Genomic DNA, 223,180 nt, shown 5'->3' with positions numbered 1-223,180 from the left:
AGCATCAATGATGAGAGAGAATCATTGATCAGCTGCCTCCTGCATGCCCCACACTGGGGATCAAGCTCAAAACCTGGGTATGTGCCCTGACCAGGAATCAAAGCATGACCACCTGGTTCATAGGTTGATGCTCACCCAATGAGCCATGCTGTCCAGGCAAGGACCCCATTTTTCCATTCTAACAAATCCAGTTGCCGGTGGGTTATTTAGGAAATGGAACCTGCATTCAATAACTGAATTGAGCCCTAGCCAGTTTGGTTCAGTGGATACAGTGTCAGCCTGCGGACTGAAGAGTCCCAGGTTCAATTCTGGTCAAGGGCACATGCCCGGGTTGTGGACTCAATCCCCTAGTAGGGGGCATCCAGGAGGCAGCTGATCAATTATTCTCTCTCATCATTGATGTTTCTATCTTTTTCTCCCTTCCTCTCTGAAATCAATTATATATATATATATCCTATATAACGAAAGCCTTTGTGCGTCACGCCCTCACACTGTGATGCCCTCACACTGTAAGGAACAATCACCAGGAGGCTGCATGTGCAGCAGGTGTGCGCGGTTGGGTGAGGGCTTGATGCTACATGTGCAGTGCAGAGGCAGGACCCCAGCTCCGGACTCTTTGGGGCAATCCATCGAGGAGCCCTGGATGGGTGGATGGGGCCTACCTCTTTGGGGTGATCAATCGCGGGGCTCCTGCACTGTGAGAGGGCACAGGCCAGGCTGGGGGACCCTCCCACCAAGTGCATGAATTTCGTGCACTGGGCCTCTAGTATATATATAAAATTCTTACTCTAGTGAAAAAAAATAACTGCATTGACCAGGTCACTGTATGTTAAAGGCAGCCCTGCTTCCTTGGCTATGCACCATCCTATTTGGGCACTACCGGGCCCACTCTTCCAGCACACCCAATCTGCAGTATCAACTAACGGGTCAGTTGCTAAGGCATGTATTTTTGCCAAGGCATCTGCTTCCTGAGTACCTGGAGATGTCTTATGGGCAGGGACATGGATGATACAAAGATTTTCCCTGGGCTCTTGTGAGCCCAAATATCTTTCCACACCTCTTGTCCCCAAAAACGTTTGTTCATAATCATCCACCCCTCCATTTCCGTTATCCAAGAAATAAAATCAGCCCCTTTAAAATGGCCCAATTGTCAGTACACAGGATCAGTGGCCAAGATTCATGTGTGATACCAACCACACAGCTTTTTTTTTTTTTTAATACATTTTATTGATATTTTACAGAGAGGAAGGGAGAGGGATAGAGAGTTAGTAACATCGATGAGAGAGAAACATCGATCAGCTGCCTCCTGCACACCTCCCACTAGGGATGTGCCTGCAACCAAGGTACATGCCCTTGACCGGAATCGAACCCAGGACCCTTCAGTCCGCAGGCCGACGCTCTATCCACTGAGCCAAACCGGTTTCGGCAACCACACAGCTTTTAATTCAGCCCATTGACTATTGTGGCTTGTTCCTGTTTCCACCCAGAGTGTCATTGGGAAATTGAATGCAACTGCAGTCAAAGTAGGTGAATTACCCTACCTAGAGCTATTATTATACCAAGTGCCAGCAAGAAGTTCCCCTAGTCCTTCTTCCCAGGTTGCAGGGTCCAATCCAGGGATGGGAGCAGGAGCATTTGGAGGCTCAACATATTTAATAGAACCTAAGAGTTGCTGCATCTCTAGAGACAATGGACTATTTGACAAAGCACTCCTCTGCTGTCGGTAGGCATGCCACTAAGTCAGCATTGGAGTCTGAACCACAGCAGAGGCAAGTTGGTGGGTCATGTTATCTATCCACCCCTTGATGAAGCACTGTATACACTGACAATCATTATTGTTCTCTCAAGGATTATCTGATTTCTGCCCCCTTCCACAATTGGGACCAAAATCCATGGGGCACTTGCTTCTTTTGCTGATTTTGCACATGCCTTCTGGGGTAATTGAAATATCTGATTCAAATGGTACCCTGGCCTGGGAGATTCCAAGGGCTTTAATCTGTTGGAACAGTATTTTTGTTTTCTCAAAGGCAGCTTGTTGTTTGGCTCCCCAGTCCCATATATGTCCCTTCTTAACTAGACGATATAATGGGCAAAGGATATGTGCTAAGTGGAGTATAAATGTTCCCCAGTACCCCAAAATTCTCACAAAAGGCTGAACTTCTTTCACATTTTTTTGGTATTGGGTAGGCTTGCACCTCGTCTATGACAGCCTCAGGGACAATGCGGGTCTTACCTAACCATATGACTCCAAACAACTTTGCTGCAGTGCCCAGACCTAGAATTTTCTATGTATTCACTCCCCATCCTCTCTGTTGCAGATGGTCCAGTAAATTCTGCAAGGTTTCCTGCAGCAGAGGCAAATCTTCACAGGATAGCATTATGTCATCAATACAATTCCATTAAATAGAGATGAGGAAGGAAAACAGTGAACCACCATTGCATGGCATATAGTGGGGCTATGTACATATCCTTGAAGAAGCACTTGGAACGTATATACCCCAAGTGCAAAACACATTTTCTCATAGTTTGTTACTGTGAGGGCATCAGCCTTGTGGCAGGGAAGGCTACAACCCATCCAGAAAATATACATACAACAACAAGAACATATTAATAACCCATACTAAGTGGCACTTAAATAAAAGTCCAGCTTAAATGCCCTATCGTGCATGGAGGAATGCGATAGCAAAAAATGGGGCTTACCGCCCCAACCGGTTTGGCTCAGTGGATAGAGCGTCGGCCTGCAGACGCAAGGGTCCCAGGTTCGATTCCGGTCAAGGGCATGTGCCTTGGTTGCGGGCACATCCCCAGTGGGGAGTGTGCAGGAGGCAGCGGATCGATGTTTCTCTCTCATCGATGTTTCTAACTCTCTCTCCCTCTCCCTTCCTCTCTGTAAAAAAAAATCAATAAAATATATTTTAAAAAAAAAAAAAAAAAAAAATGGGGCTTACCAAGGAGCCAGGAAAAACCCAGCAACTGTCTTGGGTTTCCCTTAGCCCCACTGTTTATTTAATTCACAATCATTGTTTACTCTTTGTTTTTTTCAAATTGTAAAGGAGTTTATTTAGAAAGTTTCGGAGGTAGTAGAAGTGGGCCAGCTGGGCTGAATAGGCTCAAGAAACAAGTACAGAAGCAAAAGAAGGGCACTTGAAACTTATCTGAGAGAAAAGCAAAGGGACCGAGCCTGGGAGAAGAAGAGGGAGGAGGGAAAGGTATGGGTGCATCCCAGAGGGAAACTGCCCATTGTTTACCCATCTTAATTTCCCTGACTGAGAAGCTGATAATTGACACATTACAAGAACATCAAGATGGCAAAAGTATAGCACTAATGGGTCATTTTTGCAAAAGTACAATGGGCTTCATCTACGTATGCCACAATATTTATACATTTACTAGAGGCCCGGTGCACGAAATTCGTGCACGGGTAGGGTCCCTAGGCCTTGCCGGCAATCAGGGCCGATCGGGGCCTTCTGGCTGCCCGCCGGGGCCTCCCTTCCCTGGCTGCTGGCCAGGGTCTTCCTTTGTTCCACGCTGCCTCCTGGTGGTCAGCGCACATCATAGCGAGCAATTGGTCTCCTGGTCGAACTCCCGCAGGGACAATTTGCATATTAGGCTTTTATATAGAGAGATTTGTTTGTTTTGTGGCTGAGTTTTCATGAAGTCAGCTAGGGCATTTCAAATACAGAAGGTTAGCTTTTACATTGAAAAGATTCCATTTTCTTAAGTAATCAAAGACATGGTAAGACAACATAAAACACAGAAAATTATTTTGATAAAACATAGAATCTGTGCATTCAAGACAGAAAACTTGTTACAATTACAGGAGCAAACCCACAGTCCAAGAAAAGTTTGTCTATTTAACAGAGAGAAAGAGACCCAAACTCTATTACTTTTGATGCTTAAATCCACTTAATTAAATCTATACTAATCTTAGCTTGACCACATATTAAAATTTTTTTTCAAAAAATATTTTCACAAACCTATAATTACTGCTAAAGGTCTCACCTAAAAAACTTGTATTCTACTTCATCTATTTAATTTATTAGTTAACAATTATGTTTAGGATACCCACAAAAATTTCATGAGACTTTAGATACAATCAGCCCTTTTTTTTATTCAGCCCATATTCTAAGTTATTACTTTTTTGTCATTGTTGGTAATCCCCACCCAAGGATATTTTTCTATTGATTTTTTTTTTTTATTAGAGAGAGTTGAAGAGAGAGGGAAAGACAGAGAAACATCAATGTGAGAGGAACACATTGATTGGTTGCCTCCTGCATGAGCCCCACCCAGGTCCCAGGCCGGGAAGGAGTCGGCAACCAAGGTAAGTGCCCTTGACCAGATTTGAACCTGGGACCCCTTGGAACGAAGGCTGACCCTCTATCCACTGAGTCAAACGGGCTAGGGCTAAGTTATTACTTTTGCTGACAAATGTATAAGCCTAGGTAAAATAAAGGTATCATACTTAATTCTGATAACTCTAAAGACATATCTGTTTGATTTTTTTGTTCTTTTATTTTTTAAAATATATTTTTATTGATTTTAGACAGGAAGGGAGAGGGAGAGATAGAAACATCAATGATAAGAGAGAATCATTGATTGGCTGCCTCCTACATACCCCACACCAGGGATCGAGCCCGCAACCTGGGTATGTGCCCTTGGCCAGAATCGAACCTGGGACCCTTCAGTCTGCAGGCCAACGCTCTATCCACTGAGCCAAACCGGCTAGGGCTCTGTTTGATTTTTCTTAAATATTTTTATTACTAATAGAAAAAACAGAGGGACAACTTGTATGGTATTAAGATTGTGATTTTAGGAGATGAAAAATGGCAGCAGAGTAAGTGGATGCTGCATGGATATGCTCCCAGGAACAAACTGGAATTACAACTAAAATATAGAAAAACTTCTGAATAATCAACGGAAAATTTGCAGGAGAGAACCCTGAGACCCAAAGACCGAAAGTGGAGACCACATAGAGAATAGAAGGAGAGGCGGAGGCAGGAAAGGGCAGCGCCCACAGACAGCAACTGAAGTTCCTGAGAGATATCTCAGCTGTGGGGGATTGTCACTGAGAACTCTGGGGTCTAATCCACAAGCTGGGTCCCCTAGTAGAGAGCACCAAAACTGAGGAGGATATCCACATAACATCTAACTGTGAAAAGCAGCAGGGTGCTGTCTGCCAGGGAGTAACAGCTAAAAATTCAGGCACCCTCTTAAAGGGCCAATGCACAAAATTCCCTGTGGAGCCACCCAACTTGTGCTCCAGCTGAGGGAGGGTGAAGTGCACTGGAGCTGTGAGAGCAGAACCCAGGACTGAGGACTTGGGGTATAGAGCTGAGAAGGCAGAAACCCCAAGTTTCCTGGGCTGAGTCATTCCCTCACACAGAGGAGGACATCTTTCCCACATAGACATCTGCCTTGCCTGGGGGGAAGACAGTCAACACACCCTATTGGAAAACACCTTGCCCTGAGGCCACTTAAGAGATTAAAAATAATGCCCTGACCGGTTTGGCTCAGTGGATACAGCTTCGGCCTGCGATCTGAAGGATCCCAGGTTCGATTCCGGTCAAAGGCATGTACTTTGGTTGCAGGCACATCCCCAGTGGGGGTTGTGCAGGAGGCAGCTGATCGATGTTTCTCTCTCATCGATGTTTCTAACTCTCTTTCCCTCTCCCTTCCTCTCTCTGCAAAAATCAATAAAATATATTTTTAAAAAAAGAGAGATTAAAAATAACAGCCTCCAGACAGAAGCAACTGCCCCAGCCTGTTGGGGAAAAAAATCTCCAAACAAGTGAGGACGATTGCCTGGGAGGCAATTCAAGTTGGAATCCTATCAGTCTGAAGGCTTTGAGTCTTTGCCTGATCCAATTAGTCAGAAACAGCCTTTAACACTGTCCTGCACTAGAGATTGAAAGGTCTAGACCAGCCTTGGGCAAACTACGGCCCGCGGGCCAGATCCAGCTGTTCTATCTGGTTCTCTTGCTCTCCCCTCCGCTCCTTTACTTTGAATTTATATTAGTTCATACAAACACTCCATCCATGCTTTTGTTCCGGCCCTCTGGTCCAGTTTAAGAACCCATTGTGGCCCTCGAGTCAAAAAGTTTGCCTACCCCTGGTCTAGACTCTAGAGGATCTCCCTAATACATAGTCACAAACCCAAATAGACAGCCAAAATGAGGATACAAAGAAACAACCCCCAAATGAAAGAACAGAGAATTCTCAAGAAGAGGAGATAAATGGAGAGATAAGAAATTTATCTGAGCCCTAGCTGGTTTGGCTTAATGGATAGAGCAGCCTTGGGCAAACTACAGCCCGCGGGCCGGATCCAGCTGTTCTATCCGGTTCTCTTGCTCTCCCCTTCACTCCTTTACTTTGAATTTATATTAGTTCACACAAACACTCCATCCATGCTTTTGTTCCAGCCCTCCGGTCCAGTTTAAGAACCCATTGTGGCCCTCGAGTCAAAAAGTTTGCCCACCCCTGGGATAGAGCCTCAGCCTGCGGACTGAAAGGTCCCAGGTTCAATTCCAGCCAAGGACACATGCCTGGGTTTTGGGCTCAATCCCCAGTAGGGGGCGTGCAAGAGGCAGCCAATCAATGATTCTCTCTCATCATTGATGTTTCTATCTATCTCTCCCTCTCCCTTCCTCTCTAAAATCAATAAAATATATTTTTAAAAAAAGAAATTTATCTGAGCCCTACCCGGTTTGGCTCAGTGGATAGAGCATCAGCCTGCAGATTGAAGGGTCCCAGGTTCCATTCCAGTCAAGGGCACATGCCCTAGTTGCAGGTTCAATCCCCAATAGGGGGAGTGCAGAAGGCAGCCAATCAATGATTCTCTCTCATCTACCTCTCTCTCCCTCTCCCTTCCTCTCTGAAATCAATAAAAATATTTTTTTAAAATAGGAAAAAAAAAAAACCTACTAGGCTTAATAAATGAATTCGGCAATGTAGCCAGGATACAAAATTAACACCCAGAAATCTATGGCTTTTTTATACAACAACTAGTGGCCCGGTGCACGAAATTCGTGCACATTAAAAGGGGGACCCAGAGGCCGAAACCGGTTTGGCTCAGTGGATAGAGCGTCAGCCTGTGGACTGAAGGGTCCCAGGTTCGATTCCGGTCAAGGGCATGTACCTTGGTTGCGGGCACATCCCCAGTGGGAGGTGTGCAGGAGGCAGCTGATCGATGTTTCTCTCTCATCGATGTTTCTATCTCTCTATCTCCCTTCCTCTCTGTAAAAAATCAATAAAATATATTTAAAAAAAAAAGGGGGGGGACCCAGAGTCAAGTCCCAGCCCACCCACATGTGCCTCAAAATCACGTGAGACCCAGACCCGGCTGACCCTTCCCATTGGGCTAGATCCAGACCCGGCCAGTCCCACCCTTGTCAAGCCCCACCGAGCAGGGGGTGTAGCCTCAGGTCCCCTGGCCCGGCGCCAAGACAGGGAGCGTGGCCTGAGGTCCCCCAGATGGGGCGGGGGTCGTGACTTGATGTCCCCAGTCAAGCCTCGCCAGGCGGGGGGGTGCAGCCTCAGGTCCCCCAGTCTGGCACCGGGAGGGGGGTGCAGCCTCAGGTCCCCCGTCAAGCCCCACTGGCAAGGGGGCGCAGCCTCAGGTCCCCCGTCAAGCCCCACTAGGCAGGGGGCGTGGCCTGAGTTCCCCCGACCCAGCACTGGGGGTGCACCTTGAGGTCCCCCATCAAGCCCCGCTGGGTGGGGAGCACGGCCTGAGGTCCCCTGTCAAGCCCCGCTAGGCAGGGGGGTGCAGCCTCAGGTCCCCTGGCCCGGTGCTGGGGTGGGGGGAGCAGCCTCAGTTCCCCTAGCCCAGCACCAGGATGGGAAGCGCACCTTGAGGTCTCCTGTCAAGCCCCACCAGGTGGGGGGCGTGGCCTCACGTCCCCTGGCCTGGCGCTGGGGCAGGGGGCGAGGCCTGAGGTCCCAGTCAAGCCCCGCTGGGTGGGGGTCATGGCCTGAGGTCCCCTGGCCTGGTGCCAAGGCAGGGGGCATGGCCTGAGGTCCCCTGTCAAGCCCTGCCGGATGGGGTTTGGCCTGAGATCCCCTGTCAAGCCCTGTTGGGTGGGGGGCATGGCCTGAGGTCCCCTGTCAAGCCCCATGGGGGCAGGGAGAGGGCGTAGCCTCAGGTCTCTGCTGATTGCTCGTTAAGGCTCCTTAAGGGAACTTGGCCTCAGCTGTAGGTGCAGCCATCTTTGTGACAGAGTGATGGTCAATTAGCATATTCCCTCTTTATTAGATAGGATAATGAACTCACTGAAAGAGAAACTAAAAAAAAAATCCCATTTACCATGCAACAAAAAAAAGTAACACACCTAAGTATAAACTTAACTAAGGAGATAAACTATAGGACAAAAAAACTACAGGACGTTGAAAATAGAGATAGAGGAAGACATAAACAAATGGAAGAATATACCGTGTTCATGGATTGGTAGAATCAACATCATTAAAATATCCATACTACTGAAAGCAATCTATAGATTCAATGCACTCCCTATTAATATACCAACAGAATATTTCACAGACCTAGAACAAACTCTCCAAAAACTCATATGGGATAAAAAAGATCCCGAATAGCTGCAGCAATCCTGTGAAAGAACCAAGTTGGAGGGATCACAATACCAGATATCGAGCTATATTACAAAGCCACTGTTCTCAAAACTGCCTAGTACTGGCACAAGAACAGACATATAGACCAATGGAACCAGAGAACCCAGAAATCGACACAAGCCATTATGCCCAATTAATATTTGACAAAGGAGGCAAGAACATACAATGGAGCCAAGACAGTCTCTTCAATAAATGGTGTTGGGAAAATTGGACAGATACATGCAAAAAAATGAAACTAGACCACCAACTTACACCATATACAAAAATAAACTCAAAATGGATAAAGGACTTAAATGTAAGACGGGAAACCATAATAATCTTAGAGGAATCCACAGGCAGCAAAATATCAGACATATGTCGTAGCAATATCTTTACCAATACAGCTCCTAGGGCAATGAAAACTAAGGAGAAAATAAACAAATGGGACTACATCAAAATAAAAAGCTTCTGCACAGTGCTCGCTTTGGCAGCATATATACTAAAATTGGAACGATACAGAGAATATTAGCATGGCCCCTGTGCAAGGATGACACGCAAATTTGTGAAGCGCTCCATAAAAAAAAAAAAGATTCTGCACAGCAAAAGAAACCATCAACAAAACAACAAGAAAGCCCACTGCATGGGAGAACGTATTTGCCAATGTTATCTCCGATAAGGGTTTAATATCCAAAATTTACAGGGAACTCATACAACTTGACCGCACTCATTTGTGGAATATAATCCTATATAATAAAAGGCAAATATGCAAATTGTCCCCGGACCAGGAGTTCAACCAGGAGTTCGACCAGGGGGTGGGGCCAGCCAGCCAACTGCCTGCATCCCCTACCCAGCTGACCCAGCCAGAATCAGCCCCATGGGGTGGGTGAGTCTGCCAGACCTCCCCTCTCCCCCCTCTGCCCACCCCCGCCACATGAATTCATGCACTGGGCCTCTAGTGAACAACATAAACTGATGAACAAAAATAGAGCCAGAGAAAAAAAATATTTTAGAAGTAATCCTATTATTTGCAGATTTTTTTAATACATTTTTTTATTGATTTTTTACAGAGAGGAAGGGAGAGGGGGATAGAGAGTTAGAAACATCGATGAGAGAGAAACATCGATCAGCTGCCTCTTGCACACCTCCTACTGGGGATGTGCCCGCAACCAAGGTACATGCCCTTGACCGGAATCGAACCTGGGACCTTTCAGTCCACAGGCCGATGCTCTATCCACTGAGCCAAACCAGTTAGGGCTATTTGCAGATTTTTAATATTTCCTACAACTTTCGTGATATTATACTGTTAGTACAGTTTTGGTAACATTATTATATTTACAATCTTTTTTTTTCTTGAAATATTAATGTTTATTGCATGTAACATTATTATATTTAAAATTGTTTTTCTTGAAATATTAATGTTTACTGCATGTAATGGCTATTTTTATCTATAATCTGCTATTATTTATTTTGTATATTGAAAAATAAAAATATTTTTATTGATTTAAGAGAAGGGAGAGATAGAAACATCAATGATGAGAATCTTCTGCACATCCTCTACTGGGGATCAAGCCCACAATCCCCCTGCCCTGACCAGGAAGCGAAACATGACCTCCTGGTTCATAGGTCAATGCTCAACCACTGAGCCACACCAGCCGGGCAAGACATATCTGTTTTAATTAAACTAACACACTTAAACTAGCTTTAATGACAAATATTTTCCCAGATCATGTGATTCTGAGAAAGCATTTGTGTTAACATCTGTATCTCTGAGAATTTTAGAATATCCAATCCTTAATTTATAGAAGCACTTAATTCCTAGTTTCAGTTCTTCCTTTCTAACCCTGTCTTTTGCCTCTAAGTGGGCATCTGTGACCAGCCTACAGTTGCAGTCATAAATGTCCTCCCTTGCCACAGTGCAGTTCCTTAAACAAGTACGAGACCAGCCATCATTTTCAGAGTGTCCCCCGTACTCATGCGCAGTCCACTTGTGTCTAGCATACAGCTCATCCCTCCCCACATAGAGGTCAATGGCCAGGTCGACCCCCTTTACCAAAGCCCATTTCTTTGGTCTTCTGACTGGCTTGCCAATTGTTAGTAAACACACCCAGGAAAAAGCCCCAAGACTGAAAACCTACCTCCATAAGCAGAGGGTGGGGAAAGACCAAAGAAAGCTGCCATTCCTCTCTAATAATGGTTTTTAAAGGGAAGCTGGCATAGAGGTGCATCTTGAGTGGCTGCAAGTTGAAATTGATCCCCATGCTGCTTGGCAGGTGTTAAAGAATTGCACAGGGTAAAGGGAGGAATAGTCATATATACCAGTGGTCGAGCCGCGGTTTGCCGCTCTGTTGACTAATGAGTTTGCCGACCACTGTCATATACTACCCTTTACCTCTTTGCACACAATATGCCCCAATTGCCTAATCCTCACAGCTTCCAACTACACGGTAACATTTAGTCTAGTCCAGTGGTCGGCAAACTCATTAGTCAACAGAGCGGCAAACTGCAGCTTGCGAGCCGCATGTGGCTCGCAAGCCACGGTTTGCTGACCACTGATATATACTAACTAGAGGCCTGGTGCACGAATTCATGCACCAATGGGGTCCCTTGGCCTGGCCTGCAGGATCGGGCCAAAACCAACTCTCCGACATCCCCTGAGGGATCCCAGATTGTGAGAGGGCGCAGGCCAAGCCGAGGGACCCCACCAGCAGGAGGTTGGCCAGCAGGGAGGGGCCATGGGAGGATTCCAGGGCATGTCCAGCCCATCTCGCTCAGTCCTGATTGGCTGGACCCCAGCAGCAAGCTAACTTACCTGTCAGAGCATCTGCCCCCTGGTGGTCAGTGTACACATCATAGTGAGCGGTTGAGCAGCCTTAGCATATCATTTGCGTATTACCCTTCAATTGGTTGAAAGGCCGACCTGACAACCAGACACTTCGCATATTAGGCTTTTATTATATAGGATATGTGAATGCTACTAGGTATGGGAAATTACTTCACATGCTTGAACATGTCAGGACAATCTGTTCCAGGAACTGGCACATAGCAAGAGGCAAAAGAGGGGTGATTTGTGTTAGAATGAACATCAAGTACAATCAGAAAGGTGTTTTTGTTTTTTTTTTGGGGGGGGGGAGGTTTACTAAGCAATCTCCCCATTCTAGTCCAGGTCAGCTCTCAGGTCCTAGAGCAGTCAAGTCATGGAACAGTCTCTTCCCCTCTGGGGGGAAGACAGTCTTTCATGCCTTTCTGATTCCCTATCAGTCCATCTAGTTCAATGACATTATCTCACTCCTTTGATAAGAAAATCAAAGCCCTGCCCTAACTGGTTTGGCTCAGTGGATGGAGTATTGGTCTGCGGACTGAGGGGGCCCAGTTTCGATTCCGGTCAAGGGCACATACCTCGGTTGCAGGCTTGTCCCCCATCTCACACTGATGTTTCTCTCTCTCTGTCTCTCCTCCCACTCTCTCAAAAGATCAACGGAAAAATATCCTGGGGTGGGGATTAATAAGAACAAAAAGAAAATCAAAGCCCAGATTCCTCAGGTCAGCAGGGCCACCTGCTGAATTGCCAGAGGTCAGGGTCACTGTCCTGTCTCCAGCAGCTGACTTAAGGCATGAAGGTTGTAAATAAGCAAGTGAAGCAGAAGGCTCCAGACCGGCCTCACCCCAGGCCTGATTAAGTGGAGGAACTAGAGCCCTTCTAGGAGAGCACCCACAATACACAGAAGGAGAGGTCTCAGAGAACAGCCAGAATGCAAATCTTTATTACGAACTGGTTTCAACAAGAATATGAGTGTTTATACCTAGAAACATGGACAGCTTTCCTCCAGCAGCACCCAGGTTGGGGAAGGAAGGCAGGAGTATATCTAGGGTTTTCCCCTCCCTGCCCCAGTAGAAGAGGGACCCCAGGGAAAGGTCCAAGTTCCTTCCATCCAGCTGGAGGTCCTGCGACTACCTCACCCAGGACAGCCAGCAGCTGAGGGCAGGAGGCTGAGCAGCTAAGGACCAGCCCTGGAGGGAGGTGTATAGAGAGGTCCAGGATGTGACCCCTCTAGGCTGACATCAATCACCAAGGGGGTGTCATGGGCTGAGGGTTCTGAAGATAAGACATCACCACAGCAGAGATGGACAGCCTGAGACCGGAAAAAGGTGTCAGTCAAGATGGGAAGGCTTGGGTCCTCCCTCCCCTTACTTAGGAGTCCCTCCTTCTCTAGGCCCAGCCTCACATGAAGCTACTCATCATTTGCTTAGTGTCTTCAGAGCTCCGGGAGTTGGCGAAGCTGATGAAGGAGCAGTAGACAGCAACCCAAGCGCACCACTTCAGCTGGGGAAAGGTAGGTAGATGGGTGGGTTAGGTCAGTGGAAGACAAGGGGCATTCCCAGGCTCTGGTTCCAACTGGGGCAGCTTAAACCTTGTCCCCCTAACCCCCAGGAGTCCCTCAGTCTCATCCATCCATAGCCTACTCCAGGTACAGAATTTCTGGCCCTACCCCCTGGCCAGTGCCTCTGACTCCACCTGCTGACCTAAAAAGACTAGACTTCGACGTGGCCCATCATGCTAATGACCCCTCTCTTTCTCCACCATCCCCTCCAAGCTGCTTTACAGTCTGGCCCCACCCTCACACCAACCTCCCACAAACCCACCCTGACCCGGATTCCTGACTTCCCCCAAGGCTTTGGCTTCCTTCGTCAACGTCACCCCAGCCCCGCCCCCTAAGCGCCTGCCCCGCTTCATTCCGAATCCGCCCCTGGCCTCGTAGTCCAGCAGAGACACGCAGCCCTGCCCACCTTAAGCATGAGGCCGCACATGCTGAAGATCATGCCGAGCAGGTTCATGTAGTCCGGCGTCGGGTCGTCCAAGGCCGGGTTACACTCGCTCGGCGGAGGCTTGTACCTGCGGCGGGATTGAGGGTCAGGGGCACTCACGTCCCCCCCCCGGATGGACAAGTGCTTCCCTGCGCCCCGACCCACAGTCCGAGCCTCGTTCCCATGACGCTGGGGTCCTTACCTCAGCACTTTGTTCGGCCTCCGAGGGTCCGACATATTGTTCGTGGACATAGCGAGTCGAACACCCCTTTTCCGCTGCTGGAGTTGCCCCTTCCGGCGTGGAAACCCAGGGTGCTTTTTACAATCACACCCGCAGCCCTCGCGCTTCCGTACCTAGCGGCGGGGGGCCAGGTAGTGGCGGGAGAAACCTGGAACCTAGAGGCAGCCTGCAGTAATGCTATTTTCCAACATTACCTCCAAAAAGCCGAAACTTTGAGTCCGGAAGTGGGAAACCGGAAGTAGACCGTAGGGACAATAATAAGGTTGCACCAAGCGAGAGAAGCTCGGAAACATCTGTACAGACCGATGTAACGCGGCGAGGAAGGCATCTTGGAGCCATGTCTTTCCCTGAGCCAAAGCCGCGTGGCCCGGTGCTGCCGCAGAAACGGTTGAAGACGCTAGACTGCGGGCAGGGAGCGGTGCGAGCCGTGCGATTTAATGGTGAGCGCCCTCATCTTCATTCCGAGTCGGCCTGTGGCCTCTCGAGGTCAGCAGCCCAATAACCCCTGCCTGGTCTTCCCAAGTGGATGGCAATTACTGCCTGACGTGCGGCAGCGACAAGACCCTGAAGCTGTGGAACCCGCTGCGGGGGACGCTGCTGCGGACGTACAGCGGCCACGGCTACGAGGTGCTGGACGCGGCCGGGTGAGCCGAGGCCAGGCCGGGAAAGGGGCATTGAGGCGGGGATCCCAGGTCGATGCTGACCTTCCCTCCCCTGCCCTCTAGTTCCTTTGACAACAGCAATCTCTGCTCCGGCGGCGGGGACAAGGCGGTGGTGCTGTGGGATGTGGCATCTGGGCAGGTCGTGCGTAAATTCCGGGGTCACGCAGGGGTGAGTACAAGCAGAAAGAAGCCTCATTAGAGTGTGGATTGTAGAGGGGACCCGCATTAGTGTGCAGGTGGTGACAGGTACCCTCCCCCACACACATACTACTGCGCATTCACCAGGCCCCTTCCTTGCAGTACCCTCAAAACCTTTCACCTCCCCTACCCCTAGCTTTTGTCCTCACTTTAATCTGCACTGGGAACCCTGTCTTTATCCCAATCCTTCAAAGACTACTGAGTGGTAGTTCCTGTTTCTCAGAAGGTGAATACGGTGCAGTTTAATGAAGAGGCCACAGTCATCCTGTCAGGTGAGTATGTGGCCTAGGCAGGGGAGCCCCTGGCCCAAAAACCTGACCTCACCTTCATGCTGGCCTCACAGGCTCTATCGATTCCACTATCCGCTGCTGGGACTGCCGTTCTCGGAGGCCGGACCCAGTGCAGAAGCTGGACGAAGCCAAGGATGGTGTATCCAGTGTGAAGGTGTCAGACCATGAGGTCCTGGCAGGGTGAGTGGAGCTAGATCATTGCCCCTCCCCCTGCATATCATAGCTGCCTCTGTGCTTAAAGTCCACTCTCCTCACCGTGCCTCCCAAGACCCTGACCTCTCAGCTTTTATGCATTCCCAGCCCCATTTCAGGTAAATATGCCAAGCATGCTTTGCAACTGCTCTTCCTCTGCGTGGACTGCCTTTCTCCTACTTATTGCAAGTGTTTTTGAGCACCACCCACAGGCCACTTTTTTAGGCAATGAGCATGTAGCTGTGAATAAGACAGGGAAATAAGGAAAAAATTCCTGCCTACATAGAGTTGATATTTAAAAAAGAAAAAAATTCCCATGCAGAGCTGCTCAAGTGTTGCCACAGCCCAAGAGAGTGCCATTCCCACCGTGGGGGGAGTTTGGACTGTCCAGCCTGTTGACTGGCCGTTCCCATGCATCTTCCCACAAGGTGGCTCCTTTTCGTCCTTCAAGTCCCAGTTCAGATGTCACCTCGGGAAGGACTTCCTATATCACCCTCAGTCAGTGAGGCTCCAGAAATTTATCCTGGCTTGGTCGAAGCTGTGTCCCAAGCCATCCCTTCCTGCTATAGAATCTGGCCCAGAGAGGATGCTCGGTGCCTATCAGAAACCAATTGAGTAGTTCCTGATTGGTCCCTGGGTCTGGGTCTCAAAGCCAGTGCCTCAGAATTCCATTCATGAATTCACTTCAGTGTATGTTTTCTTTTTTTGTTAATCCTCACCCAAGGATATTTTTTCCACTGATTTTTAGAGAGGGTGGAAGGGGAGAGAGACAAAGAGAAAAACATCGGTGTGAGAGAGACACATCGACTGGTTACCTCCTGAACTCACCCCTGTCAGGGCTGGGGAACTACAACTGAGGAATGAGCCCTTGATCCAGAATTGAACCCTCGACCCTTTAGCCCAAAGATCAACACTTTAACCACTGAGAAAATTGGCTAGCCCTGAGAAGGGAGTATGACATTGAGAGGTGCATAGAAAGGATAGGCTCAGCCTTGTACTTAGGGCCCTGGCCAGGTGGAAGTGTAGAGGGACACTGAGGTTACCTAGAGCCATGGAGCCACTGGCCCCAGCTGAAACTTTAATTGGATCCACCCTCTCTTGTAGCTCCGTGGATGGCCGGGTCAGGCGCTATGACCTGAGGATGGGACAACTCTTCTCAGACTACGTGGGCAGTGAGTATGGCCAGGCTGTGGGCCAGGCAGGGGAGGCAGAGGCAGCCAAAGGGACCCCAGCCCACCTGCCTATCCACCTCTCCCCTCCCCCCAGGCCCCATCACTTGCACCTGCTTCAGCCGGGATGGCCAGTGCACCCTGGTGTCCAGTTTGGACTCCACGTTGAGGCTTCTAGACAAGGACACAGGGGAGCTGCTAGGGGAGTGAGTCCTTGGGGTTGTGGGGCCCCTCCCCCCACCTCTGCCCCTGGTAAGGCCCAAGCCCCACTGATCCCATCCACCCCCAGGTACACAGGCCATAAGAACCAAGAGTACAAGCTGGACTGCTGCCTGAGTGAGCGTGACACGCATGTAGTCAGCTGCTCCGAGGATGGGAAGGTGTTCTTTTGGGATCTTGTGGAGGTGAGCCTCTCCACCCCCACACTGCACTCTGTCCCTACTTTGTCTTTACCTCAGTCATTCCCAGACCTGAAAAAGGGAGTGCTATTACAACAGTGGCTAGAAGGAGTGAGAGGGCAGGAAAGGCATTTCAGCAAAGGGAACAGTATGTGCTAAGGCTTGAAAGTGTGGCACGCATTGGTCAGGAAATAGCAGCACTTCAGGATGGCAGTGGCAGCAGCAGGAGCCACCAATGCCAGGCTGAGCCACTGGGATTGACCTTGAGGGTGAGGGAACCAACGGCGACATCTAACCCTGGGGGAGATGAGGCCGTAGTTGTTCAAGAAACCTGAGCTACTTCTGAGCATCCCTATGGTTTCTAGCTCACAGCCTTGTGAGCCCTATCCTGATGTGTCCCAGCCTGGTAGTGGCATCAGGCTGAAAATAGACAGGCTGGGCTTTGGGGTCCCAGGGCTAGAGAGTCTCGTGGAAGAAGATGTGGGTGCTGGGGCTTGACCAGGGCAAGTAAGTCCCTTAAGAGGATGGAAGAAACTGGGAGACCTTGGGAACTTGAGCCAGCTCTCACTTGGGAAACTAAGAAAGAGCCAATATTCTGCCTACTTCTTGAGAATCTGATAGAGCGGAGGTCACACTGAAGGAAGGGGATATTTCAAGGGAAAGAGGAACCGTGGCCTACTTGAGAAACCGTATGGGGAGCTGCTGTGGCAGGGGTGGGCAAACTTTTTGACTCGAGGGCCACAATGGGTTCTTAAACTGGACCGGAGGGCCGGAACAAAAGTATGGATGGAGTGTTTGTGTGAACTAATATAAATTCAAAGTAAAGGAGCGGAGGGGAGAACAAGAGAACACTCCGCTCTTTCGGCTCCGTGGGCCGGATAGAACAGCCAAACGGGCCGGATCCGGCCCGCGGGCCGTAGTTTGCCCACGGCTGCTCTATGGGTTGATGAAGGAAGTGCAAGCACTGATGCTGCCAAATAGACCTGTAGAGCCCCCATGGCGGCAGGGGGAGGGAAGCTGAAAGCCAGACATAACTGGCTCAGAGCAGGGTGGTGGCCTCAGAATATAGTCTAAAGCAGCAGTCGCCAACCTTTTGGACCACCAGACGGCGACCACTGGTCTAAAGGCAGAACCAAGAGAATTTACAGATAAAGGTATGTGAGGTGTGAAAAAGACAAAGACTCCTAAGGTTTTGGCTTGAACACCTGGAAGGACAGCCACTGAGGGGCTCATTTTTGGGCAGACTAGTTTTGCAGTGACTGGAAAGCCATTCGAAGCAGATGGCTGAAGGTCAGGGGATGGGAGGCTCACTGATAACTGCTCCCCTCCCCCTTGTTTCACAGGGTGTCCTGGCCCTGGCCCTGCAAGTGGGTCCTGGTGTGGTGCAGTCACTGGCCTACCACCCAACAGAGCCCTGCCTGCTGACTGCCGTGGGGGGCAGCATCCATTGCTGGCGGGAAGAGGCCTACGAAACTGAGGGTGGCACAGGTTGAGGCCAGGGGACCCACCACCACTAAGGACACAGATGCAGACTCTGGACCACCGAGACCATTTATTCCTGATGTGCTACTGACCAAGGAGTGGGGGAGGGGGCGAGTCTGAAAACAAATAAATAGGGGGAGGGCCACAGCTGTCAGTCTTTGTTCTTCTCAGGCGTGAAGGCATCTATCTTCTGGGCAAAGGTTTCAGCCACAAGCAAGGGGAAGACCAGGGAGGCATCAGCATAGACCTGTGGAGGGGACCCAGGTAACCATGGGACCCAAAGCTACAGCTTGGGAGACCCTACACCCCAGCAGGCTGGCTGGCCCTCACCTTGACAGGCTCTGCATCCACCTTGATCTTGCCCCAAGAGACAGCTTCGTCAGGCCGAGCACCAGAGTCAGAGCCATCAAACTCCTGGGCCGTGTTGATGTAGACAGCATAGTCAGCCCCATTCCGCTGTGGGGGAGGGGGGAACAGAGTCAGCCAGTCACAGGAGACAGACACACACACACACATATATAGAGGCAGGGCACTGCAGCTAGAGAGGCTGAGCCATGTGTCCTAGATAAAGGAGGGCCCCTCTCTGCAAGGGAGGGGACCTCATCAATGCTGGTCAGTAGGGGTTAGAGAGTTACTGGGCATATGATAGGTAGTGTTGCCCCAGACCAGCCTCCTAGATAGCAATATCTCTCACATCTGCCACCAACTCTATCTTCAGAAGACCTCTGAACCCAACCACTTCTTCCCTGCCTTGGTTCCTACCCTGGTCCTGGCCCTAGTTGTTCCCCTTGCAGCAGCCAGAGGGCACCTGTGAGCACCTGAGTCACAGCCCTCAAGGCCCTGCAAGTCTTAGGGAGACATCTACTAAATTTGCTCTACTCATAGGTCACATTTCCCAGAAAGGCTTCCCTTTTTGGAACAGTGTACCTTTTTATTACCATCTTGTCAACCCTCATTTTTCTCCATGGCAATGACTGCCACCTAACTTCCTGTCTGTGTCCCCCCACTAAAACATCAGTCCCAGGAAAGCAGGAATCCTGGCCTGTCCATGGCTGTCTCCAGCACGGGGCCTAGGCCTAGCACACAGATATCTCTACATGGCAGACCCAAGTGCCACCCCCACACTAGGTACCAGGTGCTCCATCCCCACTCACCATGAGGTTGGCATTTGCGATGTGGTGCTTGATCACACCCCCACCCAGGATGATCATGCCAGAGCGCTTGGCAAAGATGGCCTGTGCATTGATGAGCCTCAGATCTGGTGAAGAGTACTGTGATCAGGCCCTGGGCCCAGCCAGCCCTCCTCCCCCACTCCTCTGGCCCCAGCACCTCACCCTCCACGATGTCCAAGACCAGGCCCGGGTTCTTGTAGGAATGGAAAAAGATCATGTCGCCCAGTGAGCCATCTGTGAGTGCTGGGCTCAATACAGGGATGTGGTTCTGGGGGAGTGCAGGACAGGACAGCAGCAGGAGTCAGATCCTGGTGGGGATAGGTCCCCATTCTGGCAGCATTCCCTCTCTGCCTGATTCTGGGCATGGTGTTTAACTTTTCTGGGCCTCCATTTCCTTGACTGTAAAATGACAGTAACAACAGTACCTCCCTCACAGATGAGGAAGCATTTATAAGAAAACCCACCCAAAACACTTAGGACCATGCCCAGCACATAAAGAATAGTAGGTTGTGTTATTTTTCCCAATGCTGGACTTGATAGCCTCTGAGGAGCAGTGGGCCCTATGACAGGCCCCAGGGGGTTGCTAAGCACTGCCCAACTGCTCCCAGGTGGTGTAGGAGTAGAGCCAGGATATGAGGACCACACTCAATAGCTGTGTGACCTCAGAAAAGCTGCTTAGCCTGTGTCTGAAATTCCTCATCTAAGAGTGCGGGTGATGAGAACAGCACTGACTCGCTAGGTGACTGTGAAGATGAAACAAGTCCAGCTCCTCACCTTCTGGGCCCAGTAATACACTGACTCTGGGTTGTTGATCTCCTTGCCGAGGCGAGCAATCATCTTGGAAGGTGTCCACTTCACACCCTGGGAGGGGACATCAGCTCCAGCCAATGGTGCCTTCCCTAACTGCCACCATGCTAGCCCCCCAGGTTGTTCCAGGCCCACCTCTGTGTTCTGCTCCAGCACCATCTGGTCCAGAATGGGCATTAGCCAGTCCTCAAACTTGCAGTAATTGTCATTGGGCACCAGCAGGTTCCCAATCCTGGAGACAGGAGGCAGATAGGCATCAGGCCCCAGGACCCTCAGTCCAGCTCCCCTGCCCAACACCACTTGGGCCCCCCACCTGTTAATCCCGTTCTCACGTAGCTCCTTCCCCCTGAGGCTGAACTCGCCCAGGTACGTGGGTGCCAGGCACTTGATGAGATCCTCCTCCACGCCCCCAGCCGTAGTAACCAAGACATCCACCTGCAGCCACATGCAATGAGGTTGGCCCAGATAGGAGGACCCTGCCCACATTCTGGGCAGGACTCCAAACTCCCAACCCTCATCAAGTAACTTTACAGGAATGTCTGCTACAAAACAAAACTCAATCCTGTCCCTCTGCTTAAAATTGACCCATATCTCCCTATCTTACTAAAATGACCAGTAATCTTATTGCCCATTGAGACCCAGAGAGGTCAAGGCCACAGCCCATCCCATCAGCTCCTCACCATGTTGTGCTGCACGAGATAACGGATGGTCTCACGGATGCCTGAACTGATGAGGTTGGACGTGTAGCCCAGGAAAATGGTGCAGCCAGTGAGTGGGCGGCGGCTCTGGGTCAGGTCCTCGTGCTGGTCTTCATCCTGCGGCAGAGGTTCCAGCTTCTTCTCTATCTGTGTGTAAGAGATGGGTCAAATTAACCTCTGAACCCAAACTCCAGCCCAAGGACCCCAGTGGTTTTCAGAATTACACTCCGCTCCCAAGCCCTGCCCACTCAGAGAAAGAGGACCACTTATACCAGGAACCAGGGGAGGGAGTGCAACTCCGCCCCTTTCACAGGTTGGCTCTGGGGCACGTACATACTCAGCTTTGCCTCACTTAGGAATCGGCATCTTTGCAGGATTCAGCCGCCTTTCTCCTGGGAGGAGCAAATCCAAGGCCCTACCCAGACTTAGGCTGTTCCAATTCCTCCTTCCAGGGCACGGTCTAGCCCTAGGCTCCTTCCATTTCAGAACATAGACAAAGACTATAAACCGCCCTCTTTGCCCTGTCCGGTTTGGCTCAGTGGGTAGAGCGTAGGCCTGCGGACTGAAAGGTCCCAGGTTCTATTCTGTGGTTGCGGGCACATCCCCAGTGGGGGGTGCGCAGGGGGCGGCTGATAAATGTTTCTCTCTCATGGATGTCTCTAACTCCCTTTCCCTTCCTCTCTGTAAAAAATCAATAAAATATTAAAATACATTTTTTTAAAAAAACGCCCCCTACCTAGAATCAGTCCCCGCCCCCTTATTGATGTTAGATGTCGCTGCTGGGGGGCAACTTCCCCTCCTTAACACAGAAATTCCAACCCCCAGTAAGGCCCACCTCTCTCCAACTATTGGCCCCCCCACGAAGGACACGCCTCTTTCTCAGGTAAGCCCCGCCCTCTCCAGGAACTGCACTGCGTTGGTGCTACTAGAGGCCACGCCCCCTAAGCTCTGGCAGTCCCGCCCCAGCCTCACCATGGCATTGATTTGATGCACCGCGCGCCCGAAGTTGGTAGCCTGAAAACCAGTGGTGCCGAAGGCTTCCAGCATTGCGTGGTAGTCCACGCCACGGTTGAAATCGTAACCCCGGACCTGGGCGCTCTCGGACGGCAGCGCCGAGCTGTGCTTCAGCACAGCGGCCAGCGCCGCCGCCGGCGCCTCCCCTTCCGGGGGGCCCTCCATGCTCCTGCCGCCGCGCTCAGATCAGAGCAGTCCCAAGCCAGGCCTTCAGTGGCCGCAAACGCTGTACCTGGCACGCGCTTCTCTACGAGAGCACAGGAAACAGGGCCCGGAAAAAAACTGGAGTGATAGACCGGAAGATGTTTAGTCACATGACCCGTCTTCGAGGCCTCTAGTCCGGGGCGTGGCCTGTTGCGAAATACGGAAGCCGCTTAGAGCCCTTATTCCTTTTCGCGACGCGCCTCACAGAAAGGAGGACTCTACTTTCATCGCCGCCTACTGGAGACCCACCGCGTTGCGCAGCTCTGTCCCCTGGAGTGAGAGAATGGCTTCTTAAACGTCCCCTTGGACAGAATTCAAGTCATCGGGAACTGTCAGTTTCTGCCACTGAGCATCTCTTATCAAATAGGATATTGATCCTTGTCCGTACCTCGCAAGTCTCCAGAGCCTCCACATGCTACATAACCCTCTAGTCTTCCCCAGGCAGCCCCAGCTGTCATCTCCTCTGGGAAGCCTGCCCTGACCTTCCTCTGGGATCCCGGGCTGACATCTCTTTCCCTCCAGCAAGACTGAGACCCTCAAGGGTGGGGACTGTATCTCATGGGTCCTTCTAACTGTGCACAGGGTCTGGTCCAGAGGGGACCCCTTTAATCACTCACTCTACATTTATGGAGTCTGTGTTGGGTGCAGATTAAGCAGTGAATAAGATACAGACCCTGCCCTTCTAGAGCCCACAGTTTGGTGAGACAGAAAGTTAACAATAGTGCTAAGTGCTATTCAGGATTTCAACAGGATGATGCAAGAGCCTTTAGCATGGGGGTGGATGAAGGGTTTGATGGCCTTGGAGGGACAGGTGGTTGAGGAAGGACACGAAGGAGGTGACTTTTTTAAAAATTGATTTCAGAGAGGAAGGGAGAGAGAGAGAGAGAAACATCAATGATGAGAGCCCTAACCGGTTTGGCTCAGTGGATAGAGCGTCGGCCTGCGGACTGAAGGGTCTCAGGTTCGATTCCAGTCAAGGGCATGTACCTTGGTTGCGGGCACATCCCCAGCAGGGGGCATGCAGGAGGCAGCTGATCGATATGTCTCTCTCATTGATGTTTCTAACTCTCTAACTCTCTATCCCTCCCTTCCTCTCTGTAAAAAAATCAATTATGTATATATATATATATATATATATATATATATATATATATATATATATTAAATCAATGGTGAGAGAGAATCATTGATCAGCTGTCTCCTGCACGCCCCCTACAGGGGATTGAGCCCACAACCCGGGCATGTGCCCTTGACTGGAATCAAACCTGGGACCCTCAGTCCACAGCTCTATCCACTGAGCCAAACTGGTTAGGGCAGGAGGTAACATTTGAGCCAAAGGCAAAAGGCCAAGAAAGGCCCCATATGTGAACTCCCCCACTGCCCCTTTGGGAGGGAACAGCCAGTGTAAAGGCCCTGGGGCTGGAAATGAGCCTACTCAATTGGAAGAACAAACATTCTCCTGGACATCCTTGAAATTCCCTGCTTGGATCTCACATTCACCACCTCAGCTTTTTCTCCACCTAACCCTGACCATGCTGCAGTCTTCCACATCTCAGCAAACGACCCTCACCTACCAGGCTAAAAACTGGGGAGTTGAGCTTGATGGCTCCCCTTGTCTCACACCCCCACCTATCCCCCAGCACATCCACCAAATTCTTCCTATAAAATAGGTCCCAAATCCAAGTGCTTTCTTGTTGCCTTTTTAGAATTGAGGTATAATTGTTATATAGCATTACATTAGTTTCAGGTGTACAACGTGAGTCAGAATTTGTATCCAGATGCTTATCATCATCCCCAAAGCCTCCATGACCTCCACATTGCACTCACTCTCCTCCAGTCCATCTCCAAGCTGTGGCCAGAGAGCGCCTTAAACAGAAATCAGGTGCATTGTTCCTTCTAACAACAGTGACTTCCCCTGGGAGTAGAATCTGGGCTTTCACCATGGCCTACAAGGGCACTTGCTGACTTCCCTCCCGCATCTCCCACCACTTGCCCTCACTCACCCCTCTCTAGCTACACTGAGCCCCTCACTGTTCTAGAACCCAACAAGCTCTTTTCTGACCAAGGGCCAATGCACCTGCTGCTCTCTCTGCCTGGAACATGTCTCCCCAGCTCCTTTTCTTCTGGGCCTCAGTTCAAAATGTCACTTCCACCCTGGCCAGGTGGCTCAGTTGATTAGAGCATATTTCCAATACACAAGGTTGTGAGTTTGATCCCAAGTCAGGGCACATAGAAGAACCAATCAATAAATGCATAAATAAGTGGAACAACAAATCTCTCTCTCCCTCCCTCCCTCTTTTTATTTTTTTTAGATATATTTTTATTGATTTCAGAGAGAAAGGAAGATAGAGAGAAACATCAATGATGAAAAAGAATCATTGATTGGCTGCCTCCTGCATGCCCCCTACTGGGGATCAAGCCTGAAACCCGGGCATGTGCCCTGACCAGGAATCGAACCGTGACCACTGAGCCTCATTGGTCGGGCCCTCCCTCTTTTTAAAATAAAATGTTTTTGAAAATGTCACTTCCAGCCCTAGCTGGGTAGCTCAGATGGTTAGAGGGTTGTCCTTATGAACCATGGTTGTGAGTTTGATCCCGTCAGGGCACATACGAGAATCAAATGAATGCATCAACTAATGGACCAAGAAATTAATGTTTCTCTCTTTCTCTCTCTCCCCCTCCCTCCCTCTCCTTTCCTTTCTCTTTCTAAAATCAATCAATAAATAAAAATTATTTTTTTAAAAAGTCACTTCCTCCAGGAGGCCTGCCCTAATTACCCAGTCTTGCCCCTATCTTACTTGTGTTGTCTTGCATAGCACTTACAATATTGTGTTTGCTGTTGTCTGTCTGACTAGAACAACAGCTCCATGAATGCAGGATTTTGTCTGGTTTCACTGCTGATCTCCTTACCCTAAGCAGTGCTGGACTCATATTGGGATCTCAGCAAAGATACTAAATGAATGAATGAATGAATGAATGAATGAATGAATGAATTCAAGGGCATCAGTGTGATCCATGAAGAATGAAGGAGGGAGAATTTGATAAATGAATTCAGAGTGGGCAGGAGGTGCCAGACCAGGCAGGACCCTATGGGCTGTAGTAAGAAGGGTGGGTTTTATTCTTAGAGGCTGAGAAACCACTGGAGAGTTTTAAAAAGGAAGTGAGGGCCCTGGCCAATGTGACAGTTGGTTGCGTGTCATCACATTCACCACAAGGTTGCCGGTTCAATTCCTGGTCAAGGCACATGCCCAGGTTTCCAGGCTTTATCCCCAGTAGGGGGCATGCAGGAGGCAGCCAATTGATGTTTCACTCTTACATCAATGTTTCCCTCTCCCTCTCCTTTCCTCTCTCTCCAAAAATCAATTTAAAATCTTTTTTAAAAAAGGAAGTGAGAGACTAAAAATAAGATTCACCATCTTAACCATTTTTAGTGTATAGGTCAGCAGCATTAAGCACATCACATGGTTATGCAAACAGTTGCAAGCACTATCCATCTTCAGAACTTTTTTATCTTCCCAAGCTCTGTCCATATTAAACACCAGCTCCCCATTCCCTTACCCCAGCCCCTAGTACCTACCATTTTACGTTCTGTCTCTATAAATTTGATTCCTCTAGGGATCTCATATGAATGGAATCATGTGTCCGTTTGTGACTGGCTGATTTCACTCAGCATACTGCCCTCAAGGTTGGTTCATCCATGTTACTCTGATTTATTTTTTAATATTTCCCACTGGCTGCCTTGAGAATAGTGGCGGGGGTCGGGGTGGGGGTGGACCAGGGTGGACTGGTCCAAGTAAGCAAAGATGGAGATGGGACCCATGTGGCGGTGGAGAGAAGTGACCAGGTTCAGGACCTATTTGAAGGTTCGTTGGCTGGCACTTGAGAAAGGATTAGAAGTGGGGATACTGGAAAGAGAGGAATAAAGGAGTTTGAGATTGGGCCAGGGCAGTTTGGTGGATGGTGGTGAATCTGGGGGCAGAAGGTCTGGGGAGAAGGCAATCCAGAATCCAGCACTGGCCTAGGTAGGTGAGAGACACCAGAGAGATGGGTGGGATGGACCAAGGAGGCTGGAGGGTCCCCAGGTGGACCGAGGTCAGGGAAGGGCTGGGTTGGGGCAAAGGAAGCCATCAGCATAAGCCAGTGGACTGAGTTATCCATGTTGTGGATCCGGGACAGTGAGTGTAGATGGGGAGGAGAGGCAGGGATGCACCCGAGCCTGGGGACACTGCACACTGGGGTACAGAGGCTGGTAAAGGAGGGGTGTCGGGGCCAGTTAGCAGGGAATTAAGCAGGTCAGTGAGAGACCAGGGCCTCACACTCCCTTTACCGAGGTAACACAAGACCACAGGGTGCCCACCAGGCCTCCTGGGGCACGGAGGCCCTTGGCTGAGGCAGCTGCTGCTGCTGTCACTGGTGACATTTCACTCCATGAGTGTCCTGGCTTCAAAGTCTCTGCAGGGGTCAGGGAGGAGGGGACTGGAGAGGCCAGGTGGGGAGTGGGGGGTGAGGGAGAGAGGCAGAGCAGGGCCACAGGAGACCTGAGCAGCCAGGAGTCGGCCAGAGTCCTAAGCTGAGGTAAGTGGTTCTGATGGGTGGGGAGCATCCACCCCTATTCCAGTTCTCAGGGGACACCAGAAGAGATGCAGGGACCCTCGGGTGGCCCTAGGACTCCAGGTCTGGCGTTCAGCCTGCTGCCTATGGCCCTTCTCCCCCTCCCCCAGATGTCCAGCAGAGAAGCCATTGGCTGCGACATCGGGCAGGCCCGCCAGGCAGTGGAGCAGCTGAGGATGGAGGCTGGCATCGATCGCATAAAGGTGAGGCTGAGGCCAGATGGGCACGTCTGGGCGAGGGGACAGAGGGACAGCCAAGGTCTGGCTGACTGAGCTGGCCTGCAGGTGTCCAAGGCAGCCGCTGACCTGCTGCAGTTCTGCATGGAGCAGGCCAAGAGCGACCCGTTCCTGGTGGGCATCCCAGCTGCCACCAACCCCTTCAAGGAGAAGAAGCCTTGTGCCATCCTATGATACTGGCCCCGAGGGCCCCTCAATAAACATGAAGTAAATGCTCCTCAGGGCTTGGTGAGCTGCAGTGGGGGGCATTGGGGAGCTGCACGCTTGTAGGGGCACCGGGCCCAGTCCCCGCCCTGGACCACTCCGGGGTCACTGCCACAGGGGCACACCCCCTGGACTCTGGACAGAAGATCACACAGCTTTCTCACCACTCCCTGCCCACACCTATGGGCTAGCCTTAGCAGGTCCCCTGTCCCTCTGCACAAACACATTCAGGGGCAGTTCCTTTCTACACGCTACTGCACACTGATACATACACGTCACACACCACACACAGAGGTGCCATCATACAGACAGGTGCCCACATCCTCCAGAATCTCCCTCTTCCTCTCACACGTGCACACTCACGGGCATGCAGACAGTCACAGATGGGGTTACAGTGACATCACACACAGCCAGCTAACTCGCCTCCCTAGGGATGCACAGACACACATGATCCCAGGAATGCACTTGGGTGGACACAGGCGTGCCCAGACATATGCAGCAGAGGCCAGGGTAGCTGGATGGATGGTGAATTTGGGGGCATCCCCAGCATCCTAGCCCCAAGCAGGCACCACTCCAGGCCATAGCACCAGTACATCAGATTTATTTCCCCTTCGCTCTCAAGGGAAAGCAGGCGTCCAATTGTAAACAGGACCTGAGGGTGGGCTGGAACATGGAGCACAGACCAGGGACCCTGCCCAACAGTAGCCTGGAGTCCTTGTGCCCCAGGCCTGAGCCCAGGGCAGCACCAGAAAAGGGGAGGGCCCCCCTCCCCGAGAACAGAGGCCTTGAACCAGCCTGGCGGCCAGCAGATCCACATCCATATCCATGTCTGCCTGCTCAGGCCTGTAGCCTCCAGACTTCCAGCGACAGGCCCCCAGAGGCGGCCACCACCAGGTTGCCCTCAGCACAGATCTGGGCAGGGACATGAAGACTCAGGGGCGTTCTAGGCAGCCAGCAGGGCATGTGGGGCAGGGCACGTGGCATAGGGCCTTACCCCATTCAGCACGTTGTCGTGGCTTCGGGTGCAGATGGTCCTTGGTGGGTCTGTGGGCACGTGTACCTGGTGACAGGCAACAGACAAAGGTCAAGAGGTGTGCCCCCCACCAGTGGGAGTGGAGTGGGAGGGGACTTGTCATGGGGCCTCACCCGGATGGTCTTATCAGTGGATGTGGTGTACAAGGCCCCCAGCGAGTGTTTGATCCCTGTGATCTGAGACCTGTGGCCCACATCGAAGGACTGCAGGAAGGAGGGACAGGTGACACTCAGGCAAGGCTCTCCTCAGGCTAGCCACCCATCGCCACGGAGGGTCTAGGGGTAGGGAGGAGGCTCAGGAAGGAGGGGGCAGGGGCAAAGGCCCTGGCAGACCCGGACAAGTTGGAAGCAGCCATCCCGGTTGGCGAAGACGTGCAGCAGACCCTGGTTGTCACCAGCCCAGAGCTGGGGCTCTTGGTAGGACATGCAGAGCAGGTAGGAGTCCAGCTGTGGGAGGGACATGGGACAGAGCAGCTCAGGCTGGGCCATGCCACAGCCCTGCTCCCTTGGGATGCTGGGGAGGGCTCACCTGAAGCCGCTGCAGGACGCTGTTGGCCCGGCGGTCGAACACAACGAGCGTGTGGTCCTCACTGCCCGAGATGATGTGCCGGTCATCCGCCAGCAATGCCAGCACTGCGCTGGAGTGCAGTCGCCGGCTCTTCAGCAGCACTGGGCCGACTTTGTGGGTGATGGGCCAGGGAGGAAGGTGACATCAGAGCCCCTCAGAAGCACCCCAAGCCAACCCAAGAATCCAGGGCCTCCGTGGTCTATGGCAAAACCCTTGGTCAGCTTCCGGCCCCCACTCCCTATCTTACAAATGACCTTCTTTTCTCTCCTGCTCCAGCTGAATCCAGGCCTCCCAGGCCCCCAGGCCTGTGCCACCCCCATCTCCTGTCCCACATCTCTCCTCCTGTCCTATCTGCTCCCAGTACAGAGTAGACAGGCAAGTCCCAGCATAAAATGCCAACTAATGCCAGCAGAGTCCCCGCCACCCATACCCCCACTCAGCTCTACCTGGATGAGGTGCACTGGCCCTTCAATTAAACAACGTAAGAATAAAGAAATAACAGAAAAGGCTATGTGCCAGGCAATGTTTGTTCTAGGGATTTTATGAAACTAACAATCCACCAATGTTCTTATTATCATCTCCTCCCATTAACCCTAAAGGGCTCGAGTTATCTGATTTTACAGGTAGGAAAACTGAGGTTCAAGTTTGACTGGGGTCGTATAGCTAGGGAGTGGGAGAGCCAGGATTTTTGGGGGCCGTCTGCCTCCCACCCCACGGGATTCCGGCTGGGTACACTCTATGTCCTTTACTCCACCCCCACCCAAAAGTCCCCTTTGCTGCCCGCAGCACAGCATAGGCCATTCTGAGGGGTTATCATTGGCGTACATGACTGTCACCCAGCCAGGCTGTGAAGCCCGAGTACCTCCTTCCCCAGCATGACCCTGGGACCCCCAGGCAGCCCTGTTCTCCCCAATCCAGGCCCCTGGCTCACCTCTGGGGTCGTAGACTGTCACCTTCTTGTCATAGGTGCCAGTCACCAGGATGTCAGGCTGGTAGGAAAGGCACAGCACAGCTGCCTTGCCCCTGGGGACACAAAGAGCACAAGGCTGGGCTGTGGCCAGGCAGAGTCCTGTCCCCCTCCCGCCCCTCCTCAAGACCCCTCACACTTTATCTCGCCAAACTGCTGCCCGTCAGCTGCCATGTCCCAGAGCTTCACCGTGCTGTCCCAGGAACCAGAGCACACTCGGTGGTCCAGCGCTGCCAGCGACCACACCCAACCCTGTAGGACCAGATCCATGTGACAGTCCTCATTTCACAGATAACTAGATGGAACACCAGAGGAGGAAGACAACCAACCCAAGAACCCAGAGCAATAGGAGAGATTAGAGCTGAAGTCTGCAGGTCTGTCCCTCTGCAGAGCTCAGGATACACATACTCCCTCACCCAACAATATTCCTAAATCAAGTTCTGCGGAGACTCAGAACCTGCGATGGTTTGAGGATACATGACAATGAGATTAAATATAGGGCCTCCATTCCATGGCTTGGGTAAATTACATCCCCTCCCTCAGTTTCCTCATTGGGAAAATGGGCATAAAAACAGTCCCTGTCTCAGGGGATAATTTATAGAGTGCTGGCTGATGACTGATTTATTCCTCACCAGACCCTCTGAGAATACTGTCAAGTGTCCCATTCTACAGATGAGAAAACTGAGGGCACAGAGAGGTTGAGTTCCTCGCCCAAGGTCACACAGCCAGGAAATAGCAGAATGAGGAATTGAACCCGGCAGCCTGGCTCAGAGACCAAGCTCTTGGCCACCAGCTGAGATCACCCCACTGACTGGTGAAGGTGCCTCTCCATGGCCACTTCACACAAGACGACAGTCATGCTCAGAGCTATCAGATCCCCAAGGGCAGCCTCCTAACACCCTGCCCTGGGCCTCTCAAGGCATACCTGACATCTATTGAGCACCTACTGTGTATCCAGGTCTGAGTGAAGCTCTTAATGCCTGTTCATTTCATTCATCCTAACTGACCCTGGACAGAAGTAGAAACTGAGGCCCTGAGAAGTCATACATCACACCCAAAATCACACTAATAATAGCAGAGTAAGATTGTCATCTATCAGGTCTGGTGCTAAAACCATAGCCCTTAGTCACAGCACCCTACCTAGGCCTCATGCTTCCTACAACCTTACCTTGTGGGTGCTGTTCTGGGTGCCAAGGGCCTTGACCAGAACCCGGCTGGGTTCCACCCCAAGCTGCCGCAGGTCCCACAGGTTGACATTGCGATCCCGGGAGCCCGAAAGACAGAATGTCCCACCCTGGGAGGGGAGTAAGGTGATATTGTTGGGGTCACCCTGGCCCCCCCCTGCCTGGCCTCTCACCAAACCCCATCTCACCTGGAACAGCAGCACTGAGTCAATGGAAGCAAAGTGCCCATCAGCCAGGCAGAAGTACTCAGCCCAGCGCCCATCCTCCGCCCAGCGTGACAGGTGCTGCTCCAGCTCAATACAGGCCGCCGGCCAGTCAAAGTCCTCCTCTGTGGGGTACCACAAGTGGGGTCTCTGGTGGGCAGGAGCTCTGCTACCCACACCAGTTATCCAAGCCTGCCCCTGGTTCCCAGGGAGCCCAACCAGCACCAGACTTGGAGAAACCCCCCATCTAGATCCCTTCCCCCACTCCAAGGAGGCCCAGGCTCTAGCTTTGGGACCACTGCCTCACCCACCTTCCAGAAACTGGGCGAGTGGAGTCTCAAGACCACCTTCTCAGGCCTCATCCCCCAACCCATGTCTGGGAGATAGCAGCCTCAGGACATTAAGGTCCTTCCTCACCCCTGACTGAGGTCTGACCTCAATCCTTTGGTCTGGGCACAGGAGCTAGGACTTTCTGCCTCAGCCATCCAAACCAGGCCCAGGAGAGTGTTTCTTCTCAAACTATAAACCTGGGAGAGTTGTCAAGATGCAGAACCCAAGCCCTAGGTGCAGAGATTCAGTGATATGGATGGAGCCCAGGCATCTCTGTTTATCAAGCTACTCGGGAGAGTCCCATCACTTCAAGGCCACCAAGCTGTCTTATCCCCGAGGGACCAATGACCTCGGGGGCAGGGGTGATGACCACAAGCCCCTACCTAAGATCCCAGGCTAGACCCTGGGCTTGAGGATCTGTGATTTTGGCATCAGAGATTCCCAACCCCCAAACCCTACCTTAGGCTCAAGAGTTGCAGGTTCGAGTCCCTGCCTCACCACCACCTAGGTCAGGGCTCTAGGGGTAAGGGATCACTAGTTGCTGCCTCAGCATCTTGACCAGGAACCTGAGGATTCTTGGGTTTACCCTGAGCCCCAAGCAGATTCCTACAATCTGAGACTTTCAGGTCCCTGTGTCAACCCCCAGCCAGGGATCAGGGCCTTTGTACCACCACCAGAACCCAAGCCTGATGATTGCTGGATCCTGAGTTCACAGGACCCCACACCCCCAGACAGGTTTCTACAGCTTCAGGACCCCAAATGTCTGCCTCATGGTCCACTCAGAATTCAGGGACTTTGGCACCACCAGTAACTACCTCAGCTTCCACAGGAGCTAGGACAGCCAGGAAGTCTGCTGTAGGGGCTGTGTTCATAGCATCCCAGATACACCCTCCCTGGCCCTAAAGCCGACCTGGGCGGGCGACCCTGGCCCCCCCGCGTGCGCACCTTCCACCACTGGATAGGGTGCGCGTACGCGGCGCTGCGCGCGTAGCCTCCAGGTGACATGGTCACGCACAAGGTCGCGCAGCGCGTGGCACACGCGCGGCAGGACATGAAGCACGAGGCGCGCGTCCAGGTAGGCGCAAATCTCGAGTAGCAGCTCCGGGGGAAGGCTCAGCAGGCCCGGGACCCCCACGGCTCGGCTCTTGGACGCGGCCCGCGGCTCCAGGGCGCCAGGGGACCGGGCGGACGCGGACAGCGGAGGGTCGCGCAGGGGTGCCAGTCCTAGTTTCGGTGGACTGAGCACGCGGGCCACATAAGCCTCGGCCTGCGCGTCTGGGTCAGGCTCCGGCTCCGGGTCCGAGTCATCGTCCCAGGCGTTGGGATCGTCGCGCGGCCCTGGGGGCAGCTCCATGGCGACCGAGTGGGCGCGGCCGGTGGTGCCCTGTCAGCGGCAGGCCCCCGCGTCCTGTCTCCTAGGCAGCGCGAGAGCACTTTGGGCTCTGCCTGATGACGTCAAGGCACCGACCGGAAGTGAGCGGTTTGCGTGAAACTGGTTGGATACAGTCAACCTCCTCGCTCCTGGGGTCTCGTTCTGGAGCTGCATAGGACTGGAAAACGGATTCCTGGTTCCTGCGTTTTTTAAACAAGCACCTCCGGTGGTGCCGATGCAGGCCAGCCGACTCTGGTTTGAAAAACGCGGCCCTCTGGAAGGCACCTTTCACAGGTGACACCAAGATTAGAAAAGCGAAGCCCCTTTTCCGGGTTGTCTGAGGCAGTGATTCGAACTCCTCTCTCTTTCCGTGGCTAGAAACACGCGCTGTTACACTGCAGAGGCGTCGGTGGAACAGTACTCTGAATCATACTGATAAAAATAGCACCTGACTGAAAGCCTTTGAGCCAGGCAGTGTTAACACATAACACTTGTACCCTCCGCCAGACTCCTCATATGCACAAAGCTCTTTGTTCAAACATTATCTTCCCAGAGTACCCACTTTAAGATTGCGACCATCTTCCCCTGTTCTCTCCCCTCCCGCTGTATTTTTTCTCTATGGGACATGTCACTGTTTCCTTGTTTATATTCTATTTCCCCTCACTAAGATGTATACATTTGAGTTAATGTCGGATGTGTCAGCATTTTCCCCAGGTTGATGCAGGTGATCCTTGGGCCATACCGAGGTTGCCACATTTTATTCTAAGGCTTGCCCATCTCCAGAGCTGAGCAGTTTCTCATTTGCCTTAGTAACTAATGCTATTTTACCTATCTCCCACAGGCCTGCTGCTGGGCTGAGCTTTTTACAAAAAAATGTCTAACTTGCCATATGGCAAATGGGAACATGTGCCCCTCCCCATGTTCCAACTCCCCCTGCCACCCTGTGGGAAATATAGTGAAGGCCATCTGTAAGAGGACTGTGAGACCTTGGGAACTTGGCCAGCAACTCAGGTTAAGAACAGCCAAAGAAAGCCCTAGACGGTTTGGCTCAGTGGATGGAGCGTCAGTCTGAGGACTGAAGGGTCCCAGGTTCGATTCCAGTCAAGAGCATGTACCTTGGTTGCGGGCACATCCCCAGCAGGGGGTGTGCAGGAGGCAGCTGATCGATGTTTCTCTCTCATTGATGTTTCTAACTCTCTTCCTCTCTGTAAAAAATCAATAATATAGCCGAAACCGGTTTGGCTCAGTGGATAGAGCATCAGCCTGCAGACTGAAGGGTCCCAGGTTCGATTCCGGTCAAGGGCACGTACCTTGGTTGTGGGCACATCCCCAGTGGGAGGTGTGCAGGAGGCAGCTGATCGATGTTTCTAACTCTCTCTCTTCCTTCCTCTCTGTAAAAAATCAATAAAATATATATTTAAAAAAAAATAATATATATTTTTAAAAGAACAGCCAAAGAGAAGCTGCTTCTAGATGTGAGCCTGAATTGTAAACAGCCAGTGTTTTGATCTCAGATAGACACGTCCCCCTCAATTGTTTTGTACTCTATAAAGCACCAGCCAGCCGCCCCTGGTGCTGCCCGTGCACAGGCTGATGGGACTTAGCAGTTCATCTTCACTGGTTGGCCACCACAGGTACGCATATAAGTCCTAATAAACCCATGTCTTTCACAGCCAGTCCTCTGGGTTATTTCTTTGGAATCTGTGAACACTGAAATTTTCTGGGACCTCGGCACTTTGTATAACACATGTCCAGCTATCCAGTGTGGAAGTTAGCCAAAGGTAACAGCCCTGCAAGGTTTTGCTGCTTGCCACTCAGTTTAGCCTAAGGCAGGTGGGGATCTTAAACCTAAGCTATATTAATGGTTCCCCTTTAGTGAGCTCAGGACATTTAGTGAGCTGTAATTATGGCTGAGAGAATGCACTCCCATGTATTTGTTATTACATTCAATCTTTACCTTTCACGTTTAACCTAACCATTCTCCAGAGAGGAAAACTGAGGCTCCCAAGAAATATGTCTTGTTATTGCTTAGTTCCTTCCCCCACTCCAATTATTTCCTGAATCTTGCGCACCCCCATTTATAAAGCTTCCTAGTTCCCTTCAACATCTCTGCCGCCAAAGACAAGGACACAGGAGACCAGGTGGAGACCAAGGTTTCACAAGAAACTGATCTTTACTCAACAAAGTTCTACACAAGTGGAATCTCACGCCACCTCGGCGCCAATCCCCAGCACAGCACAGTAACAAATGGACAGACCCTGGAGCCCGCAGGAGGAAGAGGGTGAAGGGGAAGGAGGGACATGGGAGCGAGTGGGACTGTGGATCGAGGCCAGTCAGGGTCCACAGCCCAGGGCAGGGGAGGTTGAGAAGCTACAACTTCGTTGTGCAAAAATCAACCAAAAATAAATTAAAATTAAATAGTTAAAAAAAAAAATAAGACAATGAACCAGACTCCCACTTCCCTGAAGGCAACTGGAGACCCTCATCCTGGGTGGAGTTTCCAAACCCATCAGCCAGCCAATCCAATCCACACACCCCAAGACCCAGCAGAGGATGCTCCAAAGAATTGGAATTACCAGGAAATTAAATGGTATTAAATTTTTTTTCTTTTTTCTTTTTTACAAATGGCTTCCAGAGACCTGCTGGAGTTTCAAGGAGGGAGGGGGAACCAGCTGAGTTTATGGAATGTGCACCAAGTGCCCCTTGGAATAGAGGCAGGGCCTGACCTGTCTGAGAAGACACAGGCCTATGATGGGGGTAGGGTTCAAGAACCCAGTGGGATGGATGGAGCAGGCCCCAAGATGCAAGAATTATCAGACCCCCCCAAAGCCCCTAAAGTAAAAAGCAGGGGAGGAGAAAAAAGAAAACATTAGCGGGGCTGCAGGGCCCAGCTTCATTATTAGGCCAACTCAGAATCACATTCCCTCTGGTTCTAGGGGATCCTCTCTCGCTGTGACCACGTCCCTGGCCAATCCCAGGATTCCTAGAATCACTGCCCCAATCTGGTGGGCTTTTGGGGCCACTGGGAACAGTGATGAACAGAAAGACTCAGGGCCTCACCACCCCTCCTCTAAGCCCTTGCTTTCCTTCTTGCTGGCAAAGCATAAGCTTTTGTCTCATCAACATGAATTAAATGCCCCAGCCCTTATTTTAAAAACTTGGGCCTGGAACTTGAGGAGGGCTCTCAGGAGCACAGAGAAATAGATTGCCCTTTAAATGGACATGCTTATGGAGAGAGGCAGGAGTAGATAGATGTCAGCAGCTCTGGCCACTGCAGCTCTCTTCCAGAAAAAGGCCCCAGCCCAGTGTCTTCATGTCATTGGAGCACAAGGGAGGGAGAAAGGGAGACCTCTGGCCAGCCCTAGCCACTCCAGTGGTCCCTTCTCTTCTGGCTGGGATGAGACACGGAGAGGGACATGGTGGCTGCGGCTGCCATAGAGCTGGCAGTAAGTGTGCTGAGCAGGTCCAAAGTGTGTGTGTGCTGACAGGGCAGCCCCAAGGTGACCATCGTCTTATCCCGCCCTGGATTCCCAGCAAAGGACCCCAACCCACCCAGCCCTCCCCAACCATCATCAATTCTGGTAAAACGGCTGAAGCGTCTTAAACTCTAGATGCAGGTTACACGGAAGGCCTCATGGGTTAATTCAGGGGTTCACTAATTCTACTGTCTCCATGCAGTCAGGGAAATGGTGGGGCAGCTGACCCAGCCTAGCTGGCTGCAGCGCCCACACATGCGTGTAGCCACGTGTGTACGTATGTGTACGCATCTCTACAGGGACCCCCCCTCCCCACCTGCTTTCCCCCTGCCTCATCCTAAGCTGGATTCAGTCGGCCGTATTGATTCTTCCCTCCCAAGTGGCTGGCCCATGTGGGCTGCCTATGGTGACCTTACTTAGAGAAAGGGGCCCTTGCTGCCAAGAAGTCCCACCCCCCTCCCATTTGTAGGATGAGTGTGGAGGCCCCACCCACCTGCCCACCACACAGGCCAGGCATAGCAGGTAGATGGGCAGGGAAGGCATCTGGATTTGGGTCCCACTCACTCCTCCCTAACCCCCCTCGACCAGGGCACGGCAACTTCTGGACGCGGTGTGCTCCCCAGCCACCCCTCCGATGACGACGCAGACAGAAACCTGCAGGGAGAGGAAGAATCAGGGCCTGTGCTCCCTCAGCCCGGATGACAGCCCCAGCCCCTCCATGCAGCCTCCTCACCGGCAGTCTCAATGCTCCTCTACACCCCGTAGAAGGCAGCCAACCTCTCCTTGAGCAGCGGCGGGAACTGCTCTGAGAACTGCTGCCAGTTTTCCTCCCCAACTTGGTCTTTGAAGCCATGGAGAATCTGCGGGTCGGGTCGGGGGGGTTGGAGAGGGACACCCAGAAGAGAGCAGATGAACTCAGCCTCTCTCCCCAGAGAGCCTTACCCTGCCGCCAGCTGGGACTACATCAGGGCAAAGCAGGAGCCTCACCTTATAAAACATGTCCCGAAGGTCATCCTTAGGGCTCACCCAGGAGGCTACAGCATCGCAGAAGAAAATAAAGTCCTGAAATGTGACGGATCCCATGTGAGGGGCCGCCCGAGCCCAGCCCCAGTGCCTTCCCTCAGAGCCCAGCCGCCCCAACCTGCACGACGCCCCCGGGGTTGACGCCTATCATCATGCAGATGCCTCGGAAGGCTGAGTCCTTCTCCTCATTGTCCCTGATGTTCCTGAGGGATGTGCACCTGTGGGGAAGGTGAGCAGGGGGGAATCAGCCGGCAGGGGTGGGGCAGGAGGGGCATCCATAGGAGCAGTGGGTGGAGGGGCTGGGGTAGGCCATGTGTCTACGGGGCACGGAGGAAGCAGGGTGTCAGAGGGTGATGGGGCTGGGACATGTATCTGAGGGTGAGCAGGGCTGGGTGGGCACAGGCAAGGGAACGAACTGGGCCTGCCCCACCCACTCTGCCGCCCGGCCCACCATGCGGTAGGCCCCACACAGATGAGCACACACCAAGGCCGGATGAACTGCTGCAGCATGGGTGCCACCTCCTGTGGGCACACGTAGCCCAGGCGGCCGATGGTAATGGCTGGAATGGCAGAGGGACCCGTCAGGCGACCTGCAACCCCGAGTGGCCCCGGGACAGTACATGGGGGGGCCTCTGGCACCAGGCACCAAGCCCCGCCCCACGGGCCACAGGGGAATAGCTCCTGCCAGCCACCAGGGCCTGGAGCTCGGCCCAGCTTGGGTCTTCCCTAGAGGCCAGCATTATCTTTCTTGCCTCACCTCCCAGAACCCCTTCCAGGTCCTTCCAGATGCCTTCCCTGGTTCTTTCCCAAGGCCACTTAACTACACTCCCAGCCAAGAAGCCCACCTCCTGGAGGAGAGCAAGGGGATGGCAGCAGCCCAGATCTGGTGCCCACCTGTATTTTCCAGCAGTGTCTTGGGTGTGTTGGGCCGGTTAATGATCTCCACCAGGTTGTTGAGGACCATCTGCACATAGGGCTGCATCTCTGCCCCTGGGGGACCAGACAGTCAGAGCCACACAGAGCCCACCCATGCCAACCACTCCAACTGCATCTAGACACTGGCCAATCACATCCAGTGACCAAGCAAAAAAACTTTAGCTGGTTCCTGGGCCAGGACCCATAGCCAACCAGAGGTAGATCCACACCTTCTAAACACCAGAAGCTTCCCTGGAGTCACTGATTAACACCAAGGTGAGGCCAGATGGCCAGCTCCTTTGTGGGGAGAGGGGAAGCTGACAGTCTCCCTACCAATCCTAGCCAACTGCATTTGGGGTGGGGAGGTGGCAAATCATCCAATTAGAATAAGACTCCTGTCCTGCCTCTTTACAGAAGCCAATCACAGATGGCCTTTCAGCCATTCGGCCCATCTCTCATGAAAATGCTCAGAGGTACCCTCTTGCCCCTGGCCCGTGGGAGCCTTTCAAGGGGACCTGTCACTCAGAGCCAGGCTCCAGGTCAGGAACAGGTCAATGGGGAGGGGCAGGGCCTGCCCACCTGCAGGACACTCACCCATCTGCATGCAGATCTCGCCAATGGCCCAGGTGGCATTGTTGCAGACAGAGATGAACTCAGGGTTCAGGTTGGTGCCCAGGATGGGCATGAACTCAGCTGGTGGGGGAAAAGAGGGGTGTTGAGCAGAAGGACCTGCAGGGTGAGCTCCCGGACGTGGCTGGGCAGGCCCCATCAGACAGTACGAATACATCCTAATTCGGTCACAGTCCTCCCTGGTCATTGTTCCATCACTTGAGGCCAGGGCTGGGGTTGTGAGGTGACGATGAGATGGGTGTCGTACCAATACAGGGCTTGACATGGATGAAGCAGGCTTTGGTGAGGTCTCCCAGGAGGGCAAAGGAGCTCTGCCGAACTTCAGGCATCGAGTCCTGGAGGGTCAGAGCAGGGTCAGCATGGCGTGGCTCCGCTCCCCGCAACCAGCTGGGGTCCCAACTAATCCCTCAGCTCAGGGCAGTTAGGGGAGCAGTCCCAGGAACACAGCCTAACCCTTCCACTTCCCAGCACCGAGGCTGCGGGCCCCCACATACACCAGGGCTCAGGGGCCTTGTGAACCAGTGCCTTGCTCAGGGCACTGCTGCAGAAGGAAAGGCACATGTAACTGCTGACACTTGGGCTGGGGGTGATGGTGAAGGGGCTGTGCTCTCACGTTTTCTATTTTCTACTTCTAAGTTTTCTACATTGTTGCCTTGAAAATGAGTTTTTACTCATGTCTTAATCAAAACCCTTTTTAAAAGAATTATAAGCTTTTTAATAGGCCCCTTTCCCTGATGTCCTTGGGGACCCCAACCCTCCAGGGTGGCCCACACGGGCTGCTCAGTGTCATCACTGTGAGAGGTCTGCGAAGGGTGCCCACCCACCTGCATACACTGGAAGAGCAGTGTCATGATGTTGCTGCGGGCCACCAGCTGCTCCACGTGGCCACCCAGGCCCTCGGCCAGGCCGCTGAGCAGGTCTAGTGCCACGATCATAAAGTCCTTATCGGGAGCCTCATACTGCTCAGGGTGCTGGGTATACATCTGGGCACAGTGGGGTAGGCAGGAAGGTGAGGGCAGTAGGCCAGGGCTGGAGCAGCAGCAGAGGAGCGGGCAGGTGGGTGCTCACCATGGCCTGGGCCAGTGTCTTCTGCACTAGGGTGACGCAGCGCTGGTAGACAGGCTCGCAGTAGGGCAGGAAGCCACTCTGCAGGGCAGTGGCCACAGATGACAGACACTGGTGGAAGGCAGGAGAGGTGAACTTAGGTGGGGTGGGGCAGGACTGTGGGAGGGAGCCTGAAGCCCACCCACCTCCAGCAGAGGAAAGAGGTCCTTGTCTTCATCCTTGAGCTCGTTCCACTTCTGGATGAGTGGAGGCATCAGCTTCTGGATGTATTCCTAGAGGGGGAGCAGGAAGTTGGGGCTCTCTGGGCAGAGGTGGCACTCTGGGAACCATCCAGCTAGACCACCAGTTCTTCTCACCCATCCCAAGCCCCAACCTATCCACCACTACCCCTTCAGGAGCCTGGGTCAGCCTCCTGGTACCCGCAGGCCCCTGAGCTCCCCCAGCATAGCACTTACCACACTGTCTCATAACTGTTTGTCTCCCCCACTAGACTGGGAAAGGGCGAGGGCAGGGGACAGGTCTCTCTGTCTACCTGTCGAGGTCATGGCCATGTCCCTGGCATGCAACACGGGGTCGCCGCCAGGTCCCTGGATGCCAGAGGTAAGCAGGGAATCGGGAAGAGGGAGGTGCTGTGGGGCCTCACCGGCTGGTTGAGATGGTGGCCCACAGAGTCAGCCAGGGTGCCGATAGCATCATAGAGGATGAGCAGGTTCTTATGCTGGTACTTGCCAAAGGCAAAGACAAGAGTGTCCAGGATATAGCTGAGGTAGGGCACCAGCTCTGTGCAGGCCTCCTCCTCCAGGGTGGCAAAGGCACTAGAAGGGGGGAAAGGGCTCAGTGGGCATCTACAGGTGGGGGCTGGGCCAGAGGCAGATAGAGCACCCGGGATCAGCCAGTACGAATACATTAGAAATCAGCGAATATCAGAGGTAATGAGTGTCATCTCTTCCCGGATGGCAGCCAGTGGTGCAGGGGGTAAGGACTGTGGGGCCAGGGGTCAGGGGTCACCTGCAGGCTGCCTCCTGCACCCTCTTGTTGCCATCCAGGATGCGCTTGAGCAGTTCTGTCATCAGAGGCTTGAGGTGCATGTCTGGTGGCTGGCTGACCACCCAGTGGGCATAGCGACTCAGTGTCCAGCAGGCAATGGAACGAACCAGGGCCTTCTTGTCCGACAGGCACTGGATGAGGTGTGGGATCAGCTCGGGAAGGTAGGGTACCATCCCCTGCATACAGCCTGTAAGGACAGCGCAGGGACAATCCTGAGTCCAGTTGAGCACAGCCACACCCACTCTTTAGGGGAGAGGATCAGCCCAACCTGTTAGATGGGGAAACTGAGACTCAGAGGTTAAATAACTAGATCAGAGCCCTGACCCGGTAGGTCAGTTGGTTAGAGCAGCGTCCTAATATGCCAAGGTTATGTGATCCATCTCCCGTCAGGGCACATACAAGAATCATCCAATGGCCCTGGGCTGTGTGACTCAGTGGTTAGAGTCAATCCGTGCACCAAAGGTCATGGGTTCGATTCCCAATCAAGGGCACATACCTGGATTGTAGGTTGAATTCCCAGCCCCGGTTGGGGCGGGTGCAAGAAGCAACCAATTGATGTGTCTCTCACATGGAAATTTCTCTCTCTCTCTCTCCCCATCCTCCTTCCCTCTCTTCGTCCCTTCCTTCCTTCCTTCCGCCCTCTCTAAAAATCAATGGAAAAATATCCCGATGAGGATTAACAACAACAAAAAGAATCAAACAATGAATGCATAAATAAGTAGGACAACAAATCAATGTTTCTCTCTTCCACTCTCTAAAATCAGTAATGAAAAAAGTTTGAGTCAGTGAAAAGTAGGGTCAGGAGGGGAAGGCATAACACGGCAAACCTTTCTTTGCCATCAGCTCCACCCCAACATGGTCACTCGTTAATTCATAGATGACCGGGCTGCACACTCAGGCTTTGTGGGCAGCAGTGACCACAAAGGTTTCTTTTGAAACTTTTCCTGGATGTTGGTGTTATTTCTCTATTTTTCATCTTCCTTTTTTAAAAAACCATGAGTATGTCTTTTTTTTTTTTAATCCTCACCTGAGGATATTTTTTCCATTGATTTTTAGAGTGGAAGGAGGCAGCGAGGCATATACAGAGATAGAGATAGAGATAGAGATAGAGATAGAGATAGAGATAGAGATAGAGATAGAGATAGAGATAGAGAAACATCAACGTGAGACACACATCTATTGGTTGCCTCCCTCACAAGCCCCTACCGACCAGGGCAGGGAATCAAACTGAAACTCCTTGGTCCCCAGGCTGATGCTCTACCACTGAGGCAAAATGGCCAAGGCTATCTTTTTCTTTTTTTTTTTAAGTATGTTTTTATTGATTTCAGAGAGAGGAAGGGAGAGAGAGACAGAAACATCAATGATGAGAGATAATCATCGATCAGCTGCCTCCTGCATGACCTCTCCTAGGGCTCAAGCCTATAACCTGGGCATGTGCCCTGACTTCCTGGTTCATTGGTCAATGCTCAACCACTGAGCCAGTGTGGCTCAGTGGCAAATAAGTCTTTTAGTTAGAGAACACAGATAATAGCACACCCCTAATAATCTAAGACAACAGACCTGTTTTTACTGGCTTAAAGTTAGTTTCTCCAGTTCTTTTTCATGAATATGTAGAGTACCTAATGTGAGGGAACCTCTCCTTAGATAAATTTTGAAAGCTCTCCTGGGTGAGGGCTCCTGAACTTTTTTTTTTTAATATATTTTTATTAATTTTTTACAGAGAGGAAGGGAGAGGAATAGAGAGTTAGAAACATCGATGAGAGAGAAACATTGATCAGCTGCCTCCTGCACACTCCCTACTGGGGATGTGCCCACAACCAAGGTACATGCCCTTGACCAAAATCGAACCTGGGACCCTTGAGTCCGCAGGCCGACACTCTATCCACTAAGCCAAACCGATTAGGGCGCTCCTGAACGTTTTATTTTAATTTTTTAAAATTTTTATTGATTTCAGAGAGGGAGGGGAAGAGAGAGATAGAAACATCTATGATGAGAGAATCACTGATCAGCTGCTTCCTGCGTGGGCCCCACTGGGGATCCAGTGCGCAACCCAGGCATGTGCCCTTGACTGGAATCGAATCTGGGACCCTTCAGTCCGCAGGCCAACGCTCTATCCACTCAGCCAAACCAGCTAGGGCTGAACTTATTTTCTAGAACAGGCCTGGATGCTGAGGTGGTCACAAGTGATGCCCGTAACAGACTCGAAAAGCCCTCTGGTTCATTCAAGCTGTACATTCCATCAGGACAAAGGGCGCTCGAAAGCCCATCAGTAACAGCCCACGGTGTGAAATTTGGAGAAACACCACCCCAGCACACTTCTCATTCTGGCAGGCCAGGGAGCAGGTTGGAGGTTCCATTGCACCCTGGGTAACTGGGGAGGTAATGTACATCCCTCTGTACCTTAGCTTCCCCATCTATGAATCCCATCTCATCAGGTCAGACTGAGCCCATAGAACAGGCTGCCTGTCACGGGACATGCACTGCGGAAGTGACTTATTGTTGTAGCTATAATTATGCTTATGACCTCCTAGAATTACATGTCCATGAGAATTAAGGAGAGGGTTTGCATTTCAGGGTTTGGGGTTCCTTTCAGGTTCATAGGCTGAGGGGAAGATTCAAATCTCAGATCTGTCTGGAGGGGCTGAGCAGGCCTCTGGAGAGAACTCAGGGATGATGTCCATTACCACTCCCTAGGTAATGGGAGCAGCTCTGCCTAGGCCAGCCTGTTTCATGCTAGCACAAGGGTCAGAGGTCAGGCAGTCAGGACAGCAAGGGCACTCACCTTCAGCGATGGCGCCCAGCACCAGGATGCCCGACTCCTTGACCACCCATTCAGGGTGAAAGAGGAGGCCCTTGAGCAGGGGAAGGAGGTGGGGCAATAGTTCCTCCCGGAAGACATTGGCCAAGACATCCAGTGCAGCTGCCGAGCACTTTCCTGGGACAGGAAGGGAAATTGGGGGGGGGGGGGGGGCGGGTGGTGGCGCAGGTTCAGGGAAGCCCATCAGGCAGGGCCTCCTCAACCATACCCCCAGATCAGAGATCACGATTAGGATGATCTTCACAATCTGCTCCAAGTAAGCTTCTCCTCACCTCCCAGCCCCACCACCTCACCACCCCACCACCCCACCATCCTTCCTGCCCGGGCCACACACTCAGATTCCAGTCAGATAAAGCATCATCATCATCGTCATCCTCAGCATCCTCAGAGCCGTCAGGCCTCTCGGCCTCATGGGGCAGTGTCACAGTGCGCGACTTGTGGAAGCGTGGCTTAATGTCCTGCTCGCTGTCGGGGACTGCCTCGTCCTCTTCCACATCTCCCTGTGGGGCAGACAAACCACTAAGCACCACCAGAGCCCCAGCCCCAACCCCCCACTGCCCTCACCCACCTGCCTGTGCCCAGTGGTCAGCCCAGCTGACCTTGAGCAGGATAATGTCAATTTCCGAGTACTTCATCCCATTCACCAGGATAGGGATCAACCTGTTGGGAGAGAGGATATTCACTGGGAGGCAGGGTGCCCTGGGGGGATTGAAAGCCTGGGCAAGAGGGAAGCAGAGGTTCAGATGGGAGTGTCAAGGGCAGACTGTACAGCGCACAGTGATTCTGCTGGCCCCGCATTCATTCATTTCCCTTAGTGGGAGCTACCCCAACCTAGTCTCAGCCACTGTGACAGGCACAGAGCTGACACCACTCCTGGCTCCATAGGAAGGCTCTTGACCCAGACCTGGATACCTCTGAATACACTGAGAAGCTTAGAACAGTGCCTGACCCCTAGTTCACCTAAGGCAGGGACATGTGGCCCAGTCACCAGGAACTTCCCTGGGATGGGGCAGGTGAGGGGAGCAAACAGGCAAGGCAGCCAGCCCCATCAGCTGGCGCCCATGTACCTTGGGATTGGAAACTTTGATTAGTCTTCGCTGACTTGGGGATAGGTGAGTGATCCAAGCTGACCCTAGGAGTTTTGCTGGAGATACTGGTCAAGAGGGAATTCTTTTTTCAGAGGTTCCTAAGCTGTAAAGCTGTAGAAGGCCACAGCCAGGAGGGAAGGTCATGCCTGAGAACAAAGCCAATGGAGAGGAAGTAGATCTGAGACTAGACAGATGCCTTTCACATCCTTTGAGCACCTGGACCCAACTATGCCTAAAGCCTCTCTTGATTTCTCATTTATTCCACCTATAACTTAACTAACTTTTAAGTCACTAAAGCTACATTTCATATCACTTGTAAAATATATGCAGGCACCCAGCCAGTGTTGCTCAGCGGTTAAGCATCGACCTATGAACCAGGAGATCACAGGTCCATTCCTGATCAGGGCACATGCCTGGGTTGTGGGCTGGATCCCAAGTAGGGGACAAGCAGGAGGCAGCCAATCAATGATTCGCTTTCATCATTGATACTTCTCTCTCTCTCTCCCTCTCCCTTCCCCTCTGAAATCAATAAAAACCAAACAAACAAAAATGTATGCAGGTATAGAAAGTAAACTGAAATAGGAAAGGTGGAGGCTGGGGTGGGACAGCACACAGGAGAGACACTCACTGAACCAGATGGGAGGCCAGGACATCCTTGCAGATGGGCTGTTCGGCCAGCGTCAGCCAGAACTCACAGGCCTCAAGGGCCACATTCTCATCATGGTCCTGGGTCCTCTGCAGCATATACTAGGGGAGTGGGATGAGAAAAGGTGAAGGCCCTGCCTAGCTATGGGTGATACCCGCTGTGCCCCCAGCCCCACAGCACCCACTCAGGCTGGCCTAGGTGTGCACACCTGGATAATGCTATGCATGTGGGGGATAAGCCTATCGATTCGCACTTCCAGCAGCATCACCAGGGCACGGCACACATTCTTCCGCACCTCAGGGTCATCATCCACAGCCAGGGCAAACAGGTGCTGCAGGGAAGGTAGGGTCAGCCACAGCAGGGACCCTGGCCCTCACCCTGCTCACCCCCAGCCTGGTAGTCCACCTCAATGAAAGTGTCAATATTGTCCATCAGCGCCTGGGCCCGGTCCATGATGAACTGGTTCACACAGGCGATGGCATGGGACCTGGCAGGGAGTGGGCATGTGGTTACCCCCGCCCTGCCTTCTCCAGGCCCCCTGCAGACCCCTGGGGAGCCGCACCCACCGGATCTTGGGGCTGCAGTGCTTGAAGAACTGCAGGAACTTGGGGATCATGATGTTGAGGGGCCTGTTGAGGGCATCGCTATCCAGGAGCTCAGACGAGTCTTCACAGATCTTCTGCAGGGCTCCAAAGGCTCCCTGAATAGTGAGGAACATACATGGATGCGGGTCTAGGTCCAGTCCCGGTTCCCACTTGGGGTGGGGCGGTGGGGGGCTGGCATGGCTTGTGGCCTACCTCACATGTGTTGTAATCCTCCGAGTTGAGCAGGTTGCACAGCTGGGGCAGCAGCTCAGGCCACATCTGCAGCTCACCCTTGGAAGCGATGGTGGTGATGAGAATGCCTGGGCGGCCAGGAAAGGACGCTGCCTCAGGCTGGGTGCAGGTGGGCTTACTCGGCACCCCAGTTCTCCCTGCCACTCTTAGGATGCTCTCCCTCTGAGCCCCCCACACACCTTTTGAGATCCTCTGAGCCTTAATGTAAATCAGCTCTGTCCCAGGTCTCAGGATGCAGCACAGAACTAAATACAAAGTCCCTGCCCACAGGAGCTGACTATCTAGTGAGGGAGGCTGCAAAATCAACATAAACATGCAAAGAAACCTGGGAGGCTATATGCCAAGAGCTAAAGGGGGAAATAAAGCAGAGAAGATGGCTAGCAAGGGCTGAGGACAAGGGTAGCAACTTAAAACTGGGTGTCCAGAGCCTCCTCCAAGTGACATCTTGATATCTGAGCAAAGTCCTGAAGGAAACGAGGGAGAAGCATCCAGGTCCCTGGGTAAAGAGCATCCCAGGCAGAGAATGGCAGGTGCAAAGGCCTGGGGGCAGGGGCATGCCTGGAGAGATTACAGATGGATAAGGAACCACAGGGCCTGAGCAGAAGGAGGTGAGGGCTGGGAGGGGCAGGAAGCAGGTCCAACAGGGCCACATGGCTTCCTGAGAGCTTGTACTGCTCACTAGAAACCCAAGTACAACCTGCAGTAGGCATCTGAATGAAGTATGAAGGCAGTACAGGGGTTTGGCAGCTGGGCTGAATGTGGGTGGTGTCAGTGCAGAGATAATATTTAAAGCCAGGAGGTGGCAGTCTTTCCTAGAGGAAGCTGCTGCCAGTGCCAGCACTCCAAATGACCCTGGCTTACAGCTCTGCTAATAAAGGTGCTCCCTGAGGTAGACTGTGAATGCAGTCCCAGTCCCATCCCTGTCTGTGTGACGATGGCCAATCACCTAACCTTTCTGTGCCTCAATGGGGACAAAGACCACTAGCCTACTAGGGCTATTGGGAAACTTCAATGACTTAAATCAAGTATTCAGAGCAGAGCCTGACACCCAGAATGCACTTGGTAAACTCAGATCCTTCTGCTGGCATGTGTGGAGTGAGGGTTTATTGTTGGGGCTATGGGTCTCTTAACAAAAGCAAGGGCTGATCTTGTGGTAGGCCTCAGCATCTATCTCAAATTTAACACTATTTTTCTGTCTTTATTTCATTTTAAGACTACCTCCCCTTAAGGTAAGCGCATCTGTCTTTTCACTTAAAATAGTTACATACCATACAACACCCTTTTAAAAGCAAGTTTTAAGAGTTGACAAATATTTTAAAGAAACAAAAATGTAAGTCATTATATGTCAACTAACCTCAATAAAACTGGGGAGAAATGTAAGTCAGTAACAAATAGTAGGGATGTATTTATCAACAGTAAAAAGGCTTAAGATAAAGTGCTGGAAAATTGTGGCCATCCTTCTGTTAAGTCCCTCAGGCAGCCTTCCAGGAATTAGGAAGTCTCCAAGGCAAAGCTAACTCATTAATGATAGGAAGCTCCTCAAGGGTAGTGAGCTCTGATTTTAATCTGCTAAACCCTCAGGACCTTACACAAATTCTCCACATTGGATGACTGCCTCTGAAGCAAGAATGGCTATTTCAGGAAGGAGTGGTTCAGAGCATGGACCTGCAATGGTCACTTCTGAGCTCTGCTACTTACCAGACACGTCCCTTAACCTCTCTGTGCCTGTTTCCTCATCTGCAAAACGGCAATAGTAATAGTTCTACCATCCGTGGTGAATCAATAGCCGTAACATTTTGAGATGCTTCCTGGCTGAGAGCAAGGGCTCAGGGCGTCATCACAGGCTGACTCTGCTGCCCCCCACCCCCTTACCTATGGTGGCTCGGATGAGGGATGAGGCATCTCCGATGTTGTTGAGACACTCCTGTTTGATGAAGTCCGCCACAGGTGGCGGAAAGCTCTGGTAATGCGCCTTCACATTGTTCTTGAGGATGAGGCCACTGAGAGAGCGAGTAGGTTCATCTGGGGGATGAGAGCTGCGGCTCAGGGGACAACAGGGGAGAGAGTGGGGGTCTACCCTGCATGGAGGGGCATCGAGGGCATCATACCTTCTGACTTGAGTCTGGTCAGGACGAAGATCAGGTAGTTGTTGAAGTCGGGAAACTGGTTCAGTTGTTTGAGTTTCTGTCAGGTTGTTAAGGGACTTGGGAGACGAGGGCCTTCCCCAGGTGGGGTCCCCTTACTACCATGTAGCTGACAGAACCTCTGACCTGTGGGACCAGGCAGCCACCTGTCAATCCCCATGCCTAGAACAATGCAGTATTTCAGGCACGTCAAATTCATCCAGGAGGTGAGGGAGCATCCCTGAGCTCCCCACCATGCTTGAAGACCTGGCCAGAGCAGGAAAGGATTAGCAGACCTGGCTCTGTGTGAAGGTGGCAGCTGCTACGCAGCTCTGCTTACTAGCAGTCCAATGTTGTCTGCTTAAAAAAAAAAAAAAAAAAAAAAAAGGAATCTGAGCCCTGGCCAGTGTGGCTCAGAAGTGAGAGTGTTGCCCTAGCTGGTTTGCCTCAGTGGATAGAGCATCCGCCTGTGGACTGAAGGGTCCCAGGTTCAATTCCTGTCAAGGGCACATGCCTGGGTTCCAGGCTCGATCCACACTAGGAGGCGTGCAGCAGGCAGCCAACCAATGATTCTCTCTCATCACTGATGTTTCTCTCTCTCTCTCTGAAATCAATAAAAACATATTAAAAAAAAAAAAGAAAAGAAAAGAAGTGAGAGCACGTTGGCCAGCACACAGACGAGTTTGATTTCCAGTCAAGGGCACATACATGGGTTGCAAGGTTCGATCCCTACCCTGGTCGGGGAGGCAACCAATCAATCTCTCTTTCTCAACCTCCTCCCTTCCCTCCTTTCACTCTCTCCAAAAATCAATGGAAAAATATCCTCAGGTGAGTATTAACAACAACAAAAAAAAGTAAACTTGCCAATGGTTTAAGACAGTATTTTAAGTTTAATTTATAGGCCCGGTTGGCATGGCTCAGTGGTTGAGTGTTGACCTATGAACCAGGTCACAGTTTGATTCCTAGTCAGGGCATATGCCTGGGTTGCAGGCTCTCCCCAGTGGGGGATGTGCAGGAGGCAGGCAATCAATGATTCTCTCTCATCATTGATGTTTCTATCTCTCTCCCTTCCTCTCTGAAATCAATAAAAAAAAATATTTTTTTAACTTTAACTTTTTAAAAAAGTATTTTAAACAACCAATTGAAACAAAAATTGTAACCATGAACCTAAACAAAAGTTGAATCCCAACTAGAGGTGGCATCCCCCCAACCCCAGAGTCACATTTCTTCTGGAAATGGGATCCAAAAATTCTAACCCTTAATTCTCTGCCAAGGCCAGCAAAAAGTCTGGGGATTAGGGGATGGGCCCCATCCTGTGGCCTTCAGGGGATACAGATGTCTGCCCAGTTCCCCCAAGCCCAGAAAGAAGGATACATCCTGCACGATTCGCTGAGTGGCTGTATTGGGTGACTGCGAGTCTTTAAGCAGCTGTAGGACCTGCTGCAGACCCTGCTCGTCTGGCTGCCAGTCCATGGTGCAAGGCAAGCTGCGGGGATAGGGGCTAGGGTCAGGGCTGGGTCACCGGAGCTCTGTGTGAGACCGAACTGAGACCCAAAGAGTTGGCATAGGAAGTGTAATCAGAGGATGCTGCTGCCAATCCAGCCAACCTAAGTGCGGGGCGGGCGGGGGGCGGGGGGGGGGGGGGTTGTCCCAGCAATCTGCACCATTCACGGTGGCACAGTAGCGAGCTTGGGAGAACAGGCAGGGAGATGTGGAAATGGGGCATGTGAGGCAGTGGCTGGGCTAGGTGGATCATCATCTGGCAGGCAGAACCTTGGGGGGGAAGGGGGGTCTGCCGTCCCCGGATGCAGGCCCTAAGGTTTCCAGGGTCCAGCCACTTCTCCAACCAGGTATCATGCCCCTGACCTCGATAACCTCCGGCCCCCGCTGTCTCCCCAGTGCAAGCAGATCCCCCTTCTCCCGAAACTGAGACCTCAAGCTCCGCCACATCCTGACGCCTCCTCTGCTGAGGTCTGGGGGTCTGGTCCCTGAGCCTCCCTAGGTGCACCATCCCAAGGCTCTCCGATATTCATGATCCCTGCCGCCTCCCCTAATCCAAGCTCAGCCAGATACCAGACTCCCGTTTCAGGCCTAGCTGGACCTGCGATTCCCCTTAATCAGGCCCGCTTGCCTCTCGGAAAGAGAGCCAGTCAAGTATGCCCACCCTGCGACAGAAGCAGGTAGGTCCCTGTCCCTTTCCCCCAGTCGGGTCTGGCCAAGCCTTTCCCCCATTCCCGCCCTCCGCCCCAGTGAGCAGTATCTCCTGCTGACGGATCTCTGCGGCTTCCCCCAATCAAGTTTGGACAAGCCCCCACACCATCTCGAGCCGGAAACCCCCTTCGTCGGATCCCTGCGGATTCCCCCCAATTAAGCCTGGCCGAACAACCCCCGAGGCACTCCCCCCAACGGATCCTAGAGACGCCTTGTAGTCAGACCCAGAAAAGCCCTCTAGGCCGAAGTCTGACGACCCTCCCTATCAGAGTCCAAAAAGAGACCCCAACTTTTCAATGCGGCCTCTCCCAATCAGACCCAACCAAGCCCCACCGAAAGAGCACCCCCCCACCCCGCACACACCCGATCCTCGCGACGTCCCCCAATCAGATGATCTCCAGCCCGACCCTAGACGCCCCACTGGCCGGATTCTCTCGGTACCAAGAGCTGACCGGGCTCCTAGGCCCCACCCCCTAAGCCCGGCTCGGTTTCCCCCTCCCCCCACCCCACCCGTTCCTGCTGCCTCGAGAATCGGGCCCAACCCGAGAACCCAAGGTTCTCGGCCTTTACGGGTCAGGCGCGGCCCTGACGCCCGGGCAGCACGCGGCACAGGCACAGACCCTGACGGGGGTCAACAGCAGCTGGAGCCGAGCAGGTCCGGTTCCGGGTGAGGCCCACTTACCCGGCCCGAGGCAGCAGCGGCGGCGCCTTGTGCTGCGGCTTCTCGTGAGACTCGCGCGGAAGGAGGGAGCCAAAGCGAGGGAATTAAAAAAAAAAAAAGAAGAAGAACCACACACTCATACATATACAAACGCGGCCCTAGATGAGCCGCGGCGGCTCCCGTACGCTGTTCAAATTGGCCCAACCAAGCCAATCGGAAGAAGCAGCTGTCGCACGTGTCCTTGCACCCGGGAGACCCAGGCCGCGCCGAGTTGGGTCACGTGACCAAAGAGTGAGCTACTCTCTTGGCCTCTCTGGGCGGCCGGTCCTCCCGTCGTCTCGTTTTTCTCAGCGGCTCTCACGTGGAAGCTCTAGCTAAGTTTGGTGGAACCCGGGGACTTTGGCTGTGTAAGTAGACCCCGGAACCGCTCGGCCAGAGCCAGCTGCTGTGCCTGTCACCCCCTCCTCTAAGAATTTAACTGTGCCTCCCTCTCCCCATCCAGAGGGTACTTGGTAGGAGTACAGTCTGTGTGCTCAAGTTGAGAGTAGAGGGAACAGCCGGGGGTGGACTTTATACCACAGAGACAAAAAAAAAAAAAAAAAAGCTAGACAAAGGGACTGCCGGAGACTGGCTGAGTTCCTACAGACGCCTCTGCTACATTATATACTTCCCAGATTAAATTCCAATTTAACAATTTTTACAGGGATATGAAAAAAAACAAGGATATAAAATTTTTAATGAATGAACTAATAAAATAAACACTGGAGCAAAACGCCCTAATCCCTTTCCCCACTTGAAACTGAATGAAGTGGAACGGCCCACGAAATTTAGACGAGAGCAGGGTTATAAAGAAGACATTTTTGTGATCTTTGCGCCGTCATAGGACAAAGTGGGGCCCTCTTCCTCTTAAGAACAGGAAAGAGCTGGAGACCCTAGTGCTCTAAGGACAATCCAGCCCTGCCCTGAGAGACTTCTTGGCCTCAGGAGAGGCACAAGGTCAATTTTTGTCCCAGCCTGGAGGAAGGGGATAGGTTTCTCAGCCCACTCTCCGTTGACAGTCAGCCCTGGTTCCGTTCATTCATGAAAAACAGGTGCTTAAGACCCCTCTTGCCGAGCACTGGCTTGGGAAAGGTCGGCTGGCGCCTAGCTCCACCCGACAGTCGGGTTCCCTAAAGAAGCAGCCTGGATTCCCACCATAGCGGGCTAAGTTGGACAAATATCCGACTTGAGAGACACGTGCGAGAAGCCGATGTCTACGCATGCGCAGTGGCCTTCCCTCGCGCCGGCAATTATCTGGAACTACAGTTCCCTCCAGGCACCCGCGGCTTACGGCTCTAGCTGAGACTCAAAACCTGGGGATTTGTAGAGCCCTGGAGATGGGCATTAAACAGAAGAAAGAGTGAGGTGAGGGGCTGGCACTATGTGTATAGGTTACCGGAAGGAGTATGAACGGTGGGAATTTTCTGCTCAAGGTTGGGGATTGCCCCAGAAAAGGGTCAGGTGGAGAGCGAGTTAGAGATGCAGGAGAGAATTTGTTAGGGTTCACCTCCCTTTTAACACGTAGTTTCCAGCGACTCTGCACAAGTTTCGGGAGAGGGGATTGGGGCAGAATAAAGTGGCCGCTGCTACCTGTATGGTCCACAGTACTGGGAAGTGTCCTCTCCCTGGATTTGAGTACGGAATTGGGACTACTCACCCCATTTCTTAAGCACCTACTGCAGTCTGTCAGGGAGTTTCTAAATGTAATTCTCACAACAGCCATATGCACTGCAAACTTATTTCATCTAGAAGCTCTAGGGCAAAAAGACAAGGAGCTGATGCCCAACCATGAATGTGAGATGGCAAACGCCTATCACTTTACAATAGCCTCTCAGCCTGTGCATCTTATCACACTGAACCAGCGTTTAAACGTCAGCATTTCTCAAACACGACCACCAAACACAAGCCAGTTGCTTCACCCAGGAAAGCAATGACAGCTGCTCGAAATGTCAGGGTTACCATTGACTACATGAACATTAGAACCTGACTCTAGAGATGGTTCTGCATTTTACACCTATTTTATAGATGAAGAACCTGAACCACAGAAAGGCTAAGTGACTTACCCAAGATCAAAATGCTAACAGGCATCAGAATAGTTTGAAGCCAAACTATTTGACTCACCAAAACCTGAAATTTTATTGTCCTCCCCCTTCAGACTTTCCCCAGGTCAAAGCTGGTGAGCACCATGAAGGGAGGTGCCAGGACTCCATCAGCTCCTCCTGCCGCTTGACACTTCGGAATAGAAGCTGAGCTGCTGCAGAGGCGACCTACTTCTCCCACGTGTTTCTTTTTAAAGATCCAACCTATGTCGATGGCTGTAGAGGTGGCTCCATGGGCTATGTCCCCTCCCCCCACTAGTCACACCTAGGTCAGCTCAGCATCCCCAAAGTAGGAAGGAAAGCACTGTGGGTCAATGTAAAAAATAAACCAGCCCTAGATGGTTTGGCTCAGGGGATAGAGTGTTGGCCTGTGGACTGAAGGGTCCGGGTACAATATCGGTCAAGGGCATGTACCTCAGTTGCAGGCTCCTTCCCAGCCCGGGCCCTGACCAGGCATCTGCAGGAGACAATCAGTTGATGTCCCTCTCTCACATAGATGTTTGTTTCTCCCCCTCCCACTCTCTAAAAATCAATGGAAAAATATCCTTAGGTGAGGATTATAACAAAATAAAAAAATGACTTTACTGTGTATTAGCAGAAAATGAGAGAGGGTATGTCTCCTATTTCAAAGTCTGCTTGCTCCCTCCTCTTCAAGTCAGGGATGGTTTCAGCTTGAGCTTTTTGTACCTGCAGTTCCTTCCACCTGGAATACTTCCAAAGACTCTTCACTGCCAGTCCCACCTTCTTCAGAACTCGGGACAAATGCCACCTTCTCAGGGAGGCAGGCCAACCATGACCTACTTAAAATTGCCATCTCTGCCACTCTTATATCAATCCCCCTTTCATACCCCACCCCAAATGTATTACCATCTGATGTGTCCTGTTTGTTTCTCGTCTGTTTTCCCCAACTAGAATGTTAGCTCCACTAGGACAGGGAGTTTTGTCTGTTCTGGTGCTCCACCCCAACTCCCACAGGCTGGATTCTGGCAGTCTGAAACCAGGCAAGTGCCACCTCTGCCCTCTCCTAGGAAGGACCACAGCTATCTGCCCTTCCTCCCTCTGCCTCCACAAGTCCCAATGATCACCATGATCCTCCAAGTCCTGGTCTTCCCCTGATGGAAGGGGTACAGGAACCTGGCCATGGGATATACTGGAGTGCTGAGCTGCTCAGTATTTGGGCCATGTTAGGGAATCCCAGGTCTATTAGGTTTGAGAAGAGGTTGGAAGGCAAGGGCATCATAAAAAATTCCAGCTCCACCAGGATTAACAAAGGGGCCAGGAGGGCATTAGAGAGGCACTAGGGAAATAAGACTTCCTTTAGGACACCCTGTCCCCTAACATGTCAATAGTCATGCCTGCAAGATGGGACAAACAAGCCGTGTGCTCCTTCTCCTATGTACTCCTTTTCCTGATCATATATATAGCTGGGCGGGGTCAATCCCAGCCTCTCCTGTTAATATAAAACACTGTGTTGCTCCTTGGCTCAAAACCCCCAAAGGCTTCTTCTCACTAAGAATAAAGTCCCAAGTTTCCACCCTAACACACAAGCCTCTATATGTAATCCACTTACCCTTCTCTCACCTGGTTTGTCATATGGACCTCCTTAGAGCTCCCCATAAGGGCCAGGCACTCTGGCCTGTCTTTACACTGGCTGATCCCTCTACCTAGAACTCATTTCCTCACCTCACTCAGGCCCCTGATCATATGTCAATGAAAATAGACACCCTCCCCCAGCCTCTACCCTGTACTTCTTCACAGGCACCTCCCAAAATGGCTTCCCCTTTTTGTCTGTTTCCTTCCACAAGGGCAGGGCAAGCATCATCTGTTCTGTTCACTGTTGTGGCCCCAGTCCAGGCACAGAATAGGTACTCAGTGTCTGCTGAATAACAGCTTTGGCCCAGTCAAATGGGACTGAACATCAGCAGCAACAGTCAGGGGTGGGGGGAAAAGGGTCTAGGGAAGAGTCCAGGCCTAGTGACAGGACATACCCCCATCCTCCCCAGACCCCAAAGTCCCTCTCGCCAGGCCAGATCCAGACTTTGAAAAGTGTAGCAGGGTAGGCTTTAGGTTGGAAGGAGCAAAGAAGGCAAACCAAGCACACAGCTCCGGCACTAAGTCAAGTTCTTTACTTCCCAGAAGTGATGGCTAAAGGAAGGAGGAAGGGGAGGGTGAGAAAAGGAAGATAGGAAGAGCCAGAGAGAGCAAGGAGGTGGGAAGAGAGGGGACAGTAAACCACTGTTCTATGAAGTCTCAGGAGGCAAGTGCTCAAGGTAAAAAAGAGTCCTGGAGGATCTTCCACGGCTGCGGGAAGCATCTTGGTTTCCTTCTGTGTTTAAGTCCTTGGGGGGAAGGGCTGCTGCCGCCGCCGCTGCTGCCGCATTAAATAGTTATGTACATCGCAGAGAGTCCCAGGCCGTGGGCAGACGGGGGAAGGGGGTCATTTCACCAGGGGCCGAGTTTTATCATCATCGCCGCACTGGTGGGCTTTGTACTTTTTCACTTCTGCCATGTACTTGGCCCATGCATCACCTTTACTTGTTAATACCTGTGGGGAGGGGGGCAGGGGCACACACAGGAGGTTGGGAAGGGGATACCAGGGAGGCCAGGAACTGGGGTCAGGACTGTCCTGAGACAGCTGACCCACCCCAGTGTCACCACCCAGAGGTCCTGGATTTGAGGTAAAGACATTCAGAGTCAAATGTTATCTGGAGACCTTGTTGAAAGCCGTCCTCCCCCAGCCAGCACCCCCACATCCAAGGTCCAGATGCTAGATAGGGAGGGACAGGGCTGGTTAGCCAGTGCTGAGGCTGTTAAGGAAAGGCCGCATGGGTAGCCCCCAAACCTGGCCTGCTCACCTCATCCTCCGTCTTCTGCTTCTTGGCTACTATTCCCGTCTTGAGGGCTAGTTTGTTCCCGCCTCTGCGCTTGCCCACCTGGGTGAAGGGACAGAAGACTGCAACGGTTACAGGAGTCGGGCCCGCCCTTGGCGGCGCTGAGGCCCACTACACCTTCCTAGCCCGGCCCGGTGGCCCGTCCTGACGCCGCGCCCAGCTCCGCCAGCCGGCCAACCTGCGCAGCAATCAGAAAGGAGCACACGCGACTCTTAGCGCCTGCCCTGGGCCCATGATACCCAGCAGTCCTGGGCCCCCAGGATGCCCTCCCAGGGAGCAAGAAGAACCCCCACACCAGTGGGGACAGGCTCTGTCCTCACTCTCCATGCTGAAGCCTCACCCTCCCCTAGCAGTGACCACGCAGGCAACAACAGCTCCTTTTATTAAGCACTTACTGTATGCCATGCCCTGTGCATGTATCACCTCCTTTCACTTTCATAGTTACAACCACACCAATTTTTGAGAAGGAGAGGCCTGTACCCTTGGTCATGTTGGCAGCAAACAATGAGACTGATTTAGGGTCGAGTGGGTCCAAGCCACAGAGCAGCATCCTTAACCACCAAGCAACACCATGTCCCCTGAACCTAATCTGGCCTGGCCTCTTTGAGGGTGCTCTGAAACAGCCCCTCAATGAATAAATGAAAAGGCAGGGACGACTACTCCCACTCAGCTTCCACAGTTCTCACACCAACCCAGCTCCTGATATTTCCCCTTCCTCAAACAGAAGCCTCACTTCGGGCTCTAGTCCTGGTCCTCCATCTTCTCCCATTGACTGATGCTTCCTGTGCCCCACAGGCAGCAACAAGCTTGAAAGGCATCATCCTATCTCTCCACCCATCAACCAGGCATTAAGTGACCTGCATAGCTGGGACTAGTCTCACACCCATTTTTGGTGGATGAAGAAACTTGACCCCCCCAGTCCGTTATTCTCAACTTTTGGTATTTTTTCCCCACACCACAGGGACTTGATCTCAACACCAGAGACAAAGCAAGCTCAGAATGAACAATCAATAGAGATGCCATTTATTTAACCCAAAGTTTCTCAATCTCACACTAATGACTTTTGGAGCTGGATCATTCTTTGCTGGGGAATTTGGAGTGGGGGTTCAAGGAGGGCACTTGAACAATGTTGAGCAACATCCCTGTCCCTGGTCTCTACTCAAATGTCAGCAGCTCCCTCTGCCCCAGTTCTGACACCAAAAATGTCTCCACACTTCCCTAAATAGGAAGATCATCTCCAATTGAGGACTGACCATGGCTGGGTCACTCACTGGTTAGAGCATGGACCCAACTCGCCAAGGTTTCGGGTTTGATCTTGGGTCAGGGCACATACAAGAATCAACCAATGAATGCATAAATAAGTGGAACAACAAATCACTGTCTGTCTAACTCTCTCTCTCCTTTCCTAATTTAAGAAAAAAATCCTTTTTTTTTTTAATTTCAAAAAGTAAAAAAAGAACAACTGGTTTAGCCCTTTCTATCAGACAAGCCCCATGATACTTTTCCAGGATGGCCTCATTGACTTCTCATCACATCAGAAGAGATGTTCATTTTTCAAATACAAAAAATAAAGATAGGTCATCACAGACGCTCCAGGAAAGCAGCGATCTTGTCTGTCATGTTCACCAGGGCATATCCAACACCTAGCACAATGCCCAGCACAAGGTAAAGTGCTCAATAAACGGACACTGGACGAATGAGACTCAGGGAAGCTAAGCAAATTTCCTAAGGTCACACAGTAAGCGGTTTGAGTTTCTAATCCACACATCTTAGGCTCCAGATCTGCTCCCCTTCCGAGTAGTGGGAGATGGTCCCAGTATCCACAGTTATGGCACCACTCAAAAAGGAATCCTGGTATCCTGGTTTCCCCACTCCCGGCTCCCGGTTCTCACGGGCAGTCTACGGGGAAGCTCTATCTTCGCCCCCAAATCTCTCTCGTGGGGAATCCAGGTTCCGCAATCTTCAGCGAGAGACCTGGATGTAACCCTCTTCGGGGCCGGAGGGTGGCCCTGGATCCCGATTCCCTTTCTCGGGCCCGATTCCCCCTGCCAAGGAAGGCCCTGGCGCCCTCCCCCCACCCCCGCGGCTCCTTACGAAGCTGAGCGTGGGGCCCGGGCCGCCCTTCCTCTTCGGATCCCCGGGACCCCCGGCGGCGGCGGTAGCTGGCTGATCGGATCGCGGCGGGCCCGGAGGCGGCTCCTCCTGCCGCTGCCGCTGCTCCTCCTCCATCTTCCGCTTGAACAGTTCGAGGAAGCTGCCGTCGTTGGCGAACAAGTTCACGCCGCCCGACACCGGGCTCGACATTTCCTCGTCCCCGCTCTCGGGCGATGTCCCAGGCCCCGACTCAGCCCATCGGCTCCCGCCGCCGCTGCCCGCCGCGGGGCCCGGCGCCTCCCGGCCTGGAGGCTCCGCCCGTCTCCCTCGGGCAGCCATTTTGTCACCAGGTGCTGCGCAAAGGATTCCGGGAAGGCCGCTCCGGCCCGCGCTTGGCGCCCGACTAGTCAGGTCCCAGGCAATGCATGCCGGGAAGAGCGGTCTGATCCTAAAAGCGTCAGCAGTGGAGGCGGAACCTGAGGGGCGGAGCGAAGGAGGGGTAAAAATTGGCCGGCGGATCCGCGGGCTCCGCTCCGAGGACTTTTACGTTCAGCTAGACTTGGGCGGGCATTACAGAGACATGGTGTAGCTGGCTCTCAGGAATGAGGTTTTCGCTTGAGACTGGGGGGCATAGCTTTCCGTGACTAGGATCCCCTTCTTGGCTCCAGAGATAATCTCAGTGAGGAGAGGGATCCCTTTTGAGGCTGTGTGCTCAACTGACACCTTGGAACATAGGTCCCTAACTAAGTCTAGAGAGCATATCTAGCCTGGATTTCCGGACTAGAAATGAGGTTGTTCTGGGTTGATTACCTGTCCCTGGGATGGAGCTCTCATTTGGGAGCTCCGTGGAGCTGGGGGCCCCATCTCAGAATCAGGGTATAATTTGGGATTTCTAAACGGGAGTCCCCCAGCTTATTATCGAGAGTGTCCGCCAAGACCTGGCCAATGTGGCGCAGTTGGTTGAGTGTCGTCCCATCCCCGGAAAGGTTGTTAGTTCCATTCCCCTCAGGGCACATGCCCGGATTGCGGGCCGGAGCCTCCGGTAGGGGGCGTGCAGGAGGCAGCCCATCGATGTTTCTTCTCTCTCTCTAAAAACCAATAAAAATATTTTTAAATGTTTTAAAATTGATTTTAGAGAAAAAGGGAGAGAGAGAGAGAGAGAGAACATCGATATGATCAGCTGCCTCCAGCCACCATCACCCCCAACCAGGGATAGAGCCCGCTACCCGGGCATGTGCCCTGACTGGGAATGGAACCGGCGACCTTTTGGTACATGGAAGGAGTCTCAACCAACTGAACCACACCGGCCAAAGCAATAAAAATCTTAAAAACAAACACATACACACACACAAAAAAAAGTGTCCGCCAAGGGCCTGGTACCCAGCTTGTATTCCTGTCCTTTGCCGAGATCCAACAGGGGGAATTCGCTAAACTGGAGTCTCCCTTTCCATGGGGAGCAAACTGCAATAAGGTTTTCGGGAATAGGAAACACAAGGAACGCAGTTGAAAGTATGATCCCTGCTCTGATCTGCCCAGCATGGGGGTTCTGGGAGCACTGGACAAGGATCTGCGGACCTTGCACACAACTGGAGTCGTTCTCCCTCTAGTCTAGCCCATTCGCAGCCTCAGGATACGTCTTCAGTCAACTAATCAATTTGTCTGATTGCTTTGCGTGAGGATCCCAGGTGGCTCACAAAGGAGACGGACATGAGACGATTTGGGGACCCAATTTAAAGAATTGGGGAAATGATCGACATGAGATTGAGCCTATATAGAGTCAGGCCAGGGCGGGCGAATCTGGGATCTAACTTCAGGGAAAGGGTATGGACCGGGTGTTTGGTTGGTTGCTAAGGAGAGGATGGAGACTACCGGAACATGCGAGTGATTGGTGAAAGTAAAAAAAAAAAAAAGTAGCCAATGAAAAGAGTGCTGCGAGACTTAGGCTCCAATCAGTGAAGGGGAGTATTCTGGAACGTACCAATATGTTAATTAAGCAGGGGGCATCTGTGAGAAAACATAATCGAGAGATCAACAAGGTAAACCTTGGAAAGGAGAATATTGGAAATATAACTACTATAGCGCCTAAAAATCGGGGTATGAGGAACTTCTCTCGGGCTGCTAGTCCTGATGGAGATATGACAGAGAATTTCCCCTGTAGGTGCTTGGCGTGGTGCGCTCCGCTTGGTCACATGAGCCGGTTTCAAGATGGCGGCAGGGGTGGCCGGGTGGGGGGTTGAAGCGGAGGAGTTCGAGGATGCGCCTGATGTGGAGCCGCTGGAACCCACGCTTAGCAACATCATCGAGCAGCGCAGCCTTAAATGGATCTTCGTCGGGGGCAAAGGTGGCGTTGGCAAGACCACCTGCAGGTAAGGAGGCCGCGGCGGGAGCCGGGAAGACCGGTGGGATGTACCACTAGGCGAAGGGGACGGCCAGGGACCGGCTTTTCCACCCCGAGCCGGACACGGGAGGTGCGCCGGGGTCTTCCGAGATGTACTCTCCAGAAGTTACCTGGAGCAAATTGGAAGATACCTTCTGAATTCAGGCCTAGCACCCTCTGAGTTGGACCATTCCCGTTAGGGCTCAAGGGCCGAATCACACTGAACCCAGCGCACAGGGGCCGGGAGAGCACTTACAAGTCCCCGTCTGCTGGGCCATACCCCAGTGAGCTCAGAGTCTGGGGAGGGGCACCGGAACAAACGATCCTAGTCTGGTGAAACTTGCTATTCTGTGTCCACGTGGGGGTGGGGTTGTGGTGTACGGAGGGAAAGAGGGTACGTGATCAGACTATTCCAATCAACCGGTAGGAGAGGGAGGGATTCCTGGGGCAAATTATCCTGAACAAATGGGACTGAACCATCCCGAGTGTAGTAGGAGGTTCAAGGGACCCCTTAGCTTAGCGTTGAGGGGGTGCAAGGGACCCCTTAGTTATGCTGGCTGGACAGCTGGACCATGCCATTCTGTGCCAGCAAACAAGAAGCAGGCATTAGGCCACACTGAACCTCGCCACTCTAGCCAGCTAGAGTGGTCTTAGGTAAGATCTGAGAAGGTCCCTGTACAGAAATTGAGGATTGATCCCGCAATTACCCTTATTCTCAGGGCCCCTGCTTCTGAACCTCACATCTCCCCCTGCAGACCTAGGGAGCAGACCCTGACCCCTTACTCCCTACCTTTTGACCTTTTCCTTGCCCAGCTGCAGCCTAGCAGTCCAGCTATCCAAGGGGCGGGAGAGTGTTCTTATCATTTCTACGGACCCAGCCCACAACATCTCCGATGCATTTGACCAGAAGTTCTCCAAGGTGCCCACCAAGGTCAAAGGCTATGACAACCTCTTTGCCATGGTGAGTAGAGCAAGGTTCAGCTCCCCATTCTGGCCAAGGCCCATTCAGGTCTTTCCTGTGAACATCTACCATCAGCTACAATGTTTTGCCCAGTCTACATCCTTAGTCATTCCAGTTTCACCCCTTCTTCAACATACCCACAGGGAAACAACTGAGGAATGCTTGTGGAGCAAAAAGGAAGCCAGAGTGACTGGAGCTTAGTGAGCAAGGGGAGGGAGACATCAGAGAGGTCAATCAGAGCCTTGTGGTGAAGGACTTTGTAGGTCACTGGGAGCAGTTTGGCCTTGAATCCAAGTTTAATAGGAAGCTGTTCATTTTGAGCAGGGCAATGTCATAGCCTTGACAAGTTCCCTGTGGCTGCCATGCGGAGAATCCTATATAATAAAAGCCTAGGTGGCTTTACGCCCTCGCGCAATACCCTCGTGTGATGCTGCCATAAGATGGCCGGCAGGGGAGGGCAGTTGGGGGTGATTGGGCTGGCAGGGGAGGGCAGTTGGGGGTGACCAGGCCAGCAGGGGAGGGCAGTTGGGGGGGACCAGGCCTGCAAGGGAGGGCAGTTGGGGGTGACCAGGCCCGCATAGGAGGGCAGTTGGGGGGGACCAGGCCTGCAGGGGAGGGCAGTTGGGGGTGATCGGGCCGGCAGGGGAGGGCAGTTGGGAGTGATCAGGTCGGCAGGGGAGCAGTTAGGCGTCAATCAGGCTGGCAGGGGAGCAGTTAGGGGGCGATCAGGCAGGCAGACAGGTGAGCGGCTAGGAGCCAGCAGTCCCGGATTGTGAGAGGGATGTCCGACTGCCAGTTTAGATCAGGCCCGATCTAAACCAGCAGTCGGACATACCCCAAAGGGTCCCAGATTGGAGAGGGTGCAGGCCGGGCTGAGGGACAACAAATTTTGTGCACCAGGCCTCTAGTGGATTATAAATTGAGGCTGGAAGTAAGGAATTAACAAGGAGCCTGGGGCAGTGACCAGGCAAGAGATGATGGCAGCCAGTACTAAGATGGAGGCAGAGTGTTGGGGGAGAAAGGTTGGTTTTGGGATGTCTCTTGGAAATAAAGCAATACAACTGCTTGGTTATAATGGGTGAGAGAAAGAAATGAATTTTTACTTTAAGAGAGGGTGGAAGGTAGGGGGAGAGACAGAGAGAGAAACATCAATGTGTCTCTCTCACATCGATTGGTTGCCTCCCACACACTTCCTGATTGGGGCCAAGGATCAAGCCTGCAACTGAGGTACGTGCCTTTGACCGGAAACGAACCTGGCACCCTTCAGTCCACAGGCCAACACTCTATCCACTGAGCCAAACTGTCTATGGCTAAATACATCTCTTGGTTGGCCCCTGAGCAGCTGGGATAAGGAAGACTAGGAGAGAAGCAGGTTTAGAAGGGACAAGTCAAGAATTCTATTTTGACCACAGTGAATCCAAGGTGCCCACTGGACATCTCAGTGGGGACACCAGGACAGTGCCTTAACTATGTGAGCCTGGGGCTCAGAGGAAGTTGATAGTGATTTGGGGGTCATTGTCCCAAGGGTGGTATTTAAAGCTGTGTGAGAGAACAGAGAGGCCTGGAAACAACCTGAGGGCATGTCAGTATTTAGGGTCCAGAAGTGAAGGAGGCTAAGAAGGAGTCACCAGGGAGGTGGGAGGAGAGCCAGAGGTTATAGTCTCCTAAGCTCCAGGAGGACAAAGGAACTTGGGCAGAAAGAGGTTGTTTGCTCCAGCGGGTACATCAGTTTTAGAGAGACCACTGGTGAGTGGGGACAAAAGCCTGTCTGGAATGGGTGAGCTGAGGAAATGGAGACAGTGATCTCCATGATGGGGGGCTGAGAAATGGGGCCATCACTAGAGGGAGACAGAAGGGGGGTTGAGGAGGGCTTTTTTGAGAAAGGAGATGTTAGAGCATGTTTGTCAATGCAAATACTTTACCAGGGAGGGACAAGTAATGTTGCAGGAAGGAGTGAGGATGCTGACAGAGGACTGTCCTCAGGTGGGAGTGAGCTACATACAGCGCACAGACCTATTACATGGACTCCTCCAGGGCCAGGGATGCGGAGGCAATGTGGAGGGACTGGGGCATTTCCTGGGGAGAAGGGATAAAGGTGTTGACAGCCAATGGCTTTTCTTTCTCTCTGAGGCACAAGTCTCAGCAGAGAGCAAGGAGCGAATGGGACAGAAGGGGGTTGAGGAGGCATAAGATGCGACATAAACACTCACAAGAGTGGATTGTCTGGCTGTTGAGTGCCCATTGGAGTTTGTGATTAAAAATGGGGAGCAAGCCGAAACCGGTTTGGCTCAGTGGATAGAGCGTCGGCCTGCGGACTGAAGGGTCCCGGGTTCGATTCCAGTCAAGGGCATGTACCTTGGTTGCGGGCACATCCCCAGTGGGAGGTGTGCAGGAGGCAGCTGATCGATGTTTCTCTCTCATCGATGTTTCTGACTCTCTATCCCTTTCCCTTCCTCTCTGTAAAACATCAATAAAATGTATTTAAAAAAAAAAAAAATGGGGAGCAAGGTGGGATTTATTTGTCAGGTGTGCTCCTCTCGTGTTCACCTAAGTGTAGCCACCAGAGACCCAGTAATAACCGGGATAAGGATTTTGCCAACCACAGAGGGAAGGGGGTGTGTTTGTAGAGGCAGCCTATGGAGCCTGGGCCGGATAAGGGTGCCGGCCAAGAGGGACACCGACAGTGAACTGGGGTCAGGGGAGAGGGAATGAGGTGGCCCAAAGAGGTTTAAATAACTGAAGCAGGCCCAGCTGGCGTGGCTCAGTTGTGGAGCATTCACCCATGAAACAGGAGGTCACAGTTTGATTCCCAGGCAGGGCACATGCCCTGATTTCGAGCTTGATTCCCAGTAGGGGGCTTGCAGGAGATAGCCAATAGATAATTCTCTCATCATTAATGTTTCTATCTCTCCCTTCCTCTCTGAGATCAATAAAAACATATTTAAAAAATAATAGCCCGACCGGCGTGGCTCAGAGGTTGAGCATCGACCTATGAACCAGGAAGTCACGGTTCGATTCCCGGTCAGGGCATATGCATGGGTTGTGGACTCCATCCCCAGTGTGGGGCATGCAGGAGGCAGCCGATCAATGATTCTCTCACATCATTGATGTTTCTATCTCTCTCCCTTTCCCTTCCTGTCTGAAATAAATAAAAATATATTTTAAAATAATAATAATAACTGAAGCGGGAGGCAAGGAGGCCCAGGTCAGAGAATGGGGTATGTGAGCTCAGATGTGACCCAGTGACTAGGAATAACCCATCAAGGGTGTGACTGGGTGTGATAGGTGGGGCAGTGGATACACAAGCTTTATGCAGGGAAGTGGACCTCTGAGTCCAGTGAGGGAGACTTCATCACAGGACCTGTGAAGTCACCAAGAAGAGGTGATACAGGAGGAGGATAGAAAAGGAGGCATCGAGTCCAGGACTGGCCAGAGTCCCCAAGGGTGGTCATATCTTTGTAGATTCCACATCTATGTTGAGGACGTCCTGTGTGCCAGACAGTTCCTGGTGTCCTCATGGGGCTGACATTCTGGGTGGGGAGACATGAGAAATGTGATGAGCATATCATGTGAAGGGAGGCTGGATGTTAAGGAGAAAGGAAGGCGGGACAGTGAGGACTGTGTCTGCCCTGTTAGGTGAGATGGTGAGGGAAGACTCACATTAGAGAAAATCTGGAAGCAATCAGGGGCCAGGTGGGGGAATAGCCGGTGAAAGCCCTGCGGAGGGCTTTGGCTTCCCTCTGTGGACACTAATCCCAATTTGCAGCTTTCCATCTGTTTTTTAAAATTGTTTGACCCTTTGTGCAGTTGGAAGACCTTAATGCCTGAGGGAGGGCCATGGCACCTTGGGGGTCTCCCCAGCCTCTTCCCTGATGGGACCTGATGCAGAGCTGAGGTTGGGGCCCTCTACGGGCTCCCCTGGCCCTGGTGCCCACCCAGATGAGAAAGCCCTGGAGTAGCAGTAGCAGCCTGAGTCTTGATCCCTTTTGTTCCCCGCCCCCCCAGGAGATTGACCCCAGCCTTGGAGTGGCAGAGCTGCCTGACGAGTTCTTCGAGGAGGACAACATGTTGAGCATGGGCAAGAAGATGATGCAGGAGGCCATGAGCGCTTTCCCAGGCATTGACGAGGCCATGAGCTATGCAGAGGTCATGAGGTCAGGCCCAGCAGGCTAGTGCTGCCTGGGACTGGGGTGGAAGAGGGAGCAGAGTGGGCCTGACCTTCATCTCCCCGCAGGCTGGTGAAGGGCATGAACTTCTCAGTGGTGGTGTTTGACACGGCGCCCACGGGTCACACGCTGAGGCTGCTCAACTTCCCCACCATCGTGGAGCGGGGCCTAGGCCGCCTCATGCAGATCAAGAACCAGATCAGCCCCTTCATCTCACAGGCAGGCAGGGCCCCAGGGCATCCAGGTGTCCCCTGAGTGGGAGCCAGTCCCCAGGCCCCCAGATGTGCAGTGATAAAAGCATTTCTCACACACAACTCCTCTGGGTCCACGATTCCCAATGCGGGGGAGGGGACTTTCATTATGGGGGATCTTCATTATGGGGGACTTGGTGTCCCTGTCCCTACCTGCTGAGTACTCCAGACAGCTTGAAAGCACATATTCAAGAGCCAGACAGCCCAGGTTCAAATGTTTTGCACTCTAACGTGACCTAAGGCAAGTCACTTCATCTCTCTGGGCCTCACCTTCCTTGTCTGTCAAATGGAGAGCATGCAAGTGTCCCTGTTATTAGCATGATCACATGATAGCCCCACTTCTACACACATCCTACCTCCAAGGTGGTGTGTGTGATCCCCCTTTGGGTACCTGTGTCCCAGATTAGTCACATTTGTAGAGCGCTTACTTTGTGCCAGGCACTGTTCTGAGCACATGACATGTTTCAGTTCATGTAACATACCAGCCCTTGGAGGTAAGGTCTACACAGGGGGAAACTAAGCATTCCGGTCAAGCCACCTGGCTATAGCCCCCCAAAAGAGGCAGAGCTGGGATTTGCCCCCTGTGGTCTACTCAAGGGCCCAGGCTTTTAACCACTGGGAGGTGGTTAGCAGGCCCCCAACCTAGGAGGTATAATGGCCCCAGGTAAGCCTCAAGCCCTCCCATGTCCTCTTCCCAGATGTGCAACATGCTGGGCCTAGGGGATATGAATGCAGACCAGCTGGCCTCCAAGCTGGAAGAGACGCTGCCTGTCATCCGCTCTGTCAGCGAGCAGTTCAAGGATCCTGTGAGTCATGGTGCACATAGACAGTGAGAGGCTCCGGGGCCAGCACCTGGCCCTCACTGTCCTCTCACATCCTGCAGGAGCAGACGACTTTCATCTGTGTGTGCATTGCCGAGTTCCTGTCTCTGTATGAGACAGAGCGGCTGATCCAAGAGTTGGCCAAATGCAAGATCGACACGCACAACATCATTGTCAACCAACTCGTCTTCCCAGACCCTGAGAAGCCCTGCAAGATGTGTGAGGCCCGCCATAAGATCCAGGCCAAGTACCTGGACCAGGTGTGCATGCCCAGCCATCCACCCAGCCCTCAAACCTCTGATCTTGGCAGTGGGGACCCGGCCCATCCTAACCATGGCACCCCCAGTCATTTATTCTGCGCTCTGAATCTTTGCTCCATCCTCCCTCTGACCTCTGCCCGAGCCTCCTGCTCTTCACCCCTACTTCAGTCCCTTCCCCCTAATTCTGGCCATGAAGGAATATGGCTGGCCTGGCCTGGATACCTCTGACCCTGGGGAGCGAGAGGTCCAACCCTGGAAACTTTGACCTCACTGGCACCACTCCCACCTGTGACCCTATGAAGACTGACCCTGGGAGGCCCCCATCTCAACCCCTTGGATCTACCCACATTCTGTCCCTGCCTGCAGCCAGCCCCCTGACCAATGTCCTCTGCTCCCTGCCCTGGCCACAGATGGAGGACCTGTATGAAGACTTCCACATTGTGAAGCTGCCTCTGCTTCCCCATGAGGTGCGGGGGGCGGACAAGGTCAACACCTTCTCTGCCCTCCTCCTGGAGCCCTACAAGCCGCCCAGCACCCAGTAGCACTGCTGCCAGCCCCAGCTGCTACCATTTCCACCCAATCTCCACCCCACCGGGGTAGAGTTTGCACAAAGTCCCCCCCATAGTACAGGGGGAGCCACTTGAGGTGGGAGGCGGGGAGGGGGTCTGTTCCCCCTGGTGGGGCTGGGGTGGCTGTAGCTGCCCCTCACCTCTCCCCGCCTCTCGCTTCTCAATAAAATGATCTTAAACTACTGTGGGTATTGATACAAGGATTTTGGAGTCAGCGCCTCCATGAACAGTTGTACACTGCACAAAGATGTCACAGCTAGAGGGATACAGTCACAACAGACTAACAAAGATGTGTGTTTATTATGGCAATTTTGGAAGGTGGGTGTCTTCAGTAAGGGGATGCTTTTTCTAGCTCTATGGGTAGTGGTGTCCCTGTCATATGCCTGAATTGGCATATACCCCCTTCCTTTGAGGCTCAACGGGTGTGGGAACCAGGAGGCCCATTGGAGAAGTTCAGGCGGGTGGGGAGTGGATTAGGCAGGCAGCGGCCCAGTACTGCCTGCTGTTTGGTTTGGAAATTAGTGGGCACCCTGGGCAGAGGCTGGGCTGGCCAGACTAGGGATTAACAGTCTCCACCCCCCAATTCCTGCCTCCCCCCCCCCCAAGTGGGATGGAATCCGCTCCACCCAGCCCAGCTACAACCAGGAACAGATTAGGTGACATGATGGTAGAGGACTCAGGCCGAAGGTATCCCTGAAGTCCTAACTTAGAGCCATCTCACTGAGTGGCCTCACTTTTTCCTATAGTTTGAACTTCATCTCTAAAAGGGAGGCAAGTGTGGCCAGTCACAGAGCCATGGGACAAATTCACCTGACCCTGGAAGGATCAGTTGGCACAGCACCCTGGAAGGCATCCAGTGGGCCCCCTTATCCCCTTCACTCTGCAACTGCCTAGACAGCCACATTCATCTCCACCTGGGGGACCCAGCACTGGCATGACCTCGTGTTTGCAGGTTCCAAGCCAGAGCTGGGTTGGGGTGGAGGAAATGGACAAGAAGTACCTGAGGACATGCATGAGTCAGGAAGTGTTCAAACTGCACACCCAGGGTCTGGGTGTGTGAGGGTGTGCGTGCATGTAAGGGGAACCCAGCCACAAGCCCAAATGTGTCCTGGACTTAATTGTACTGGGTGTGCACAAGCGGGTGTGGGCATGTTGGGGTGGCATTTGTAAACAAACAGTAGTGCAGCCTGTGGCAAAGACCCCTGGGTCCCAGCTGAACCACCTGGGTTCAAATCCCAGCTGTGCTGTCAAAAGGCTGTGTCATTTGAGCCTCAGTTTCCCTACCAGATAGTGGGAATGATGAACACCAACTTCATAACCTGCTTGTAAGGACTCAGTGAGGTGAAATAAATAACGTCTTTACAAATGTTACTATTTGTTGTTACAATTAAGCCTGTGAACTAGCTTGGGCAACCTGCCCCAGCCCAGCAGGCGTCCAGCAGTCAGAAGTGTGTGGGGACCCTGTGAACTGGAGGAGGAAAATGGGCACGGGGAGGGGAGAAGCTGGCTGCAGTGTGTATAAATATACATCCTAGGGAGTGGGGGCCGCTGGTCAGGAATGGAGCTGCATCAACTTGAAGCCTGTCCCCTGCCCCCCACCCCACCCAGGAGCCAACAGCTAGCAGTGCCAACCTGCATCCACTTTTATGGGCTGTCCGGCAGCTGGACAGCGAGAAGCGGGTTTGAGGGTAGCCAGCCTGGGCCAGTTCCTAATTACCCCAGGCGGGGCAGACATATGCCAGGCTTGGAACAAGGTGTCCTGGCTGGCAGGGCTTCCGGGTGGAGCCGTGTAAAGCTATGCACATTCCTAGCGTACAAGGTAGACTGGAGGGGCCCAGGGTCTGGACCTCAGAGCTTTCACCCCTCCCACACCAGGCTGCGTGTTTGAGGAATGGGATAGGGAGGCTGCCTGTGCCAGGCTAGGAGTGTCCACTTTGTAGGTGGGTCTGTGAAGGGGAAACATCTCTCCTGTGTGTTCACGGCAATGCTGAGAGGGTCTGAGATCTGAGGTGCGTCTATGGGGGAGGGAGATGTCTGCACACCACACTAAGGGGGCATTAGAGAGGGGTGTCCCATCAATGTGCAAATGCAGGTGAGTTTCATGAGTTCTGGGTATGACCTGTCTGGATGGGACTGTTGAGCGTCTGTGACTGTTGAGGAGGGGTCACTGTTGTATGAGTGTGTCCTTGCAACACTGATAGATCTAAGGCCCCCCAGGAGCATGTGCAGCTGTGTAGAGGGCAGGCATTCCCACATCTGTTGTGTGACCACGGGTGTATCTTCATGCAGGGAAGATCAGGAATAACTGTGTGCTACCACCCTCTGTGGGATGGTGTGTGGCTGTGTGTGAAGACTCTCTGGGCTCTGGGTGGGGTCTGCACTTAGCTGGTGTGTCTGTGTGGAGGGAAGCTGAATTTGTGCCTGGGTCTATGATGTATGTTTCTAAGTATAGTACATCTTTGTGGCAGTATGATTACAGGTGACTATGGAGTGAACCAGCCCCACTGAGCTGTGTGTGTGTGTGTGTGTGTGTGTGTGTGTGTGTGTCACTAGGAAGAACACAGTCCCCCCCCCTCCCCCCCCAGTTCTGGGTCCAAGATCCCTTGGACCTGCCAGTGACTGCCAGGGAGAGAGACAGGGAGGAGCGAGGGAGTCCTGGTTGGAGTTCTCCCCCTGCTCCAGGTAACTGGCCAGACTTCTACAAATTTCTGAGGCTGCAGCCCAGGGGTGCGGGCCAGGGAGGGACTGTCCACGCCCATTCCTCAGCCCCCTCCCACTCCAGGGTCTGGCTTAAGCTACACCCAACGTTGAAGCCACCTGCCCATCTTGTGTGTCCTGCGCCTGCCACCAGGTGAGAAGGGCCCAGGCCCAGGGGAATAGGGGACCCTGAGGACAGGTGGGTTTGTGGGCAGGAATCAGGCAGCAATCCATCAGAATCCTCAAAGTATGGAGTGGAGAGCTTGGAAGGCTGGAGAATGAAGAGAGGAAAGATTAAGAAGAACCAGAAGAAGGGGAAGGATAATTAAGTGGGTAGGGTGAGAGGCCGGGGCAGCTGTGCAGGAGAAGGGGCCAGCTTGAGGCAGGGGGCTGCAGGAGGGAACCTGGGGGCCTGGAGGCTTGAGGATGGCTTCCTAGGGCTTCAAAAGGGAGTGCAGGGGTGGAGGAAGGGCAGAGACTGGGAGCTAGGGGAGAGGGGTGGGACAGGTGGGATCTGAGAAAGAGGAATGGGGGTGGGGCAGTCAGAGAACCCAGAAAAGGAGGCACTGGGGACTCCGGGAGTAGGGGAAGCTGTAGATGGAGCCCAGGTGGGATGGGATGGGATGGGATGGGATGGGATGGGATGGGATGGGATGGGATGGGATGGGATGGGATGGGATGGGATGGGATAGAAGGCACCTCAGTTGACTCAAGAGTTTGGAGATGTGGAGGCTGGTGAGACGGCCTGAGGAGGTAGGCGCAAGATGTGGGGAACAAGAGTCCAGAAAGGGGTGGCCTGCCAGAGAAGGCTTGGGGAGGACTGGCAGCGAGAGACAGGACTGAGCAAGGCTGGGAGGAGACTGGACTGAGGAGGTGGCTGGGCAGGGGAGGACGCGTAGAGCTGAGTCATACGTACACCTTCACCCCCGCCCGTAGCCCCCAGCCCTCCCTCCGGTCCCCCCACTCCCCGTTCCCCCGCCACAGGTGGGCGTTCGTTCGATCCCACCTCCTCTGGGCAGACCGGCTGGGCGCCGCAATGACCGTCACGTACACAGCCCGCGTGGCCAACGCGCGCTTCGGCGGCTTCTCGCAGCTGCTGCTGCTGTGGCGCGGCAGCATCTACAAACTTCTGTGGCGGGAGCTGCTCTGCTTCCTCGGACTCTATATGGCGCTGAGCGTGGCCTATCGGTGAGGCCCGGGCGGGCGTGCGGGCCAGCGTGGGCTGGGAAAGGGCCCGGTGTGCGTGCGGGGACCGGGAGCGGGGAGAGAGCGCGCGCTGGGGAGGGAGCTCGCCCGTGACCCCGCACCCCTCCCGCAGCTTCGTGCTGACCGAAGGGCACAAGCGCTACTTCGAGAAGCTTGTCATCTACTGCGACCAGTATGCCAGTCTCATCCCCGTCTCCTTCGTGCTCGGTGTGTTCGCGCTCCAGAGTTCCCTGTGCCGATGCCCCATCCCGAGAAGCCATTCATGCCTTTTGGAGACACCCCATTCCTGCCTCTCTGAAACGCCCCTCAAATCCAGCCCCACAGGCCCCCATTTCTGCGTCCTTTATACAAACGTGGCCCCTTGGATATCACCTGGCCACAGTGCCCCTTGAGAATTCCATGTCACCCACATGCTCACCCCTGGTCACCTCGGGGCCTTCGCCTGTGTCTGCATAAGATTCTAGTGCCCCCTCCCCGTGTCCCGGCCCCAGGAACCTCCTCCAGGGACCTCTCAAGTCCAGCCTAGGCTGTATTTCTCTGGCAAGCCTGGCTCCCAGCCTCCTTCCCATGTTCTCTGCCCACACGGTGGGGTTACCAGCCTATGCCAGGACATAGATCCTGTGCTCAACCCCTTCATATGTCTCTGGCTCAGGGGCGACCTGTGGCCTCGGTGCAAGCTGCCTGTGGGCCCTTTGCCTCTGCCTCCATACTGAGACCCTAGGCCCCATCTCAGGTGACTCCCAAGTAGGTAGCCAGAGTGACCCAGACTGCTGCTCGAGCCACTCTGACCTCAGGGCTAGACCCCCAAGTTCCCAGCCCAGGTGGCCCCGTGGGGTCAGGGTGACCAGCCTGCCGGGTGTTGCTGATGCAGGCTCTATGTCACCCCTCTTCCCACACCCTGGGCCCACAAACCCCTGGCCCGTGTCCCCACCGAGCGCCCCTTTCCGGCTCTGCCGCAGGCTTCTACGTGAACCTGGTGGTGCACCGCTGGTGGAACCAGTACCTCTGCATGCCGCTGCCCGACGCGCTCATGTGCATTGTGTCTGGCACGGTGCACGGACGCGACGAGCGCGGCCGCCTCTACCGGCGCACGCTCATGCGCTACGCAGGGCTCTCGGCCGTCCTCATCCTGCGCTCGGTCAGCACCGCGGTCTTCAAGCGCTTCCCCACCATAGACCACGTGGTGGAGGCTGGTGAGGCCCGGGCTGGAAGCGGGAGCTGGGCCAGACGGAGGGGGAGGGAGGGCGGAGGGCGAGGCGAGTGACCCCAGTAAGGACGAGAAGGCGGGGCGAGTGACCCGCCCCCTCCCCCGTCTCACCCCTCCAGGGTTTATGACCCGCGAGGAGCGCAAGAAGTTTGAGAACTTGAACTCATCCTACAACAAGTATTGGGTGCCCTGCATCTGGTTCTCTAACCTGGCAGCACAGGCCCGGCGGGAGGGCCGCATCCGTGACAACAGCGCCCTTAAACTGCTGCTGGAGGTGGGCTCGCCAGCTGGTCATTCATACAAAATACCGAAGAAATTGTACCCCGCCCCGGAACTGTGTCAGACAACGAGCCACGCGCCTCCCACGAGGCTGATTCCAAACACCCTTACCTAGCAGCCCCCAGGTGCACAGCTATCTCACGGCCCCCACCCCAGGTGTACACTCACCACTAAATACTCTCCCTTGCGCTCCCAGAAGCACAAGGTGACCACTCACCACCATCCCAAGTACCCACACCTAATCCCCACGTGTGAGCTCACGAGTCAGGCCCGCCCATAACTTGCATCTGCCCCCAGGAGCTGACTGTGTTTCGGGGCAAGTGTTCGATGCTCTTTCACTACGACTGGATCAGCATACCCCTCGTCTACACCCAGGTAATCCCGCAGTGCCTCCACGTAGATCCGTCGTCAGATACACTGGTCTCAAGGGGAAATGGAGGGCCAGCTAGGACCCCATCACAGTGACTCCTGATGCTAGCCCTGGTCTCTCAGAGAACCCGAGGCCAGGAGAGCCTGACCTGGCCACTGCCTGCCCCCAGGTGGTGACAATCGCAGTGTACAGTTACTTCCTGGCCTGCCTCATCGGTCGCCAGTTCCTAGACCCTGCACAGGGCTATAAAGACCACAATCTTGACCTGTTTGTGCCAGTCTTCACTCTGCTGCAGTTCTTCTTCTATGCCGGCTGGCTCAAGGTGGCTGGGGCCCTGAGCCTGGGCTCGGGAGTGGGGCGGGCAGGGGTTCTCAGGTCTCTGCTTACCTCCCTTCTCCCCACTAAGGTAGCAGAGCAGCTCATCAACCCCTTTGGAGAGGACGACGACGATTTTGAGACCAACTTTCTGATCGACCGCAACTTCCAGGTGAGACTCCCTTGAGCCCATACCCAGGTTCCCAAAGTGGTCTTGGCCTCAGTCAACCCTGACACGACTTGCCCAGGCTTCGCCTCTGAACCATCCTTCTCTCCTTGGCCTCACACTCCTGCGGGCCCATGCCTCGGCGCCCGTGCTTTGTTACCCCCACCTAGCACGGTGTCCCCGGCTGCAGGTGTCCATGCTGGCCGTGGACGAGATGTACGATGACCTGGCCATGCTGGAGAAGGACCTGTACTGGGACGCAGCGGAGGCTCGGGCCCCCTACACCACGGCCACTGCCTTCCTGAGGCTGCAGCCTTCCTTCCAGGGCTCCACCTTCGACATCACGTGAGCCAGCGGGGTGGGCGGGGCCTGCTGGATGCTAGGCTTATGGCACTGTGGGGACTGTCTAATTGAGGGGGGGCGGTCTGTGGGACCCCACAACAGGGCTAACGGCTAAGCTGGAAATTTGGGGCTAAGAGCTAAAATCTATGAGGATAGCCATAGCCGGTTTGGCTCAGTGGATAGAGTGTCGGCCTGCGGACCAAAGGATCCCAGGTTCGATTCCGGCCAAGGGTACATGCCCTGGTTGCAGGCTCGGTCCAATGTGCAGGAGACAGCCAATCAATGATTCCGTCTCATCACTGATGTGTCTCTCTCTCTCTTCCTCTTCCTTCCTCTCTGAAATAAATAAAAATATACATAAAAAAACTAATTTCTAGACACATATAAAGTAAAATAGAAATAAACCATTGCTTCTTAAAAAAAAAAAGTCTATGAGGATAGTGATTGGGGTCAAGGTCTGGGATCAGGCCACTAATTGGAGTCAGAGCTAAGGGCTAAGGTGTGTGAGGATTGGATGGGTGGTCAGAGGCAATACGATGCCACAACTACGGCTTTGAGGCCTAAGTTTCAGCAGAGCCAGAACCAGAGCCAGAGGATAAGGCCTGGCTCTTGGGTGAGCGGCCAAGATCTTTTGGGACAAGTGAGACATATGAGTGAGTGGAGCCAGGAAAAGCAGTGGGCCTCGGTCCCACCTCTGTCAACCAAGGAGAGGGGCGAGGTAGCAGTGCTGACCCACTCTCCGTCCCACAGGCTGGCCAAGGAGGACATGCAGTTTGAGCGGCCGGACGGCGCGGACTTGCCGCTTGGTGAGGCGCATGGCGATTTCTTGCAGCGCCTCCTGCCGGTGGGCCCGGGCATGGCTGCAGGAAGCCTGCTGGGCCGGCGCCTGTCCTTGTTGCGCCGCAAGAACAGCTGCGTGTCGGAGGCGTCCACAGCGGCCAGCTGCGCGGGCACTAGCGCCCTCGATGGCGTAGCCCCGGAGTGTGACTGTGGGGACCTACTGTTGGACTCCGGACTTCGAGAACCGGAACCCGAGCCCCACACTGGGCCAGAGCCGCCAGTCCCTGGGCTGGACGCTGAGCCCTTCACCACAGTGCCCATGCCCGCACCCAGAGGGCCAGCTCCGCCTTGGCTGCCCAGCCCCATTGGCGAGGAAGAGGAGAATCTACCTTGAGACCCTTGGGCTCAAGATCCCCAAGAACAAGGAATCAAGACCCACACCGCACCCATGCAGACATCTGAATTTCATCAGCTGGCTTTAGACCAGCTCCCGCTACCTGTGCTCCTGCCTTCATGTCTGGCCTGTGTCTCCTGTGGGCGGGCCCTGGGCTCAGGGGAAAGGGATTTTTCCAGCTTAGAGCAGCTCATTCTTCCTGCCAGCGCCCCCGCCCCCAACTGCCTGGAAGGGTTCTGTGTGTCCTGCCTTTATTGTTTTCACAAAATGGAGATATGAGTGCCTACCTCTTTGAGTTGTGAGGATGGGAATGAAATAACAGCTTTAAAGCCTTTGTACATAATAGGTGCTCAATAAAATGTTAGTGGTTTCTACTCAATGTTGTTAGTCTGACTTCTCCTGCCACGCATTATGCTAAGTCTGATTTTAGCAATTTTCCAGGTTATTTCATGATGCCCTGCCCACTTCTTTCCAAAGTCTGCTCTCTGAAATGGCCCCATCAGTGCACACAACTTTACTCATTCATTAAAGTACCAGCCACAGTCCCAGGACTACGGCTTCCTGCTGCCAGCCTTGATTTATGATTCTACAAGCAACCTTTCTATGCCAAGTCCCTGAATTCTCAGATACCCTTTTAGTGCTCCTGGTCTTAATTCAATCATGTGCTGATGACCTCTGTATTAGATGTCCACACAGGATCCCTCCCCTGTGTCTAGACCCATAGATCCAACTGTCTTCTCATTGTCTCCATGTAGGGTAGGGATCTCTCAGGCATCTCGGACATAACATGTCCCAGAACCAGCGCCCCTTTGGCTCCCCAACCTCTCTCTGTTGGCTCTCTCCTTCCAGATGATGAGGCTAAAACCGGAAGTCATCTTCAACTCCTTTCTCTTACCCTCCTTCGCACTAACCCAGCAGCAAATCTCATCGGCTTGGTCTTCAAATTGTATCCAGATTCCAACCATTTCTCCTTCCTCTAGGACCCCCACCACTGTTATGCACCCACCCAGCTGGACTAGTGACCTTTGCCCTAGTCTCTCAGCTCTGGCCTTAACCGCCCCCGCCAAGTCAGTTCCTCCCACAGCAGCCAAAGGGAGCCTATGAACACCCAAATTAGATAACATGCTTCCATGACTCCCACTGCACTTAGGATAAAAGCTAGTCTTCTCCACAGTTCACAAGGCCCTGAACAATCTCCCTGCCCTGGTCTCCTCCCTTCCCCTTACTCACTCCACACTATCCCTCTAACCCACCCAGCAAGGTTTCATCTCAGGGCCTCTGACATGGTGTTCCCTCTGGCTGGATTGCTCTTCCTCAGAGACCTACGGAAGAGACCTACATGGCCCCTTCCTTACTCTCCTTCAGATCTCTGCTCACATTATATCAATTCCTTGGTTAGACTTCTTTTGCTGGCCTTTTATTAAAAATCCCCACTTCCTGCCCTAGTCGGTTTGGCTCAGTGGATAGAGCATCGGCCTGCAGACTGAAGGGTCCCAGGTTTGATTCCGGCCAAGGGCACATGCCCGGATTGCGGGCTTAATCCCCAGTGGGGGGCATGCAGGAGGCAGCCAATCAATGATTCTCTCTCATCATTGATGCTTCTATCTCTCTCTCCCTCTCCTTTCCTCTCTGAAATCAATAAAAGAAATATATTTTTTTAAAAATCCCCACTTCCTGGAGCGTTTGAGATCTTGCTCCCCATCATGCTGTCAATTTGGCTCAAATAAATTATTACTTTTGTTGTTGTTGTTAATCCTCACCCAAAGATATTTTTCCATTGATTTTTACACAGTGAAAGGGAGAGGGAGAGATAGAAACATCGATGTGAGAGACACATCGATTGGTTGCCTCCTGCATGCATCCCGACCAGGACCAGGGAACCTGCCACCAAGGTATGTGCCCTAGACTGGAATGGAACCCTGGATCCTTCCATCTGCAGGCTGACACTATCCACTGAGCCAAACCAGCTAGGGTTCAAATTAATATTTATAAAAAAATTGTAATCGCAATCTACCTCCTGCATCCCCATCACTTTTTTCTGCTTTATTTTTCTCTATTGCACTTCTCACATAAAACTTTTATCTATTTCCTTTATTGTCTGTCTCCCTTCATTGGAAATAATGGCTTCATAAGGCAGGGATTTTTGTCTGAAGCTTCTTTAAAATCCACCACTCATGCACAGTTACACAAACGCAGACATGACTCTCACCTCTCACTGGGTACTATCAGTCATTCACACTTGAGTAAGACCACAAGCCAGGCCTTTCTTAAAAGTGGTGGTCTGAGTCCTGGACCCATCGTCTCTCCCTCACCTCAGTGCCCAGAGTCCAGCCAGGGAAGATTGAAAGTCTTTATTATTTTTCTTCTCAAATATAAAATCACTCTCTCTACCCTGGCAGCTCATTAACTTCAGGAAGAATATTAAGGGTAAGAATCACATTGCTAAAAAGAACAGACCCATACCTGCCTCCCACCCTGTCCTGTACTCTTGTCTCACCAGGGAGAACAAAAGGCACAGGTCATGACCTCAAGGCTCTCAAGCAGCTGACCCAGGCATGATGCTGAGCCCTGGGGGAGTTGGGGGGATCTAGGATTAAGCCCTGACTGGCTGGGCAGGTGGGCAGGATCCTGAGGTCCATCAATGCTTGTCAATGGGGCGCATGTTCAAGTATGCTAGGCGTCCCAGGGGTCCACGGCGAGCATTGGTAGCCAGCCGCTGCTGTGCCAGGAATGACTGAGCATGTGCAGGTGCCCGCTCTTCCCCTGCTCGCTGCTGTAAGGCCATGCCCTGGAGAGAGGGGTGTGGTTGGCATTAGATGAGCCCAGGGGATGCCCCGACACTCCAGCGCTGGTGCAGTGCACTCACCATATTATACCAGGCACTGATGAGCAACTTTTCTTCCTGCTCACGCTGACTTCGATTCTTCTCAAAGTCCATCTGCCAAGGATGCAATAGTCAAGGGCCTGGATATGCTGGGGGCAGTGAGGAGAGATGAGGGCACCCACCTCCAGGTGTCGGATTCGGACTTCCCGCTCCTGGAGCTGTGTCCTCAAGGTATGGAGTTCTGGAGGCACCCCCCCTGGTGGCCGCTGCTTTGGTTCCAGAGTCTGTATGACCTAGGGGTTGGGAAAGATACAGCCAAGGTGACCTTGGCTTCACTGGTTGTTCGACACATTGGAGTGTGTTGAGTGTGACAACTCATGGCTATGGTGTAAAAGTCTGTGCCATAATGCGGTATGACAGGCATCGGGGTGGGGGCAGAGATGTGCAAACTGTAGGAGGTGTGACCCAAAGGGAGGCAGCAGGCTGGACAGCAGGTCATTCAACATCCTCACCGTGCGTGCCTTGTCCACATAGCGGCGGTACCGCTCCTCCATGGCCCGCAAGTCTGCGTCCTTCTTCTGCAGGCTGTCCTGAAGCTCCTCGATTCGCCGATCTGCTGGGGGAACAAAGTGGCCCCTGAGGTCCATGCCAAGCTCAGGTCTGCCCCCACCCATCGGGCTGTGGAGCACTGCTCACTGCTGCCGTCGGTGGGTGGCTCCAGCTCCTCGATGTACTCGCGCTTCCGCTGCAGCTCCAGATCTGCTTCATGCAGCTTCTGCCTGTGGGCAGGGGACAAGCAGTAGTGGTGGTAACCAAGGCATTCCCAGCTGGCTGGAAGTGTCCCTGCCTGGCTACAGAGGCCTTTCTGCCTGCCTCCCAAGCAGAGCGACTGTGTGCTCTGGCCCCACTGCCTCCTCTGCCACCAGAACCACAACCCTCCAGACCCCTAGTCAGGTGACCCATAGACCAGTCCCCCATCTGTCCACTTCTCCTATTTCACAGCTCACATTCTGATCCAGCCACCACTACCCATTGCCAATCTGTTCTACTCTCAACCCCTCAGTTCCATTCTCCACCCAACAGCCAGTGATCTTTCTAGAATGCAAATCTCTTTTAACAAAAGGAAATGCTAACTACAAATTGTACCTAGGTTTAGTGCCCTTTGCCACCAGTGGCAAAACACAAAAAACTTAATAACACTTCCTGTAGGTGACACTGTTATTGTGCATTGAACGCGAAACATAGTATAACATCTAATAGTTACATCTACTAAAATCACAAAGGCATGTGCCCTCTGAGTCACCAGTTCCACTTTTGTGATATATTTGCACACAGGTGAAACAAAGCACATGTAAGGTTTTACACTTGGTTGCTTTGTTTGACATTGTAAATACCTAGAAAGAACAAGTTAAATACACTATGATATTCACAAAAAATGCTACAGACCAGCCCTTCTGGCCCAGAATTTTATAGGAGAATTAAGCTCTAATGCCTCCAAGTATCCAGCCTCTGTAAGGAAATAACTTTTTCTGTGCTCTGGGTGAGCCTCAGCTACATTCCATCCTTGGTCAGAACTGAGAAAGCCACCACCCAAATCATTTTCAGTAAGGCCTAGGTTTCCCATGGACTCCCGCTGACACAGGCCGCTATATATATATTTATCCTCATCCAAGGATATGTTTGTTGAGTTCAGAGAGAGAGGAAGGAGAGAGGGGGAGAGAGAGAGAGAGAGAGAGAGAGAGAGAGAGACACAAAGAAACATTGATTTGGCTGCCTCCCATACATGTCCTGATCAGCAACTGAACCCAAAACCTGTTGGTGCACAGGATGACACTCCAACCAACTGAGCCACCTGGCCAGGACCAGGCTGCTATATTTATAAAAAATAATGATTATTTATTTGGAGAAATTTCTCTGTCATTCTAAATAGGAAAAACAAGTACAGACTAGCTCATATTATACTACCTTTGTGTAAATAAGGACTGAAAATTAAAATCAATATTCATATTTGTTTGTATTTGCTTTAAAAAGTCTTGAGGGGAAAGCATTTTATAAAATAAATGATTCTCTAACCACTATGCTGTACACCTGAAACTAATACACAATAATATTGAATGCAAACTGTAACTGAAAAAAGAAAAGGAAAAAATCCTCTGGAGGGATTTCCATAATAAACTAATAGGAATGGGGGTAGAATGGGGTGGAAACTGAGTCAATGGTGGCGGGGAGGGGGGTGGGGGGAGGAGGGAACACTGGAGGTATACATTTTGGTTTTTAAACTATAAATGTGATCCAAGATGGCGGCATAGGTAAACACCTAAACTGCTGCCTCGCACAACAATTTCAAAACTACAACTAAAAGACAAAACATCTATCACCCAGAACCACGGGAAAGCTGGCTGAATAGAAGTTCTACAACTAGAAGAAAAGAGAAAAGAGCATTGAGATGTGCACAAGCGCTGAAAAGCTGAGGTACGGAGGCGCGTGAATCGGGCTGGCGGCGGGCAACTGGGAGCGCTGCTTTTTTCAACCTGAAGGGAGACAAGCTCCCGATTACTCTGAACTCCAGTTTCTGGGGAGACACTGGGGACCCAAACTCCTATGGGGAGAAGCTGGACTGTCTGCCATCGGGTCGGAAAGTGAGGGTGGCTTTCTTGCAGGGGTGCGCGCAGCAATCATTGTTTACTGCGCTGGGGTGCGGGACATGGGGACTTGGAAACGTGGAGACCCAGAGACGGCTGACTGGCAGCCATTGCTGTTTGCCACGCCCTAGCCTAGTGACTCCCTGAGACCCTGCCCCGCACAATCTACAAACCCACCCAAGCTCCAAGCAGCAGCTTTTGCATATAAATGGTCTGCCCTATCGCAGCTTAACCAAGCAAACTTGCAGCCCGGGTCAGCTGCAAAACCTCCAAACCCCAAGCAAAGAGGAAAAAACTTAGTTCTCGCTGTAGCTCCTGTTAGTTGGCCTTAGACAGTAGCTGACCTGCACCCCATTGGAGATCCAGACGCTAGTGTATCTAGTGGTCAGTGTGAGACAACACCAGATTTCAACTACTCACATCCACAAGTGGCACATTCAAGAGGCAGACTCAGTGAGCACCAAAGCCCCACTGAAGCAAGTCCTGCCCCATAAGCGTGTCTCCAGCACAGCAGTTCTTCCATTATAGACAGAGCGGGTCCTCACAGCCAATTGGCCTGGAGGTCAATTCCTCCCAGTGTACCAACAGCAATCAAGGCTTAACTACACCAAGACTTTGCACTCAGCCCACAAAGGGGTGCACCAAGAGTGTCTACCTCAGGTGATAGGTTGAACCACTAGTCACCTACCACAGAAAACCACTCCATCAACGCAGGGAAGCAGCAAAATGCAGAGACAAAGAAACATGTCACGAATGAAAGAAGTGGAGGAAAGCAAACTACTGAACATAGAGTTCAAAACCACATTTATAAGGTTACTCATGAATCTTCTAAAAACCACCGAGAAACTTGATGAGACCTCTGAGGAGCTTAGTGAGACCTTCAAGGACGTTAATGAGAATGCCAAAAAAAATGGAAAAGGACCAGTCAGAAATTAAGCATACACTGTCTGAAATAAAGAATATACAGAAATTCAACTGTAGATCAAAGGACCCCAAGAATCAAACCAAAGATCTGAAATATGAGGAAACAAAAAACACCCAACTAGAAAAACAAAAAGAAAAAAGAATCCAAAAATATGAAGATAGTGTAAGGAGCCTCTGGGACGACTTTAAGTGTACCAACATCAGAATTATTGGGGTGCCAGAAGAAGAGAGAGAGCAAAATATTGCAAATCTATTAGAAGAAATAATGACAGAAAACTTTCCCTACCTGGTGAAAGAAATAGACTTACAAGTCCAGGAAGCGCAGAAAACCCCAAACAAGAGGAATCCAAAGAGGACCACACCAAGACACATCATAATTAAAATGCCAAGGGCAAAAGACAAAGAGAGAATCTTGAAAGCAGCAAGAGAAAAACAGTTAGTTACCTACAAGGGAGTACCCATACGACTGTCAGCTGATTTCTCAACAGAAGCTATGCAGGCCAGAAGGGAGTGGCAAGAAATATTCAAAGTGATGAACAGCAAGAACCTACAACCAATATTACTCTACCCAGCAAAGCTATCATACAGAATTGAAGGTCAGATAAAGAGCTTCACAGACAAGAAAAAGCTAAAGGAGTTCATCACCACCAAATCAGGATTATATGAAATGCTGAAAAATATTCTTTAAGAAGAGGAAGAAGAAGAAAAAGGTAAAGATAAAAATTATGAACAACAAAATGACAACAAATACATACCTACCAACAAGTGAATCTAAAAATCAAGTGAATAAAAAATCTGGTGAACAGAATGGACTGGTGAATATAATAGAATCAGGGACATAGAAAGGGAGTGGACTGACAATTCTCAGGGGGAAGGGTGTGTGAGGGGTGTGAGAAGAGACTGGACAAAAATCTTACACCTATGGATGAAGACAGTGGCGGGGGTAAGGGCATGGGGTGGGTTGGGGAATCAGGTGGAGGGGAGCTATGGGGGAAAAAAAGAGGAACACCTGTAATAATCTGAACAATAAAGATTTATTTAAAAAAATAAAATAGTTTTTTTAATGATGTAAAAAGTAAAAGAAGACTATCACTTTCAGCAAAGTGAGACTACATTGATGAAATTCTCTCTGTGGTTTCTCCACTGCTCCCCCAAAACAGTCTTTACTGCTGCCCGTGGCCTTTAAGGCCCCACTAGATCTGAACTTTCAGTCTGTATTTCTGCTGACTGGTTCACCTCACAAATGACTCTCCATGACACCTCCCCATCCACCATACCTTTGCCCCAGCCTCCCCCACCACTAGGAGAGCCATCCCTCTGGGACTCACAGATGTTCCTCTAGCTTCCTCTTCAGTAGGGCGGGCTAGGGAAGAGAAGAGGCGTGGGGTGAGTGGGGTCCAGAGGTCCCAACCCTTTTCTGGGGTGAGGTGTCACCCCGGGGCCCATGGTACTTACAATGGACTGCATGGGGCATCGGACAGCAGATGGGGAAAGAAAAGAGGGTTATTAGGGGACAGGAGGGAGGGCCAGGCAGGAAGATGGGCACTCACGTCCTCCGTCTTGCCCCCCTGCTCCTTCAGTGCCTTCTGTAGGTCCTCCACCTGGACCCGTAGATCCAAAAGCTGCTGCTGGTTCAGCCTGCGGGGGTAGGTGGCCACTCAGTGCCTGCGCTGCAGGTCTCCACCGCCTCCACCCCCCTCCACCGCACCCTCACCGGTGCTGCGTCTCGAGCTGGTGGCGCGCACGGTTGGCCTCCTCCAAGTGGCGCTGCAGCTCCTCCTGCCGCTCCCGGTCGGCCGCCTCCTGCTGGCACAGGCGCTTGTTCTCTCCCTGAAGCTGCAGGAGCGCCTCCCTGCGGACCAGACCCCAGGGAGTGAACGCTGCTAGGACCAGTCACCCCGCAGCTGGCAGAGGGGACCAGGAAAGGGACAGGGCCCTGGGGAGGAGCCCAACCAGACCCTAGGGCAGGCCTAGAGTCCTGGGGACCAGGGCCGGCGTAGGTATTCTGAGTGGAGCTCTGGGGACCAAAGTGGGCCGGGCTAGGAGCTGGGCCTAGGGGCGAGGGAGGGGATACAGGAACTGGTTTGAACACTTAGGGAAGGGGCGGTGGGGAAGGCAGAGGCAGGAATGGGAAGAGCTGGGATGGGAGAGCCCACCTGGGCAGGGCACAGGGCACTGAATTAGGAGCTACATTGAGGACAGGGCTGTGCCCTGGGAGCAGAACCCAATATGGGCAGGGCTGGGGCATAGGATTTTTTTTTTTAATATATTTTATTGATTTTTTACAGAGAGGAAGGAAGAGGGATAGAGAGTTAGAAACATCGATGAGAGAGAAACATCGATCAGCTGCCTCCTGCACACCTCCTACTGGGGATGTGCCCGCAACCAAGTTACGTGCCCCTGACCGGAATCGAACCTGGGACCCTTCAGTCCGCAGGCTGACGCTCTATCCACTGAGCCAAACCGGTTTTGGCGGGCATAGGATTTTTGTATGGCTGGTGGAGCCAGATGTGTTGGACCTATTTTGTGCACTGAGGATGGGTCCTGGAGAGGCAAGCCACCAACAGGGCTAGAGCCCGGGAAAGGTAAGGGCAGAATTTAGAGTGGATGGGTCTAGGAGTCCAGGTAGGACTTGGGAACTGAGCTGGCTGGGTTATGGTAGGTGCTTGCATTGGGGACGGGGCTGAGGGTGGGCTCTGGCAGGTCAGGGTGTGGCCAAAATTCTGAGTGACCCCAGGATACCTGAGCTCTGCAGGTAGGATCTCTGCTGCCAAGTTTTCCACAGCCGGAGAGGTGGGATCCAGCGAGGGGTCTGGAGAATGTGAGAAACTTTTTCAGGTAGCTGCACGGCCTCCACTCTCATCCTTAAAATCCTCTTTCCAAGAATCATCTTTTTTTGTTTGTTTTTTTTAATCCTCACTCAAGGATATTTTCCCATTGGTTTTTAGAGCGTGAAACTCTCTCTTTCACTCTCTAAAAACCAATGGGAAAGGCAGAGAGAAATATTGATGTGAGAGAAACACATCAATTAGGATTGGTTGCCTCCTGCATGAGCCCCAACCAGGGCCCGGGCCAAGGAGGAGCCTGGAACCGAGGTACGTGCCCTTGACCAGAATTGAACCTGGGACCCTTCGGTCCACAGGCCAATGATCTATCCACTGACCTAAACCAGCTGGGGCCAAGAATCATCTTAGAGGGCTCAAGTGCAGACAAAAACCTGGCTTGACATACGCCCCCACCATTGCCTCCAGCCCCACAAGGAGCCATGATGCTTGGCCCACCCTGAGCTCAGGAGGACAGCTCCTGCCTTCTGTCGGCCCTTATCACCTGCCCCTCTAGTGTCTCTCCAGCAGGACCTAGTTCTGCTCCCAGCTTAGACAGGCCCTGAGGCACTGCCTTTTCTGCCTGCCCTAATAGCAAGCCAGGCCACACATACCCCCAGGATCCCGGGATAGGCCCCAAACTCACCAGCCTGGGTCGGTCCCCGAGGCTGCAGCTGGGCACAGCGCAGCTCCTCATTGGCCTCCCGCAGTGAGTCCCGCTCAGCCAACAGCCGCTGGAGGGAAGGGGTGCAAGACACCACTTGAGGCCCACTCGAGTGGGCTACCCCATGATGGGCAGGCTGGGGCTTGTGTGGTGGTACCTCATCCTCACCTCTTTCTCCTTTGTTACCAACTCATACTTTTCCTCCAGATTTCGACACTCAAATAGCCATTTTTCAGCCTTCATGGCCTCCTCCTGCTGCTGGCTCTGCAATTCCTGAACCTGAACAGAGGGGACATGTAAGGATGGCAGAGTGCGATGAGGGGCAGGGACTGAGTTCAAGGTAAAGGGGCAGGGCCCTGGCTGGTGTACTCAGTGGTTAGAGCATCGGCCCCAGCACTAAAGGGGCTCAGGTTTGACTCCCAGTCAAGGGCACATAACTGGGTTGTGATTTGCTCCCTGCCTCCCATTGGGGCATGTGCAGGAGGCAATCGGTCGATGTGTCTCTCTCACATCCATGTTTCTCTCCCCCGCCTCCCTTCCTCCCTTCCACTATCTCTGAAAAGCAATGGAAAAAATGCCCTCAGGTGAGGATTAAAAAAAAACAAAACAAGTGCCCAGCGTGGCTCAGTGGTTGAGTGTCAACCTATGAACCAGGAGGCCACAGTTCGATTCCCAGTCAGGGTACATGCCTGGGTTGGGAGCTCAATCCCCAGTGGCGACATGCAGGAGGCAGCCAATCAATGATTCTCTTTCATCACTGATGTTTCTATCTCTCCCTCTCCCTTCCTCTCTGAAATTTAAAAAATAAAAAAATAAAAATTTTTTACGGTGTTAAGGTGAAGGGGCAGGGCCAGAGGACCCAGCCTCAAAGAATTGGAGGGGCTGAGCTTAAGATAAGGAGCAAGGCCTACGACCTAGAGATTAGCTGGCCTGCCTAAAGGGCGTGACCTATATAAGCAATAGAGACCACTCATCTCTAAGGGGCTCAGCACCACGAGAGGGTCCCCAAAGTGAATGAAGTGAGCCACGAGGGCCCAGATACAAGGACAGGCTCCCAGGCACCCCAGCCCCTGCTGCACCTGCAGTCGCTGCGCCTCCAACTGGGCGCGCAGAGAGCCAGCCCTGCGCAACTCCTCCTCCAGCTGCCGCGTGCGCTCTGCGTGGCCAGCGTTGCGCTCCTCCAGCTGCCGCACCTGCCTCCGCAGCTCCCGGAGCTCTCCCAGGCGGCTCCGGCAGCTGCTCAGCGTGGCCTCTAGCTGCCCAGCACGCTCTGAGGACTGTCTGGGGGAGGGGGCAAGTGGGAGAGGTGGCTGGGATCTGAAGTCAGGGTTTAGCTTGGATGCAACGCCCTCAAGGCAGAAGGGATCATGTCGGTCTGGGGGCACTTGAGTTAGAGATGGTGGGTCTTGAAGATCACGGTCAGCCTAGACCTGGTGCTGTTGGGAGTTGTTAGGGGGCATAAAGGGAGCCTAAGTGTCAATGCTAGCCAGGGTCATAATCAGGGATGCTCAGTGGTGGCACTGTGGTGGGGACACAGAATGGCTGTGGGGTTACAGGGGAAATGATGGGGGCTCAGAATGGCTGTGGGGTTACAGGGAAAATGATGGGGGCCCAGAGGGATTGAGGAGCCCCAAGGACACTTTGGAGTCATGAGGTGACTGTGGGGTTGATGTGAGCACTGTGGGTGCAGGGGCAATGGTGGGGCCATGGGAGAGCTTTGGGGCCAGAGCACTATGAGGTCCTTGAACTTACTTTAATATTACAGAAGTGCCCTGGGGTCACAGGAGAGCCCTTTGAGGTTACAGAAGGCAGTGAGGTCGAGGGAGGGGGTGAGTGCTGTGGGGGCCCACTAAGTACAAAGGGATTGCCAGGGTACTGTGGAGTCACGTAGAGTCGTGTCATGGGGGGCACAATGGGAATTACAAGGGATGGCAAGATTACTGCACTGTGGGGTCCTGGAGGGCTCCATGGGATCCTGAGGCATGGGCTGGGGAACCCTGGCCAGATCGCTCAGTTAGTTAGAGCATCATCCTGATGTGCCAAGGTTTCGGGTTTGATCCCCAGTCAGGACAACCAGTGAATGCATGAATGAGTAGAACAAAAACTGATGTTTCAATGTTCTTTCTCTCTCTCTCTAAAAATTGATGTTTCGATTTAAAAATAAGATAAGACCTAGAATGAGGTAGTGGGATCTGGGGAGCATTGTGGGGGGCCCTGGGCTTGCTGTGATCACAGGGATGCTATGAGGTCTGGGTGATACAATATGGGATAACAGGGGGACACTGGGTAGGTCCTGGGAGACACCATGGATCCAGGGGGCTTGGTGATATCCAGAGGATGTGGTAGAGTCCAGAACAGTGCAGTGGGGTTTAGGATGGCATGGAGTCTAGAGGGCATTATGCGGGTCTACTGGGCATTTCAGAGTTACAGAGGTACTGTGGCATCAGAGGGGCACTCTGGCAATGGGGGTGTGTGGTGGGGACCCAGAGACCCACCACTCACCGCAGTTCATCCATCTCATCCTTCAGGGCCTGTGCCTCCTGGGCCAGGCTGGTCAGTGCCTGGTTCCGCTGCTGTAGATCAGTGACCTCCCGCTCCAGCTCCACACGTCGCAGATGATCATCCTCCCTGCTGTTCTCCAGCCTGGGGGTTGGGGGGGCACGTGAGGGGACTGCACCCACCCCAATCCCCTGACCTGCCTGGCCCCAACCCCAGCAGCCCACACCTGAAGTTCTCTTCCTGCAGCTGCTCCAGCTGGGACTGTAGCAGCAGCAACTTCTTGGCAGTGAGGCCCATGGAGACCTCGCCCTCTGGCTGGCCCACCTGCTGCCGCAGGACTGCGTTCTCCTGCGCCAGGCTCTGCTTCTCCTCTGACAGGAGCACCAGCTATGGGCAGGGGATGCAGTGAGCTAGAGCTGAGAAGGGGGCTATGCAAGATAACCCTGCCCTAGAAGCACCTGTCCCCACCTCAGCCCCACCTGCCGCTCCAGGTCCAGACAGCGCTGCCGAAGCTCATCCCCCTCATCAGCCTCCTCACTCAGGAAGTAGTACCTGCGGGACTGATAGGGGGGCAGCAAGGAACTCAGGAATGGAGGGGAGGAAACTGGGGGAAGGAGGCTGGGATCTCTAGGGGCAGAGAGGAGGGTTTCAAGAACCCCTCAGGATCTAGGAGAAAGCTGGGACCTCAGGATACTGGAGGAAGGTCATTTGGGAATCCTGGGTACCCAGGAAAAGAGGCTAGGCCCCTGAGGGTGGTTTTCAGGCTAAAACACAAGCCCCTCCTACTTAGGTAGCTCAGAGAATCAGTAATGGGGTTGGTACCCTAACCAGGTGCCCCATCCCTTACCTGGCTGTCAAAGTTCCCATATGTCTCCTGTGACAAGGCATCAGGGGTGTCTTTGGTCATGAGCTAGAGGGAAATGGGGTGGCACTGAGATGAGCTGGGCCCTCTGAGGGCAGCCTTCAAGGCCTCCATGATCCATCCTGAGAACCTCTCCATCCTCCTGTCCCCAAAGGCATTTCTCCCTATAATCCCACCCTAAAGGCTGCCCCCCTGCCATGGGTCCAGCACACAGAGAAGACGGGCCCTTTGATGGTGACTTAGAGCTGGGAGGAGCTGGCAGATATGAGACAGGGAAATCTGGCCAGCTGAGTTCCAGGCAAAGGCCAGACTCATCAGGGCAGAGCCTGTGGCCAGTTGCCTCTGCCCTGGAGATGTCCCCTCCCCTGCGGCTCCTTGCCACGTTGGGCACTCCCTCCTACCTCCTGGATGGCTTCCATCACCACATGCTGGACCGATTCCTCCAGCGTCATAATTCTCTGGATGTGCTCTGGGGGTCAAGGTTGAGGAGACTGAGATTGGGGAGGAGGATTTCCTTGGGTTTTCCCCTAGGGACCCCCTAACCCCCATACCCTGCTTTTTCTCGCAACTGATGGCACAGCCCAGCACCAGCTGAAGCAGCTTGCCGAGCTCTCCAGGGTCTGAGAACTGGCCAATGAGGCTCACATCTGGGAGGTGCTGCTCCAAAATGGGATGTCCTAGGACCTGAGGACAGGTGGGAGGAGGGGTGGGTGGGTGGGTGGGTGGGTGGGTGTCAGGGGCTCATAGACTCTTCTCCTCCTCCCAATACAACCCCTAAATCCCTTTATAGTTACTCACATCCTGGGAGTACTCCACCAGGCTCTGTAAGATTATCTTCAGATTGCTGACCTGAGGAGAGACAAGGAATTGTGTCCAGAGTCCCAGAGCCTCCCAGAAGGGGCCAGGCAGCCCTCACCCTGAATCTATCTACCCCATCCTTTTTTTCCTACCTCCCCTGCCAATCCCTGGTCATCTCATCCTGTTTGGCCTCATTCTCCATCTGAATGTCCCTTCTCCTAGGCCTGATCTGTCTGCCTGCCTTTTTTATGCACCTGCTCATCTTGTTCACATGTCCCCAGAATCCAATCACTTATCACCATCTGTCCAACCACGCTTTGGCCCTAGCCACTGTTATCTCTTCCCTGAATTGCTGCATCAGTCCTAGCCCAGCTTCCACTTTCCATTCCTCTTGAAGCAGTCAAGGGGAGCTTTTTCAAGCCCAAGCCAGGTTTTCCTTTTCTAAAACCCTTCCTTGACTTTGCACAGCACTTAGAATCCACCTCCCTGCCCCAGCCTGCCAGGCCCCTGATGATCTCATATACCATTCCTTTGCTTTCTGTTCAGATTCCTCTACCATTCCTCAATCACACCAAGCTTATTCCCAACTCAGAGCCTTTGCATTTGCTATTCCCTAGCCTGGAATACCATTCCTCCAAATGTTACACGGAGATCAGCCTATCTGGAGTAACTGTCCACCAACCCCCAGTTGTTCTCACTCCTAGCCTGCTTTATTGTCTTCTTACAACATATTGCCATTGGAAGTCAACATTTATGTTTGTGCATGCAGGTTTTTGTTATTCCTTGTTGCATTCCCAGGCCTGCTCGATAGATGAATGGAATAAAGTTGGCTGATCACCAGACATCTATCCCTCTTCCTAACCAGGTCTGTCTGTCCATCACCCAGGAAATATGTCTATCTGACCCTTCTCTGATCATCTCTTCACCAGTCTGAACCCAGTCGAGTCCACCTATCACCTTCAGCCTCCAGTTGGGACCTGGGTCTTCTGAGATGCGCTGGAGCCAGGCCTCGTTGAACCAGGAAGGGTCTCTGGAGGTGAGAAGGTGGAATGAGCTGCTGGGAGACCTTTCTGGGACCCTCCCCCTCAGCCTCACTCACATCTGGTTCAGCACATAGGCTATGGCGAGGCCACTGCTCAGGTCCTGGGGGCTGGTACAGGGGGATGGGATGGGGAACGTCTGCAACTGTGGGAAGAGCAAAGCACAACAGGCAGCGTCAGGGCCTGGGATCACTGAACCAATCCCCTTTTGCAGACTTTTCCGGTCAGCAGGAACTTCACACAGTTGAACTTGAACGGTTTAACAGGAGCTGGCCTGTTGCTCCAGCAAGCCAGGTCCTTGGAGGAGTGGCCTCTGCTCACCTGGGACCGGAGGGGGCGTGACCTCACTTCACCTCCGAACCTCAAACCTCCCGCGACCAGGCCAAGGTGGAACCAAATGACCTGCTCCCCGCAGGCGACGCGTCACGAGGCCAGCTCACCTGTGCCCTGGCCCCACGTGACCCAGTAACGAAGGGGCGGGACCTCACCTGTTCGGTCCACGCAGACCTTCTACGTGACAGGGGCGGGTGCTCAGGCCAGAGTCCATCGGCCCAGCAAGCCGACGACCCCCTTCCTCCTCCCAGTCCCAGGACGAAAGGTGAGCCGAACCAAGGCCGGGCCCCCGGGCGAGAAGAACCGGCGCTCACCTGTCCCTGGCCCCACCCTCGACTTACCCAGGTGAACAGAGACACACATAGTTCGGCCTTGTCCACGCTCATGGTTCCCGATCGGATTCGACCCCGGCCGCGGAGCCCGGCCACCGCAGCCTCCTCCAGGTCCGCCAACAGCGAGCGCCCGCAACCTCGACCTCCCGCTCGGCCTAGAGCGCCGCCCCGCCCCGCCCCCTAGGCACCAGGCCCCGCCCTGGACACGTGATCTCCTCCCGGCGCCCTCTCAGGCCTCCAGGGCTGCCATCTTGGTTCCGGGCAGCGTTCGGGCGCCCGCCCTGCCGCTAGGGGTCAGTCTGTGCCAACCTTGCGCTTCCCGTCTCACCCTGCTCTTTAGGGGAGCGCGGGAGTAGCGGAGACCTCAGGATCGTTCCTCAGCATCTGAGGCAGAACTACCCACCTTGTCATAGAGGCGCGCTCACGTCCCTTCCCTTCCTTCGGCTGGAAGAAATTCTGCTATCTAAATCACCTTACGATCCGAGCCTTTCTCTGCGCGAAGGGGCAGGCCATTACACATTCTTTGGACTTGGAGCGGTGGGCGGGGGGGGGGGACCTTAAAGGGGTCTGTCTTCCGGGTGGAGGTGACTCGGGAGTCTTGCCCCGGGGTAGATAAGGAGACATGGATGTGGTCCTAGGTCGAGGACAGGATGATTTAGCCAGACAGATGTCCTGGTGATGGACAAACACACTTGCCCAGCCTGGATCCGTCCTCCACTGAGCTTTCCCCGCACCTTCACCTCCCCCCGAGCTCCGAGCAGGCCTGGGTCCTCCTGTCTCAAAGCCCAGGCCAGGCCGCCCTGGTCCCTGCGCCCACCAGGGGGCGCTCGGACCCCAGGAAGGCGGCCTAGGGAGGGGGATCAAAGGAAAGAGATAACCAGAGCAGTTAACAATAAAATCGCAGCCACCGTTTATTGAGTGTCTACGGTATACAGTTCCCGCGCTTCGCGATTTTAATATGTAAGTGGCTGGAATCTCCCCAGGACTCTAGATGGCAAGTGGTGTTTTAATTCTCAGTTCAGGGGCGAGGAAACAGGCTCTGGGTGGACCCGGCTTTAGGAGGAGTGGTAAAGCCCGCGCCCGCCGACGCCCGAGTTCTCCGAAAGCCCCTCCCCCCAGGGGCGGGCGACATAATGAGCAGTAATTAGAGGTTATTAGCTGTACCCGGAGGGAAGGGCGGGCTTTGCTTTGGGGGTGGGTCTAGGTCTGAGGGGAGGGACACTGGTCTCTCCAACGCAGAGTCCGGCTCCGCCAACCCTGCCGGAGCGGGTTAGGCAGGATGACCACAGCCCCCACGCCGCTTCGCACAAACAGTCACTCCACCACCAGACACGCGGTTACAGCCCACTCAGATGCGCAGCCGCACGCACCCACTCGGAGGCTCGTCTACACCCCACATCCCCTTCCTATGTTGTTTTCAGCCTTCAGCCCCTGGGAGCGGGGTGGGAGGGGGAGAAGGGGGAAGGGGACAGGGGCCGGCAGGCTGTGCTGGCTTCCGGACTGGGCGGCCTTCCGGCGGGCGTGGGAACCACTGCCGCTGGCTCCGGCACCCCGCACCCACCCGAGGAAAGAATGCTACCAATAGGGGGAAACGGGGCCATCCTGGCCCCGGGTAGAAGTGGAAGTTGAGCCAGGAACTAGGGCTGTTCCTGAACTAGCATGGAGGCTGGAGGGTGGGAGTATTAGTGAGAGGACCTGGTTGCCTAATGTTTGGGGACATACTAGAATCACCATATATTTAGGTTGGGGTCCCCAATGTCCACAAAAGCCTCAGAGATCTTGATGTTTTTGATGTTGTTGTAGTTTTAATTTCTTTATTGATTAAGGTATTACATATGTGTCCTTATTCCCCCATTACCTCCCCACCTCCCATTCATGCCCCCACCCCCCTGTTGTCTGTGTCCATTGATTAGGCTTACATGCATGCATATAAGTCCTTTGGTTGATCTCTCTCCCTTACCCCCACCCTCCCCCTACCTTCCCTGAGGTTTGACATTCTGATGTTTCTCTCTCTCTGGATCTATTTTTGTTCATCAGTTTATGTTGTTCATTATATTCCACAAATGAGTGAGATCATGTGATATTTATCTTTCTCTGCCTGGCTTATTTCACTTAGCATAATGCTCTCCATCTCCATCCATGTTGTTGCAAATGGTAAGAACTCCTTTTTCACTACAGCGTAGTATTCCATTGTGTAGATGTACCACAGGTTTTTAATCCACTCTGCTGATGGGCACTTAGGCTGTTTCCAAATCTTAGCTATGGTGAATTGTGCTGCTATGAACATAGGGGTGCATATATCCTTTCTGATTCGTGTTTCTAGTTTCTTGGGATATATTCCTAGAAGTGGGAGATGAATCTGGGAATCCAAATATTTGGAGCATGATCTTGAATTGTTCTAATGCTGATGTGATAGCATGGGCATTCTAGATATCACGTGACTTGAATCCCCATATTTAAAGAAAGGTCCATGTGCCATCAATTTGGAAGAGGAACCACAATCCTCCATTTGGGGCAGCAGGAATCTCATGTTTGGAGTGAAAGGGAGCTCCAATATTGGCAGAGAAGAGCAGTAATCGCTATAATGGGATGCAGGGAGTCATACTGTTGGGGCTCAATGAAAGAGGTCAAAAGCCCTCATTTTGTGGCAGGGACTCTATATTTGGGGGAAGGATGCAACCCCGCATTTTTGGTGAGGGAAGTCCCCCAAATATGGGGATGGTCTGGAGACCCCCATTTCATAGAGACAGAGTGTACCGGTCTGGGCCAGCAGTCCCCAGCTAGTTTTGGGACCCCACACCCTCCTGTTTCCAGGAACAGCTGGGCCCAGCCTGTGAAGTATTGCTGGGAAGCCGGTGACTCAACCCCTCCCTGCGGCCACAGCTGGACCCCCGCCCACACCCTCCAGCCTTCACATCTGGGCAGAGACCCAGTCATGAAGGCTGGGATGGGGACCCTGGGATCATACAATTGGAGGATGGTGCCCTTCCCCAAGGCTGACTACATCTATTGGGTGGACATCATGCCACATACCATGGGGGACTCTGACAGGCCCTCTGCACTTCAGGCACATCCCTCCAGAAACTTCCATTTTGTCCCCCTCCTCATGTCTGTATGTCTGAGTCCATGTAAAGCATGCTCACATTTTGTAGGTATGAGATGGTGGGTTTGTGATTGTATGCACATGTAGGTGTGTGTCTGTATCCACCTGTGTCTTGGTATGTCTTGGAGCCCTGGGAATTTTATGCAACAGGCTATCTCTGTGTGACCTGGTGATGTGTGGGATTGGGGGGCTGTCAGGGACTGGGGTACATGCTCTCTATTGAGACCTTGGTTTGTGTCTATATACCTGTGTCTTCCTTTGTGTGAGAAGTATGTGACAATCAGTACCTCTATGTGGCTTTAGGTTGTGTTTCTGTGTGACTGTGTCCTACTTCCTATCTATTATATATCTTTCTGTGACAGTGTGATCCTGTCATGTGTCCTTGGCTTGTCCATGTCCTCACAATAATATAGATGTCCCTGTATGTGGCCTTTGGGTTTGTCTCTGTGATCCTACTTGACTTCATGCGCCCTGTTTGTGATGACCCTATGACAGCATGACCGTCATGGGTCTCCATGTCCAAGACTTCGTGTCTTGTCCTTTTTTTAAAATATATTTTTATTGCCCTGACCGGTTTGGCTCAGTGGATGGAGTGTCGGCCTGCAGACTGAAGGGTCCCAGATTTCGATTCTGGTCAAGGCAGATTTCGATGTGTTGCAGGCACATCCCCAGTGGGGGGTGTGCAGGAGGCAGCTGATGGATGTTTCTCTCTCATCGATGTTTCTAACTTTCTATCTCTCTCCCTTCCTCTCTGTAAAAAAATCAATAAAATTTATTTAAAAATGTCTATATTTTTATTGATTTCAGAGAGGAAGGGAGGATAGAAACATCAATGATGAGAGAGAATCATTGATCGGCTGCCTCACGCACGCCCCCCACTGGGGATCAAGCCGGCAACCCAGGCATGTATGTGCCCTGACTGGAATCGAACCAGGGACCCTCCAGTCCGCATTTGCTGCTCTATCCACCGAACCAAACCAGTTAGGACATGCCTTACTTTGTCTTGATGGTGATGGTGTGGCTTTGTCAGAGTGCCTGTATATGCCACCTGTGTATGAAGATGGCCCTGTCTGTGTGCCCATCACAAGCGGTGGGTGACAGGTGTGTCTGTGTCATTCTCTGGGTCTCCGTCTGCGTCTATGTGACCCTATCCCGTTCGCTGCCCGGCTGGCTGGACCAGTGAAGGCTTTGCCAGCGTGTGGCAGGTGTATCCTGTACCGGTGTAACACGCTGGGCCCTTGGAAAGTCTGTGACCTTGTTGGGGAGCGCGCTGAAGTCACAGGGACAGAGCGCTCCGTGGGGAAGCGATGTGCGCACGCAGGGTCAGGCGCGCTGCATCCTGCCTCGCTCTGCTGGGAAGGAAGGCTCCCTCCCCGGCTGCGGGGGCGCGTGCGTCGTGCGTGACGTGAGACACGACGGGGATCGCTGCGTGCATGGAGCCCGACGCGGTCGTGCGTGCGAGCGCGGGGAACAGGGATGGGCCAGCTGAGTGTGCGCGTGCGGGGGCGACTGCTGGGGCGCGCGGGGCATAGCCGGGCCCCACCCGGGCCTTGGGGCTTAGGGCGCGGGTGAAATCCGGGAGGGGGGCTGCCGTTAACCCCTTCCTGCCCGACCTGAAACTTGAGGCCCTACGACGAGCGCGCAGGGGCTCCCCCCACGCCTGGGGGCCGTCCCTGTCGGGGGAGGAACCCCTGTCGAACTGAGACCCCCCCTCCGGTTGCCATGGGAACCGGAGCTTTCCTGAGCGCCTAGCCCCAGTCCTCTGATCCTGCTCTTCCTCCAGCTCCCTTGTCTGCAGATCACGCGCTTCCTGCTCCCAGTCTCCAGGGAAGGGGGTTGGGGTCAGCGAGGCCCAGGCCTGCTGACTCAGGCCAGTCTGGTGGTCCCCTGGCCGCAGCGGACCTTGCTACCCCTTTTCTGCCCCCATGACTCATCCCTCTCGGCTTTCCCCTTGTATGACTCAGGCCCCTGGGGAAGGGGGTTTGTGGACTCTGAGACCCCTCAAAGGGAAGGGGGCTGAGAACCTAATCCTGGGGACCTCGTGTTCTGGGGAAGGGGGTTCCCCTCCAACGGGGGTGGGAGGGGATGTCATCTCCTACCTGGCACTAGCCAAGGTCACTAGAGGTGTTTCCCCCCACCCTTGAATTGGCAGCCTTCCCCCACCAGGCCTCCGGGAACCCAGCACTCCGCCCTTCCCCCACAGCCCACAGGAAGTTTTGGCAGAGCTTCTCATGGCGATGAAACGGTTAAAGCCGTTTTCTTATTCATTTCATCCAGGGGCCCCTTTTGACTCAGAGCAAGCTGGGTGCATGCCCCCTTGAGCCGAGCCTCCTGGGGGCCCAGGTTCATACTTCACCCTACATGTACCATTTTTAGAGAGAAAAGGGAAGGTGGTTGGTGAGCTGGCTGGAAGTCTTGGCTGGCATACCGAGAACTGGGTTCAGATCCTGCCTCTGCTCTCGTTGCTGTCTAGGGCTGCTTCCCCATCTGGAAATGGGGGAGAATTATGTGCAGCTCACAGTGGCATTATGGAGATTAGGTGAATAATGGATGAGATTTTGCAAGCAGAGTTGGGCACAGGAGCAGGAAGGGGTCTTGGCCCACAGAAGGACCCAGGCTCCTCTTGTCTCTCAGGCCTGAGTGCCAGGGTGTCTAGCAGGAGCAAGTCCTTGCCAGGCAGGCCTTGCCCCACCCAGGCACTCTGAGGCCTTGGGGTTCATCCTGTCCACCCCTGCCCTGGGCAGGCACCCAGGAAGTGAGAGGCGGGACAGGAATGAAGCAGAACCTGTTGGGCCTGTCGCCTCCCTACCCCCACCCTCATTCTGGGCCCTTGACAAGGCCCCCACGCTGCAGCCCCACCCCCACCCCCACCCCCCGCTACCCTGGACGCCTGGGTCTTGACCCAAGGGTGGCCCGAGGGAAGGGATGTTGGCGGAGGCAGCGTCTAGGGAACATCCTGTGGACTGCTGGCTGGACAGACCAGACAGGAGGGTCAGCCCCTCCCAGGGCAGGGCAGAAGTCAGCTAGGGGCAGAGTAAACATGCCCAGGGAGGCCAGACTTGGGGGGTGGCAAGGAGTGTACACACAGTCACTCTGAGAGCCAGGCCAGACACACAGACCCCTGGCCACAGAAACACTGCCAACCTGGGACACAGTGACAGGGTCAGACACACATCTGCGCAAGATGACCCAGCAACGGCTGTCTCACACAGACACAGTGGCAGGGCAGACTCAGGAGCAAGACTGAAATGCTGCCAAACACACAAAGCCATCCATAGGCCAGAAGCACACAGGCAGGCTGTGTGTGACAAGGATAAATCAACTTGGCGTACAGGCAAGATTGACATACTAGCCATAAGCACAGAGAGACATTCCGGTGAGCACCAAGCCTGGCTGATCCAGTGGCATGGTCACACACACGCTGAGACAATTGTGACAGGCCAGAAACACACAGGACAGACACAGAGCTGTGCATCAGACATAAGCAGGCAATGCATGCATGTTGACAGACTGGGAGAGAGGGACAGTCACTTTCAGCACCAGCTGTACAAGGGGTGTTCAGATACTGTCAGACCTGACACACAAGACAAAGCCACATGTGCACATGCACTTACACACTAGCAAGATCACCAAAAAGATACTCAGAAGCAAAAGGGAAAAACATGAACCTATGTTGAGATGGATGGAGAGGACAGAAAGCCCCTCCGCAATGTGTACACACACTCAGAGAGCCCAAAGGACACCAAGATTTACAGATACACACTACCTCACTGGTAACATGCACATATCAGTGATAGATCCTCTGTGTCAGCTGGTTTTCGACTTCCGACTGATCTTTCAATCAGACCCACTGACAGATGGGACAAATGGGAGAAGACAAACTGACATATTTACATATATGATCTGGACAGACACATGAAGCAAAGAGAGGCAGACAGGCCACAGTCAGACATTCATAAACATGTTGGCACAGAAACACCCTGACAGAACCTGTTGGCTAGCACGCATACACACACACCAGCCGTAGAGTTCACATAGAAACACACACAGACCAGCCACAGCACTCACACTCACACACACACACACACACACACACACCAGCCATAGAGTTCACATAGAAACACACACAGACCAGCCACAGAACACACACACACACACACACACACACACACACACACACACACCAGACAGGCCACAGTGCGACATTCATAAACACAATGGCACAGAGACACCCTGACAAAAACACACACACACACCAGCCACAGACCTCACACACACACAGACCTCACACAGGCAAGCCATGGACCTCACACACACAAACACACATACACACCAGACAGGAATAAGCCATATGAACTCCAAACAACACATGCATACATGTATAGGTCAGCCATATGCAATTGATTCCATAGACCAGGGGTCGCCAACTGGTGGTCCCTGAGGTCCGAAAGGTTGGCGACCTCTGCCATAGACCATACACACATACCCACCATTTCCCCCCCCGCCACCCGCCAAAGCAGACAGGCCCTACACAGCCCTGCAGGGTTGGGCCAACACACAGACACATGCACTGGGAGATAGGCCTCACACACTCTCTCACACACCCTGACAAGCCAGTCATATGCAGACCCACAGCCCCACAGCCAACCAGCCGACACACATGCTCTTGGACCATCTGAGGTACTATGGAGCTCTGGGCTTCCCAGTCTGTCTCTGTCCCCCCTCCCCCACAGATATCCCTGAACTTCCTCTCTCCAAACATTACCCCCCACTTCCCTCCCTCCCTGCTATTTGTCACTTCCTGGGAGGCCTGGCTCAGCTGCCTCAGTTCCTGGTGGGATGTAGGCCTTTTTTCTTAGCACATCCCCTGTAAAGGGGGCACCCAGAATCTCAGCCAGGCCCAGGCCCCTCAAGATCTCACCAGCAGTGTGTGTGTGGCGGGGGAGACAGACTTAGTTTTATGGGAAACTCCCCTCATGCCCAGCTGAGTCAGCCTGAGGAGACAGCCTCTCCTTCCTGCTTCCAAGAAAACCCAGCAGCTTCCTCTCCAGCAGAGGGGGTTAGGGACCCCCAAACCACAGAGGTGGGGCGGGAGGTAGATGGCAGGCCAGGGGTTCCTGGGGGAGGACTTCGTGATTCTCAGCCTCTTCCTGCCCGGCTGCCTGTCCACACCCAGGGGCAGGGACTCGGGAGGTTGGGTGCTATGACTTGTGGGTTCTCGCCCTGGTTTGCCCAGGGCTGACTCACTTGCAGCCCCCAGACCAGTTTCCTGGTGAGGGCCCCACTGGTCAGTGGGGTCAAGGGAGGAGGGGGTCACCAGACTATTTATAAGAAGGAGAAGTCCTTCATGTCAAAGTTGAAAGCCCCAGAGAGACTCGTGGGTGGGGGTATGTGAACTTCCCCCTTATCCTGTCCCCACCCCAGGCCCTGGGCCCCTGGGTGTGGGGGAAACTTGGGCACAGAGTCCTCCTCCAGATGCTGGTCTGGAGCCCAAGGGCTGGGCAGTCCCCTGCTGCATCTGGGCACCCAGGCCAGGAGGGGAAGGGGGCTATCCTCCTCCTGGGGGCCTTGGCGCCAGTGGGGCGGCATGAGGGGGTGGTGCCCAGGCCACAAGGTGAGACTGGCAGGGGCCTGGAACCGGCTGTACCAGCTGGGCTGGGCCCCCGCCCTCCCTGGCTGGCCCATTCCCCACCCCCTGCTCAAACACCCTTGCAGAGTGCATGGAGCCACCCAACCCCACTCCAAATGCTGGCCTTTCTCTCCTCCCACCAGCATCCCTCCATTTCTGTCCAGATTAAAGAAGACCCTAAGTGAAAGGGCCTGAAAAGCTTGGCATACAGTTGGTCTGATTATCCACAGTATAGTGGCCAATGCTCTGGAGTCAGACAGCTCAGGTTATATCTCGTCGCCAGCACTTATAGCTGTGGGATAGCAGGCGAGTTCTTTTCCATCCCATACCTCAGTCTTCTCATCTGTTAAATGGGGGTACATAGCATGCATTTTGCTGGGTGGCTGGAAGCAGACAATTAGTTACTCTATTTAAACCACTTAGAAGAGTATCTGGCCCATGGTAAGAGCCATATAAGTGTTAGCTATTAAAATGATAATTATTATTTCTCTGTCTGCCTATTTTAAGTGTCATTGCTGTCTGTCTGCAAGGCGCTAACCCTGCCACCAGTTTGTCTCTCTGGCCATCTCTCCCTACCCTGACGCCCACCCCCATTCACCCACTTTTCTTTGCTGGGCCTTTCCTTTCATCTCGACCCCATCTGGGCCAGTATCATGGCTCTCCAATACTCCCCTGGCCTGGTCAGCCTCAACACTGGCCAGGGATGACTCACTGTGGCCTTCTGGCCCATGGGACCTGCAGGTTGGCTTCCTGAGATATACCCTCTGGCCAGACCTGCCCAGCCCCCTAACCCTGCCCACTGCGCCGCCCCCACAGGGCCCCGCCAGATGTCAGCTGCAGTTATTAGCATGGGCGGGAGACACAGGCCTTGGCAGCAAGCCTGCCAGACTCAGCGGCCACTGGAATCTCCCTTGAGCCTGGGGCGGGGGAGGGGAGCAGTTCAAGCTAGGGAAGGAGGGTGGGGGCACCCAGGGGTCACAAGTACCTCCAAAGACCAAAGACAGGGATGCCCCCAGCTTCTATGGGACCTTCCTTTCCAAAGCCACTGCTCTTTTGGACTTCCCCCTGCCCCCACATAGCTCAGTTTCTCTTTCACCTCTTTCATTTTCCTTCTCTCCTCCACCCTTGGTGAGTTCTGTACCTGCCCTACAAAGGCTGGCTAGCCCCATCCCTCAGCATCTCTCTACTCTAAAGAAACTGCCATCATTCAAGAAGATAGAGATCTCTCTGAGAGAGAGACTCAGCTTCTCACCTGTTGTTCTAGTGGCTCACGTCTTAACTGTTTTGAAGTCCCACCTTAAGTCTAACTAGAAGCCTCACCATCTAAACCTTCACCCAGTCCTTACTTGGGGAAGGGCCTCTGCGTTCACCAAGATTCTTCCCTTGGATTTTCAGGTCCTTTCAGATGAAGGAGGTACCCTGGGGAGAGATGGACCCCACAAGGTATTCTGGATAGTTGACCGAACCCCCGGACTTAAACAGGACTAGGAGCCCTTGCTCACATGAGTGTGGGAGAGGGCACCCCAGACCCTAGGGGTGCTTGTGGGGACGGGCCCCAGATCTCCAGGCAGAAAGGATGGGTACCCCGCCCAAGGGAGGGGACAGCCTCTCCAGCCCGCTCAGGCGCCAGGGACGCCTGGAGGCATTGGCCCGCCCCCTCCGCGCCCCGTCGGGCTAGGGGCGAAGTCCGATCCAGGCCCTCGGGCAGGCGGGGACCTGCCAGGCTAGGTCGGGCCGGGCCGGGCCTGGCAACACACAGCCCCAACAGTGACTAGGTGGGGCCAGGCCAGGTGGCCGTGGCTGGGGCCCGGGGGTGGAGGCTGGGGCTGGTTGGGACTAGCCGTCGGGGGCCCGGGCGCGCCCTGGGACCTGGCAGATGCCCGGGCTCCCAGCTCCAAGCTTGGGGCCCAGGGACAGCGCTGGCCCCACCCCTTCCTGTGCCCTTATATGGGCGTGGGGGGGGGAGACTCCGGGAGCCGCCCCGCCCCCCAGCCGAGTGCGGACTCCGGCGTGTTTCCACGGCGACCAGGACCAGCTCCCGGGTGTGTTCCCCTCTGTTGGGCTAATGGAATCGTTCCCAAACTGCCTGCCTCCAAGATCGCCCGTGGGCACCGCGGGCTGAACCATTGCTGGCGGGGGACGATAACTGGAGGCCTCTGAGGCTGGGCATGTTCGGCACACCCCGCTCTCCGCTGGGGTCCCGCGCCCAGGTTCCTCTTCCGAGGCGCAGAACCCGGCCCGGCCCAGGGCGGGGTGCAAGGTCCCGTAGGAACCGAGTGACGGAGGCTGGGCCGGGCTCCTTCCCCCAGGGCTGTTGCCACACTTCCTGCCGCGGAGCTCCCCGGCCTGTTTCTAAGGAAGGAGTGGGGTAGGGCGACCGCGCCCCGGCCTTCGGGCTGGGTCCAGGCACAAGGAGCTGACGCGGTGTCGGTCAAGCCCAAGGTTACTGGGGATGGACTTTGGGATGGGGACAGAGTATACAGGCACCTGGAGGTCACCCATACGATGGGGCGTCCATCATGGAAGAGCCAGTAGTCGGATTCCTTAGGATCCTCAACAACCCTTCTTCCCTCATGTCTCCATCGGGGACCTTCTGTCATTGTCATCTCAGCCCTGAAGGTGTGCCCCGACCCTTCTAATTCTCCATCAGGGCATCGCAAATGACCCCCGTGACCCTGACCTGTGACAGTGTCTCCTTGTCCCCCACATATTTTCCCTCAGTGTACCCCAGGACCCTCATTCACATTCTGCGTATCTAGATTCTCTTTCCCATTTATGGGAGACCCTCAGCCTCTCCCACGGACTCCATCTCCCCTTCCCCACACTCATCACTTTTCCTGGGTTCAGTGCCTCCCATGAAAATGCCAGTCCCTCATCTCCTCTGTACTCAGGACCCCCACTTAATTCCTGAGTCAGGCGTCTCCTTACCCCTCTCCCATTTTCCCTGCTTAACCCTTCCTTCTCTCTTTTATGGGGTCTCCCGGAGTATTCACAGCCCTCCACCCCCTCTCGGATACTACCGGCCCCTCAGACCTTCTGTGTACAACTTGGGGACCCCCCACACACACACACACTTGCTCTGTATCAGTTCTTCGTGTCCCTCATCGCGTACTCCAGGGGTATCATCGCCCTCCCTGGAGCCCCTCCACGTGTGCCTCGGACCCTCCCAGCAACCCCTTCCTCGGGTGCCCAGGGGTCCCCCTGAACCCCTCCCCCTGCAGCCTCGCCAAACCACCCAGCCCGTGGCCGCTGTTTACAAGGACACGCGCTTCCTGACAGTGACGCGAGCCGCCTCCTCCCCTTCCCCACGCTCCAGGAGGGGGGCGCGAGGCCCCGGCTCGCGCGATGGCCAATCAGAGCGCGCTTCCGCAGCTGACAATTGCCGTATAAAGGCGTGTGGCTCGGGCGGAGCGGCCTGGACCTAGAGCGCGGCGGGCCAGCGTCGGAGCCAGCAGAGAGGGGGAAGCCGGGGGAAGCGACACCGAGGAAGCGAGCGCACCGGAGAAGGGCAGAGGGGCTCGCGAAGCCGCACAGAGCTTCCGCGCACGGCAGCCGGCTGGCCTCTCCCGATCCGTGCCAGCCCCGGAACGTGCTTCCTGACACCCAGTCCAGCCACCGCCGAGGACAGCGCACCGCTCGCTCGCTGCAGCGAGGCCCCGGGCGGCCCCGCAGGGACCTCCCCAAACCGCCCGGGCCGCCCGGATGTGCACTAAAATGGAACAGCCCTTCTACCACGACGACTCATACGCAGCGGCGGGATACGGCCGGGCCCCGGGCGGCCTCTCTCTACACGACTACAAACTCCTGAAACCCAGCCTTGCGCTCAACCTGACCGACCCTTACAGAGGTCTGAAAGCACCTGGGGCGCGGGGCCCGGGCCCAGAGGGCAGCGGTGGTGGCAGCTACTTTTCCGGCCAGGGCTCGGACTCGGGCGCGTCGCTCAAGCTCGCCTCATCTGAGCTGGAGCGCCTGATCGTCCCCAACAGCAACGGCGTGATCACGACGACGCCTACGCCCCCGGGACAGTACTTTTACCCTCGCGGGGGCGGCAGCAGTGGAGGTGCGGGGGGCGCAGGGGGCGGCGTCACCGAGGAGCAGGAGGGTTTCGCCGACGGCTTTGTCAAAGCCTTGGACGACCTGCACAAGATGAACCACGTGACGCCCCCCAACGTGTCCCTGGGCGCCAGCGGGGGGGCCCCGGCGGGGCCTGGGGGTGTCTATGCTGGCCCGGAGCCTCCTCCCGTCTACACCAACCTCAGCAGCTATTCCCCAGCCTCTGCGCCCTCCGGAGGCGCCGGGGCCGCCGTTGGGACCAGCAGCTCGTACCCGACGGCCACCATCAGCTACCTCCCACACGCGCCACCCTTCGCCGGCGGCCACCCAGCGCAGCTGGGCCTGGGCCGCGGCGCCTCCACCTTCAAGGAAGAACCGCAGACCGTGCCTGAGGCGCGCAGCCGCGACGCCACGCCACCAGTGTCTCCCATCAACATGGAAGACCAGGAGCGCATCAAAGTGGAGCGCAAGCGGCTGCGGAACCGGCTGGCGGCCACCAAGTGCCGGAAGCGGAAGCTGGAGCGCATCGCGCGCCTGGAGGACAAGGTGAAGACACTCAAGGCCGAGAACGCGGGGCTCTCGAGCACTGCAGGCCTCCTCCGGGAGCAGGTGGCCCAGCTCAAACAGAAGGTCATGACCCATGTCAGCAACGGCTGCCAGCTGCTGTTAGGGGTCAAGGGACACGCCTTCTGAGCTCCCCTTCCCCGTACGGACATCCCACCCCCCAGCCTGGACGGCTGGGCGCAAGCCTACCATAGGGTGAGGGTGCAGGCGGTGGGCACCCGCCCCGGGGCATGGGAACGCCGAAAATCACACTGGACTCCTGTCCGCCCGCTCTGCGCCCAGTCCTTCCACCTCAACGTTTACAAGCCCCCCTTCCACTTTTTTTTTGTATTTTTTTTTCTGCTGGAAACGAACTCGATTCATATTGAATATAATATATTTGTGTATTTAACAGGGAGGGGAGGAGGGGGCGATCGCGGCGGAGCTGGCCCCGCCGCCCGGTACTCAAGCCCGCGGGGACACTGGGGAGGGGACCCCTGCCCCCTACCCTCCCCCTCTGCACCGTACTGTGGAAAAGAAACACGCACTTAGTCTCTAAAGAGTTTATTTTAAGATGTGTTTGTGTGTGTGTGTTTGTTGTTCTGACTTTTTATTGAATCTATTTAAGTAAAAAAAAAGGTTCTTTATTAATTTCTGTTGTCTTTTTTTCCAAGCCGGGCGGGCGGAGGGAGGAGAGTACTGGGATGCCCCCACCCCGCTGCTGTTTGTGGTTCGCTTCGGTATCTGTCACCTCGCCAGCTCTGCCCCAGCATCTCGCGACCCCGCCCAGCCAGGGTGTCCAACCCTGCTCGCGGTCCCAGATCCCGGGGGCTGGAAAGTCCAGGGCGAGGACGTGGTCCAGCCTAACACCTGGGGGCAGGATGCCTGGGGCGATACACGCAGTGCGCAGGCGCGGCCCCACCTAGTCGCGCACGCCGGGGCTTTCCCTGTTGACGCAACGGAAGCGCTGCCCTTATATGGGCGGATTCTGTCCAGTGACGCGACCGCGGTCTCCGGGCAGATTCCGGGAATCCCCTCCCCCGCTCTGCCGGGCAAGGGCCGCGGCGCCCGGAAGGAGGCCGGGATTTTCCCAGGCGGGCGGCTGTCTGGGCCCGGAAAGCCCCAGGCCTGAGTCCAGAGCGTCCGTGGTGGGTGGGCCGCGCTCCAGGGTCCGGGGAGCCGCCCCAGAGCCTCCCTCCTCTGGCTGGCGCCCGGGCCCCGCCGCGCCCACGCTGTCTGACCTGACCCGGGTGGGGGTTTGCTACTGCCCGCGCGTCCTTGCCGCCGCGGTCCCCCTCACCTCCGCCAGGAAGGGCGGCGCCCGCCTGCCAGTTTCCCCTCCCGGTGCCAGGCCAGGATGGGGCGGCTGCCAAGTCTGGTCCTGCCGGGGTGGCTGGCCAGGCCGCCGCGCGCCTCCGTCGCTCTGGCGCGGGGCTCCTTTCCCCGCAGCTGTGATTGGTATGTGGGTAACCAGTGGACCCAGCCTCGGAGCTGGAAGCACTCAGAACAGCAGAGAAACCAGCCCATAGGGGCTGGATGGACAGAACAGACACTTGACTTATTTCTAAAGTACCGAACAACCCAGCCCTGTATACACAGTCTAGACCACAGCAGGCAGATGGACAATAAACAAGGAAACATGATTCCGAGATGGTGGTAAGTGCTAGGAAAAGAAGACACAGGTGAAAGCAGGGCAGGGCAGATGAGCTGCTTTGGAGGATAGATTGGGGACATAGACCTCTAATGAGACCAGATTTGAAGAAGCCCAGCCCTGAGAAAACCTGGGTAACAGCATTCTGGGCAGAAGGAACACATGCAGTTCCTGAGGCCAGAACAAGATCAGCCTGTTAAAGAACAATAAGAAGCCAGTATGCGTGGAATAGAATAAACCAGGAGGGTGGAGTTGAGGTCAGGGAAGACCACACAGGGCCTTGGGGAGAAGTGTAGATAAAATTCCAAGGCTGAGATTAGTGACTTTGGTGGGTATTAGGCTGGGCAGCAATATTAATAATGGGTCTGGATTAAATGAGCTTGTCAGTCCTGTTCTGTGGAAGTAAATATGGGCTCAGGGTGGCAAAGTCACTTGCCTGAACACATACAGAATCAAACTGCACTCCTGGGAAAATTCCTTGCTCCTGAACCTGCCTCCTGCCTCCCAGCCTAACCCTCACCCTTCTACCCTAGGGGCTGACAGGCAGCTCTTTCAAACTTCAGAGGAGGGTGGGGGCAGAGCATGCTCACTAAGCACGTAGCTCAAGTTCCCACTTCTTTAAAAAAATTTTAATTTAGTTTGAGAGAGGAAGGGAAAGAAACACCGATGTGCTGTTCCACTTCTTATGTAGTCAGTGGTTGCTTCTAACTAGGGATCAAATCCCCAACTTTGGTGTATGGGGACAAAGCTCTAACCAACTGAGCTACCTGGCCAGGGCCTGGAGCTCCCATTCTTGGCTCTGTTCTCAGGACTGGGTCCCTAACCTCTTTCCCATAAGACTGGACTCTTCTTCCAGGCCCAGGAACCCTCCCTAGTAACCATTCACTGGGCCCTGAGCTTTATATATTTTATCTCTTCTTATTTTTTTGTTAATCCTCACTCAAGGATATTTTTCCATTGATTTTTAGGGAGAGTGGAAAAGAGGGAAAGACAGGGAGAAACATCAATGTGAGAGAAACATCATTTGGTTGCCTCTTGCATGAGCCCTGACCAGGGGAGGAACCTGCAACCAAGGTACCTGCCCTTGACCGGAACTGAACCCGGGACTCTGGTGTGCAGGCTGAGGCTCTATCCACTGAGCAAAACCAGCGAGGGTCATACTTTTATCTCTTTTTTTTTTTTAAATATATTTTATTGATTTTTTACAGAGAGGAAGGAAGAGGAACAGATAGTCAGAAACATCGATGAGAGAGAAACATCGATCAGCTGCCTCTTGCACACCTCCCACTGGGGATGTGCCCGCAACCAAGTTACATGCCCTTGACCGGAATCGAACCTGGGACCTTTCAGTCCACAGGCTGACGCTCTATCCACTGAGCCAAACCGGTTTTGGCGATACTTTTATCTCTTTTAACATGCATGGTGATCTGGCTTGGTTGTCTTTATTTCCATTTTCCTGATGAAGAAAACCAGGAAAGATCGCATCTCTTAAAATAATATTTGAACCAGCCTGGCTGATGGCAAGATGTGGGGACTGCCCTTCAAGGTCAGATTCAGGGACTTGTTCATGGCAAGGGGCAAATAGCAACCCCGCCAACTGCCCTTTGACCGAAGGTGAGAGAAAACAGTGTACATGAGGTAACACCGCCACCCTGTGGTGCAGATAAGTAACTACAGTGTCAGTTTCTCAGACCAGAGCTTAGCGAAAGAGGGTGGGGGCTATGGACTGACAAGAGATAGCAGAACAGACCACACCAACACAGACTCACAACCTGTCCCTAATACTTTATTGGTCACCTCTAGGCCTGTGCCCGGTTGGGGAGTTCCAGCAATGGGTAACCATTCACCACTCAGCTAGGAATATAAGAAGGCCTTGGCCTAGCCCTTCAGGATCAGGACTGTGGAATTTGAAGGGGCAGGCCTGGCCTTTCCTGGACCAGCACAGGCACACAGGTGGGGGCCCAGAGCCCAAGCTTGGCATCTGTCTGCCAGCCTAACTGTGTTTGGAGAAGTATTCCTTGCTATCATCCACATCAGGCTTGATTGTGTCACTACCTGGCTTCCAGTCAGCGGGACAGACTGTGGGAAGACACAAGGATGCACATGTGAGGCTACAGCCCATATTCAAGGTAGGGCAGCAGTGAGAGGCAAGGTGAGATCCCGAGTTGCAGAAGAAAAAGCCCAGAGCCAAGTGGTCCAGGCCCAAGACCACACCACATGTTGACAGAAGCCCCCAAGCCCAAGTGCAGGGCTTGTAGCTGATATTTTTATTTCTTTTTGGCCCCTCTAGCCCCATCTTTTTCCCTACTAGACTTTGGTCAAGCTGTGTCCTTCACCCAAAAAGGTAGTCTGATCCAACTAATTTTATTCAAGCCTGCCGTGGCACACATCTTCTCAAATACCTTTTCTGTAGACTTTTATTACCTCCCAGCTACCCACCCTCGTATTGGGGTAGCTTCCCAATCAGACTAGAAACTTCCTGCAGATGAGGCCCTGAGCTGAACCTTCTTTGGGGCCTTCATATCCATGTTACATAGGTGATAAAGCATGCAGTGAATGTCTACATGAGTGACAGAGAGGGGCACGTGAATGTTTGTGCACTCACCTTCCCCATGCTCATCTGTGTACTGGAAGGCCTGGACCAGCCGCAGAGCCTCATCCACAGAGCGCCCCACAGGCAAATCGTTGACAGTGATCTGGCGAAGGACACCCTTGCCATCGATGATAAAGAGGCCCCTAAAGATATGAGGGTTCACAGTGAAAAGCTGGTAGCTCCCACTGGCCGGTGAAGGGAGCACCATCTCCCTTCCAGCCACGGGGCTAATGGCAGGGAGGGCATTGCCCAAGAGTGGTCCCCTCACCCTGGGGATCCCCTAGTACCTGTAGGCGATGCCCTCATCTTCCTTCAGCACGCCATAATCATGGGACAAACTTCTGGTTACATCAGCCAGCAGAGGGATGTTCAGGGGGCCCAAGCCTCCCTCCTTCCGGGGGGTGTTAATCCTGGGAGTAGGGGAGACAGGGCTGGGGCCTCAGGATACCTGGCACAGCAGGGTACTCACCCTGTGGACCTGGGTGTGATAAGGGCTGGAGACGGGGTGCTGGAGGAGAGAGATAAGGGGCTCTGGAGCAAGGCCCTGGAAGTCCCACCCACCCCACCCTGATGTGGGTGCAGGGGCTGTTTCCCACAGCTGGGAAGACTAAGCTAATGCTCTCATTCCAACAAAGTGGCTTCACATGCGCTGGTGGTCACCAGCATCTTGGGGCAAAGTGCCCATCCTCCTCTCTAGCTGTGTTCTGGGGCCCAGCCCTCCACACCCTTGAACTGGAGTTGCCACCTTCTTGTTGGGAGGGAGGCTGCTTTGCCCTAAGTGAGATAAAGCATTTGCAACTTCACACCAAGCAACTAGATTCCAAATGCTAATTACTGTTGTCATCGTTAAGGACTTGGGCGTCATTATTTCCATTATTTTCAAGATGGGGAAGGGAGGTGCAGAGGTTGAGCAACGGCACTAGAACACACAGCTGGGACCCTGTAGAGGTATAGGTTTGGCTGCACCCCTCCCTCCCTGCTGGTCCCCACTCATACCAAGCCAGGTGGGTGAACTGCGAGTCTACAGAGACCCCCAGCACCTCGCAGCCCAGCTTGCGGAAGTCCTCGGCGTGCTCGCTGAAAGCGATGATCTCCGTGGGGCACACAAAAGTGAAGTCCAACGGGTAGAAAAAGAGGACCACGTATTTCCCTGGAGGAGGGGGAGGGAACGGATGAGCAGTGAGGGCCCAGCGCCTCCGAAGCCAGGGCCCCGCCCCCACCTGGGCCCCCTCCAGGCCGGCCTCACCTCTGTAGTCGGAAAGTTTCACCTCCTTGAAGGCGCCCTCCACCACGGCGGTGGCCTGGAAGTCCGGGGCGGGCTTGCCAATGTGCGCGTTGCCGGTGGCCATGACTGAAAGCTGAGACCCCCGCCCCCTCTTGCCTGGTCAGTGCGCCCGGGCAGACCCTTTGTCCTCCTTCCCAAGGTCACGCTGCGTGCTGGGCCCGGTGACTGAGTCAGAAGGGCGAAGGCAGGGGCACTGTCTGGAACCCTCCTGGGTACCGGCTGTACGCGGCTTTTAGACCACGGGAGACCCTCCCTCCCGGCCAACAAGAGCGGCCCAGCCGCTGCCGCCCGGCCTCTCATGAGCAAATTGACCTGAATGCGCTGGCGCGGGCTCGCCGCCCCAGGAGGAACCCCCGAGAGCAGGGGGCGGAGAGCAAGCCAAGCTCTGGCCTCGATTCCCCACCCCACCCCAAGGACAAAGGCGGCCACCAAGGCGGGGGGAAACAAAGGCGGCCAGGGCTGAGGTCTGGAGAGGGCCGGAGAGACTCCAAAGGGGCTTCCCCCAGCCCGGTGCGCTCCAGGAGTCCCTACCTGCGTGGGGAAGGATGGGACGCACACACCAGCAAACCCGCGTGGACTCGCGTTCTCAGCGCCAAGTACGCACAGGGCCGCGGAGCCTTATATGCGCGGCCCGAACCGTGACGCTCAGGGCGGGGCGTGGTGACGGGAGGAGCGGTCGGGTCCACTGCCGCCGTAGGGGAGGGGGACGAGCCGGCCGGGTCTTGGGGAATGCGCAGCTGCGGGCCGCGCCCACTGTGCCCACCCATGAGGGCAGTGAGGGCCCCGCAGATCCCGCGCGGGTCTCGGCCCCGGAGCGCGCCGGGAGCGGTTGGAGTCCTGCATGGACCAGAGCTCAACTGCGCTACTGCTGTCGCCTCTGATGTTCCTGCTGCTGGCGACCCCTGTGCAGGTCTCCCCCGACTACCATTACTTCGGCGAGCAGGGCAAAGGCGACACATGGGAGCAGTTGCGGCTGCAGCATCTGGGGAAAGGTAACTGTAGGCGGGGAAAGGTGCCGCCCCATCGTCCCACTTTGCCAGCTGGCTGCAAAGAGACCCTCCTCAGATCTCCGCCCAGCGTCGCACTTGGCGGCGTCCCTTGGGCTAGTCACTTTTCTGTGAGGCTCAGTTTTCTCATCTGTACACTGAAATAGAGACTGCCTTTAGCAGCTTACACGTGGAGCGGGGGTGTGAGCTGGACCCAAGCAGACACATCCATAAGCACATGGATAGGTGGTAGGAAGGGCAGAGACAGAGAAAGAAGGTAGTAGGTCAATTTCTGAAGCCTGAGAAGGCCTGGCTGAAGAAGATAGGTAACCAATGTAGCTGACTGACGTGACAAGAAAAACAAAAATTGCAAAGATTTAGGAGGAAGAGTGTTGCCAGGGAGTGGGAAAAGCATGTGCCAAGGCCAAAAGGCCTGGTGGAATGTAACTGGATTCTGCCGCCTGGTGCCATGAAAGTCAAATTTGTGAGATAGATGCTGGTGAAAAAAGAAAGAGGTTTATTCAAGTGTTGGCCACCTGAGATGATAGGGGACTGTTGTTGAAAAGCCCATCTCCACATCTCAGAGCAGGCCCAGGTTTTTATAAGGAGGGAGAGGGAAAGCAGAACAAAGAGCTCAAGGGGAGGGCGTTGAAAAGTTCTCTCCTGGAAGACCAGCATGGTTCATGCTGATAAGAACCTCAAAACTGGTCAAGGGCCCTAACTGGTTTGGCTCAGTGGATAGAGCTTTGGCCTGCAGACTGAAGGGTCCCAGGTTCCATGCCGGTCAAGGGAATGTACCTTGGTTGCGGGCACATCCCCAGTAGGGGGCGTGCAGGAAGCAGCTGATCGATGTTTCTCTCTCATCGATGTTTCTAACTCTCTATCCCTCTCCCTTCCTCTCTGTAAAAATAAAACACAAACAAGCAAAAAACAAACAAACACACACAAAAAAACAACAACTGGTCAAGGGATGGTCTGGTGAGCGTGATTCTGGTTTTTGCCATCCTGGTTTTACCATTAAAGGTCAGCAATTCTAGACCTGGGATGACTGTAGGTCAGAGTCTGTATCTGCTGAGGTCCCTCTGATTCTTTTTGTTGTTAATCCTCACCTGAAGATATGTTCTTCCACTGCTTTTCAGAGAGAATGGAAGGGAGGGAGGGAGAGAAAGACACACACACACACACACACACACACACACACACACACGAGTATTCAATGTGAGAGAGTTCCTAGGATTATTTTACAAACATGCGGTTTATCTACAAGTTACATATTAATCCGAGTCACCATCTACAGAAACAATGTCAAAAGAATGGTGAGGTGGGTTACAATTTATCACTGTTACAAGAAGAATGAAAGATGCTAGTGTTCTGTGATGGAGGTTTGGTGAGTTAAGGCCTATCTCATAGAGGCCAGAGAGAAGTCAGTAAAAGAGCTCTGTTAAGGGGAGTGTAAGCGCTCTCAGTAACTTGTAGTTGTTTTAAAAGTGATCATACTCATTGTCTTTATTCCAGGAGCTAGCCCAGTGCCAGGGGCTTTAAGTATTGTTGTTATGCTAATCATGTCATTTAACTTACCAACTGACAGACCTGCTGATCAGGTGTCACTGTGCCAGCTAGACAGGCTCATGATCATGTCCCTGAAGATGAATTAGCTTCTTAGGGTGGGGCACAAAGGGTGTTGTACCACAGTTCCAACTGGCACAGGTGGGAAGTGTCAGTTTGCAGTCTTTCTTTTTTTTTTTTTTTTTTTTTTTCAAATTTTTATTAAGGTATTATATGTGTACATATCTTACCATTGCCCCCCACCCCCACCCCACTCCCATACATGCCCTCACCCCCCAATGTTTTGCATCCGTTGGTTACTCTTATATACATGCATATAAGTCCTTCAGTTGATCTCTTATTTCCCCCACCTCTCCCTAACCTTACCACTGTAATTTGACAGTCTGTTTGATGCTTTACTGCCTCTGTAACTATCTTTTTGTTCATCAGTTTATAATGTTTTTCATTATCCCCAAATGAGTGGGATCATGTGGTATTTTTCTTTCATTGACTGGCTTATTTCACTTAGCATAATGTTCTCTAATTCCATCCAAGTGCCTACAAATGGTAGTAATTCCTTCTTTTTTACGGCAGCATAGTATTCCATTGTGTAGATGTACCATAGTTTTCTGATCCAGTCATCTGCTGATGGGCACCTAGGCTGTTTCCAAATCTTAGCTATTGTAGATTGTGCTGCTATGAACATAGGGGTGCATATATCCTTTCTGATTGGTGTTTCTGGTTTCTTAGGATATATTCCTAGGAGTGGGATTACTGGGTCAAATGGGAGTTCCATTTTCAGTTTTTTGAGGAAACTCCATACTGTTCTCCACAGTGGCTGCACCAGTCTGCATTCCCACCAGCAGTGCACGAGGGTTCCTTTTTCTCCGCATCCTCGCCAACACTTGTCGTTTGTTGATTTGTTGATGATAGCCATTCTGACAGGTGTGAGATGGTATCGCATTGTTGTTTTGATTTGCATCTCTCGGATAATTAGTGACTTTGAGCATGTTTTCATGTGTCTCTTGGCCTTCCTTCTGTCTTCTTTCGAAAAGCTTCTATTTAGGTCCGTTGCCCATTTTTTTATTGGATCATTTATCTTCCTTTTATTAAGTTGTATAAGCTGCCTGTAGATGTTGGAAATTAAACCTTTATCAGTGATACCATTTGCAAATATGTTCTCCCATACAGTGGGGTTTCTTGTTGTTTTGTTGATGGTTTCTTTTGCTGTGCAAAAGCTTTTTATTTTGATGTAGTCCCATTTGTTTATTTTCTGTTTGGCTTCCATTGCCCTAGGGGCAGTATCACTGAAAAAGTTCTTTTGGCATATGTCTGAGATTTTGCTGCCTGTGGATTCCTCTAGTATTTTTATGGTTTCCCGTCTTATATTTAAGTCCTGTACCCATTTTGAGTTTATTTTTGTGTATGGTGTAAGTTGGTGATCTAGTTTCATTTTTTTGCATGTATCTGTCCAATTTTCCCAACACCATTTATTAAAGAGACTGTCTTGACTCCATTGTATGCTCATGCCTCCTTTGTCAAATATTAAATGCGCATATTGGTTTGGGTCGATATCTGGATTCTCTATTCTGTTCCATTGATCTATATGTCTGTTCTTGTGCCAGTACCAGGCTGTTTTGATGACAGTGGCTTTGTAATACAGCTTGAAATCTGGTATTGAGATCCCTCCTACTTTATTCTTCTTTCTCAGGATTGCTGTGGCTATTCGGGGTCTTTTTTTATTCCAGATGAATTTTTGGAGAGTTCTTTCTAGGTCTGTGAAATACGCCGTTGGTATTTTAATGGGGAGTGCATTGAATCTATAGATTGCTTTGGGTAGTATGGACATTTTGATGATGTTGATTCTACCAATCCATGAACATGGTATGTTCTTCCATCTGTTTACATCTTCCTCTATCTCTTTTTTCAGTGTCCTGTAGTTTTCTGCATATAGGTCTTTTACCTCCTTGGTTAGGTTTATTCCTAAGTATCTTAATTTTTTTGGTGCGATGGAAAATGGGATTGCTTTTTTAGTCTCTCTTTCTGTAAGTTCATTGTTGGTGTATAGAAATGCCATAGATTTCTTGGTGTTAATTTTGTATCCTGCTACATTGCCGAATTCATTTATTAAGTCTGTTAGTTTTTTGATGGAGTCTTTCGGGTTTTTTATGTACAATATCATGTCATCTGCAAATAAGGACAGCTTTACTTCTTCTTTTCCAATTTGGATGCCTTTTATTTCTTCTTCTTGTCTAATTGCAGTGGCTAATACTTCCAGTACTATGTCAAACAGGAGTGGTGAGAGTGGGCATCCCTGTCTTGTTCCTGTTCTTAGGGGAAATGGTTTTAGTTTTTGCCCATTGAGTATGATGTTAGCTGTGGGTTTATCATATATAGCTTTTATGATGTTGAGGTATGATCCTTCTATTCCCACCTTGTTGAGAGTTTTTATCAAGAAAGGGTGTTGGATTTTGTCAAATGCTTTTTCTGCATCAATTGATATGACTATGTGATTTTTATCTCTCAATTTGTTTATGTGATGTATCACATTTATTGAATTGCGGATATTGAACCATCCTTGCATTCCTGGGATAAACCCTACTTGGTCATGGTGTATGATCTTTCTGATGTACTGCTGGATCCTATTTGCTAGAATTTTGTTGAGGATTTTGGCATCTACATTCATGAGGGATATTGGCCTGTAATTCTCTTTCATTGTGTTGTCTTTATCTGGTTTTGGTATTAGGGTGATGCTGGCTTCATAGAAGGAGCTTGGAAGTGTTCCTTCCTCTTGAATTTTTTGGAATAGTCTGAGGAGGATAGGTTTTAGTTCTTCCTTGAATGTTTGGTAGAACTCTCCTGTGAAGCCGTCTGGCCCCGGGCTTTTGTTTGCCGGAAGCTCTTTGATGACTGCTTCAATTTCTTCCATAGTTACTGGCATGTTGAGCTGTTTAGATTCTTCCTGATTGAGTTTTGGAAGGTTATATTTTTCTAGGAATATGTCCATTTCCTCCAGGTTGTCCAGTTTGTTGGAATAGAGTTGTTCGTAGTATTTTTTAACAATCCTTTGTATTTCGGCGGGATCTGTTGTTATTTCACCTCTTTCATTTCTGATCTTGTTTATTTGGGTCCTCTCCCTTTGCTTCTTGGTGAGCCTGGCTAGAGGTTCATCAATCTTGTTTATCCTTTCAAAGAACCAGCTCTTGGTTTTGTTAATCTTTTGTATTGTTTCTTTGGTCTCTATGTCGTTTATCTGTGCTCTGATCTTTATTATTTCCTTCCTTCTGCTTACACTGGGCTTTTCTTGTTGCTCTTTTTCTAACTCTTTGAGTTGTTGGGTTAGGTAATTTATTACCCCTGTTTCTTGTTTTTTGCAGTAGGCTTGTAGAGCTATGAACTTCCCTCTCAAGACTGCTTTCGCTGTGTCCCATAGATTTTGGATTGTAGTGTTTTCATTGTCATTTGTTGTCATGATGTTTTTTATTTCTTCTTTGATCTCTCTGGTAACCCAGTCATGGTTTAATAGCATGCTGTTTAGTCTCCATGTGTTTGATTTCTTTGGGTTGTTTTTATTGTAGTTGATTTCCAGTTTTATGCCACTGTGGTCTGAGAAGATGCTTGATATGATTTCTATCTTCTTGAATTTGAAGAGACTTTGCCTATGTCCCAACATATGGTCTATCTTTGAAAATGACCCATGTGCGCTTGAGAAGAATGTATATTCTGTGGCTTTGGGGTGAAATGTTCTGAAGATGTCAATTAATTCCATCTGGTCTAGTGAGTCATTTAGGATTGATGTTTCTTTGCTGATGTTTTGTTTAGAGGATTTGTCCAATGGTGATAGTGGGGTATTAAAGTCTCCTACTATGATTGTATTGCTGTCAATGTCTCCCTTGATATCTTCCAGGAGTTTTTTTATGTATTTGGGTGCTCCTGTATTGGGTGCATATATGTTTACCAGAGTTATTTCTTCTTGTTGGATTGCTCCCTTTAGTATTATGAAATGGCCTTCCTTATCTCTTGTTATGTCCTTCAGTTTGAGATCTAATTTGTCAGAAATAAGTATTGCTACCCCAGCTTTTTTTTCAGTTCCATTTGCCTGGAAAACCTTTTTCCATCCCTTCACCCTCAGTCTGTGTGCGTCTTTTTTTCTGAGGTGGGTTTCTTGTAGACAGCAGATATATGGGTCGTGTTTTTTTATCCAATCTGTTACCCTATGTCTTTTGATTGGGGCATTTAATCCATTTACATTTAAAGTTATTATTGATAGGTACTTATTTGTCGCCATTCCTATTCTTTACCCCTGTGTTACTTCTTCGCTTCCTGTTTCTTTCTTTCTTTCTTTCTTTCTTTCTTTCTTTCTTTTTTTTTTTTTTTTTTTTTTTTACAGTAGACCCTTTAGCATTTCTTGCATTGCTGGTTTGGTGGTAATAAATTCCCTTAGTCCTTTTTTGTCTGTGAAGCTCCTGATTTCACCTTCAATTTTGATTGACAGCCTTGCTGGGTACAGTATTCTTGGATTCAGCCCCTTCCTTTGCATGACTTTGTATATTTCATTCCATTCCCTTCTGGCCTGATGAGTTTCTGTTGAGAAATCAGTTGCTAGTCTGATGGGGGTTCCTTTGTATGTAACTTTCTGTCTCTCTCTTGCTGCTTTTAAGATTCTTACTTTGTCGTTGGTGTTTGCCAATTTAATTATAATGTGCCTTGGCGTCGGTCTTTTGGGGTTCATTTTGCTTGGGACTCTGTGAGCTTCTTGGATTTGTGTGGGTTTTTTCTTCCCTATATCTGGGAAATTTTCTGTCATTATTTCTTCAAAGAGGTTTTCTATTCCTTGCTCAGCTTCCTTTCCTTCTGGAACCCCTATTATGCGGATGTTGTTTTGTTTCGTGTTGTCCCAAAGTTCCCTTAGACTCTCCTCCTGCCTTTTAATTTTTTTTTCTAGAAGTTGCTTTTCTTGGGTATTTTTTTCCATCTTGTCTTCTAGCTCACTGATGCGGTCCTCTGCTTCTTCTAGTCTACTCTTGATGCTTTCTATTGAGTTCTTTACAGCAGCGATGTCATTTTTCATTTCTTCTTGGTTCTTCTTCATTTCCTCTTGGTTCTTGCTCATATTGTCGAATTTGTCTTCCATTCTTTTCAGCCACCTTATGACCATTTCTCTGAATTCTTTTTCTGGAAGGTTGCTTGCCTCCATTTCGTTTACTTCCTTTTCTGGTGATGCCTGCTTTTCTTTCATATGCGGGCTGCTTCTTTGTCTCCCCATGGTCTCTCTTCTCTGGGTGTCTGGTTATGTAGTTCTCTCTCTCCTGGGTTGATTTAAAGGCACAAAATACAGCACTACCAGGTACAACTCACAAGGCACTGAACAGGAATGTATTCACGATATTAATAACCTCCAATAAAGGTGACCACCAGAGAAAGGCAAATTAGGTGATAGAAGAGAAAGAAGAAGAGGAAAAAAGAAAGAAAGAAAAAAAAAAAGAAAAAAGGAGTGTGAAAATGAAATTGGGAAAAGGGAAAGTAAAGAGAAAAAAAAAAAAGTAAGAGAGACAAGAAATTGACTAAGAGAGAAAGGGGAACAGACTATATATATTGGGGATAAAACTCCAATAGAACAATCACTAATCCCAGCAAATGCCAGCAACAAGTGCCTGGGGATTAGTACAAACTACAACACCAACTAATATGGAGTGAGGCAAGGGAAAGCTGAAGCACAAAACAAACAAAAAAATAAATAAAAGAAGAATAAGCAAAACAATCTCACAAAAAAAGCATAAAAATTGGATATAATCTACATTCAAGCAAACAACAACAAAAGGACAGAGATAAGGACAAGTTTATGGATAACTCAGACAGCGAAGGGAAAGGTGTATGTGGACTTGGAGCAGGGGATTGGAGATTAGATATGTAAGTAGGGTGAAATTTTAACAAGGGGTAAACAGAAAGAATAGGGAAAATCTAAAGCAGTAAAAGGGTAAGACAAACAGGACACTGAAAAGGGGGAGGTTAGGAAGAGAGTGATGGCCTAAAGGTAGAGTTGAGATAGAGTAAAACGATGCTAAAGGAAAGATAAAAAATAGAATGTATAACCCTAATCCCAAAATAAAATGAAGAGAAAATAAAATGACACTTTAAAAAAAAAAAAAAAAAAGATAAAATAGCAGTAGTAATAATACGGATTGAAAATAAAAATGTAATCATTAAAAAGGTAAAATCAAGTGATGAAAAACGAAAAAAAAGTTTCTTGATTAAAAGATGCAAAAAATGAAAATTTAAAAAAAATAAAAAAAATAAAAAAAATAAAAGGTAAAAATAAAATGTGGAGTAGTGAAGGTCATTCACTTCCTCTGTTTTTCTGTTTGGCACGCCTGTTTCTCAGTCCAGACAGTATTGCAGTTCCCTGCGATCCACTGCTCTTCGGTGTTGTAAGCCAGTCCTGATTTTAAGCAGGCGGTGTGTCTTAATTTCTCGTATTCCTTTATTTTTGATTACACAAGAGTCAATTTGTGATTCAGCCCCTGGGTGGCAGTGTTTCTGGATTGACTTCCGGGTCTATCTATGGCCTCTCTAGGCAGTGTTAGAGCCTTCTTTCCCTGTGGCACTCGCCACGGGCCTGTGGGAGTGGGCTGCCTCAGAGCTGGCTCTCTGATGGTCACTCCCCGCTCTGATCCCCAGGTTCCAGAAAAACAACCTTCCCCTGCAGTCTCCCAGGGTGTCCCCAACTGGGTGATCCTATGTATTGGGCTTAGTAATCAGATGCAAGGATTTGAAGAGGAAAAAGCCCAAGTGTGCGAATTCCGGGACTGCGAGTAAGCCCGGGCACCCAGGGAGCGCACGGGCTGCGCGTAAGTCTGGACTGCCTGAAATTCTTAGGGTGTCCCTGCACTTCAGATCAAAATGGGTTGCTTTTTAGAGTGCCCTTCTCTTAGCAGCTCTGAGGACCCCTTTCCACAGTCACAGATCACGCCAGCCCCTACAGCCACGGATTTTTCTAGGCACAGACTTCCCTGGTCCTCCAGCTCCCGCAAAACGCGCGTTCCTCTCTCCCGCCGGGACCAGAGACCTCACCTTATCCCAGGCGAAATCTGACCTTTCCGTGGTGGAGTGTAGAGCTTCTCTGAACCCGTGTGCTTGCGCCAGTTGGGGAGCGTTGTTCTGGGGCTCGCAGCTGTTCCTGAGGTGCCGCAGTTGTGGATTCTCAGGCTTCAGATAAACTCCACTTTCCGGATCAAGATGGCGCAGACTCCGCGTCCAAGCCCGCAGCTCCGGGAGGGGACCCAGCCGCAGTTCGTGCTGCCAGGTCAGGGGAACCCCGTTCAGCAGTCCCCCACCTCCTTCTGGAATTCAGCTGTCTCCCAGCCAGCCAACAAACACTCCTTGCGCGACCCTCAGCTGTTCTTTCTTTCTGCTCCGGGACAAGGCTCGGAACACGTCTGTCTATTCCGCCGCCATTATTCCCTCCAGTTTGCAGTCTTTCTGGGTCGCTCACCAGATGTGTGAGCTCGGAAGGGTGGCTTGCTCTTTCTAGGTCTCAGTTTCCCCACCTGGGGCTAATGGGATCATCTATGGCAAAGGCACCTGGCACAGAAGCACCACACTGCAAACATGAACTATTGCTCAGCCGGTGTGGCTCAGTGGTTGAGCATCGACCCATGAACCAAGAGGTTATCGGTTTGATTCTGTCATGGTACATACAGATTGTGGGCTCCATCCCCAGTATGGGGCGTGCAGGAGGCAGGTGATGAATGTTTCTCATCGATGTTTCTATCCCTCTCCCTCCCTCTGTCTCTAAAATCATTTTTAAAACATTTTTTAAAAAACGAACTGTTGCTGTCAGTGTTTTTAGCCTCCTCCTTCCCTAGAGGAGGGTCTAGGGGTACATAGGTTCCCCCCCTCCTACACATACACCTGACTCTTCATCCCTAGACTTAGAGGACTCGATCCTTGGCCCGTGGGGAAAGTGGCGCTGTCTTTGCAACCTGGGCAAGCAGGAGCGCAGTCGCGAGGTGCTGGGCACAGCGCCGGATCCAGTGTTCATGGACCGCGAGAACCTGGTGCAGGTGCTGCCCTGCCGGCAACGAGATTGTTCATCCTGCAAGCCAATCGACTGCGACTGGAGGCCCTGAGTCCGGGTTAGAGGCGGGCTCAAAGGGGGCGGGCTGGGGTGGGCTGGGAAGTCCCCAGGGTGGGCGGGAAGAAAGGAAGAACGGGGGGAGGGGGGGGCCGAGGGGGAACGCAGAGGAGGTGGGCATCGGGAAGGGAGAACTGGGGCCCTAAGTCTAGGGCTTGAGGGTGGTGGGGGGAGGAGAAAGCTGAGTCCGGAGATGTGAGCAGAAAGGACGATATCGGGCAGAAAGGAAGAAAGATAGTGCAGGAAAACAGAGATGGAGGAGCCGTGATCCTGAGGAAGGGACATGAACCTGGTGAGAGCTGGGGACCCACAGGCAGAGGAATGAGCCCCGCTGAGACCAGAAAATAAGATGGGGCGAGGAGAAGGGCAGGGTGGGAGACAACATGACTCCTGATATACAAGAGTCTATTGAGGTCTTGGGATCTCAGACCTCGGTTCGGAGGAAGGGGAGGCTTAGTCCGAATGAGAAAGAGGGTAGTAAGGGGCGGGGCGGAGATCCTGATGAGGTACCGAGAGAGAGGTAGATGAGAGAGGTAGTCCGAAGGCCTGAGCCCAATGGGCTGGAGACACCTACTCCAGGGCGCCTAGACTTTGTGGAGTGACAGGGATCGCGGTTGCAAATGGCCTGAGTCCAGGTGGGGGACGGGAATTTCATCTTATAGGCCTGACTGGGCCGTTCCCTTCCAGTTCCGCTCAGTTTCCCGTTTAATTCCCGCTTCTCCCACCAGCCCCGGCGGGCGAGGCTCGGGAGACCTCTGAGCGGAGCTTCGAAAGCTACCCCTCCCACCCGGTTTCTCAAATTCAGAGCGCTGTGGTGGGCCTTGGAAACTACAATTCCCAGCACAGCCTACGGCAGTGGCGTCGGCGTCGGCTGCGCAAACGTCACGGCGGCGGGGGGGGTCGGGGGCGTGTCCTGCGCGCTGATTGGTCAGGTCCAACCACTGAGGAACCTGCGGAAAACGCGCGCCGAGACCTGCGCCTGCAGACCTGGTTCCTGCGGCTGGTAGTGGCAGCCGAGGCGGCATGGATCTCAGAGAGCTGGAGAGAGACAATACGGGCCGCTGTCGCCTGAACTCACCTGTGCCCGCAGTGTGCCGCAAGGAGCCGTGCGTCCTGGGCGTCGATGAAGCAGGCCGGGGCCCGGTGCTGGGTGTGTCCCCAGGGCTGGGGTGGAGGAGGGACGTGATAAGGGGGATGCAAATTGCACTTGTAATGGGAGCCGGGATTGCACCGGTTTCGTTGTGTGTGGTGTGATAGCCATGGCATTGGTGATGGGACCGGAAAAAGTGGTGATAATGGAACAAGGATGGCGGCTTTCATGGGCTCACAGGTTGGACCCCATTTTTCCAGGCCCCATGGTTTACGCCATTTGTTATTGTCCCATGTCGCGCCTAGCAGATCTGGAGGCCTTGAAAGTGGCAGGTGAGCCCTTGGTGTATGTCTGGGGAAAGAGGGTTCCTGGACATGTGCAGGGGCGGGTGTAAACTGGAGGGAGAGAGCAGGAATTGGGAGAACCAGCTGCTCCCCTTCTCTCCCAACCCTTTTCCCAGACTCAAAGACCCTGTCGGAGAGCGAGCGGGACAGGCTCTTTGCGAAAATGGAGGAGGATGGGGACTTTGTGGGCTGGGCCCTGGACGTGCTGTCTCCAAACCTCATCTCTACCAGCATGCTTGGGCGGTGAGGGGTCCCCAGGAGGAGCCTGGGTAGGGGGGCAGCCAACCTGGGCTGGAAGGGATTGGTGGCTGGAATGGGTTTGACTGGGCTCTGTTCCCCACTGCAGGGTCAAGTATAATCTGAACTCTCTGTCCCATGATACAGCCGCTGGGCTGGTGCAGTATGCATTGGACCAGGGCGTCAACGTTGCTCAGGTGAGCTAACTGGTGGGTTGCTCCATTTGGTCACCTCAGGTTAAAATGGGAGTGTGAGTGCACTGGGGAATTCAACATCAGACATATGTAATACCTCAGGAATATTTATTGCTGCTGTTGACTTCCTACTGCTTTTCCTACCCTAAATATGTGACCCACTAAGGACCCTGGTGGGGCCCCAGCCCCACCCCCATCTATATCCTAAAAGCTCAGTGTCCAGAACAAATCCCACATCTGTCCACCTGTCCTAGCCCAGGGCACTCTCCAGTCCTGGATGCCTGCCCCATTCTCTTCCCTGGTTCCCCCACTTCCAGCCCCCTCTCCTACAATCTGCTCTCGAACAGCAGCAGCTGACAGTCTTTTTTTTTTTTTTTAATGTAAATCTCAACATTTAATTTTCTGAGCACAGTGGAAATTAAATTAGGAACATTCACAGCCAAGGGGAGGCAAATGAGATTAAATTACCAGAGAGAAATATAAGTTGGCATGGTATCGAGTGCTCTGAGGCAAAGAACCAGCTGTTTTGAGAGAATGACATGGGCAAATACACTTGAGGGAGGGAATGGAACAAGAGAGGCCTTGCTGAGGAGGTGGCGGAGGTCCAGAAATAGAATGTGGAGCTGACGATGCCATACTGGAGCAGACAGACAAGGGCCCTGCCCTTGGGTTCATGCCCAAGTCAGGGAGATGGATGTTCAGCTGGTAAACAAATAATAATGGTGATTTCTGAGAACAAAAACTGCTACTATGGAGATCACTTTCCCTCTTACCTCACTGCTCCAGCCATGGGGCCTCCCCACCTCAGGGTCTTTGCACTGGCTGTTTCCTCTGCCTAGAACAATTTCCCAGATCTCCACCCACAAGGCTCATTCATTCCTTCATCTCTTTCAGGCCTTTATTCAAATGTCATCACCTCAGGGTGACCTTCCCAGAATTGCACACCTCCATTTAAAATGATAGCCTCTTCACCCAGCTGGTGTGGCTCAGTGGTTGAGTGTCAGCCCATGAACCAAGAGGTCACCAGTTCAATTCCCAGTCAGGTTGTGGGCTTGATACTCAGTAGGGAGCATGCAGGAGGCAGCTGATCGATGTTTCCCTCTCATCGATGTTTCTACCTCTCTATCAGTCTCCCTTCCTCTATAAAATCAATAAAAAATTGTAAAAAAAAAAATTACAGCCTCTTCCAATTCTCCCCTATCCTTTATTATTTACCCTGTTTCTTTTTTTTATTTTTTTATTTATTTTTTTAAAATATATTTTATTGATTTTTTACAGAGAGGAAGGAAGAGTGATAGATAGTCAGAAACATCGATGAGAGAGAAACATCGATCAGCTGCCTCCTGCACACCTCCCACTGGGGATGTGCCCACAACCAAGCTACATGCCCTTGACCGGAATCGAACCTGGGACCCCTCAGTCCGCAGGCTGACGCTCTATCCACTGAGCCAAACCGGTTTTGGCCTGTTTCTTTTTTTTAAAGATTGTATCAATTTATTATTTTAAAAAAAATATTTTTATTGACTTCAGAGAAGAAGGGAGAGGGAGAGAGAAATAGAAACATCAATGATGAGAATCATTGATTGGCTGCCTCCTGCACACCCCCTACTGGTGATCAAGCCCACAACCTTGGCATGTGCCCTTGACTGGAATCGAACCTGGGACCTTTCAGTCCACAGGCCGACGCTCTATCCACTGAGCCAAACCAGCTAGGGTTTATCCTGTTTCTTGTCTGTGGCCCTCACCAGGGTGTCCCCTTCATGAGAATATGGATTTTTGTCTGGTGTGTTCATTGCCTTGTTCCCACTATTAAGTGCAGCCTGTGGCATGCAGTAGGTGCTCAGTAAATGTAGACTGAGTACAGCTTGATCAGAAAAAGACTCTTCTGGTTCAACAATAAAGATTTAAAAATAAACAAAGTTTAATTTGTAGAACTGCAAAAAAAAAACAAACAACTCTTTGGGAGGTGATGCTTGAGCTTAGACCCCTTAGAAAAATGCAGCCTGGGACGAGCCAAGAGAAAAATATTCCAGGCAGTGGGAACAGCAAGTGCAAAGGCAATGAGGCTGGATCATTTGCACAGTTGTTTGTCTCAATGTTTGTTGACTGAATACATTTCTACCACCACTGTAGGTATTTGTGGACACTGTGGGAATGCCAGAGACATACCAAGAGCGACTGCAGCAGCGCTTTCCCGGCATTGAGGTGACAGTCAAGGCCAAGGCAGATGCTCTCTATCCCGTGGTCAGCGCTGCCAGCATCTGTGCCAAGGTTAGCCCCTTGCTGTCCATGACTGGCTTCCAGCATCCCTTTAGGCATGGGGCAGGTGTGGATGCCCTGAGGGAGGGAGATCTCAAGTGCCTGTCTTGCCCACAGGTGGCCCGAGACCAGGCCGTGAAGAACTGGCAGTTTGTGGAAAAACTACAGGACCTGGACACTGATTATGGCTCAGGCTACCCCAATGGTGAGCAGATGGTGGTAGGGGCTGCTTTGGGAGCTGTCCTGAGATAGTGATACTGGTGATAACTCTGACAAGGCAGTCCTGAGAGTGGTTCTGCTTACCCTGCTCTACAGTGGAAGAGGCTGAGGCCCAGACTGGGGGCCACTTGCTCACAGCCAGCAGCCATCATGTGGCAAAGCTGGTTTCCAGCTGGCAGGCTCCTTCCTCCCTGCTTCCTTCCTCTCTCTGCTCTCTGGACCCCCAGTGAGAGACTGAGACCCATGGTGGGTGTCTGTCTGTTTGTTAAGGGGAAGGGGGCGGGGAGAGGGGCACTGGCTTATGTCCCATGGCCCCAGCTTAAATCCATGGTTTTCTCCCCAGTATGAGACTCAGTTTCCTTGTTTGACAAGGAAGTGATTGTGCTCCCCCAACACACACACATAGAAGGGCAGAGCTGAAGATTCAGTGTTTGGGTTCAAGGAACCCCTTGACCCTTCTGAGGCCCAGGAAGAGACTGGCAGGCAGGTAGGGTGACACAGTCTGTGATTGGAACTTAGGTGAGGCCAAAGTGAAGAAACCAGGTGCAGGCCAAAAGCAGTTTGGCCAGCATTCAGTGCTTACTGAGTACCTGATACATGCTGTGTAGGGTCAATTGGGGATATAGCTGTGAGCAAGACAAACAAGGATTTCCCTGACCCCACGGAGCTCATGGTTACGTGGCGGGGAGACAGGCATTAACCTGATGATCCACAAATGCTGGTTTAATGACTATTGTCCTATGGGGTAAAGGAGATGTCTCAGAGGCAGTCTTCTTAAATTGTACCTGGAGCAACTGTTGGCCGGGTAGAGAGTACAAGAAGAACTGCCTGTGCAAAGGTCCTTGAGGCAGGAAGATGTCTAAGGTAGTGCAAGGTGCCTTAGATACTCAAGAGGAGGCCTGAGATGAGATGATGGGGCCTCAGATGGCAGTCTAAGGAGCTGGGACTATGTGACAGGGCTCAAGGGCTGTCAACATTGCCCACTCCACCCCTTCCCTAGATCCCAAGACGAAAGCATGGTTGAGGAAGAACGTGGAGCCCGTGTTTGGCTTTCCCCAGTTTGTCCGGTTCAGTTGGCGCACGGCCCAGAGCATCCTGGAGAAGGAGGCGGAAGGTGTTACGTGGTGGGTGTCCCAGAGGTGCTGTGAGGAGGGAGGGAGGCTAGGGCTCATCCCTCCAGCCTGGGAGGGTGCACCCCCCAACCCCCAACAGCAGGTGGTCAGTGTCACCACCTCTCCGCCTACAGGGAGGACTTGCCAACAGGGGATCAGGAAGGACAAGGGAGGATTACATCCTATTTCAACGAAAAGCCAGGAAACTGCCCCCATCTCCCGCACCGGTACTTCCAGGAACGTGGCCTAGAGTCAGCCACCACTCTCTAAGAGCCAGCCTGTACCCCTTTTACCTTCAGTTTGTGATTAAAGTTGCTTAAGGAAAGCCAAGCATGGGGATTGTACTTTGGGGTAGAGGTGGCTGGACCCAGCTGCTGACTTTTGTAACCTAAACAAGGTAGTGGGCACTGGTTGATTTATTTTATTTTATTTTTTAAAAATTTATAAGAGTTTATTTGAGCTAAAATGAGGACATATGCCTGGGAACAAGATCTCAAATGCTCCCTGGTTTTATTTAAAAATATGTACTTGTGTGATACACAATTAGGAAGGAGCACATTGAGCAGCACCCCGCCCCAGCTCACAGGTGGGCTTACCTGGTGTCTCAGTCTGTTTGGGCTGCAATAACAGTATACCACAGACTAGGTGGCTTATTAACATCAGACATTTATTACAGTTCTGGAGGATGGAAGTCCAATGTCAGGGTGTCAGCATCGTCATGTTCTAGTGAGGGCTGTCTTCCAGGTTGAATACTACCAACTTCTCACTATGTCCTCACATAGGGGAGAGGGGGAGGGATCTCTGTGGGCACTTATTACGGGCACTTATTCCATTCCTGACAGTTCCACACTCATGACCTAGTTACCTCCCAAATGTTCCACCTCTTAATAACATCATCTTTGGGGGTCAGGATTTCAACATAGGAATTTCAGAGGGGACACAAACATTCAGACCATAGCAGGTGCCTCCTAGGTCCTTCCAGAGATAACCCATGTTACAAACATATGTACAGGTATATTCTTTCCCAAAGTTTTTTGTTTTGTTTTGTTTTTTTACACAAATGGGAGGAAACTATACCCTACATAGTGCACATTCCTCTTTGTGCTGCGTATATCTTGGAAGTAATTCCAAATGGGTATCTAAAGACCGGCCTCATTTGCTTTACAACTGAAGAGCCCTCCATGGCATGACTATCCTGTAGTTTAATGCCTCTTAATAGACACTGAGTTATCGCTCAGCTTGCTGTAAAACCTGTATAGTGGGGAATTACGGGGATGGGCCATCATTTCTTGTGCACAGCTTTGTAGGGTAAATTCCCAGAGGTGGGGCTGCTGGGTTAGAAAATCTCTGTGTTTATAACTTGGAGAAGAAATATTTTCAGATTGCCCTCTGTGGAGGCTTGTATATAATGGCACTCCCACCAGTAACCTAAGTGAGCACCGAGGGCAGGGAATGAACCTGATCTATTTCAGCAGTGCCTAGACACAGGGGGCATCCATCAACCTTGCTCTATTGAATTAAAAGAAACCTTGCCCGTTTTCCAGGTGAGGATAAAGAGGAGTAGGATTAGTGGTAGTGCTTACAATCCAAATCCGGAACCTAAGTCCAGTCCTTTGCCTTAGGGATTTGGAAGGATGGGGAGGAAGGAAGGTGGCTTCTTGTGTGTTAGGGAGCTGCTTGCTGGCTGCACACAGTGGGAGAACACACCTCCTGCCCCCCCCCCCCCCCCGTCAGCCCTTCCTCTGACCCCGTCCCTCCCTCCCCCGCCCCCTTTCTAGCACCTGAATATTCCAAATTACACACTGCTGTGAATCAGTCCCTAACTCGGACCTGAGGATTCGAAGTGAGACACATTTGTCTGGCAACTATCTTTCCCACCTGTTTCCCCAAGAGGCTGCCGCATCAAGTGCTCTGATGGCGACTTTATTCGGGGGAGAGGGGAAAATGAGCTAGAGTTGAGTTTCTCTAGTAATCTGGAGAGGAGCGAACCTCTGGGGTTCTAGCGAGGAGGGACCGTGCTCCAGAAACTGGAAGGCAGAGAGGGAGAGGGGTGGAGCTCTGAGTGACTATTGGGGCGGGGCAGGGGTTGGGGAGTGAAGGGAGGCTTCTTCCATCTAAGACCGGGCGCCCCCTAGGGGCTGCTGCCGCTTCCACTGCCACTCCCGCTGCCTGCAACGTCCTGGATCCAGGTGCGAGGGTGGCGGAAGCGTGGGAAGGTGGTTTCCCGGGCCCTCCGCCCCTGTCTGCGAGTCGGAAGCACCGAGATGGAAATGTTGAGGCAGTCACCACCGCCAGGAACTACCACCGGCAGCGTGTAGCCCAGAACCGAGCGGCAAAGGTCCATCCCATCAGTGAAGGTCTGGGAGAAGAGGTGGAGTTAGGGCCCGTGTGGGCGTTTTCAAGCCGTGGCCTTACGAAGGGAAAGACTGGGAGTTCCATATAGAGTAGGGGCAAGAGGAGCGGTCTTGGGGAGGACAATTCTCGCCTCTTGGTCTTTCTGGGAGTCTGGGGGAGGGTCAATGGAGGTGGGGGGGGCGGGGACTTGAGGAGGGCGAGTAAGGACTTCTTACTGGGTCCCAAGGGGCTGGGACCTTGGGAAAGGTGAATGGGCTTCTGGATCTTCAGACTGTGGATGGGCCTAGAGCAGAGACAGTCCCTTGGGAAGAACAAAATAGGTCTCTATGGGCCTTAGGGAGGCTATTACGCATATGTATTCCACTATGGGGTTGGGCTGTAGAAGGGGGAAGGGTGGGAGCAGGATCTTGGGGATGCTAGGACAGACTTGTACCTGGGCCATAGTAAAGGGAGGTCTCAGCCTCTTCCCCGAGCCCTCTGTCCCATGCTCACCTGCCCGTATGTACTGCAGCCAGGGTTGCAGTCCCTCTTTTCTAGGGGTGGGAGCCAAGTCGGGCCGCAGGTGATATCACTTTTGCAGATGGCAACCCTGGGGTTGGTGTGTGGAGAGAAGGTGGGTAAAGGCTCTGCAGTTGCGTTCCAGTGGGATTCCTGCTCTCCAAGGATCTTGTGTCTCTCCCCCGCCTCCTTCCAGGTCCTGCCTCTTAGTACCACGCCCCTACAAACACCACCCTCCAGGTTTCACCTCGCCCCATATTCTCTCTTTTTAAAATATATTTTTATTGATTTTTTTTTTTTTTAGAGAGAGGAAGGGAGAGGGAGAGGGATAGAGAGTTAGAGACATCGATGAGAGAGAAACATCGATCAGCTGCCTCCTGCACACTCCCTACTGGGGATGTGCCCGCAACCAAGGTACATGCCCTTGACGGGAATCGAACCTGGGACCTTTCAGTCCACAGGCCGACGCTCTATCCACTGAGCCAAACCGGTCAGGGCATATTCTCTCTTTTTAAAAAAAACACAATATTTTTTTTTAGCCCAACCGGACTGGCTCAGTGGATAGAGCGTTGGCCTGCAGACCAAAGAATCTCGGGTTTGATTCTGGTCAAGGGCAGGTACCTTGGTTGCAGGCTCCTCCCCTGCCCAGGCCCTGGTCCAGGTACATGCAGGAGGCAACCAATCGATGTGTTTCTTTCTTTCTTTCTTTCTTTCTTTTTCTATATATATATATATATATATATATTATATTTTGATCTCAGAGTGGAAGGGAGAGGGAGAGAGCTAGAAACATCACTGATGAGAGAGAATCATTGGTCGCTGCCTCCTGCAGGCCCACACTGGGGATGGAGCCTGCAACCCAGGCATGTGTCCTGACTGGGAATTAAACGGTGACTTCCTGGTTCATAGGTTGATGCTCAACCACTGAGCCATGCTGGCCAGGCCTCGATGTGTTTCTCTCACATCGATGTTTCTGTCTGTCTTTCTCTCTTCCACTCTCCCTAAAAATAAATGGAAAAATATCCTCTGGTGAGGATTAACAAACAAACAAATTTTAAATTGATTTCAGAGAGGATGGGAGATGGGGAGAGAGATAGAAACATCAATGATGAGATGGAATCACTGATCAGCTGCCTCCTGCACACCCCACACCGGGAACTGAGCCCACAACCGGGGCATGGGCCCTGACCAGGAATCAAACTGTAACCTCCTGGTTCATAGGTCGCAGCTCAACCACTGAGCCACACCAGCCGGGCCCACCCCATATTCTCTACACATACCCAGGGCTTTGTCACCACTGGCCGAATCCCTGCCCATCACAGACCATCTGCTATAAGCTAACCCATTTACCTATCTATCTATCCATCCAGATTATCCCTTTTAGCTTCTGTTTTCAATCAAGAGGCCCCACCCCTTTATTTAAAAACCGGGTTCCAGGGAGGCCACACCTCTCTACTGCCCATCTTAAAAGCCAGAGGCTCTACAGGCTCCTCCCCTTTCTGCCTGGCTTTAAAACACCAGGCCTCATACTTTAGAACTTGGCCACATTGGAGGTAGGTCATGTCCCTTCAAACTCTAGGACCTGTAAGCTGCAGATCCTGCCTTCGGCCCCACCCACAATATAGGCCATTCTTCCCACCTCCTACCAGGCATGGCAGAGCTCCGGGCAGAGCAGCTGTGTCTGGTGTACCCCCAGTAGCAGGAAGCGGAAGCGACTGCGGAGAGCAACTTGGAGGTGTCCCAGAAAGGATTCGCACCTGGACATCGGGAGAGACAGGACCGGATGGGTCAAGATGCCAGGGGGCTCTGGCCCCTGGTTGGGGCAACTGGAGCAAAAAGCACAAGGAAACACTTGGGGGATGCTGTACTCACCTAGGGCTAGGCTTCCTACAGCCCTCTGAGAGGATTCCAGGTTCCAGTGCCTCTGATGTGTCCATCTCTGAGGGACAACAAACAGGGCAATAGAAAAGGGAACTTTTTTTAGTTGAGGTTTTGGATCCTCATGTAGGGTTGACCTCAATAATATAGTTCCTCTCAAACATTAAACAAGACACTTAGAGGTGCAAGTAACAATAAGTACCATAATCAGCTAATTATTTTTATGTCCCTAGTAGTGGTATAAGTGCTCAAATGCTTGCATACACCCCTTTTACAACACCCCTATGAGATAGGTCTATTATTTCTCCCACTTTTTAAAAAAAAATATTTTTTTTATTGATTTCTGAGAGGAAGGGAGAGGGAAAGATAGAAACATCAATGTTGAAAAAGAATCATTTATTGTCTGCCTCCTGCACACCCCACATTGGGAATTGAGCCTACAACCCGGACATATGCCCTGACTGAGAATCGAACCCTGACCTTCTGGTCCATAGGTGGATGCTCAACCACTGAGCCATGCTGGCCAGGCTCTCCCATTTATTAGTGGCCCACATAAGGCCTAGAGAGGAAGTGACTTGCCCAGAGTCACACAGCTACAAAGTGTCAGAGTTCGTATTTGAACCCAGACAATCTGACTCCAGAGCCCATTATCTTTAACCACCATTCTTAAGCACTAGCCCAGGCTGCCCACCCTGGTCAATCCAAGTTCCTGTTATAAGGAAATTGTCATTGCTGTGTTGGAGTGTGCATTCTTGGGAGTTAGGGGTTAGGCAGGGTCTGGAGTGCTCACCTGCTAGGTGCAGCTGGCCGGTACCCAGATCAGCTGTCAGGCTATGGTGTCTCTGGGACCTGATGGGGAGTGCACGGCTCCCTCCACATGCCCCTAGCAGGATCCATGCCAGGGTCAGTTGCAGGACCCAGGCCAGGCCCCTAGGTCGTGTACAGCTCCTGCAGGCCATGTCCACCTGAGATAGAGTCAGCTCAGTTATGGGTGAGGTTTGGCTGTCCTTTTCTGGCAGCTCAGGGTGATACTCTTGATGTACACTCAAGACATGGTACCAGGCAGAGCAGTTGGGAGGCATTGACCAAAGACCTTAAAACCCCAGGGGGCCACCAAGGCCTGGCTCTGACCCAGAAGTCCCCCCCACATCAGTCCCAAGTGCTCCCCAGTTTGACCATACTGCCCCACCCCCCTCATTCCCACCAGGACCTCCCACCCTTTCAGCTCTTGGACGACCCCCTCCATCCTCAGAACTGAGGGGACATCTCCAGCTCTTTCAATGTCCTGTCCAGTAAGTCCTATCTTCTGCCCAGTCTCCTCCCCTCTCTCAATCCCCGCTGGCCCCTCATGGTCACCTTCTCAGTCTACAATCGGCTTAGGGGCTGCTGCTCAGGACTGGGCCTTTGGAGCCAAGCTTGGCTGTGGCAGGACTCAGCTTCTGCCGCTGGGGTCCAAAAATCCCAGGTCAGAAGACTGAGAGTCTGTGGAGACAAGACAATCCCCCCCCTTGGGGCCCCTCTCACCTGTTAGTGGGACTGGGGTCTAGGGTGCTGCTGAGACACCTCAGGGTTAAGTCCAGGAAATGGACTAAAGGGGCGTGGTTTGATGCAGGGGAGGTGTTTCCCAGCACCACGCCCCCTGCCCCAGCTGACCAAAGGCTGGAAGACCTGGGACTGGTGTATGTACATACATCCTTGTCTTTGCCTTTATTGTTGAGTTGTGGCATAAACTATAGATCTATATGTGTGGGGAGTGTGTGTCATGTCGAATGAAGGTGTGTTTGTGTGGCTGTGTGTGTTGTGTGTTGAGTGTATGTTGTGTGTAGTTTTTTAAAAATATTTTTCTTATTGATTTCAGAGAAGAAGGGAGAGGGATAGAGAGATAGAAACATCAATTACGAGAATCATTGATTGGCTGCCTCCAGCACACCACCTACTGGGGATCGAGCCCACAACCCGGGCATGTGCCCTTGGCTGGAATCAAACCTGGGACCCTTCAGTCTGCAGGCTGATGCTTTATCCACTGAGCCAAACTGGCTAGGGCTGTTGTGTGCAGTTTATATGTGCCTGTTGCTTGTGTGGCTGTGTATGTGTTCAAATTCTGGATGAGGAGAACTGTATGTGTTCCAAGCCAAGTATGTCCAGTTGAGTAAGAACCAGGTAATAAATGTAGGGAAGGGGAGTATAGAATCAGGTTAGAATGGGTGTCCTATGAAAATGTTGGATCAGTGAGTGGATAAAGTCAGTGGGTAAATATTGTGGATTTTTTTTTTAATTTTAGGTTTTTTTTAATCCTCACCCAGGGATATTTTTCCATTTATTTTTAGAGAGAGTGGAGGAGAGAGAGTAAGACAGAGAGAAATATCAATGTGAAAGAAACACATTGATTGGTTGCCTCCTGCACAAGCCCTGACCAGGGCCTGGGCCAGGGAGGAGCCTGCAACCAAGGTACATGCACTTGACCGGAATCGAACCCGGGACCCTTCAGTCTGCAGGCTGATGCTTTACCTACTGAGCCAAACCAGCTAGGGCTAAAGGTTGTGTGTGTTGTTTTTTTAAGTTTTTAAAAATATATATTTTTATTGATTTCAGAGAGGAAGGGAGAGGGGGAGAGAAACATCAATGATCAGAGAATAATTGACCAGCTGCTTCCTGCATGCCCTCTATTGGGGATCGAACCTGAAACCCTGGCATGTGCCCTGACCAGGAATCAAACCATGACCTCCTGGTTCATAGGTCAAGGCTCAACCACTGAGCCACACCACAATGGGTAAAGGTTGTTGATCCTAAATGTTGAATATGAATGAACAAGAGGATGTTGTCCTGTGTAGAAAGGGTGTGTCTGCATCAGAAATATGTATGTGTGTCCCAGTTTGTGTAAATGTGTGTCCCTTGAAAACATTTCTTCAATTCATTCAACAAACATTTATTGAGCACCTGCTCTCCCTCAGATTCTGGGGATGCAATAGTGACTAAGACATGGAAATCTCAATCCTCATAGACCTGACATTTTAGTAGGAGAGTCTGGTAAGAAAAGCAGCCCTGCCCTAGTCAGTTTGGCTCAGTGGATAGAGCACTGGCCTGTGGACCAAAGGGTCCTGGGTTCAATTCCTGTCAAGGACATGTACCTTGGTTGCAGGCTCCTTCCCAGCCCAGGCCCTGGTCGGGGCTTGTGCATGAGGCAACCAATTGATGTGTTTCTCTCACATCCGTGTTTCTGTCTTTACCTCTCTCTTCCATCCTTCCTAAAAATCAATAGAAAAATAACTTCAGGTGAGGATTAACAAAAAAAAAAAAAAAAAAAAAAGAGAGAGAGACTGAGAGAAAGAAAGGAAGAAAATAAAAACAGACCTGCAGTTGGTATGTGAATATGGGTGTGTGTCCATGTGTTGTTTTGGGATGATAATGTGTCTGCATGTTCAATGAGAGTTTGTGTATAGCTGAGCTCCCTTTGGTTTTGGGAACTGTGTGTGCATGCTTGTGTTTGTATGTGTTGTTTGTGTGTGTTTGCACTTGCTGAATGTGTTTGCATTTTCTAAGTATGTGCAGAGTATGATTTTATGTGTATATATGTGTGTGTCTGTTTGCTGAGTATGTGTGTGTGTATGTCTGTGGAGTATTTGTTTGCAGTGTGTGTATATATGAGTATGTGAGGCTGAGCATGTGTTTGTATGTTCATGTTTGTGTGTTTGCAGAATGTATGCATACGTGTGTATGTGCCTGTGCTTGTAGTGTGCATATATATGTTTTTGTGAGTGATTACCACAAATCTCTCTCCATTTCTTCTCAGGCTAGTGCAGAGTTTTTGTCTATTTTACTGACTGTTGTACTTCTAGATCCCAAAACATTAATTTGCACAAACTAGGTGCTCAATACAAGTTGAGTAAAGGAACCAATTAGGAGGCATTGTCTTTGGGCCCTTCTGTGGGCATCCATTGATATCCTGGAGGTGTCAGCACCAAGTCCTAGTGAACCTAACTTTCCCTGGCCCATTTTGGTGTATTCCAGGGTGCTCGTAGGTCTATGCCTTCCACCAGCCATTCCTCTCCCCTGACCTCAGCCCCCAACCCTGCCTGCAGGTTTCAGCACCGTGGACAGGAGCTCCCGACAAATCAGCACCACGGAGAGCACTCACAACACAAAAATGCCGACCAACAGAAATGAAACAGATTACTTAGGCAAAGGCCCAAGGAACACCCAGACCTAGCCCTCTCCATCGCCTTATTGACAAGCTCATGTCTCTCCTGTCTAGTGACCACGACCTCCAGAGCGCCCAGGCCATTTATGGGCCAGGACTCTTGGGAAGACCCCAGTTTCCGATTTCTAGACTTGGCGTGGGAAGCTCTCTGATGCTTTCCACTCTCTGGGAAGCATGGTCAGTATGGCTTCAACTATGGGAACACTGCGGAGGTGGGGGGGGGGCTTGAAAATTGCTCCAGTTGCCCACCTTCCCAAAGACCAGCTAATCATTCCTATAATTACAGCCTGGCTTGCCCTGGCCTGACTCTTTAATCCTGACAGGGAAGGAACGGGTCACTAGCTAGGCTGAAGAATCTATTTGGGAAAGGGGAGCGGTATATGGATGTAAATGTTTTTTTTTGAAGGGGCATCTCCCGTGAAGACGGGTCTTCTTGGCAAAAATGTCACTTTAAAATGTCTCTCCTTGAGATATGGGGAGTCTCATGGGTGGGGACAATTTCCCACAGAGAATATGGCATTTAGGGGGTTTCTCATTGGGGTTATCCTCACCAGGCTCCCCACATGAAATGTCTGTCACCCATGGAAACTTTGCAGAAATGTTTTTTCCTGGGGGAGGGGAGCGTGTGAGAGGAGGACTCACCTTTCAATGACCACCTGTCTTAGGAATGATTTTCTGGGTGAGGGGAGAGTTTGATTGGCGAGGGCCTCCCAGTGGAGACTATGTCCCCATGGGAGTGTGTCCCTGAGAGGGTCGCGGGGGCACTCCCATAGGAAACATGTCTGTGAGGATATCATTCTAGGTATTTCTTGGGTTGGGGTCTACCCATGAGCATGCCTCTCCCCTGGGGTACCTCCTCATAGGGGTCTCTCGGTAGCTTGGCTCTCTCTCGGGTTATCTGGAGGCTCCTCCCCCCGCCTCCCCCACCCCCCAGCGCAGGGGACCTTGGCCGAGGCCGGGCTCCAGCGCCCAGACGCAGTGACGGTGCCAGACCCGCCCCACATCGCTCCGCCCCCGTGCCCCCCCCCCCCCCAGCCGCCGACGCCGCGGTCCCCGCGGCTTCTCACTCCCTCCCTCCTCCCGCCGCCGCCACCACCGTCGCCTCCCTCCTCCCTCCCCCGGGCTGCAACCGCCTCTGCCGCCATGGACGACTCGGGCCTGATCCGCCGCCGGAGGCTGCAGGTAGGCGGTTGCCCGGGCTGGGTGGAGAGGAAGGGGTCGGCGCCCTGGGGCGGGGCCGGGCTGGGGGCAGAAGAACTTGCGCTAGGGTTCGCCTTGGCGCCCCCTCACCTGGCCTCGGGTTGCTACCCGCACGGAACGCGGTGGCCGAGCGTCCTGCCGCGTTGGGAGCCCCGCCCCTCAGGCGCCGCCCGGGGATCCAGGGATCTGAAGGAGCGGGTGCAGCTTCACTTTGAGGATGGCCTGAGGGGCGCCTGGCCCACCGGAGGGGAAGAGGGCTGGGGCCGAAGTCATCACCCTGGAACTCCGCCAGGCTGAGGGTGAGGGGTCTAGAGCAAAGTTATTGCCCCAGGGCTCCAGCCTCTCGGGGCCGCCAGCACTACCGCAGCCGTAAACATGTTTGTGCGGCAGCCTCGCCCCTTACCGCCTCAGGAGCCCCTTTTGGAGGTGTAGGGACCCTCCTGAGACTTCCATGCACCTGCCCAGCCACCAGGATTCTTCCTACTGACCTAATTGGACAGGCACCGAGACAGCCTCTCTCTTTATGGCACTCCCCTCCACTACACCTCCCCCATCCTCAAGTCCAGCGCAGCTTGTGGGTGGGCGGGAGAGATTTTTAGCTCCTTGCAGCCTCTGAAGATGCTGGTCTCCAGCCTGCGCAGGCGCGGCAGGCGTGGGTCCACTGCTCGGAGTTGGACACTGAGGATTGTAGTGGAGTGTAGGAAGGCGGGGACAAATCAGGAACTCCCACTTCTAAGATGGGCGGGGATTGTGAAGCTGAGAAGGGTCTTCTCCTGTCTTTGGTGTGTACTTTTAAGGGTTAATATAGGGGTTTGGTGTTGCTCCCAAACAGACCTCAAAGAGAAAACTGATCAAAGCTTCACCCCAAGGCCTGCCTGGGGTCTGGTCCTTATGAGCTTTTTTTGAGCTCAGTTCTGTGCTAGATAATACGGAGGGGTTTAGATAAAGCCTTACGGAACCCAGACCGAGGCTACATCTCTTGCCTGGAGCTTGGGAAAAGAAGCGGGGGTGGGGGTTCAAACCCTCATTCAGGGACTTCTCTAATCCACCATCCCTGAGGTTGGAGGCCAAGGTGAGCTGATCAGTCACTGCAGCAGGAGAAATCGGGGTCAGAGAAAAGGAAGGACTTTCCAGGTGTCTGGATGATGCTGGAGCCAGACCTATGTTGCAAAGCTATTTTGCTTTCAAACAGAGCTCAGATGGCCTCATCTAGGAGCCTTGGACGTTTTAAGTCTTCCCTCTCCGTTCCAGGGCTGACTTAGGAAAAAGGGTTCTGAGAAAAGGGAGGGAGCTGCGGCAAAGCCAGAGCAAGTGCTGAAGGAGCCAGACTGGGTACGCGCTGTCGGATCTCCAGGAAAAGGGAGGGAAGGGGCGGTGCCTGCAGGAAGTGTGCCTCCGCCCTCCAGGCCGGCGCCGATTCCCATTGGCTCAGCGCCACGCGGGATTTCTGTCTCCCGCAAGACCACACCTCCAGCCCAGGATCCTCCCACTCACCCTCCAGTCCACCCGGAGGCATCCACTAGTTCTTGCAACTGGCGCGAGTCTTGCTCCTACCTTTTCCCTCTGGCAGGGTTGGGTTAACCAGTTTGTTGCCTGGATACACCCTCACGCTGGTGCAACCCCTTAAGAACTGTCCCACAACCTCTGAGCGCCCGCGGGTTCCTGGTGAGCAATTGGGATCGTTTGGACAGCATCCGGGTTCCAAAGCCCTGTTCGCAGCGCCGTCCATTAATCCTAGGGAGAAGCAGCATCTGCTTGGCAGAGCCATTCTGCAGCTGGGGATGGATGTGACGTCTGTTACACTGACGCCAAGGATCCAAATCCTCTACCGCTCCAGTTGCCCCTTTGTTCGACCTTAGAATGTTTAGGACGCTAGCGGATGGAGCTAGGTTTGAGGACTTCTCCGGGAGGTGCTTAAAGGTTCCTCAGGAGCTCACCTTCAAAAGCCGAGTGTACCCAGGTCTGGAGTCCGGGCCTCCGTGGCCAGAAAATCCAGGTCTTGATTTCACTTGGGCCATTGCAGTTGCGCAGCCGGCCAGGCTGATCCAACATGCAGCTCATTCAAGCTGATCCTGTGAAGAAAGGGGGAAAACCCGGTATGGATTTAAAGTCACCCAGTGGCTCTGTGGGGCAGGACTGCTGCTGTAGACATTGTGCCCTCTGACCCCAACCATACCTGTGTCTCTGTACATGGGAGTGGGAAGTCCTCTGGCCCATCTTCTGTCATGCAGGGTGTCCATCCACAATAGTTCCTGTTCCTAATATTGAGCATTAACTATGTGCTAGGTATCATGCTGAGGTGTGAGGCACCTGAATCATCTCACAGAATTCTCTTGGAGGCACAACTATTAGGTCATTTGCCAAAAGGCAAAACTGGGATTTGGACCAGGGCTTTCTGCTTTTAAGAATCCCAAAGATGATTAATTTCCTCCTGGTTGGAATCACCCAAAAAGGGATTTTTGAAACCATCACCCAAATTTTGCAGCCCTACCCAATCCCCTTTATTCACATCAGCCTGTGGACTCAGAACTGGCTGGAAGGTGGCACCCCTCTCCCCATTGCTCTCAGAAGAGTTCAGACCTATGCAATTTCTGGTCCCTGTAGTGACTTCCTGTGTGCTTAGCAAACAGAATATAACCATTCTCTGATATGTACACATAAAATTAATGGTTACTAATTATTATCCCTGCCGTTATCAAAAAAGACCACCTAGCCATCATCTAATCCCCAATTCAAATCTCAGTTTTAAACCACTCTAACTGTCCCCATCCCCAACTCTGTGGATCTGGCTGGGAATGGGGTAAAACCCTTGGAATGTGGAGGATGCATTCATTCATTCATTCATTCAACCTTTCATGCTTGAGCATGCCAAGCTCATTCCTGCCTCCATGCCTTTGCAGTTTCCTCACCTTGAATACTTTATCCACAGATGCTCCCATCTTAAAAGTCATCTCCCCAGAGTAGCTCTCCCAGACCTTCCTGACCCCTCCTAGCCATTTCTCATCATATCTCCTCCCTTAGTTTTTTTAAATTCATGACACTCATTACTGTTTAAAACGATGTCATCACTTCTATATTGATTTTTTGGTCTGCTTCCCTCCTGTAAATGATTCCAAAAGGGCAAGAATTTTTTTTTTTTAAATTTCAGCTCTTTTTTTTTTAAAATATATTTTATTGATTTTTTACAGAGAGGAAGGGAGAGGGATAGAGAGTTAGAAACATCGATGAGAGAGAAACATCGATCAGCTGCCTCTTGCACACCCCCTACTGGGGATGTGCCCGCAACCAAGGTACATGCCCTTGACCGGAATCGAACCTGGGACCCTTGAGTCCGCAGGCCAACGCTCTATCCACTGAGCCAAACCGGTTTTGGCAAGAATTTTTGTTTCATTCAGTGCTGTGTCCCCAGTGCCTAGCACAGTGCCTGGCATACATACAGTAGGTGCTCAAGAAATATTTTTAAAATAAAGACTCCTATTTCATTTGCACATACATACATTGAGTTGCCAACTCAGGAGTCCTCTATGGGGCCCTGTGCTGGTCTCTGATGGTCAGGGGAGGAATCAACCTGATAACCCGCCCCCCTGCAGTCCTCAGCTCATGGCCAAGGGTGCCAGTGATGATGCTGATGAGGAGCCTGTACCACCCAACTTCTGCTCCTCCAGGGGGCTGAGGCTGCTGGCCCATGCTGACCTCTATCTTTTTGCTCCTTTGCCTTCCAGAAGGATTTGCCCCTGCCCCGGAAAAGCAGCAGGTGAGCCTTGGGGAGAGATGCGCTGGGCTGGACGCCCCTTCTCCAGCCAGGGTTGGGGTGCAAGGCGGGCGCGGGCGGGGCCTGGGGCATTGGTGTCCAGCAGCGCCCCCTCCTGGCAGGCGGCAGCCGCACGGCCCTTCCCGTCCCTCCCCTCCCCTCCTCTCCTCTCCCCCCGCCCTCCTCTGCCCGCTGCGGCTTCAGCCTCCGCCCAGCGCACTCGCTCCCCGCGCCGCCGCTGCTGCCGCACCTGCCACCATGTCGCCACCGCCGGGTCATGTCTGACTCTCTCTGGACCGCGCTTTCTAATTTCTCGATGCCCTCCTTCCCTGGTGGCAGTATGTTCCGCCGCACCAAGAGGTAGACCCCCCCCCCATCCGTACTCCAAACCTTGACCCGGCCCTCCCCCACCCAAGCCGCCCCTCCAGACGCTACCGCAGGGCGGGGCCCGGGACCCTGCACCCGGTCCAGCTGCGCCAGAGGTGCCCGCGCTGCGCCTTCCTGCCAGGGATGGGGCTGAATGGGGAGCATGGTGGGGTTGAGGTTGGGGGGTACTCTGGAAAGGATTGCGATGGGGGGGAAGGGGCTGCTCTGGGTCGGGGGTTGCAGTGCCTTTGTCTGCTGGCGCTGTGGGCTCTGGCAGCTCAGAGGGGGTAAGGGAAGAAGGGGCGGGTGGGGGCTTGGCACCTTCAGAACAATAGCCGAAGCCTGGCCTCTCCCCCACCCCCACCCCCCGTGCCGCGTGCTCAGGCCTGGCTCATATGCTCAGTCACTGCGGCGGCGGCGGCGGCGTGGGGGGATTGAGAGGAATTTAGGGGCTGGGGGCTCCCTCCTCGGAAGCTTGAACCTGAAGGGCAGAAAGAAGGCGGAGTATTTTTATCATAGCACAAACTCCCCCCAACACAGAAAATAGTGACACACAGCATCACGTAGGACATGAAGACACACACACATATACACACAACAGCCCTAGTGGCCCAGATACATCCGGGAAGCGCCACGCATACCCAGCCAGCCAGTGGCCATAGGTCAGAGACCTGCACAGACACACAGGGGCACCCCCAATGTCACACAATAACAAACCCACAGGTACACTATTTTGTACACCAAATAAGATGTTACCTGTATGATTACCTGTAACACACATGATTTTGCTAACAGAGATGCACACAGACACACGTGGCAATGACATCCATGCATCCAGTGTTACAACACATATCATCTAAGCATGTCACATGCTATGTCACAGGGATGCCAGAATAAATAGATACAGGTTCTCTTGCAGAGAATGAGATACACAATATCACACATTATCACATGCAAGACTCATACAGGGATTGTCACACACAATGGCATGCTCAGACATGCCCAGTGTCACAGGGAGTTAAACCTACACACAGTAAATGCCACTCGTGGACACTCATGGTGAATGTCACATGCAGACACAAGGACAGCATCTCATACAAACTTTGCCGCATAAAGACATAGGCACGCCTGGAGCAGAAATCATGCATCAGGCAGATGTTACAGCACACACTGGCATATCCATCATGCACCAGTGACATTACACATTGTGTCATATAGACACACAAAAGTACAGGTTGTGTCACACAAGTCAAACACAAGGACTGTCACACATGATGTCACACTAGGATGTGCCCAGTGCTGAACTCACACACTGGGTGCCTGCCACACATGGATACAGCATGTCTCGCACAGACCTAGATATACAGACACTCGGTATCTCCAGCAGTGTCACATAGATAACATGACTATTACTCCATGACTGAAACTATACCCCACATGGTCACACATGGTTCCCACTGGATGTCTTTCACACACACATCACACCTGCATCCCCTCCATTCAATCTTGTATCCTCTTTGACTGTCTCCTCCTCTGAGTAGTTTTCTGGGGGCCCTTCCCAGAATAGGAGGGCGACTGGTTGGGCTCAAAAACTCCCCGGGCTGCGGCCTGGCACCTTTGCCTCCCCTTCCCTGCAGCTGCCGTACCAGCAACCGGAAAAGCCTCATCCTGACCAGCACTTCGCCCACGCTGCCGCGACCCCACTCCCCACTGCCTGGACACTTGGGTGAGACAGGTGGTGGGTGTGGACCAGAATAGAGGAGGCGTGGCCACAGGAGAGGGGTGTGTTCATGCTGCAGGAGGGGTGGGCCGAGTCTGGACAGAGGATAGCGTGCAGTCCGCAATAGGGCGGTTATTGGTTTGCGGAGCTAGATTGTTAAGGGGATGGGGCAGAATGAAGGATCCATACCTGAGGGGCGTAGCTATGGCAGAGGATGGCAGTATCGACCTGAAGGGGCTGTGCTAACTCCATATCCAAAACATCTTCGAAAGGCGGGGCCACAGCTAAGGGGGCGTGGCCCACTCAATTTGGGACTAGAGTAAAGAGGGAATAGCTGCTGCCTGCAACCCGCTTTGGGGATCAGGTAGTCTGATGGGGTTGCCACCCAGCCCAGCCTAAAGATCCCCCTCTTTCCTGACACAGGTAGCAGTCCCCTGGATAGCCCCCGCAACTTCTCCCCCAACACCCCTGCCCACTTCTCGTTTGCCTCTTCCCGAAGGTGAGTCCCTGTCCGCTGGGCCCCAGAACCCTGGTCGGACTCTCCCCACCCACCGTCTGGGCTGCCATCTGTTCCCTTCCTAATTGGACCTGAGTCAGGACCGGAGGGATCCGCTGAGTGCCCCAAGGTCCCAGCGGGAACCAGCGCCCAGCCTTGGGGGCGGGGCCTATAAGAGGGTGGGGCCAACCGCCTGTGCGAAATCCGGGGCGGGAAGGGGTTTCCTTCGCTGAGCAGCGGAAGCCCTGGGTCCGCTTCGCGCCTAGCGCTGCTGGCCAGGTGTTTCCATAGCAACAGGACGGGGGACAACAGAGATGAAGTGCGCAAGCGCAGACTACGCGGTGCCCTTCTAGAAACTCTTGATCCCCACTGTGGGGGAGGGCGCCTAGGGCTATTTCTTGAGAGCCCAGGAGGAGGAATCTCAGGTTTCCCTCTAGGGAGGGGGTGTCTGCGTGTTTCTGAGTGTCTCTAAATGCATTTTCTGGGGCCTCTGGCAAAATTGGCGGAGGCAGAGAGATTCCTTGAATATTTGGGAGAGAAACTTCTGGGAGTCACCAGTGTGTTTGGAGGGGTCTCTTTTTCTTTGAACTTGACTCATTCTAAAAGCGTTGTCCGAACACATGCTGTGTTCTGGGAGGTGAGCATAGGGGGAACGACACCTCCTCTGTCCTCAGAGTTGAGTTGGGGTGGCAGGCCAGAGAGCCAGGATTACTGCAGAGGCTAGCGAAGACTGTGGTGTGGGAGTCACAGGAGACTGTGAGGACAGAGGACAGTGGGTGGGCAGGGGATCTTCTAACCCAAAGGCCCATGCCCAGAGGACATTTCCCTGGGGAGAGTGGAGGAAGGCCTCTCTTGTCCGTGGAATTCATCTGAGAGGAATGGAAACCAGAAAATGACTCCAAGATTGGGCCTAATGTGGCCACCTGCATGGAGGGTGGGCTGAGCGAGGGCAGTGCCTGGAAGGAGGAAGGAGGGAGGAGTCCAGTGTGTGGGAGTGTGTCCTTGTGAGTGTGCCATCGATGTATGCCAATGTGTGGGAGTGTAAGTTTGTGAGGTTGTGAATATGTGAAGCAGCCTGTGCCTACACATGTGTCCATGGAGAATATGTATCAGCATGTGTGTGTGAACGTGTGTGAGTGTGAATGTGTATGTGTACCTGTAGGGTTGTAAATGTTTGTGAATATGTGATGGAATATGCACCTCCCTGTGTGTCTCCATGTGAATGTGTAATCTGTGTGGGGGTGTGAATGAGTGTGTGGCTGTGTGAGAGTTTGAATGTGTGACAGTGCGTGAGGGTATCTTGAATGTATGTGTGAATGTAAAAGAGTAGATAAAGTGTGTGTGAGGGAGTGTGTAGCTGTGTGTGTATTAGAGTGCAAGTATTGGGGATTTTGTAAGTGTCTATGTGTATATGTGATTGGATGCCTGATTTTACGAGTGCAATTGTGTTAGGGTGGAAAGTGTGATATTTGGGTCCATGTATGGTTCACCTGTGAAAGTGTGTGACTCAGTCCATGAACACGTCACACTAACACTAGTGGGTATGGCCAGGAGAGTGACTGTGTCCGATGTGAGAGCCTGTTTTAGTGTGTGTATGTCTGAGAAGACCCAAGGGGTCTGCTTCTGTGAGCTTTCTCATGGGGAGATCCTCTGGGGTTGATTTTTGGGGTCCTCTGGGATTACTTTTTTGAATGGGCTGTTCTGGTCCTCGTTGGGGTCCTTGCTGGGGGCCAGTGTGGCCAAGTATGGCAGGAGAGGAGGGTTCTGGGAAGGAGCAGAGGAGACTGGTGCCTGACTAGAAGACTTCCCCTTTACCTCCTTGACTTGGAGAGCCTTCAGGAATCTCAGAGCACAGATATACTTCCCCAGCCCCTGCCCTGGCCATGGCCAGTGGCTTCTCTCACAGCCTGAGAGGTGGAGGGGACTGGTGGGACCTGGTAGCCTCTGAGCACCTTGGCTGGATTCCAGGGCGGACGGACGCCGTTGGTCTCTGGCTTCGCTCCCTTCGTCTGGCTATGGCACCAACACGCCCAGCTCCACTGTCTCGGTGAGTGTCGTATGGGTGGGCAGGGGATCTTCCAACAAAAGGCCCATGCCCAGGCCAGCGGCTGGACTGGCCTTCATGAGTGTTTTGGGTTTTTCTTGTCCTTGAAGAATCACCTGTCCATCTATTAGTGAGTTGCAGGTCCCACCCTTCCACCCCCAGCCCTGTTCTCTACCCTCACTATAACGTTTTGGGGATCCTATTCATCACCAACTTATTTTACAGATAATGACATGAAGCCATTTGCCAAGTGTCCAAAGCTAGCCAAGACCAGTGTCTTCCCTTTACCCAGAGCCCATTTGCTCACCCACTGCAATACCCAAAGTCCCTCTGTCCATCTGCCCCCTTTTCTACCTGTGTGTCTGGTTTGCTCCTCCATCCACTGGAATGCTGTTGAGCAGACATTTAGTATGTGACTGTCATGTGGTGGGTGAGCTCTACAAGGTGAGCAGGGTCCAATGATTCACAAAGCCCTCATGGAGGGAGATAGACCAGTAAGAAGGCATTTACAACGTGGGGGATTGGAGCTGTGATGGGAGTAGTATAAGGGGAAGTGATAGCAGAGAGGCGGCAACTGACTTAGCTAGGGGAGAGTCAAGTAGGCTTCCTGGAAGAGTTGACATTGAAGCCAAGATGAAGGATCAGCAGGAATTTGGAAGGTGGAGGAAGGGAGGGAAGGGTGTTCAAGGAATGGGAAACAACAGAGAACTGGCTGCATTGGGAAAATTAAAAATAACCTTGTGCAGTTGGACTTTGGGTTGGAAGTAGAGGAGTCGAGGTGAGGCAGGCCAACACCCTGATTATGCTGGGGCCTGTTGGCCAGGGCAGGGAGGTGGATTTTATTCTAAATGTAGGGGGAAATCATAGAAAGGCTTTTTTTTTTTTTTAGCATATTAAAATTTCAATCTGAACTATTTGACATTATGCTTTTGTAGGCCATAGATTATGTGCATTTAAAATTTATTTTAGTAGATATTGATGGGGTAGGGAGGTTTTTTGTTTTTGTTTTTGTTTGTTTTTAGTATATTTTATCGATTTTTACAGAGAAGAAGGTAGAGGGAGAGAGAGTTAGAAACATCAATGAGAGAGAAACATCAATCAGCTGCCTCCTGCACATGCCCTACTGGGGATGTGCCCGCAACCAAGGTACATGCCCTTGAGCAGAATCGAACCTGGGACCCTTGAGTCTGCAGGCTGACGCTCTATCCACTGAGCCAAACCAGTTAGGGTGGGGTAGGGAGTTTTAGGCAGGGGAGTGAGTGATGTGATGTTTAAAAAGAGCATTCTGGCCCTAGCTGGTTTGGCTCACTGAATAGAGCATTGGCCTGTGGACTGAAGGGTCCCAGGTTTGAATCCAGTCAGGGGCACAGGCCTGGGTTGCAGGCTCTATCCCCAGTAGGGGGTGTGCAGGAGGCAGCCAATCAATGATTCTCTCTCATCATTGATGTTTCTAGCTCTTTCTCCCTTTCCCTTCCTCTCTGAAATCAATAAAAAAATTTTTTTTAAAAAAAGAGGATTCTGCCTACAGAATCAAGTAGATGTCCTTGTGTCTCTCCAGTGATATCTGTGGGTCTGTGTTTGTCCTGACTGCATGCCAGGCCCTGACCAAGGACCAAGCGGAGCCAATCCTTGCCCTCAACCAGAGCAGCCAGTAATAACAAATAAATAAGTACAGGAGTCGAGGTAACACAGGCTGAGACCCTGATTTTGCTGGGGCCTATTGCCCAGGGCGGGGAGGTGAATTTTATTCTAAATGTAAGGGGAAGTCATAGAAAGGCTTTTTACATGAAGATGTAATAAGTCAGGAGATAAATACAGCAAGAATAAACAACAAGGGCAAGCATAGGAAGAGATAGGTGTGTGTTCAGAGGAGGCCTCTCTGAGAGGTGACCTTTAATCCATAGTAGATGTGCTCCAGGCAGAGGGAACAGTCAGTGCAAAGGCCCTGAGGCAGGGGAGTGTCTGCCTTGTTCAAGGTTTATCAGGAAGCCATAGCCCAACTGGCATGACTCCATGGTTGAGCCAGTCGACCTATGAACCAGGAGGTTATGGTTAGATTCCCAGTCAGGGCACATGCCTGGGTTACAGGCTCAATCCCCAATGTGAGGTGTGCAGGAGGCAGCTGATCAGTGATTCTCTCTCATCATTGATCTCTCTCTCTCTCTCTCTCTCTCTCTCGCTCGCTCGCTCGCTCGCTCTCCCTTCCTCTCTGAAAAAAAGAAAAGAAACAGGAAGCCATAGCTCTGTGGCTGGAATAGAGCAAGTAAGGGGGGAGAGTGGGCAGAGGTGAAGACCGAGAGACAGGGCCAGATGTTAGTGCAGAACCTTGTGGGGTGTGGGAGGGACTTTAGTGTTCATTCTGAGTCAAGTGGGAGCCATGGAGGGTTCTGAACAGAGAAGGAATGTGACTTGACTCTCCGGTTTTCACAGGCTCTCTCTAGTCATATCTATGTCTGTGTTACTGTTATCCGTGTCTGTCCTCATCCCTCTGTTGCCTGGAGTCCCAACCTGGGCCCTGGGACATCCCGGATCATAGTCCTAATCAGGTCCTAATACCAACCTTGCCAGTAGTCCATCCACCCCAGGAATCCGAGTCCAGGGTCCCAAGATCTTAGGGGCCCCGCAGTAGCTCTGACCCTTGTTCTGCCCCTCCCCCAGTCTTCCTGCTCCTCCCAGGAGCGCCTCCACCAGCTGCCCTACCAGCCCACCGTGGACGAGCTCCACTTCCTCTCCAAACACTTCGGCAGCACCGAGAGCATCACGGATGAGGATGGCGGCCGCCGCTCCCCAGCTGTGCGGCCCCGCTCGAGGAGCCTCAGGTGGGCCGGCATCCCCCAACTCCAAGCGAGTCTGGGGGCTTGTGCACTGTGAGACCCCAGTCCCCGTGAACAGGCAGAGGACTGGACAGGATGGGCTTCTCTCCTACAGCCCCGGGCGCTCCCCCTCCTCTTATGACAACGAGATCGTGATGATGAACCACGTCTACAAGGAGAGGTTCCCGAAGGTGAGGCGGGGTCGGAGGCAGCTGTGGGGAGGCTGGGCGGCCGCAGCACTGCTCGCCTTAGCTCCGCGCGTCCCCTGGTGGCCGGCGCGCTCAGCGCAGGCTCCTGCGGCCACCCTTGGGCTAAGCCCAGCCCCGCGCGCTCACGCTGCCTGGCCTCCCTCCTCCCGCAGGCCACCGCGCAGATGGAGGAGAAGCTGCGTGACTTCACCCGCGCCTATGAACCTGACAGCGTGCTGCCGCTGGCCGATGGCGTGCTCAGCTTTATCCACCACCAGATCATCGAGCTGGCCCGGGACTGCTTGACCAAGTCCCGCGATGGCCTCATCACCACCGTCTACTTCTACGAATTGCAGGAGAACCTAGAGAAGCTACTGCAGGATGTGAGTGCTCGGGGAGGCCAGCCCCATCCCAGACTCTGCACCCCAAAATCAGGCCAATGCCATCCTTTACCCCACACCCGCTCGCGGGGCTCCTAACACGTTCTAGGTGCTGGTGGGGAGCTGAGGATTCAGGGGTGGAAAAGAAGGACATGGTCCTGGTGAGGAAAGTAGGTATTTAACCTCCTTTAGGTCTTTACTGTCACCTTCTCATGTCGGCTTTTTATTTTTAATATTTTAGATATATTTTTATTGATTTCAGAGAGGGAGAGGGAGAGAAGAATGGAACCATCAATGATGAGAGAGAATCATTGATTGGCTGCCTCCTGCACGCCCTACTGGAGAAGGACCCAGAAACCCAGGCATGTGCCAGGATTCAAACCATGACCTCCTGGTTCATAGGTCAATGCTCACCACTGAGCCAAGCTGGCTGGGCTCAGGTTGGCTTTTTAGACCCGTCTAGTTAAAATGTCAAACTCTGGCCCTAGCCAATTTGGCTCAGTGGATAGAGGGCTGGCCTGCAGGCTGAAGTCCCAGGTTTGATTCAGCAGGAGGCAGCCGATCAATGATTCTTATCATTGATGTTTCTCTCTCTCTCTCCCTCTACCCTATTCTCTGAAACCAGTAAAATAAATAAATAAATAAATAAAATAAAATGTCAAACTCTGCTCACACTCACCACCCACTGTCTCTTTAAGATTTTACCTTAGCACTTAGCACCATCCGTCATAATGTCTGTTTTTTCTTATCTTATTTCTTGTCTTACCTACTCCAATATCAGTCCCACAGGTGGGTGATGAAATTGCCTGTTTGTTCACGGTTGTATCCTGATTGCCCTGCACGTAGTACGCGGTCAATAAATGTTGATTAAATAAATGGATGAATAAATGAAAGTAAACAAGGTGATGCCCCCATTCAATGATAATGCATAGCATTTTTTGAACATCTAGTGTGTGCTGGACACTGTGCTAGGGCACTGGGAACACAACAGTGAACAAACCAGAGAAAGATTCCTGCTTTGCTGGGGTTGATATCCTAGTATGGGAGATGGGCAGGAATAGGAAAACAGACAAATCAAGGGAGTCAATGATTTTAGCTGATGTTTAAGGCTATGAAGCAAATAGAATAGGGCAATCAGCCCTGACTGGTTTGGCTCAGTGGATAGAGCGTCGGTCTGTGGACTGAAGGGTCCCAGGTTCGATGTCAGTCAAGGGCATGTACCTCGGTTGCGGGCACATTCCCAGTAGGGGGTGTGCAGGAGGAAGCTGATCGATGTTTCTCTCTCATTGATGTTTCTTGCTCTCTATCCCTCTCCCTTCCTCTCTGTGAAAAATCAATAAAATATATTAAAAAAAAAAAAAAAAGAATAGGGCAACCAGATGGAGTGTTAGGGCTTTCCTTGTAAGGTCCAGGAGGCCTCCCTGGAGGAGGTGGCTTTGAAATTGGAAGAAGAATAATGAGGAAGTGGCAGCTATAAAAAAAAAAGCTGGGAGGAATGTGTGTTGAGCAGGTTGTGCAGCACATACAAAGGCCCTGAGGTGAGGAGGCAGTTTGGGAAATTCCAGGAGTGCAGAAGCCAAGTGACTGTACTATTTTGAGAAGATGAGGTTGGATAAGGTTATAAGGACCAGAATATAGGGCTCTGGGCTCCTAGCCCTCTGCTGAAGGACAACATGTTGGTATAATTACATACTTTGGCATCAAATCTGATTTGAGTTTGGATTTTGCCACTAGGTCCATAGGAGTCAAGAGCACAGACTTCAAACAGCATATGTTCACACCCAGCTCATTGCTTATTTACTCTGCAGCCTTTGCGAAGTCACGTAACCTCTCTGTGCCTTCTGCTATAAAAAGGGGATTCACTCATTCTTTAATGCTACAAATATTTATTAAGAACCTAGTCTGGCCGAAACCGATTTGGCTCAGTGGATAGAGCGTCAGCCTGCGGACTGAAGGGTCCCAGGTTCGATTCCGGTCAAGGGCATGTACCTTGGTTGCGGGCACATCCCCAGTGGGAGGTGTGCAGGAGGCAGCTGATCGATGTTTCTATCTCTCTCTCCCTCTCCCTTCCTCTCTGTGAAATATCAATAAAATATATTTAAAAAAAAAAAAAAAAGAAGAACCTAGTCTGAGGCCAGCACTGACCTAGAAGCTGAAGAGTCCCTGCCCTAGGGGAGCTGACATTCTAGCAGGAAGAAACAGAAGATAAACAATAGGCATCAGGGCTGGGACTAGGATGAGGCATGTGATTAATTCCCCCCAGCCCCCAGAACATTAAAGTAATTACTGAAGAAGCTGCAAAGTAGGTATATTAAAACAATCTAGTAGGTATTTATTTATTTGTTTTTAATCTATTTTTATTTATTTCAGAGAGGAAGGGAGAGGGAGAGAGAGATAGAAACATCAATATGATTTGCCCTAGCTGGTTTGGCTCAGTGGATAGAGCGTTGGCCTGCAGACTGAAGGGTCCCAGGTTCGATTCCAGTCAAGGGCACATACCCTGGTTGTGGGTTCGATCCCCAGTGGGGGGCATGCAGGAGGCAGCCGATCAGTGATTCTCCTCATTGATGTTTCTCTCCCTCTCTCCCTCTCCCTTCCTCTCTGACATTAATATAAATATATTTAAAAAAAGAAACATCAATGATGAGAGAGAATCATTGATCGGCTGTCTCCTGCACTCCCGCTACTGGGGATCAAGCCCGCATCCCTTAACATTGTTTTAGGTTAAATATTTTATTTATAATTAAACCAGAATTTGTTATACTTTTACTTTCCTGGTTTTAGTGGAAACAAACTTATCAATAATAACATTTTTATAAAAACCATTAAAGATTTTAAAAGCCCACATAGAGTGTCACTTACTTTCCCTTTTGCTTCAAGCTCCAATATGCCTGTGCACAGCACTCATTGCATCCTGTCCATATTTAAATTTTGCTCTTTTGCTTGTCACGCGTTTTTTGCATTTATTTCGATTTTTCAAATATCGCATTAAAGTGTTAGTGATCTTTTTTTTTTTTAATATATTTTATTGATATTTCACAGAGAGGAAGGGAGAGGGATAGAGAGCTAGAAACATCGATGAGAGAGAAACATCGATCAGCTGCCTCCTGCACACCTCCCACTGGGGATGTGCCCGCAACCAAGGTACATGCCCTTGACCGGAATCGAACCCGGGACCTTTCAGTCCGCAGGCCGACGCTCTATCCACTGAGCCAAACCAGTTAGGGCTAAGTGTTAGTGATCTTGAAGAGTAAGGTTTTTGGTGCCAAGGTGCGTGCCTCTTCCCCCTCACCCTGATGAGCATGATAGAAAAGCTAGTATGTGACCTGTTGGAAGGGTCTTCATGTGATAGAAAAAGGAATAGGGTAATGGTGATTGAGGTGCTGCCAGGAAGTGGGGTGCAATTGTAGATTGGGGTGGGGAGATGAACTCCATCCGCTTGCCCTGTTCTGTTTGCTTCATAGCCTTAAGCATCAGCGGAAATCATTGACTTCCTTGATTGGTTTGTTTTATGTTCCTGTCCATCTCCCATCCTAGGGTATGAACCCCAGGAAGGCAGGAATCTTTCTCTGTGTTCCCAGTGCCATTCCGTTGCATGGAGGTGACAACCATGTGGCAACCTGAAGGAGAAGTAGAGAGCCACTCGGGGATCTGAGGGGAGAGCCAGTCAGTCAGAGGGATTCTAACTCAGCTCACATGATAGGGCTGCTCTGAACATGAATTGAATGAGTGAAGGTGTTTGGACAGTGCCTACTATAATAATAGTGATCATTCTTTTTACTGTGAGGCTTGCGCCTCGGTTTTCTCACCTATAAAATGGGACAACAGTAGCAGTGTGTAGCCAGTGGGATTGGCTGAGGCAGGGCTTGTGTAAAATTTGCCACAATCCCACCCCCAGGCCAACCACATTTGTGCTCCCCTTCCCAGGCTTATGAACGTTCTGAGAGCTTGGAGGTGGCCTTCGTCACCCAGTTGGTGAAGAAACTGCTCATTATCATCTCTCGCCCTGCAAGGCTGCTGGAATGCCTGGTGAGGGGGCTGGGAGAGGGGAGGGGGCTGGCGGGGGCCCCTCCGAGCCCACCGCGAGCCCGCCCCTGCCCTGCCTCAGGAATTCAACCCCGAGGAGTTCTACCACTTGCTAGAAGCAGCCGAGGGCCACGCCAAGGAGGGGCACCTGGTCAAGACAGATATCCCTCGTTATATCATCCGCCAGCTGGGCCTCACCCGGGACCCTTTTCCAGGTGACAGCTGGGGACACAGGGGACTGGAGGTGAATCCACGGGGACCCCAGCCTCCACTCACTCTCAGTCCCTTCCTAGATGTGGTGCATCTGGAGGAACAGGACAGTGGCGGCTCCAACACGCCAGAGCAGGACGACCTGTCTGAGGTAAGGCCAGGCCGGGTAGATATTTTGATCTCTGCTCCGAGCCTCAGTTTCCCCATTTGTCAAATGGGTTAATAATAGGTCTTCCTCCATGGGCCTTTTTCTTTTTATGGTAAATTACACATAACATAAAATTTATCACTTTAACCATTTTAAAACGAACAATTTCGTGTTTTTAGTACATTTACAACTTGTGCAGCCATCACCTCTATCTAGTCCTGGAGGATTTTCATCACGCTGAAAGGAAATATACCCATTAACAGTTATCCTCCATCTCCCCTCCCCTGGCTCATGGCAATCACTGACCTGCTTTCTGTCTTCATGGATACGCTTGTTCTGAACATCTCATACACATGGAATTATTCACTCTGTGGGCCTTTGTGTCGGCAAAGTGTTCTCAAGTTTCATTCATGTTGTAGCATGAATCAGTGCTTCATTCCTTTTTATGACTGAACTAGAGGCCCGATGCACGACGATTCGTGCAAGAATGGGCCTTTCTTCCCCTGGCTGCCGGCATCGCCTTCGCTCTGGCCGGAGCAGCCTTTCAGCTCTGGCCTGGAGCCGCCTTCCTGCCTTCCCATACTGCCCAGAGGCCTGGAGCAGCTGGGGTGGTGCAGAATGCCTGCGTCGTTGCCATGGCGACGATGCAAGCGTCCTGCCCCACCCCCGGCCACTTGGTGCCTGCGTATGCAAATTAACCCACCATCTTTGTTGGGTTAATTTGCATACTCACTCCTGATTGGCTGGTGGGTGTCACAAAGGTACAGTCAATTAGCATGTTACTCTTTTATTAGGTAGATACTATTTCATTGTATGGATATACCATATTTGTTTATCCATTGTCCACTGGTGGACATGGGGGTTGCTTCCATTTTTTGGCTGTTGTGTAAATAGTGCTGCTGTGAACATTTGTGTACAAGTATTTGTCTTGAACAACTGTTTCAATTCTTTTGGTATATACCTAGCAGTGGAATTGCTGGGCAATAGGGTAATTATTTGTTTAATTTATGGAGGAACCATACATGGGGTTTTGAGTGAGTTGAGCGTCTTTCTGTGCTAAGAGCTCAGTGTAGTAAAATATGCCACAATCCCACTGCCAGGCCAGCCACACTTTGGCAGATGTTTCAAATGTCTAGTAGAAACTATCTGCCATAGGCCATGCGTGCGCTTCGTCTAAACTATCTAGTGTTTTTCAAAACTTTGAAGCAAAACATAGAAATCAGAAGATTTTTGCCTCAAATCTGGGGTTGGGCCTTCTTTTGAAAAAAAAAAAAATCAGAAGTTCTAACAACACTATGGTGGGACCAGCTGGCACTGAGTTTGGGCTGCCCTATGATATGGGGTACCTGCCCCCAGTCACCCATGGCCTCCACCTGGCCTGCCTCGCCCCTGAAGGCATTTAGGCATTTGTTTCAGATTGTATCTATTAACATACATACACACACACACACACACACACACACACACACCCCTTTCCTATATATATGTAAATATATATATATTTAAAAGAATCTCACTATACATGCCATTTGTTTAATTTTTTGAATAGGTAATGGAATGACATCACTCAAAAGTCTAAAACTCTAAAAAGGTATTTATCTTTAATTGTTGTTTGTAGGATTCTACATATCCATTTAATCAAACTTGCTAATTGAGTGAATCAAATCTTCCATCTCCCTATTCTTTTTTTCCTTTCTCCTGATTGATCTCATAGTTTCTGAGATATGTGTTAAATCCTTGTTTTGAGCTATTTCTCCCTATAATTCTGTCAGATATTTTTAGGCTACCTTTTTTTTTTTTCATTCATGTATTCCACAACCAAAGTTATAACTTAAAAGTCATAACATTTTTAAAAGATAAAGGAGAGTTTGTATCACAGCTGCATTAATAAAATAGGCATTGGCCTAAAATACAACATGAAACAGGTGTTCTGTTCCCATGGTGGAATAAATACATAATAATTACACATGAAATTTCACTAAAGGTCTGAGATGAGGCAATATCCCTTTGAAACAAACTATCCAGTGGATAGAGGTATGCTGCCCATAATTTCTATGAACATTTTACTACAAGATGGAAAACTCCCCAAGGTAACTACAAACTCAAACCCCTTGTCTCATGCACCTGGCCTTGGCTTTTGTCTTCCTTCCTCAGACATATCCAAATCCAGAAAGGCTTCTGCACCCCATGCTCAAAAACGCCACCATTAGTCCCCAAGGACCTCAGCACAAACTGCTGTTAATAAGCCCATATGCAGCCCTAGCTAGTTTGGCTCAGTGGATAGAGCCTTGGCCTGTGGACTGAAGGGTCCCAGGTTCGATTCCGGTCAAGGGCACATACCTTTGTTGCAGGTTTGATCCCTGCCCCGGGTTGGGATGCATTCGGGAGGCCACCAATTGATATTTCTCTCTGTGTGTCTCTCCCCCTTCCTTCCACTCTCTCTAAAAATCAATGGAAAAATATCCTCAGGCGAGGATTAACAAAAAAATAAATAAATAAATAAATAAGCCTATATGCAGTCTCCAGGGAAATCAGCTGCATCAACTCGAAGAACCGCAGCATTTCTTTGAACATTAGTTTTAACTGTCCAATTAGCTCTTTCAGGCCAGGTTCTTTTCATAAACAAACCAAAATATTGTCTTATTATCTTCATTTTTTCTTGCAAAATGTTAAGCAAGCCATTCAAGTAAAAAAAAAATTTTTTACAGAAACCATAAAAATTCAAAGGTTTTATGCCAAAAAGGAACCAGTTCTTTGCAGCCTAACTCATTTGTTTCTGGGCTGTGAAGAGGGAGATGAGGCCTACCACTGTCATGCCTTGGTGGTCTGGTGAACATTTGTTCAGGCAGGCATCATTTTAGGTGGATGGGCACACCATAGAGTTCTGGAAAATTTTCTGCAGTCCTGGAACTTTGTTTTTCCAGGCATAATCATATGCAGTAAGATCAGAAGTTGGTGTGGCGAATATGATGTGGCAGTGCTTCTGTGGAAACCACAGACTTTAATCCCTTCCGGTTATAGGCATCAGAAGCCTATGCTCCCACCAATTTCTGCGTGAAGCCACTAAACTTATAGTACACTAGAGGCCCGGTGCATGAATTTGTTCACAGGTAGGGTCTAGCTGGCCCACCCCAATGGGGGCCCCATTGGGCCGGGCCAGCGGGGGGGAGGGGCCGTGGTAGGTTGGCTGGCTGGCCCTGCCCATAATCAGGGTGTTGGGGGCCCAATGGGGGCTGGGCCAATGTGGGGAGGGCAGATGCGGGTGTGGGGCGGGGAGCGATTGAGGCCCAGATCAGGCCAGTTGGCTGCCACAGTACATGTCATAGCCACCGATCGTTCCGGTTGTTCTGCCATTCCGGTTGCTGGGCATATATATATATAATTATATATATATATATATATATATATATATATATATATATATATATATATATATATAGATGATGCCCTGTGTTTGGCTATTCACAGCTGTTGCCTGTGAGACTGCCCCAAGGAAGGTTTAGGCTACATTCTTAGGAACATATCAGTTCAATATTTTTAAAAAATATGTTTTTATTGATTGAGAGAGAGAAGGGGGGGAGAGAGAAACACTGATGTGAGAGAGAAACATCAATCAGTTGCCTTGAGCCTGCACCTCCACCAGGATCAAACCCACAACTGGGTATTTGCCCTGACCAGGGATCGAGCTGTTGACCTTTCAGTGCACAGGACTATGCTAACCAACTGAGCCACACTGGCCAGGGCTCATTATTTTTTTAATCTCATAGACCTTTTTGTGTAATATTTATGTTCATAATCTCTTTGTCCCCAAGAAAAATAAAAATAATTTTCTAAAAAGGTAGACAGTGAAAAATCTTAGATCCACCCTTGTCCTTTACTGCCCTATGTGTCCCTCAGATATTATTAGTATATGTGTTGCTGAGTACTTCCCAAATATGATTACATAGTTCTATTTTGCCACTTTTTTATAACTCTTTTTTTTTTAAAATATATTTTATTGATTTTTTACAGAGCGGAAGGGAGAGGAGGGATAGAGTTAGAAACATCGATGAGAGAGAAACATCGATCAGCTGCCTCTTGCACGCCCCCTACTGGGGATGTGCCCGCAACCAAGATACATGCCCTTGACCGGAATCGAACCTGGGACCCTTGAGTCCGCAAGCCGATGCTCTATCCACTGAGCCAAACCGGTTTTGGCTATTTTGCCACTTTTTTAATACAAAAGCATACAGTACATATTATTATTTGCTTTCCCCCGCCACCTAATAAAATACTTGGGAGAAGTTTCTGAATCAATATGCTGATAGAATTCTGATTTTTTAAAAAATATATTTTTTTAAATATATTTTATTGATATTTTACAGAGAGGAAGAGAGAGGGATAGAGAGCCAGAAACATCGATGAGAGAGAAACATCCATCAGCTGCCTCCTGCACACCCCCCACTGGGGATGTGCCCGCAACCAAGGTACATGCCCTTGACCGGAATCAAACCCGGGACCCCCCAGTCCGCAGGCCGACGCTCTATCCACTGAGCCAAACCGGTTTCGGCTTAAAAAATATTTTTATTGATTTCAGAGAGGAAAGGAGAGGGAGAGAGAGATAAAAACATCCATGATGAGAGAGAATTATTGATCGGCTGCCTCCTGCACACCCCCTACTGGGAAATGAGTCCTCAATCCCAAGCCTTGACCGGGAATCGAACCTTGACCTCCTAGTTCATAGGTCAATGCTCAACCACTGAGCCATGCTGGCTGGGCAATTTCCCATTCTTTTTAATTGGGTCACAATATTCCTTTATTCAAATGCCCATGTGTTTATATAACCAATTTCCTATCGATGAACATGTCAATTGTTTCTAATATTTGCAATGAGCAAGGTAGTACATATGTCATTTTCACATATGCAAGCCTATGTAGAATTATTTCAAAAGTGAAATTGCTGGATCAAAGGGAATGTACATTTATAATTCTATATACACAAAAGTACCTTCTGTGGGGGTTATACCAATGTATTCTTTCAAAAGCAAGGTATAAAAATACCTGTTTCTTCACAACTTTACCTACAGAGTGTGTCAGCCTTTTGGATTTTTTTCTTTTTTATCCTTTTGCCAATCAGCTAGATGAAAAATGGTATCTTGGGTAGTTTTAATTTGCCCTCTGACATTATATGTGTGGTTGAGCATCTTTTCATATGGTTAAGAGCTCTAAATTCTAGTTCACAGATCTTGCCTATTTTTTCTCTTCAATTGTTAGGCTTCTAGTTATGGATTTCTGGGAGTTCTTTCTATATTAGGGTGATTATTTTGTAGGCGTCTTTCCTAATGGAAAAAAGTTGGGAATATAGCTTCAAAGTCAGACAGTCTTGGGTTCAAGTCCTGATTTTGTTGCTTCCTCACTGTGGCACTGGGATGAAGGATGCATCCCCACCCTGCCTCGGTTTCCCCATGGATAATGGGATAACAAGAGTCTCCCTCTTACCATGATGATGGTGGTGGTCTCACCTTTCCCCTTCAGGGCCGCAGCAGCTCCACCAAGGTTAAGAAACCGCCTGGAGAGAATGACTTTGACACCATCAAACTCATTAGCAATGGTGCTTACGGGTGAGCCACCTGGGGCTCTGGCAGGGGGAGGGTAGCGGAGGCCGGGTGTCTCGAGGTGATGGCCGGTCCTCGCTCTCTCCCCCTGCAGCGCTGTCTACCTGGTGCGGCACCGGGACACGAGGCAGCGCTTCGCAATGAAAAAGATCAACAAGCAGAACCTGATCCTGCGCAACCAGATCCAGCAGGCGTTTGTGGAGCGCGACATCCTCACCTTTGCTGAGAACCCCTTTGTGGTCAGCATGTTCTGCTCCTTTGAGACCCGGCGCCACCTCTGCATGGTCATGGAGTACGTGGAAGGTGTGGCTGCCTGCAGAGCTGTAGGGAGCAGGGAGGTTCACGCTGGTCAGGGCTGCTGAGTGGCCTGCCTGAGCCCCAGTCACCATATTGACTCTCCACCTATTTATCCATCCAGTCATTGACCATCCATTCCATCTGTTTATTTCTATCCAGCCATCTATTTAGTTTATCTGTTTTCATTTTATTCAATATAGAAACATCCATCCAATTATCCATTTATCCATCCATTCTTCCATCTATTCATTTGCTAATCCATCTGTTTTTCCACCCATACATCTGTTTATCCATTATACATCTTTTTTTTTTTTTTTTAATCCTCACCCGTGGATATTTTTCCATTGGTTTTTTAGAGAGAGGGGAAGACAGAGAGAAATACCGATGTGAGAGAAACACATTGGTTGGTTGCCTCCTGCACGGGCACTGACCAGGGCCCGGGCCAGGGAGGAGCCTGCAACCGAGATATGAGACACATGCCCTTGACCGGAATCAAATCCTGGACCCTTCGGTCCTCAGGCTGATGCTCTACCCACTGAGCCAAACTGGCTAGGGCTATTATACATCTATTTTTTTAAAAAAAGTAATAGACTTCATTTTTTAGAGCAGTTTTAGGTTTCCAGACTAAGTAATTAGAAAGTACATCGAGTTCCCGCATACCCCTTTCCTCCAGTCTCCCTATTATTTACAACTTGCATTCGTGTGGTACATTTGTTATAATTTATGAACCAATATTGATACATTATTAACTGAAGTCCATAGTTTTATTTTAGATGCACTCTATGTTGCACATCTATTTTTCATTCACCCATCTTTTTATATGTCTGGCCATTTATTCATTCATCAATTTATTCACCCACTTACACACCATCCATCCATCTACCAATACCTATTTATCTATTTATTAATCCACCATCCACCCATCCATCCATCCATTTACTATCTGTATTTTTTAAAATATATTTTATTGAATTTTTACAGAGAGGAAGGGAGAGGGAGAGAGAGTTAGAAACATCGATGAGAGAGAAACATCGATCAGCTGCCTCCTGCACACCTCCTACTGGGGATGTGCCCGCAACCAAGGTACGTGCCCTTGACCGGAATCGAACCTGGGACCCTTCAGTCCGCAGGCCGACGCTCTATCCACTGAGCCAAACCGGTTAGGGCTACTATCTGTATTTTTATTATTCATCCTAGCAGCCATCTCATCTAGCTATCTCTATCCACACATTCATCTACAATTCATCCATCAGTTTATCCAGCCATCTAGCCATTCACCCAACCACCAATGTATATATTTTTCATGTTTATCCAACCACTTATTCTTAGAGTTATCCAAATATTATTATATCATTGCCCAAACCCACACATACTATGGTTATTAGGATACACACATGATGTCATGGAGCTACAGTTATGCCACTCCTACACTTTAGTCAACCATCCATTCATTCAACAGATAACCCCTCATTGTCTCCCTTATGCCATGTGCTGTGCTAGGTGCTGGTGGCACAGTGGGGGCCAGACAGGTGCACCTCTCTCTCATGGAGGTTATATTCTGGGCCTGTCTGGCCCCCACTGTGCCACCAGCATCTAGCACAGCACATGGCATAAGGGAGACAATGAGGGGTTATCTGTTGAATGAATGGATGGTTGACTAAGGTGTAGGAGTGGCATAACTGTAAGGTGGCACTGACCTCTTTTTTTTCTGTTAGATTGTCAAATAAAAAGGTGACTACAGCCAGAACAACAATGGCTGTTTGGTATGAATGAAGCAAAATTATACCTATTTGTATTTGTCAGGTTGGCAAAAATAGACATTTTTTGGTGTGCTGAAGAATTTTAGTTATTAGTTTATATGTGCCATGAGATGAAAAAGGTTGAAAATCGCTGTTTTGAGGAGCAGCAATGGAACTGGAATCAAGTGAGCAGGTGAGAGGGAGGGTAGGGGTAGATAAAGATGGAGAGGTAGGGGGTTAAGCATGCAGGGCCTGCAGAGCCTGTAATGCATTGGGTTTCATGCCAAATTGCAACAGGCAGCCACTGGAGGGTTTTAAGCAAAGTTGACATGGTCTGACTTACGTTTAAGGCTATTTATTTAGCTGCTGTGTGGAGGGCAGAAGAGGGAGACCAAGATGGAGGCAACTGCATGGGTCCAAGGTCATGCAGAGGAGAGAAGTGGGTGGAATCGGGATCTCTTTGATGAGTTGAGCACACAGTAAGTGTGCATTCTCGGGCCTCCTGAACAAGGCCCAGCCTCAAAGTCTCATTTGGAAGTCAAGCCAGCTTTGTTCTCTGTAAGTATGTGTCAATATTACCTGGGTTGTGGCCAGATGCAGATTCCTAGGCTTCATTCCTAGGTCTGATCATCAGTTTTCTGGCACAAAAAAAAAGAAAGAAAGATGGAAGAAAGAAAGAAAGAAAGAAAGAAAGAAAGAAAGAAAGAAAGAAAGAAAGAAAGAAAGATTGATTTAATGACTTGTGATCAAAACACTCATGTTGCCTTCAGAAATGGCTGTATCCAGATGCTCAAACCATCATCAGGAATCTCTCCATTTCTTGGCTCTGCTCTCCCATGTGTGGGCTTCCCTTTAGACAGGCCTTGATACAGTGAGGTGCCATCCAGCAGATCCCACTTACATCCTGCTAGTTTAGCAATCTTTGGGGAGAGGGGAGAGTGAAAAGTTGGAGGGCTGAGCACCTTGGGTTTGCTGCTGCACTTGGAAAGAAATCTGGTCCTTGTAAGAAAAAGGAGGAATGCATATTGGGGGAGCCTAAAATATGAATACTGATCACAGTAAATCTGGTGGGAACCAGGAATCTACATTTTAAGGCACAAGACATTCAAGATTCAAACTCCAGGAGATTAAGGGCAGTGTTCCCATACTCAGTTGATAAGCAGGCAGTGTTTGATACCCACCAAACCTCATTTCCACCAACTCCCTTCATGATCCAACCTCTGTCTGAGTCTCAGATCAAGCCAACTTTGGAAGATGGTTAAGAACACAAGAGGAGCCCTGGCTGGTGTGGCTCAAGTTGGTTGGAGCCTTGTCCTGTGCACTGAAAGGCTGCGGATTTGGTTCCTAGTCAGGGCACATAATCTGCGTTGCAGGCTCGTTCCCCAGCCCCATCCATGTTTCTCTCCCTCCCTCCCTCCCTCCCTCCCTCCCTCCCTCCCTCCCTCCCTCCCTCCCTATCTCTCTCTGAAAAGGTCAATGAGTCTCTTCTCAGGTGAAGATTTAAAAATATATAAAAAATTTAAAAAGAAGACAGGAGGAGCATGGTAGAGGGCACTCCCTGTACGACCTGGGAGAGTGCGGCCCCTCTGCACTTCAGTTTTCCTTCGCTGTAAAATAGGGGCAACGTGAGATGGGGACTTGGTGCTCTCGTGCATGTGGAGTGAACAACTGGGGCAAGGGTGCTTCCCTCTTTACACGTGCCTCCTTCACACACAGGGGGGGACTGTGCTACCCTGCTGAAGAACATCGGGGCGCTGCCCGTGGAGATGGCCCGCATGTACTTTGCCGAAACAGTGCTGGCACTTGAGTATTTACACAACTATGGCATTGTGCACCGTGACCTCAAGCCTGACAAGTGAGCCTTGACTTTTCCCATCACCCCCTCCTAGCCCCTCTGTAGGTGCTGGTATGGAAGGGCCAGGAGGGAAGTGGGCAAGCCTCCCCTCTGAGACCCCTGCTTGTGTTTGCAGCCTCCTCATCACCTCCATGGGCCACATCAAACTCACGGATTTTGGCCTCTCCAAAATGGGGCTCATGAGCCTCACCACCAACCTGTATGAAGGCCATATCGAGAAGGATGCTCGGGAGTTTCTGGACAAACAGGTGTGTGTGTGGCTGTGGGGATCACTGGGGGGCGGGGGGATTATCCAGCAGGGCTTCAGGGCTCAGGGTGTGGTGGGGAGTGCCGCTCCTCTTCGAGGCCCCTCCTGTGGCCAGAGTGCAGGCTGACCGCCTGCCCCTAGGTGTGCGGAACCCCAGAGTACATCGCGCCTGAGGTCATCCTGCGCCAGGGCTATGGCAAACCGGTGGACTGGTGGGCCATGGGCATCATTCTCTACGAGTTCCTGGTGGGCTGTGTGCCCTTCTTCGGAGACACGCCCGAGGAGCTATTTGGACAGGTCATCAGTGGTGCGTGCCTCCTTGGTGGCAGGTGGGGGGCATGGGGACATGGGCAGACCCAGGGCCTTTTGGACCCAAAGTAACTCCCCCAACCTTGCTCTGCAGATGACATCCTGTGGCCCGAGGGAGATGAAGCCCTGCCGACAGATGCCCAGCTCCTGATATCCAGCCTTCTGCAGACCAACCCCCTTGTCCGGCTTGGGGCAGGTAAGGGGTCTGCTGTGCAGAGAAGCTAAGGGCTGGGCTCCAAGTGCTGTGGCCCTGGGGTAGAAGACAGGGGTGGGTGGCTGGGCTCTTGAGCTGGCCATAAGCTGTCGCAGGAATTCTCTCCCAGACCCCATCCACTCCTTCCTTTCCAGGGGGTGCCTTTGAGGTAAAGCAGCACAGTTTTTTTCGAGACCTGGACTGGACAGGACTGCTGAGGCAGAAGGCAGAGTTCATCCCCCACCTGGAATCCGAGGATGACACCAGCTACTTCGACAGTGAGCTGGGAAAGGGGGTGGGACCATTGGGCAAGGCCTGGGCTGGAGCCCAGGTGGGTAGGAGACCAGCCACCCAGACAGAGGAGAGGGATGGCCTGGCATAGGGGTGGGGCTCGGTCTGAGCAGTTAGTAGGAAAGGTGGGTGGGGCCTGGAGTTGGGCCTGGGCCTGTGCTACTGGGCAGTGCTAGGACCTAGAAGAGGCAGGGACAGGGGCTGGCTGGAGGGGAGGGGGGCTGGGCCATAGGTGGGGTCTGTGGGTGTGGCCTCTGGACGCTGGGCTAATGGAGCCTCTGAGAGTTGGGCAGAAACCCAGCCTGGAAGTAGGGCCAGAATCAGATTCTAGACTGGGACAGGGACATGGCGGGGCCTGCAGCCCTGAGGAGTGGATCCATGACGTAGGTCACAGTCCACCCCCCATTCCCAGCCCGCTCCGATAGGTATCACCACGTGAACTCCTATGATGAGGATGACACGACGGAGGAGGAGCCTGTGGAAATCCGCCAGTTTTCCTCCTGCTCCCCGCGCTTCAGCAAGGTGAGCCAAGGCTGGGCGGCTGGGTTAGGGGTGGGGCCAGACCCGGGGAGGGTGGGGCGAGGTCGGGAGGCGGGGCTTGGCGGGGGTTGGGGGTGGGCGAGGATCTTTTTTTTTTTTTTTTTTAATATATTTTATTGATTTTTTTACAGAGAGGAAGGGAGAGGGATAGAGAGTTAGAAACATCAATGAGAGAGAAACATCGATCAGCTGCTTCCTGCACACTCCCCACTGGGGATGTGCCCGCAACCAAGGTACATCGAACCCGGGACCCTTCAGTCCGCAGGCCGACGCTCTATCCACTGAGCCAAACCGGCTAGGGCAGGATCTTTTTCTCTTAGCGGGATGAGGACGGAATTGGAGGTGGGCCTGAGTGGGGCGGGGTTGCGGAAGCTGAGGGAATCCTGGTAGGCCCGAGGTCTCCGTCTGGGGAAGTTGCTGAGGGGACGGGATTCTGAAAGTGATAGGGCCTGGGGGTGTATGGGAGGGCCTTTGGCATTGGGTGGAATCGAACAGGAATCTGGACAGCTGTGGTACTGAGGACTCACAGTGGGGCGGAGCTAGGTCTAGATGAGGCGGGGTCAGGACCTTGGGGTGGAGAGGATGAGCAGTGGGGGCGGGGCAAAGGTGAACAAGGTCTCACTTTGAGGAGCAGCATGTAGTGGTGTGTAGAGCCCAGCTTGGGGTACATATGATTGGGTGAGAACTGGGAAGGTGGGGCACGAAAGAGGGCAAATTCGTCAAGATATGGGCAGGGTTGCCCTAGCTGGTTTGGCTCAGTGGATAGAGCGTCGGCCTGCGGAATAAAGGGTCCCATGTTCGATTCCGGCCAAGGGCACATGCCTGGGTTGTGGGCTCGATCCCCCACAGTGTGGGGCATGCAGGAGGTGGCCAATGGATGATTCTCTTTCATCATTGATGTTTCTATCTCTCTATCACTTTACCTTACTCTCTGAAATCAATAAAAACATATTTTAAAAAAGATTATTGGCAGGGTCTAAGGTTAAATATGTTTGGTGGGGTCTGAGCTGCAGATTTGTAGGTGGTTGGGGGACAATTCAGAGGTGGGCGGGGCCCAGCCTTGGGAGGGCGTAGCGTGTCCAGTAGCAGGAAGCCCATTGGTTCGGGAGCGTGCCTCTCACCACCGCTCACTCTCCCTTGCAGGTGTATAGCAGTATGGAGCAGCTGTCGCAGCATGAGCCCAAGACCCCGGTGGCGGCAGCGGGGGGCAGCAAGCGGGAGCCGAGTGCTAAGGGTCTAGAGGAGAAGGTGGCCGGCAAGCGGGAGGGCCTGGGTAGCCTGACCCTGCGCGAGAAGACCTGGAGAGGGGGCTCCCCAGAGATGTGAGCAGGGGCAGGACTAGGTTTGGGGAGCGGGAATGAAGAGGCGTGTCGCCTCTGACCACGCCCCCTTTTAGCAGCAAGCGCTTCTCGGCGTCTGAGGCCAGCTTCCTGGAGGGGGAGGCCAGTCCACCCTTGGGTGCACGCCGCCGGTTCTCGGCGCTGCTGGAGCCCAGCCGCTTCAGCGCCCCCCAAGAGGATGAGGATGAGACCCAGCTGCGCAGGTCTGCCAGGCCCACCTCTGATCCCCCAGGCTCACTGGATGCACGGGTCCCCAAAGAGGCAGCTCAAGGGGATGGCACTGCCAGTAGCGGGGACTCCGAAGCCAGTGAGTGCCCCCTCCTGCCGCCTTCCCTAGTTCCCCAGTGGCCATACATTGAGCATTCAATAAGCCTGGTACTGTTTATGCAAGATCTCATGTACTCTACACACTCCAATCTGGGTTCTCATCAAGGTGAGGAGCACCCCGCATTGCATGCTCTCTCATGCATTTGAGCGCTTCTGTGTGCCAGGAGTTGTCCCAGGTGCATGTTACTTGTTCCCAGGAAACTGACATTCCCACAGGGTGAGAAGTGGGAAAAGCATTCCAGGCAGAGTGAACACATGCAAGATGCTCGGACCTTGGACTGCCTCCTAACCCACCTGCTCTGTTGCAGCTGACCAACCACGCCCAGGTGACCTCTGCCCACCTTCAAAGGACGGGGACCCATCAGGCCCGAGGGCCACCAATGACCTGGTTCTGCGCCGGGCTCGGCATCAGCAGCTGTCAGGGGACCCAGCAGTAGAGAAGCGGCCTTCTCGAACCGGGGGCAAAGTCATCAAGTCAGCCTCTGCCACTGCCTTGTCTGTCATGATTCCTGCAGGTGATGCTGGGCCCCACCTGGAAGGGAGGGTCTGCCCCCATTTGTGCCAGGATAGGCCAATGATGACGCTGCATTTTTCCTGTCCACAGTGATGGGTACTGGGGTGGACCAATGAGAACTCTGGGACTTTAAGGAGGTGGGAGGAGCAAATACTGGGAGAGCTGTTAATTGCTGGCCTTGACCTCTGACCATGGTTCTGTGTCTGCCTGCAGTGGACCCTCATGGAAGCTCACCCCTGGCCAGCCCCATGTCTCCACGATCTCTCTCCTCCAACCCATCCTCGAGGGACTCCTCACCCAGCCGGGACTACTCACCGGCTGTCAGTGGGCTCCGCTCCCCTATTACCATCCAACGCTCTGGCAAGAAGTACGGTTTCACACTGCGAGCCATCCGTGTCTACATGGGTGACTCGGACGTCTACAGTGTCCATCACATTGTCTGGGTGAGCACTCATGGTGGGGTCTGTGTTCCAAGATGGGAGTGGGGTAGAGAAGCTCCCCTTTAACCCCCAGAAATGAGGGACAGTTCAGTCTCTGGATCCAGGCAGCCTGGATGAGACTCCTATGACCTTCAGTGTCCTTCCCCCTCTGAGCTTCAGTTGCTTCAGTTGTAAACTGGGAAGAATAATTACTATTTCATAAGGTGTTACAAGGATTAAAGTAAATGCAGAGCTAGGTGTGGGGCACATAAGCTTAGGGAGCTTCCTTGTTACTGATCCTGTTAACCCTGCACTGTGTGGTGCCCTGTCCCCAGCACGTGGAAGAGGGGGGCCCAGCCCAGGAGGCAGGGCTCTGTGCGGGGGACCTCATTACCCACGTGAATGGGGAGCCTGTGCATGGCATGGTGCATCCTGAGGTCGTGGAGCTGATCCTTAAGGTGAGTGCAAGGGAGGTAGCACACTGGGGAGAGGGGAGCGGAGGTCCTGGGAGCTGGAGCTGCCTGAACAGCTCCAGCAGAGCATTTGTCTCCCTTCTTCCCCCAGAGTGGCAACAAGGTGGCAGTGACCACAACACCCTTTGAAAATACCTCCATTCGCATTGGCCCTGCAAGGCGCAGCAGCTACAAGGCCAAAATGGCACGGAGGAACAGGAGACCCTCGGCTAAGGAGGGCCAGGAGAGGTGGGTGGGGCCAAGTGTGGAGGCGGGGCTATACACAGCAGGCATAGGGGAACACTCCAGTGTTTGAACAGTGGGCAGGGCTAAGATGGGAGGGCCACAGCTGTGGACAGGAGAAAGAAGGGTGGGGTCACCGAGTAAAGAGCAAAAACAGCAAAAACGAGAGGATGGGGGATGGGTGGGTGGGTGGGGGAAGCACGGGCTGGGACAGTGCCAGGTTCCTGGGCTGGAAGAAGAGCATTGCGGTAGTGTCCTGGGCAGGTGGGCGGGGCCAGTAGATATAAATGAGCGAGGGCACAGTTCAGGAGGTGGTCTTGTCCTTTTGAGTGTGTTTAGTCCACTGGGAGGGCTAGGAGAAGGGATTTCTATCTGGAATGAGCAAGCCAGGCAAGACTGGGCCAACTGAAATAATTTCCTCCCTTATAGGCAGGAGGAGCTATGAGAGGAAGGTGGGGCCAGGAGAGTGTTATATTTTGATTAGTGGGTTTGGCCTGGACAAGTCGTGAGTGGGGATTTAAGTGAGGAGCCAGACTGAACTGAGGCAGGTGAACTTCTTCCCTCCCTGATAGGTGAGTTGCAGCAGGAGAGGGAGGGACTAGAGAGGTGGGAGGAGCCAGAAGAGGTTGGTCCTGCTTTGATAGGTGACTCTAGCTTGGTAGTGCCCAGCAAAAAATAGGTGGGAGGAGCCAAGCGGACCCATGTGGGAAGTTCTTGTGGTTTTGATAAGTGGATTGTAGCTGGAGAAGGAGGGGCCAGAGGAGTGGGCGGTCCAGGGGCTGAAGTGGAGCCAGGAGTTGTGAATTTGGTCTAAGAGGGTAAATGGCCCTCTCCTTATTCCCCAGCAAGAAGCGCAGCTCGCTCTTCCGCAAGATCACGAAGCAATCGAACTTGCTTCACACTAGCCGCTCCCTGTCGTCTCTAAACCGCTCACTGTCGTCCAGCGACAGCCTCCCGGGCTCGCCCACCCACGGGCTCCCAGCTCGCTCACCCACGCACAGCTACCGCTCCACACCCGACTCCGCCTACCTAGGTAAGCTCTGGGCCTGCGCTGGGCCAAGCGCTGGCGGGGGAGTGTGGGAGAGGCGGGTTCCCTGGCGGTGCCTGCCAGCGGAACACCCCCTTTTGCCCACCCTCAGGTGCTTCGTCCCAAAGCAGTTCCCCTGCCTCGAGCACCCCCAACTCCCCGGCATCCTCAGCGTCGCACCACATCCGGCCCAGCACGCTGCATGGCCTGTCGCCGAAGCTGCACCGCCAGTACCGCTCTGCGCGCTGCAAGTCGGCCGGCAACATTCCGCTGTCACCGCTGGCGCACACGCCGTCCCCCACGCAGGCATCGCCGCCACCGCTTCCTGGCCACACGGTGGGAAGCTCACACACGACACAGAGCTTCCCGGCCAAGCTGCACTCCTCGCCGCCGGTTGTGCGCCCACGCCCCAAGAGTGCGGAGCCCCCGCGCTCGCCGCTTCTCAAACGCGTGCAGTCAGCGGAGAAGCTGGGCACCTCGCTTGGCGCTGACAAGAAGGGAGCGCTGCGCAAACACAGCCTCGAGGTGGGCCACCCAGATTTCCGCAAAGACTTCCACGGTGAGCTGGCGCTGCATAGCCTGGCTGAGTCTGATGGGGAGACGCCCCCTGTCGAGGGGCCTGGTGTGCCCCTGCAGGTTGCTGTCCGCCGCCTGGGCCGCCAGGAGTCGCCCCTCAGCCTGGGAGTGGACCCGCAGCTGCCCCAGGGCACCCCCAGGCCTACGGGGGCATCGAGTAAAGAGGAGTCCCCCGGCAGTGGGGAGGCCTGCACCCAGCCCCGCGTGACGACTCCCGGAGGCCGGACCCTGGAACGGGATGCCAGCGGCACGCGGCACCAGAGTGTGCAGACCGTGCAGACTGAGGATGGCTTGGGTGGGGCGGCTAGGACGGTCGCCAAGGCCGCACTGAGCCCGGTACAAGAACATGAGACAGGCCGGCGCAGCAGCTCCGGTGAGGTGGGCACGACCCTAGTGCCCATTGTTGTAGAGCCCGAGCGGCCTGGGGCCAGGATCGAGGTGTCCCGGTCTCTGGGCTCGGACTCTAAGGGGTTGCAGGGATCCATACCCCTGGTGCCTCCTGCACCAGAGGTCCTCCGAGGCCCTGAACGCTGGGGGCTGGAGAAGGTGGAGGAGCGGACCACGCAGAGCGGGCCTCGCTCCAAGCCCACCTCCCCCAAGCTCTCCCCAGAGGCCCAGACCCCTTCTGTAGCCCCTATGAAAAATGCAGCAAGCAGCACAGGGCCCCCAGCCCCACCCACTCCCCTTCTCCAGGCCACCAAGCCCGAGGTGGGGCTGACTTCCAGGTACCCTGCTGAAGCTGTGCCTCCATCAGGCCTGACCAAAAGGGCCCCCTGCCCCATGCCCCCTGGCCCCTAGCTGAGGGGGCCACTGGCCCTGCACTGTACAGCCACCTGTATACATATGTACACATATAAATAAAGTGTGTCTGTGCTTCGTGAGCTTTCTGAGGCTTGCCCCACCTCCCTGGCAAGGCAAGGTTTTAGCCCTCTTGCCTGTGTTCTTATTAAGGGGAGGAACTCCAGTCCTGGTTACTATAGAGAGGGGAGGTGAGTCTTGTGTGGCTCTTTCCTTGTGGTCTCACCTATGAGCCAGCTGCCCCCAGACCCCAGGAAGGTGCAACGCTGTTCGGAGTCCCAGTGCCCACCCGAAGAAAACGTTAACAGCCCCATCTACCACTTTCCTTTTATTCCTCCAACTTTTTTTTAAAAAATATATTTTATTGATTTTTTTTTTTTTTTTTTTTACAGAGTGGAAGGGAGAGGGATAGAGAGTTAGAAACATCAATGGATGAGAGAGAAACATCTATCAGCTGCCTCCTGCACACCCCCTACTGGGGATGTTCCCGCAACCAAGGTACATGCCCTTGACCGGAATTGAACCTGGGACCCTGCAGTCCACAGGCCGATGCTATGTCCACTGAGCCAAACCGGTTAGGGCTCCTCACAACTTTTGAGTCAAGTGTTATGGTTCCCATTTTGCAGATGAGTAGACTGAGTCACAGGTTAAGGCACACAGTTAAGGTCACACAATAAGGGACTGAGCTGGGGTTTAAACTGAAGTCCAAACTGGCCCCTATATGCTCTGCTGGGCTTTCTGGAGACAAGGTGCTGCTCTTCCCTCACAGGGTTTCCAGGCCTTCACCAGAGGCTGGAAGGCTTTCCAGAAGGCAGGCAGCTGGGTACACAGTGTGCCCCCACCTCGGTGCTCCTCTCCACAGTTCCGATTCATGTCACCCACACAGGCCCAGGGCCCTTCTGGGGCTACACACCACTTGGAGTGGTCCTCTGTGGTATTGAATGTGGGCCCAGCTGGTCCAGGGAAGGCTATCTGGCTCACATCCAGCACTTGCTGGGCCCCGGAGCAGTTGGAGGGCAGGATGCCAGGAGAGTGTTGCCAGAACTGGACCTGTAGATTGCTTCCAAGAGCTTCTGCCAACCAGCCAGAGTATAGGTCTGCAGAGGATGGAAAGAGGGCATGGACAGGGTCAGGGTCACTGCTAGGGAATCCCTAGGCTACTGGCCCTCTCTGAGCTCAGTTTCCTTGGTTGTCAATTCCTGGCTAATAGCTCTTACTAAACACTATATTCATTACTTCATTCACAACAACCCTTTACAGTAGATATTAGTACCCCCATTTTTCCAGATGGGTAAAATGAGAGTCCGGTTAAATAATGTACCCCACAACCAGAAACCAATGGCTGAGCCCAGGCCTGTTGGTTGTGTACCTCTCATGTGTTTATGGCTCCCAAAGAGTTCTAGTTCCCACCTCCAACTTGCTCTCAGCCATGGGCACACCTGACACCACCTCTGCAGAGAAAGAGTTCTTCAACCCACAACCTCAGGGCTCACCATCTCCAAATTTTCCAAACTTGGCAAAGCTCTGGAAGGTGGCCCCTGCCTTTGATGTGAGTGTCACACTGCTGTTCCAGGGTCTGTTGAGAACATGGTGGCCCTTGGCCACCTCCTCCAGGCCAGGTAATTTCTGGAGGAAGATCCCTTCCAGCTGGTAGGCATACACATTGGGGTAGGTGTAGCTCAGCTGTCTGCCTGGAAGGCAAGGGGAGGAGAAAATTAGGGACCGTTCCACATTCTGGTCTGGAAACCAAGCACTCGCCCTGCTTCCTTGCCCCACTCACCAATCTTTGAGAATTGGTCGAACGGAAAAGACACACAGAGGAGGGTCTGCCCATATCTGTGGGCTTTAGGAGGCCAGCTGTATGCAGCATGTGGAGGGAACCCTGGAACGCTGTGGATCAGCCAGAAGCCCTCTTCTTTGTCCAGAAGCAACGCACCTGAACCAAAAGACAGGATCGGGGGAACTGCTCAAGGTCTCCCAACAAGCACATGTGCAGCCAGGAACAGCCTCAGTTTGCAGGGAGCCTGGAGGGGGTATGGTCAGTCTCTGGACCACTGCTGAACTCTTTCCGCAGCCCACTGTTGTCACAGTCCAGAGAAAGACAGCATTTACCTAAGATAAGCTGTTACCCTGCCCCTGTGTCCTAAAGGAGCCCCCTCCTGCCCCTGCAGGTCAGGAGTTAGCTGGGGAAAATGCATAAGGAAGCCAGAGCCCTTCTCCAGCCCCCAATCTGGGCCTCACCCTTCGTGTGCCCCCGGTTGGAAGAGTTCTGAGTCCCGTAGTTATTAGGTGGCTGGTCATTGTAAAGTAGGAAGGCAAGCTGGGGGAGATGGATGGGACGACATGAAGTTTTCCTCCAGGCCGGCCCCGCTAGAGTCCCACCTAGGTTCTGCTGGCACCCCGCCCCTTCACCTGGCTGGTGTTCCGGTACAGCGGCAGCAAGCTGCGGCCTACGGCTCCCTTGAGGTTGTCGATGGACCCCGTACCGTCGCGCCAGCCCCCTGAGTCCGCATCCAAGTACTTATACCTGTTATTGGCCGGCAGCTTGTAGACGACGAACCTGGAGGTTGGGAAAAGGACAGAAACGGAGGAAGGGGAAGAAAACAAGCCCCAGGCTTCACCCAGGTTTAGCAATCTGCAGTCCGGCCCGGGGGGGTACGGTCGGAGCCCCGCACTCACCAATCCACAGGCTGCCCCGAGTCCCCGTAGCAGGTCAGGGTCCCTGCTGGGACCCATAGCAGCGCGCCCAGGAGCAGCAGGCTCAGCGTGGCCATGGGGCTGGAGTCGGGAAATCTGTGTTGGGACCCCGAGGCGCCGGATCACGAGTTGGACCAGGCCCGGTCCTAGGTGACTTTCATTTCCCCAAACCCTCCAGAGAACCCAGGGCGGAACCTCACAGGATGAAACTCCGCCCCTGAGATGAGAAGCAGAGATTTGAAGAGGCAGGCCTTGTTCCCTGGGGGCGGGGCTTCCTTTTGGGCGGTCACTCCGCTAAGATCCGGTCCTCATCCATCCAGCCTACGGTCGCCTCCTATTTCCATTGGATGCGACCCTTGGAGGCTCCACCCTCTGACTTGGCCCAGACCACGCCCTTTGATGGCCAAGTGGTTTAGCGTGTCGGGGCCCGGACTCTACTCCTGGCCAATCACCGCTCACGTTCTTCCGCTAGGCCCCGCTTCTGTCTCTTCTGATTCTTTTTTTTTTTTTTTTAAACCATATTTTATTGATTTTTTTACTGAGAGGAAGGGAGAGGGATAGAGAGTTAGAAACATCGATCAGCTGCCTCCTGCATACCTCCCACTGGGGATGTGCCCGCAACCAAGGTACATGCCCTTGACCGGAATCGAACCCGGGACCCTTCAGTCCACAGGCCGACGCTCTATCCACTGAGCCAAACGGGTTAGGGCTCTTCTGATTCTTGTTTATCCCAATCCACTCTCCCGCCAGACCCTGCTCCCCCCTCGGCTTATGGGTGAGACACAAATTTGTTTTGTTTTGTTTTTTTTATATATTTTATTGATATTTTACAGAGAGGAAGGCAGAGGGATAGAGAGCTAGAAACATCGATGAGAGAGAAACATCGATCAGCTGCCTCCTGCACACCCCCCACTGGGGATGTGCCCGCAACCAAGGTACATGCCCTTGACCGGAATCGAACCCGGGACCCTTCAGTCCGCAGGCCGACGCTCTATCCACTGAGCCAAACCGGTTTCAGCCAAATTTGTTTTTTTTTTCCTTTCCAGCTTTACAGCTTGAGGTCCAACTCTTGGACTTTTGCTCTCTTAAGGGGAGTTTGTGCCCCGCCGACGTGGCTCAGTGGTTGAGCATCGACCTATGAACCAGGAGGTCACAGGTTCGATTCCCGGTCAGGGCACATGCCCGGGTTGCGGGCTCAAGCCCCAGTAGGGGGCGTGCAGGAGGCGACTGATCCATGTTTCTCTCTTATGGATGTTTCTATCTCTCCCTCTCCTTTCCTCTCCGAAATCAATAATAAAAAAGTATATATAGCCGAAACCGGTTTGGCTCAGTGGATAGAGCGTCGGCCTGCGGACTGAAGGGTCCCGGGTTCGATTCCGGTCAAGGGCATGTACCTTGGTTGCGGGCACATCCCCAGTAGGGAGTGTGCAGGAGGCAGCTGATCGATGTTTCTAGCTCTCAGTCCCTCTCCCTTCCTCTCTGTAAAATATCAATAAAATATATATTTTTTAAAAAGTGTATATATATATATATATATATATATATTAAGACTAGGATTTTTATTTTAAAAGTCTTATTTTATTTTATTAATTTTTTATTGATTTCAGAGAGGAAGGGAGAGGTAGAGATAGAAACATCAATGAGAGAGAATCATTGATTAGCTGCCTCCCGCACGCCCCCTACTGGGGGGGAGGGATCGAGCCTGAAACCCGGGCATGTGCCCTTGGCTGGGATCGAACCTGGGACCCTTCAGTCCGCAGGCCAACACTATCCACTGAGCCAAACCAGCTAGGGCTATATATTTTTTAAAAGGGGAGTTTGTGCTCCTTGTCTTCTCCCCTTCATTGTACATATTTTCCTGAGCTAGCCAAGGAGTCCCTTTGAATCATGGCATGGTGAAGGGTGCTGTGATTCTGGGGCCGGACTGGGGCCTCTTAGAGGGAGATGGTCCCTGTAAATGCCCCTGGGGTTCAAGGCAGGAGACAAGGAGGATGTAGCCTGATCTTGGGGGAAAGGGGAGGCAAGGCGTGCAGGATCCTGAGTGGTATCGCTGAGGTTAGGAGATGAGTGTGAGAGTATGCCCCCCAAAATCACCGCTGGGGTTACAGTTTCCTCCCATCTTCCAGCACCCAAAACTCACAAATGCAGGCCACAGCTGAAGCTTTATCTAGGAGGAGCATTGGTACAGACCCATAACCATTCACAACAGATGCCAGCCACATGCGGAGCTGGGACGTTACAGTGGAAAGATCCCTTCTAGAGCCAGGGTCTCTGAGAAGCCTCACCCCATAACCCCTTCCGCTGTCCAGGGCCGCCTGTGAGCTGGTCTGAGGGTCCAGCTCTCCGAGGGTCTGTCTGTCTGTCTCAAGTGTTTGAGTGTCCATCTGAGTCCATTTATTTGGAAGTCTGTCTCGTTGGGTCTACGTGACCCTAGGAAGTCTCTGTGTGGCTCCCTGTAGCTGAGGACATGTGGGAGCTTCCGTTGGAGGCTCCCCCAGGTCTGTCTATGGGCCAGTCCTTGTTCTTCCTGGGGATCTGTGGGTCGAGAGTCCCGGCAAGGGTCCATCCAAGGGAAACCGCCCTGCGTGGATCCGCTCCTGTTCCATCCCCAGTCCCCAGGAAGGTCCAAGTGCTGGGGGTAGTGGTGGTGGAGGGGGAGGTTGGCTCAAAGGTGACGCTTCATGTGCAAGGCCAGGTGATCTGAGCGAGAAAAAGCCCGAGGGCAGAGCTGGCAGCGGAAGGGGCGCTGTCCTGTATGTTTCCTGTAGTGGCGAGTCAGCTCGTCTGAGCGTGCGAACCGCCAGCCGCAGCCATCCCACGTGCAGGCATATGGCTTCTCCCCTGGAAGGCGAGGAGATCATGAGTGCCATTGTCTGCCCCACTCCTCCCTCAGGTCTGCCACTGCATCCGGCCACACTCCTTTGCTCAGCCTTGACCAGGACTAGGGTGAGGCAAGCGAGGGGCTTAGGGTGCAAAATTTAAGGAGGCACTCGCTTTCAGGGGCGTGCACCCAGGTCTGGCCCTCTGCGACCCCGACCCTTCTTGTTCAGTACCTGCATCTGGCGCCAAGCCTGTTTTCATTTCCCGGGCCCAAGTCACATCCCCTACACTACTGGCCCATTTCCCAGGCCCTGTTACCTGTCCCTGTGTCCTAAAGTCATTCTACCCTCATCCTTAGGCCTGTCCCCTATGGTCCAGCCCCCTCCTTGCTTCAGGGGACCCTCCAGCTGCTGCCCAACCCTGCCCCTGGCTTGACCCTTAGAATCACCTGGTGTTCCAGGCCCTGTCTGTGGTGATTAGCTCCCCCCAACACACACACACACACACACACACTACACCTGGCCCCACCATCTATGTGGACCCCTAAAGCAGCGGTTTTCAACCAGTGTGAAATACCTGACTATTTAGTCAGGGGCACTGACTTCTTTTCCCTTCAGTTGTTAAATAAAATGACAACAGCTAACAAAACAATAGTCACCCATTGTGAGTGCCCTGTCTTGAACCATAAATATTTAGGTCATATAATAGAGTTGTATCTTATTGGTCAAGTCACATAAGAAGGTTACATCTGAGCCCTAACTGGTTTGGCTCAGTGGATAGAGCATTGGCCTGTGGACTCAAGGGTCCCAGGTTCAATGCCAGTCAAGGGCATGTACCCTGGTTGTGGGCACATCCCCAGTGGGAGTGTGCAGGAGGCGGCTGATTGATGTTTCTCTCTCATCGATGTTTCTAACTCTCTCTCCCTCTCCCTTCCTCTCTGTAAAAAAAATCAATAAAATACATTTTTTTAAAAAAAGGTTACATCTGGTTGGTTAATTCTTGGTACCAGAAATCCTTATATGCAAGCATAGGCATCTGATTTTTTTTTTTAAAGTCACTTTGGAGCAAAAAGGGTAGGTAATAACTTTTTTTTTTTTTTTGGTAAATCGTCATTTTACCTATTTTTTGTCAGGTCGGCAAAAAATACAACTTTTTTTTGGTGTGCTGCAGAATTTTAGTAATTAGTTTATGTGTGCCAGGAGATGAAAATGTTTGAAAATCGCTGCCCTAAAGCATAGGTCTCACTCTTCCTCCTCCCCACCTTTATTCCACAGCCTCGCTCGGTCTTTGGCTCCTCGAGACCCGAGACCCGCTTCTCTTGGGCCCACCCTCCTCCTCTGTTTTCCAGCTATTTCTCCTTATCTTCCTGGAACCACTCTGCATCTGAGCACATGAAACTGACTCTGCCCTGTATCTCCCCTCCTGAGCTCCAACCAGGGACCCGCCGCCATGCAAACAACCTACTCTATATACTCCTGTCTCCGTTCCCTGAACCCCTGACTCCGCTCCTCGCTTGCCACAAACCTGAACCCTGCGTCTTTGGCCAGGTCCCCGGCTTGCCAAACTTGGCGCCTCCCCGCCGTCCCTCCTCCAGCCCCGCCCCCTACTCCACTTGTTAGACTTTCTGCTCCTCAGCCGGGGTCCAGATCATATATATATTTATCTCAGAGAGGAAGGGAGAGATAGAAATATCAATGATGAGAGAGAATCATTGATTGGCTGCCTCCTGCACGTCCCCTACTGGGGATTGAGCCCGCAACCCGGGCATGTGCCCTTGACCGGAATCGAACCCAGGATCCTTCAGTCCGCAGGCCGTGACGCTCTATCCGCTGAGCCAAACCGGCTAGGGCCCGGGCCCAGATCTTACCCGTCAGTTCCCTGAAACGTTGCTCAGATTTTCTAGGTCCTCTCTCTGCCCCCACCCGCCTCCCGCACCCGCTACCTGTCCCCCTGCCCTGCTTCTGAGGGTCCAGGTCCGCTTCCAGCTGCCTCGGTCCGGTTCCTTGCTCTGAGACTCCGCTTAGCCCCTCCTGTCATTACGGTTCCGCCTCCTGGGCCGGGCCTCTCCCCTTCCCTTGCTCCTCGTCTCACGCCCCCGGCCAGTCTGCTCCCGAGGTTCCGCCTCCAGCCCAGCCTCCGAGTCTGAGCTGGAGCCCCGCTGCCTCACCTGTGTGGGTCCGGAGGTGCGCCTTCAGGTGCGAGCTCTTGGTGTAGCTCTTGCCGCAGCCCGGGTATGTGCACGTGTGCGCCGCCTGCCTCTTGCGCGCCCATGAGCGCCGGCTGCGCTTGGATGGCACGGTCTCCGCGGTCCCTCTTGGGTCTCCTGCGGTTCCCCCGAGTCCCGCACCCGCGGTTCCTGGTCCCAGACAATTCAAGAAGGAGGGGGGCGCGGCAGAGCCGGGTGCGGGCGCTGGAAGCCCGCGGAAGAGCTGGAAGTGCCCTTGGTACTGCGGAGCCGGGTACAATGCTGGGTACCCGGACAGCAACCCATAGGGGGCGCCGGGCGCCGCAGGCACCGAAATCCCGGTCCGCGGAAAATAGCTGCCGGAGGAGCCCGCTCCCGGCCCCGGGTACACTGGCTGCAGCGGCAGTGCCTTGGGCTCGGGAGCCGGGACCAGGGCTGGGCTCACGAAGGCGTCGGGGGCTGGAGCTTGTGGGACTGGGCGCGCCCAGCCCGGGTGCTCCTCGGGACCCAAGAGCCCAGCCACCAGCCCCAGGCCGCCCGCATACGCTTCCAGGGTCTCGGGCTGCGGTGGGAATTGCGTTCCGGGACCTTCACCCGGCGCCAGAGCGCAGGTCTGAGGCACGCCGCTGGGCTCCGGGCCCGACAGGTTGGTGAAGAAGAGATCCAGGTCCCAGGCAGTGGCCGGATCCCTATCGTCGTCTTCTTTCTCCCCAGGCGCGTCCTCCAACTTGGGCCTCACGTGGAGGAGCGGCCGAGCCTGGTCCGGGGGGCCTGGGCCCAAGTCCTGCACCTCCTCAAAGCGCCACCACTGCGGGAGGGAGCCGATAGCGTGAGACTTCTGCGGTCACCAGGGCACCCTTCCCCGATGGAGGGGGCCTGATGCCCTGAGGGGGCAGGCTGGCCTGAGGCTCCAGAGGGGGTCTTGCTTGCTTGTCTGTTGTCTGTCCCACTCCCTCACACTGTCCCCGTCCCCCCCAGCTTCAGGGACAGAGGTCGATAGGGTCTGGCTGGCGACTGGAGATAAGACTTACATTATCTGGAGTTGCACTTAGGCATGGGGGAAGGGGTGGCAGAGCCAAGAATGGGAGGGGGGCAGCCTTGCCTCAATTTCCCCCCAGAATCTCCCACTCCTTTCCAGTCCCCCTATAAGATTAATTCCCAAGATTAATTCTTGGATGTCCCCTGGACACCTTTGTTCTTTCCTCCTGTTACCTGGCGTCTCAAGGAGCTTAGACCACCATGGTGTTCAGCTCCAAGCCTTCCTTTTCCAAGACAGAAATAGGCCCTTAGACCACATTCAGATCCCTGGACGGGACTGAGAACCCGCAGCCCTGGCCGGGTCTCTGGATTCCAGGGCTAGATGCAGACCTGACCCCCAAGCTCTGTGACTGCAGACCCGGACCCCAGCCAGCCACCTAGACCCTGCCTGGCCTCACCTTGAGGAAGTCTTCCTGTGTGTCTGGAAAGGGGCCTAGGGTAGTCAGCGTACTGATGGAAGGCAAGGTGGTGTCAGCTGTGGCCATGGCTGGCTGGTGCCCACCCAAGGGCCTCAGGTCTCCTCTCCCTTTGTGGCCTCGTGGGCTCTGAGGCTCTGATGGCCCCTTGGAAGGCTCTTCTCTGCTCTCAGCTGATTGGCTGCAACCCCTGATAAGGGTCAGGCAAGGCGGGGGGTGTCACCATTTCTGGGGAACAGACCTTGCCTTGGCCTGTTTGGCACGGCGCCTTAAAGACTGACCCTGCATCCAAAGCTCAGTCAGATGTTCAGGGGCTAGGGGTCCAGAGGTTTGGGGGTTCAGGTGTTACGTAAAGTGAGGTACTGGCTCCCCCAAAGAAGGAAAGACTTGGAGCCCTCTCATTTACCTACCTGGAGAGGGGGTGACAGATGGAATGGGGATTCTGGGAAGGGGCTTCCAGATCCCTCTCTCCCTCAACTGGGGCCCTGCAAACCCCTCCCTCTCCCCCTCCCCCAAAACAGAAACAGCCGTGCTGATGGCGGGACTTGGCACAAGCTCCCTGCCAAGCCAAGCATTATCAGACACCCCAGACGGTGGAGGCTGCTATCAGGTGGGGGCCCAGAACAGCCAAAGCTCTGTCCCTGGTGAGTGGCAGGGCTAGAAGCTGGGGCTTCACATTAGCTTGCCTTGAAATTGGCTGGGTTATGAATTTCCAGGGTCTGAGCCCAGTGGCAGGAGGGGCCCCTGCTAATCAGCCTCCGCTGCCTGCCACGGACTCCCAGGGAGCACTGCGGGGAGTGGGGCTGTGTGGAGGTTGAAGCTGGTGCCACTACAGCTAGGTCTGGGGAGAAGTCGGCCACCTCACTTGGATGGGATGAAAGCATTGGATTGGACCACAGGAAGCACCTGACTTGCTGGAGACCCATTCCAACACTTGCCCTGGTCCTGCAACTGCCTGATTTCTGTCCCACAAGGGGGCAGGATCCAAGGTGCTACACCAGGGACCTCCACTGTGATGCCCTGGGATCCCGGGGTGGGCAACGTGAACACACGTCACAGACATATAGTTCACACATAAATTTACATATGTGACATATGTAATGTGCAATTACATAATGACACAAATTCCTGGTCACCTCAGCCACACTGACCATGTAGACCCTGCCATATACTTGTCTGTGCATCACATAAACCATGTAGTCAGGAAGATACGACCATAAGCTGTTTAGTTACACAATGGTGTAGTCACATAATCCCTCAGACATAGAATTCATAATCACACAGAATTACCCAATCACATACAATTGTACAATTATAGTGGCATGGTTTAGCTACAACTAAGCAGACATAAGAGCATTCTTGGATATGCTGTCACAAAACTATAGAAGACGCAGTTACACAATCCTGTCAAACACAGATGCAGCCTCAGACACAAAGGTATATAACCCAGTAGCTTACAACCCTTTACAAACACACAATGATGTAGTTATACACACAGCTAACATTAGACACAGACACAGACACACACAGTACCGTACAAAATCTACAACCTTTTGCAATCATGCCACCTATTACTGGTCACCCAATTATACAGATACCAATGTCTAGCCATAGGGGCACACTCATTCAAACACAGGCAACTAGACCAACGTGGAATTAAACACCCTAATAGGGAAAGACACAGGACCTTGCCCAGACATAGACACCACCACAGACACACAGAGTTGCATCACACAAGAAGACAAAAAATTATCATGTGCTAATATTTTTTTGGGGGGTGAGGGCAAAAAGTAATGTAAAAGCCAGCTCTTCACACTAACTAGAATGACTATAAGAAGAAGAAAAAAAGGAATATACCAATTTTTAGCAAAGGTGTGGAGATTTGAATCCTAGTATACTGCTGGTTAGAATATTAAATGGTGCAACTACTGTGGAAAACAGTTTGATGATTCTTCAAAAAATTAAGCTTAGTGTTACCATATGAACCAGCAATTCCGCTCCTACGTATACACCCAAGAACTGAAAACAGGGACTCAAACACAACAGCATTATTCACAATCGCTAAAAGGTGGAAACAACCCAAATGTCCATTATCAAATGAGTGGGTAAACAAAATGTGGCCCATTCATACAATAGGATATTATTCAGCCATGAAAGGGTTGAAATTATAACACATGTTACAATGTGGATGAACCCCTAAGACAAATGAAAGAAGCCAGTCACAAAAAGCTACATATTGTTATATTTATATGAAATATCCAGGATAGGCAAACCTATAGAGACAGAAAGATTAGTGGTTGCTGGGAGTTAGAGGGAGGAGGGAATTGGAATTGACCGCTAATGGGTACAAGGTTTCCTTTTGGGGCGATGGAAATGTTCTGGAACTGGATAGAGGTAGTGGTTGTGCAACATTGTGAATGTACTAAATGCCACTGAATTGTACACCTTATTTATTTATTTTAATATATTTTTATTGATTTCAGAGAGGGAGAGACAGAAACATCAATTATGAGAAATATTGATTGGCGGGAAACCAAGATGGCGGCATAGGTAAACACCTAAACTGCTGCCTCGCACAACAATTTCAAAACTACAACTAAAAGACAGAACGGACACCATCCAGAACCGCAGGAAAGCTGACTGAGTGAAAATTCTACAACTAGAAGGAAGGAGAAAAGCTCACAGAGAATTGGAGGTACGGCAAAGGGTCTTTGTGCGCGCAGAGAGGAAGGGCGGCGGAGTGCCTGGCTGGCTTTCTCTGGCGGAAGGGGGAAGGGAGCCCCCGACCGCATTGAACCCCAGTTCTGACTGCAGTGAACCCCAGTTCCAGGCGAGCCCCCGGGGACCCACGCTCTTGTGGGGGGAGTCTGGACTCTCGGGCGGAGACTCGGGAGCCGGGGAAGGCGGAAGACTGAAAGTCCGCTCGCGCCAGTGCGCACAAAGGCTGCGGGGGCTGCCACAGGCTTTCCCTGGCGGAAGGGAGTGAGAGGCTCCTGACGGCACCGAACACCAGTTCTGACTGAGGTGAGCCCCAGTTCTGACTGCAGTGAACCCCAGTTCCGGGAGAGCCCCTGGGGACCCACGCTCTTGTGGGGGGAGTCTGGACTCTCGGGCGGAGACTCGGGAGCCGGGGAAGGCGGAAGACTGAAAGTCCGCTCGCGCCAGTGCGCACAAAGGCTGCGGGGGCTGCCACAGGCTTTCCCTAGCAGAAGGGAGTCAGAGGCTCCTGACGGCACTGAACGCCGGTTCTGACTGAAGTGAGCCCCAGTTCTGACTGCAGTGAACCCCAGTTCCAGGCGAGCCACCGGAGACCCACGCTCTTGTGGGGGGAGTCTGGACTCTCGGGCGGAGAATCGGGAGCCGGGAAGGCAGAGGACTGAAGGCACACACGTGCTAGCAAGGGCAAGGCTGATGGGAAGCCAAGACTGAGACTCCACCCCATCCAAGCTGAGCACAGAGGCTATTGCAATTTGGCAAGTCTAATCCTATAAGGCTGTCTCCAGCACCGGACTTCTCCCAGCATAGACACAGCTGATCCTTACAGCCAACTGGCCTGGAGGTCAATTCTTCCCAGTGATACCAACAACAATAAAGACTTAACTACAACAAGGCTGTACACACAGTCCACAAAGGTGTGCACCAAGAGTGTCCACCTCAGGTTAACTGGGGAGGCAGACCCACTGGGCCAAATTGGAAACCTAGCACACAAATCTACCAACTCAGGGAAGCAGTGAAAATGCGGCGTCTAAGAATCAGATCACAAACGAAAGAAATGGAGGAAAACAAACGACTGGATATAGAATTCAAAACCACGGTTATAAGGCTTTTTAAGAATATCCTAGAAAAGGCCGATAAATATAACGAGACCCTCAAAGAGATGAAAAAGGACCAACTAGAAATTAAACATACACTGACTGAAATAAAAAATATTATACAGAGACCCAAAAACAGACAAGAAGAACACAAAAATCAAGTCAAAGAATTGAAATACAAAGAAGCAAAAAACACTCAACCGAAAAAGCAAAAAGCAAAAAAAAAAATCCAAAAAGTTGAAGATAATGTAAGAAGACTCTGGGACAACTTCAAGCGTACCAACATCAGAATTATGGGGGTGCCAGAAGAAGAGAGAGAGCAAAATACTGAAAACCTATTTGAAGAAATAATGACCGAAAACTTCCCCCACCTGGTGAAAGAAATGGACTTACAAGTCCAGGAAGCCCACAGAACCCCAAACAAAAGGAACCCAAAGAGGACTACACCAAGACACATCATAATTAAAATGCCAAGAGCAAAAGACAAAGAGAGAATATTAAAAGCAGCAAGAGAAAAACAGTTAGTTACCTACAAGGGAGCACCCATACGACTGTCAGCTGACTTTTCAACAGAAACTATGCAGGCCAGACGGGAGTGGCAAGAAATTTTCAATGTGATGAATAGCAAGAACCTACAACCAAGATTACTCTACCCAGCAAAGCTATCATTCAGAATTGAAGGGCAGATAAAGAGTTTCACAGACAAGAAAAAGCTAAAGGAGTTCATCACCACCAAACCAGTATTATATGAAATGCTGAAAGGTATTCTTAAAGAAGAGGAAGAAGAAAAAAGGAAAGATAAAAATTGTGAACAACAAATACATATCTATCAACAAGTGAACCTAAAAATCAAGTGAATTAAAAACCTGAGGAACAGAATAATCTGGTGAATACAGTAGAATCGGGGGCATAGAAGGGGAGTGGACTGATAATTCTCAGGGGGAAAGGGGTATGGGGGGGTTCATGAAGAGACTGGACAAAAATCATACACCTATGGATGAGGACAGTGGGGGGTAGATAAGGGCAGAAGGTGGGGTGGGAAATGGCTGGAGGGGAGCTATGGGGGAAAAAAGGAGAAATAATTGTAATAATCTGAATAAAGATTTATTTAAAAAAAAAAAAACAAAAAAAACAAATGTAACCCTAATAAACTGAATTAACATTTTTTCTTAAAAAAAAAAAAAAAAAAAAAAAAAAAAAAAAAAAGAAATATTGATTGGCTGCCTCCTGCATTCCCGCTTCTGGAGAAGCGGGGGCATGTGCCCTTGACCAGAATTGAACCCGGTACTCTTTAGTCCTCAGGCCGACACTCTCCAAACCAACGAGGGCTTGTACACTTTAAATGGCTAATTTTATGTGACTTTTACTTAAGTAAAACAAAATGGCTGGAGTTATAGTGGTTTTATGAAGAGAAAAACCATCTCTTTAAAAAAATTTTTTTGAGGTTTCTTTTTTTTTTTTTTAATATATTTTATTGATTTTTTACAGAGAGGAAGGGAGAAGAATAGAGAGCCAGAAACATCGACCAGCTGCCTCCTGCACACCCCCTACTGGGGATGTGCCGGTAACCAGGGTACTTGCCCTTGACTGGGATTGAACCCGGGACCCTTCAGTCCACAAGCCGATGCTCTATCCACTGAGCCAAACCGGTTAGGGAAAATTTTTTTTATTTCATAGAGGAAGTGAGAGAGAAACATCAGTGATGAGAGAATAATTGATCAGCTGCCTCCTGCACGCCCCCTACTGGGGAATTGAGAACGCAACCCTGGGCATGTGCCCTGACCACGGAATCGGAATCGCACTGTGACCTCCTGGTTCATAGACCGACACTCAACCACTGAGCCACACTGGCTGGGCAAAACAGAGTCTCTTTTAAGGAGAGATCTTGGTTTAGGACAAGGCACTAAACAGGCATGCTGGCTCTGAAAGATGAGGCAACAGGGTAAGGATCCAGAGAAAAAGAGGCATTTGGCTGGGAGATAAGGCTTCTGGGATGATGTGGCCTGTAGGAATACTGGACTTTGAAGGATAGCAAGGCCTGAGCCTTGATTTTGGTTTCCCCCTGGGCATAAAGAACTCCAGCACCCACAACAGCTTCAGGGCAGGGAGCTTTGGAAGAAAGGAAGTAGAAAGAGAGAGGTCACTGGTTCCAGGAGGAGGGGGGGGGTGTCCAGAAAAATAAGAGCTATGCAGAATCCCAGATATTTCAGGATGGTGTTGAACTGCCTATTGTGTGAGGAAGAAGATTCAAATAATTTTATTTTTATATTAAGGAAAATACGGCCCAGAAAGTGAGAGAATTCAGGAACACCAGATCTCAGGCACTTGGGGACTTGCAGGCCAGAGATAATATTCAGACACAATCCCACAGTTACTCCCATCACACCCAGTCACAGTGTGTGAGGCAGAGCATGCTACACACACTACACTTCCCAGAGTATCTATGTGGGAAGAAGTGTTCCTGGGTGGGCAAAGGCCTGTTCTGGGAATTGGGAGGCCTGGATCCCAGTCCTGGTCCCTGCTCTGCACTGTGACCTTGACCAAGTCTATTTTGCAATCTGGACCTTATTTTTCCCAAATGGGAATGGGCAGGATAAGGTAGATGTGTGTCTTTCATATATAGGTATGTTCAAGCATGATGCACCCAGACATATGGAAACTGCATAAATGCTCTTTTTAAAAAATGTGTTTTTATTGGTTTCAGAGAAGACAGAAGAGGGAGAGATAGAAACATCAATGATGAGAGAGAATCATTGATTGGTTGTTTCCTGCACGTCCCCTCCTGGGAATCGAGCTGGCAACCCAGGTATGTTCCCTGACCGTGAATCGAACCAGTGACCTGGTTCATAGGTCGACACTACACCAGCTGGGCCATAAATGTTCTTAAAAGTGACCTAGGTAAGTAAAGCCACTCATTCAGGCATATGTCACAGTCAGGCACATAATTACATACAACTGCACATAGACTAAAATACACTGACATATATAGATATACACAATCACAGACATACTAGTAAACACAAATATCTAGTCACACGGTCACACAAATACAAGCTTATAATTACACAGACAAGAAGCTACAAAGACATTCAGCCACACTTAGGACACAGTCACAGACAGTAACACAACCACTCACAGTCAACAGTCCCCAACGTCACAGGCATAGTCAGTCCCACCCACATACAGATACACAGTCACTCAAGCACATTGACACACACAGATGCACGGAATCAGAGCACAAAGAGTCACACACAGTCACCTGCGGCTACTTGTGCTTCCAGGACAGACTAGCAGACAGGTTGGGCTGAGATGGCCCATCAGAGCCCACCTCCTGCTCACATACACCGCACCCCATTAGAGGAGACCTCGAGGTCTGGACTTATTTTTCTTCTGCCTCAGTTTCCTTGTTTAACTCCTAAATCGCTTCGCACACGCCTCCTGCAACTGACCAACCAAGAGGGGGCCGAGCCCCCTCCTAGGGCCAATTAGAGCAGGAATATAGGTGGCCAATCGGGTTGGCAGACTCGTGTGCGTGAGTGTGTGTGTGTGTGTGTGTGTGTGTGTGTGTGTGTGTGTGTGTGTCCCTCTCCCTCCCCTTCTCTCCTTTTCTCTCTCTTTCCTTCCCTTCTCTCTCCCCTCTCCCCCCCCCCCCCCGCCACCTTTCCCTCCCCTCCACCTCTTTTCCTGTTTTGCTCCTTAAAGGAGCTCACGTTCCTCTGTCTGTCCGCCGGCTTCCTGGGACAAGCCTGCCATTGCTCTTTTAAAAAGCAGGCCCGTGAAGGAGCCCGTCTCGGGACGAACCAATGAGCAGTCCCATTCGGCCTCCGCCCCTCCCACCCCACCCCCGCCGGAGGTCAAAAGCCTCCGTCAGTTGCTCCTTGGCCCGTAAAGGGAGCTGGAAGGCGCTTACTGGGGACTGGCGAGAGGGGCGAGGGGCGCAAGGGACCAGGCCTGCGGGTGGGAGCCACTCCGCTCTGACGTCCCCGCTCCTCCAGGTCCGCCGTGGTTGCTGCGCCCGCCCGCCCGCGGCCCACATGGCCCTGAGAAGCGTCTCCCAGCGGCTGCTGAGCCGCGGACCCCTCCTGCGCTTGCTACGCGGGTGGGGCTCGGCCGCGGCGCTGACCGGTCAGTGCCGGGTAGGGGGTGGAGTGGGGAGGGTGGAACTGGAGACTCGAAGAGTTTTCCGGGGTGATTTCTTGTCCTGTGTTTTCAGAGAAGGGCGGGAAGACTCAGAACCGACCGGACAAATGTAAGGACCCCTCGTCGCGCGTGCGTCTGAGGCCCTTGTCCTACTGTCTGTCTGCCCCTCTGTCCCAGAGTCCGAGGGCTGCCCGGGCAGGGAGACAGGGCCATGGCTAGGGCCGGAGGCACTGAGTCAACAGTGAGTTTCCGGGAGAAAGGCCCCCTTGCCAGTCCTGTTTGCAGCCCACATCCAACCTCGAGCCAGATGGGGGTGGAGGATTCTGGGAGAGGCGGGCACGATGGGCTGAGGGAGATGTGGGCTGGGCTTAGTTGAGCCCCTGTTCCCTGTCCCAGCCTTGCGTTCTGAGTTTGACTGGAGGGACCCGCTGGTGCTGGAGGAGCAGCTGACAGCTGATGAGATTCTCATCCGGGACACTTTTCGCACCTACTGCCAGGAGCGCCTGATGCCCCGCATTCTTCTGGCCAATCGCAACGAAGGTGCCCAGGCGGGCTAGTGGGCACCCTGTCCACCATACACACCACCTCTGCCTACTCTAGGCTTCTGGGCACCTCTGTCTGTGGAGTGGGGTCTCCAGTGGGCCAGAGGTAGGCCTAAACTTGGTCATCTGTCCATTTGCAGTTTTTCACCGGGAGATCATCTCAGAGATGGGGGAGCTTGGTGTGCTGGGCCCCACTATCAAAGGTAGGGATAAGTTTCTCTCCACATTCAGCAGCCTCAACTGTGTGCTGGAAAGCCCCTTACTTTCCCTGAGCCTGTTTCCCAGGCTGCAAAGCGAGGCTGTCCAACTGTAGGGATGAAATGAATAAACCCTCAAGCTAGGGCCAGCTTAGTGCTCCCTTCTTGGGTGCCCCTATGTATCTGTCTCTTGGGCCTCAGGAGTCACTGGTCCCAGTTGGCAGGCTTTGTCCCCCATTGCCCTGTCTCCTCTCCCCACTTCCCCACCAGGTTATGGCTGTGCTGGAGCCTCATCTGTGGCTTATGGGCTCCTGGCCCGGGAACTGGAACGGGTGGATAGTGGCTACAGGTCAGCAATGAGTGTCCAGTCCTCCCTTGTCATGCACCCCATCTACGCATATGGCAGCAAAGAGCAGCAGCAGAAGTACCTGCCCCGGCTGGGTGAGTGGCTTCCTGTGGAGTCCAGTGGAAGACAGTCCCAGTGGTCTGGAACTCAGGGATGGGGCTGTCCCCTGAGCCTACCTTCTGTTCCCACTTCAGGGATAGCACCAAGGGCCACCTGGACCCTCTGCTAGAGCCTGGGCTTCATCCCATCTAATCCTGATTATCCCCTCCTAGGTCTCTCTTGACTCGGGCCCCTGCTCACAACCATCATCTCCCAATCTCCCTCTTGATTTGCTTTGTTTTCCCCATCCCAGCCCAAATTTTAAAGTCTTAACTTCCTGACTGGGTGGGTCCAAGAGGCCTCTGGTGGTCTCATCTGTGGTCACTCTCTTGATGCACTGCCCTAGTCAGATTGTTACTTGGAACTCTAAATGTACCACTGGGCCTTTGCACATTCTTTTCCCACATCCAGGACTGCTTTCTCCATACCTTCTCCTGTTTAGCTTTCATGGCCCTTCAAGATAATTTAGGTGACTCCTGTAGGCCCCCATCATGGCATTGTGACTATGGCAGGGGGAGGAGGAGACCTGTCCCTTCACCACCTGGAAGTGCTGTGAAGGCAGGGCCAGATCTGCCTTAGCCTGGCTCAGTGGAGAGGGTGACACTTTTCAGTTGAGGGTGTAAATGAGGGACACCCTCATACCTACAGCCAAAGGGGAGCTCTTGGGCTGTTTCGGGCTCACGGAACCCAACCACGGGAGTGACCCTGGCAGCATGGAGACCAGAGCCAGCCACAACCCATCCAGCAGGAGCTACACCCTCAATGGGGCCAAGACGTGGTGAGGAGCCTGGGTACCTCAGGTGGGTAGGCAGAGGCAGAGGGGTGCAGCCAGATCCTCACTGTCTGTCCCACCCCCCAGGATCACCAACTCACCTGTGGCCGACCTGTTTGTAGTGTGGGCTCGGTGCGAAGATAATTGCATTCGGGGCTTCCTGCTGGAGAAGGGGATGCAGGGCCTCTCAGCCCCTAAGATCGAGGGCAAGTTCTCCCTGCGGGCCTCAGCCACGGGTATGATTATCATGGACGGTGTGGAGGTACCAGAGGAGAACGTGCTGCCCAATGCCTCTGGGTTGGCGGTGAGCAGAAGCCACCTTGGGAACTGGTATTGGGTCACATGATGATTCACCTTTCTTGGGCAGGCCCTGTGCTGGAACCCAGCTGGGGACCAGACAGACATGGTCCCTGTGCACTGTCCCTTTCTGGTGACTATCTCACTCATACTGGCTCTGCCTAGAACACATTGGACCGGGATCAGCTTAATCCTTTGATGCATGCACATCTTCCTGTCTCCTTATGTCAGCTCCTATATCTGAGCAGCCAATCCAGATCCTGGGCTGGGTAGAACTGTGTGAAAATCAAGAATGAGTAGGCACACCCTACCCCAGCCGTGGGCGAACTATGGCCCGCGGGCCGGATCCGGCTGTTCTATCCGGTTCTCTTGCTCTCCCCTCCGCTCCTTTACTTTGAATTTATATTAGTTCACACAAACACTCCATCCATGCTTTTGTTCCGGCCCTCCGGTCCAGTTTAAGAACCCATTGTGGCCCTCGAGTCAAAAAGTTTGCCCACCCCTGCCCTAACCGGTTTGGCTCAGTGGATAGAGCGTTGGCCTGCGACTGAAAGGTCCCAGGTTTGATTCCGGTCAAGGGCATGTACCTTGGTTGTGGGCACATCCCGCTGGCCGATGTTTCTCTCTATTCTTCTCCCTTCCTCTCTGTAAAAAATCAATAAAAATATTTTTTAAAAGTAAAAAAAAAAGAATGAGTACGAATTGAGCAAGGCCTGCCATGCATGAGCTTTGATGCCAGGGCTGTATGTGATTTAAGTGGCCTCCCTAAATCCCATTTACACTGACTATGTGTCTGGGGATCTGAGGAGAGAGTGTCCCCCTCTTCAGAGTTGGTTTTGCACACAACCTCTCAGCTCTTTCCTGGTGGAGAAAAGGTCCCCTCTCAATCCTATAGGGTCCCTTCGGCTGCCTAAACAATGCCCGGTATGGCATTGCCTGGGGTTCACTTGGAGCTGCTGAGTTCTGTTTGCACACAGCCCGGCAGTACACCCTGGACAGGTGAGTGGGAGCTGACCTGAGAGCTTCAGGTTCCATCCTTTACCCCACTGGTGACTCCCCAGCCCCAGCCCACCAGACCTAGGCTCCCTGCTCTGTGAAATAGCTGGGGAAAGTCCCTCTGAACAGTAATGGGTTGAGTCAATGATGGCCAGGACAAGCTAGGCAGGGACTGAGGCAGCCTGGAAAGGCTACCTGGGCCAGTGGAGCCCTAGGAGAGGACTGGAGAGTGGGTCCCCTCTTTAACTTACCCTGATCTTGCCTGCCTAGGATACAGTTTGGCGTCCCACTGGCCAGGAACCAGCTGATTCAGAAGAAGCTGGCGGACATGCTCACCGAGATCACACTGGGCCTTCATGCCTGCCTGCAGCTTGGCCGCTTGAAGGATCAAGACAAGTAGGGGCCACTTGTAGTGGGAGGCAGAGTGGGACAGCTGCCACAGGACCCTGTGCTTCTCCTGGGCATGGTGGTTGCTGATCCCAAGAAGAAGTCCTTCCTACCTGGTGGCCCTTGGGGTCCTGATCCCTTTTCTCTTGGTCTTGATAGTCCAGGGCCCACCCTTTTTGTCCCTCATGGGGAGCCTGGTGTCTGCTGCTTTAACTGTAACATGGTGAATCCTCCCCCTGGCTGGTTTGTCTAGGGTATAGGATGCCTGGAGCAGGATCAGCTCTTTGTAATCAACACTTGTTACATGTCTGTGCTGCTTCCAGGGCCACTCCCGAAATGGTCTCCCTGCTGAAGAGGAATAACTGTGGGAAGGCCCTGGACATCGCCCGCCAGGCCCGAGACATGCTGGGGGGAAATGGGATTTCTGATGAGTATCATGTGATCCGGCATGCCATGAACCTGGAGGCCGTGAACACCTATGAAGGTGGGGCTGGATCCTTCAGGGAATGGGACGATTGCAGTGGCCTCACTATCTGGGGAAGAGGGCAGGGACAGCAGGCCTGAGTCCTACTCCCAGCTGTCACCATTGGCAGCATGACATGAGGCAGCTCCCACCCTATATCCCTCATCTGAGTGGCTCACATTGGGACCTAGGATGTGAGGTGCTCTCTGACCTGTCTTTCATGATGTTGGAGGTGTTCCCAGGAGTGCTGATGGCTCTCTCAGGCAGCTCCAGAGAGGGGCATGATGCCCAGTGAGCTGGTGATGCAAAGGAGAATACACACAGGCCACTCCATGTTATGTTAAGAGAGAAAGAGAACCATTTGCACTGTGGTGTTTGCAGCTGGCAGTTGGATGTGATGCATTGCCTAGAACCCATTGCCTCATGGGATGTGATGCATTGCCTAGAACCCATTGCCTCATGGGAAAACAGATGTAAAAAAAGTGGGACTGAGTCCTTGGAAGTGTAGGAGCTTCCTAGGCAGAGATGGTGAAATAGCTTCCGTGTGCTTTTCTGGATGGGATATTCCACAGACTAAAAGAGGGAGAGGTGGGGGGATCCTACAGGTGGGAATGACCCTTAGGGTAAGAAGAAAGGGTCTTCAGATGATTTTATGAAGGGGAAGGGAAGGGTTAGGTGTGCACTTTAGAAAGTAAATAATCATTTTGCTCCATATAAGGGAGACAGTAATCTTTGCCTTCTGACCCTGGAAGCTGAAGAGCAAATGAGAGCACTGAGGCATGTAAAGTGTTACCCAAACTCAAGGGCAGGTGGCCTCAGGACAGAGTAGCTCAGCTGGGCAAACCATTAAGTGATGTTTGCTTTCACATCCCTCCTGTGGATGAGAAAGGGCCTGATGTGCTTCCAGAACCCATCAGAGCTCTCCACCTCCATGGGAAGGAAGCATGGCTGGGTTGAAAATCAAATGTTTAATGAACTGTGCAGGGCTGGGGTGGGGTAAATTTGCCACATGTTTGGGACACCAAATCTGGACCCATGATGGTGGCTGGACTCCCTGCCTTTGGGTCTGGCACAAGCTTTTTGTTTTGTTTTTGTCAAGATGCATTATAGAACTGTGAAAAACCATTTTCTCAAGGTGGCCAGAATGGTGGCCTCTGAACTTTCTCTTGGTGGCTGTCACTAAGAGGCAACTCTCTCAGACGCTGTCAGCATTCTCCATCTTTATGGGTTTGCTCTTCTTCCAAAGTAGTAGCCTGGGGAGGGGAAATGAAGATTGACTTTAAAGGGAAGTTGTAAGCTGTTAAGACACCAAACTGACTTTGTATTTATCTTGTCCAGGTACTCATGACATTCACGCTTTGATCCTCGGAAGGGCAATAACAGGGATCCAGGCATTCACAGCCAGCAAGTGAATATACTTCACCCAGGAGCCTGGATGGTACCAAACCCCTTCCCAGGGAGCCGCTGTGCTCTGAGCTTACTCAGGGAGGTGGCAGATGGAGCCAATTTTTATGTTGGGAGGTGAGAGACTGATTTTTAAATTACAAAATTTCCCTTTTGAAGTCACTCATATGTGCTCTTTATAAAGAAGACGGACTCTGTACCAAGTTTCTCAATTCAGTGGACTCCACTTAGCTTGGAACAGAAGCTTCTCTTGACAGGAAGCAGGGAAAAGAGAGTGACACAGAAGCAACCTCTATGAGACCTGACCTGGTGTCTGACTGAGCAACCACCCTCCCTTTGAGTTCCCTGTGTACCCTCTGACCCACCCATCTGGGGGATAAGTGCCTTATGCTGACGTTGGGGCAGAATGTGGGGGAGAGAATAATAGTCTGGGAGGGGGGCAATGGGAGTGAAAATTGGGGACATCTGTAATACTATAAAAAAAAGTCTGCATGTCTGATCCTCGGTGTTGGGTCACATTTACTTGTAACCACTACATGAGTAGTCCTTTCAGTCACAGGGAAATGAACATGAGTGGGGGCTGGGAGGTACCCATGTGGTAGGAATTTCCTGTGCCCCCCACAGTGATCTGGCCCTTGTCTGCATCTTTGCCTCTGCTGTAATAAGTAAACCTGGTTAGGCATTGCTCAGGGCTGTGGGTGGAGGAGACTTTGTCCTTTCTATCACCACAGAGCTGGCCACACAGGAGTGGGAAATAACAGGGGGCTGGCTTCTCAGCTCCAACACACCATGTTTACAGGAGAGTATGGCGCCACAAGCAAGATGGCAGGAGCACCGTTTCTGTTGACATTTACTTTCATCTTAGCCCCTACGACTTCTCAGGCAGAGCCTCCTATAGGGTTTAGTCATACCTCTGGCTGGACACACAGGTCTTGGAAGTCTTTGTACACGGTCTCCACAGTGTGGCACACTTGTTTGAGCTCTGTTTCCAAATGGCTGATCTTTGCCATTTTCTGGGTGAACTCTTGGAGCTTTTCCTGAATGATCTTGTTGTGGTGATTATAAAGTTGATACATCCTCTCCTCTAGCTTCTCTGTCAGATCTGAAACCTTTTAAACAATATGACATGTTTTTGAAAAAATCAAACCAGGGGCATCACAAGACATGTGTTTTAAGTGGCTCCCTAAGATTTCTGCAGTTTATCATTAAAAATGATTAAAAAAGAAAGAAAAAACAAAGGGCCGGCCTGTGTGGCTCTGCGGTTGAGCATCTACCCATGAACCAAGAGGTCACCGGTTCAATTCCAGTCAGGGCACATGCCCTAGTTGCGGGCTCAATCAATGATATTTCTCTTTCATCAGTGTTTCTTTTTAAAAAATATTTTTTTATTGACTTCAGAGAGGAAGGGAGAGGGAAAGATAGAAATATCAATGATGAGAGAATCATCGATGAGCTGCCTCCTGCATGCCCCCTACTGGGGATCGAGCCTGCAGTGTGGGCATATGCCTTTGACCAGAACTGAAGCTGGGACCCTTCAGTCTGCAGGCTGACACTCTAACCACTGAGCAAAACCAGCTAGGGCCAATGTTTCTATTTATCCCTCTCCCTTTCTCTCTAAAATCAATAAAAACACAGTTTTTAAAAATGGTAAAAAACAACTCCAGTGAGTAGGAGTAAAAATTGCCTATATTAAGAAAAAAAAATTTAAAGCAAGATTGCAAAATGATGTATACAGTATAGGCTCCACCAGGTTAAAAAGAAAGTACATAACAGAGACTAGAAGAAAATATGCAACAAAATAGCCTCTGGGTGGTGGGATCATAGGAATGTTTTTATATTTTTTTCTGCTATGTTATGCTTTATTTAATTTACTCTGTGTACTGGTAGAGATGGGAGGGAGCAAACAAAGGTGGGGAAAAGTCAGCCTGTTGTCAAGAGATGTCCTACTCCTGATGCCGAAACCGGTTTGGCTCAGTGGATGGAGCGTCGGCCTGCAGACTGAGGGGTCCCGGGTTCGATTCCGGTCGGGGGCATGTACCTTGGTTGCGGGCACATCCCCAGTATGAGGTGTGCAGGAGGCAGCTGATCGATGTTTCTCTCTCATCGATGTTTCTGACTCTCTGTCCCTCTCCCTTCTTCTCTGTAAAATATCAATAAAATATATTAAAAAAAAAAAAAAAAAAGAGATGTCCTACTCCTGAGATCCCTTGTGCATTCTGAAGAAGCATCAGGGATAATCATTAACACTGTACCTGAACATAACAGGCGTTGTTAGACATAAGCCCTGGTCATGTTGAGGGATCTCTACTCTGCCACCACAAGCTTTACTTCTGGGGGGAAAAACGGCTGTGTTAACACAGGCTATGCCTCAGTCCTCTACTCCCAATAGCCATTAGTCCTGGTGTGTAATAAGGTGGCTGGGCTATGGGTGCAGCTAGACCTCCGTCTCTCATTCTGAAAAATTATTTCTAAACCTTACTTTTCCCATCTATAAAATGGGTACATTTTTTGCAGGGCTGTTGGAAGGGTAAAGTGGGGTACCAAATGCAAATTGCCTGGCACCTTGCTGGGAACGTAACAGATGCTCAGCCCTACCCTTCACCCTTTACATAAGGGCTTTCCCTGTCCCACCCACTGGGGTTTTGCAGTGTGTCTGTGGAAATCTTGTCACCTTGATCTTGAGGCTGTCCCTGAAGTTGGTCATGAGTGCATGGTCCTTCTGCCTGCTCTCATTGATATTTTCGATCAGCTCCTGGGCCCTCTTCTTCAGGATCTCAATGCTCGAGTCCAGAGAGGAAAAGTAGGGTCCTGACTTCCCTTCCAGCATCATCAGCTGGCGATTGGCACTGGAGGTGGCGATAGAAGGGCTAGAAACCTGACTTCTGAAAGTATAGGAAACCGAGGTCAGCCCCAATTCTCCCCAGAGTGGCTGACATGAATTAGCTCCATGGTGGGAGAAGAAACAGGGTTGTGTATCTCCTGTGAGTGACGCTTGGTTATTTCATGCACCACTCCTGCCCTGAGAGGCAGGGATGACATCCCTATTTTTATAATTAAGAAAACAGACCCGAAGGCACACACAAAGCCTGCCCAAATTTCCAGAACAAGAAAATCTGCCCGCACCCAAAACACATAGTCATTTTATAACATCAACTTGCTGTTTTGAAATGAGCATCAATAATTCTATTTATAAATAGTATAGATGCTTTCTTAGATGGACCTTCCTGTCACCAACCTGCTGTATCCCTTTCTATATCTTTTGGGTGATGTATGCAGTCTGCAGTCCACCTGGGGTCTAGTGTACCTGCAGGACTCTGCTCCCACTAGATGAGGCAGCCAGTCAAGAATTATGTTAGCCAAAACCGGTTTGGCTCAGTGGATAGAGCGTCGGCCTGTGGACTCAAGGGTCCCGGGTTCGATTCCGGTCAAGGGCATGTGCCTTGGTTGCGGGCACATCCCCAGTGGGGGGCGTGCGGGAGGCAGCTGATCGATGTTTCTCTCTCATTGATGTTTCTAGCTCTCTATCCCTCTCCCTTCCTCTCTTCCTCTCTGTAAAAAATCAATAAAATATATTAAAAAAAAAAGAATTATGTTAAAAGATTTTTTAAATGCACAAAAAAAGTTGTGTTTGTCCTGACACTGTACACATGACTATAGTAAACGAATTCAATTAAATACCATGTTAGTCAGTAAAATGATAAAAAAGTGACGGCTGTCTTAATAAAGCTAAATTGAATGAATAAAAGTGAGTCTAATTTTTTAAAAAATATTAAGTCAGGTATGGGGAGACAACTATAGATTGGAACAAAGATCATAAAAATCTAGAAGGGTCTGGCCAATGTGGCTCAGTGGTTGAGTGTTGACCTATGAACCAGGAGGTCAAGGTTCAATTCCAGATCAAACCCTGATCTGGGTTGTGGGCCTGATCCCTAGTATGGGGCGTGCAAGAGGCAGCGGATCAATGATTCTCTCTCATCACTGATGTTTCTATCCCTCTCTATCTCTCCCTTCCTCTCTGAAAGCTATAAAAATATATTTAAAAATAATTTTTTTTTTTAAATTTAGAAGGACTCTGTTTACAGATCACTTTGTCATGGCTTGTAAGTTTTCATTCTTCTTTTAAAAATATATATTTTATTGATTTCAGAAAGGAAAGGAGAGGGAGAGAGAGACAGAAACATCAGTGATGAGAGAGAACCATTGATTAGCTAGCTGCCTCCTGCACACCACCCACTTGGGATCGAGCCTCCAACCCAGGCCTGTGCCCTGACAAGAATTCAAACCTTGACCTCTTGGTTCATAGGTCAACGCTCAACCACTGAGCAAAACTGGCCGGGCCACTCTTCTTTAAAAACAAAATTGGAAATTGCAGGTAATACATTATTAATGAGGTGTATGGGGAAAAAAGTTGCAATCTGGTCAGCAGACTTATTAATGTTTTAAATTAAGATAAAGTGTTTAAGCCCTGGCCAGTATGGCTCAGTTGGTTGCGGGTCCTCCCATGCACTGAAAGGTTTCGGGTTCCATTTCCCTGTCAGGGCTCACACCTGGTTTGCAGACTCCATCTCTGGTAGGGGGCGTATAGGAGGCAGCCGAGAGGCAGCAGATCTATGTTTCATTCTCACATCGATGTTTCTCTTTTTGTCTCCCTCCACTTCCTCTCTCTCTAAAAATAATTTTAAAATCTTTTTTAAAAAAGGTGAAATGTTGCCAAAACCGGTTTAGCTCAGTGGATAGAGCGTCGGCCTGCGGACTGAAGGGTCCCAGGTTCGATTCCGGTCAAGGGCACGTACCTTGGTTGCGGGCACATCCCCAGTGGGAGGTGTGCAGGAGGCGGCTGATCGATGTTTCTCTCTCATCGATGTTTCTAACTCTCTATCCCTCTCCCTTCCTCTCTGTAAAAAATCAATAAAATATATTTAAAAAAAAAAAAAAAAAAAAAAAAAAAAAAAAAGGTGAAATGTATAAGGTAAGCTTTATTTATTTTTTTATTTATTTTGCTTTTTTTCTGCTTTATCTGTCAGCACTTTCTATCTGCCAGGCACCTTGTCACTGCTTTGGGGTCTGCTCATCATCTTTACCTCATAACTGAGGACACAGGCTCAACCTGTTCACTTTCTCAGGATTAACAGCTAGTCTATGGCAGAGCTGGGTGTGGCACCCAGCTGGCCCAACTCACAGCCCATGTCCTGCTTCCTCCTGGGTCCTCAGTTTCTCTTTTATCCTTTGAGGTCCTCCCAATTCTGAGACTTGGAGGTGCCAGCCACCACAGGATTCCTGAACATGCCAGTTCACACACAACTATAAAGTCTGCCCTGACTGGAAGCCAGTCACTGCTTACTTGGAAAAATACATCTTGATTTTTTTAAAAAAAAATATTTTTATTGATTTCAGAGAGGAAGGGGGTGGTAGAGAGAGATAGAATCAATGATGAGAATCATTGATTGGCTGCCTCTTGCACGCCCCCTACTGGGGATTGAGCCCACAACTTGGGCATGTGCCCTTGGCCAAAATTGAACCCGGGACCCTTCAGTCCACAGGCCGACACTCTATCCACTGAGCCAAACCAGCTAGGGCTACATCTTGATTTTCTGATGCTTTCTTCATAAAACTATTTTTCTTGCCTTATTCCTGACAGCCTGAGCTCTGCATTTTGGCTGAGAAGAGAAATACAGTGAAATTGAGGCCCATGGATCCAACTGTGTCCTGGTCCTCATGCATCCCTTGCTAGATTGCTTCTTGCCTCTGTGTCTTTGCGCCTACTCTCTGACTCAACCCATGAGACCTAACTAGACCACTGCCTCCTTTCAGAAGCTGTCCAGGATCCACGTACCTATCACTATGTTAGCTTGTCACTACTCACAGCCCTATCTCCCCAGAGAGATGGGTCCCATTTATCTTTGCATTCCTAGCATCCAGCACATAGTAAATCCTCCACTGTTTGCTGAATGAATGAAGGACACCTTCATTCCTCCTTCCTTTGGATTCCCACAAAGCATGCAAGTTCATCAGCCTCCAAGACAAGACGCTGTGTCCAATGCATTTTAAGATGGGAATACTGATATTTCTACAGCAAACATTTATATCAGCTAGAAAGCAACAGACCAACTAAAGGCTCTGTGAGCATTCTTGTCTTGTTTGCTAAGCAATTTACAACCTCGAGCATGCAATTACTCTTCTTTGTTAAGGGGAGGTGAGGCAAAAGGATACAAGTTCAGACCTGTGACACAATGACATTTTAACATTCAGACTTTTGTATTATCTGGATGCACGTGGAGAACACAGAATGCTTCTAAAAGGACAGCCATGCTTTGCACAATGGTGATGGAGCTGGGGTCATGGGCTCCAACACCTGGCTTTAACTTCGCTAAGATCTCAAACACTAACTACCCTTCTGTTCTAAACCCAGGGCTCAATCACTTCACTCTCTGGCTGATGGTCTCAGCCCCTCTTCCCTTCTATTCCGTGCCACACCCACCTGCCAAAACCCCACCCTGGCTTTCTACAACCAACCGCTGTTTTCTCTCTCTCTCTTTAAAAATATTTTTATTGCCCTGACTGGTTTGGCTCAGTGGATAGAGCATCAGCCTGCGGACTGAAAGGTCCCAGGTTCGATTCCGGTCAAGGGCATGTACCTTGGTTGCGGGCACATCCCCAGTAGGGAGTGTGCAGGAGGCAGCTGATCAATGTTTCTCTCTCATCGATGTTTCTAACTCTCTATCCCTCTCCCTTCCTCTCTGTAAAAAATCAATAAAATATATTTAAAAAATATTTTTATTGATTTCAGAGAGGGAGAGATAGAAACATCAATGATGAGAGAGAGTCAGTGATTGGCTGCCTCCTGTACGCCCCCTACTGGGGATCGAGCCCACAACCTGGGCATGTGCCCTGACCAGGAATCAAACTGTGACTTCCTAGTTCATAAGTCGATGCTCAACCATTGAGCCATGCTGGGCCAGCCAAGCCCGGTCTCTTTTCTCACACTCAGGAACCTGAGCCACACTGAGAAAATGATAACTCAAAAAACAAGGTCACTACAGAGTCCTGCTCTCCAGCCTTAGGGGGCTCCTCAGGGCCACTGGGTATCCTGTCTGTGCTCTGGTCATTCCTCCCATCAGCCATACCAAACCATCATTCTCACATCCCTGTCATGAAACCCTCTCATTTCCACCTCATTAACCTCTCTCAAATCGATCTAGAGAATCCCCATCAGCCACAGGATCAAGTCTAAATTCCCTAACACAGCACCAAGGCCTTCCAGGACCCTGGGCCTCTCTTTTCAGCCTGACTCTTTCTACCCTCCACTCCCAGTAATTTGGAACTTTCCACAATTTCACCAAACCCATCAGCCTTTACTTGAAATGACTTTCCCTTTCTGCAACTTTAGGAGGTAACACTCAGAGCTTCTGCTAGTGCACCCACAAAGCACCTTAAGTGTGTGGGTGCACTAGCAGAAGTACAGATCACAACACTCCCAGTTAATTCAGAGGTTCTCTCCAGAATGCTGTGAGGCTGAGGAAAAGGGATTGATGAATACCGAAATGAATGAACAAAGCCTGGTGTAACATTCCTGCTGGAAAGCCTTCTTGTACCCCTGGTTGCCTCGTTGACTCAGCATTGTAAGAATCCTGACATTAAAATCAATAATAAAACCAGGTGCCTCTTTTTGCGTAATTGCTCACAACCTGTTTGAGTTGCTAAAGGTTCAAAGTCACTCCTTTCTCAGGCTCCAGTGTTGAAGCTGGAATCTGTCTTTGTGGCACTATGCAAATGGTGAGAAATCTCTTGAATTCAGCTCATTTAAATTTCATTGTGGGACAAAAGTCTGCATCAGATGTCTGCAGAAAGCCTCTTGATTTTTTCAACTTCTCCTTTGGGGATTTACTCCTTTCCATTTCATTTTTCTTGATACTCAACAGCTGCATATTAATTAGAATGCTAATAAATCAGAGGCTTCCCTGGGCCTGCATTCACCAATTAACTTTAATAAACAAAATGTGTGGTGTCCTCGCCACTGGCTTTCCCTGTTCCGGGCCTGCTTCTGTTGCCGAACCCTGGATGGAGGCCAGGGAATGGAAGTGGGCCCAACACAGCAGGTCTGGCGGTGGGGGATCAGAGTGGGGGCTGTGAACACATTGCCACACTCATCTATTATGGTCTGTGCTTCTGAGGAGTCCCTAATTCGACTGGGAGGATTAGTAGTACAAAGTTCTGAACAGGGCCCATGCTGGCAGGGGGCCCGGTACTGCAGAGAAGTGGGTCTGAGAGAAGAGACCATCTGTTCCCTCCAGGTAAAGCTGTGATTGGCAGGCATGTGAGCCAGAGCCGTCTGCTGGTGGGGTGCTCCCTCCATGGCCTATGACAGATATACAAGTAAACAAATCCGCCAGCCACTTATGACCACCACAGGCAGCAGTCCCGGGAGGAGAGGTAACCTAATCAAATATTCAAGTAGGAACACAACAGAATCTCTGGCGCTTAGGCAAAGCCAGGTTTTGCTGAAGTATAGCCAGGAAGGAGTAAGGTCTGAATGGAAGTTGCTGAGTCCATTCCTCATCCCCTGCTTTTTCTCTCCTGAAATGTGTTCACATTTTAATAATGTTGCTGAGTGTCTGCTGCTGGATCTATTAACTGGCTCTTGCAATGGTTCTAATCCATCTGTTTTTAGGCTCAAAGCTCTTGTGGAACTCCTTGAAGTTTCATAATGATTTGCAATTATCTGTGTCTCTTCACCACTTAAATAGGGTCTAAACATGTTATTTGCAGGAAGATGTAATAAAACAAACGACTTCAGTCATTTCCTTCTTTTTTCTGGTCTCCACGTGACAACACACACCTGGAAACCATCCCACTCTGTAGCCTGCTTTACAACAGAGGAATCTGGGAGGTAGGGGGAAGTTGGCTTTAGGCCTAGAGTCCTCAGGGCCCTTTCCTGAGCCTGGCCTCCTCTCACTTTCTCCCCAGGTGATGAGTTCATTCACCCCACAGCCACTGAAACAGTGAGTCCCACAGCGCCATCTCCAGCCCCCGGCCCTCCTGAATTATGGGTTAGAAAGCACAAATAGGGGAGAAACCAAGATGGCGGCATAGGTAAGCACCTAAACTGCTGCCCCGCACAACAATTTCAAAACTACAACTAAAAGACAGAACGGACACCATCCAGAACCACAGGAAAGCTGGCTGAGTGGAAACTCTACAACTAGAAGGAAAGAGGAAAGCTCACGAGAAGGAGCGGCAAAGAGCTGAGGTACGGAGACTCGTGCACGCAAAGAGGAAGGGCGGCGGAGTGCCTGGCTGGCTTTCTCTGGTGGGAGGGGGAAAGAAGCCCCCGACAACTGAACCCCAGTTCTGACTGCACTGAACCTCAGTTCTGGGCGAAACCCTGTGGACCCAGGCTCATACAGAGGGAGTTTGGACTGTCGGGTGGAGAGAAAGGCACACAGAGACTCAGAAACTCGGAGACTCAGGGGAGCCGCAGCGGCAGGGGTCTGGAGGCGCGAGTGCGCACAAGGACTGACTGCGGAGGTTACCACAGGCTGTCCCTGGTGGAGGGGAGTCAGAGGCTTCTGACTGCACTGAACCGCAGTTCCGGGCGAGCCCCTGGGGACCCACGCTCTTACGGGAGAAATCTGGACTGTAAGGCGGAAACTCGGGAACCACGGAAGGCAGAGGTCTGGAGACTGGCGAGCAAGGGCAGGGCTGACGGGAAGTCAAGACTGTCTGCTCCGCCCTGAAACTCCGCCCCTTCCAAGCTGAGCACAGAGGCCTTTGCAATCTGGCAAGGCTAATCCTATAAGGCTGTCTCCAGCACCGAAAAACTCCCAGTGTAGACACAGCTGATCCTCACAGCCAACTGGCCTGCGGGTCAATTCCTCCCAGTGATACCAACAACAATCAAGACTTAACTACAACAAGGCTGTACACACAGTCCACAAAGGGGTGCACCAAGAGTGTCCACCTCAGGTTAACTGGGGAGGCCGACCCACTGGGCCATATAGGAAACCTAGCACACAAAGCTACCCTACCAACTCAGGGAAGCAGTGAAAAATGGGGAGACGAAGAAACAGATCACAAACGAAAGAAATGGAGGAAAACAAACGACTGGATATAGAATTCAAAACCACGGTTATAAGGCTTTTCAAGAATATCTTAGAAAAGGCTGATAAATATAACGAGACTCTCAAAGATATGAAAAAGGACCAACTAGAAATTAAACATACACTGACTGAAATAAAAAATATTATACAGAGACCCAACAGCAGACTAGAGGAATGCAAGAATCAAGTCAAAGATTTGAAATACAAAGAAGCAAAAAACATTCAACCGGAAAAGCAAAAAAAAAAAAAGAAAAAAGAATCCAAAAAGTTGAAGATAGTGTAAGAAGCCTCTGGGACAACTTCAAGCGTACCAACATCAGAATTATGGGGGTGCCAGAAGAAGACAGAGAGCAAGATACTGAAAACCTATTGGAAGAAATAATGACAGAAAACTTCCCCCACCTGGTGAAAGAAATAGACTTACAAGTCCAGGAAGCGCACAGAACCCCAAACAAAAGGAATCCAAAGAGGACCACACCAAGACACATTATAATTAAAATGCCAAGAGCAAAAGACAAAGAGAGAATATTAAAAGCAGCAAGAGAAAAACAGTTAATTACCTATAAGGGAGCACCCATACGATTATCAGCTGATTTCTCAACAGAAACTATGCAGGCCAGACGGGAGTGGCAAGAAATTTTCAATGTGATGAATAGCAAGAACCTACAACCAAGATTACTCTACCCAGCAAAGCTATCATTCAGAATTGAAGGGCAGATAAAGAGCTTCACAGATAAGAAAAAGCTAAAGGAGTTCATCACCACCAAACCAGTATTATATGAAATGCTGAAAGGTATTCTTTAAGAAGAGGAAGAAGAAAAAAGTAAAGATAAAAATTATGAACAACAAATACATATCTATCAACAAGTGAACCTAAAAATCAAGTGAATTAAAAATCTGAGGAACAGAATAAACTGGTGAATATAATAGAATCAGGGGCATAGAAAGGGAGTGGACTGATAATTCTCAGGGGGAAAGGGGTATGGGGGGTGCAGGAAAAGACTGGACAAAAATCGTACACCTATGGATGAGGACAGTGTGGGGGGAGGTAAGGGCAAAAGGTGGGGTGGGAACCGGGTGGAGGGGAGCTATGGGGGGAAAAAGGAGAAACAATTGTAATCTGAACAATAAAGATTTATTAAATTAAAAAAAAAAGCACAAATATATCTGGACACATTCATGTGCATGTCCATGGCTACATCAAACTCAACAAGGGCAAAATGGAACCCATGCTTTTGCCTCTGCTGTAAAACCACCACCTAATGGAAACCACTCCAAGCCAGAAAGTGGGGAGCCAGTGGTGTGCTGCTAAGCATTTAGCAGCTATCTCTCTGGGTGGATGGAGGGGAGAAGAAAGCCCTGATTTATAGTGTTTGACAATTTCCATGGTACAAAGACTCGTACTATTGCCAATTTAGTAGGAGCCTCCCACCTGATCTCTCTACATCCACTCATGCCTCCTCCAACCCATTTCCCACAAAGCAGCCAGTGTCTTTTTATAACAAGAACCTGAGCATGTTTCTTCTCTGACCCAGCAATTCCCCTTCTAGGAATCTACCCAAGAGAAGTGAAAACATATGTCCACACCAAAACTTGTACATGGATGTTCATAGCAGCATTACTCACAAGAACCAAAAAGTAGAAACAACCCAAATGTCCATCAACTGACAAATGAATAAATAATATGTGGTAGATCCAAAATATGGAATATTATTCAGCCATATAAAGGAATGAAGTTCTGACACATCCTATCTAATAAAGAGGAAATATGCTAATTGACCATCACTCTGTCGCAAATATGGCTGCACCCACAGTCTAGGCCAAGTTCCCATAAGGAGCCTTAACAAGCCATCAGGAGGGACCTGAGGCTACGCCCTCCCCTGCCCCCATGGGGCTTGACAGGGGACCTCAGGCCACGCCCCCACCTGGCAGGGCTTGACAGGGGACCTCAAGGTGCGCTTCCCGTCCTGGTGCTGGGCTAGGGGACCTCAGGCTGCTTCCCCTGCCCCAACGCCAGGCTGGGGGACCTCAGGCTGCGCCCCCCACCAGGTGGGGCTTGACAGGGGACTTCAGGCCACGCCCCCAACCCTGGCACCAGGCCGGGGGACCTCAGACAGCACCCCCAGCCTGGTGGGGCTTGACAGGAGACCTCAGGCCGCACCCCTGCCCAGCTGGGCTTGACAGGGGACCTGAGGCCATGCCCCCCCGCCTGGCAGGGCTTGACAGGGGATCTCAGGCTGTGTCCCCCACCTGGTGGGGCTTGATGGAGGACCTCAAGGCATGCCCCCCACCCCGGTCTGGGATGGGGGACCTCAGGCCATTCCCCCTGGCCTGGCACAGGGCCAGGGGACCTGAGGCTATGCCCCCTGCCCGCAGGGCTTGACAAGGGTGGAACTGGCCGGGTCTGGATCTAGCCCAATGGCGGGGGGGTGGCAGGGTCTGGGTCTCATGCGATTTTGAGGTGTATGTATGTGGGCGGGGACTTGACTCTGGGTTCCATGGTGTGCCCCAGACTCTGACAGGAGGAAGGTTTTCATATACATTTTACTAATTTTCTTTCATCTCTGACACTTCTATTATAGAGAAAGGGCAAATAGCAATATTAAATATTTCCTCTAATTAATCCCCTTTTTATGTGCATGAATTTCATGCACCAGGTCACTAGTATTATAATATGGATGAACCCTGAAGACATTGTGCTCAGTGAAAGAAGCCAGTCACAAAGGACCACATACCTGTATGATTTCATTAAAATGAAATGTCCAGCAGAAACAAATCCAGAGTCAGAAAATAGAGTAGTGTTGCCAGGGCCTAGGGAGGATGCAGGGACTGGGAGATGATGATTAATGGGTACAAGGTTTCTTTTCAGGGCAATGAAAATATTGTAAAGTTAACTGTGGTGATAGATGCACAGCTCTGTGAATATACTAAACACAACTGAATTGTACATTTTAAGTAGGTAAATTGTATGGTATCTGAATTCTATCTCAATAAAGCTGTTACCAAAAGAATCCTGAGGATAAAGTCCATAGCTGACAAAATGCCCTGTGACCTGGCCCTTGCTGAACCCTCCAGCCCTCCTCTGACACTCATAACCCCCACTCAGGCATACTAGCTGTCTTTGGCTACCATGTGCAGAGGCTTTGCATAAACTCTTCTCTTAACTCCTTTCATCCCCATGCCCACTCAGCACCCACTCATCCTCACCTTGTGATTCAGCATTGCTTTTTCAAGGTTGCTGTCCCTGGTTCCCCATTCAAGGGTGTTTTTCCATCACCCCAATCTGTTTCGTGTCAGTCAGTACTTACTTGTTCAATGTCTTCCCGTCAGTTGGAAGCAATGGAAGAGTATAAGAGCATCTGTCTGGTGGAACCCGGGTATCCCTGTCGATCACAATGCCTGACACTCTTGCCTCCTCACTGCTTTATGAGCACACCCAGCTTATTCCTACATCAGGGACTTTGTACTCTGCCAGCATGTTTGGGCCCCCCAGATGTCTCCTGGCTGGCTCCTTCTTATGTGACCTCCTTATAGATCTTTTCCAACTATTAACTCCTTGTCACTTTAGTCACTCCTTACTCTGCTTTGTTTCTTTTCTTTTCTTTTCTTTTTTCTTTTCCTTTCTTTTCTTTTTGTTAATCTTTACCTGAGTATATTTTTTCCATTGATTTTTAGAGAATGGGAGGGAGGAAGTGAAAGATCGATGCAAGTGAGACACATCCATCAGTTGCCTTCCACACACGCCCCGACCAAGGCCAGGGATCGAACCTGCAACACAGGTATGTGCCCTTGACTGGAATTGAACCTCAACTCCTCCATGAGTGGGCAGTGTTCCAGCCACTGAACCACACTGGCCAGGGCTCTTTTTATTCTGCTTTGTTTCTTCACAGCATTTGCCACCAGTTGAAATCACATTCTTTTTTTAAAAAATTGTCTATCTCTCTTTTATTATTACTACTAGAGGCCCGGTGCACCACATCGTGCATTGAGGGGTTCCCTCAGCCTGGTCTGTGCCCTCTTGCAGTACAGGACCCCTCAGAGGATGTCCGCCTGCTGGCTTAGGCCTGACAGGCAGACATCCCCCAATGGGTCCTTAGCGCTGCTGCAGAGGCAGGAGAGGCTCCTGCCACTACCGCTGTGCTCACCAGCCGTGAGCCCGGCTTCTGCCTGAGCAGCAATCCCCCTGTGGGAGCCCACTGACCACCAGGGGACAGCTCCTGATTTGAGCATCTGCCCCCTGGTGGTCAGTGCACATCATAGCGACCCGTCATTTCGCCATATTAGCCTTTTATTATATAGGAGATTATTTTTAAATCCTCAGTTGAGGACATGCTTATTGATTTTAGAGAGAGGGGAAAGATGAGACAGAGAGAAACATCAATCGACTGCCTCCTATATACACCCTGAATGGGTATCAAACCTACAACCTAGGCATGTGCTCTGACCAGGAATCAAACCTGAAACCTTTTGGTGTACAGGATGACATTCCAACCAACTGAGCCACATCAGCCAGGACTATCTCACTTTTAGAAAGTCAGCTTGGCCCTAACTGGTTTGGCTCAGTGGATAGAGCGTCGGCCTGCGGACTGAAAGGTCCCAGGTTTGATTCCGGTCAAGGGCATGTACCTTGGTTGCAGGCACATCCCCAGTGGAGAGTGTGCAGGAGGCAGCTGATCAATGTTTCTCTCTCATCGATGTTTCTAACTCTCTATCCCTCTCCCTTCTTCTCTGTAAAAAATAAAATATATATATTTTTTAAAAAGTCAGCTTGACAATAGACTCAGAATAGCTAACACAGCCAAAACTGGTTTGGCTCAGTGGATAGAGCATCGGCCTGCGGACTGGGGGGTCCCGGGTTTGATTCCGGTCAAGGGCATGTACCTTGGTTGCGGGCACATCCCCAGTGGGAGGTGTGCAGGAGGCAGCTGGTCGATGTTTCTCTCTCATCGATGTTTCTAACTCTCTATCCCTCTCCCTTCCTCTCTGAAAAATCAATAAAATATATTAAAAAAAAATAGCTAACACAATATTGAAGAACAAAGTTAGAGGACTGACACTACCCAACTTAAAGATTTAACATAAAGTTATAGTGATCCAGATAGTGTGGTACTGGTCAAAGAATAGGCTATAGATCAATGGAACAGAATAGAGAGCCCAGAAATAGACTCACACATATATAGTAAAACTAGTGACCCGGTGCAAGAAATTAGTGCACATTAAAAGGGGATTAGAGGAAATAATTTAATATTGCTATTTGCCCTTTATAATAGAAGTGTCAGAGATGAAAGAAAATTAGTAAAATGTATATGAAAACCTTCCTCCTGTCAGAGTCTGGGGCACACCACGGGACCCAGAGTCAAGTCCCCACCCACCCACATGCATCTCAAAATCGCATGAGACCCAGACCCGGCCGGCCCACCCCCATTGGGCTAGATCCAGACCCGGCCAGTCCCACCCTTGTCAAGCCCTGCTGGGCAGGGGGGCGTAGCCTCAGGCCCCCTGGCCCCGCACCAGGCCGGGGGGCTTAGCCTGAGGTCCCCCAGCCCAGACCGGGGTGGGGGCGTGCCTTGAGGTCCTCTGTCAAGCCCTGCCAAGTGGGGGACACGGCCTGAGATCCCCTGTCAAGCCCCGCTGGGTGGGGGGCATGGCCTGAGGTCCCCTGTCAAGCCCCGCCAGGCAGGGGGGCGCAGCCTCGGGTCCCCTGGCCCAGCATCGGGTGGGGGACGCAGCCTCAGGTCGCCAGTCAAGCCCCGCTGGGCAGGGGCACAGCCTGAGTTCCCCCGACCCAGCACTGGGGGTGTACCTTGAGGTTCTCTGTTAAGCCCCGCTGGGTGGGGTGCATGACCTGAGGTCCCCTGTCAAGCCCAGACAGACAGGGGGGCACAGCCTCAGGTCCCCTGTCCCGGTGCTGGGGCAGGGGGCATGGCCTGAGGTCCCCTGTCAAGCCCCACCGGGCGGGGGATGCAGTCTGAGGTCTCCCGGCCTGGCACTGGGGCGGGGGGTGCGGCCTGAGGTCCCTCAGCCTGACACCAGGGCGGCGGGCGCGGCCTGAGGTCCCCTGTCAAGCCCTGCCTGGTGGGGGGCGCGGCCTGAGGTCTCAAGCCCCAGGTGTGCGGGGGAGGGTGTAGCCTCAGGTCCCTGCTGATTGCTTGTTAAGGCTCCTTATGGGAACTTGGCCTCAGCTGTGGGTGTAGCCATCTTTGTGACAGAGTGATGGTCAATTAGCATATCCCCTCTTTATTAGATAGGATGATTTTTGCAAAGAAAATTCAATGGATAAAGGAGAGTCTTCAATAAATGGTGCTGGAACAACTGGAAAGCCAGCAACATGCAAAAAACTGAAGCTAAATATAGAACTTTCACCTTTCACAAAAATTAACTCAAAATGGATCACAGTCCTGGCTGGGTGGCTGAGTTAGTTGGAGTGTGTCCTGTACACCAAAAGGTTTCAGATTCAATCCCTGGTTGGGGTGCATACAGGAGACAACCGATTGATGTTTCTCTCTCACATGATGTTTCTCCCTTCCTCTCTCTTTAAAAACCAATTTTTTAAAAACCCTCAGGTGAAGATAAAATTTTTTTTAATGGATCATAGATCTAAATGTAAAAACAAAACTATAAGACTCCTAGGAGATAGAAGAAAATCTAGATGGCCTTGGGTTTGATGATAATTTCTTAGATTTAAAAAAATTAATTGTACTTGGTTAAAATTAATCATTTCTGTTCTATAAAAGACACTTTTAAGAGAATGAAAATACAAGACATAGAATGGAACAAATCTTTGTAAAACATATCTGATAAAAGACAGAGAGGGAGAGAGAAAGATAGATCTATTAAAATTCAACAATAACAGAACACCACTAAAAATGGCCGAGTAGCTCAGTTAGAACATCCCTCCCGATATGCCAAGGTTGTGGGTTCGATATGCAGTCAGTGCCCATACAAGAATCAACCAAAGAATGCGTAAATAAGTGGAATGACAAATTGATGGTTTTCTCTCCTGTCCTCTCTCGTTCTCAAATCAATCAATAAAATTAAAAATGGGCAGAAGACATGAAGAGACACTCCACCAAAAAAGATATATAGATGGCAAAAAAAGCATATGAAAAGATGTTCAACTTCATACCTCATCAGGAAAATGCAAATAAACACAACAATGAGATCCCACTACACATCCTATATAATAAAAGGGTAATATGCAAATCAACCAAATGGTGGAATGACCAGTCACTCAGACATCCCCTGAGGGTTCCCGGAGTTCAAAAGGGCACAAGCTGGGCTGAGGGACCCTCCCCTGCACCCAGTGCACGAATGTCGTGCACCAGGCCTCTAGTCTATTAGAATGGTGAAAGTTCAAAACAATGACAACACCAAGTGCAATGATGTGGTGCAATAGGGACTCTCTCTCATTCATTGATGATGGGAATGTAAAATGTTACAGCCACTTTGGAAGACAGTTTGGCAGTTTTTTACAAAACAAGCATCCTCTTACCATTTGATCTATCAATTGTGCTTCCTGGTATTTATCCAAAGGAGTTGAAAACTTAGGTTCACATGAATGTTTATAGCAGCTTTATTCATAAGTGCCAAAAGTTGGTAGCAACCAAGATATCCTCCAAATGGTGAATGGATGAATAAACTGTGGTACATCTACACAGTGCAATACCATTCAGTGTTAAAAAGAAATGAGCTATCAAGAAACGAGCCCTGCCCTAGCTGGTTTGGCTCGGTGGATAGAGCATTGGCCTGAGGACTGAAGGGTCCGCGGTTTGATTCCAGATGTTGGTCAAGGGCACATGTTGTGGGCTTGATCCCCAGTAGGGGGCGGCCAATCAATGATTCTCTCTCATCATTGATGTCTCTCTCTCTCTCTCCCTTCCTCTCTGAAATCAATAAAAATATATATATTTAAAAAATGAGCCCTGCCCTAGCCGGTTTGGCTCAGTTGGTTGAGTGTCCCCCTATGCACCAAAGGGTCACCAGTTTGATTACTGGTTAGGGCACATGGTCTCTGGTTGCCAGATCGGTTCCTGGTTGGGTGAGAGCAGGAGGCAACTGATTGATGTTTCTCTCTCACTCTAGAAAAATCAATAAAAATATTTTAAAAAGCTGAAACCGGTTTGGCTCAGTGGATAGAGCGTCGGCCTGCGGACTGAAGGGTCCCGGGTTCGATTCCGGTCAAGGGCATGTACTTTGGTTGCGGGCACATCCCCAGTGGGAGGTGTGCAGGAGGCAGCTGATCGATGTTTCTAGCTCTCTATCCCTCTCCCTTCCTCTCTGTAAAAATATCAATAAAATATATTAAAAATATATATATATTTTAAAAAATGAGCCCTAGTCAAGTAGATCAGTTGGTTAGAGCATTGTCTGATAGGCCAAGCTTGCAAGTTCAATCCCTGGTCAGGGCACATACAAGAAGCAACCAACAAATGCAAAAATAACTGCAATAACAAATATAAGTTTTTTGTTTCTCTTTCTCTCTTCTAAAATCAATTCATTATTTTTTCTTTCTTTTTTTAAAAAATATATTTTTATTGACTTCAGAGAGGAAGGGAGAGGGAGATAGAGTTAGAAACATCAACGATGAGAGAGAATCAGTGATAGGCTGCCTCCTACACGACCCATACTGGGGAGTGAGCCTGCAACCCAGGCATGTGCCCTGACCAGGAATCGAACTGTGATCTCCTGGTTCATAGGTCGATGCTCAACTACTGAGCCATGCAGGCCGGACTAAAATTTGTTTTCTTTAAAAGAAATGAAAATACATGGAGGAAAGTTAAGCACATACATATTACTAAGTGAAAGTTAGCTCCACGATAGCAGGGATTTTGATTTGTTCTGATTTGTATAACCCTATTCTGGTCTTGCCAAAGGCAACCCTCAATAAATATCTGAATTAATGCCCTACCCAGTTTGGCTCAGTGGATAGAGCGTCAGCTTGTGGACTGAAGGGTCCCTGGTTTGATTCTGGTCAACGGCACATGCGTGGGTTGTGGGCTTGACCCCCAGTAGGGGGCGTGCAGGAGGCAGCTGATCGATGATTCTATCATCATTGATATTTCTATCTCTTTCTCCCTCTCCTTCCATTCTAAAATCAATAAAAATATAATAAAAAATAAAATAAATAAATGTGTAAGATGCCCTGGCCAGTGTTCTCAGTGGTTAGAGTGTTGGCCCATGCACCAAAGGGTCCCAGCTTCTATTCCTGGTCAGGGGCACATACCTTGGTTGGAGGTTCGATCCCTGTCCCAGTTGGGGTGAGTGCAGGAGGCAACCAACCGATCTCTCTCTCTCATATCAAAATTTCTCTCTCTCTCTCTCATTCTATCGACCCTCCCACCATCCCTCCTTTCCACCCTCTCTAAAAACTAATGGGAAAAATATCCTTGGGTGAGGATTAATAACAAAAAAAATATTAAATAATGTGCAAGACAAAACTTTTTTTTTTGCCATCACTGACACTGCTCTTTCTTTTACTCCAACATCTAATCCATTAGCATTTTCTTTCAATTCTAATTTCCTTTTTTAAAAATATATTTTTATTGATTTCAGAGAGGAAGGGAGAGGGAGATAGAAACATCAATGATGAGAGAGAATCATTGATTGGCTGCCTCCTGCACACCCCACACTGGGGATCGAGCCTGCAACCAGGCATGTGCCCTGACTGGAATGGAACCTGGGACCCTTCAGTCCACAGGCCGATGCTCTATCCCCTGAGTCAAACCAGCTAGGGCCAGTTCTAACTTCTTAAAAATATCCAGAATTTGACCACTTTCATCACCCCCAATAGATTCAAGCCAGAGTCATCTTGCACCTAGATTATTCTAAATACCTACTCACTGGTCTCCCAGCTTCCACTCTTGACCTAACAATCCATGCGCTACACGACAGCCAGAGGGACACTTTTAATACTTTAGTCCAGAAGACTGCAAACTTCTATAAAGGTCCAGACAGTACATCTTTTTAGCTCTGTGCCCTTAGAGTCCACAGACAAGTATGGCTGTGTTCCAACACAACTTTATTCACAATAGTCCCCACCCTGTTATAGTCATTCACCTCACTCCTCTATCCCAAATATTTTCATGGGTAATTACACCCAAAGCCCCATTACCAGTCTGTCTCTGTCTCCCCCTCACATGGCTCCAGGCAGTCCTCCTCCCCATCCTTGCAGCTACTGCTTCTCTCCCCTCAGCTCACTCGTCACTTCCTCCAGGAAGCCTTCCCTGACCCTCTCCTGATGTAAACAAGCCACCTGTCATTTTCTCCCTGTTTTTTTCCTGAGTTTACAATCTGTCTCCCCCTCTAGAGAGTGTCAGGTCACTGCTGTGTCCCCAGCACTTAACACACGCCAGGCCCATGAGAGATGCTCAACTAGCACGCGGAACAAATGCGCCGGGAGTACACATTGGTAGGGTCTTGGGAAAGAAATGGACGAAGAAGGCCCCAGGGGACTGTTTGGACCCGTTGGGCCAGGGCTTCCTCACCTAGCTGGCTCCCAACCAGCTTCCTTTTCGTGGCTCTCCTCGCCCTGCTGCTGCTCCGTGCTCTCCCCCAGCGGCAGTGGCTCCTGGTCCTTGCATTCTGCGTGGGGCATGTCCACCTGTGAGCACAGTCAGCGCTTGAGAGGCCGAAGGAAGGCGGAAGGCGACAAGTGGTCAGATCCCCTCCTCCCGCCCTTTGGCCCTGGGCTCCTCTTTGTGACGTAGTGGGGACCCGCAGAAGAGACGGCTGAGCCAGGGCAGGCACCACGAGGTGGGGAAAAACTGTGCCTGGAGGACAGAGGCGGGGACACTGGAGGGGCCGGGGTGAGGGCAGAGGCTCTGGGGTGCCTGGGCTCCTAACTGGTATTTGCGTTGAGTCGAGTCCTTCGAGGAGGGAGAAAAGGGAGGAGAAAAGAAGGAAAAAAACGGGTGCGGCACATGGGCGTCTGAGCCACTCTCTAAACTGCTTCTGCCACGCGCCATGCGTGGAAGTCTGTCCTTCAGGCCCCGCTGTCAGAGCGTCAGTCACACTATTCGTCTATCAGTCAGGCCCCGTCAGTCAGTCAGGAAATCGGGCCGGCCGGGCGAGGGTGACCCCGCCCCTGTTGTCGGGCGAAGGTCCGCGCGGAAGCCCGAGATCGCCGCCGTCCCCTGCCCATCTCCCGCGAAGAAAACAAGCATCGCATACTCCCTGTCGTTCCATCTTGTCTTTTCCCGCCTTCTCGCACGCGCCCTCTGCGCACGCGCTGGCCCACGGACCTGCTGGGGCGCGCTCTCCTGGCCTCAATTCTATCTGGGAACATGCGCGCGCAACGGGGCGAGTCGACCGTTAATGACCGTTGGGCCCTCTTGGGGCTGCGCGCGCAGCAGGCTCTGCTGAAAGCTTGTGGGGAGGTGGTCTCTGCGCGCGCATGCGCACTTTTGAGGTTCCGTATCCAACGTGGGTCGAAGGATCTTTTCAATAAAAATTTAAAAAAATTATATTTTATTGATATGAGAGAGAGAGAGAGAGGGAGAGAGAGAGAGAAAGAGAGAGAGAGATCCATGGGTTGCTCCTGGAACCTGCAACCTGGGTATGTGCCCTGACCCGGAATGGAACCCTTGGTAAAAGGGCTGACGTGCCCTGACCGGTGTGGCTCAGTGGATAGAGCGTCGGCCTGCGGACTGAAGGGTCCCGGGTTCGATTCCGGTCAAGGGCATGTACCTTGGTTGCGGGCACATCCCCAATAGGAGGTGTGCAGGAGGCAGCTGATCGATGTTTCTCTCACATCGATGTTTCTAATTCTCTATCCCTCTCCCTTCCTCTCTATAAAAAATCAATAAAATATTTATTTTTTAAAAAAGTTCATTCAGTTACCACCTTGAACCACTTACCTGTACACTCCAAAACCAGAAGCTCCTTGAAAGCAGGGTGGGCCTGGCCCTTAGAGTTGGACCCATATCTATCTATCTATATATAAATATACTAGTGGCCCGGTGCATGAAATTCGTGCACATTAAAAGGGGATTAGTTAGAGGAAATAATTTAATATTGCTATTTGCCCTTTCTCTATAAAAGAAGTGTCAGAGATGAAAGAAAATTAGTAAAATGTATATGAAAACCTTCCTCCTGTCAGAGTCTGGGGCACACCATGGGACCCAGAGTCAAGTCCCCGTCCACCCACATGCGCCTCAAAATCACATGAGACCCAGACCCGGCTGGCCCCCGCCCCCATTGGGCTAGACCCAGATCTGGCCAGTCCCACCCTTGTCAAGCCCTGCTGGGCAGGGCATGTAGCCTCAGGCCCCCTGGCCCGATGCCAGGACGGGGGCATGGCCTGAAGTCCCCCAGCCCAGACCGGGGCGGGGGGTGTGCCTTGAGGTCCCCCGTCAAGCCCCACCAGGCAGGGGGACACAGGCTCAGGTCCCCCGGCCCGGCACTGGGAGGGGGGCACAGCCTCAGGTCCCTGTCAAGCCCCACCGGTAGGGGGATGCAGCCTCAGGTCCCCCGGCCCGGCACTTGGCCTCAGCTGTGGGTGCAGCCACCTTTGTGACGGAGTGATGGTCAATTAGCATATTCCCTCTTTATTAGATAGGATAAAAGCCTAAGTGACCATTCAGACCCGTCAACCAGAATAACCTGAATGACCAGTTGCTATGACACCCACTGACCACCGGGGGCAGATGTTCAACGCAGGAGCTGCCCCCTGGTGGTTAGTGCGCTCCCACAGGGGGAGCACTGCTCAGCCAGAAGCCGGGCTCATGGCTGGCACAGCAGCGCTACCGAAGGCGAAGGCGGCGGCAGCAGGCGCAGTGGGACCCGGATGAGCGGGAGCAATGGGGTGCGCCGGCTTGGGCTCATCCCTGGCCGCCTGCTGCTGTGGCACTGCGACATCCCCCGGGGTCCCAGATGGCAAGAGGGCACAGGCCGGGCTGAGGGAACCCACTGGTGCACCAATCCGTCATTTAATAGTAATAGTAATAACAATAATGCCTTAGTAGTAACAATATTATTGTTGGCACTGAGGAGCCACAGCCTGGGAGAAAATATTTGCAATATGTAAATGTAAGAACTTGTACTGGCATCTACAAATAACTCTTTCAATAATAAGACAAACCCAAAGGAAAAGTGGGCAAAAGATCTGGATAGGTGTACTCACAGCCCTGAGGGGGAGCAAGCTCAGTGTGAAGAACAGCCCCATGGCCTGTTGGGGAGGAAGCGGGGTTGGCGGGCTGTGGTTGGGCAGAGGAAGGAGTTGGGGGGCAAGGTGAAGGGTTGGGATTTTGTGTCAATTGATTGGGAAGGAGGTGCGGCCTCCCTGGGACACCTGTCACAGCGTCCACGTGGAGGCAGTGGGCATTCCTCCATATTGCTCAGCCCTCCCGCGGGAGGCTCTGTCCTGAGCCACACACACTGAGCACACATCTTTTAAAAAATATATATTTTTATTGATTTCAGAGAGGAAGGGAGGAGGGATAGAAACATCAATGATGAGCATCACTGATTGTCTGCCTCCTGCACGCCCACACTGGGGATCGAGCCCACAACGCGGCGTGTGCCCTGACCAGGAGTCGAACTGTGACCTCCTTCATAGGTTGAAGCTCAACCACTGAGCCACGCCGGCTGGGCGAGGGCACTCATCTTGACACCTACATTCTGGAAAACATGGATTTGAATCTGGGTCCTGTCTCTTACCACGATAATGACCATAAAACTGCTACTCACACTCAAATCCCATCTTCATCTACTACCAAGGTGATACAATCTAAAATATCTGGCTATTGTAGGGGTTTCAGGGATAAAACTTCTGGAACATACCAAGAGTTTAATAAACAATAGCTAACAATATTTTGTGGTAAAGCTACAAGTTAAACAAAATACATCTTCCTACACCATTAGATTTGAAAACTGAAGGACTATCTACTGAGAAAAATCTCAAAGGCTTGCTGTTAAGCATGCACACACAAACACAAACACTCGGAACTCAAAAGCAACTCACAAGATGCAGGAGGATTTGAAAAAATATATATATTTTATTGATTTTTTACAGAGAGGAAGGGAGAGGAATAGAGAGATAGAAACATCAATCAGCCGCCTCCTGCACACCTCCCACTGGGGATGTGCCCGCAACCCAGGTACATGCCCTTGACCGGAATTGAACCTGGGACCCTTCAATCCGCAGGCCGACGCTCCATCCACTGAGCCAAACCGGTTAAGGCAAGATGCAGGAGGATTTTTATGGTGCACCCATCATTTGTATGACTTTCAAAAACATGCAAAAATAAGCCATGACTTGGAATGTAATATATACATGTAGTAAAAAATGTTTAAATATATGAGAAAGACAGACATCGAATTCACGAGTTGGTAATAACCTTAGCAGGGTGGGGATGGAACTAGGACAAGCCCCTGTCTTCAAACCATGGGTCACATAGGTCTAAAACTGAAAGTTCCAAAGCAAACATTATAGTCAATGTTCAGATTTGACCAAAGCAGGGCTGGGGTGGGTGACCCTTGGGTGTTATGCCTTGTTTATCATGTCTCCAGCGCACCCTCCCCCCACGTCAGCTCCCGAGGGCAGGGGCTTGAGTCCACTTGCCTATACTGCCAAGGCTCATGAACAGTGCTGGCACGTAGGAAGTATGGATTTATTGCATGAGTTAGTACTTTTCTGTATGACTAAATTATTTGAAATAGAGAAAAAGATTTGATTGAGGAGCCCTCAGGAGATTGGTACCCACAGTGCCCTGAGACCAGTGATGTCTATGGCCCCAGACTTGTCCATTTCACTGGGTGTGCCAATGGGCTTGTGATCACCCAAGAAACTGTCCACACCTTTTTTTATTAATTGATTTTAGAGAGGAAGGGGGAAGAGACATGGGCTTGTTGCTCCACTTACTTATGCATTCATGGGTTGATCCTGACCAAAGATGGAACGTGCAACCTTGGTGGATTGGGAAGACACTCTAACCAACAAAATTACCTGGCCAGGGCTTGTCCACATTTTCAAAAGTGCACAAGACATGGGGTGAACAGCATGGCAGCTGGGATTTGCTTTTAAAATTTTCTATAGAAACATGCAGATGAAGATGAAGTGTGAGATCTCAAACACTCATCAATGGGAGCAATGGGCTCACAAAGCTGTATCCTATTCATCTATTTTAGGCTCATTTGACATTCTTATGAGAATTTAAAAGCAGGGTGTTTATTTTGTGGGGGGAGGGCAGTGCTGGAGGGATGAACAGGTGGGGAGCAGACAACTTTCAGGATAGTGAAAATACCATAAGGATGGTTACATATCATCATCCATTTGTCCAAACCCATACAATGTACAACACAGAATGCACCGTTGTTTATTCACATGATGTGTCAATGCAGGTTCATCAGTTTTAACAAAAGCACCACTGTAGTGGGGGTGTTGATAGTGAGGGAGGCTGTGTAGGTTGTGGGGGCAGGAGGTACATGGGAAATCTCTGTACCTTCCACTCAATGTTGCTATGAACCTAAAATTGGTCTAAAAAATCTTTAAGCCCTGACCAATGTGGCTCAGTTGGTTCGACATTGGCCCATGCACCAGGAAGTTGCCAGGTTAATTCCTGGTCAATGGCACATGCCCAGGTTGCATGCTCAATCCCCAGTAGGGGTGTGCTGATGTATGTTGCATTCTTGCATCAATGTTTCTCTTTCTGAAAGTCAATAAACTATTCTTAAAAAAAAAAAAAAGTATTTAAAAGTAAGGGGGGCGAGTGGAGCACTCCTTCTCTGAAGTATGTCAGCGGCGCATCTTGAGAGGCGAGACCGCGGAACCACAGCTATGACTGAGGCCGATGTAAATCTGAAGGCCTACCCTCACGCAGATGCCCACCTCACCAAAAAATCTATTGGACCTCAACCAGCAGTCATGTAACTACAAGCAGCTTCGAAAAGGAGTCAATGAGGCCACCAAAACCCTTAAGAGAGGTATCTCTGAGTTCATTGTCATGGCTGCAGACGCAGAGCCCCTGGAGATCATCTTGCACCTCCCGCTGCTGTGAAGAATGTGCCCTACCTGTTTGTGCGCTCCAAGCAGGCACTGGGGTAGGCCTGCGGGGTCTCCAGGCCCGTCATCACCTGTTCTGTCACCATGAAAGAAGGCTCCCAGCTGAAGCAGCAGATCCAGTCCATTGAAAGGCTCTTAGTCTAGACCGATAGCCTCTGCCACATTCTCTCTTGCCTCCTCCCCCTGGGGTTGTGTATCATATTGTCTATGTTACCATGTAGGATTTCCAGCTACCTTCTATTGTTATAAAATATTGTAGTAGTAAATCTTTTTATATTTTTTTGGGAAAAAAGTAAAGGGGGGGTGGGGGCAGCTTTTAAAAGCTTAGCTTGCTTGCCCTCCCAAATGTCTGTCCCAAGGGATAAGGGGTCTGTTCCTTTCACCTAGAAGAGGGCCTAGCACCAGTAAGTGATCAGTAAGTGTTTGAAAGAGCTTATCTTTTCCAGGGAAAACTGGCTGAAGCTGACCAGGAGACCCTGAGGATCCATGGCCCCCAATCCAACACCTCTCACACTAGCACCCAAGTTTCCTCCCATCAACCACACTCTAAACTGGGGAGAGCCAACAGGACCCCACCACTCCTAAGGAAAGGCACCAGATGAAGGTAACTGCCCACTTTATTAGCTAGCAGCCACCTGCAGGGCTCACTAGGGCCCACCTATCAGAACAAATGGGTTACCTGCTCCCCTGCCCCTGGAACCCTGGGGCGGGTGAGGAAGAGGAGATACCAGGAACAGGGAGACAGCCTCACAGAGGCCTCATAAATACAAAGGGGTCCACTGGCCAGGGATACAAGGGCTGGGCAGCAGGGGCTCAGGAGGGTGGCCTGTCCAGGGCGGCCCATGTCATGTTGTCTCCTGTGTCTGTGGGGACCCTCGTTCGGCATCCAGGCGGCATAAGGGGCTGTTGTACACCATCTGCAGGTTCACCTTGTGGCCTACCAGCTCACGGATATTGTTGATGTTGTATTTGATCATCGTTGGGCTTGAGGGAAAGAGGGGACATGCTTTAACACTAGGTCAGGTCCTGTTCTCTGATCAGAACTCCTCTGAGGGCTCCCACCTTCCTCAGAATGGAAGCCCAAGTCCTCCCATAGCCCATAAGGCCCTGCACAATCTGCCCTATCACCCACTTCTCCACCCCTTTCTCCCTCCAAACACAGCAGGCACACTCCAGCCTCATGGCCTTTGCACTGGCAATTCCCTCTGCCTGGAACACCCCTCCCCAGATATCCTCCCAGGTCATCCACCACCAGTCTGCTAGATGCCACCTCCTCTGTGAGCCCTTCCCTGACAACCTCCTCTCCTTAGCCCTTCCTGCAGGCACACTCTAGGCATTATTTATTAAATTTACTTGTCATTCTTCTCACTTCTCTAGGACCTTAACTTCACAGAAGCAGGGGTGTGTGCACAGAACAGAGCACACAGCAGGTGCTCACTAAAGTTTATCCATGAATGAATGGATGGTGCTGAAGATCTACAGGACTCCACACCTGGCAAGTCCCCTAAACAAAGCAGCCAAACGCATGTTAAGTGGTTTGGGCACTCACCGCTCCAAGGAGAGGCCCCAGGCAATGACTGACACATTCTCGGGGAGCCCCATTGGCAGCAGCATTTCAGGACGGAAGAGCCCAGAGTTCCCGACCTCCACCCACTTCTTCAAGCCTGTGAGGGCAGGAGAAGGATGAGCAACTCATGTGGGTGATGTTGGGCCTGGCAGTGAGCTTGGGAGGCAGGATGTGGGCTTGGCAGTGAGGGGACCGGGGCTAAGAGGGGGAAGCCTCAGACCTCCCTCCCTGCCATAGCACCAGGTCCCACTCTGACCTTGGTGGTAGCTGAACACCTCCATGCTGGGTTCAGTGTAGGGGTTGTAGGCTGGCTTAAAGCGCAACTGGGTGATACCTGGGTGGAAGACAAGGCTGGTGACCCAGACATCCTCCTGTGGCCACACCACCACCACCTGCCCTGGTCTGCCTGCTCACCTAGCTTGGTGAAAAACTCCCGAAGGACACCCATGAGGTGGCCCAAGGTGAGGCCATGGTCAGCCACAACACCCTCGATCTGGTGGAACTCGGCCAGGTGAGTGGCATCCAGGGTTTCATTCCGGAACACACGGTCGATGGAAAAGTACTTGGCTGGTGTGAAGGGTTTCTGGAGATGACAGGCAGGCCAAGTCATGTGTCAGAAGGTCAGTATGACAGTCCCCTCTCTGTCCCCATGCTACTCAGGCCCAGCTGCACCTTTTGGGCCAGGCGGTAGAGGGCACGAGCACTGGCTGCCGTGGTGTGTGTACGCAGCAGATTTTTCCGGGCCTCGTCCAGCTTCCAATTGTACTTGTACCTTCAAGAGGAAATCCGAAGTCCATACTGATGCCCTTGGGCTCCCAACTTCCTTTCCCCGAACACCCCAAAGTCCTGGTCCTGCCTCACCCTTGTGAGCCATAGCCACCATGGGAGTGGATCCGCTTGACCCGACGGACGTAGTCCATAGGGAGCTGCAGGGAATCGGCTGGATCTGGGGAGGACAGAGCATCGTCTGGTCAGTCAAAAAGCATTTCTCAAACAGCCACTGCACAGAGGACAGACAGTGACAGTGCAGCTTCCGCCCTCACCTGTCATTGCAGCCAGAGAGCATCTGGGAACACCTAAGCCAGTCACATCCTTCTCTGCCCAGAAACTTCCACAGTTCCCATTTCAATGGGAGAAAAAGTCAAAGTCCTCTCTGTGGTCCCCAATCAACTCCCTGTTCTCATCCACCCATTCCTAATTCATCACTTCCTTTAGTCACAGAGCCTACCAGCTGATCTGTAAGCACACCAGGCTCGTTTGAACCTCAGGGCCTTTGTACTGGCTATTCCCTCTGCCTGGAATGTCCCTTCTCCAGATATAATTCCCTCCCTCACCTCGGTTGGTCTTTGCTTAAGCAAAGACATCCTATATAATAAAACCCTAATATGCAAATCAACCAAATGGCAGAACAACTGGTTACTGCTATGATGCGCACTGACCACCAGTTGCGGGGAGCGGAGGGGGGCGCAGCTCCTGTGTTCAGCGTCTGCCCCCGATAGGGAGGCTACCAGTGGGGGCAGGGCCAGCCAGCAGGGTGGGGGGCGGGGTGACGGGAGGCCAATCGCTCCACAGATCAGCCCTGATTGCTGGCCAGGCCTAGGGACCCTACCCTATATATTGGAAAGTCTCTTAGATTTAAAAATTAAAACCTGGCAAGGCTACTCTAACACTGAAAAAACAGGATGATGCAGCGATGACATGCATGGACTCTGGCTTGCACATTTTGTGGTCAGCCCTGATTCTGATACTTATAACTGTGCGACAAAGCCTATTACTTAACTTCTCTCTGCTTCAGTTTTTCCATGCATAAGATGGGGAAAATGGTACTACTGCCTCAGAAGGATCATGTTATGTACTACTTTTTATAATCAGGGCAAAAAAATACAGCTGCCCATACAACAGCAAGATGCCTTTCACCTGTATGAAAAGTATGGTCACTGGTGCATGCAGCATCCTGGATTGCGAGAGGGATGTCTGATTGCCGGTTTAGGCCAGTTAGACATCCCCCGAGGACACAGGCCAGGCTGAGGGACATGCCCCGCCCCCCGCCCCTGCACGAAATTCGTGCACCGGGCCTCTAGTATATATATATGTATTTATTTATATTAAATTCTGACCTGACCTGAGGAAATGTTTCTATTGATTTTTAAAGAGGGGCGGGTGGGAGAGAGATAGAGATAGACACATTGATTGGTGGCCTCCCACTTGTGCCTGACCCTGACCATGACCAGGGATCATATCTGCAACCCTTTGGTGCACCAGTCAACACTCTAACCACTGAGAAACATTGGCCAGAGCTACATATTTTTTAAAAATTTATTTCAGCCCTAGCTGGTTTGGCTCAGTGGATAGAGCATTGGCTTGTGGACTGAAGGGTCCTGGGCTCAATTCCGGTCAAGGGCACATACTTCAGTTGCAGGCTCCTCCCCAGCCCAGGCCCTAGTCAGGGTGCATGCAGGAGTCAACCAGTCAATGTGTCTCTCTCACATCAATGTTTCTCTCTGTCTTTACCTCTCTCTTCCACTTTCTCTAAAATCAATGGAAAAATATCCTCAGGTGAGGATTAAAAAAAAAATTCATTTCAGAGAGGAAGGAACATCGATTTGTTGTTCTACTTATTTATGCATTCATTGGTTGCTTTATGGATGTGCCCTGACCAGGGATTGAACCTGCAACCTTGGTGTAATGGGACATCACTCTAAACAACTGAGCCACTGGGCTAGGGCAGCAAAGACTTTTTAAAAAATTGACAGCCCCTGCCCCATGCCATTTCCTCCCTTTGCATTTACTGCCATCTTGCATTACTGAACTTATAGCTTATTCAGGATTTAATACATGTCTCCCCACCAGGATGCAGATTACCAGGGCAAGGACTTCTGTTCCATTCATGGCTGTGACCCAGGTGTTTATAAGAGACCTTGGCACAGAGGCGGAGCTCAGTAACCATTTGTTTTGGGAATGTGTAAATTCTTAACGTCCTCCTAATGGGGAAGACAACAACCATTGTGGAAGTCATTCAATTTCATATAGTACTAAGAATTGTGAAGGAAAAGAAATGAATGGGAACCAAGGTTGAAAGTTAAGGGGAAGGATTTTTAGAACACGGGGGAAAAAGGCACGTCAGGATGGACTCTGAGGTGATGATATGTGAATGGACGTTTGATGCTGGAGCCCACCATAAAGATCCAGGAGAAAACAGTTCTCAGCAGAAGGCACAGCACAGGCAAATGCCCAGAGGTGGTCAAGAGGGCCAGTGGGAGGAGGAGACCACAGAAGTTGACATGACTGGCTCACACAAGCCTTGCTGGCCATGCTGAGGAGGATGGAATTTATTTTGTAAAATGGTATACCACCCCAAAAGGCTCTACCCAGGCCCAGCACCTCTGATGGCACACCGGGGCCCATTCACCTTTCAGGAAGAAGGTGTCATGCTGGTCTCGTGCTGGGTGCTGCTGGGGCTGGAAGAGTGCATCAAAGTTCCAGAAGGAGCTCTCGATGAAGTTGTCGGTCGGCATCTCAGTGAACCTGGCGGGAGATGTGGCCTGACTACCCTGCCCTGAGGTGGCTGGCCCGGCCCCACCTCTGGCCCCTTGCTCACCCCATCTCCAGGAAGATCTGCCGGAACTGGGTGCGAACTTTCAGCAAAGGGTGCAGGTGGCCACTGTCTGGGAGGATGCCATGGGCTGAGAAGTTGT

The 223,180-nt window shown here is 51.7% G+C and overlaps 21 protein-coding genes and 1 pseudogene across 35 annotated transcripts in view; 10 read left to right on the top strand and 12 right to left on the bottom strand.

The window, feature by feature from the left end:
* Positions 1 to 12,346: 12,346 nt before the first annotated feature.
* Positions 12,347 to 13,875, bottom strand: WDR83OS (WD repeat domain 83 opposite strand). The gene is made up of 4 exons (XM_080675614.1): positions 13,607 to 13,875; positions 13,387 to 13,492; positions 12,825 to 12,922; positions 12,347 to 12,731 (listed from the first exon to the last, which is right to left on the bottom strand). The coding sequence occupies exons 1-4, from the start codon at positions 13,654 to 13,656 to the stop codon at positions 12,665 to 12,667; spliced, it is 321 nt and encodes a 106-aa protein (XP_080531740.1). The 5' UTR covers positions 13,657 to 13,875; the 3' UTR covers positions 12,347 to 12,664.
* A 25-nt stretch (positions 13,876 to 13,900) lies between these two features.
* On the top strand, positions 13,901 to 18,189 carry WDR83 (WD repeat domain 83). Its single transcript, XM_080675613.1, has 9 exons — positions 13,901 to 14,085; positions 14,169 to 14,289; positions 14,371 to 14,476; positions 14,729 to 14,777; positions 14,849 to 14,975; positions 16,092 to 16,159; positions 16,254 to 16,362; positions 16,446 to 16,560; positions 17,898 to 18,189. Exons 1-9 carry the CDS (start codon positions 13,983 to 13,985, stop codon positions 18,045 to 18,047), a joined length of 948 nt encoding a protein of 315 aa, XP_080531739.1. The 5' UTR covers positions 13,901 to 13,982; the 3' UTR covers positions 18,048 to 18,189.
* On the bottom strand, positions 18,092 to 22,047 carry DHPS (deoxyhypusine synthase). Of its 2 annotated transcripts, none has more exons than XM_080675608.1 (9): positions 21,686 to 22,047; positions 20,696 to 20,860; positions 20,329 to 20,450; positions 20,151 to 20,247; positions 19,983 to 20,069; positions 19,371 to 19,476; positions 19,191 to 19,294; positions 18,367 to 18,492; positions 18,092 to 18,283 (listed from the first exon to the last, which is right to left on the bottom strand). In XM_080675608.1, the coding sequence occupies exons 1-9, from the start codon at positions 21,890 to 21,892 to the stop codon at positions 18,188 to 18,190; spliced, it is 1,110 nt and encodes a 369-aa protein (XP_080531734.1). In that variant the 5' UTR covers positions 21,893 to 22,047; the 3' UTR covers positions 18,092 to 18,187. The 2 variants fall into 2 exon arrangements, with proteins under 2 accessions (XP_080531734.1, XP_080531735.1); XM_080675609.1 differs by having other exon boundaries at positions 19,371 to 19,401.
* A 4,581-nt stretch (positions 22,048 to 26,628) lies between these two features.
* Positions 26,629 to 26,952, top strand: GNG14 (G protein subunit gamma 14; the record flags this gene model as incomplete). Its single annotated transcript, XM_080672481.1, has 2 exons — positions 26,629 to 26,745; positions 26,827 to 26,952. 2 exons carry the CDS (start codon positions 26,629 to 26,631, stop codon positions 26,950 to 26,952), a joined length of 243 nt encoding a protein of 80 aa, XP_080528607.1.
* Positions 26,953 to 27,565: 613 nt separating this feature from the next.
* Positions 27,566 to 33,003, bottom strand: FBXW9 (F-box and WD repeat domain containing 9). Of its 2 annotated transcripts, XM_080675606.1 has the most exons (10): positions 32,212 to 33,003; positions 30,922 to 31,061; positions 30,718 to 30,843; positions 29,689 to 29,801; positions 29,514 to 29,605; positions 28,544 to 28,692; positions 28,348 to 28,461; positions 28,129 to 28,218; positions 27,977 to 28,042; positions 27,566 to 27,894 (listed from the first exon to the last, which is right to left on the bottom strand). In XM_080675606.1, exons 1-10 carry the CDS (start codon positions 32,618 to 32,620, stop codon positions 27,820 to 27,822), a joined length of 1,374 nt encoding a protein of 457 aa, XP_080531732.1. In that variant the 5' UTR covers positions 32,621 to 33,003; the 3' UTR covers positions 27,566 to 27,819. The 2 variants fall into 2 exon arrangements, with proteins under 2 accessions (XP_080531732.1, XP_080531733.1); XM_080675607.1 differs by lacking the exon at positions 30,718 to 30,843 and having other exon boundaries at positions 27,568 to 27,894; positions 32,212 to 32,731.
* A 1,789-nt stretch (positions 33,004 to 34,792) lies between these two features.
* On the bottom strand, positions 34,793 to 51,420 carry TNPO2 (transportin 2). 3 transcript variants are annotated; one of them, XM_080671890.1, is made up of 25 exons: positions 51,199 to 51,420; positions 49,680 to 49,791; positions 48,291 to 48,366; positions 48,055 to 48,204; positions 46,144 to 46,250; positions 45,913 to 46,046; positions 45,752 to 45,833; positions 45,555 to 45,677; positions 45,329 to 45,447; positions 44,212 to 44,272; positions 43,947 to 44,112; positions 43,577 to 43,729; positions 40,756 to 40,981; positions 40,391 to 40,562; positions 39,933 to 40,019; positions 39,751 to 39,858; positions 39,507 to 39,665; positions 38,930 to 39,017; positions 38,647 to 38,745; positions 38,032 to 38,127; positions 37,622 to 37,697; positions 37,256 to 37,355; positions 37,102 to 37,176; positions 36,848 to 36,974; positions 34,793 to 36,768 (listed from the first exon to the last, which is right to left on the bottom strand). In XM_080671890.1, exons 2-24 carry the CDS (start codon positions 49,776 to 49,778, stop codon positions 36,867 to 36,869), a joined length of 2,664 nt encoding a protein of 887 aa, XP_080528016.1. In that variant the 5' UTR covers positions 49,779 to 49,791; positions 51,199 to 51,420; the 3' UTR covers positions 34,793 to 36,768; positions 36,848 to 36,866. The 3 variants fall into 3 exon arrangements, with proteins under 3 accessions (XP_080528016.1, XP_080528014.1, XP_080528015.1); XM_080671888.1 differs by having other exon boundaries at positions 37,622 to 37,727; positions 51,199 to 51,341; XM_080671889.1 differs by lacking the exon at positions 51,199 to 51,420 and adding an exon at positions 50,880 to 50,971 and having other exon boundaries at positions 37,622 to 37,727.
* A 3,999-nt stretch (positions 51,421 to 55,419) lies between these two features.
* On the bottom strand, positions 55,420 to 58,716 carry TRIR (telomerase RNA component interacting RNase). Its single transcript, XM_080676663.1, has 3 exons — positions 58,301 to 58,716; positions 56,171 to 56,248; positions 55,420 to 55,860 (listed from the first exon to the last, which is right to left on the bottom strand). Exons 1-3 carry the CDS (start codon positions 58,637 to 58,639, stop codon positions 55,753 to 55,755), a joined length of 525 nt encoding a protein of 174 aa, XP_080532789.1. The 5' UTR covers positions 58,640 to 58,716; the 3' UTR covers positions 55,420 to 55,752.
* A 1,575-nt stretch (positions 58,717 to 60,291) lies between these two features.
* Positions 60,292 to 67,907, top strand: GET3 (guided entry of tail-anchored proteins factor 3, ATPase). Its single transcript, XM_080674345.1, has 8 exons — positions 60,292 to 60,336; positions 60,459 to 60,666; positions 61,491 to 61,638; positions 65,644 to 65,792; positions 65,873 to 66,023; positions 66,754 to 66,861; positions 66,939 to 67,136; positions 67,547 to 67,907. The coding sequence occupies exons 2-8, from the start codon at positions 60,506 to 60,508 to the stop codon at positions 67,676 to 67,678; spliced, it is 1,047 nt and encodes a 348-aa protein (XP_080530471.1). The 5' UTR covers positions 60,292 to 60,336; positions 60,459 to 60,505; the 3' UTR covers positions 67,679 to 67,907.
* Positions 67,908 to 71,438: 3,531 nt separating this feature from the next.
* On the top strand, positions 71,439 to 75,461 carry BEST2 (bestrophin 2; the record flags this gene model as incomplete). The annotated part of the gene is made up of 9 exons (XM_080675462.1): positions 71,439 to 71,590; positions 71,721 to 71,815; positions 72,568 to 72,801; positions 72,935 to 73,089; positions 73,392 to 73,469; positions 73,634 to 73,786; positions 73,871 to 73,951; positions 74,136 to 74,290; positions 75,038 to 75,461. The coding sequence occupies 9 exons, from the start codon at positions 71,439 to 71,441 to the stop codon at positions 75,459 to 75,461; spliced, it is 1,527 nt and encodes a 508-aa protein (XP_080531588.1).
* A 2,335-nt stretch (positions 75,462 to 77,796) lies between these two features.
* On the bottom strand, positions 77,797 to 91,390 carry HOOK2 (hook microtubule tethering protein 2). 4 transcript variants are annotated; one of them, XM_080676598.1, is made up of 22 exons: positions 91,211 to 91,390; positions 90,596 to 90,681; positions 90,454 to 90,526; positions 89,497 to 89,547; positions 89,250 to 89,382; positions 89,100 to 89,167; positions 88,684 to 88,746; positions 88,316 to 88,396; positions 88,063 to 88,223; positions 87,840 to 87,980; positions 86,417 to 86,618; positions 85,506 to 85,616; positions 85,320 to 85,407; positions 84,594 to 84,663; positions 83,566 to 83,703; positions 83,402 to 83,489; positions 83,180 to 83,214; positions 78,982 to 79,064; positions 78,798 to 78,898; positions 78,468 to 78,578; positions 78,328 to 78,399; positions 77,797 to 78,249 (listed from the first exon to the last, which is right to left on the bottom strand). In XM_080676598.1, exons 1-22 carry the CDS (start codon positions 91,253 to 91,255, stop codon positions 78,100 to 78,102), a joined length of 2,151 nt encoding a protein of 716 aa, XP_080532724.1. In that variant the 5' UTR covers positions 91,256 to 91,390; the 3' UTR covers positions 77,797 to 78,099. The 4 variants fall into 4 exon arrangements, with proteins under 4 accessions (XP_080532724.1, XP_080532726.1, XP_080532723.1 ...); XM_080676597.1 differs by having other exon boundaries at positions 77,798 to 78,249; positions 78,798 to 78,901; XM_080676600.1 differs by lacking the exon at positions 89,250 to 89,382 and having other exon boundaries at positions 91,211 to 91,376.
* Positions 91,391 to 103,354: 11,964 nt separating this feature from the next.
* On the top strand, positions 103,355 to 105,261 carry JUNB (JunB proto-oncogene, AP-1 transcription factor subunit). The gene has a single exon (XM_080672236.1). It carries the CDS (start codon positions 103,636 to 103,638, stop codon positions 104,677 to 104,679), a length of 1,044 nt encoding a protein of 347 aa, XP_080528362.1. The 5' UTR covers positions 103,355 to 103,635; the 3' UTR covers positions 104,680 to 105,261.
* A 2,687-nt stretch (positions 105,262 to 107,948) lies between these two features.
* On the bottom strand, positions 107,949 to 110,931 carry PRDX2 (peroxiredoxin 2). Its single transcript, XM_080675199.1, has 6 exons — positions 110,590 to 110,931; positions 110,020 to 110,131; positions 109,770 to 109,923; positions 109,061 to 109,183; positions 108,786 to 108,916; positions 107,949 to 108,259 (listed from the first exon to the last, which is right to left on the bottom strand). Exons 2-6 carry the CDS (start codon positions 110,120 to 110,122, stop codon positions 108,174 to 108,176), a joined length of 597 nt encoding a protein of 198 aa, XP_080531325.1. The 5' UTR covers positions 110,123 to 110,131; positions 110,590 to 110,931; the 3' UTR covers positions 107,949 to 108,173.
* Positions 110,900 to 122,374, top strand: THSD8 (thrombospondin type 1 domain containing 8; the record flags this gene model as incomplete). Of its 2 annotated transcripts, XR_013960942.1 has the most annotated exons (4): positions 110,900 to 111,050; positions 120,519 to 120,724; positions 122,074 to 122,145; positions 122,274 to 122,336. XR_013960942.1 is itself a non-coding variant. In XM_080675200.1 (3 exons), 2 exons carry the CDS (start codon positions 110,900 to 110,902, stop codon positions 120,716 to 120,718), a joined length of 351 nt encoding a protein of 116 aa, XP_080531326.1. In that variant the 3' UTR covers positions 120,719 to 120,724; positions 122,274 to 122,374. The 2 variants fall into 2 exon arrangements, 1 of the variants encoding a protein (XP_080531326.1); XM_080675200.1 differs by lacking the exon at positions 122,074 to 122,145 and having other exon boundaries at positions 122,274 to 122,374.
* Positions 121,452 to 140,288, top strand: RNASEH2A (ribonuclease H2 subunit A). Of its 2 annotated transcripts, XM_080675189.1 has the most exons (9): positions 121,729 to 121,873; positions 122,074 to 122,145; positions 122,274 to 122,400; positions 122,504 to 122,591; positions 124,722 to 124,859; positions 124,965 to 125,052; positions 126,067 to 126,190; positions 140,030 to 140,061; positions 140,263 to 140,288. In XM_080675189.1, coding segments are annotated over exons 1-8 (765 nt in total). In that variant the 5' UTR covers positions 121,729 to 121,746; the 3' UTR covers positions 140,031 to 140,061; positions 140,263 to 140,288. The 2 variants fall into 2 exon arrangements, with proteins under 2 accessions (XP_080531314.1, XP_080531315.1); XM_080675188.1 differs by lacking the exons at positions 140,030 to 140,061; positions 140,263 to 140,288 and adding an exon at positions 126,313 to 126,506 and having other exon boundaries at positions 121,452 to 121,873.
* On the bottom strand, positions 126,826 to 136,990 carry RTBDN (retbindin). Its single transcript, XM_080675190.1, has 6 exons — positions 136,398 to 136,990; positions 131,700 to 131,874; positions 130,904 to 130,970; positions 130,678 to 130,788; positions 129,026 to 129,122; positions 126,826 to 128,537 (listed from the first exon to the last, which is right to left on the bottom strand). The coding sequence occupies exons 2-6, from the start codon at positions 131,866 to 131,868 to the stop codon at positions 128,310 to 128,312; spliced, it is 672 nt and encodes a 223-aa protein (XP_080531316.1). The 5' UTR covers positions 131,869 to 131,874; positions 136,398 to 136,990; the 3' UTR covers positions 126,826 to 128,309.
* MAST1 (microtubule associated serine/threonine kinase 1) lies at positions 140,266 to 169,292 on the top strand. 2 transcript variants are annotated; one of them, XM_080675187.1, is made up of 26 exons: positions 140,266 to 140,418; positions 142,062 to 142,150; positions 142,568 to 142,643; positions 144,609 to 144,687; positions 147,343 to 147,503; positions 147,613 to 147,688; positions 147,859 to 148,068; positions 151,993 to 152,094; positions 152,174 to 152,306; positions 152,385 to 152,452; positions 157,964 to 158,049; positions 158,138 to 158,346; positions 161,796 to 161,934; positions 162,050 to 162,182; positions 162,323 to 162,488; positions 162,585 to 162,686; positions 162,839 to 162,961; positions 163,387 to 163,496; positions 164,658 to 164,836; positions 164,914 to 165,161; positions 165,490 to 165,696; positions 165,909 to 166,138; positions 166,450 to 166,572; positions 166,679 to 166,815; positions 167,655 to 167,842; positions 167,949 to 169,292. In XM_080675187.1, exons 1-26 carry the CDS (start codon positions 140,336 to 140,338, stop codon positions 169,208 to 169,210), a joined length of 4,719 nt encoding a protein of 1,572 aa, XP_080531313.1. In that variant the 5' UTR covers positions 140,266 to 140,335; the 3' UTR covers positions 169,211 to 169,292. The 2 variants fall into 2 exon arrangements, with proteins under 2 accessions (XP_080531313.1, XP_080531312.1); XM_080675186.1 differs by having other exon boundaries at positions 164,911 to 165,161.
* A 306-nt stretch (positions 169,293 to 169,598) lies between these two features.
* DNASE2 (deoxyribonuclease 2, lysosomal) lies at positions 169,599 to 172,211 on the bottom strand. The gene is made up of 7 exons (XM_080673876.1): positions 172,108 to 172,211; positions 171,890 to 172,003; positions 171,623 to 171,770; positions 171,452 to 171,530; positions 170,991 to 171,146; positions 170,704 to 170,901; positions 169,599 to 170,307 (listed from the first exon to the last, which is right to left on the bottom strand). Exons 2-7 carry the CDS (start codon positions 171,982 to 171,984, stop codon positions 169,928 to 169,930), a joined length of 1,056 nt encoding a protein of 351 aa, XP_080530002.1. The 5' UTR covers positions 171,985 to 172,003; positions 172,108 to 172,211; the 3' UTR covers positions 169,599 to 169,927.
* Positions 172,212 to 174,051: 1,840 nt separating this feature from the next.
* KLF1 (KLF transcription factor 1) lies at positions 174,052 to 178,435 on the bottom strand (the record flags this gene model as incomplete). The annotated part of the gene is made up of 3 exons (XM_080672412.1): positions 174,052 to 174,748; positions 176,895 to 177,720; positions 178,349 to 178,435. 3 exons carry the CDS (start codon positions 178,433 to 178,435, stop codon positions 174,573 to 174,575), a joined length of 1,089 nt encoding a protein of 362 aa, XP_080528538.1. The 3' UTR covers positions 174,052 to 174,572.
* A 7,269-nt stretch (positions 178,436 to 185,704) lies between these two features.
* Positions 185,705 to 192,903, top strand: GCDH (glutaryl-CoA dehydrogenase). 2 transcript variants are annotated; one of them, XM_080672408.1, is made up of 11 exons: positions 185,705 to 186,303; positions 186,392 to 186,427; positions 186,715 to 186,858; positions 187,001 to 187,063; positions 187,328 to 187,498; positions 188,151 to 188,280; positions 188,362 to 188,578; positions 189,467 to 189,570; positions 189,838 to 189,963; positions 190,278 to 190,438; positions 191,756 to 192,903. In XM_080672408.1, exons 1-11 carry the CDS (start codon positions 185,982 to 185,984, stop codon positions 191,827 to 191,829), a joined length of 1,548 nt encoding a protein of 515 aa, XP_080528534.1. In that variant the 5' UTR covers positions 185,705 to 185,981; the 3' UTR covers positions 191,830 to 192,903. The 2 variants fall into 2 exon arrangements, with proteins under 2 accessions (XP_080528534.1, XP_080528535.1); XM_080672409.1 differs by lacking the exon at positions 187,001 to 187,063 and having other exon boundaries at positions 185,721 to 186,303; positions 191,756 to 192,739.
* SYCE2 (synaptonemal complex central element protein 2) lies at positions 189,542 to 213,213 on the bottom strand (the record flags this gene model as incomplete). Of its 2 annotated transcripts, XM_080672410.1 has the most annotated exons (6): positions 213,088 to 213,213; positions 212,403 to 212,518; positions 194,493 to 194,667; positions 192,733 to 192,930; positions 190,887 to 191,670; positions 189,542 to 190,823 (listed from the first exon to the last, which is right to left on the bottom strand). In XM_080672410.1, the coding sequence occupies exons 1-5, from the start codon at positions 213,100 to 213,102 to the stop codon at positions 191,623 to 191,625; spliced, it is 552 nt and encodes a 183-aa protein (XP_080528536.1). In that variant the 5' UTR covers positions 213,103 to 213,213. The 2 variants fall into 2 exon arrangements, with proteins under 2 accessions (XP_080528536.1, XP_080528537.1); XM_080672411.1 differs by lacking the exons at positions 189,542 to 190,823; positions 190,887 to 191,670 and having other exon boundaries at positions 192,727 to 192,930; positions 194,493 to 194,703.
* Positions 213,214 to 217,210: 3,997 nt separating this feature from the next.
* FARSA (phenylalanyl-tRNA synthetase subunit alpha) overlaps positions 217,211 to 223,180 on the bottom strand; it is a 10,134-nt gene continuing 4,164 nt past the window's right edge. Inside the window, exons 6-13 of one of the 2 annotated variants that reach the window (XM_080673816.1) lie at positions 223,084 to 223,180; positions 222,895 to 223,010; positions 220,347 to 220,431; positions 220,158 to 220,257; positions 219,900 to 220,068; positions 219,742 to 219,819; positions 219,468 to 219,582; positions 217,211 to 218,902 (exon numbers count right to left, since the gene is read on the bottom strand). The exon at positions 223,084 to 223,180 is cut by the window's right edge and continues 32 nt beyond it. In XM_080673816.1, the coding sequence (XP_080529942.1) occupies positions 218,764 to 218,902; positions 219,468 to 219,582; positions 219,742 to 219,819; positions 219,900 to 220,068; positions 220,158 to 220,257; positions 220,347 to 220,431; positions 222,895 to 223,010; positions 223,084 to 223,180 (899 nt within the window). In that variant the 3' untranslated portion in view covers positions 217,211 to 218,763. The remainder of the gene's footprint in view (positions 218,903 to 219,467; positions 219,583 to 219,741; positions 219,820 to 219,899; positions 220,069 to 220,157; positions 220,258 to 220,346; positions 220,432 to 222,894; positions 223,011 to 223,083) is intronic. The other variant, XM_080673815.1, reaches the window with a different exon arrangement.
* Positions 217,649 to 218,062, top strand: LOC308250890 (NHP2-like protein 1; annotated as a pseudogene). Its single transcript has one exon. The product of its transcript is annotated as an NHP2-like protein 1 (transcript).

This window comes from Plecotus auritus (assembly GCF_963455305.1).
Source record: "Plecotus auritus genome assembly, chromosome: 6".
Classification (NCBI taxonomy): Eukaryota; Metazoa; Chordata; class Mammalia; order Chiroptera; family Vespertilionidae; genus Plecotus; species Plecotus auritus.
Note: the sequence above shows the minus strand (reverse complement) of the source record. Positions and strands in the feature narration are given on the sequence as shown.

Bases quoted from the DNA above. Each gene is read 5' to 3' on its own strand.
- WDR83OS (XM_080675614.1), bottom strand. From the start codon at position 13,656: ATGTCCACGAACAATATGTCGGACCCTCGGAGGCCGAACAAAGTGCTG. The intron at 12,923-13,386 runs GTGGGCAGGGCT...ACCTTTCCCCAG, and splicing joins TGTGCGGCCTCATGCTTAAG to CTGAAGTGGTGCGCTTGGGT. The intron at 12,732-12,824 runs GTGAGGCTGGGC...TTCCGGTCTCAG, and splicing joins CAAATGATGAGTAGCTTCAT to GCTGTCCATCTCTGCTGTGG.
- WDR83 (XM_080675613.1), top strand. From the start codon at position 13,983: ATGTCTTTCCCTGAGCCAAAGCCGCGTGGCCCGGTGCTGCCGCAGAAA. The intron at 14,477-14,728 runs GTGAGTACAAGC...CCTGTTTCTCAG, and splicing joins AATTCCGGGGTCACGCAGGG to AAGGTGAATACGGTGCAGTT. The intron at 14,778-14,848 runs GTGAGTATGTGG...CTGGCCTCACAG, and splicing joins GGCCACAGTCATCCTGTCAG to GCTCTATCGATTCCACTATC.
- DHPS (XM_080675608.1), bottom strand. From the start codon at position 21,892: ATGGAGGGCCCCCCGGAAGGGGAGGCGCCGGCGGCGGCGCTGGCCGCT. The intron at 20,861-21,685 runs GTGAGGCTGGGG...TCTTACACACAG, and splicing joins TGCATCAAATCAATGCCATG to ATAGAGAAGAAGCTGGAACC. The intron at 18,284-18,366 runs GTGAGGGCCAGC...TCCCCTCCACAG, and splicing joins TGGATGCAGAGCCTGTCAAG to GTCTATGCTGATGCCTCCCT.
- FBXW9 (XM_080675606.1), bottom strand. From the start codon at position 32,620: ATGGAGCTGCCCCCAGGGCCGCGCGACGATCCCAACGCCTGGGACGAT. The intron at 31,062-32,211 runs GTGCGCACGCGG...GGTACCCCACAG, and splicing joins ACCCTATCCAGTGGTGGAAG to AGGAGGACTTTGACTGGCCG. The intron at 28,693-29,513 runs GTGAGCCAGGGG...TCACCCACAAAG, and splicing joins GACAGTCTACGACCCCAGAG to TCGGCCCAGTGCTGCTGAAG.
- TNPO2 (XM_080671888.1), bottom strand. From the start codon at position 49,778: ATGGACTGGCAGCCAGACGAGCAGGGTCTGCAGCAGGTCCTACAGCTG. The intron at 39,859-39,932 runs GTGGGTGGGCTT...GCCTTCCACCAG, and splicing joins ACCTCTTTCCTCTGCTGGAG to TGTCTGTCATCTGTGGCCAC. The intron at 39,018-39,506 runs GTGGGTGGGCAC...CTGACCCTCCAG, and splicing joins TGCTCTTCCAGTGTATGCAG to GACTCGATGCCTGAAGTTCG.
- TRIR (XM_080676663.1), bottom strand. From the start codon at position 58,639: ATGGCTGCCCGAGGGAGACGGGCGGAGCCTCCAGGCCGGGAGGCGCCG. The intron at 56,249-58,300 runs GTAAGGAGCCGC...CCCTTCACCCAG, and splicing joins CGGGCCCCACGCTCAGCTTC to GTGGGCAAGCGCAGAGGCGG. The intron at 55,861-56,170 runs GTGAGCAGGCCA...CCCTCCCCACAG, and splicing joins AGCAGAAGACGGAGGATGAG to GTATTAACAAGTAAAGGTGA.
- GET3 (XM_080674345.1), top strand. From the start codon at position 60,506: ATGGCGGCAGGGGTGGCCGGGTGGGGGGTTGAAGCGGAGGAGTTCGAG. The intron at 60,667-61,490 runs GTAAGGAGGCCG...TTCCTTGCCCAG, and splicing joins GTTGGCAAGACCACCTGCAG to CTGCAGCCTAGCAGTCCAGC. The intron at 66,862-66,938 runs GTGAGTCATGGT...CACATCCTGCAG, and splicing joins GCGAGCAGTTCAAGGATCCT to GAGCAGACGACTTTCATCTG.
- HOOK2 (XM_080676597.1), bottom strand. From the start codon at position 91,255: ATGAGCGTGGACAAGGCCGAACTATGTGTGTCTCTGTTCACCTGG. The intron at 90,527-90,595 runs GTGAGTGAGGCT...TCTCACCTCCAG, and splicing joins GCCTATGTGCTGAACCAGAT to AGACCCTTCCTGGTTCAACG. The intron at 89,383-89,496 runs GTGAGTAACTAT...ACCTGTCCTCAG, and splicing joins TGGTGGAGTACTCCCAGGAT to GTCCTAGGACATCCCATTTT.
- JUNB (XM_080672236.1), top strand. From the start codon at position 103,636: ATGTGCACTAAAATGGAACAGCCCTTCTACCACGACGACTCATACGCA.
- PRDX2 (XM_080675199.1), bottom strand. From the start codon at position 110,122: ATGGCCACCGGCAACGCGCACATTGGCAAGCCCGCCCCGGACTTCCAG. The intron at 109,184-109,769 runs GTATGAGTGGGG...CCCTACTCCCAG, and splicing joins CAGTTCACCCACCTGGCTTG to GATTAACACCCCCCGGAAGG. The intron at 108,260-108,785 runs GTGAGTGCACAA...GTCTTCCCACAG, and splicing joins CACAGATGAGCATGGGGAAG to TCTGTCCCGCTGACTGGAAG.
- RNASEH2A (XM_080675188.1), top strand. From the start codon at position 121,747: ATGGATCTCAGAGAGCTGGAGAGAGACAATACGGGCCGCTGTCGCCTG. The intron at 122,146-122,273 runs GTGAGCCCTTGG...CCCTTTTCCCAG, and splicing joins GGAGGCCTTGAAAGTGGCAG to ACTCAAAGACCCTGTCGGAG. The intron at 122,592-124,721 runs GTGAGCTAACTG...CCACCACTGTAG, and splicing joins AGGGCGTCAACGTTGCTCAG to GTATTTGTGGACACTGTGGG.
- RTBDN (XM_080675190.1), bottom strand. From the start codon at position 131,868: ATGGCCTGCAGGAGCTGTACACGACCTAGGGGCCTGGCCTGGGTCCTG. The intron at 130,971-131,699 runs GTGAGCACTCCA...GTTGTCCCTCAG, and splicing joins CGGCCAGCTGCACCTAGCAG to AGATGGACACATCAGAGGCA. The intron at 129,123-130,677 runs GTAGGAGGTGGG...CACCAACCCCAG, and splicing joins CCGGAGCTCTGCCATGCCTG to GGTTGCCATCTGCAAAAGTG.
- MAST1 (XM_080675186.1), top strand. From the start codon at position 140,336: ATGTCTGACTCTCTCTGGACCGCGCTTTCTAATTTCTCGATGCCCTCC. The intron at 165,162-165,489 runs GTGAGTGCCCCC...GCTCTGTTGCAG, and splicing joins TAGCGGGGACTCCGAAGCCA to CTGACCAACCACGCCCAGGT. The intron at 166,816-167,654 runs GTGGGTGGGGCC...CTTATTCCCCAG, and splicing joins GCTAAGGAGGGCCAGGAGAG to CAAGAAGCGCAGCTCGCTCT.
- DNASE2 (XM_080673876.1), bottom strand. From the start codon at position 171,984: ATGGCCACGCTGAGCCTGCTGCTCCTGGGCGCGCTGCTATGGGTCCCA. The intron at 171,147-171,451 runs GTGAGGCCCAGA...CTTTTGGTTCAG, and splicing joins CAACCGGGGGCACACGAAGG to GTGCGTTGCTTCTGGACAAA. The intron at 170,902-170,990 runs GTGAGTGGGGCA...CTTGCCTTCCAG, and splicing joins CGACCAATTCTCAAAGATTG to GCAGACAGCTGAGCTACACC.
- GCDH (XM_080672408.1), top strand. From the start codon at position 185,982: ATGAGCAGTCCCATTCGGCCTCCGCCCCTCCCACCCCACCCCCGCCGG. The intron at 187,499-188,150 runs GTGAGTGGCTTC...TCATACCTACAG, and splicing joins GAAGTACCTGCCCCGGCTGG to CCAAAGGGGAGCTCTTGGGC. The intron at 188,579-189,466 runs GTGAGCAGAAGC...TCAATCCTATAG, and splicing joins CCAATGCCTCTGGGTTGGCG to GGTCCCTTCGGCTGCCTAAA.